Source organism: Cynocephalus volans, chromosome 3 (genome assembly GCF_027409185.1).
Source record: "Cynocephalus volans isolate mCynVol1 chromosome 3, mCynVol1.pri, whole genome shotgun sequence".
NCBI lineage: Eukaryota > Metazoa > Chordata > Mammalia > Dermoptera > Cynocephalidae > Cynocephalus > Cynocephalus volans.
Genome location: NC_084462.1, coordinates 7,139,248 through 7,423,762, shown reverse-complemented (window position 1 = coordinate 7,423,762; position 284,515 = coordinate 7,139,248). Strand labels below are relative to the sequence as shown.

At 44.7% G+C, this 284,515-nt stretch overlaps 13 protein-coding genes and 2 pseudogenes across 28 annotated transcripts; 9 read left to right on the top strand and 6 right to left on the bottom strand.

Annotated features, from left to right (window-relative positions):
• Positions 1-55,271: 55,271 nt before the first annotated feature.
• LOC134371930 (leukocyte immunoglobulin-like receptor subfamily B member 5) lies at positions 55,272-61,438 on the top strand. The gene is made up of 13 exons (XM_063088843.1): positions 55,272-55,305; positions 55,471-55,506; positions 55,693-55,977; positions 56,154-56,423; positions 56,658-56,954; positions 57,209-57,511; positions 57,836-57,886; positions 58,168-58,218; positions 58,863-58,979; positions 59,629-59,680; positions 59,763-59,800; positions 60,074-60,126; positions 61,052-61,438. Exons 1-13 carry the CDS (start codon positions 55,272-55,274, stop codon positions 61,436-61,438), a joined length of 1,974 nt encoding a protein of 657 aa, XP_062944913.1.
• A 14,725-nt stretch (positions 61,439-76,163) lies between these two features.
• LOC134371929 (leukocyte immunoglobulin-like receptor subfamily A member 6) lies at positions 76,164-81,740 on the top strand (annotated as a pseudogene).
• A 3,021-nt stretch (positions 81,741-84,761) lies between these two features.
• On the bottom strand, positions 84,762-90,765 carry RPS9 (ribosomal protein S9). 2 transcript variants are annotated; one of them, XM_063090299.1, is made up of 5 exons: positions 90,721-90,765; positions 90,339-90,460; positions 89,984-90,106; positions 86,078-86,264; positions 84,762-85,014 (listed from the first exon to the last, which is right to left on the bottom strand). In XM_063090299.1, exons 2-5 carry the CDS (start codon positions 90,433-90,435, stop codon positions 84,837-84,839), a joined length of 585 nt encoding a protein of 194 aa, XP_062946369.1. In that variant the 5' UTR covers positions 90,436-90,460; positions 90,721-90,765; the 3' UTR covers positions 84,762-84,836. The 2 variants fall into 2 exon arrangements, with proteins under 2 accessions (XP_062946369.1, XP_062946371.1); XM_063090301.1 differs by having other exon boundaries at positions 90,716-90,754.
• A 9,639-nt stretch (positions 90,766-100,404) lies between these two features.
• Positions 100,405-106,604, bottom strand: TSEN34 (tRNA splicing endonuclease subunit 34). Of its 5 annotated transcripts, none has more exons than XM_063089834.1 (5): positions 106,523-106,604; positions 104,747-104,993; positions 104,270-104,507; positions 103,862-104,119; positions 100,405-100,893 (listed from the first exon to the last, which is right to left on the bottom strand). In XM_063089834.1, the coding sequence occupies exons 2-5, from the start codon at positions 104,987-104,989 to the stop codon at positions 100,706-100,708; spliced, it is 927 nt and encodes a 308-aa protein (XP_062945904.1). In that variant the 5' UTR covers positions 104,990-104,993; positions 106,523-106,604; the 3' UTR covers positions 100,405-100,705. The 5 variants fall into 5 exon arrangements, with proteins under 5 accessions (XP_062945904.1, XP_062945899.1, XP_062945900.1 ...); XM_063089829.1 differs by lacking the exon at positions 106,523-106,604 and adding an exon at positions 106,245-106,295; XM_063089830.1 differs by lacking the exon at positions 106,523-106,604 and adding an exon at positions 105,801-105,983.
• On the top strand, positions 106,559-118,582 carry MBOAT7 (membrane bound O-acyltransferase domain containing 7). 2 transcript variants are annotated; one of them, XM_063089827.1, is made up of 8 exons: positions 106,559-106,880; positions 107,639-107,717; positions 107,839-107,968; positions 108,547-108,673; positions 110,706-110,865; positions 112,299-112,659; positions 114,443-114,619; positions 117,528-118,582. In XM_063089827.1, exons 2-8 carry the CDS (start codon positions 107,642-107,644, stop codon positions 117,913-117,915), a joined length of 1,419 nt encoding a protein of 472 aa, XP_062945897.1. In that variant the 5' UTR covers positions 106,559-106,880; positions 107,639-107,641; the 3' UTR covers positions 117,916-118,582. The 2 variants fall into 2 exon arrangements, with proteins under 2 accessions (XP_062945897.1, XP_062945898.1); XM_063089828.1 differs by lacking the exons at positions 106,559-106,880; positions 107,639-107,717; positions 108,547-108,673 and having other exon boundaries at positions 107,855-107,968.
• Positions 118,583-118,884: 302 nt separating this feature from the next.
• TMC4 (transmembrane channel like 4) lies at positions 118,885-130,119 on the top strand. Its single transcript, XM_063091521.1, has 15 exons — positions 118,885-118,963; positions 119,789-119,999; positions 121,425-121,570; positions 121,731-121,963; positions 122,229-122,350; positions 126,191-126,338; positions 126,829-126,996; positions 127,246-127,409; positions 127,655-127,781; positions 128,090-128,187; positions 128,546-128,729; positions 129,039-129,169; positions 129,278-129,433; positions 129,716-129,794; positions 129,892-130,119. The coding sequence occupies exons 1-15, from the start codon at positions 118,885-118,887 to the stop codon at positions 129,958-129,960; spliced, it is 2,115 nt and encodes a 704-aa protein (XP_062947591.1). The 3' UTR covers positions 129,961-130,119.
• A 368-nt stretch (positions 130,120-130,487) lies between these two features.
• Positions 130,488-134,006, top strand: LENG1 (leukocyte receptor cluster member 1). Its single transcript, XM_063091217.1, has 4 exons — positions 130,488-130,719; positions 131,853-132,032; positions 132,667-132,929; positions 133,705-134,006. Exons 1-4 carry the CDS (start codon positions 130,588-130,590, stop codon positions 133,922-133,924), a joined length of 795 nt encoding a protein of 264 aa, XP_062947287.1. The 5' UTR covers positions 130,488-130,587; the 3' UTR covers positions 133,925-134,006.
• CNOT3 (CCR4-NOT transcription complex subunit 3) lies at positions 133,941-151,910 on the bottom strand. 7 transcript variants are annotated; one of them, XM_063091210.1, is made up of 18 exons: positions 151,661-151,910; positions 146,554-146,631; positions 146,373-146,440; positions 146,045-146,119; positions 145,810-145,899; positions 145,429-145,557; positions 145,243-145,338; positions 143,760-143,982; positions 143,529-143,662; positions 142,900-142,956; positions 140,746-141,133; positions 140,528-140,651; positions 139,453-139,651; positions 137,296-137,395; positions 137,006-137,222; positions 136,634-136,766; positions 135,798-135,923; positions 133,941-134,351 (listed from the first exon to the last, which is right to left on the bottom strand). In XM_063091210.1, the coding sequence occupies exons 2-18, from the start codon at positions 146,576-146,578 to the stop codon at positions 134,253-134,255; spliced, it is 2,283 nt and encodes a 760-aa protein (XP_062947280.1). In that variant the 5' UTR covers positions 146,579-146,631; positions 151,661-151,910; the 3' UTR covers positions 133,941-134,252. The 7 variants fall into 7 exon arrangements, with proteins under 7 accessions (XP_062947280.1, XP_062947279.1, XP_062947284.1 ...); XM_063091209.1 differs by having other exon boundaries at positions 146,554-146,628; XM_063091214.1 differs by having other exon boundaries at positions 137,006-137,204; positions 146,554-146,628.
• A 3,385-nt stretch (positions 151,911-155,295) lies between these two features.
• Positions 155,296-171,042, bottom strand: PRPF31 (pre-mRNA processing factor 31). The gene is made up of 14 exons (XM_063089890.1): positions 170,989-171,042; positions 170,134-170,318; positions 169,978-170,038; positions 167,698-167,781; positions 167,002-167,099; positions 165,910-166,016; positions 165,416-165,585; positions 163,202-163,359; positions 160,213-160,302; positions 158,381-158,508; positions 158,203-158,275; positions 157,281-157,409; positions 157,096-157,194; positions 155,296-155,796 (listed from the first exon to the last, which is right to left on the bottom strand). Exons 2-14 carry the CDS (start codon positions 170,308-170,310, stop codon positions 155,671-155,673), a joined length of 1,500 nt encoding a protein of 499 aa, XP_062945960.1. The 5' UTR covers positions 170,311-170,318; positions 170,989-171,042; the 3' UTR covers positions 155,296-155,670.
• Positions 171,043-171,168: 126 nt separating this feature from the next.
• Positions 171,169-178,670, top strand: TFPT (TCF3 fusion partner). 3 transcript variants are annotated; one of them, XM_063088758.1, is made up of 6 exons: positions 171,169-171,527; positions 171,990-172,248; positions 174,439-174,509; positions 177,695-177,764; positions 177,848-178,066; positions 178,515-178,670. In XM_063088758.1, the coding sequence occupies exons 1-6, from the start codon at positions 171,505-171,507 to the stop codon at positions 178,632-178,634; spliced, it is 762 nt and encodes a 253-aa protein (XP_062944828.1). In that variant the 5' UTR covers positions 171,169-171,504; the 3' UTR covers positions 178,635-178,670. The 3 variants fall into 3 exon arrangements, with proteins under 3 accessions (XP_062944828.1, XP_062944830.1, XP_062944829.1); XM_063088759.1 differs by lacking the exon at positions 171,169-171,527 and adding an exon at positions 171,658-171,736; XM_063088760.1 differs by lacking the exon at positions 177,848-178,066.
• Positions 178,671-178,719: 49 nt separating this feature from the next.
• NDUFA3 (NADH:ubiquinone oxidoreductase subunit A3) lies at positions 178,720-181,225 on the bottom strand. Of its 2 annotated transcripts, XM_063088762.1 has the most exons (5): positions 181,177-181,225; positions 180,878-180,952; positions 179,381-179,458; positions 179,108-179,165; positions 178,823-178,879 (listed from the first exon to the last, which is right to left on the bottom strand). In XM_063088762.1, the coding sequence occupies exons 1-5, from the start codon at positions 181,184-181,186 to the stop codon at positions 178,864-178,866; spliced, it is 237 nt and encodes a 78-aa protein (XP_062944832.1). In that variant the 5' UTR covers positions 181,187-181,225; the 3' UTR covers positions 178,823-178,863. The 2 variants fall into 2 exon arrangements, with proteins under 2 accessions (XP_062944831.1, XP_062944832.1); XM_063088761.1 differs by lacking the exon at positions 179,108-179,165 and having other exon boundaries at positions 178,720-178,879.
• Positions 181,226-181,992: 767 nt separating this feature from the next.
• Positions 181,993-188,275, top strand: OSCAR (osteoclast associated Ig-like receptor). Its single transcript, XM_063088842.1, has 5 exons — positions 181,993-182,029; positions 182,735-182,767; positions 185,216-185,515; positions 186,508-186,789; positions 188,130-188,275. The coding sequence occupies exons 1-5, from the start codon at positions 181,993-181,995 to the stop codon at positions 188,273-188,275; spliced, it is 798 nt and encodes a 265-aa protein (XP_062944912.1).
• A 21,809-nt stretch (positions 188,276-210,084) lies between these two features.
• LOC134371927 (serine/threonine/tyrosine-interacting protein-like) lies at positions 210,085-212,700 on the bottom strand (annotated as a pseudogene).
• A 21,338-nt stretch (positions 212,701-234,038) lies between these two features.
• On the top strand, positions 234,039-262,511 carry TARM1 (T cell-interacting, activating receptor on myeloid cells 1). Its single transcript, XM_063088841.1, has 6 exons — positions 234,039-234,072; positions 237,314-237,346; positions 237,481-237,771; positions 238,111-238,407; positions 239,959-240,097; positions 262,307-262,511. The coding sequence occupies exons 1-6, from the start codon at positions 234,039-234,041 to the stop codon at positions 262,509-262,511; spliced, it is 999 nt and encodes a 332-aa protein (XP_062944911.1).
• Positions 262,512-265,723: 3,212 nt separating this feature from the next.
• On the top strand, positions 265,724-282,096 carry VSTM1 (V-set and transmembrane domain containing 1). Its single transcript, XM_063088840.1, has 8 exons — positions 265,724-265,757; positions 271,052-271,087; positions 271,225-271,509; positions 272,242-272,529; positions 280,560-280,652; positions 280,748-280,775; positions 281,012-281,021; positions 281,977-282,096. Exons 1-8 carry the CDS (start codon positions 265,724-265,726, stop codon positions 282,094-282,096), a joined length of 894 nt encoding a protein of 297 aa, XP_062944910.1.
• Positions 282,097-284,515: the final 2,419 nt, after the last annotated feature.

Sequence of the window (284,515 nt, the reverse complement as noted above, 5' to 3'; positions counted from 1 at the left end):
CTCCAGCTCATTTTTCTTTTCTGTTTGCATGGTAAATCTTTTTCCATCCTTTCACTCTTAATCTGTGTGAATCTTTATGGGTGAGGTGGGTCTCTTGTAGGCAGCATATAGTTGGGTCCTGCTTTTTGATCCAGTCAGCCAGTCTGTCTTTTGATTGGGGAATTTAAGCCTTTAACATTAAGAGTTGTTATTGAAAGGTGTTGATTTATTCCTAGCATTGTATTGGTTGTTTGGTTGTCTTAGGTGTCTTTTGTTCTTTGCATCTGATTTACTGTTTGATTTCTTTGTTTGTTGGTTCCTAGGGTTGTAGATAGTGTTTTTGTTAGCTTGTTTTCTCTTCATGAATGCCATTTTTATTGTACTAGCGGGTTTAGATTTTTCTTGGGCTTTTATGGCTGTGGTAATTATTTTTCAGGAACCAAACCCAGTACTCCCTTGAGGATTTCTTGTAAGGGTGGTCTTGTGGTAGTGAACTCCCGCAGCTTTTGTTTGTCTGAGAAATATACTATTTGCCCCTCATTTCGGAAGGATAGCCTTGCAGGGTAGAGTATTCTTGGCTGGCAATCTTTGTCTTTTAGTATTTTGAAAATATCATCCCATTCCTTTCTAGCTTTTAGGGTTTGCGATGAAAAGTCTGATGTTAACCTGATTGGGGCTCCCTTATAGGTGATTTGATGCTTCTCTCTTGCAGCTTTTAAGATTCTCTCTTTATCTCTGAGTTTTGCCAATTTGACTATGACATGTCTTGGAGAAGGCCTTTTTGGGTTGAATACGTTTGGAGATCGTTGAGCTTCCTGGATCTGAAGATCTGTGATTTTTCCTATACCTGGGAAGTTTTCTGCCACTATTTTGTTGAATATGTTTTCAATGGAATCTCCATTTTCCTCCCCTTCTGGAATACCCATGACTCGGATATTTGAGCGCTTGAGGTTGTCTGATATCTCTCTCAGATTTTCTTCCATGTCCTTGATTCTTTTTTGTTTCTTTTTGTCTGCTTGTGTTATTTCAAACAGCCCATCTTCAAGTTCAAAGGTTGTCTCTTCAACTTCGACAAGCCTGCTGGTTAAACTCTCCGTTGTGTTTTTTATTTTGCTGAATAACTTCTTCAGTTCAGCAAGTTCTGCTACATTTTTTTTCAGGACATTGATTTCCTTGTATATTTCCTCTTTCAGATCCTGTATACTTTTCCTCATTTCATCATGATATCTAGCTGAGTTTTCTTGTATCTCATTCAGTTTCCTTAGAATTATCACTCGAAATTCCTTGTCAGTTATTTCAAGGGCTTCTTGTTCTATAGGATCTAGAGTATGAGATTTATTAACTTTTGGTGGTGTACTTTCTTGATTTTTTGTATTTCTGGTGTCTTTTTTTTTGGTGTTTATTCATTGTGGCAGGGGGTTTCACAGTCCACCGGTTTGAGACTAATGACTAACTAGGATGTTGCTGTGGTTGCCAATTTGGTATGTCTCCCGCCGTGACTGCTCAGTTGGCCTCTCGTGTCTTGTGTGTGTGGTTGCCTCGGGTCTTGGGCTTCTCCGGGGATCCACCTTTCTGGTCAGCTTGGACTCTGCTGGGCTGGTAGATCACGTACCACAGAGTGTGTGATCTCTGTTGAGCTTCCACTTCCTGTACAGGACTTCTCCCCGTTCCGTGTGCTCTGGCCCAGGCTGTTAGATCGTGCAGTGGCGACCCCACTGGGTGTGTGGTTTCTGTCGAGTCTCCGCCTCCCTGGCCGCACGTCTCCCCCCTCTGTGCACACTGTGCTGGGCTGGGGTGTGTCCTCTGCACCCCTCGTCTGTCAGCTGGGCCTTCAAGACCATGCTCAGCACCGCCTCGCCCAGGAATTCTACCAGGTTTCTGCTAGGCACAGACGACCGGTCTCACTGGGTGCCTTTGTAGCACTGTGTAGATCTTTCTCGCGTCTTGTTCACCTTTGTATCCCCCCGGTATAAACCGAGTCTAGTGCCCGCCTGCAACCTGCTCTCCGGCAGGTTCAAGCGGACCTGGGAACTCTCCTACCACACTATTCCCAACCAGAAATTCGTTAGGCTTTTTTCCAAACTGGTGGTCGCAGAGATGGTATCTGCCTCCCAGTAACAGGAAGTTTACCGGGACGGAGTCCAGGGTGTGGTGGAGTGACAGTCAGCCCGCCCGTACTTCCTTGCCCTCCCAACACTGGTCGGGACGCCCCACACCCCCAGCCCCGCCAGAGAACCGCGGAGGGAGTGGGAGAGGAGGCCGGCCCGCAGGGTCCGGAAAGCCCCGCGCCAGGCCAAGCAAATGGGCTCAGTGATGGCCGAGCAGGGCGGAGCTGCCCGCACCTGGGAAAATGGAGGCAGCACCGGGCGGTGAGTGCCCTGGTGGTGCAGGCGGGAGCCGCGTGGGCATCCACCCCCCGAACAGAGCTGTGCCAGGGATCACTCACAGTGCTGTGCCAGGTCGGGCGCTCGCTCTGTCTCTGGTTTGTCGCCTTCCGTGTTCTCGGCGCTGCCGCCTCGGGCTGTTCAGTCGCGGCGCGGCTCGGGCGCTCCCAGGAATCTTCTTTAATGCCAGCCTGAAACCTCGAATCCTGAATAGCGCAGCTGGCCGCCTTCAGCGCGGCCCTGGCCTCCGGGATCCTGGCTGCATCCACAGCAGCCCTGGCGCCGTGTTCCCTGTTTCAAGACTCATTTTGCAGCTAAGAATCAGTTCTTTTCCTGCTCCACACTTCAAAGCTGTTGCCTTTAAATGAGGCAGCCTCTCCTGCCGGGGGCAAAGTGGCGTTGAGCCCCCACGACCGGCCAGCAGCAGCAGTCTTCCCTTAAGAGATGGCGAGAGGAATGTCCACAAGTTTCCCGGCTGCCTGAGGCCCAGTGGCCACCTTTTCCACCACAGCTACTCCGCGCCAGCCGCCGCAGCCGCTGCCATCTTGAAACTCCAACCACAATTATTTGAAGTTGATACGACAAGCAAACAGAAAGGACATTGTTGGGGGGAGGGGGGAGGGAGAAGGGAGGGAGGTTTTGGTGATGGGGAGCAATAATCAGCCACAATATATATCGACAAAATAAAAATTTTTTTAAAAAAAAATGAAAGGCATAACACTATGTGATTTTAAACTATACTACAAATCTATAATAAGCAAAACAGTGTGGCACTGGCATAAAAACAGACACACTGATCAATGGAATAGAATAGTGATGGAGTTTGGATGTGTTGTCCCCTCCAAAACTCATGTGGAGATTTGATCTCCATTATGGCAGTGTTGGAAACTGATTGAGACATGGGGGTGGATCCCTCATGAATGGATTAATGCTCTCCCTGGGGGAGGGGGGATTAATGAGTGAGTTCTCGCTCTATTAGTTCCTGTGAGAGTTCGTTGCTTAAAAAGATCCTGGCAACTTCTCTCTCTCTCTTGCTTCCTCTCTCTTGCTTCCTCTCTCTTGCTTCCTGTTGTCATGTGATCTGCTTGTACCTACCAACTGCCTGCCACTTTCTCCCACGAGTAGAAGCAGCCTGAGGCCCATGCCAGACACAGCTGTCCCAGAATCGTAAGCCAAATAAACCTCTTTCTTTTTTTTTTTTTAATTTTATTTTGTCGATATACATTGTAGCTGATTATTGCTCCCCATCACCAAAACCTTCCTCCCTTCTCCGTCCCCCCCTCCCCCCCAACAATGTCCTTTCTGTTTGCTTGTCGTATCAACTTCAAATAATTGTGGTTGTTGTATCTTCTTCCCCCCCCCCGGTTTGTGTGTGTGTGTGTGTGTGTGTGTGTGTGTGTGTGTGTGTGTGTGAATTTCTATATTAATTTTTAGCTCCCACCAATAAGTGAGAACATGTGGTATTTCTCTTTCTGTGCCTGACTTGTTTCACTTAATATAATTCTCTCAAGGTCCATCCATGTTGTTGCAAATGGCAGTATTTCATCCATTTTTATAGCTGAATAGTATTCCATTGTGTAGATGTACCACATTTTCTGTATCCACTCATCTGATGATGGACATTTGGGCTGGTTCCAACTCTTGGCTATTGTAAAGAGTGCTGCGATGAACATTAGGGAACAGGTATACCTTCGACTTGATATTTCCATTCCTCTGGGTATATTCCCAACAGTGGGATAGCTGGGTCGTATGGTAGATCTATCTGCAATTGTTTGAGGAACCTCCATACCATTTTCCATAGAGGCTGCACCATTTTGCAGTCCCACCAACAATGTATGAGAGTTCCTTTTTCTCTGCAACCTCGCCAGCATTTATCGTTCAGAGTCTTTTGGATTTTAGCCATCCTAACTGGGGTTAGATGGTATCTCAATGTGGTTTTGATTTGCATTTCCCAGATGCTGAGTGATGTTGAGCATTTTCTCATATGTCTGTTGGCCATTTGTATATCTTCCTTAGAGAAATGCCTACTTAGCTCTTTTGCCCATTTTTTAATTGGGTTGCTTGTTTTCTTCTTGTAAAGTTGTTTGAGTTCCTTATATATTCTGGATATTAATCCTTTGTCAGATGTATATTTTGCAAATATTTTCTCCCACTCTGTTGGTTGTCTTTTAACTCTTTTAATTGTTTCTTTTGCTGTGCAGAAGCTTTTTAGTTTGATATAATCCCATTTGTTTATTTTTCCTTTGGTTGCCCGTGCTTTTGGGGTCGTATTCATGAAGTCTGTGCCCAGTCCTATTTCCTGAAGTGTTTCTCCTATGTTTTCTTTAAGAAGTTTTATTGTTTCAGGGTGTATATTTAAATCCTTAATCCATTTTGAGCTGATTTTAGTATACGGTGAGAGGTATGGATCTAGTTTCATTCTCCTGAATATGGATATCCAGTTATCCCAGCACCATTTGCTGACGAGGCAGTCCCTTCCCCAGTGAATAGGCTTGGTGCCTTTGTCAAAGATCAGATGGCAGTAAGTGTGTGGGTTGATTTCTGGATTCTCTATTCTATTCCATTGGTCAGTGTGTCTGTTTTTATGCCAGTACCATACTGTTTTCGTTATTATAGCTTTGTACTATAGCTTAAAGTCAGGTAGTGTTATGCCTCCAGCTTTATTTTTTTTGCTGAGCATTGCTTTGGCTACGCGTGGTCTTTTATTGTTCCATATAAATGTCTGAATAGTTTTTTCCATTTCTGAGAAAAACGTCTTTGGAAGTTTGATGGGGATTGCATTGAATTTGTATATTACTTTGGGTAGTATAAACCTCTTTCTTTTATAAATTACCCAGTCTCAGGTATTTCTGTTATAGCAACACAAAACGGACTAAAACAGAAAATTGGTACTGAGGAGTGGGGTGTTGCTATACAGATACCTGAAAATGTGGATGCCTTTTTGGAGCTGGGTAATGGGCCAAGGTTGGAGGAGTTTGGAGGACTTAGAAGAAGACAGAAAGACGACGGAAAGTTTGGAATTTCTTAGAGACTTATGTAGTGGTGAACAGAATGCTGATAGAAACGTGGACAGTAAAGGCCACGAGGATGATGAGGTCTCAGATAGGAATGAGGATCTTATTGGGAATTGGATAAAAGTTCCCCCTTGCTACATCATAGCAAGGAATTTGGCTACATTGTGTCCATGCCCTTGGACTTTGTGGAATGTGAGACTTAAGAGTTGTGAACCAGAGCATTTGGCTGAAGAAATTTCCAAACAGCAAAGCATTCAGGATGCTGCATGGCTACTTCAAACAGCCTACTCTGAATTATGGCAGCAAAGGCATAATGTAAAGCCACAACTTGAAATGGAAGCAGAGCGTAAAGATTTGGAAACATTGCAACCTGGCCATGCAGTAAAGAAGCAGAGAGCGGGAGAACAATGTAAGGGTGAAGCAGATAAACTGGTTGCTAAAGACATTATCTTGGCAGTGAGGCAGCCAGATTCTAATAGTGGAGAAAATGAGAAAAGCCCTGAAGGCATTTGAGAAGTCTGGAAGGGTGCCCCACCCATCACAGGCCCTGAGGCTTAGAAGGACTGAGTTGTCCCAGAGGACAGGCCTGGGGCACAGCTGCCCTCAGGAACCTGCTCCCTGCATCCCAGCTGCTCCAGCTAGATCGGCCCCAAGTGTGGTTCGTGCAGCAGCCCTGGAAAGTAGAGGCACGAAACCTCAGTGGCGTCCACGTTGTGTTAAGTCTGCAGGCCGGCAGGACATGAGAGCAATGGAGTCACGGCAGCCTCCACCCAGATTCCAAAGGATGTATGGAAAAGCCTGGAAGCCCAGGCAGAGACCTGCCACAGGGGCAGAGCCACCACAGAGGTCATCTACTAGAGCAATGCTGAGCAGAAAAGTGGGGTTGGAGCCCCCACAGAGAGCCCCCACCAGGGAAATGTCTAGTAGAACCAAGGCAATGGGGCTGCCGCCAGGACCCCAGAACTCCACAGCCGCTGGTAATGTGCAATGCCAGCCTGGGAAAGCCACAGGCACCAGCATGACCCACTGGGCTGCACCTGGCAGAGATGTGGGAATGAGGCTGCCTGATGCTTTGGGGGCCCAGATGCCCAAATGTGCCCAGGATGCAGGACTTGGAGTCAAAGAACATTATTTAGGAGGTTTAAGACATAATGTCCGCCCTGCTGGGTTTCAGACTTGTTTGGGGCCTGTTTCTTCTTTCTTTTGGCCTATTCCTCCCATTTGGAATGGGAATGTATACCCAATGTCTGTTCCACCATTGTATCTTGGCAGTAGATAAGTTTGGTTTTCACTTTTACAGGTTCACAGTTGGAAGGACTTTTGCTTTTGGTCTCAGAGGAGACCTTGGACTTTGGACTATTAAGTCAGTGCTGGAACAAGCTAAGACTTTTGGGACTGTTGGGATAGAATGATCGTATTTTGTATGTGAGACTGACATGAGTTTTGGGGTCCAGGGGCAGAATGATGGAGTTTGGATGTGTTGTCTCCTCCAAAACTCATGTGGAAATTTGATCTCCAATGTGGCAGTGTTGGCAACTGATTGAGTCATGGGGGTGGATCCCTCATGAATGGATTAATGCTCTCCCTGGGGGAGGGAGGATTAATGAGTGAGTTCTCGCTCTATTAGTTCCCGTGAGAGCTCATTGCTTAAAAAGATAATGGCACCTTCTCTCTCTCTCTTGCTTCCTGTTGCCATGTGATCTGCTTGTACCCACCAGCTGCCTGCCACTTTCTCCCATGAGTAGAAGAAGCCTGAGGCCCATGCCAGATGCAGCTGTCCCAGAAACGTAAGCCAAATAAACCTCTTTCCTTTATAAATTACCCAGTCTCAGGTATTTCTGTTATAGCAACACAAAACGGACTAAAACAAATAGAGAATCCAGAAATCAACCCACACACCTCCAGCCATCTGATCTTTGACAAGCCTATACACTGGGGAAGAGACTGCCTCTTCAGCAAATGGTGCTGGGATAACTGGATGTCAATATGCAGGAGAATGAAACTAGACCCATACCTCTACCCATACCATTTACCAAAATCATCTCAAAATGGATTAAAGAATTAAATATACACCCTGAAACAATAAAACTTCTCAAAGAAAGCATAGGAGAAACACTTCAGCAAGTAGGATTGGGATTATGACCCCAAAAGCACGGGCAACCAAGGGAAAAATAAACAAATTCTATCATATCAAACTAAAAAGCTTCTGCACAGCAAAAGAAACAATTAACAGAGTTAAAAGACAACCAACAGAGTGGGAGAAAGTATTTGCAAAATATACATCTGACAAAAGATAAATATCCAGAATATACAAGGAACTGAAACAACTTTACAAGAAAAAAAACAAGTAACCCAATTTAAAAATGGGCAAAAGAGCTAAACAGGCATTTCTCAAAGGAAGATATACAAATGGCCAACAGACACATGAAAAAATGCTCAACATCACTCAGCATTCGGGAAATGCAAATCAAAACCACACTGTGATACCATCTCACCCCAGTTAGGATGGCTAATATCCAAAAGACTGCGAATGATAAGTGCTGGTGAGTTTGTGGAGAAAAAGGAACTCTCATACATTGCTGGTGGGACTGCAAAATGGTGCAGCCTCTATGGAAAATGGTATGGAGGTTCCTCAAACAATTGCAGATAGATCTACCATATGACCCAGCTATCCCACTGCTGGGAATATACCCAGAGGAATGGACATCTTCATGTTAAAGGGATACTTGTTCTCCAGTGTTCATTGCAGCACTCTTTACAATAGCTAAGAGGTGGAACCAGCCCAAATGTCCATCATCAGATGAGTGGATATAGAAAATGTGGTATATCTACACAACGGAATACTACTCTGCTATAAAAAGGAATGAAATACAGCCATTTGCAACAACATGGATGGACCTAGAGAGAATTACATTAAGTGAACCAAGTCAGGCACAGAAAGAGAAATATCACATGTTCTTACTTATTTCTGGGAGCTAAAAATAGATAAATAAATCACAAACAACCTGGGGGGGGAGGGAAGAAGACACAACAATTACAATTCCTTGCAGTTGATATGACAAACAAACAGATATGAGGTTGTTGCAAGGGAGTGTGTAGAGGGAGGAGGGAGGGAGGTTTTGGTAATGGACCACAATAATCAACCACATTGTACGTTGACAAAATATTATAAAATTTTTTAAAAACAGGGAAGCAAGAAATATGGAAAATCAAAGGAACATGACACCACCAAAGAGAATCAGAAATTGTTGACTTGACAGAAAAGGAATTCAAATAAATAATCTTAAGGAAACTCACTGAGATATACCAGAATAAAAACAAATAATTCAATGAAATCAGACAAAACAATTTATCATCTGAATGAGAAATTTAGCAAAGAGATAGATATCATTAAAAAGTCAAAAATAAATCTTGGAATTGAAGAATTCATTAATAAAATAAAAAACACATCTGAGAGTTTCAACACCAGACTAGATCATGAGGAAGAAAGGATGTCTGATCCTGAAGACACATGTTTAGAAATAACTTGAGAAAACAAAAATAAAAAAAAGAATTTTAAAAAAGAATGAAAACTACAAGATTTATCAGCTAATAGCAAGCTGACAAATGTTCTAATTATGGGCATTCCAGAGGGAGAAGAAAACAAAAAAGGTACTGAGAACATATTTAATGAAGTAACAGCTGAAAATTTCCTTACTCTCAAGAAAGATACAAATATCCAAATCCACGAAGCTCAACTGTCCCCAAATAAATTAAACCCAGAAAGGCCCTCACTGAGACACATTGTAGTCAAACTGTTAAAAGTTGAAAGCAGAGAGAGAATTCTAAACACACATCAAGAGAAAAGTGTCCTCACTTTTAAAAGAATCTCCTTTAGAGTAACAGCAGACTTCTCATCAGAAACCCTACAGGCCAGGAGAGAATGGGATGATATATTCAAGATATTGAAAGAAAAAAATATGTTGGCCAAGAATATTATACCAAGCAAAGCTATCTTTCAGAAGTGAAGGAGAAATAGTCTCTTCCAGACAATCAAAAATTAAAGAAATTCATCACCACCAGACCAGACCAGACTTACAAGAAATTCTTAGGGGACTCCCATCTAGAAGAAAGGAATGATAACAACCATCATGAAAACACCCAAAAATATAAAACTTACCAGTAGAAGAGAAATACGATTAGAAACAGAAAGGAACAGAACCTCATCGGCCTGGAGAAAATTATTCTAAGTGAAACAACTCAGGAGCAGAAAGAGAAATACTGCATTTCTCACACATAACTGGAAACTGAATCCATGAATAAAGAGAGACAGAGAGAAAGAAACAAACAACAATCACGGTAATACTTTGAACTTTTAGAAAACTAGAGGTGGAAAAGGGGAGGGGAGGGAGAGAAGGAGGGGGGCTAATGAGGAATTGGTCAATGAACACAAAGAATAATTGTGTATTGTAATGATGAATAAGTTAACTCCACTGATCTAATCACCACATGTTGTACACAATTATTAAAAATCAGTGTTGTACCGCACATGTATGTATAATAAAAAAAAAGATAAACAATAAGAGAGAAAGGAACAAAGGATACCCAAATTAGAAAGGAAAAGGAATCAAATCTTATCAATACAAAATCCACCAAACTCCAAGGAAAAACAATAAGAGAGGAAAGGATACACAAAACAATCAGAAACAACCAAGGAAATGACAGGACTAAAACTTCACATACCAATAATAACCTTGAATGTAAACAAATTAAATGACTCAATAAAAAGAAATAGACTGGCTGAACAGATAATAAAACATGGCACATCCATATGCTACCTGCAAGAAACACAATTTCCCTACAAAGACACACACAGACTGAAAACGAAGGGATGGCAAAAGATATTCCATGCAAATTAAAAACAAAAGCAAGCAGGAGTAGCTGAAAGGATGAGTCAACACCAGTTGACGACCACCGGAGAGAGCTTATTTATTAGGCAGCACACACACACACATATATAGGGCTTTAAGGGAAGGCTGATTGGCTTAAAATACAATCCCTACTTAGCATACTGCATGGGGCTTGGGGTGGGTGTGGCTGAGAAGGATCAGGGTGTGATCCCTTGGAGGCATTTGGGTTCTTACATTCCTCGGTGTGATCCCTTGGGGCATTTGGGTTCTTACATTCCTCCCTTTTTCTTGTTTTAGGAAAGGGGACGTTGAAGTCATCGAGCTACTTCCTGCTGAACTGGGGCGTTGTGGGGGGGGCAAAGGGAGGAAGGTACATAAATACCCATTATGAAACCCCAAAGAAGGGTGGAGAAACAAGTAATTTCAAAAGGGGAAAAGTCCATAAGCGTTCCTTGAAGCCACAAGTTGAATATGCACCGGTTCCATTGTTCGTAGTTGGAGACTGGAGGGAGCAGCCAGGCGTCAGTGGCGAGGGTGTGTAGGATGCGTTTCCTCTGTAAGGTGGTGTCTCTTCAGCATCAGCTGAGGCACTCACGAGATGAGGCAGGGGGTTCATCGGTACCTAGAAGCTGGTAGTTTCTAAGCAAAAGCTGGTTAAAGGCCTGATTAGAGATTATTCCCACTTGAGTTTGAAGAAACCTAATGATACAGGGCAAGAAAAGGCAGGTTATGAGGATAATGATTAGAGGTCCCAAAATGGGCCAAATCCAAGTTAGGATAGGGTTTAAGATAAAAGAAGAAAAGGGATTAGAACTGGATGTGGGTTCCTAGGCTGGAAGCTAAGCCGGTGAGTTTGATGATGTTTGTGTAATAACAGCATTCTTCCCTAAGGAAGATGCAAGTACCTCCTTTTTCTGTAGTGAGGAGGTCTAGTGCTCTGTGGTTTTGGAGGGTGACCTGAGCTAAAGAGGTGATCTGTCTCTGTAGAGAGGAAAGAGATTCGGCAGTGGAAGTCAGAGCCCCTTCAAGTTTAGCATTGATGTCTTTGACTGCCCATAAACTGTGTCCTAAGGCTCCTCCCGACAGGCCGGATCTGACCGCTGATGTTGTTAGGGAAATACCAACCATGATCAGGAGGAAGGCAGCCCTTTTTTGCCTTGAGGGGGGATGAAGAAGATGGAACAGTTCTGAACTGGTGTACAGAGTGAGTTGAGGGACGATGGTGACAAGAAGGCATGGGACAGTAAGATTAGGCAGGATGGAGGCAGAGAGGGTTCCATTGCACCAGAAGAAAGAGCCTGGTGGGGTGAAGGTGTGGTTATAAATGGTTGAGGAAGGGAAGCATTTAAGGGGACAGCCACCAGAAGCGGTCACATGAGAGAAAACAATTTCTGGGAGAGAGAGTGCAAAGGATGACAGGACATGGACCTTCCCACTTAGGGGTTAGGGGGGTTTTGAACATGATTACCTAGCAGGGCAAGTTTGGTTCCAGGGAAGTGTAGAGTGTTTTTCAGAAATGATCTGTTGCCAGGTGTAAATGGGTGACCCTGGGGAGTTAGCAGAGGGGCCTGAAAGCTCCCTGGGTGAAATGAAAAGAACAGGAGAAGGCCAAGGAGAAGGTTCATGTCTCCGGAATTGGGGGTAAGGCTGAGGTCCGGGATAGGCGGAGTTTGAAAGGGTCGGTGGGATGAGGGATACACTTAAAAGAATGGTGTGTTAAGTTCTTTTGCAGCTTCTTATTGGAGTTCTCGGTGGCTGAGGGCGGATCCTGAGTGTAAGGCTTCAGCCTGGAAATATGAATACTAATTGGCCTGGGCTGAGTGAAAGGTTATTTTTGGAAAGTGACGGATCTGGAAGTAGCCAGTCCTGGTAATTCCATAATTCGGTGAGAAGGTGGGAGAGCAAGGGTAAGGCCATGGTGGGTGGTATGGGTCCTTCAGTTGCTGTGATCCCCGGGGGTAGGAGGGGCCTACCATACATGACTTGAAAAGGGGAAAGATTGGAGGGCTTTCTTGGGAGAGCTCTGGTCTTGAGTAGAGCGAGAGGTAGAAGACGGACCCAATCAAGGTGTAATTCCAGAGACAATTTAGTTAGTATGGTTCTCTCTACCTTTCCAGATGCCTGAGGTTGGTAAGGGCAATGTGGGTGCCAGGGGAGAGAGAGTGACTGGGAGAGTTTCTGTATTACCTGGGCGGTAAATTCAGGTCCATTGTCAGATTGAATGAAAGTGGGCATCCCAAATTGTGGGATGATTTGGGAAAGGAGAGTCTGGGCTATGGTGGAAGCCTTTTTATTGGATGTTGGGAATGCCTCTACCCATCCTGAAAAGGTATCAACAAACACCAAGAGGTATTTGAGGCACCGGATGAAAGGCATGTGCGTAAAATCAACTTGCCAGTCGGCTGCGGGTGTGAGACCTCTGGCCTGGTGGGAGGGGCACGGCCCAGGTTTGAGAGGGGTGTTAGGATTGGTATGCTGGCAGATTGTGTATGAGGAGGAAATTTTTTGCAAGAGGGCTTTGTCAGATGGGGTGATTGAGAAGAAGGCTTGTAAAAACTGGGATAAAGCTTGGGGGCTAGAGTGAAACAGGTCATGGAGCAAGCGAAAGAGAGAGGACTTATCATCATTAGGCAATTGAGGCTGAGAGGGTGTCTGTGAACCTTGGGAGCCGTATGGAAGAATGGGAAGTTGGTTTTGTGTCTGTGGGTGCCATGCCACAGTGCGTGCGGCGAGGTCAGCCTTACAATTCCCGTGAGTGATTGGGGAATCGTCCCTCTGGTGGGATCTGCAATAAATGACTCCTAATTTACAAGGTAAATGGGATGCCTCAATTAATGTGGCGATTAAAGCTGAGTTGGTGATTGTGTTACCCTTGGTGTTAAGCAGACTGCGTTCTTTCCATATGGCGGCATGAGAGAGAAGTATATGAAAGACATATTTGGAGTCAGTGTATAAGTTAAGAGTTTTTCCTTCAGCTAGAATTCAGGCTTGTGTGGCAGCGATAAGTTCGGCCTGCTGGTTGGTAGTACCCTTGGGTAAAGGTTGGGCTTCTATAACCGAATCAAGGGAGACTATGGCATACCATGCATAATGAGTGTTTCCTTCCTTGAATGAGGATCCATCCGTGAACCATGTGAGATCAGCGTGAGACAGGGGCCCCTCAGTGATGGAAGAGCGGTAAGGTACGAAATTCTGAAGGCTTTCTATGCAGCTGTGCAAAGGAGTGTTGGGGGAATCTGGTATAGGCAGTAGGGTGGCCAGATTTAGGGGTGGGCAGGTAGTGAAGGATAGGGCAGGATTTTCCAGAAACGAGGATAGGAGGGTTAAGATTCTGGAAGGTGGGAGGGATTGGAAACCCTTATAGGTAAGGAGGTCTTTGAGGTGATGTGGTGAGAGAATGGTGAGAGGTGCCCCAAATGTTAATTTGGATGCCTCCTTATGCAGTAACTGCCCCACTGCTAGGGCTCTTAGACAGGGTGCCCAGCCTCATACAGTGGGGTCCAATTGTTTTGATAGGTATGCTGCTACGGGGGCAAAGGGGGGCCATAATTCTGTCCTAGAACGCCCAGAGCTTGTACCGTATTTTATACAAGGGGGTGAATGGGAATGACAGCGGCGTTAACAAGGTGGAGATCTTCGACGAGACGAAAGGCGCCATTAGGTTTTTTTACAGCGAGTATTGAAAGGGGAGTGAGTGGGATGGAGATACCCCTTTTTTAATAGGTCCTGAATGATGGGGCTTAACCCGAGGAGGGCTGTTGTGGTTAATGGATACTGAGCCTGACAAATATAATTTGGAGGGGTCTTTTAGTTTTATGTGTACAGGGGAACACTGGGCCTGAGCGGGGCTGGCAGTGTCCCAAACTGTGGGGTTAACAGGGTGTATTAGCATGGGTAAGGACTTCTTTGGAGGGATGGGATTAGTAGGATCTTGGGCTTGAACTAGCGCTTGGAGGAAGGAAACAGGGGACGAGGAAGAGGACAGGGGCAAAGTAATGGAGACTTGAAGCCGTGATAGAATGTCCCGTCCCAACAAGGGGACGGGGCATTGTGGCATGACTAGAAAGGAATGGGAGAAAACGGATTGTGTGCCTTGAAGGCAGCAGGTTAAAAGAGGGGTTTTTGGGGAAAGATTTGTTTACCTCCTACCCCGACTATAGGAGAGCTGCTGGAGGTGGTGGGGCCTTTATATTCCCTTAAGACCGAAAAGGTGGCTCCAGTGTCCAGGAGGAAAGATATTGGGTGGCCATCCACAATCATGGATACCCTGGGCTCCTGCTTTGTTATAGAGATGGTCGGGAAGGGCCCAAGGCTCCGTCAGTCCTCCTCAGCGAGGCCCACCATAGGTGGTGTCCACGGTTTGGGGGACTGTGGGGCAGTTGGTCCCTCACCCCTTCAGGCAAGGGGGCAATCAGATCCCCAATGTCCCTTCTTTTTGCATTTTGGACAAGGAGTGGTGGGTGGCCTGGGGGTGGGGCAAGCCTTTGCCCAATGCCCTTCCTTTCCACATTTAAAGCAGGCTCCAGGTGGAGGCTTAGAGGTGGAGGCTGTGGGAGGGCGCCCAGGGGTTTCATAAGCCGGGCCAACATCTGGAAGTTGGCGTGGTCGGCCTTTTGTTTTCGACGTTCCTTTTCCTCCTCCCGATTATGAAAAACCTTGAAGGCCACTGACAGGATTTCGGTCTGAGGGGTTGCAGGACCCTGCTCTAATTTTTTAAGTTTAGTTTTAATGTCGGGGTAGGATTGGGCCAGGAAATAGGTCATAAGGACATGCCGACCGTCTTCTGAGTTGGGGTCTAAGTTAGAGTATTGTGGAAAGGCCTGAGTTAATCTATTGAGGAACTCAGAGGGAGTTTCCTCCTTTTTTTGGACAATTTTTTGGAAATTGACGACCTTGCGTGCCAATATTTTGAGGCCAATTATTAAGCAAGAGGCAAAACAGTCTCGAGCCTGGATTCCCTGGGCTGTGTTATGATCCCAATTAGGTTCCTGTTCTGGGACTGCTTGGGGGCCTGGCGGGTGATTCGCATCGGTATGATGGGTGTCAGTGGCATGGGTTTGGGCTGTATCCCAGACCCTGCGGCATTCCTCGGGGAGGAGGGTATTGGCTAGGAGCATGAAGATGTTGTGATGTGTGAGGCTGTAGGCCTGCAGGATCCATTGGAATTCTTTAATGTAGGTGGTAGGGTCGGTAGAGAAAGAGCCTAGTCTTTTTTCTAATTCTGTAAGGTAAGCTAGGGAAAAGGGGACATGGACCCTAACTACTCCTTCAGCCCCAGCTACCTCACGTAGTGGGGCGATTGTTAAAGGGGCGGGGGGAGGTCCTCGGGAACGGGTGAAAGGGGGGCTTAGTGGGTCAGGAGTAGGTGAGGATAAAGATGGGGGAGTGGATGGCGCAGGAGGTGCAGAAGATGACACGGATGATGGGGTAGGAGGAGCAGGTGCCCGAGGCACTGGGGGAGGTGGAGGTCGGTAGGGTGGGGGTTCATCAGCAGGGTGGAAGGTGGAAGAATCGAGGGGTGACTGTGAAGAGGGTTTACAGGCTTAAAGGTCTTGACAGGGAGCACAGGAGGAGCAGAGGGCGGGGTTCTGAGCCAAGAGGCAAAAAGCCTCAATGTAGGGGATCTCCTTCCATTTTTTTAGGTGCTGGTAGTAGTTAAAGAGGTCTGGTAGAATGTAAGGATCTAGTGTGCACTCAGGGGGCCATGTGTTTTGATTATCTAAAGGATAATAAGGCCAATCTTGTGTACAGAATTTGGTGAGTAGTTTGGGCTCAATATCCGGCCTGAGGTTAATGTTGGGGAGGTTTTTCAGAAGGCATTGAAGTGGAGAGTCCCCTAGAGAGGAGGAGGAAGCGTCCATTCTGGTCTCTTAATGGGAATTTAGACAGAAATCGGACAGAGATTTAGAGATAGGACAGATCCTTTGGCCGGTTGGGAAAGGCGGGATCCTAGTGGGCGTCCCCAGTAGGTCACGTCAGTCCCGGCAGGTACAAACCAGGAGGAGAGAAGGGAGGTGTGGGTCGTCACTCAGACCTCCACTTCTCTAGGGCAAAAGCCCGGTGCCTGAAGGAACCTAGCACCAGTATTTTCTGGTCAGTTCCTGGACCTGGGAAGTGGAGAGAAGAGAGAGGGTGAAAGAGAGAAGGAGAGAACAGAATGGGGTTTTTAACCTCCAAAAATGAAAGTAAAAGTTTACCAGGGCTTTGGAACCTGTTATAGTTTGGGAATTTATGGTGGTCGTGAAGACCGTGGTGGGGTGGGGTATGGGTGTTAGGGGCTACCGGACGATCTAGACTCCCTGTGGTAGCCTGAAAAAGGGCTGGTGCCCTTTAGGAAAGGGGGCTTACCTAATGATGAGCCAGTGGTGAGTGGAAGGAGCCAGCGCCGAAAAGAATGGACGAGGGTGGACCGTCAATGGTGAGCGATGGAAGGGAGGCCGGTCCTGGTGGGATGGAGTTCCCGAGGGGCGACTTGGAAAGTGCTGCCACTGCGATTCGAAAAGTGTTACAGCTTGAGGGAGCCCTGAGGGGCGACTTGGAAGATGTTGCCGCTGCGATCTGAAAAGTGTCGCCACTCGAGAGAAGCTCCGTCCCGGGTTTCAGCACCAAATGAAAGGACGAGTCAACACCAGTTGACGATCCACTGGAGAGAGCTCATTTATTAGGCAGCACACACACACATATATATAGGGCTTTAAGGGAAGGCTGATTGGCTTAAAATACAATCCCTACTTAGCATACCGCATGGGGCTTGGGGTGGGTGTGGCTGAGAAGGATCAGGGTGTGATCCCTTGGGGCATTTGGGTTCTTACATTCCTCAGTGTGATCCCTTGGGTCATTTGGGTTCTTACAGTAGCTATACTTGTATCACATAAAGCAGACTTTAAATCAAAACCTGTACTTAGGGCCGGCCCATGGCTCACTCGGGAGAGTGCAGTGCTGGTAACACCAAGGCCATGGGCTCGGATCCCATATAGGGATAGCCAGTTGGCTCACTGGCTGAGCGTAGTGCTGACAACACCAAGCCAAGGGTTGAGATCTCCTTACTGGTCATCTTTTAAAAAAACAAACAAACCTGTACTAAGAGATAAGGTAGGGCATTATGTAAGGACAAAGGGATCAATCCAGCAAAAGGATATAGCAATTATAAATATATATGCACCCAACACCAGGGCACCCAGATATATAAAGCAAATATTATCAGATCTACGGGGAGAGATAGACGCCAACAAAACAATATTTGGGGACTTCTACATCACACTGTCAACATTGGACAGATCATTGAGACAGAAAATCAACAAAGAACTACCAGATTTAAATGGCTCCACAGACCAGATAGACCTAACAGACAATTACAGAACATATCATTCAACAGCTACAGAATACGCATTCTTGTCATCAGCACATGGAACATTGTCCAGCAATGACTACAGTTGGGCCACAAAACTATTCTGAATAAGTTCAAAAATGTCAAAATTATATCAAGTATTTTTTATAACCATAATGAAATAAAACTAGACATCAATAACAAGAAAGAACTTTCAAAACGACACAAATACATGGAAATTAAACAATAGGCTCCTGAATGACCAATGGGTCAAAGAAGAGATAAAGAAGAAAATCAAAAAAAAATTCTGGATACAAACGAGGACAGAAACAAAACATAAAACCTATGAGATGCACCCAAGGCAGTACTGAGGAAAGTTTGCAGCAATAAATGCCTACATCAGCAACATGGATGAGCTTGAGAAAATTACATTAAGTGAAAAAAGCCAGGCACAGAAAGGGAAATACCACATGTCCTCACTCACAGTGAGAACTAATAAACAAAGAAAGAAAGAAAGACCGTAATAAAACACTGAACTTTCAGAGGGACAGAACAGACTTGTAGTTATTAGAGGTGGGAAAGGGGATGGAGAAGTGGAATAGGGAGTAATGGGTAAGGGACACAAAAAGTAATTATGATTTGTAGTGATGAACATGCTAGTACTATTGATTTTATCATGACATACTGTACACAAATAATGGTAGTCAACTCTGTACCCCATAAATATGTATAAATAAGAAAATTTTTTTAAAGCCTTTATCAAAAATATACAAAGATTTCACATAAGCAAGCTAACAATGTACTTCATGGAACTAGATAAGCAAAAACAAACTAAACACAAAATAAGTAGGAAAAAGAAATAATAAAATTCAGAGCAGAAGTAAATGAAGTTGAGACTAAAACCACCATACAAAAGATCAAATAGGAAGCTGTTTTTTGGAAAACATAAATAAAATTGACAAATCATTAGCCCAACTAATCAAGAAAAAAGGAGAAAAGACCCAAATAAATAAAATCAGAAATGCAAAAGAAGACATTACAACTGATACCACCAAAAAGACCAGCCCAGCCCAGTGCGCACAGAGTGGGGAGACGTCCGGCTAGGGAGGCAGAGACTCGACAGAAACCACACACCCTGTGGGGTCACCACTGTGTGATTCAACAGCCCGGGCCAGAGCTCATGGAACAGGGAGATGTCCTGCACAGGAAGTGGAAGCTCAGCAGAGACCACACACCCTGCGGTACTGCCCCGTGATCCAGCAGCCCAGCAGAGTCCAAGCTGACCAGAGACGTGGCTCCCCGGAGAGGCCCAAGACCTGAGGCAACCACACACACAAGGCACTAGAGGCCAACTGAGCAGCGACGGAGGTAGCCATACCAAATTGGCAACGACAGCAACATCTTAGTTAGTCAATAGTTTCAAACCACTGGACTGTGAAACCCCCTGCCACAATGAATAAACATCAAATAGAAGATACCAGAAATACAAAAAATCAAGAAAGTACACCACCAAAAGTTAATAAATCTCAAACTCTAGATCCTATAGAACAAGCAGCCCTTGAAATGACTGACAAGGAATTTCGAGTGATAATTCTAAGGAAACTGAATGAGATACAAGAAAACTCAGCTAGACATCATGATGAAATGAGGAAAAGTATACAGGATCTGAAAGACGAAATGTACAAGGTAATCAATGTCCTGAAAAAAAATGTAGCAGAACTTGCTGAACTGAAGAAGTTATTCAGTGAAATAAAAAACACAGCGGAGAGTTTAACCAGCAGGTTTGTCGAAGTTGAAGAGAGACCCTCTGAACTTGAAGATGGGCTGTTTGAAATAACACAAGCAGACAAAAAGAAACAAAAAAGAATCAAGGACATTGAAGAAAATCTGAGAGAGATATCAGACAACCTTAAGCGCTCAAATATCTGAGTCATGGCTATTCCAGAAGGGGAGGAAAACGGAGATTGCATTGGAAACATATTCAACAAAATAGTGGCAGAAAACTTCCCAGGTATAGGAAAAATCACAGATCTTCAGATCCAGAAAGCTCAACGATCTCCAAATGTATTCAACCCAAAAAGGCCCTCTCCAAGACATGTTATAGTTAAATTGGCAAAACACAGAGACAAAGAGAGAATCTTAAAAGCTGCAAGAGAGAAGAGTCAAATCACCTATAAGGGAGCGCCAATCAGGCTAACATCAGATTTTCATCACAAACCCTAAAAGCTAGAAAGGAATGGGATGATATATTAAAAATACTAAAAGACAAAGATCGTCAGCCAAGAATACTTTACCCTGCAAGGCTATCCGTCCGAAATGAAGGGCAAATAGTATATTTCTCAGACAAACAAAATCTGTGAGAGTTCACTACCACATGACCACCCTTACAAGAAATCCTCAAGGGAGTACTGGTTTTGGTTCCTGAAAAATAACTACCACTGCCATAAAAAGCCAAGAAAAATCAAAACCCACTAGTATAATAAAAATGGCGTTCATGAAGAGAAAACAAACAAACAAAAACGCTATCTACAACCTAAGGAACCAACAAACACAGAAACCAAACAGTAAATCAGAAAGCAAGGAACAAAAGACACCTAAGACAACCAAACAACCAATAAAATGCTAGGAATAAATCAACACCTTTCAATAACAACTCTTAATGTAAAAGGCTTAAATTCCCCCAATCAAAAGACACAGACTGGCTGACTGGATTAAAAAGCAGGACCCAACTATATGCTGCCTACAAGAGACCCACCTCACCCATAAAGATTCACATAGACTAAGAGTGAAAGGATGGAAAAAGATTTACCATGCAAACAGAAAAGGAAAACAAGCTGGAGTAGCTATTCTTATATCTGACAAAATAGACTTTAAACTAAAAACCATAAAAAGAGACAATGAGGGACACCACTTAATGATAAAAGGACTGATCCATCAAGAAGACATAACAATCATAAATATGTATGCACCCAATTTTGGAGCAGCCAGATTTATAAAACAAACTCTATTAGACCTAAAGAAGGAAATAGACACTAATACCATAATAGCAGGGGACCTGAACACCCCACTGTCAATATTAGACAGATCATCTAGGCAAAGAATCAGTAGAGAAACACAAGATCTAAACAAGACTCTAGACCAATTGGAATTGGCAGATATCTACAGAACATTCCATCCAACAACCTCAGAATATTCATTCTTCTCATCAGCACATGGATCATTCTCCAGGATAGATCACATATTAGGTCACAAATCAAGTCTCAATAAATTCAAATAAAATGGAATTATCCCATGTATTTTCTCAGACCACAATGGATTAAAACTAGAAATTAATAACAAATGAAACTCTGAAAGCTAGACAAACACATGGAAATTAAACAGCATTCTACTTAATGACATATGGGTCCAAGAAGAAATCAAGTAGGAAATCAAAAAATTTATTGAAACTAATGAAAATAATGATACATCATACCAAAACCTGTGGGATACTGCAAAAGCCGTATTAAGGGGGAAATTTATTTCATTGAATGCTCACCTCAGAAGAATGGAAAGATGGCACGTGAACAACCTAACACTTCACCTTAAAGAACTAGAAAAACAAGAACAATCCACACCTAAAGTTAGCAGACAGAAAGAAATCATTAAATCAGAACAGAACTTAATGAAATTGAAACCCAAAAAACAATACAAAAGATCAATGAATCAAAAAGTTGGACATTGTTGGGTGGGAGGGGGGAGATGGAGGAGGGAGGGAGGTTTCCATAATGGGCCACAGTAATTAACCACATTGTATATCGACAAAATAAAATTAAGGTAAAAAATAAAAATAAAAAAAGTAAAAGAAGGGGGAAAATGTCAAATAAAAAAGAAACACTCCACTCATCAGTCATTATAAAAGACATCTACAAGAAGAACTCCCACTCCTCAAAGCCCACTCCAGAGTACTAGAAAAAGCATCTGTTCTAACAAATGATTAGACACCAAAGTAGAGATACTAGAAATACAAAACAAACCCCCCACCACCCCCCAAAAAAGAACAGGAATAAATAATTCTCAAGTACCAAACGTATAAAGCAGGAAGTTCTTGAAATGACAAATAATGAATTCTGAACAATGATTTTAAGGAAACTCAATGAGATACAAGAAGACTCAGATGACACAATGAAATGAAAAAAGTATCAAGGATCTGAAGAAGGAAACGTACAAAGAGATTAATACCTTAAAAACGAGTGTAGCATTGCTCCTGGAGCTGAAGGATTCATTCAATGAAATAAAAAACACAATCAAGAGCTTAAACAGCAGGTTAGAGCAAGCAGAAGAAAGAATTTCTGCTCTTGAAGATGGTCTTTTCAAAATAACCTGGTGAGCAAAAAAAAAAAAAGAAAGAAAAGAATTTTTAAAAATAAAGAAAATCTAAGGGAGCAGACTAGATCCATACCTCTCGCCGTATACTAAAATCAACTCAAAATGGATTAAGGATTTAAATATACACCCTGAAACAATAAAACTTCTTAAAGAAAACATAGGAGAAACACTTCAGGAAATAGGACTGGGCACAGACTTCATGAATACGACCCCAAAAGCACGGGCAACCAAAGGAAAAATAAACAAATGGGATTATATCAAACTAAAAAGCTTCTGCACAGCAAAAGAAACAATTAAAAGAGTTAAAAGACAACCAACAGAGTGGGAGAAAATATTTGCAAAATATACATCTGACAAAAGATTAATATCCAGAATATATAAGGAACTCAAACAACTGTACAAGAAGAAAACAAGCAACCCAATTAAAAAATGGGCAAAAGAGCTAAATAGGCATTTCTCTAAGGAAGATATCCAAATGGCCAACAGACATATGAAAAAATGTTCAACATCACTCAGCATCCGGGAAATGCAAATCAAAACCACATTGAGATACCATCGAACCCCAGTTAGGATGGCTAAAATCCAAAAGACTCTGAACGATAAATGCTGGCGAGGCTGCAGAGAAAAAGGAACTCTCATACATTGTTGGTGGGACTGCAAAATGGTGCAGCCTCTATGGAAAATGGTATGGAGGTTCCTCAAACAATTGCAGATAGATCTACCATACGACCCAGCTATCCCACTGTTGGGAATATACCCAGAGGAATGGAAATCATCAAGTCGAAGGTATACCTGTTCCCCAATGTTCATCGCAGCACTCTTTACAATAGCCAAGAGTTGGAACCAGCCCAAATGTCCATCATCAGATGAGTGGATACCGAAAATGTGGTACATCTACACAATGGAATACTACTCAGCTATAAAAACGAATGAAATACTGCCATTTGCAACAACATGGATGGACCTTGAGAGAATTATATTAAGTGAAACAAGTCAGGCACAGAAAGAGAAATACCACATGTTCTCACTTATTGGTGGGAGCTAAAAATTAATATATAAATTCACACACACACACACACACACACACACAAACCGGGGGGGGGGGGAAGAAGATATAACAACCACAATTATTTGAAGTTGATACGACAAGCAAACAGAAAGGACATTGTTTGGGGGGAGGGGGGAGTGAGAAGGGAGGGAGGTTTTGGTGATGGGGAGCAATAATCAGCCACAATGTATATTGACAAAATAAAATTTAAAAAATAAAAATAAAAATAAAAAAGAAAATTTAGAATCAAAAATAAATAAATAAATAAAATAAAAAAATAAAAAAATAATAATAAAAATAAAGAAAATCTAAGGGAGCAGACAACCTGAAGCACAAAAACATCCAAATCATGGGTATTCCAGAAGGGGAGAAAAAAGGAAAGACATTGAAAATCTATTCAAGGAAATAATAACAGAAAGCTTCCCAGGTATAGGGAGAGATACAGACCTTCTAACCCAGAAGGCTCAAAGATCCCCAAACAGATTCGATCCAAAAATGTCCTATCGAAGACACACTATAGTCAAACTGGCACAGCTCAAAGAAAAAAAGAAAATGTTAAAGGCAGCAAAAGAAAAGCATCAAGTCATCTGTAAGTTCTATTTAGAATATCTATAAGGTCTATTTGTCATCAGACTAAAAACAGAATTCTCAACAAAATACCTAAAGACCAGAAGAGAATGGCATGATATATTCAAAATGTTAAAATTTTTAAAATGCCAAGAATATTATGCCCAGCAAGGCTATCGATTAGAAATGAGGGAGAAATAGTATATTTCCCAGACAAACAAAAACTGAGGGAGTTCAGCACCACATGACCAGCCCTACAAGAAATCCAAAAGAAAGTACTGCAACTGGGATTTGAAAAAAAATAATCACCACCTTGAATACACAAGCAAGAACAAAACCCACTAGTAGAACAAAATTTCAAACACAAAGGAGAAAGAAACTATCTAGCCACCTCAATAATCCAACAAACACATAAGACAAACAATAAAAGGGGTAGAAAGGAAAAAATGATATTTAAGCCATCCAAACAAATAAATTGATAAAATGCCAGGAGTAAGCTGATACCTTTCAATAATAACCCTAAATGTAAATGGATTAAATTCCCCACACAAAAGACACAGATTGAATGATTGGATTAAAAGGCTAGACCCAAGTATATGCTGTATTTACGAGAGTCATCTCACCTTTAAAGAACACACAGACTAAGAGTGAAAGGATTGAAAAAGATATACCAAACAAATGGAAACCAAAAATGAGCAGAAGTAGTTATTCCTGTAGCAGATAAAATAGACTTTAAACCTAAAACCATTAAAAAAAGACAAAGAAGGCCACTATATAATGTTGAAAAAATATCTATCCAGCAAGAAGATATAACCATCATAAACATATATGCACCCAACATCAGAGCACCCAGATATATAAAACAAACACTATTAGACCTTAAAAAAGAGATGGATGATAACAGTCAGGAACCTGAACACCTGTCTCTCAACATTGTACATCTAGGCAAAAAATCAACAGAGAAGCACAGGATTTAAACTGCACTTTAGACCATTTGGACTTGGCAGATATCTACAGAATCTTTCATCCAGCAACCACAGAATACACATTTTTCTCTTCAGCACATGGAACACTCTCTCCAGGATAAACCACATTAGGTCACAAATCACGATTCACTATATTTTAGAATATTGAAATTACTTCAAGTGTCTTTTCAGCACACAACATATTAAAAATAGAAATCGATAACAAGTGTAACTCTAGAAATTATACAAAAACATGGAAATTAAACATTCTACTGAATGACCCATGGGCCCAAGAAGAAATTAAACAAGAAATCAAAAAATTTCTTGAAACTAATGAAAATAAAGACACATAATACCAAAAGCTGTGGGATACTGAAAAATCAGTACAAAGAGGGACGTTTATTGCAATAAACACATCAAAGAACACAAAAATTTCAAATAACCAACCTGATATTTTGTATTCAGACAATCTTTGAATACAAAGATCTCAAATAAACACCTCAAAGAGCTGGAAAAATGAAAATAATCCAAGCCCAAAATTAGTAGACAGAAAGAAATAATTAAGATTAGATAGAGCAGAACTAAATGAAATAGAAAACAAAGAAATGATGCGAAAGATCAGAGGAAAACTAAAGAAAACAGAAATCAAAAAAATGATTAAAAAATGACACTACAACAAAGAGTTGGTTTTCAGAAAGATAAACAAAATAGACAAACCATTAGCTAGGCTAACTAACAAAAGAAGAGAGAAGACTCAAGTAACAAAGTAGAAATGAAAAAGGAGACATTACAACTGATACCACAGAAATACAGAGAATCATTAGAGACTATTGTAAACAACACTATGCCAACAAACATGAAAACCAGGAGGAAATGGACAAATCTCTATATACATATAAACTACCAAGACTGAACCAAGAAGACATAGGAAACCTGAACAGAGAAATAATTAACAATGAAATTGACACAGTAATCAGCAGTCTCCCAACAAAGAAAAGCCAAGGACTGGATGGCTTTACAGCTGAATACTAGCAAACCTTCAAAGAGGAATTAATACCAATTCTCTTCAAATACTCCAAAAAATTGAAATGGGGGTAATTCTTGCAAACTTATGCTATGAGGCCAGCATTACCCTGATACAAAAACCAAGCAAAGATACAACCAAAAAGAAAACTATATGCCAACATCTTTGATGAACATAGACCCAAAAATCCTCAATAAAATATTAACAAATAGAATACAGCAGCACATCAAAAAATTATACACTCGATCATGTGGGATCATCCCAGGGATACAAGAATAAATAAATGTCAATAAATGTGATATGCCATGTCAACAAATCAAGGACAAAAACCATATGACTATCTCAATAAATGCAGGAAAAGCATTTGACAAAATTCAACATCCCTTAATGATAAACACTCAACAAATTAGGTATACAAAGAAAGTAATTAAATACAATAAAAGTCATATACAACAAGCCCACTGCTAATATTATTCTGAAAAAGGAAAAGTTGAAAGCTTTTTCCTTAAGAATGGGAATAAGACAAGGATGCCCACTCTCACCACTCCTATTTATCATAGTATTGGAAGTACTAGCCAGAGCAATCAGGCCAGAGAAAGAAATAAAGGGCATCCAGATTGGAAAAGAGATCAAATTGTCCTTGTTTGCAGATGACATGATTACATATATAGAAAAGCTAAAAGACTCAACAGAAAACCTCTTCAATTTGATAAACAATTTCAGTAGATTTACAGCATAGAAGATCAAAGGGTGACAGCCCAGCAGCTGCTGAGGTGAGCTGAGGCACTTGCAGTACCAGGGCCCAGTCTAAAGCCCCAGGGAGGAAGGGAGGCACACCACAGCCCAGCAGCTGCCAAAGTGGGAAGAGATCCATGTGGCACCAGGACTCAGTCTTAGACCTGGAGGGAAGCACCCGTAGCCCAGCTCCTGCCAAGGTGAGCCGAGACCTGCATGGCACCAGGGCTCAGTCTAAGACCCCAGGGGGAAGTGAAGCACACACAGCCCAGAAGCTGCCAAGGTGAGCCAAGACTCACGTGGTACTGGGGCTCAGTCTAAGGCATGGGAGGGAAGTTCCCTCAGCTCAGCAGCCATTGAGGTGAGCCGAGACCTGCACAGCACCAAGGGTTCAGTCTATGGCTACAGAAAGCTGGAACAGGAGCCAAGGTGGTGCAATATAGACACCACCGCACCTTCTATCACCACAAGGACAGTTTACCACCAGAGTAGCAGCCAGGTCCACTCTACCGGCAACCTGCCACTCACTCGACTACATTCATATACGAAGCATCACCACTAGAGCCTGCAAATAGAGGAGGAAATCTTTATCCTCATAGCCAACCCCAGAGTAACAGAAGCAGCAAGTGCTCTACCATATGATCAAACATCAAAAGAAAAATACTAGAACTACAAACAAACAAGAAGATATGACACCACTGGAGGAGTACAGTAATGCTCAAATTTCAGACCCAAATAAAACAAGGAATCATTGAAATGTCTGAAAAGGAATTCTGAGCAATGATCTTAATAAAGCTTGAAGAAATAAAAGAAGACTTAATTAGAGAACACAAGGAAACAAGAAAAAATATCCAGAATATGAAGGAGGAAATTCACAAAGAGATTAAACCTTAAAAAAAGAGTGTAGCAGAACTCCTAGAAATGAAAGATTCACTCAAGGAAATAAACAACACAACAGAGAGTTTGAGCAGCAGACTAGAGCAAGCAGAAGGAAGAATTTCAGATCTCAAAGATGGTCTTTGCAAAATAACCCAGGCATAAAAAGGAAAAAAGAATTTAAAATAATGAAGGAAATCAGAGAGATAGCAGAGAACCTCAAGCACTCTACCATCCAAATTGTGGGTATTCCCGAAGGGGAAGAAAAAGGGAAAAGTATTGAAAACCTATTCAAGGAGATAATAACAGAAAACTTCCTATGTGTAGGGAGAAATACAGACCTTCAGATCCAGGAAGCTCAAAGGTCCCCAAACAGATTCAATCCATAAAGATCCTCTCCAAGACACATTACACTCAAATTTCCAAAGCTCAAAGACAAGGAGAGAATTCTAAAAGCAGCAAGAGAAAAGCATCAGGTTACCTATAAGGGAATCCCCAGGAGACTAACAGCAGATTTCTCAACTGAAACCCTACAGGCCAGAAGAAAGTGGAACGATATGTTCAAAATACTAAAAGAAAACAAATGCCAGCCAAGAATTCTTTATCCTGCAAGGCTCCCCTTCAGAAATGAGGGAGAAACAGTGTATTTCCCAGACAAACAAAAATTGTAGGAGCTCACCACCACAAGACCAGCCCTGCAAGAAATTCTCAAGGGAGTCCTGCATCTGGAATCTGAATAATGAAGATCACTATCACAGATATGCAAGAAAGAGCAAAACCCACCATTAAAACAAAAATGCCAGTGAGAAAAAGTAAGAAGCTAAATCATGCCACCTCAAATTTTCAACTAACATTGAAGAAGAGAAAAAGAAGGGGAAGTAATTATCAAAAGATATTTAAAACATCTAAACAAAAAGTAATTAAATGACAGGAATTAAACAATACTTGTCAATAACTACCTAAATGTAAATGGATTAAACTCCCCATTCAAAAGACACAGACTAATAGGATTAAAAAGCTAGACCCAAATATATACTGTCTTCAAGAGACTCAACTCACCATAAAGACACACACAGACTAAAAGTGCAGCGATGGAAAAAGATATACCATGCAAATGGAATCCAAAAACAAGTAGGAGTAGCTATTCTTATATTGGATAAAATAGACTTCAAACCAAAATACATAAAAAGAGACAAAGAAAGCCATTATGTAAGAATAAAGGGTTCTATACAGTTAGAAGACATATCATAAATATGTATGAACTCAACATTGGAGCACCTAGATATATAAAGCAAACACTCTTAGATCTAATAAAAAGAGATAGACCCTAACACAATAATAGTGGGTGACCTGAACATCCCTCTTTCAGCATTTGACGGGTCTTTCAGACAACATATCAATAAAGAAACACAAGATTCACTCTACACCTTAGATCAATTGGACCTGGCAGACATCTACAGAACATTTCATACAACAACTAGAGATTACACATTCTTCTCATCAGTACCCTGGACATTCTCCAGAATAGACCACATATTGGTTCACAAAACAAGTCTCAGCAAATTTTTAAAAATTGAAATCATTCCTAGTATCTTTTCTTACAATAGCGGACTAAAACTGGAAATCAATAACAAGCAAAATTGTGGAAACTACTCAAGTGCAAGAAAACTAAAGAACAGACTCCTGAATGGCTTATGGGTCAGGAAGAAATTAAACAAGAAATCAAAAAATTTCTTGAAACTAATAAAAATAAAGATACATCATACCAAACCCTGTTCCAAAGCAGTACTCAGAGGGAAGTTTATTGCAATGAATGTCTACATCAAAAGAATGGAAAGACCTAAAATAAATGACCAAATACTATGCCTCAAAGAACCAGAAAAACAACAACAGTCCAATCCTAAAAGCAGTAGATGGAAAGAAATAAGAAAGATAAGAGCAGAATTAAATTAAATGGATACCCAAAAACAACACAAAAGATCAATAAAAGAAAAAGTTGATTTCTTGTGAAGATAAATAAAATAGACAAACCATTAGCTAGGTTAACAAAAAAAGAGAGGAGAGAGAGAGAGAGAGAAGACCCAAATAGCAAAAATCAGAAATGAAAAGGGAGACATTACAACTGACACCACAAAAATATAAAGAATCATTAGAAATTATTATAAAGAATTGTACACCAACAAATATGAAAACCTGGAGAAAATGGGTAAATTTATGGACACATGCAAACTACCAAGACTGAACCAAGAAAAAATAGAGAATCTGAACAGACCAATAACAAGCAATGTGATTGAAGCATAATCATAAGTCTTCAAACAAAGAAAAGCCCAGGACCAGATGGCTTTACAGCTGAATTCTATCAAATCTTAAAGAAGAATTAATACCACTTCTCTTCAAACTATTCCAAAGAATTTAAACAGAAGCCACTCTCCAAAACCCATCCTGTGAGGCCAGCATCACCTCATACCAAAACCAGATAAGACACAATAAAAAAAGAAAACTACAGGCCAATATTCTTGATGAACATAGATGCGAAAATCCTTGGCAAAATACTAGCAATCAGATTACAGCAACACATCAAAAAAATTATACACCACGATCAAGTGGGATTCATCCCAGGGATGCAAGGTTGGCTCAACATATGAAAGTTAATAAATCTGATAAATCACATTAACAAAACCAAGGACAAAAAACATATGATTATCTCAACTGATGCAGAAAAGTCATTCAACAAAATTCAACATTGCTTCATGATTAAGACTCTCAGCAAATTAAGTACAGAAGGAAATTATCTCAATACAATAAAAGCCATTTATGCCAAACCAAACACCAATATCATCCTGAATGGGGAAAAGCTGAAATCTTTTCCCTTAAGAACAGGAACAAGACAAGGATGGCCACTCTCACCACTCCTATTTAACACAGTATTGGAAGTACTAGACAGAGCAATCAGGCAAGAAAAAGAAATAAAGGGCATCCAGATTGGCGAAGACAAAGTCAAACTGTCCTTGTTTGCTGATGACGTGATCTTATCTATAGAAAAACCTATAGACTCTACCAAAGAACTCTTGCAGCTGATCAACAATTTCAGTAATATTGCAGGATACAAGATCAACACCCAAAAATCAATAGCATTTTTACACTCCAATAACAAACTAGCAGCAAATGAAATCAAGAAAGCAAGCCCATATGCAATAGTTGCCAAAAAAATAAAATACCTAGGTATCAATTTAACCAAGGAAGTGAAAGATATCTACATTGAGAACTACAAAACACTACTGAGAGAAATTAAAGAGGACACAAAAAGGTGGAAAGACATACCATACTCTTGGATGGGAAGAATTAACCTCATGAAAATATCCATTGTACCCAAGGCAATCTACAGAGTCAATGCAATCCCCATCAAAATACCAAAGACATTCTTCACAGAAATAGAAAAATCAATCCAAACATTCATACAGAAAAACAAAAGACCCTGACTAGACAAAGCAATCATGAGCAAAAGAAAAAAAATGTCAGGCATAACACTACCAGACTGCAAATTATTATTATTATTTATTATTATTTTTTTAAAGATGACCAGTAAGGGGATCTCAACCCTTGACTTGGTGTTGTCAGCACCACGCTCTCCCAAATGAGCTAACCGGCCATCCCTATATAGGGATCTGAACCCGTGACCTTGGTGTTATCAGCACCACACTCTCCTGAGTGTGCCACAGGCCAGCCCTCCAGACTGCAAATTATATTACAAAGCTATTGTAACCAAAACAGCATGGTACTGGCATAAAAACAGACATTGGGATCAATGGAACAGAATAAAAATCCTGAGAATCAACCCACATACATACAGCCAACTGATCTTTGATAAAGGCAACAAGAACATACATTGGGGAAAAGATTGCCTCTTCAGTAAATGGTGCTGGGAAAATTGGACATCCATATGCAGAAAAATGAAACTGGACCTGTATCTCTCACCATATACCAAAACCAACTCAAAATGGCTTAAAGACTTAAACAGAAGACCTGAAACCATAAAACCAGTAAAGGAAAATATAGGGGAAACACTCTAGGTTATAGGACTGGGCAAAGACTTTATGAATAAGACCCTAAAAGCACAAGCAACAGAAGAAAAAAATAAATAAATGGTATTATATCAAACTAAAAAGCTTCTGCACAGCAAAGGAAACAATCAGCAGAGCAGAAAGACAACCTGCAGAATGGGAGAAAATATTTGCAAACCATACATCTGACAAAGGATTAATATCCAGAATATGCAAAGAACTCAAACAACTATACAGTAAAAAAAGAAATAATCCAATTAAGAAATGGGCAGTGGAGATGGATAGACATTTTTCAAAGCAAGACATACGAATGGCCAACAGGTACATGAAAAAAATGCTCAGCATCACTAGTCATCAGTGAAATGCAAGTTAAAACCACGTTGAGATCTTCTCACCCCAGTTAGACTCACCATTATTAAAAAGACTGAGAAAAACAAATGCTGGCAAGGACACAGTGAAAGGGGAACTCTTCTACACTTTTAGTGAGACTGTAAATTAGAGCAGCCATTATGGAAAACAGTACGGAGGTTTCTCAAACAATTACAGATAGAACTACCATACAGTCCAGCAATCCCACTACTGGGTATTTATCCAAAGGAATGGAAATCGTAATGTTGAAGAGGCACCTGCACTGCCATGTTCATTGCAGCTCTATTTACAATAACCAAAATATGGAACCAACGTATGTGTCCATCGATGGAAGACAGGATAAAGAAAATATGGTATACATACACAATAGAGTGCTACTCAGCCAAAAAAAGGAATGAAATTCTGCCATTTGCAGCAACATGGATGAGTATGGGAAAAATTATGTTAAGTGAAATAAGCCAAAGTAGGGAAGAGAAATACTATATGTTCTCAGTTATAGCTGAGTGCTAAGAAAGAAGGAAAGAGAGAGAGGAAAGAAGGAAGGAAGGAAGGAAGGAAGGAAGGACCACAACAATTCGTTGAACAAACCTAAGGTTAATAGAGATGTGGGGGAGGAACGGAGGGGGTTTATGGGGGGACAGGTCGGGTAAAGGGCATAAAGAAAAATCATGATTTGTAATAATGAATATGTTAATAATAATAATAAAAGAAAAACAGATCAATTGAATTTAATCAGACTTTAAAATGGTGTGCATGAAGGGACACTGTCAAGAGAGTGAAAAGACAACCTACAGAATTAGAAAACAATATGTTTAACTAATATACTTTATGAGGGTCTCATATTTACAACTTATAAAGAATATCTTTAACTCAAAAACAAAAAGACAAACAGCTCAATTAAAAGTGATCGAAGGGGAACCAAACACACCCCACAACCAGGCATACCTCCAGTGCCAATGAGCATGCCAAAAACAGCACCTCCACGTGGGGTGGCACACCACAGTCACCACAATAACCACAGCTACTGCAAAAGCGGCTAGACCACAGCCACCACGCAGATGGTCCGCCAACCTCTGGAGTGCATTCACATAACAAGAGTCATCAGCAGAGACAAGGAAAAGAAGAGGATGTCTCTTTCCACAAAACCCATTTCAGAGTGACAGAAGAAGCATCTGCTCTATGATAATACTGGGGGACCTGATCACATCTCTCAGCATTGGACAGATCATCTAGGTAACAAGTTAACAGAGTAACCATTATTCTTTCAGAGGGAGAGAAGAAATCTAGGCAATTAGAGGGTGGAGGGGGAGGGGATGGGGGAAGGGGAGAGGTTGGACAAGGGGCATAAAGAATAATTATAATTTGTAACAATATATATGCTAGTAATACTGATTTAATCAACGTATCTCAATGTTCAACCCCAAAAATATGTATAATCGATTTTGATTCAATAAATAAAATAAATTATTAAAAAATAAATAAATAAAATAAAATAAATTTTAAAAAGTGACCGAAGGATTTGAAAAGACCTTCTACAAAGAAGATATGCAAATAGATTGCAAGTACATGAAAAGATCCTCAAATGATTAGTTACTATAGAAATGCAAATAAAATCACAATGAGATACTACTTCAAACACTAGATTGACCATATGTTTTTCCTTTTTCATTTTTTTAAATTTATTTTTTATTGTAACATAGTTGATTGTACATTTCTGTGGGGTACATAGTTGAATAGCAATACCTGTGTGCAATATGTGATGCTCAAATCAGGATCATTAGTATAGCCAACATTATACAATGTAATTGTTTTTCATGTCCCTTTACCGATTCTTCCCTTACTCCCCTACCCCTCCCTTTCCCACCTATAGTAACCACAGTTCTATTCTCTTCTTTTGAAAGTTCAACGTATTATTGTGATTATATCTTCCTTTTTAAAATGTATCTGCTTATTTTTTAAAAAAGAAATTTGGGTGAAAGTGTACAGAAATTGAAACCTTCATACATTGCTGGTAGGATTGTGCAATTATTCAGCCTCTATGTAAAGTAGCTGGCAGTTCTTTGAAAGATAAATCGAGAGTTAACCATATGGTCTAAAAATTTCACTTCTAAGAATGTAACAAAAAGATTCAGTTATGCAAAATAAATACATTTTAGACATGTGCTTAACATTTTGCCTATAATTAAAATACTGCATCATGAAGTTTAAATTTTGTTAGGAGGGTAAATCTCATGTTAAGTCTTCTTACTATAGAGATCAGGCATTTAAACAAAAATTTGTACACAAGTGTTCACAGAAGTATTATTCACAATATAAAGGCAAAAACATCGCAAATGTTCACCAACTAATGTGGTATGGCTATATGTTAGAATTTTATTCACTCATAAAAAGGAATGAGGTACTGAAACATGCCATAATGTGGGTGTAAAAAAATATAAAGCTAAGTAAAAGAAGCCAGACACAAAGGTCACATACTGTATGATTCCATTTATATGAAATATCCAGAAGATGGAATTTCACATAGATGGAAAGCATATGGATGGTTGTCAGGGGCTGCGTGAGGAGAAAATAGTGACTGTTCAATGGAATGGGGTTTCTGTTCAGGGTGACAAAACTATTTTGGAACTAGTTAGTAGTGGTGCTTTCAACATTGAAAAATTACTAAATGCCACAGAATACTTTTAAATGGTCAGTTTCACATTATGGTGATTTTACCTCAATAAAAAAAAAGGCAAAAAAAAAAAAAAGAATATGATTCTCTACAGATTCCTTATACTTAAGTAGTTGCAACATGATAACAGTATTTTTTAATATAAGGGAGGATTTATTTTTCCTCACTTTTATTAAATGTATTTGTTTCTTAATTGACACATAATATATTTTAATGGGGCACATTGTGATATCTGGGTACAAGTATACAATGTGCAATGATAAAATCAAGGTAATTAGCCATCACTTCATACATTTGTCACTTCTTTATGTCAGTAACATTAAAGTCTTCTGAGAGATGCCCTAATTCCTATAGTGTCCAAGCATTAAGCTGACCAAAAGCTCTTTCACTCTGATAGACTAATTTGGCTGAGTGTAGAATTCAGTGAGCACCAGGGTTTCTGCATCTCGTAACTTTTCCTGGTACTCTACCATTCCACCCAGGATGAAGTATTGTTTCCAATTTACCTTTCATATTATAACGGCTTTTATACCACATGTCTTAACCTTGTAAAACCAGTTTTACACCAGATTGAGACCCGTCCATGTCTCAGGCAATACTGATTCTCAAAACAACCCTGAGAGGTGGGTCCTTATTATCTTCCTACATTGAGGGAAATGGAAGGGGGGATGTTATCTGATCGAAAACACCAAGTGTGAATATTACCCCCATATCTTACACTAACACCTGTGAATTTCGTCCAGTTAGTGATCTTGCCCAAAGCATGGAGAGAGAATCCATAGTATCAGATCAGACATTATGGGCAGGAGGAGAAGAAGTGAGGAAGCAGAAATGACTCAGAGGTTTAGATGGAGAGTGACAAAGAGAAGTTGCTGCTACTTACAGAAATAAGGAAGTCAGAGGGAGGAAGTTTGGAGGCAACAAAACCACAAACCCAGGCTTTCCTCTGAGAGTCAGTTAACAGTCTTGTAAACACCTCCCCAAGCTTCCTTCTCCACACAGGTTCGCCTGTCCTGTGATGGCACCATCGTCTCATCCAGTCAAGCAAGGCTGAGAGTAGAGCAGCCCTCAGTTCCTCACTCTCTTCTGCTCCATGTACAATGAACAAATCCAAGTCTGCCCCCTGAACCCTTCTTATCCATCGGTCACAGCCATTCAAGTTTGGCTGGCTTCCCCCAGCTCAGGCCCTGATTGACTTTTTGGAGTCGGTTTCCACTTTAACACACCAGCCCCTCCTCTGCCGTGAGACACAGTGACACACCAGGCATGCCTCCACCCGGGTTCCTGGAGGATCTGAAAGGAGACCGGGACCCTGAGGAGTTACTGAGCAACGTGGTTTAACACGTCCTTCTTTAGGTAACTTCCAACCTCTCTCACCTACTGGTCACATTCAGCACCTTCAGCTTAGGGGCACGCTGGTTGGTCCCTGCAGTGTCACATCCTATGGAGAGCCTATGTAGATCTTGCAGATTCTATGGGTATTCAGCACTTTTCAATAAACTGATTGAGAAATAGTGAGACCCAAAACCTTGTGGTTCCAAGTCAGGGAAACTAAGGTGAGCACCATGTTTTCTGACGGTCCCCAAACTGGGTAATTAGTTCCATGTTCCAGGGGGACTCCATATCTTCTATGGCTTCTAGGGTCAGTAAGCCACAGAGACACAGGCAGAGAACAAGAAAATCAAAGAAATGCAGAGACTAACACAGACAGACAGACAGACAGAAACACACACACACACACACACACACACACACAATGCACCAGGATTATAGAGATAAAAATGAGATTGAGAGAGGCACTAGCAGACATACAGAGTTTGCCCCCCAAAACAGCTAGAAATAGTGTGAGTGTCTTTTTCTCCAAGTCTATACAAGGAACCGTCTCTCAGCCCAACCAAGCCCCATGGTAAAGTCTGGAGAGACTGTGACACTGTCCTGCTGCTCTGGGAGCTTATTTGATATGCACCACCAATCCGGTGGGGGCGGGGGGCAGGGGCTTGAACGCTGACTCCCCGCAATGCTGGGCCACAATGGTACAGTCCTGTGTACTCCAGCCCACAATGGGACCTATAGATGTTATGGCTTTTTCAATGGTTCTCCCTGTGTGTGGTCAGCCCTGAGTGACCCGCTGCACCTTTCTGTCACAGGTGAGGCGCTCATACCTGCTGCATACCTTGTGAAACACTAAACCATAGAGCTATATCTGAGGGGCTTCCTGCTGGAGGTACAAAGATCATAGGGATTCTGAAAAACAAGAAGCCACAAGAAATACAAAGAAAAATAGAGTCTAAATATGAGAGGGGCTTCAAGGTGTAGGATGGTAGACAGGGCACCTTTAAACCTTCCTCTACCTTCCATATGAAGTCCCCCTTTGGGGTCCTCAGTGTCCAGTTTAGTAAAGAAAGGGAGCAGGACAAACCCAGGAGGAGGAGAGGTCAGATGCAGTTTGGGGAGATGAGAGGTTGCATCAGCCCCTCACCCTTATCCATTTCTCAGAAGCCCCTCCTGACCTCTCACCCACAGAGAGAATTCCCTGTTGGGGAACATAGACCTTTATCATCCCAAAGGGTGACAATTTCTCATGATTATGGGTGTCTTTTATCAACTGGCATCTCCTAGTCCTCTAGATACCTTCACACCTCATGGAGGGAGTCCGTCTCCAAATGATTCTGGAGAAGAACCCCAGGATACCCAGTATCCCTGAGGTGGATCACAGAGTGAGGGCTGGTCCCCTGCCCACCCTCCAATGGTCCTATTGCTGTGGGACAACGAAGGACTTATGCTCAGCCCTTCTCTGTCCTTTTTCTTAGGAACCCCTAAGAGTACTTTCCCATAACCCACATAATCAGCCAGTAAATCTGGTGAGCAAAATGGGCTCTTAGATTAGTTTGTGAATCCCTGGGGAGACAGAAGGCTCAGATGTGAGTGATAGTTTTGCCACCCCTCTGCTCTGTGATCCTGGGATAGTCACTTGCCCTCTCTCATCCCCAGATTCTTCATTAGCAGTTGAGACTGTGGTCAGCATGGAAATCTGTAAGATCTTTTAGCCTCCAATGCTCTGGGACTGGGGCTTTATCCAAAGGGGAGGAAGAGGTCAGAGTGAACCTGAATCCCTACTCAGGAGCAATTCTAGTCCTCACTCCGTCAGGGTCTGTGAGAACAGGAATGATGTAGAAAAGGGGCATACACCTGGATGTTGGGGTGAAGTAGGTATGCCGGAAAGGATGAGGGATCCTGACACGACTGTGTTGCTGAGATTTTGTTGTTCTTGTTGCTGCTGGCTGGTGTGGGGATCTGAATGTTGCAGAGATATTGAAGGACACTCCTTAGGAAGGTTCCAGGAGTGTTCAAAGAAACTTTTCCAGAATGAGGGAGAAGAAAATGGATCCACCATGGTGCTCATGATGATATGAAGAGAACGAGGGGGGTCTGAACAGAGAGAATTTTGTCAAGGTAGGATGGAAAATGTGTTTCATTTCACAGCTCCTGGGGAGGGTGGGGCTGGCCAGTGTGTGAACTCTCTGATCCTCTCCCAGCCCCCATTCTCTGGGAGGACACTGGTGAATTCTACCAGATGGGTGTGGTGGCATCTGTCATCTTGGCTTTGTTGGCAATGCTGGCCGGGACCTGTGAGAGCCACAGTTGGACACAAAGGAAACTTGACTGAACCCAGCTGGAGCGAATGAAGAGTCTGAAAAAATGGACCTCACTTTCTGCAGAACAAGAAAGATGCTTGGAGGACACAGAGAAAGAGCAGTGACAAGTTTGTTTCCATTTATGGACAGCCCTCAGGAGATTATTTTCAGTTCTCTGTTGGATTCTGGACTACTTATGCCCTGCCCTCTCCTTATTACACATAATGTTCCACTTTCTGTGGGTTTAGTCTCGTTTTCTTCCTCCTTCCTCTTCTCCTTCTTCCTTTGACCTTTTCTCTCAGGGTTTTCCTTATATGTAACTTTTTGGTCTACTTTCTATACGCATGGATACAAGGGCCAAATATCTCCCACATTTAAAACTTTGCCTTTGTAGCAACTGCATATATCACCACAGAGAAAAACAGAAAGTTAGATGTTTAAATGGACTGTAAAATTATATATTCCCTAGTTTTATTAAATTGTTTTGAATGTCATATATCTTTTAATGTATAAGTTTTATATTTGGAATAAATAATTTTTAAAAACACTGATATTAAAAGATCATTACTTCTATTGATGATTAGGGTGGTAGGTGGTTTAATTCTATTTTTTTAATTTTAATTTGTTTTATTTTTGTTACTTTTTCTTTTTTCTTTTTATTTTATTGTGGTAAAATATATATAACATAAGATTTGCCATTTTAACCATTTTTAGACATATCTTTTTATCATCACAGTTTTGCCGTATGACCATGATTAAAATAGTCACTTTTCTCTTCTTTGTATTTTCAAGTCTCCTTCCCATTATTTATTTATTTGTTTGTTTGTTTGTTTGTTTGGCCTCTAAGTTATTCTTAGTATTCCAAATTGAAGTATGCTTTTGGACTACAAGCCAGTTCAACAGTGTTAAGTCTAGAAAGAAAGCCTTGATTTGAGTCATGAGAGAAATTCAGATTAAATTTCCATAGCCTGACTTTTCATATGTTAGTCTTTGCTAATCCTGTGGAGTTCTAACACTGTAAGTAAATCTTTACTGAGTCTACAGAAAAATGCTTTGAAACTGCTACTGGTCAAGAGAGCACAGTGTGCAAAATTTTTTCAATTTGTTATGCTGCAAAAAAGATTGAATATCAAAATACTTTGAAGTAATTTTACAGAGTAATTTTGCATATCGTAAAAAGAATATTTACCACTCAGAAAAGGCTGCACAACACATTAAATTGATAGTTTGTTTCAACACCAGTAGCAAATCTCAGGATAGTTCCTCAAATCAATCATCATCAGGAATGCAACATCGGGTTCAACATAAAATATTTTAAACCTGTTCTTAGTATCCTTTAGGTTTCCAATAAATATGAGTCTATCTAACTAGCAGTTTTATTTAAAAGATTAATTTTATTTCATTTCAATGCATTGATTTTTTTTTTTTTTTTTGTCCTTTTTTGTGACTGCGCTCAGCCAGTGAGCGAACCGGCCATCCCTATATAGGATCCGAACCCGCAGCGGGAGCGCTGCTGCGCTCCCAGCGCCTCACTCTCCCAAGTGAGCCACTGGTTATGTCACTGAAAAATTAACTGGCCTTTCTTGTTATTCCTAATCCTGTGGTTCTCTGAAGCATCTAAGGGTGTTGGCCCTTCAACCTTCCTTAACCTAGCTCCTTTCTTATTATCTTGGCCATAAGGTTTTTCAATTTTTATACCTCTTTGTCTTCCTTCTACTCCTTTCTCAGGACTTGTTCCAAAGTTTTGCTTTTAGAATTCTCACTTTCTGTTTACAAATTCTTTTCCTTTAAAATATTACTGTCTCTTGAGCTTCACTACAACTATAAAAAAATAATCAGCCAGTACTCTGCTACAAATACTTCTAGTGGGAATTTAGCACTTTGCCTGACTGATGAATATTACCAATTAAATACTGTCCCCCTCCAAAAAATTAAAATTTTCACTCTAGAATCCAGAAATCAGGATGGCTCACCTAGTCACAGGAACAACTGTGAAGGACCCATCCCTAGACCAGCCTGAACCAGAGATATGCATATGGATCTAAAAGTCTTTCACTTTATATGGAAATCCTGAAAGGGTGAAGGTGAGTTCAGCACTAGATCTTGGACAGCTCCACTCTGTCAATGTTCAGGTCTAAATCTTTCCAGTGGTCCTTAAATTTTATATAAAATGAAATATAAAAATATGAAAATATGATTTAATATGTTTTCATATAGAATATTTTATACATGTATATATATATGTATGTATATATGCACACACACAGGGGTACTTCAAAATGTTTATTGAAACATGAAATTAGACAGACTTCAGCCCCGGAGGGATCCACTCACAGCCCCAACAGGCAGTAAGGTGAGCTGAGCCCCTATTCCACTGGGGACCCAGACTCCAGGCCCAGAAAGCTCTGCTCACTGCTAGAACAGGAACCAAGGTGGTGTACCATAGCCACTGCCAAACCTACTATCACTGCAAAGATGGTTCACCATCAAAGTAGCATACAAGGCCACTCTACAGGCAGCCTGCCACACTCTCGGCTACACTGGCAAAAGAAGAGTCACCAGCAGAGCCTACAAATAGAGGAGGAAATCTCTATCCTCATAGCCTACCCCAGGGTAATAGAAGAAGCAAGTGTTTTACCAGATGACCATACATCAGGGAAGAATACTAGAGCTATAAACAAACAAGAAGATATGTCACCACAGAAGGAGTACAGTAATGCTAAAATACCAGACCTCATAGAACAGGGAACCCTTGAAATGTCTGAAAAGGAATTCCAAGCAATGATCTTTTAAAAAATTCAAAGGGGGCCGACCCCATGGTGGGTTCGGATCCTATATGAGAATCGCTGGTGCACTCACTGGCTGAGTACTGGTCCTGAAAAAGACAAAAAAAAAAAATTCAAAGAGATGAGAAGACTCAATAAGAGAACACAAGGAAACAAGAAAAGATATCCAGAATATGAAGGAGGAAATTTTCTGTATTAGTCCATTTTGTGTTGCTATAACAGAATACCTGAGACTGGGTAATTTATAAAGGAAAGAGGTTTATTTGGCTTACGATTCTGGGACAGCTGCATCTGGCATGGGCCTCAGGCTGCCTCTACTCATGGCAGAAAAACAGCAGGCTGCCAGTGGGTATGGCGAGAGGAAGCAAGAGAGAGAGAGAAGGTGCCAGGGTCTTTTTAAGCAACAAGCTCTCACAGGAACTAATAGAGCAAGAACTCACTCATTAATCCCCCCTCCCCCAGGGAGAGCGTTAATCCATTCATGAGGGATCTGCCACCATGACTCAGTTTCCAACACTGCCACATTGGAGATCAAATTTCCACATGAGTTTTGGAGGGGGCAACACATCCAAACTCCATCAGAGATTAATACCTTAAAAAAGAATGTAGAAGTCCTAGAAAGGAAAGATTCACTCAGTGAAGTAAAAAACACAACAGAGAGTTTGAGAAGGAGACCAGAGCAAGCAGGAGAAAGAATTTCAGATCTCAAAGAGGGTCTTTTCAAAATAACCGAGGCAGACCAAAAAAAAAAAAAAAAAAGGAAAAAAGAATTTAAAATAATGAAGAAAATCCAAGAGAGCTAGCAGACAACCTCAATCACTCAAACATCCTAATCGTGGGTATTCCAGAAGGGGAAGAGAAAGGAAAATGCATTGAAAGCCTATACAAGTAAATAGTAACAGAAAACTTCCCAGGCAGGACAGATGCAGACCTTCAGATCCAGGAAGCCCAAAGATCCCCAAATACATTCAATCCAATAAGATCCTCTCCAAGACACATTATAGTCAAATTTGCAAAGCTCAAAGACAAAGAGAAAATTCTAAAAGCAGCAAGAGAAGGGCTGGCCCATGGCTCACTTGGAAGAGCATGGTGCTGACAACACCAAGTCAAGGGTTAAGATCCCCTTACCGGTCATCTTTTTAATAAATAAATAAATAAATAAAAGCAAGAGAAAAGCATCAGGTTACCTATAAGGGAGCCCCCATCAGACTAACAGTAGACTTCTCAACTGAAACCCTACAGGCCAGAATAAAATGAGATGATATACTCGGTATATTCAAAATACTAAAAGAAAAAAATTGTCAAAGAAGAATTCTATACCCAGCAAGAATTCTATACCCACCAAGCCTCAGAAATAGGGGGAAATAGTGTATTCCCCAAGCAAACAAAAACTGTGGGAGTTCACCACCATATGGCGAGTCCTGCAAGAAATTCTCAAGAAAGTCCTTCACTTGGAATCTGAATAATGATGATCACTATCGTAGATACACAAGAAAGAGCAAAACCTGCCATTAAAATAAAAATGCAAATGAGAAAGAGAAAGAAGCTAAATCATGACATCTCAAATTTCCAACTAACTTTGAAGAATTAAAAGAGGAAGTAATGAACAAAAGATATTTAAAACATCTAAACAGAAGCAATAAAATAACAGTACTAAAACAATACCTGTCAATAACAACCCTAAATGTGAATGAATTAAACTCTCCACTCAAAAGACGTAGACTGACTGGATTAAAAGTCTAGACTCAACTATATTCTGTCTTCAAGAGACTCACCTCACCTGTAAAACCACATACAGATTAAAAGTGAAGGGATGTAGAAAGACGTACCATGTAAATGGAAACCAAAAACAAGCAGGAGTAGCTATTCTTATATCAGATAAAATAGACTTCAAACCAAAACCATGAAAAAAGTCAAAGAAGTCCGTTATAATGATAAAGGGATCTACCCAGGTAGAAGACATAACAATCACAAAGATGAATGCACCCAACACAGGAGCATCCAGATATATAATAAAGCAAACACTCTTAGACCTAAAGAAAGAAATAGATCCTAATACAATAATAGTGGGTGACATGAACACCCCTCTCTCAGTATGGGACAGGTCTTCCAGGCAACAAATCAACAAAAAGGTACAGGATTTAAACTACACCTTAGACCAACTGAACCTGGCAGATATGTACAGAACATTTCATCCAACAACTACAGAATATACATTTTTCTAATCAGCACATGGAACATTCTCCAGAATAGACCACATGTTAGGTCACAAATCAAGTCTCAGCAAATTTTTAAAAACTGAAATCATTCCAAATATCTTTTCAGAACACAATGGACTAAAACTGGAAATCAATAACAAGCAAAGCCCTGGAAACTGTACAAATGCATGAAAACTAAAAACTAGGCTCCTGAATGACCTACGGGTCTAAGAAGAAATTAAATAGGAAGTAAATAATTCCTGAAACTAATGAAAATAAAGATACATCATACCAAAACCCATAGAATACTGCAAAAGCAGCACTAAGAGGGAATTGCAATAAGCACTTACATTAGAAGAATGAAAAGACTTCAAACAAATGACCTAACATTATGCTTCAAAGAACTAGAAAAACAACAATCCAATCCTAAAAGTTGAAGATGGAAAAAAATAATTAAGAGCAGAGCAGACCGAAGTAAAATAGAGACCCAAAAAGCAATACAAAAGATCAATAAAACAAGAAGTTGCTTTTTGAAAAGATAAATAAAATAGACAAATCATTAGCTAAGTCACCAAAAAAATAAAAGAAGAAGAAAGAAGACCCAAAACTCTAGTCGATTGTCCCAGGCCAAAAATGAGGGCTAGGTTTTAGTGTGATTCAAGCAGAAAACTCTGGCATCTGGCATTGGTTACCTTCCAGACACACCTGGCCACCAGCCATTCCCAAAGACAGGCTCTTGGGTTCCACACCTGTCTCATGACTCTTAGGTGTAGATACTGTGAAGACACTTTCACTCTCCTACACTGATGATGACCAACACTGTTAAATCTGCATATAAATGAATAGAAAATGTATGCATTAGTCACACATTACTTAAAATAGAACTGAAGTCCTCCATCACGGGCTCTTGTTTGGTAACACTAATATGAGGCATAACTTGCCAAATATCCCACAGATACAAATCCCAGAAAAGATTCCTTAACACGGTCTCAGTGCCCTGGATACGTTGCTCCACTCATGGTTCCTGGTCTTCTCTGGATCTCCATCAGGGATGCTCCCTCATTCCTCCATCCTCAGTTCTCCATGTCATAATTCCTGCCTCTGCTCATGTCCAGATTCCTCGGCAGCACTTCCCTGTCCAACCCACTGCAATCTCCCCAGGATTTCTTTCTTATGAAATGGAAACAGAATGTCTCTGTATTCCTTGTTAGAATAAGATAATAACTGGGTGATGCACCATATTCACTTTGATTGATATGTGAGGCAGTGAATGCTTATATTCCAAAAGAGTAGCAACACCATGGCATATTTTTTAAAACTGAAATCTATTACTTTGAAAGCAGCTAAAATTTTTAAAAGAATAGAAAATACATGCCGTATATTTTGTCTTCAGTTCCATAAGAAAACTGCCAAAATAACAGTTAACAAATCATGATATTTGGAACTAAATGGTAGAAAATGTTGCTTTTTCTTTCTGAACTCTGGGGTTCTATTTGTTTCACTAGAGGAATCTATATGCATGAGGGGAATACAGTTATAATAACTGTTTTCTTCTTGAACTCTCTCACAGGATATGAACACTTTGAAATCACTTTTCACAGATGGAAAGTCCTATTCAGTGGACTTGGCCGAGATGACACATTCTCCAGCAAACAAGGAAGACCCTCATTGGACTCAGGTGCACACCATATATCAAGAAGTGGGAGGAGATGAAGGAAACAGCAGGCAGAACTGCTTGTTTTATTTCACACATTTAGAGTCTGGTTGTAGAAAAATTAGGGAGGTCAGGGAAAAGAAAGGGGTGTGTGTCCGGAAATCTAAAGTGAGTCTCTCGTACACAGCATATATTTAGACCTTGTTTTTATCTATTTAGTCACTCTTCATATTTTGAAGGGAGTTTTGTCCATTCACATTTACAAGAGTTACTGATAGATAAGGAGTTACTATTGCCACTTTGTTAATTATTTTTCGTCTGTTCTGTGGGTTTCTCATTCCTCTGTGCTCTTGTATTTCTTTTTGTTTTAAAAATCTTCTTGGTGTGCTTTGTTTTTTTCTCTCTCTCTCTCTTTATCTTTGATCTATTGACTGTACTGTGTGTGTGTGTGTGTGTGTGTGTGTGTGTGCACGCACGCATGCGTGTGCGCGTGCAGGTGTGTGTTTACCATGGGGTTAACATCGAACATATTATAAACATAAGTTGAAGAAAAAGTACTGGTCAAAAAGGCAGAATAGACGGTCCCTGGCATCACTCTCTCCCACAAATCAACCAATTTACAACTATAAAAAGGCAACAACAGCCAAGCTGGGGCTATTAGAAGTCAGGGAAGAGGAGGAGACCTATAGAGTGCATGAAGGTAGGAGAAGCCATGATAAGAGAAAGAAAAAACTGCTCTGACTGATTTGAGCCCCAGCAGCTTCCAGGCTGGAGCTGCTGAGCACATGGAGCAGGAACCAGCAAAAGCCTCAGCTGTATGCATTGGATGGAGTTGCTTGGAGGTGAGAGGGGAGAAGAGGGACTTGGTGGCCCCTAGCAGCAATACCACTAACAACATTCCCGTTGACTCACATAGGAGCAAGGAGCCACAACAACTGATAAAAAGGAGCCAGTCAGAGGCCAGTGAGTCATCACAACAGACTGGCACACGGCCCTTCCCATGGGAAGTGTTTGCAGCACAGAGAGTGGAGAAGACAGGCCCACCAGGGGAATGCTAGGGCACAGCAAGGACAGCTGATCAGCCCCCTAGTCATCATAGGACCACTCAGAGAAGACTGGTCAGGAATATAAAACTGCAGGGGGTACAGTTTGATGAAAAGACTCAGGCCCAGGCCAGAGTTTCTGCACAATCCAGGTGCACTGGATTTCACTAAACCCAGAAGCACCTATAAGGTTAACCATTAAACCCTGAACTGCACAAAAAGCTTTCCCTAGGGAAACAACAGCAAAGCAGCAATTTAGCTCTACCACAGAGCTCAAGTACTGGTCCCCACAGGAAGTTCTCCCATTTTAGAAGTAAGCAAAGGACAAAAAGTTAGTTCCAGCCCAGGCACACCACCAGCACCTCAGGGCCCACCAGGGGACCTGAGGTATGGAGCCAGGGACCGGACCCCCCCCACACACACATCCAGGCACACTGCCAGCACCTTGGGGCCTTGCCTGGGGGGCTGGGGCATCAAGACAGGGACCAGGGACCCCACCCATAACCAGGCACACCACCAGCACCAAGGAGCATGTCAAAAACATCACCTCCATGTGGGTGGCCCATCACAGTAACCACAGCTGCCACAAAAGTGGTTAGATATCACAACCACCATGCAGATGGTCCACCAGCCACTGGAGTGCATTGACACAAGGAGTCACCAGCAGAGACCAAAGAAAAGAAGAAGATGTCTCTCTCCACAAAGCCCTATCAGAGTGACAGAAGAAACAGCTGCTGAATGATAACATTGGGGGACTTGAATACACCTCTCAGCATTGGAAAGATCATCCGGGCAACAAATCAACAGAGTAACCATTACTCCTTCAGAGGAAGAGAAGAAATCGAGGGTTATCAGTGGCAGAAGTGGGGAGGGAGAGGGGGATAGGGAGAGATTGGAAAAGGGGTGTAAAGAATAAGTACAATTTGTAACAATATATATACTAGTAATAATGATTTGATCAACATCATTCAACATTGAATCCCCAAAATATGTATAATCAATTATGATTCAATAAGAAAGAAAGAAGGAAGGAAGGAAGGAAGGAAGGAAGGAAGGAAGGAAGGAAGGAAGGAAGGAAGGAAGGAAGGAAGGAAGGAAGGAAAGAAAGAAAGAAAGAAAGAAAGAAAGAAAGAAAGAAAGAAAGAAAGAAAGAAAGAAAGAAAGAAAGAAAGAAAGAAAGAAAGAAAGAAAGAAAGAAAGAAAGAAAGAAAAGGGTGTAAAAAACATATGACAGCACAAAGGGAATACTGTGATTTTTGAGAACCAGATGCCAAAAACAAAATAACTTTGAAATGTCTTAAATGGAATTTTCAGTAACAATATAAAGGAAACTGAGTGAGATACAAGAAGACTCAGATAGACAGCAAAATGAAAAGAAAAAAACAATCCAGGACATGAAGAAGGAAATTTACAAAGAGATAAATATCACAGAAAAAGAATGTAGCATTACTCCTGGAACTGAAAAACTCATTCATCAAAATAAAAACTACAATTGGGGGTATAAGCAGCAGGCTACAGCAAGAAAAAGAGAGAATTTCTGATCTCAAACAGTCTTTTTGAAATAAACAAAGCAGACAAAGAAATTTAAATAACAAAGAAAATCTATGAGAGCTATCAGGCAACATTAAGCACACAAGCACCTAAATCGTAGGTGTTCCTGAAGTGGAGGTGGAAGGAAAAGGCATTGAAAACATTGTCAACAAAATAATTCTGGAAAACTTCCAAGGTATTGGGAGAGATACAGAATCCACATGCAAGAGGCTCATAGATCCCCAAAGAGATTCAATCCAGAAATGTCCTCTCTGAGACATTTGACAAAATGTCTGAGACATTTGAGTCAAACTGTCAAAAGTCATAGACTGAGAGAAAATCCTAAAAACCGTGAGAGAAAAGCATCAAGTCACATATAAGGGATCCCCATTAGACTAACAGCAGACTTCACAGGAGAAACTCTACAGGCCAGAATAGATGGGACAGAATATTCAAAATACTAAAAGAAAAAAACTACCAACAAAGAATACTATACCCAGCAAGCCTATTCTTCAGAAATGATAGGAAATAGTATATTTCCCGGACAAGAAAAAATTGCAAGAATTCACCACCATATGTCCAGCTCTACAAGAAATCCTCAAGGGACTCCTTCACCTGGAAACAAAAAAATGATCATCGACACCATGAATACACAAGAAAGAGCAAACTCCACTGGTAGAGCAGATAAGCAGATGAGAAAGAGAACGAATCGGTATCATACCACCTCAAAAAACCAATGAACACCACAGGCAAACAACAAAAAGAAAAGAAAGAAACAAAAGATATTTTTCTTTCTTTTTTTTCTTAATTTTATTTTGTCGATATACAATGTGGTTGATTATTGTGGCCCATCACCGAAACCTCCCTCCCTCCTCCCTCTCCCCCCTCCCACCCAACAGTATCCTTTCTGTTTGCTTCTCGTGTCAACTTCAAGGAATTGTAATTGTTGTGTCTTCTTCCCCCCCCCCGGTTTGTGTGTGTGTGTGTGTGTGTGTGTGTGTGTGTGTGTGTGTGTGTGAATTTATTTATTTATTTTTAGCTCCCACCAATAAGTGAGAACATGTGGTATTTCTCTTTCTGTGCCTGACTTGTTTCACTTAATATAATTCTCTCAAGGTCCATCCATGTTGTTGCAAATGGCAGTATTTCATTCATTTTTATAGCTGAGTAGTATTCCATTGTGTAGATGTACCACATTTTCTGTATCCACTCATCTGATGATGGACATTTGGGCTGGTTCCAGCTCTTGGCTATTGTAAAGAGTGCTGCGATGAACACTGGGGAACAGGTATACCTTCACCTTGATGATTTCCATTCCTCTGGGTATATTCCCAACAGTGGGATAGCTGGGTCGTATGGTAGATCTATCTGCAATTGTTTGAGGAACCTCCATACCATTTTCCATAGAGGCAAACAACCATACAAAAAGCGATTAAATGCCAGGAGTAAGACAATGCTTTTCAGTAACAGCCCTAAATGTAATTGGGTTGAATTTCCCACTCAAAAGTCATACACTGGTTAAATGGATTTTAAAAACTACCCAACTACATGCTGAAAACAAGAAACACACCTCACCTGTAAAGGCTGATAAAGACTAACAAAGTAGAGATGGAAAAAGATATACCACGCCATTGGAAACCAAAAATGATCAGGTGTATCTATCTATTTTTAGTCTAAGTGGCCATTTATTTATGATAAAATTCTTCACAGAAGAACCAGAAAAATAGAAAACATACATTATTTCAAGAACATTAATTTTGTTTTGTTTTTTCTTTTTTGTGACTGGTAAGGGGATCGCAACCCTTGGCTTGGTGCTGCCTGCACCACTCAGCCAGCGAGCGCACCGGCCATCCCTATATGGGATCCGAACCCGCGGCGGGAGCGCCGCTGCGCTCCCAGAGCTGCACTCTCCCGAGTGAGCCACGGGGTCGGCCCTCAAGAACATTAATTTTATAAGTCTTTTATTCCCTGCAATTTCTAAAATATTTATTTATTTATTTATTTATTTATGACCACAAAACAAGTCTTAACACATTTAAAAAGACTAAGATTACAGAAAATATGCTCTCTAACCATAATAACAGAAAGAAATTCAGAAAATTCACAAATGTGTGCAAATGAAACAACACTCTTCTAAATCAACAATGGGTAAGAAGAAAAATCACAGGGAAATTAGAGAGTACTGCGAAATAAAAATCAAAGTGCAATATATCAAAATTTATAGATGCAGAGCTCATGCAGCATTTAGAGAAAAAATTATGCTTCTAAACACCTATATTAAAAAAAGAAAAATCTCAAATCATTAATGTAAACTTCTACCTTAAGAAGATAAAAAAAGAAGAGCAAACCAAACCAAAAGCAAATGTAAGTAGGAAATAACAAAGATTACAACCAAAATATATAAAATAGGGAATTCAAAAGCAATACAGAAAGTCAACAAAACCAAAAGTTGATTCTTCAAAGAGATCAACAAAATTTGCAAACCTCTATCTAGATTGGCCAAGAAAAAGAGACAAGATTGAAAGTACTAGATCAGAAATGAAACAGGGGCACTGTTACATTGCCATCATGGTTTTGTGTGACGGTAATATTTAGCTTCTTTACCTTTCTCATTTGCATTTTTGTTCTACTGATGGGTTTTGTTCTTGTGTATTTGTGGTAGTGATTATCATTTTTCAGATTCCAAGTGCAGGACTTCCTTCAGGATTTCTTGCAATACTGGTCTTTTCGTGCTGAATTCCCACAGTTTTTGTTTGTCTGGAAAAGACACTATTTTTTCCTCATTTCTGAAGGATAGCTTTGCTGGGTACAGTATTCTTGGCTGGAAGTTTTTTTCTTTTAGTATTTTGAATACATCATCCCATTTTCTTCTGGCCTGTAGAGTTTCTGTTGAGAAGTCTGCTGTTAGTCTGAGAGGGGCTTCCTTATAGGTGACTTGATGCTTTTCTCTTGCTTCTTTGAAGATTCTCTCTTTGTCTCTGAGCTTCTCCAGTTTGACTATAACATGTCTTGAAGAGGATCTTTTGGGGTTCAATCTGTTTGGGGATCTTTGAGCCTCCTGGATCTGAAGGTCCATGTCTCTCCCTATACCTGGGAAGTTACCCATCACTATTTAGTTGAACAAGTTTTCCATGTCTTTTCCTTTCTCCTCCCCTTCTGGAGAACACACAATTTGAATGTTTGTGTGATTAAGGTTGTCTGCAGGCTCTCTTAAATTTTCTTCATTTTTTTAAAATTCTTTTTTCCCTTTTTTCTGTGCTCAGAAAGACTACCTTCAAGATCAGAAACTCTTTCTTCTTGTTGTTTTAGCCTGCTGCTTAAGCTCTCAGCTGTATTTTTTATTTCATTGAATGCATCCTTCAGTTCCAACAGTTTTGAAACATTCTCTTTTGAGGTATTAATCTCTTTTTAAATTTCCTCCTTCATATTTTTGATATTCTTTCTCATTTCGTTGTGTTGTCTAACTGAGTCCTCTCTTAGTTCATTGAATTTCCTTAGGATTGTTACTCAGAATTCCTCATCAGTCATTTCAAGGATTTCCTGTTCTGTACTGTCTGGTACTTGAGAATTACTATAGTCCTTTGGTGGTGTCATATTTCCTTGTTTTCTTGTTTTTTCACATTTCTAGTATTTCTACATTCATTTCTGGTCATCTTGTAGGTCAGTTTGAGAAGTGGACTTTGAAGAGAAAGACTTCCTCCTCTTTCTCCATGCTCTTCTGGTGATTCTCTTTGTGTCAACGCAGTTGAATATGCAGCAGGCCACCTGCACAGTGGTCATGCCTGCTAAGGTGGTGACTAGCTGTCCTTGCCATGGTAGAAGCTGTGGTGGTGACCGTTGTGGACCACCTCCTTGGAAGCTGTGCAGGGCCTCCTGGTCATGGTGAGCAGGCAGTGCCTGGTCCTCAGTTCTTGGAAGGCAGTGGGCAGGCTTTCCGGGGGCTTTTCCCCTGCCTATGCATCTGTGGTGGTGGCAGGCATGGCCACAAAAATTCTAATATCAAAACTAGCCAAAGGCAGGAGCAGAAAACAAAAAGCAAGGCCAAAAACTACAGGCCGGTATCCCTCATGAACATAAAGTTTAAAAACTTCAACAAAATATTAGCAAATTAAATTCAGAAATATATTATAAAATATTGCACCACGTCCAAGTGAGGCTTTATCACAGGAATGCAAGACTGATTTGATGTTCAAAAATCAAAGAACCCAAGAAAGAAAACCCAAGAGACTCTACCAAAAAACGGTTAGAGCTGATAAATGAATTCAGTAAGATTGCAGGATACAAAATCGAGATCCAAAAATCAGTACTGTTTTAATACTCCAACAACAAAAAGAAAAAAAAAGAGATCAAGAAAGCAAGACCATTTATAACACTCACCAAAAAAATAAAATACCTAGGAATAAATCTAACCAATGAGGTGAGAGATCTCTACAATGAGAACTACAAATGACTACTAAAAAAAACTTTAAAAGACACTAAAAGATGGAAAGATATTCCTTGTTCCTGGAATGGAAGAATCAGTGTAGTAAAAATGTCCATACGACCCAAAGCCATCTAAAAATTCAATGCGATCCCCATCAAAATACTGATGACATTCGTCACAGAAATAGAAAAGGCAATCCTAATATTCATATGGAACAACAAAAGACCCCAAATAGCCAAAGCAATCCTGGGTAAAACAAAGTAAAGCCGGAGGCATCACACTTTCTGACTTCAAACTACATTACATATATATAGTAACAAAAACAGCACGGTACTGGCATAAAAACAGACACATGGAACAAAGGAACAGAAGAGAAAACCCACTAATCAATCCACATATGTACAGCCAACTGATTTTTGACAAGGGCACGAAGAACATACACTGGGGAAAAGATTACCTCTTCAATAAATGGTGTTGGGAAAACTGGACATCCATTTGTAGAAGAATGAAACTTAATCCAGTTAAATGGACACCTAAAATTAACAATCACAGTGAATGATATTCTGTTACCCTCCACAGATTTAAATCTTTTGCAGAAGGCTACCCAGAAAGTCCTAGAGCATTTGCAATGCTGATGATTAGCCAGCAAACCACAGAAACTCCAGGCACCGTAATATTTATGGGTGTGGTCTGCTCAGGTAAGACTTGGGTTTTGCCGACAGCCATAATTAACAAGATACAGACATACTTACCAGCCCAAAATGGTTAAAACAGAATCAACCTTTGTAGGTCTGTAATGCTTGCAACTAATGTCCAGTACTCCAAGAACCATTACCAGTGATCAAGGAACACATTTCACGGACTTCCTAATTCAAGATTGAGCAAAATAGGAGAGCATTACATGACAGTTATATCTGCTCTACAACCCACAGGGAGCAGGACTTATAGAGAGAAAAAAATGGCGTCTTAAAGGAACAAATTAAGGTCTTGACAGGACTCCCCTCATTAAGAAATTGGGCTGTGGTTTTAATAAAAACTTGAATGAGGCCCCTGTTATGGGAAGATAGTCAGCTTATGAACATCCAGTAGACGTCAAGAGCCTGACACAAGCCATGCAAATATGCAACAAATCAGAGACTCCCTGAAACCCAGAATGCAGTTCCACGCAGGATGCCCTGATTTTGTGATTTCCTTATCCCAGAGTGCCCTGGCAGGACTTGAGATGGGACGTGGGGTGGAAAGTGCCTCTGGGCTAGATTGGTATATTAGTCCATTTTCTGTTGCTTATAATGGAATACCTGAAACTGGGTAATTTATTTTCAAATGAAATGTATTTCTTATGGTTCGGAGGCAAGGAAGTGGAAAGTGCAGGGGGCACATCTGTTGAGGGCCTCTTCTTGGTGGGAACTCTCTGCAGAGTCCCAAGGCAGCAGAGGGTATCATTAAGTAAGAATATGCTAATGTGCTTCTTCCTGTCCTGATAAAGCACCCAGTCTACTCCTTAATAACCCATGAAACCATTGCCCATTATCCATGAATGGATTAATTCATTCATGAAGACACCTCCCAAAGGCCCCACCTTTCAAATACAATAGTCTCATTTCCCACTCTGTTAACACTGTTATAAGAGGATCAAGCTCCAATGAGTTTTGGGGGAACATTCAGGCCATAGAAGTTGGTATTCTTTCTCCCTTTAGGCAGGAGACCACCACTGCCCTGGACTTCACACCCATTTTTTCGTTGTTGTTCTTAAAGAGCCCGAGGGGACACACTGTCAGTGGGCAGGCAGCATCCCCATGCCGACTGGCACCACAGTGGTGCTAATGCAGTGGATTCAACAGCCCCATCACTGTGGAGTCTACAATTCCAACCACGCTGGGATGGAAGGTCTGGTACAGCCCTTCAGGGAAGATTCCCATGGCTATCAAGATCATTGCAGAAAGGGGGTTTAATACCAGTCTAATAAGGTAATAAGATAATGATAATACAAGAGGGGCAAGAGGCCCTTTTGCTAAACATGTAGAAACTAGCCCCATCCTGAAACAGATTCCTTAAACTCTCATGTAAAACTCCACAGCCAGAACCCCTCGTTGGGGACATACCTATGTAGAACATCCCTTGTCTTGTTATAGATCTTGTTGTGAGGACAGGCAGCAACCTTCTCTGTACACAAATTCCCTTAATAAATGATTTGCAATGAACACCCTGGTGTTGAGTGCTTCTTTCTTTGAAATCCCAACCAGTTTGGCACAAATCCTTGTGGGAACACCCCTCAGCTGCTTTTAGGGTGACTGGCCTCAGGTTTGGCTAGACAAAACAGCCTCCAGCCTTCATCTGGGGCCCTGTAACCTGCCTGTCTGTGTGAACTCTGGGCTTCCTCTTCTGTGCCCACTCAGAGATGGAAACTTCCATCCTCATGACCTCTCAGTGGTCCCAGGCACCTGTGGCCACTCAGCTTTGGCCTCTGTTCCTTGACGTGGATCCCTCTCCACTTACGGAACTTTCATTTCTCTTTTTTTTTTCTCATGACTGTGATGATCCACATATTTCAGAAATATTCTAAATAGCATTCCTCCATGTTAGGAGCACATGGGGGCTCCTAAATGGACACATCCATGGTTCACCTTGACTATGGAGTCTGACATCAGGATCCTCTCATGTCCCAACCCCTTCATGTCTTAAACTGGTCTGGAAATTAACCATAAATTGAGCCCCTCCCATGTCCCAGCCACCACTGATCCCTACAATGCCTCTAAGGAGTGGGATTCAAGACAACATGCTCCAAACGAGGAAACTGAGGCACAGGGATGAGAACTTATTGCCCAAGGTCACACAGACTGTGGATGATAATCAGAAATTAAACCCAAAAAAAAAAAAAAAAAAAAAAACAACTCCCCACCCAACCCCCAATTTAGAGCTCAAACCTAAGTAATTGCTAAACACAGATTAAGGTGCAGAGGGATGTCCAAGGAAACAAGGGGCACTGAGGAGGCAGAAATGACTCAGAGGTTTGTTCCGAGGGAGGCGGGGATGGACGCTGTTGCAATAAAAAGGGGAAGGTGGGCATATGTCCAAGAAGAAGACTGTTTGGTAGAAAATCCACACTCCAGCACCAGGAGAAGAGTCTTTTTTTTTTTTTTTTTCTTTATTTCCTTGCATCTCTCCTTTGTGTGCTTTGCCGCAATGCAGCTCAAAGTGAACTGCACAGTCAGATGTTGAGTGTGTCTCTGCTGACCTGAGTCTGCTGTGCAGCAGGAACCTGCATCTTCCCTGAAGCATCTCCAGGGCTGGAGAGACGACTGGCCATGATAAGGACAACACAACCATGTGACGATGGATGGGCTGAAGGAGAGAAGGTAGACCCATGGGGAGGCTCTGAGAGGGAAGGACCAGCCCCGATCACACTCACCTGGAATGGGGAAAGCACCAGCTCTGTTTGGAGCTACTGGCCTTCAATGAGTTGAGAACAGATCAGGCAAACAATGACCAGGGGAGACCCAATTTCCGTCTAAAATATCTGCAGAGAGTCTGATACCTGCCCCAGCCCCAGCCTTGGGGAAACGAGAACCAAGCTTCTGGAGAGAAGCACTTCCCCTTCCTGTGGGGCTACTGATTAGACAATCTTGCGATGGGCAAAACCCAGCCTCAGAGTGACAACATCCTGTGTGTCTTTCCTGCCAGACATTAAGATCTCATCAGCACAGCAAGGGCCCGTGGGAGGAGGCACCATGACCCCCATCCTCAAGGTCCTGCTCTGCCTTGGTGAGATTTGAAGAAGGGGAGAGGAGACCTTAGTCTGGGAGGGACCCCACCCCACAGCCAAGCCTTGGTCCCTTAGGAGATCCCAGGGGCCCAGGAGTCTCCCAGGGAGGTGAGGATCTGCTCAGGCTTCAGGGAGCAAATTTCTCACAGAAAACTCTCTTCTAGGCTTGGGTCTGGGCCTCAGGACTCCAGTGCAGGCAGGTGAGTCTGTCTCCAGGTTTTTCAGGTCCCACCTCCTCACTGGGTACAAGGGCCACCTGGGTCAGCTGGGGATGGAGAGCAGCAGTTCTGGACTAACTGATGGGAATGACTGGGAGGGTCCTGGGGCTGAGAGCTGGGATCTGAGGGGTGGGGGTGTCTAAGACCCAGCCTCTGATTTTCTCCTAGGGACCCTCCCCAAACCCATCATCTGGGCTGAGCCAGACTCTGTGATGACTTGGGGGAGGCCGGTGAACATCTGCTGTCAGGGGACCCTGGGGGCCCAGGAGTACCATCTGGATAAAGAGGGAAGACCAGCAATCTGGATCAGACAGAGCCCACTGGAGCCTGGGAACAAGGCCAAGTTCCCCATCCCGTCCGTGACAAAGCACTATGCAGGGCGATATCAATGTTACTATCGCAGCCCTGCTGGGTGGTCAGAGCACAGTAACCCCCTGGAGCTGGTGGTGACAGGTGAAAGGACACTCAGGGGTCCCAGCCTCAGGCTTTGCCCTCAATAAAGTGGTCCATTCTCAGGGGTGTCTCCATCTCACAGCCCAGCCCCAGGGGATAATGCGGCAGGTGTGATCCCCATTGAACACAGCTGCCTCCTTCTCTCCCAGGAGCCTACAGCAAACCCACCCTCTCAGCCTTGCCCAGCCCTGTTGCGACCTCAGGAGAGAACGTGACACTCCAGTGTTGCTCACGAGTAGGATTTGGTGGATTCGTTCTGGCTGAGGAAGAACACAAGCTCCATCAAACCCGGGTCTCACAGCGGCACAATGAGCAGGTCCAGGCCCTGTTCCCTGTGGGCCCTGTGACCCGCAGCCACAGATGGACATTCAGATGCTTCGGCTATTACATGCACATACCCCAGGTGTGGTCAGGCCCCAGCGATACCCTGGAGCTCCTGGTCTCAGGTGAGAAAGCCACAGCCTTCCCATAAGTAACTTTGGGGCTCCACGGGTTGTTGGGAGCCTCACTCTCAGGAGAGCGCCAGGTGAGAAGAAACCATAGGGGGAACACAGGAGTCCTAGGGACACAATCACAGAGCGAGGAAAACAGTGACACTGAAAATCCCAGCCAGGAAAAGAAAGAAGGGAGGAGTTTTGTAGGAACCAGTTCCTGCATCCACGGCTCGACTTTCCTTCCAGGAGTATCCAGAAAGCCCTCCCTCCTCACCCAGCAGGGCCCTGTCGTGGCCTATGGAGACAGCCTGACCCTCCAGTGTCGCTCTGAGGTTGGCTACAACAGATTCGCTTTGTCCAAGGAGGGGGGCTGTGACCTCCCCCAGGGCTCTGGCTGGCAGACCCAGGCTGGGCTCTCTCAGGCCGACTTCCCCCTGGGTCCTGTGAGCCACTCCCATGGGGGCAGGTACAGGTGCTACGGTGCACACAACCTGTCTTCTGAGTGGTCAGCTCCCAGTGACCCCCTGGACATCCTGATCGCAGGTGAGGAGCCCAGCGGGTTCAGTCAGGGACCCAGACTCTGTATAGGCCCTGCTGGGGGAGCCCCAGGTGGTGATGGCCAGGATGAGGGGAGGAGTCACAAGACAGGGAGAGAGACAGAGAGAGACAGGGGCTGGGGGGAGAGAGACTCAGAAAACATAGACAGACGGATGGAGGGTCCTCAGAGCAAGATCCTGGTGAGGTCTCAGCTCAGAACAGGTGTGGGGCAGCCCCTCACCCATCCTTCTTCTCTCTAGGATGGATCCCTGACAGACCCTCCCTCTCAGTGCTGCCGGGCCCCACGGTGACCTCAGGAGTGAACGTGACCCTGCTGTGTCAGTCAAAGAGCCAGATGGACACTTTCCTTCTCTTCAAGGAGGGGGCAGCTTATCCCCCCTTGCATCTTAGATCAAAGTACCATGCTCGGCAGTACAGGGCTGAATTCTCCATGAGTCCTGTGACCTCAGCCCACAGGGGGACCTACAGGTGCTATGGTTCAAAAAGCACCTCCCCCTACCTGTTGTCATACCCCAGTGACCCTCTGGAGTTTCCTGTTTCAGGTGAGAGGCTGGTGACCCTGTCCTTTCTGAGCTCAAAGGATCAGCTTAAGACCCTGTACCCAGGAGAGCTCTAGGCTGGGACGGGAGTGAGGGGACCTCCGAGGGAGGGTCAGCCAGAGGGGGACCTATTCCTCAGGGAGGAGAGGCCAACACGGGCTGTCCCAGGCCTGCCCACCCCTGTCCCCATCAACTTTGGTCCAGAAGGTGTCTGATGGGCAGAGGGAGGGTCGTGTGGAGACCACAGGGCAGAGGTAGGAGAGTTTGAGTGGAGGTGGGGACTTCCGCGGAAGCGCTAACTCAACCCCATTCTGTGCACATGCTCAGGGTCCACTGGTGGCCCGAGTCCCCCACCTACAGGGCCCTTCTCATCACCTGGTCACTGAAGTACGTTGGCACAGAGAGTACAGACCCCCCAGGGGCACTTCTAAGTCTCGAAGGATCTCATGCCCCCTCACATAATCCAGGACAAGCTTGTCTCCAGGGGGAAGAGACACAAGCAAGAACCACAGGCTCCCAGGGGTTCTGAGGCTGGGCTGGCTATGAGGTGGGAGGTCAAGACAGAGGGAGATGTTAGGGTCCCGGCCAGGGGAGGAGCAGCCAGGATGAAGTGGGGAGCACAGCAGCCCCAGACCCTCACCTCCCTATCACAATCTCAGGAGGCCCTGAGGAGCAGCCCACCACCCCCACCGAAGCTGGACCACTGAGTGGTAAGTGAGGGGCTGTGTTAGGAGCTGGTAGTGGGGTCCATGGGAGGCAAGGCTGAGTTATGTCATCAGTTCAGGCATCTTTGGATATGGTGACTTGGACAAGACCTTCTCCTATCTAGGCCTCAGTTTCTCCAAGTGTGAAAGGAAATGGAAAGAAAAAAGCCTCCCCAGATCCTAAAGTTCCTTATAGTTCTGACTTCTCACTGTGACCTCCTGGGAGAGGAGGCCTCCCAGGGAAGCCCCCCAGGACACAATCCTGCAGAGGACCTGTCCCATCTGAGCAGTGATGGTGTCATTGTGTGGGGGAGGGGAAGCAGGACCATGCTAGGGGCCATTCAGGTTTTTTTCCTTCAGCTAGGGGTGCTCAGCTCTAATGGAAAGAACAAAGGTTGGAAAGTCAGACTACCTGGGTTCAGTTCCTGGCTCTGCCACTTGCTGGCTGGGTGTCCTGTGGTAGGTGATATATTCTGAGCCTCAGTTTCCTCATTTGTAAAATGCATGGGGTAGGGGTGGCGATGCCATGTTGCATGATGATTACAAGGTTTGGAGATGATGAATGCAAAGACCCAGTATGTGCCAGGCACACAGTAGGTGCTCAATTAAATAGCATCATTGGTTCATTCATGATGTCACTTGTACCCAAGTTCTCAAAAAGTACCAGAACATTCTGATCGGGGTCTCAGTGGCCTTCATCCTGCTGCTCTGCATTCTCCTCTTCCTCCTCATCCAACACCAGCATCAGAGCAAACAGAAGAAGTTGGGTGAGTAAGAAATGGGATAGCCCAGGCCTCATGAGGTGGTGGGTTTCCCTGTGGGCGAGCCAAGTGTGAGCTCAAGGCACCAGCCAAATGAAACCAAACAGACAGGGAAAGTCAGCTTAGAAAAACTTCTCCAAAGAAGGAAGGAAAGAAAGATCATGGTGGTGCATTGGACTTGCAGAGGGAGAGAACATACCTAGTGACACGAAGTGGAGTGGGGAAAAGGGGGAAGGGAAAGTAGGTTGGGGATAATTGGGTGGGGGAGACAGGGTACAATCGCGATTTGTGGTAATGGGCATGCTGCCAATATGGATCTGGTCTTCACATCTAAGGCACGAGGGGGGACAATCAGCCTTGTATCTCATGAATATTCATAACCAATAAAATTAATTAATTTTTAAAAAAAGAAAAACATCTCCAGCATTTCAAATCAGAAAATCTAGAAAGAAGCACTTAATGTCAGCACACATGCACAAACTGAAGGTATTCTTTGAGTTTGTTCAATCTCATAAAACATTTGAAACATATGCACCTGTGTTTTAGAGTGTCCTTCTTTATTCTTGAGTTGCATGTGGAGGGTGGGTGGTTCTAACAGTTCCAGGCCTGAGACTCTCTGTCCGTCACCCAACCCAGAGACAGGTTGATTTCTAACCTCCTGCAGGGGCTTCAGCACCAGAGTCAAAGGACAGAGGCCTACAGAAGAGGTAACTTTTCCTGAAGATCCCAGATTGTCACCCTCAGCTGTGGCCCCCTCGCTGCCACCTCACACGCTGTGTCCTCCCCCAGCTCCAGCGCAGCTGCTGACATCCAGGAAGAAAATCCCTGTGAGAGGAAGAAGAGGAGCCGCTCGGGGTGGGAGATGAGGAGGAGGGGTGGGCGCCAAGGTTTCCGTAGGTAATGGGGGAGGGGGGCGGGCTGGGAAGGGTCTGGGGCTCAGGTGTAGGAAGGACTGAACCCCAACACTGTGTGAACTTGGGGATATCATCACCACTCCCTATATCTCAGTGGCCCCATTTGGGAACAGGGCAGGGCCCTGTAGGATGGAAAGATCCCACAGAATCCTGCCCAGAGATGAACCGCTTGTTCTGCCCCAGCAGATGCTTCCATAAAGGACACACAGCCTGAGGACGGCATGGAGCTGGACAGTCAGGTGAGACCCGTGCCCCTGTCCAGGGCAACAAAGGCCTTCCTGTTGCCAAATTTAATCCAACAGACACTTCTGTGACCTCCCACCACTCAGCTGTCAGCGTCCTCCCACAGCTGACCCTCCCTTCTCGAAGCACGCTGCCGCCTGCCTGCTGTGACCTCGCTCTCTCTTGGTTTTCCTGTGATCTCAGGGGCTCCTCCCACCTGGTCCCCTTTCTGGATCCTCACCCTCTGTTTGTCTGGTTGGTAGAGTGCTCCCCCAGGTCTCAGCAGGATGCAAGAATAAATGAACCATGCAAGCCCTCTGGGCCCCCTTCATCCATTCATCCAATGAATATTCACAGGGAGCTCACTCTTGAAAGGCTCCATGTAGGTGCTGCAGACACAGCAGTGACCAAAGCTGTCTCCACCCTGCCTGAGCTCACCTTGTGGGAGAGACAATATGCAAACAAATGCAGAGTGTCCAGGAGTGCAGTGCTGTTAAGTAAAATAAACCAAGGAAAGTGGGAGGATAGCGTGTGTGGGGGCAGAGTGGATCAGTCTGAATTATAAGGGGAGGACTCTCTGATAAGCTGTCATCTGAGAAGTGGCCTGAATGGGGAAGGCCATACAAACATATAATTGACGAGCACTTGCAGGCAGAGGAGACAGCAAGTATGAAGGTCCTGAGGCAGGAACATGTTTGTTCAGGAAGATGGGCTGTGTGTCTGCAGCCAGATGAGCAAAGGTCAGAGTGTTAGGATTAAAGGTCAGAACTAAAGGAAGGAAGTGCCAGACCTTCCAAGGCCTTAGGGAGTCCCTGAAAATTTCATCAGGAAAACAACATAATTTTATTTAAATTTTTAACGGATCACTCTGGCAACAGGGTGGAAATTTAACTAAGGGAGGTCAAGTGAAATCAAATAGATGCCCCCATTGTCTCTATTCAGCAGAGCCCACTTGATGAACACCCCCAGGAAGACATATACAGCAAGAAAAGCCACTCAAGACTCAGGCAGGAAGTGGCCACCCATCCTTTCCCCATAGCAGGGGAATTCTTGGACTCAAAGAACAGACAAGCGGAAGAGGATAGGCAGAGGGAGAGTCAGGGGGGTCCTTTCCTCTCCAGGCCCCCAGAATTCCCCCCAACCCCAGTCATGTACCTTCCATCTCACTCTCCCCCACTCCAGGCTGCTTCATCTCAAGATCCCCAGGATGTGACCTATGCCCAGCTGAACAGCTTGATCCTCAGACAGGAGAGAACTGAACTTCCTTCGCCCCAGGGCGGTGACCCTGCAGCTGAGTCCAGTGTGTACGCTGCTCTGGCCACTCACTAGCCCAGGAAGGACCCAGACTCCAACTCCAAGAGGGAGATCCAGGGACCCCGGAAGGCACAGGAGCTGCCCCAGTGACACTAACTAACGAACCCCAGCCAGCCTGCACACCTCACCTGGACCACCAGGAGATGCTGAGACCTTCTGCAAGTCACTTGATTCTGCAGTCAAAGACTGTCTCTACATTTTGGAAATAAAGCAACAGACTTCTCAATAATCAATGAGTAAAATGAGAAAACACAACAGAAGCAAGAGAATGTTTTAAATTGAATGATAATGTAAATATTATACATCAAACCTCTAAAATGGAAAATTAAGAACCATGAATGAATGTATTAGGAAAGAAAAAGCCTTAAAAAATCAATTATCATATCAAGAATTTAGAAAAATAGTAAGTTATTGCAAATGAAGATAGAAAGAAAGAAGTAATAATAAGAGTACTTGCTAATGAGGACAAAAAATAGATAAAAATTATTAAAGCCAAAACGTTCATTCTTGAAAACGTTAATGACATTTATAAATCCTAGCCACAATGAGCAAGAAAAAGAGAGAGCAGGCCCACATTTCCATATAGGAGTGAAATCGTGGGCAGCACGACAGATCCTACACAATTTAAAAGGGTATTGATGACGCCAAGATCAAGGGCTCAGATCCACATACCAGCCAGCTGCCTGCCCCCCGCCTCCAAAAAAAGATAATAACTGAACATTATGACCAATTTTATGCTAATATGTTAGAAAATGTGAATAAAATGGACAAAATCATCAAATATGCGATTTACTTAACAGACATAAAGAATAAATAGGAAATCTAAATCATCTTATATGTATTAAGTACATTCGCTCTGTAATAAAATTTTCACAAAATAAACGCCAGCTCATAAGTCTTTGTTGGTGACTTCTTCTGGACACTTATGCACTTATGAAACACACACACCAAACTTACACAAACTTTCTTTCAGAACAGAAAGACAAGAAATACACACTGACACATTTTATCAAGACAGGAAAAAAATTAGTACCAAACCTATCAAGGAAACTACAAAATAGGAAAGTCACAGGGAGATGCTCACATGAACCTAGATGTACATCTCCAAAAAATATTTACAAATAAGACTTAGTAATACATAAGAAGGGCAATACATCATGATTATGATGGGATTTATTTGGAGGGGGGATGACAGGGATAACTTAAAGTTCAAAAATCAATCAAGAGTTCTGGTCAAGATGGCGAAATAGACAGTCCTCAGTGTCACTCTCTCCCACAAATCAACCAGTTTACAACTATAAAAATATAACAACGGCCAAGCCAGGGCCACTGGAGCTTGGGGGAAGAGGAGGAGAGACCTACAGAGTGCATGAAATGGGAGAACCACGATGAGAGAAAGAAAAAAACCACTCGGAACGTTTTGTGCTGCGGCCACTTTAAGGCTGGAGCTGCTGAGGGCACAGAGCGGGAGCTGCAGAAGCCACAGCTGTGCCCTTCGGCTGAAGCTGCTTGGAGGCGGCAGGGGAGAACAGGGCCTTGGTGGCCTCCAGGACAGCAAGACCAGTAATAGGGTTCCCATGGACCCACGCAGGAGCAAGGAGCCAGAACAGCTGAAAAAGGGGAGCCATTCAGAGGCTGGTGAATAATTGCAAGGGACCAGCGTGGGGCTCATTCCATGGGAAGTGTTTGGAGCAGGGTCGGTGAGGGAGACGGGCCCACCAGGAGAACACAGGGACACAGCAAGGACAGCTGATCCACCTCCCAATCAGCGCAGGAGCACTCAGAGGAGACTGGTCGGGAATGCAGAATTGCATGGGGTGCAGTTTGATGAAAAAACTCAGGCCCAGATCAGAGTTTCTACACAACCTAGGTGCACCAGGTCTCTGGAGAGCCAGAAGTATCTATAAGATCAACCATTAAACCCTGAGGGCACAAAAAGTCTTCCCTAGGGAAACAGCAACAAAGCAGCAACTTAAACAACCACACACCTCAAGTACTGGTTCCCACAGGAAGTTCCCCCATTTTAGAAGGAAGCAAAGGACAAAAAATTAGTTTAGGCCCAGGCATAGCACCAGCACCTTGGGACCCACTCAGGGGCCCAGGGCATTGAGCCAGGGACTGGACCCCCTGCCTGCAACCAGGCACACCACCAGCACCAAGGAGCATGCCAAAAACATCACCTCCATCTGGGTGGCCTACCACAGCCACCACAGTAACCACGGCTGCTGCAAAAGTGGCTAGACATCACAACCACCACACAGATGGTCCGCCAGCCACTGGAGTGCATTGACACAAGGAGGGTTCCCAGCAGAGACCAAAGGAAAGAAGAGAATGTCTCTCTCCACAAAGCCCATTCCAGAGTGACAGAAGAAGCATCTGCTCTATAATATTGGGGGACCTGAACACACCTTTCAGCATTGGACAGATCATCTAGGCAACAAATCGAGAGAATAAGAGAAGAAATCTAGGGTTATCAGTGGTGGGAGGGAGGGGGCATACGGGTAGGAAGAGTTTGGACAAGGGGCATAAAGAATAAGTACGATTTGTAACAATACACATACTAGTAATATTGATTTGATCAACATGTCAACATTGAATCTCAAAAATATGTATAATCAATTATGATTCAATAAAAAAATTAAAAAATTTAAAAAATAAAAATAAACTGCACGTGTGCATTAAAAAATCAATCAATATAATTCAATATTATGTATTCACAATACATATATTAAAAATTATCATCTCACTAGACGCAAACCTTTTGGTGAAATATACCAATAATTCGTAATGAAAGCCAAAACTTATCACAAATAAAAGAGAATTTCCTATAATTTATAAAGGCATATTTAAAAATCTACACGGGACATCATTTTTGAAGGTGAGAACTTGGAGTCTTTCCCCCTATTATTGGGAATGACCCAAGCATGTTTTCTATGATGACTTCTATTCAGCATGGTACTGGAGGTACCAATCAATTAAATGAAACAAGTGTTAAGCACTGAAATGGATAAGAATATATTACTCACAGATTACACAATTATGTGCATACAAAATCTAAAATAATATAAAGATGTATCACTGAAATTAAAAAGGAAAATTCCAATATCACTGGGAAACATTATCAATACATAAAAATCAATTACATTTCAGACTTCAGGTTCTGGACAAAGGTGAATAGATGAATGTGTCCCCATACTTGATTTAAGCCCAGTAAGAATAATTTTGGGCTTCTGACCTCCAGAACTGTAAGATAATAAATTTTTGTTATTTTAAGTCACTAAGTTTGTGTTAATTTGTTACAGCATCAATAGGAAACTAATGAAGCCACTTAAATTATCTTTTTTTATTATTGGTTATGAATATTCATGGGGTACAAAGCTGACGTCACCGTCTTTGCCCAAGATCATGGCCAGATCAATACTAGCAGCATGCCCATTGCCACAAATTGCAATTATTCCCCGTGTCCCCCACCCAATTAATCCCCGATCTCCCTCCCCCCTCACCCCTCTCCACTCTGCAACCCTAGGTATATACTCTCTCTCTCTGCAAGTCCAATGCTCCACTGTGGTTTAGTGTTTGTATAATGCATTTTTTATCCTGCTACCTTTTTAATGTGGTAAAATATACATGACATTAAATTTACCATTTTAACCATGATTAAGTGTACAGTTCAGTAAATTAAGTACATTCACCGTGTTGTGCGACCATCACCACTGTCCATTTTTCCAGAACATTTTCAATGTCTAAAGCAGAAACTCTGTGCCCATTAAAAAACTTCCTATATCCCCTTACCCCCAGCCTCTGGTAATCTCTTTGCTATATCCAGTCCCTAGAAATTTGCCTACTCTAGGTACCTTATATAAGGGGAGTCATACACTATTTGTCCTTTCGTGTCTAGCTATTTCACTTAGCATAATGTTTTCAACATTCATCCATGTTATTCACTCATATTTTTAACCCATGTACATCATTATATCTAAAGTGAATTTCTTGTAGGCTGCATGTAGAAGGGGTTTTGGTATATTTATACAATGGAATACTACACTGCCATTAAAAAAAAAAGAGTGAAATACTTCCATTCACAGCAACATGAATGAACTTAGAGAAAATTGTTAAGTGAAATAAGCCAGGCATAGAAAGCGAGCATGTCCTCATCTATATGTAGGAGCTAAATAAATAAATAAATAAGGATACAACAATCACAATAATACGTTGAACTTTAAAGAGAAGAAAATAGAACTGAGGTTACCAGAGGTCAGGAGCAGGGGGAGGAATTGATAAAGGACCATAAAAACTGATTACATTGTATAATGAAGAATATACTAATTATCCTGATTTGAACATCACATATTGCAAATAAGTATTGATATTCAATGCTGTACCCCACGGATCTGTACAATCAACTATGTTCCAATAAAAAATAAATCAATTTTAAAAATTACATTTTCGAAAAAAAGAAAGAAAACATATTTTGTAGAATACACTTTGGGAAATATTGCTCTGGTTTTGTAATTTTAAAATACATGGCTTTGCTTAATCTTCTCTGCAATATTTGGTTTGACTTCCCAGAAAAGTCTGGATTTATTAAATAGACAATTATTTAAGTTATTATTCAAATTAAAGAAGAACTTTTATTCCTTCAAATTAACAAGTTAACAATTACATTTTAAAGTAACTTAATTTATAAAATTATTTGTTTTCAGAAAAATATTTTCAGATATAAAAAGTAAATAAATGAAAACAAAAATATTTTTATTATTTGACTTTAATTTGCCTACCAGCTTTTTAACGATAACTTTTTGTAAGCATTTAAGTGGCCATTCTGGTATTATAATATACACACCTAAATTTACACAGTCAAGTTAAATATTTTACCTCTTCCATTGAAATATTGAAATCTTACAAACATGTAAGTCCCTTTATCCTCCTTCACCTCTTTATGTTGTAATTGTTAGTATTACATCTACATACATTCAAACCCCACCAGACAAAATTAGAATTTTTATTTCAAAAGCCATGCATTTATTAAAGAATTAAGAAGAGAAAAACATCCTATTTTATTTACCAAAATATTTTCCATTTTGGTTGATCTTCATTTATTTTTGAATTTTCACATTTCGCTCTGGAATTATTGCCATAGTATTCTTCCTGAAGAACTTCTTTAACATTTCTTTTACATCTGATCTGCTGGAAACAAATTTTCTTAGTGTTCCTTTCCTTAGGAATTCCCTTATTTTGATTTCATTTCTTAAGAATGTTTTGCTGAATATAGAATTCTAGGTTGACTCTGTCTCTCTCTCTTTTGGGGGGGAGGGGGCGCTGGCCAGTATGGGGATCTGAACCTCTTGACCTTGGTGTCCTTGTCTCCTAGAGTTTTGAAATTACTTTTCCACTGTCTCGTGATCCTCATGATATCTACTAAAAAGTCTTCAGTATTTTGAATTGTTGATCCTCTGTACGTAATGTGGCATTTTGTCTAGCTGCTTGAAATATATTTTTTATGGAGGTAAAACACAAACCAGTGGCATTTAGTACATTCACAACGTGGTGGAAGCATCACTTCTATCTTGTTCCAAAACATTTTCATCATACAAAGAAGGAAACCCAGTACACGTTAAGTAATCATTCTCCTCCTCCTTCCCACAACCCCTTGCAACAACTAACCTGCTTTCTGTCTCTACAGATTTGCCTTCTTTGGATACTTCTTATAAATAAAATAATGCATTGCATGACCTTTAGCTCCTGACTTCTTCCAAGTGGCTTGTTATCAAGATTCATTTATGTTGTACCATGTGTGAGTACCTCATTACTTTTTACGGCTGAATAATATTCTATTTCTCCATTCATCAGCAGATAGACATACTAGATTTTTCCATTTTTGGCTACTATGAACTGCTATGAACATTAATGTATGTACCTTTTGAATACCTGTTGTCAGTTGTTTGGGGGGTATACCTGGGAGATAAATTGCTGGAAAGGATGGTAATTTTATGTTTAACGTATTGAGAAACCAACAAACTGTTTTCTGCCATGGCTGAACCATTTTATATTCCCATTAGACACATATGAGGGTTCCAGTTTTTCCACATCCTCACTAACATTGTTTTCTTAGGGCTTTTTTTTTTTTTTTCAATAGCCACCCTAAAGGGTGTAAAGTGGTATATCATTGCAATTTTGATTTGCATTTCCCCAATGAATAGTAATGGTGTGTATCTTTCCATGTGCTTGTTGGCCATTTTTATATCTTCTCTGGAAAAATGTCTATTCAGGTCCTTTGCCATTTTTTAATTGATTTGTATTTTTGTTGTTGAACTGTGAGAATTTCGTACATAATCCATATACTAGGCCATTATCAGAAACAGATGTGCAAATATTTTCTTCTATTCTGTAGGCTGTCTTTTCACTATTTTCATAGCGTTAAATGTTTAACGGATGCATAAAATGTTTGATTTTGATGAAGTCCAATTAATATATTTTTTCTTATGCTGTTCATGTCTTTATTGTCATATTTAAGAAGCCACTGCCAAACTTAAGGTCATGAAGATTTACCCTTAAGTTTTCTTTTTCAAGTTGTAGAGTTGTAGCCCTTACATTTAACCCTTTGATCCATTTTGATTTAACTTTTCTATGTAATGGGAGGTAAGGGTCCGACTACTTTCTTTTGCATGAGGACATCTAGTTGTCCCAGCACCATTTATTTATTTTTCCCTGATTGAATGGTCTGGGTACCCTTGTAGAAAATCAATTGACTATAGATGTATGAGTTTACTTCTGAACTCTCAAATCTATTTCATACGTTTATATGTCTGTCTTCATGCCAGCACCACAGTGCTTTGATTACTGTCGATTCACAATAAGTTTTGAACTCTGGAAGTGTAAGTGTTTGACCTTTGTTCTTTTTCAAGATTGTTTTGGCTAGTCGGGGTTCCTTGCAATTCCATGTGAATTTTAGAATCACCTGTTCCGTACTGCGAAAAGGGCTATTAGGATTTTGGTAGGGATTACATAGGATACGTAGATGCTTTGAGTAGTATTGCCATCTTCACAATATTGTCATCCAATTCATGAGCACAGGCGGCATTTCCATTTACTAAGGTCTTTTTAAATTCTTTCAGCAATGCTTTGTAGCTTTTCACTGTCCAGGTTTGTAACTCTCTTAGTTAAAATAATGAATAAGTATTTTATTCTTTTTCTGATCTCATAAATGCAACTGTTTTTTAATTTCGTTTTCGAATTGTTCTTTGCCAGCATATACAAATACAACTGATTTTTGTGGGTTGAACTGTATCCTGCAACTTTGCTAAATTAATTTATTAATTATTTGTGTTTTTGCGAATTCTTTAGGATTTCTACATATATGATCATGTCATGAGAGAATAGAGATAGTTTTAGTTTTTCCTTTCCATCTTGAATGCCTTTTATTTCTTTTTCTAGCCTAATTGCTCTGGCTAAAATTTCCAGTCCAAGACTGAGTAGAAGTGGTCCAAGTAGCACCCTTGTCTTGTTCTTGATCTCAGGGAAGTTTTCAGTCTTTCGCCATTGAGAATGTTAGCTATGAGTTTTTCACGAGCGCCCTTTATCATGCTGAGAAAGTTTCCATCTGTTTCTAGTTTGTTGAGCATTTTTATCATCAAAGGGTGTTGGATTTTGTCCCATATTTTGTCTGCATCAATTGAGATGATTATGTGCTTTCTTTCTTCATTCTCTTAATGTGATCTATTATATTGATTTATGTATGTTGAAACAACCTTGCTGCATTCCCGGGATAAATCCGCTTTGCTGTGGTGTATACCTATAAATTTGCTGCTGGATTTGCTTAGCTAGAATTTCTTGAGAAATTTTGCATCTATGTGCATAAGGGCTGTTGGTCTAATGTTTTCTTTTTTGTAATGTTTTTACCCTGCTTTAGTATCAGGATAATGTTTACATCATGAAATGAGATTGGAAGCGGTCCCTGCTCTTCTGTCTTTCAGAACAGTTTGAGAATTAGCATTAAGTTTTTAAATGTTTGGTGGAATTCTCTTTGTTGCAAGGTTTTTAATTAACTCAGTCTTTTTACTTACTATAAATCTGTTCAAATATTTTACTTATTCTTATGTCAGTTGTGTAGTTTGTTTCTAGGAATTTATTTATTTTATTTAGATTATATGATTTGTTGATGTACAATTATTCATAGCATTCTCTTATAATCCTTTTTATTTCTGTAAGGTCTATAGTAATGTCTTCACTTTCATTTGTAATTTTAGTAATTTTAGTCTCAGCCCTTTTCTTAGTCTAGCTAAAGGTTTGTTAACTTGATGTTTTCAAAGAACCAACTTGTGCGTTAGTTGATTCTCTCTACTATTTTTCTATTTTCCATTTCATTCATCTCCACTCTAATCATTGTTTCCTTCTTTCCCCTACCTTTGGGTCTAGCTTTGCTCTTCTTTTCCTAGTTCCTCACAGTGTAAAGTCAGGTTATTGATTCGGGATCTTTCTTCTTTTTTAACGTTAGCATTTACAGCTACAAATTCCCCTCTGAGCACTGCTGGCACTGCATTCAATCAGTTTTATTTTGTTGTGCTGTCATTTTCATTTCTCTCAGACTATTTTCTAATTCACTTGTAATATGTTCTTTGACCCACTTGTTGTTTAGAAGTGTCTTGTTTTATTTCTACATATATGTGAGTTTTCCAGCTCTCCTGTTATTGATTTCTAGTTTCATTCCATCGTGGTAGGAAAACACAGTTTGTATGATTTAAATCTTTTTTACTATATAGAGATTTGTTTTGTGAACTAACAAATGGTCTATCCTGGAGGATATTCCATGTGCAATTGAGAACATGTATTCTTATGTTGTTAGATGAAGTGTTCTCCCACCCAACATACAGATAGATAGATGATAGACTGAATCTATCTACGTCTCTCTATATGGATGTCTATGTCTGTGTGTTGGATCTAGTTGGATTATTCTGTTGTTCAAGTCCTCTGTTTCCTCATTGATCTACTGCCTAGATGCTCTATCAATGTTTGAGAGTGGGGTATTGATACCTTCAACTAGTATTGTAGAATTTTCCATTTCTCCCTTCATTTCTGTCAGTTTTTGCCTCATATACTTTGGATCTCTATTTTTAGGTGTATATGCCTATAATTTTTTTATTTTTTAAAGGACTGACCCTTTGTATCAATGTATCCTTGTCTCTTCTAACAATTTTGGTCAAAAGTCTATTCTGTCTGATATTAGTACAGCACCCCAGTTCTTGTGGTTACTATTTGCATGGAATATATTTTCCTTACTTTCATTTTCATTCTAAATGTGCCTTAGAATCTAAAGTGAGTCTCTTTTAGACAATTTTAGTTGGATCATGTTTCTTTATCCACTCTGCCAATACCTGCCTTTTACTTGGAGTGTTAAATCCATTTACACATTTATTTAAAATAGTTACTGATAAGGAAAGACTTCCTTCTGCTGTTTTGTTTTCCATATGCCTCATACATTGTCCCTCAGTTCTCTTATTACAGCCTACTTTTTTCATTAAATGATTTTTTTTCTAGTGTACCATTTTAAATACATTCTTCTTTTTCTACATATTTTTAAAGATTTTTCCCTAGTGGTTAATCTGCTGTTTACAGTTAACATCTTAACTTTATAAATAGTAAAGTCTGAATTAATACTACCTAATTTGAAGATACACAAAAACTACTCCTTCACAGCTATTCCCCCCTTTATGTTGTTATTGTCACAAATTACGTCTTTATACACTATGCGCCCATTAACAATCCTGTATAAATACTTTGCTTTCTAATTGTTTATGCATTTGTCTTCTAAATCATATGTAAAAAAATAGGAAAAAAAGAAGTTGCAAAGCAAATATGCAATACCTTTTGCATTTTTCTATACCTATATAATATATATTATCTTATACGTATTATATATTTTTAATATATGCACTGACTTTTATATATACCTATGTAGTTACTTTTACCAAAGTTCTTTATTTCTTCATATGACTTTGAATACCATCTAGTGTCTTTTCCTTTCAGTTTGAAGAACTTCCTTTAGCATTTCTTGCATAACAGAACAGGTCTACTAGTGGCAAACTCCCTCAACATGTGTTTTTTTCTAGCAGCTTGCCAGTATGGGGATCTGCGACCGAGACCTTGGTGTTATAAGGCTGTGCTCTAACTGACCGAGCTAACTGGCCAGGCTTTGTTTATCTGGAAATGTCTTAACTTCATTTTTAAAGGACAGCTGTGTTGGATCCTCAATTAACAGATTTTTCCCTTTAGTACTTTAAATATGTCATCCTACTACCTTCAGATGAAACCATGTTAATCTTATTAAGGATCTGTTATACATGACAAGCCACTTCTCTTGCTGTTTTCAAAATTTTTTGTCTTTGGCTTTTAATAATTTGACAGTAGTGTCTCGGTGTGGGTCTCTTCGCATTTATCCTGCTTAGAGTTCATTGGGATGCTTAGATGTGTAGCTTTAAGTCTTTCATTAAATTTGGGGTGCATGTCTTTACTGATTGGCTCTGGATAGGGGCATTTCTTCAAGGCTCAGCCTGGCTGTTTAGAGCTCCACTTTAGCCTTCACTTCCTATATCCACAGGACCAGAAGGCTAGCTAAAAGTGAAAAGTTAGGGTGTTCTTTTTCGAAGCATGTGTCCTACCCTTGACATACACATGGTTTTCTCAATTCTCTGAAATATGCAGGAGTTTTTAAAAACCCTTCTTTCCCATCTCCTTTTCCATCTCTTCCTTCCCAAGATTCTTGGTCTGTCTACTGCTTGTCCCAAATGGTGTCTCTTGCCCCAGGCTACTGCATCTAGTAGTTATATCTTTACTTTTGGTTACAGACTCCCAAGAAGTCACTATAGCCCTGGGAATACTCTGACTCAGGCAAAACAAAATCAACTCTTTGCACCAGTTATTGAGGGAGCTGCCAGACAGGTCAAGGCTCACAACCACAACTCTTTGAGAATAAGGTCCATATTTCTCCTTCTGGCACTAGCAATCTGCTCTAGAAGTTTCAGCTGCTGTGCTCACAGCTGCTGGAGACCTGTGGTTTGGGGGACAGCAGGCAAGCCGTTTAAAGTGCCATGGTGCTCTCTTACCAAAAGCAGCAGCTTCTTTCTTCAACAGGTCTTACTCTCCTTTCCCAGTCTTCAAAAGTTGATTCTGACCATTTTTGCCAGCTCATTTGTTCCTTTTAGAAGGAACAGAGCGCTGTAGTTTCCCAATCTGCCATTTTCAGTGATATACCAACCCCTCCTCTGTTGGATCTCCTCTCTGGTTAGGTTAGACTAAAAGTTTCTACCTGCTTTACAAGGGATAAGTTCAGTTTTCAAAGACTATGGGATCCAATATCAGTTCAGTTTTCAAAGACTATGCAGTTATTTGTGTTGTTCTGTTTCTAGAAAACCTTCTATTATGGAATGGGTTTTTGCGTCTTTTCATTCAATTACTAAAATTCTCTCTATAAAATTTCCATGGCACCTACCATTTTTCTAAGCAACTCTCCTTGAATAATGGATGTCACTTCCTCTAACTGTCTGAGGATCTAAAGCATGCTTATTTTAAGTCTCTTTCCAATTTACTTTTACTTTACTTTTACTTACTACTGTGGAACAGATGCCAAAATCTGTCCAGACTGGAGTGGATATTTCTTACCCACACCTGGGGAAGGCAGCCGAGTTCTAGCCATGATCCCAAATAAATGAGTGGAGATATTCCAGTCTCTTATGCATCAACAGGCAACAGGTACATAACTTCCAGCTTCACACCAGGGGTCCAATATCACCCCCGTCTCTACACAGATGTAGCAAACCAGACCCTTTGAAAACACCAAGGCCCACTCGACATTGGCCTCTGCTTACTTCTATAGGCTACCTCTGCTTTTCTAGGACTTTTCCTTTCTCTCATTTGGTTTGACGGTGGCCACATATTTTACATTTATCCAGCATTTCTATGTGTTTAGAGTAGAGATAGGCTATAGAGTGTGACTTCAATCAGCTCCTTGATGTGATTCTGATACCACAATCATCTCATGCCTCCAGCACTGACATGTCTTCATCTGATCCATGAAACCACCCAAGAATGAGCCCCTGCATGTCTTAGCCACCACACAACCCTGACAGGAGAGGTCACAAGGGGGAAGTAAGACTCATCAAGGTGAAGTACCTGCTCAAGATTGACAGTCTCTGGGCCGGCCTGTGGCTCACTCGGTAGAGTGCGGTGCTGATAACACCAAGGCCACGGGTTCGGATCCTATATAGGGATGGCCGGTTTGCTCACTGGCTGAGCGTGGTGCTGACAACACCAAGCCAAGGGTTGAGAACCCCTTACCGGTCATCTTTAAAAAATAAAAATAAAAAAATAAAAAAAAAAGATTGACAGTCTCTGAATTGCCTCCAACCAGTGTTCTTATCTAGTGCCTGGAGAAAAAAATCGCAGTATGATATCAAGAGTTCTACCCTGGAAAGTAACTGGCACTGACAAGGCAGAGAAGACTCAGAGGTGTGGAAGGGGGTGATGACAAGAAAGAGGGTGCTGCTTGTAGAAACAAGGAAGCCAGTGAAGGCGACTGTTTGGGAGAAAGAAGACTCACATACCCAGACCAGGAGGAAGGTTTTGCTTCACTCTGTGAGGTGGTTCACGGCCTTTTAAAAGTCTCCCCATGCCTCCTTCTCCCTCCCTCATCCTCTCTGGGGTGACGCCATTAGCTCCTCCAGTTAATCAAGGCAGAGAGTCGAACAGCCCTCAGTTCCTCAGCCATTTCCTTCACATCCAGTGATTAAATCCAAACAGCACTTCTCATCCATGTCCCCTGTCCATCACCCTAGCCCAAGCTTGTGGAAGACTCAAGATGTCCCATCTGTGCCACCACATCAGCCTCCCTCCTTGTCCCGCATCCCAGGCTCCCATCCCTCCTCTCACTACCTCCAGAGGCCTCTTCTAACCACCCGATCTGGTTCTGACCCTCCACTGTCCCAAAGCTTTCCACAGGGCTCCATTTTCTAAAAATAAGATCTAAGTTCCTCTTTCTGACATCCGAGGCTATTGACGAAGCCTGAGATACACTCTCCGGCTACAGAAACTATGGCTCCCCCTCCTAACCCAACTCATCGGTTAATCCCCCACCACCCCCACCGCCAGACTCACACACAACCTGGGTTACTAAACACCTCTGTGCCTTCTCAGGGCTGCTCCCCGAGCCAGTCTGAACATAGCAGAGTCCCTTGCAAACCTCCTGGACTGTGACAAAGACAAAGAAGGCTTCTTGCCTCATTCCACTCAACTGTAAGTGTATTTATGTTGTAGGGTCATGAGAAATCCACATAAACCACCTAGAATACTGATGGGTAACATCATCTATGGACTAGACTAATATTGTTATGTTTTATTATAAGTACAGCCCTCCTATATTGCATTCTGTGTATAGTGCTGGTCTTCTAAAAACAGAAATCTGTTTCTACTTCTTTTTTCTTAGAATCTCCCCATTTCCTTAAAAATAAAGCCAATACACTTTCCCAGTGCACAAAACCCTGCCTGACGTGGACCCAGAATTCCCAGGGGTGTTCTCAGTTCTTAGAACAGCTAAATTTCTTTCTGGTCAAGGATTCCCTCCTCTCACCATACTTGCTATTCATATCTTGGTCTCTTCATTCCCCAGATGACCCCTCACTCCCATGACCCAGATACATGATGTTCACGTGTTATTGACTCTCACCGTCTCGTTTTGCTCCTTTCCTATAACTAGCAATACTGTAGCTGAATTATCTGCTACCTCAATACTTGTAATGTCTGTCTTCATTAATCTAAGCTCCATGAGCCTAGGAAGAATTCTATCAGCCTCAGCAATGACTCTCCACTTCCTAGCACCATGCCCAGACATGGCAACTGCTCAATGAACATTGATTGATTGTCTGGCTGATGGAAGAAAAATTGCACTTACAGAGGCTCAGCAAAGGAGAGTGACCTGCCTCTGGTCACACAGCCTCTGGAATTAAAACAGTAAATGGGCTGTCTTCCAAGGCTCTGCCCGCTTCATTCTCATGTTCTGGAACAAGGGTTACTCCCTGGATATGGGTTGGTATGAGGTGGAGACAGCCCAGGCAGGCAGAGCCCACCGAGGGTCAGTTGAGACTCAGATCTGGTCTGAAAAATTCCCAGAGGCTGCTATATCCTCAGCCCCCTTCAGGGAGAGCCCAGCAAGACCCCGGGGGAGGGACTGTTCCTCTTCCTGTGAGACTGCTGATGAGGAACCCATGACATGCAACACAGAGCCTAGGACTTGTCACACTCTGTTCATGGTCATCTACCCTGCGGGGCTCTGTGGGCTCCATGATCTTTATAATTCACCTGCACTGCTGGGAACCATGGCAGGCAGCACTAAGACCCCAGCCTTCACTGCCCTTCTCTGCCTTGGTGAGCTTTTGGGAAAACAGGTAGAATGGGATCCCCATCCTAGGTACTGATCCCTGGTGAGACCCCAGAAACACAGGAGTCTCGGGGGAGGCTGAGCCACTGGAGAGGAGTGTGCTCAGCCCCAGTTCTGATCCCAGTGCTCAGAAGACCAGACTAGGCCGGAAGCTTCTATATGTGGGTGCGGGGACGGGCTCTCACAAACTCTTTCAAGGCTGTGTCAAGGACCATGGGACCAGGAACAGGTGGGTGAGTCCTTCCCAGACCTCTTGGTTCAGCCTAATGACCCTCCCCTGGGCAGCTCACGGGGGAACACAGCTGGTCTCGGCTGATGGTGAACAGCCTGGGATGGGCCTTGGAGTTAGAGCTGGGGAAACTGAGGGGAGAAGGGAACTCTTGGAACCCCAGGTCCGACCCTACACTGCTCAAAAGCCTCCCCAAACCCTCCATCTGGACTGACCCAGGCCCCATGGTCACCATGGGGAGCACTGTGACCATCTGGTGTCAAAGGTCTCCACAGGCTAATGTCTACCGTATCTCTCAACCCTTGGATACCTGGGCCCGCAGAACTCCAGCAACAAGGCTGCTTTCTCCATTGAATCTATGAGCCCCTATACTTCAGGGCTGTTCCAGTGCACATATCACAGCTTTAAAGTCTAGTTCAAGCGGAATGACCCCCTGCCCCTGGTGGTGACAGGTAAAAGGGAGGAGTGGGATCCCCGCCCCACTGTGGGCTCCTCCTCACAGGCAGAAGGGAACTGGGTGTGTCCTCAGGAAGATGTCATACCTCACAATCCATGCCTGGGTGGTATAGAGTAACAGTCCCCCCTTAACATGGCTCTTCTTCCTCCCTCAGGACTGTACAGCCCACCCTCCCTCTCTGCTCACCCAAGCCCTGTGGTGGCATCAGGAGGGAACGTGTCTGTCTTGTGTAGCTCACAGTTCACATTGGGCACTTTCCATCTGCTGAAGGAGGAAGGAGCTGACCTGCCCCAACACATGGAATCTCAGTTTCCTCATGGATGGATCCAGGCCCTCTTCCCTGTTGGACCCATGAGTACCACCCATGAGGAGACCTATAGATATTGTGGTTCTCAGAGGCTCTTCCACTATGTGTGGTTGCACCCTAGTGACCCCCTGCATCTCAAGGTCACAGGCGATGGAGCCCCATATCTTTCCTGGGCCCCAAAATGATCTAAGCCACATGCTCAGGGGAGTCCTGGGGGAGATGGGGGGTGGTCAGGAACACTGATCACTTTGGGGGCAGAAGCACAGAGCAGGAGACACAGGGAGGAGATCATGAGAAATCTCCCTGCATCCCCAGTGGGCACTGTGGGGTGTGAGGTCCCTTCAGTGCCACTGTCCCCTTATCTACAGGGGTGTACAGGGAGCACTCCCCCTCAGCCCAGCCAGGTTCTCTGGTGCTCTCTGGAGAGAGCCTGGCCCTCTGGTATCACTTGGAGTCCAGCTTTGACAGATATGCACTGACCAAAGTCAAGGGGCTCACACCCCACCCCCAGTGCCTTGACAGGCAGCACAACACAGACTTCCCCTGGGCCCTGTGAGCTGAACCATGGGGGCCAGCACAGATGCTATGGTGCACACAACCTCTCCTATCTGTGGTCAGCTCCCAGTGACTCCCTGGACATCCTGGTTGCAGGTGAAGAGCCCCTGCCCAGCCCCATGTCCTGATCATCTGGGTCTAGGGTGGCCCCTGGTGGTAATGAGGGTCCAGGGAGAGGGTCTTGGAGTAGAGGCTGAGATGAGGAACAGGCCCAAGGACAGCATCTGAGAGGGGGAGAGCAAGAGGCATGGAGCTTAAATAAACGCTCACCAAGAGTCTGAGAAGACCTAAGAAAGGGGGTCACAGACAGAGTCCCTGGGAGAAGGAGGGTGGTCCCTCAGCTCAAGATCTAGGGCGTTTGGAAAGAGGGCTGCTCCCTACACAGCATGACCTTCCTCTTTTCCAGGGATGCATGAGAAACCCTCCCTTTTGGCTCAGCCAGGGCCCTCGATGTTCTTGTGAGAGAATTTGACTCTGCACTGTCACTCAGAGATCTCGACGTTTGATACCTTCCATCTGTCCAAGAGGGTCAGTTGCTCCTCCCCAGCATCTTTATTTGCAGGACTCAGCTTCACCCTCTCAGGCCAACTTTACACTGAGTCCTGTGACCTCAGTCCAAGGAGGGACCAACAGGTGCTCCAGCTCATGCAGCATCTCCACCTGTTGTCACCTCGCAGCAACCCCCCTGGAGCTCATGGTCTCAGGTAAGAAGCCCCAGCCATTTTCTCTCTGTGTCCTCACAGCCAGTTCTGGGCTCAGTTCCAGGAGAGTGCAGCTGGGATGAGAGGGGGCAGTCACAGAGAGAGGGTCGGCCGGAAGGGGATCAATCTCTCAGAGGCAGCTCCCTCCCCTGCCTCGTCCTAACGCTGCATCCCCGAGGCCCACTTAGGTTCTTGGTGGGTGGAAAAAGGCTGGTGAGGACTCAGGGCTGATCAAAAGGAGAAAAGGCCAGAGGGACCCCTCCCCTGATCCTCATCTAGTCTCCAATCGTAGTGGCCCCTCACCACAGAGGCCTCAATACCTAGGAGGACCAAGATCACCCTCTGAGGCACCAAGAGTCGGGCAGACTCTGGCGGGGAAGATAGGGATCCCAGGGTCTCTGAGGCTGGACCAGAAGATGAGTGGAGTGGTCAAAGCAGAAGGAGATGGGGGCCCAGTGTGAGGGAGAAGCACCTGGGCTGAAGTGGGGAGCACAGCAGCCCCAACCCCTCGCCTCCCTGTTCTGATCCCTGGAGGCCCTGAGGATCAGCTCCTGACACCCATGAAGTCAGGCCCCCAGAGTGGTGAGGGGCTCTTTGCTTTGGGGGGAGAAGAGTTCAATTTTGGCATTGGCTCAGCCACTTCCTGTGATGGTGACCTGAAAAAAGGTCCCTCTTCTCTTTGGGGCCAATTTCTCTGTTAGTAAAGGAGAAGAAGACTGCTTTGACACTGGATGTGGTGAGGGCTGTGTGGGGGAACACAGGCAGTGTTTGAACTCCCTTTGATAAACTCAGGGGCACTTAGCCTACAAAAAGTAGCTGTGGAGTTAGGGAAAGAACTGTGCTTGGAAGTCACACTCCTGGGCTCAAATTCCTAATTCCAGGGCCAGCCCATGGCTCGCTTGGGGAAGTGTGGTGCTGATAACACCAAGGCCACAGGTTCGGATCCCTATATAGGGATGGCCGGTTAGCTCACTTGGGAGAGCGTGGTGCTGACAACACCAAGTCAAGGGTTAAGATCCCCTTACCGGTCATCTTAAAAAAAAAAAAAAAAAAAACAAATCCTTAATTCCCAGCTGTGGGACCTTGGACAAGCAACAGTCCATCTGAATCCTAGGTTCATCACCTCTAAAACAGGTCTTCATGTCCCTCAGGGCTGCTGTGAGATTTCTGTGAATGACAAAAATAAAAGCCCTCAGTATGGAACCTGGCTCAATAGGGCTCAGGGTAGAGTCCAGACAAGCCTGCAAAGGGGTGCCAGGGCTCTGCAGAGTGGGAGATGGACGGATCCTCCCTGGGCTGGAGATAGAGTGGGGATTGGGTTTGGTGGACAGGTCTCCGCACTGGTGTTCTGCCTGGGGGAAAGGGGATAAGCATAAAAATGCACATCCATACACACACACAAGGGAACACTGTCTTGGGTTTCAATACCAGCCCTGCCACTTACAGGCTGAGTGACCTGGAGCAGGTGATTTACCTCTCCAAGCCTATTTCCTCACCTGTAAAATGGGTGGAGTGGAGAGGGTGGCAATTCCATGTTGCATACTGTCGTGAGGATTGGGGGTGATGAATGCAAAGACCCAGCATTTGCCTGGCCCACAGTAGGTGCTCAATTAAATGGCATTGTTGGTTCATTCATGACATTACTCATGCTCAAGGTCTTGAAAGGTACCTGGACGTTCTGATTGCGATCTCAGTGGCCTCTGTCCTGCTGCACTTCCTTTTCCTCTTCCTCCTCATCCAACACCTGTGTCAGCAGAAACACAGGAAGTCAGGTGAGTAAGCAATAGAATGACCCTGGCCTCATAAGATGGTAGGTTTCCCCGTGGGCCGAGGGTGTGCTCAGGGCACCAGACAAATGGAAACCAAATAGAGAAAAGTCAACTTAGAAAAACTTCTCTGGCATTTCCCAGTGAGAAAAATCCAGAAAGAGATTATAAGTGTATGTGGAAGTATTTCACAGTATTCTTTTGGCTTTTTCAAACTTAAGTATTTGAAAACATTCCACATATATTGTTTTTTTATTGTTTAGACCTGCTTTCTCTTGAATGCTATATGGAGATGAGAGAATTATAATCTTTTCAGTTCTTAGATCTTCCGTAGATCTTACTGCAGCCCTGGGAGAGGGTTCTAGGGTGGGTTGAAGACTGATTTCCAATTTCCTGCAGCAGCTGTAGTCAGAGCACAAGGACCAAAGCCTGAAGAAGAGGTGAGACCTCTCTCAAAGACCCCCAGACTCCTGCCCCCACCCATAGCTCCCTCACTGCCACCCAACACTCCTCTCTCCTTCCTCCAGCTCCAATCAGTTGCTGAGGACCAGCAGGAGAACTTGCACAAAGAGGAGGGGCCATGCTGGGGGTCGTTTTGCCAAAAGTTTTTACTTTCTTTAGGTTCAAAGGATTCGTTGGTAAAAGAAACCACTCGTCACACTAATAAGCCAGTTTATGGTATTTATTAAGATACAGCAATAAGCAAGTAAGCAAAGAAAGCGAGATTATAAAGGCATATTCAAAAAAGAAGAGGAAAATGAATTAAACAGTGTTTACATCACCAAATTGGGGAAACATCTACATCTAGGTCTGAGCAATGCTGGAAAGTCCCGTGAACAACGATCTGGAGTCCCAACTGGGATTGTCGTGGGCAGTGCATCCACTCCACGGGTGAGACTTCAGAGAATGGTTTGGTGAAATCCTGCATATATTACCCAGCCACAGACTAATAACATTAGTCTGCGTGCAAACATGCAGCTGAGGTCATTTTATATTTTTTTATTTATTTACTCATTTTTTTAAATATGCAAGCATGCAAGTTTAATCGGACTCAGATGGCCTTTTGGAAAGGTAAAGTAAAATTGCTTAAGAATAGTTGTGACATCGGCCGCACGTGAAAGGGTCATTAGAGCTCTGACTTGGCTATGTGCAAATTCTAGGCACACAAGATGGACAGGGCAGTCATTTTCGACAGTCCTTGGTTTCCAATAGCAACAACACTAATAATGACAGTGGCTTAAGAAAAATAAACGTTTGATTTCAACTCATATTGAAGCCAGGAACGGCATGGCTCATGCACCCACTGAAAGCTTCCCTTAGTTATCTCTATCTTCACTTGTTCGGTTCCTGGACATCCTCTTGATCGCAGTGGTTGAAGGGCACTCAAACTCCAGCAGCGAGAGACACGGCCCTGTGCTACGTGCTAAATGAGGGGCTGATGTGATGAGGGGCTGCAGGGGTGGAAAATGGCATTCATCTCCAACCACTCTGTCTCCTTTACTTCAATATGCACTGCCGCCTCCCACGATGCCCAAAGAAAACAAAAACTTTTCCCCAGAGTAGACACGTGGGGCTCCTGACGCCAAACCCGCTGAATCCGGAATCCCCAATGCAGAGGGCATCCTGTGTCAGAGCCAAACGAAGGCAAATCCCTTCTTCTTTCGAGGGTTTATTTTTAGGTCTCTCTTCTATGTTCAGTTACCTCGCCGCCACCAGCACAACTTGTGGCCGCGCTCCGTGCCTCTCTCGGGCCGGCCGTCGCCGAGCCCGCCCCGCCGCCACCAAGTCCCCGAGAGGGAGCAGGCGCGGGAAAGTTTCGCTGCCGAATGGCGGCCAGCTGTGATTATTTTATTAGCGCCTGGATTTTTTTCTCCTAAGTCTTCGGGATGTTCTTCGGCCCTGGGAACTGGCCAGGTTCCCAAGGTCCAAGCAACTCCAGGACTTACTTTCCTTATCTGACGGTTACCAAGCACCTGTCCCACATAGCCTGTGCAGGGTCATTCTTCGGTCAGAGGCCTAGCAATGTCTCTGAAGCCTACACAAGACTATACACCTTAATTTTCCCAGTAGGGGTGGAAGAAGGGGACCCAGAGAATGTAGGCTGGCAGTGGGGACAAGATTAGTTGGAAATGGTTCTGGGCTTTAAGGTGAGACGGCATGAATCTGATTACTATGTGGCTTTGGCCAAATCACTGACCCTGCCTGGGTCTCTGCCTTGTGAGATCTGAGAGAATCTTGGCAAGAGATTGTTCTGTGCCCCACCCAGATGCTGCCATGAAAGACACACAGCCTAAGGAAAACAGACAGCTGGATGGTCAAGTGAGTCCCCTCTGGTCCTGACTAGGGCACCCACATCCTCATTCATCCATTAAATCCAGTGGACCCTTTTCCACCCCACATCACTCAACTCAGCATCTGACAGTTGGCCCCTGCCTTCCTGAGGCACACTGCTCTCTTGGCTACTGCGATTCCACTCTCTTTCTTGGTCTCCTCTGCTGATGTCTCTTTTGACCTCCAAGCTGCTGAATATCCAGGTCAAACTGACAGGGTTAAAGGTTATGGCTGAACAGTTTCTGCCCTGCACAAAGGAGCCGGGCACAGGGAACTGTAGGGACCAAAACCAAGCCCTGAGCCTATAGAGAAGCCCAGAGGGTGAAACTTCTAAAACCCACACAAAGGTGTCCTGTAGTCTAGAGCTCAGCCCTCATCTTCTTGCTTATTCTCCTCCCAGTCCCATGGTTGTGAAACCAACAGTGTGCACTGAACAAAACACAGGTGATGATCAGCTCCCTTACACCATGGCAGGCTCCCTCCTTTCACCCTAGTGACGGAATCTAACTCCCTTGTTGAGGTTCAACTGTTCCTCTGTATGTTGACAGCTTCGCCGCCAATTCCTGTTTCCAGTCCTGATCTCTGTCCAGCACTAGACTCGCTCATTTACTACCCACATGCCACCTGCCCATTCAACTGCGGGCTGCAACTTCATATACCTACTATCCAACCCTGCAAAACACACTGACTGAAGAAGGGCAAGAGTGGAATCAGGAGACATCCACCTCACTGTCTTCCTACAGCAGAGCCCTGACAAGATGAAGACACCCAGGTAGTGTGTCCTTTCTTCCCCAAGCCCTCAGGCTTATCCCTACCCCAACCATGTACCTTCCCTCTCACTCCAGGCTGGTACATCTGAAGACCTTCTAGGACATGATCTACACCTAGCTGAGCCACTTGACCCTCAGACAGGGGACAACTGCACCCTCTTCCTCCCAGTTAGGGGAGCCGCCAGCTGAGCCCAGCACGTACACTCCTCTGGCCAGCCACTAGCCCAGACCAAGTTCCAGATACCCACATTCCAGAGATTGGGATCTCAGGGACCCCAGAAGCTACAGGAGCTGCCCCCATGGACACTCAGCTAATGACCCAAGTCTGTCTGGAGACCTAACATGGATGACCAGGAGATTGTGGGACCTTCTGGAAGTTGACTGCTTCCAGGGACTCCACCAAAATTAAAGCTGATCTTACAGTGCCTACCAAAGTAACCCAGCAGACTGCAAGGATCATTATCCAACTGGCAACCTTGGAGGGAGGCAGGATGCCTACCACCCAGCCCAAGTAAAGTGCAGTGGATGTAGATTTCTCTGCAGACTTCACAGCAATTTAGCAGTGTCAAAGGACTCAGTTTGCGCTTGCTGTTGTGGCTGGCACTTAACTGACCTCAAAGCAGGAAAGCCCTCAGGCAGAAATGTGATCCAAGCTGAGTGGATTGCTCAATTTCCTCACTTCCTGAGACCAAGCCTTTCCTCCCCCGCCTGCGGCAGCTTCTCAACAAGGCAAAAAAAGGGAAACTCGGTCCCTCCTGACCATGAGTCTACAGAAACTCTTAAGTGCACGGGGAGGAGAGCGAGATTCCCTAACTTCCCCTTTCTGTTGGTCACGAATACATTTCCAACCTTAAGACACAAAATTGGGACCCTACCCAATACCAACCATCATAACGAGCTTTAAAACCAGCCTGTAGTTTGTCGAGTGCTCCCCAGTAACAAAACACTTTTTTACCAGCTCATCTCACGAAATCAGCTTTCAGCTGCCACCCTGACTTGTCTCTTGCCAGGTGTCAGGGTCAAAGGGCTAGATGTGCACTGTGGGCCCTGGCCTCCACTTGCCATTTTCTCTGCCTGGAAATGACTATTTCCCACCCCCATATGTAAATGCTGGCTTACCCAGAATTACTCACTGGTTTTGAATCAACACTGTTGGCCCCCATTCATGAAACTGGAAGTGGCTGGTAAATGTTTGTTTTGTTCACTACTGTCACCCACCATAAGACAAGGACCATCTGGTAGGGATTCACAAGTATCTAAACCAACAGGGTTAACCAGGCCCCTTCTGTACACAAGGCAACACTCAATGAGTGAACTAGCCCTGAAGTAGCCTGTTCTAGGACCCAGCCCTAGCTTCCTTCCACTACAGAAGCTGTATGTTCAGAGCAGAGTGGGGACAGTCAGGGAGAAGAGACACACCAATAAACACCAGTTCTAAAGTGCTGATCCTCAGCGCTCCAGGCTCCCAAGCCAGGGCGGTGGGGACCCCTCCTCCTCCCACCAAAGCCTCAGCCATGCCCCCCCCACCTGCAACCAGACTAGCAATGACCACTGAGCTGCCATCATTAACATCCTGAGCTCCTGAGATGGGGTGGTGGGGGGCCAACGACTTCAGTGACACCACCCTAACATCTGCATACAGCCCAGCAATGACCAAGCCGCTGCTTGAAGCCCCCTGGTCTCCCCTGCCAGAATGAGGGGGTACCATGGGCCTCATCCACACAACTTCCCTCTTTCCCTCCCCCACCAACTGCTCCACATCTTAGAACATAAAAAAATATTAGTAAACAAAATAAATAAAAGGGTTGATCCTGTTTTATTATCTGACTGGAAAACTAGGCAATCCACCAGCCCGGGAGGGGACTGGAGGGCTTAATCCTCCTCCTCGTCATCACCAGCTCCAGCCCCACCCTGGCCCTTCTTGGCGTTCTTCCTCTTCACACGGCCTGGGCGGCCACCCCCATATGGAGAGCGGAGGGAGAAGTCGATGTGCTTCTGGGAGTCCAGGCGGACAATGAAGGATGGGATGTTCACCACTTGCTTGCGGACCCTGGAGGGGGGAACGGCAGGTCAAGGCAACTGGGGAGGAAATAGGATCCCAACCCAAGGTAAGTCACCACTCTCTCCTCTCTGCTTGTCCTCTGCAGCTGACCTGGTTGGTGCTACAGGTGCACTGACACTGAAGCAATGCCAGAAGGGCATTCCTGATCCTAGGATGAACTCCTGTGTGTCCAGGAGTGTCAGGGCATCATCTCATCCACACAAAAGCATTAGATGAGTTTCTCATTCACATTTTACAGAAGGGGAGAAAAGTTCAGTAGTAATCCACACAAGACCACAAGTGAATGAGGTAGAACGTATGAAACTAAGATCAGATTTTCAAATACTCTGAATTCTGCCAGGCACTGAGCTTTATCGTGTGCAGTTTCACTGTTCTCGAGGCAGCAACCTGATGCTAGGTCTATGAGACCATTTCAGACAAAGAAATGAGTGAGGCTCTTGACCCTGGGTCAGAGGGCTGAGGCAGAAATTCAGACTGCAAACACCTTGTCTGCTTACTTTACAGCTTCTTTCAAATGGTGCCCATTCTACTAAAGGGGTAAATAAAGACCCCCTTTTTATTCACCAACTACCACCTGAGCCAGCTAGACTCCTGTGGTCCTTGGCCTTTGAGCAACAGACCACAGACTGGTGAAGTCATAAAGTTAATGCCAACAGAGCAGAATGCCAACAACCGGCGTCTGAAATGGACGTCACAAGCAAGCCAGCCCAGTAAACTGCTGAACCCAGCAGAGCCAATTTTGGCCCAGTTCTCTCCCTACATTGGGGATACCAAGAGCTGTTACCTGTCCAGCAGCCCGCATGCCTGGCAGAAGCCTTCGCAAGGTGTACGGCTCAGGCCGCAGTGACCCTTGCGCTGGGCTATGGGGGGATGAGGATGTCCCCAGCTCCCCCACAAGCTGTTTGCAGAGGGTGAATCTGTACCCTCAAGGTAAGTTCACATCTTTGTCACCTCCAAGGGCTGCGTAGGAGATAGGGACAGCAGGCTTAGAGAGGGCAGCCATCAGAAGGGATGGGGTGGAGGAAGATTCAGGGGGTCCAACAGGTACTACCTGATATGGCGCTGGCGGATGAGCACACGGGCGTGGTGGATGGACTTGGCCAAGCCCAGTTTGAACACCTGGGTCTGCAGGCGCCTCTCTAAGAAATCTTCAATCTTCAGGCCCAGGATGTAATCCAGCTTCATCTTGCCCTCGTCCAACACCCCTATGCGGACAAGTCGCCGCAGCAGAGCATTGCCTGGGAAGAGTGGGAGGAAGTACTTGATTCAGAGTTCTGACCCCACACTTCTTAGGTTCACAGCCTGGCCCCGCCATGTTGTGGTGGTGGGACACAGGCAGGAAGTAAGGGCTAATTCTGATATAGGATTCAATATACCAACCACTGTGTGACTCACATAATCCTCAAAGCCCTAATGCAGGTTATTATGGCTATTCTCCCTCTTACTAAGGAGGGCAGATGTCTACATACACCTGTGTTACCTGAAAAAAGGAGTAGAACCTCCCTCACTCAGCATTGTTGGCAAGGTAAATGAGGTAGATAATCCCCTCAAAAGGACTCAGTGCTGCTATGGAACTATTACTACCATTACAAAGCACAGGGGTTAAAAGCTAATATTCTGGAGCCCTCTTACTTAACCAGATGTGAGATTAAATCATCTTCCTTACCTGTAATAAGGGAATACTATCAGTACCTTCCTTTTAGGGCTAAGCAAAGAAACACCTAAGACTGGGCATGTCTGAGCTGAGTACATGTCACTCATTATATCATTCTATTTATGAGATTTTCCACTAAAAGAAACACACACACACACACACACACACACACACACACACCCGTGTATATGACTAATAACACATGGCATAAAGTATCCAACATAACACATGGCATAAAGTATCCAACGGCTGTCAGCTACTATCTTTCTTGCAAAAACCCCAGGCACAGGAGACATTGCTATACTGCTCATGTTCCATCCAAAGCCCAAAGCTCCTTAGCCCTTCTCTGGACTGTCCCTGGGATCCTGGGAGCCAATCTTTTACCTAAGCACACCCTCACTGTATCACTGGGCACATTACCACACAGACTTACAACTAATTAATTACCCCCTGACACTAGGTTAAAAGTCCAAAACTTTAAAAACAATTACTTTCACTTTTTATAAAGCGGCTTTTATTATTTTAATTATAGCAAAACCCAATTCAAGCAAGCTTCATAAACAATGAACCCATATTTACTGGGCACTTCCAATTTTCCTGCCACCATTATCCTCCAGGGAAAGTTTGAAGGAAAGCTAGCCAACTTTGTGAAGATCTAAAGTCTTCCTAGCAGAGAATTATAGGTAGATAGGGACACAGGCTATGTACCTTTCCCAGCATCCTAAATCATAATATGGATTCATCTTCTGTACTTTTTAGTATGCTGAGTATCAGACATGATATTCAAATATTAATACAAAAATATATCCAAAAGAAAATAAAGGTGAGTTTAGGATCATCTACCATTTGACACTTCATGCCTTCTTTATCCTTATATTAGAAAACAGAAACTTGATGCTGGCCAGCTAGCTCAGTTGGTTAGAACACAGCCTTGTAACACCAAGGTCAAGGGTATGAATCCCAATACTGGCCAGTCCCACCAAAAAAAGAGAACAGAAACTTGACAACAGTTCTAAGTTTAATATTTTTTAAGAGAAGTTTGGGCAAAATAAAATCATTATTTATTTTGGGCAAAATAAAACAGATTTCACATTTACTATTAAACCACCTACATCTTTAAAAAGAACAGGGGAGGGTCAGCCACCCCATCAATACAGGCAAAAACCATTATCAGATATGAAGACAGTTAATTTTCCACTGCACATTGGTAAACTTTACATCTTCAGCAAAAGTGTGCCCTACCACTGACAACTGTTATATGCGTTTCATTTGACCAATGTATTAACAGAATTAAAACGTAAGATGCTGCTTGCCAGTGCCTGCCACTGAATGAACCACCAGCCAAATGGTGACTCACGTTCAGAGTTTAAGTCTTTTCAACAAATGAGACCCAGAGAAACTTCTTGCCAAGATCACACACCCTAATGGGAAGGCTGGATCTGAAACGAGGCAGGGCTGTACCAAAGAGCAAACACCTAAGCAAAGGTGTGGACAACATGAACACCTGCAAAGGCAGAGCTCTTGGGCTCCTCCTTCCTATTGGTGGCTACCTTGGCAACTTTCGCTTCTGCCCTGGAAAACCACAAATAACCCCCCCCTTTTTTTTTAAAAAAAAAAAGATGACTGGTAAGGGGATCTCAACCCTTGGCTTGGTGTTGTCAGCACCACGCTCAGCCAGTGAGCTAACCGGCCATCCCTACACAGGATCCGAACCCACGGCCTTGGTGTTATCAGCATCACACTCTCCCGAGTGAGCCACGGGCCGGCCCCACAAATAACCCTGGAACACCTGTAGCTCAATCATTTTCCCACACTGACTGTATCATCTAACTATGAACCTGAGTAAGTTTCATTGTGATTAGCTCTATGTTCAGAAAGTACTCCCCTAAAACCAGAACCAGCTGTGGTCCACTCCACAGGATTTGGGGATAAACTCCCTCATCATATTGGTGTTCATAGGGAAAAGGATTCCAGAGCTTTCATGATATCGTCAAACGGGTCTATGACCTAACAACAACAACAAAATAATAACTGCTAACATTTGCGAGCCTGGGACAGATTAAGTGTGATAAATTTGTGGTTAAACAAGCTCCAGCACTTTCCCAACCTCTATACACAGATAACCATTCTCCCTCATTACAGTCAGGGCTCAGGTGTAGAGGCAGGTGTAGTGAAGATGACAGCTGGGACGTGGTCATTTTCATATATAAATTTAAGTTACAGAAACTTCAAGATAATGCCTATAAAGAGCCTAGACTAAGGCACTCAACGAGGCCTTATTTTAATTCTAACACCATTTTACAATCTGAGAGGTACTATTAAAATTTCGGTGTGATCATGTCAATCTTCCGATATGAAAGCCCTCCAATAACACTGCGTCAACGGAGAAATTTAGGACCTTAAAAAACAGAGTCTATAAAGATGGTTAAGACAGTGTTACAGTTTGAATGTTTGCCCTCTCCAACTCATGCTGAAACTTAACCCCCAACACTGCAGTACTGAGGTGTGGCCTTTAAGAGGTGATAATGAAGGCTCTGCCTTCAATGGATTCATTAATTCATTCATGGATTAATGGGTTACCATAGGAGTGGGACTGGTGGTTTATAAGAGGAAGAGACCTGAGGTAGCAAGCTCAGCTTCCTCATGTAATGCCCTGTGCCACATCAGAACCTTATGACTCTGCAGAATCCCCACGAGCAAGACAGCCCTAAGCAGATGGACTCCCTCAACCTTGAAGTTCCCAGCCTCCAGACTGGAAGAAACAATTTTTTCTTTGTAAATTAGCCAGTTTCAGGTGTTCTGTTACAAACAGAAAATGGACTAATGCAGATGGAAAATTGTTACGTGGATTTTTACCACAATTAAAAAAATAAGTCTAAGTCCCTATATGATCTGCATCCCCTCCCAGTGTCACCTAAAATGCTCTTCCCTGGGACATCCACATATCCTTTCCTGTTCAGAACTTTGCTAAAAGTGACCTGAATGTCCTTGACCAGCTTATTAAAGCAGGCAAATGTACACGCCCTAGCCCCCTCCCTGTTATCAACATCAGACCTTCCATAAATTTCTTATTATTTCCACCCCTAGTGAACAGGACACATAAGGAGCAAAATTGTTCTGTGACACCATATACATCATAGTCATCAGTAAACTAAAGGCCCAATGTTTGGATACGCAAGGTTAAAAGGCTGCCTCCACTTGTTCAGTATCATACCTCTGATCACCGTAATAAAAGTCCTAGAAAGGAGAACGAACCTCACAAGCCCTACACCTAATCCCTTTCCGGTGGTCTCACATACACACCTTCAAACAGACGCCGTGGGTCCTTCTCGTCCAGCGTCAGCAGCTCCCGGGCGGCCTTGCGAATCTTGGCCAGAGTAAATTTCACCCTCCAGACCTCACGTTTGTTCCGGAGCCCATACTCGCCTGCATATGGTGGAGAGGAGGAGATTGACAAGCTTAGTACCACGAACTAGTACATAAGCTAGACCGGCAGCTTGGGGAAAAAACATCTTTCTAAATCACGAACCGTGTTGAATTTGGGGAGGCTGCGGCGGAACCACCAAAGGACTGGACTAGAACCAGCACGTGGTCACTCTCAACCACGTGCTAGCCTTCCCTCGACCCCGGAAGCCGAAACCTTGTTTTGGCCACTCACCGATCAACTTCAGTTCTTGATCAAGGCGGGATTTCTCGAAAGGTCTCCGCGGGGTCACGTAGGTCTTGCGACAAACCCAGCTCCGAGCCACCGGCATACTGGCTCAGCTTGCCCGTCCGTACCTGCGCGGGAGAGAAAGCCGAGTTATGAGCACACTGGGCGGCGCCTGCGCAGTTCCACAACGCCGCTAGAATCTCGTGGAGCCCAGAGTAGATCCCGCGAGAGCAGCCCGTAAAACTTTTATAACCAGTATCACCCTCACAACCGTGTTGCACTCCCGTCCAACCATCCTCCTCTCGTCCCTAGCGTATTATTAGAGCTCGGCCGACCCGCATGACCTTACACACCAAACCCGGGCTAGAAAGCGCGTCAGCTACCTTACCCAACCACAACCCCCGGTAACTGAGAAAGAGGAGTGTACGTGCCCCTACCACGTTCTTATACCCCCGCCGCCTCTCGTGACGCCATCACGTACCGCGCACGTCTGCGCTATCGGAAGAGGCGTTGGCGAGCGGAAAGCAGTTGAGAAGATGGGCCAGCGCGGCGTTCTGAGCTGAGAGGACTGGGTCGCTTCCTGATAGGGATCCGGATCGCGGAGAACCTAAGAAGTGAGGGAGTTGTTCAGGACCCTCTTCTGGGCGGTGGCTTTTGTTTTGGTTTGGTTTGGTTTGGTTTGGTTTTAAGGAAGCAAATATCTCTGATATTCCTTGAGTTCAAAGTTTTACAGACGAAGTTTCTCTGTTTTGGGGTATTTCAGCAGCACATAAGAGCTGTTTCAGGGCCGGCCCGTGGCTCACTCAGGAGAGTGTGGTGCTGATAACACCAAGGCCACGGGTTCGGATCCCTATATAGGGATGACCGGTTCGCTCACTTGGGAGAGCGTGGTGCTGACAACACCAAGTCAAGGGTTAAGATCCCCTTACCGGTCATCTTTAAAAAAAGCTGTTTCACATGATTCCTCTGAGCAGACTCAAATCCAGTTCCCCACGCTGGAAAGACAAGAGTGTTTGTGAACTCACCTGGTGAGCTCAGTGATAGATCTCACCAGGGACACAGGGTGGCTGGTTGCTTAATGGCGGCTCCGCTCGCTATGTTAATATATTTACTGGAAAGTTTTGAATCCGTACTGCAATCATCAGTGCAGAAGTCCTTATGGGTTTTGTTTGTTTGTATTTGGGGTTTGGTTTTGGTTTTTTGTCGTCGTCGTTGCTGCTGTTGTTTGGCGGCTGACTGGTAAAGGGATCCGAACCCTTGACTTTGGTGTTGTGCAGAGGTCCTTAGATCATGCATTTTCCAGCCACATCACATCAGGATTTCAGTCCTCTCTGCCTCTTTGGGCGGTGGTTTTTTAACAAGTCACGCAAGCTATTCTAGGATTCAAGAGTTCTGGTGCTACTCCTACCTCTGAGTCGCAGTATGATGTTGGACTAGTTAATGTCCATCCTCCGTATACCTACGCTTTTTCCCCCTGAAAAGGCTCTCAGTTGGAGCTTAATGAACTTGGATGTTTTTTCCAAGCCAGCTGTCCGTTAATACCATGAATAATAAAATCGTCATGTTCAGAATAATGTCAATTTGAAGCATAACCAAAAGCCTGCCTGCTCTTTTAACCTGGTTACAAATCCGTCTCAGGAGTGGATGCAGAAAGTGAGGATTAATCAAGATCGCAATTCTGTGACTTGACTTGCCTAAGGACGCACAGCTGCCTTTTCCATCCTGATATTGTTCCATTTTTGCCTCGCTTTTTGTAGACAAGTTAAAAGAGATCTTGATAGAGATTCGGCCATACTTGGAATTATTTATCACCTAGTGTCTTTGTCTGTCTCTGGGGTAAGTTGCCCTCCCTCAACATGAGCCTCATTAATTCATTTATGCAACAGGTAATTTTTGAGCAACACAAGAAATTGTTTTTCTATACAATGGTACGTAGCAGTGAATAAAGTAGCCCCCTCTACTCATGGTGTTTAGAGAGGGGAACGGGAAAACAAAGTTGAAGTAGATCATTTCAGAACGTGGGGCTGTGAAAAAAATAAATTGGTGATAATGACTGAGGGAAGATGGTACTTCAGACAGATGGTCAGGCAAGGCCTCTTTAAGAAGATGATCTTTTTTTTTTTTTTTTTTAACTTGAGAACCAATGATAAAAAGGCTTTATGCCTCTTTTACCAAAAATAGCAGTTTATTACCATATGATCCAGCAATCCCACTGCTGGGGATATGCCCAATGGAATGGAAATCATCATGTTGAAGGGATACCTGCATTCCCATGTTCATCACAGCTCTATTTACAGTAGCCAAGAGTTGGAACCCACCTAAATGTCCATCGACATATGACTGAATAAGAAAAATGTACTATATACTCAATGGAATACTATTCAGCCATAAAAAGGAAATGATATTCTGCTATTTACAGCAACATGGATGAACTTAGAGAAAATGATGCTAAGTGAAATAAGCCAGGCACAGAAGAAGAAATATCGCATGTCCTCACTCATAAGTGGGAACTAAAAAATAAATAAAAGAAAAAAAGAAACAGCAATCACAGTAATACATGGAACTTTCAAAAAAAAGAAGAGAACTGTGGTTGTTAAAAGGTGGGAAAGGGGAAGGAGGTGGGGAGTGAGCGAGAAATCCGTTAAGGGTCACAAAGACTGATTACATTTTGTAAACATGAGTATACTAATCATCCTTATTTGATCACTGCATTGTACATAGGTATTGATATTCAAATCTGTACCCCACAAATATGTATGATCAATTATGTTTCAATTTTTTTAAAAATGTCAAACAATAGCAGTGTAGGGCTGGCCCATGGCTCACTTGGGAGGCTGTGGTGTTGATAACACCAAGGCCACGGGTTCGGATCCCTATATAGGGATGGCCGGTTCACTCACTTGGGTGAGCGTGGTGCTGACAACAGCAAGTCAAGGGTTAAGATCCCCTTACTGGTCATCTTTAAAAAAAGAAAAAAAAGAAAGAAAAGCAGTTTATATTCTGAGGTTTCCTTTGGATTTCCAGAACACAGAAAATGTTCAGAAACCTCTTGCTACCTATTCTCCACTTGTCATTATTTATCACCTGGGAGAATTACACACTGTTTCTTGATCTCCTTTGTCAACTCCTTTCCCTCAGACAGCCCCTAGGATTGTTAGTCCTTCCTATCTGGAATAATCCTATTCACACCCATGGCTTTAATTATCATTGTTAAATGTTTATGAGCATTTTAAATGTGCTAGGCTTTGGGCTAAACACGTTATGTGTATTTTTTAAATTAATTCTTGTGGGGCTGGCCTGTGGCTCACTCGGGAGAGTGTGGTGCTGATAACACCAAGACCATGGGTTTGGATCCCATATAAGGATGGCCAGTTAACTCATTGAATAAGCGTGGTGTTGACAACACCAAGTCAAGGGTTAAGATCCCCTTACCAGTCATAAATAAAAAGTAAAATAAAATAAAATTAATTACTTCTTGTCATCCATGGGATGATTTCTATCACTAAAATGATAAGTGGTATTCTGGAGTGCTTACTGTGTGCCAAGTACTATTCTAAGAATTTTAAATATGTTAACTCACTTAATCCTTAATACATACTTAAGGAGTGCTCTCAGAGAAGTTGACACTCCTCTCATAATGGTACTTTTTCTTTTTTCACAAAGAGGGCTTTTTAATTGTCACTATTTTTTTTTTTTAAAAGATGACCAGTAAGGGGATGTTAACCCTTGACTTGGTGTTGTCAGCAGCACGCTCTCCCAAGTGAACCAACTGGCCATCCCTATACAGGGATCCGAACCCGTGGCCTTGGTGCCATCAGCACTACACTCTCCCAAGTGAGCCACGGGCCAGCCCTTATTTGTCACTATTAAAACTCTGAATTTTAAATAGATTCTTGAACTGGCAATTCATATCCATCAGCTCATTCAGCTTTAGTACCTGTCTCATCCAGTAGCTTTTCCAGAACTACTACCTCCACCATGAAGCTCCGTGAGTTTTCCCAATTGAAACTTGGGCTTCTTTAGCATTTTTACTTTTCTAACGAAGACATCATGGAGAAAAGATTGGCAAGACTTTTCTAAGTCTTTTCCAATGCTCTCTGGAATCCTTTTTTTTTTTTTTTTTTTTTTTTTGGCAGCTGGCTGGTATGGGGATCCAAACCTGTAACTTGGTGTTGTAAGGCTGTGCTCTGACCAACTGAGCTAACTGGCCAGCCCCTTTCTGGAATCCTGATCACTAAACCTGCATAAATCCTCATGTAAAGATAGTCTATTATTGTCCCTTTACAGGTAAAGGATTGATGATCTGAATTATACAACTAGCTAATGGCAAAGTTAGTATTTAAGCCTTCTCAGTCCAAGCCTTACACTTTTTCCATTATACCCTCTTAGCCAACTGTATACTGATCCCTTAATGTGCTATTATCAACACTCACTTAAGGAGTACCAATACTATTATCAATCCCATTTCACTGAGGCATCAAAAGGTGGTTAGGAAATTTGCCCAAGACTACATGATGTGGAAATAAAGATCAATCCAGGGAGAACAAGCAAAGATGACTAATTCAGAGCAAGGGAATCCGCCATTGTCATGTCACTTGTGTTTTGGCATATACTCAAAGGTAGGCGGAGGAGTGGAGAATGTTTGTAGCAGAAAAATAAGTTTTAAGTATTGCCCTGATTGGAGGCTACTGGCAAGAGGAAGTTGTAGGTGTGAGGAAGCTGTAGGTGAGCTGACTAGAATTGCGGCATCCTTTGTGATTGGTTACAGGTGCACATTTGGCTTTCTCTGTTGGTCTTAAGTTAGAAGTGGGGACAAAAATTAGGGAAGCTTTAAGTTATTAATCAAGTCTTAGCTGTTTTGGACCAGTTGTTACAGGGGTTGTTATTTGGCTTCCTGGATTGCTACTAGAGGTAGCAGTCTCACTTCCTACAAGCCTGACGTATAGCAGGCCGGATTCCTGGGCTGTTTATTGTAGATAAGGGGGTTGGTTTCCCAGACACGTTGCTTCAGGTTGTGGGTCAGAGTCCTCTTTCTATATATAGTCTGGCTAATGTCTGTTTGTAAATTCAGTCTCTCCATAACTAGAGGTTGAGTCAAGGCTGCAGCTGAGATGGGATAGTCTGGCTCCATAGCCTGTGCTCTTCACCACTGCTCTATACAGCTGCTGCCTCAGCCATCAATATCACCTCTTCAGAGAAGGAGTCCCACTCACACCTTTCTCTGTCACATCATCATTCTCTGTCCTCATACCTGGGTTCCATCTTTGCCATCACCACTTCCTAGCTGCAATGGGGAATGACAAGTAGTGCCTACCTACCTCATAGGCTTACTGTAAGTGTTAAATGATGTAATCTATGCAAAGGGCTAAGGATAGTGTGTGATACCAAAAAAAGCACTTAGTGTGAGCCACTATCATCATTATTATTTCTTCATTGCACTTCTATATCTTACAAACTATCTTGTTCAGTTTTGTTTTCTGTTTACTAACTGGCTTCCAGGAAAAAAAAAAAAAAGCTATATGAGGGCAGGGACCTCATCTTTCCTATTTATCAGTGTCTCAGTATAGTCAATAGTCAAATGTATGAATAACCATATTTAGCATCTTTATGCTTATCGTTCACAAAGTTGTTTCCAATCCAGTATTCTCAACCAAAATCTCAGAGTCTTCTAAATTTTCTACATCCCAGAATAAACTCCTAACTTTGCTCTTCTCTGGGTTCTCTATCTAGAGTAAGGCCTCGTCATCTGCCCCGTAATCCAGGGGTGAAACTTTGAAATTGTCCTCACTTTCTGCCCCATCTCTGACCTCTGGTCATGGTCCATCAACACTGGTCCCTCCTGCCTCTGGACTCTCTTTGCCCTGTTCCTCCCCATCTATCCTTTTGAGCCAGGCCCCAGTTCAGGCCTCATCCTCTCCCTCCCAGACTATAGCAGCAGGTTCCTCCTCCCTGTGTCCAATTCACCTTCCTATGGATATATTAATTTAACCACTCCACCTATCATGGGCATTCAAGCCACTTACAATTTTTCTCTCTTTTAAATAATACTGCATATGTCGGGCCGGCCCCGTCGCACTCGGGAGAGTACGGCGCTTGGGAGCGCAGCGGCGTTCCCGCCGCGGGTTCCGATCCTATATCGGGATGGATGGCGAGTGCGCTCACTGGCTGAGCGCGGTGCGGGCGACACCAAGCCAAGGGTTGAGCTCCCCTTACCGGTCACAAAAAAGACAAAAATAATAATAATAATACTATATGTACGTTCTTATACATGTAACAGTATTGGAAGTGTCTTTATAGAACAAAGGTCTAGAAATGTGAATTCGAAGTCAAACAACATGAGTATTTTTGGTTTTCCTCAACCCCTTACACGCACACACTGCTCCAAGTTTATGTATCTTTTTTCCACATCCCTATCTCCCAACATTGGATATTTTCATTCTTTTTTATCAATCTGGTGAAAATTGATAGTGTTTACATTTGCTTTTACATACTCATGGAAGATAAGGATCTTTCTCATTTATTGGCAAGTTTTGCATTTGTTTTTCTATGAATTGTCTACTTATACCTTTTATCCATTTGAGGGGTGGGATGATGGGAACAGAAAAGATCTTTTAGTTTTTGCGTATGTCTTCAATGTTTTATTTCTGTATCTTGAACACACTATTGTTCATCAGATGGGGGAAAAAAGAGAAGGAAAAAAACCCTTCCATAAGTTCTCACTGCCTTCAGGATGAAGTTCGAGATCCACAATTGCAGGTGCTTCGTGATTATAGAAATGGTTTTATAACTGTGGTTGAGCCTATGGGTTCTCAAATCAAAAAAGACTCGCATTTGAAACAGCTGTTACTTACCAGCTCTTGCTCCTGGGCAAATTAGGCACTTCAAGTGCACTAAATGGAGGAAAAGAGAAAGGACTTTCCTCATAGGGTTTGATGATTTAGAGTGAAAAACAGCCCAGAGACTGGCATACAGATGCTTAGCATATGCGATGATGATGATGTTCTAGCTGCACCCTGATCCTCTTCAGAAGCAGCACAGTCCAGTGACATGAGACTGCTTCTTTTCCACAAACCCCTCATGCTCTCTCCCTTTCACCTCTGCCTGCAGCCCTCCAGCAATCCCTCTCTCAACAGAACACAAGATTATGTAGTGGTAAGAAATACTAGCTTTTGAGTTAAAAAGACCCGGGATCCCATCCAAGGGCTGCTACAGACCAGCCAGATATGCCTGGCGAAATGGATTCCTTTCCTTCTGTAGAACTGTAATAAAAATTGTGGCCCATCTATACAATGCAGAACTACGTAACCAAAAGCAAAAGTGACAAGTCTGTATATACTGGAAAAACAATCTACAGAAGTATGTATTGTGTGCTACAATTTATGTTAAAGAAGGATCATAAATGTACGTATATATAAAATATGCTTAGAAAGCAGTATGGAAAGAAAATAAGTTCCGAATACTCTCACTCAGTCTTGATCAAAAAATTGTAGTTAACATGCTCATTCATTCAGCAATAATGGACTGAGTACTTACTACATGCCAAGAACTGTTCTTGGAAGTGGGGATATTGCATGAACAAGGGAATAACAAAAACACCTGTTCCTTAACTGGAAGCAACCCAAATGCCAATCAACTGACAAATGAATAAACAAAATGTGGTATATCTATGGAATATTCAGCAATAAAAAGTAACAAAGAATTCATGCATGCTAAAACATGGATAAACCTCAAAAACATTATGCATTAGGTGAAGGAAGCCAGATGCAAAAGACCACATATGTGTGGCTCCATTCACATGAAATGTCCAGCAAAAGCAAAGGTATTGGTACAGAAAGTAAATTAATGCTTGCCTGGAAATGGGAACAGGGAATGATTGGAAATAGGTATGAGAAATCTTTTTGGCATGCTGGAAATGTTCTAAAATTGGACTATGGTGATTCTTGTACAACCCTACAATCTACTGAAAATTGATGAATTGTGCTTACTTAAACCCAGTGAATTATACCTCAATAAAGCTGTTTAAAAAAAAAAAAAAAAAAACCAGCTTACTTGTCCTCATGGATCTTACATTCTAGATAAGCAATAAAGATCTATAGCATGTTAGTGACAAATGGTAAGGCGAATAAACCAAGGGGTATGTAGGAGGGATGTTAAACTTTAAGGTAGGGTGACTATGGAAGACCTCCCTGAGAAGGTGACATTGAAGGAAAAATCAGCAGTGAGGGACAAGACTATGTGGCCATCCAGAGAATGAGCACTGTAGGTAGCAGGTCCAAAGACAATGAAATAGAAGTGGTTTGGAAGCAGAGTTAGCAAGGAAGAGAATGGACGAAGTCAGAGTTAATGAGGAACCTGTAGGGGGAAATCTCAGGCTTTTTACTCTAACACTGGAAATCATCAGAGTTTTAAACAGAGAAGTGAGTCTGACTACCCTTTTCTGATTATGACAGCTGCTGTGTTGAAAACAGACAATAGAGTGGCAATGGTGGAAAGAAGGTGAGTTAGGAAGCTATTAAGGTTATCCCAATGAGCCATGTCAGTGAAGAGCAGTGGCCAAATTCTGCATCTCCAAGTTGTTGAGGGTAGTGCCTGTAGGATTTGGTGACTGACAGGACGTGAGGACACCAGTCACAGTAGTTTTCTATGAGGAACTTTTGAGAGGAACAACTTGTGACATAGGCAGTGAGACTTCTAACTACATTGTTGTAGAGAGAACAGAGAGGGAGAAGAATATAATTACAAGCCAATTATCAAACAAGCACAAAGAATAGAGTGTTAGCTGGGCAGGGGTTAGTGTCCTATTTTAAATTAATCTAAACTTGGGCCAGCCCGTGGCTCACTCGGGAGAGTGCGGTGCTAATAACACCAAGGCCCCGGGTTCGGATCCCATATACGGATAGCCGGTTCGCTCACTGGGTGAGCGTGGTGCTGACCACACCAAGTCAAGGGTTAAGATCCCCTTACCGGTCATTTAAAAAAAAAATTAATTAATTAATTAATTAATTAATTAATTAATCTAAACTTACAGGAAATTGAGATTCTATCAAGTTCATTTATTGAAAAGGGCAAGAGAAAAAGAAGAAAAAGAAGAGCAAGAAAGAAAGAAAAAGTTGAGGGGAAGAAATTGAAGAACAAGAGGTAGAGACTTTCGGCCCCAGAATTTTTACCATGTGAATGTATTATGTTAACAAAATTTATGTGACAAAATAAAGCTACATATTGTTTAGACAGATGTATAAATATTGGAATACTGGTAATGTTCTAGTAATTTCTTAAACAGGTGAGTAAATGGTTTGTTTTATAAATGCATATTATATATATATATATGTTTTAGCTTGTGTAAAAACTGAAATATTACATACAAGAGTCTAAAATATAAATGTACAGTATCAACAAGAATTCTCAAGGCCGGCTAGTTAGCTCAGTTGGTTACAGTACAGCCTTCTAACACCAAGGTCATGGGTTCGGATCCCCCTACTAGCCAGCCAACAAAAAAAAATTCTCAACCACCCAGACCACAAAAAACAAAATGCATTCCAGAAGCGCCCAGTGTCCTTCCTGACATTCTCCTCCATACTCTCAGGACAGAACTTCGGTCCTGACACTACAGCACTCACTTTCTTTTTTCCTTCATGCTGTATTTTTATTTATAACCTCTGCATGCATCTGAAACTTTTTTCTTTTTTAAAGATTACTGGTAAGGGGATCTTAACCCTTGACTTGGTGTTGTCAGCACCACGCTCTCCCAAGTGAGCTAACCGGCCATCCCTATATATGGATCCGAACCCATGGCCTTGGTGTTATCAGCACCACACTCTCCCACATGAGCCACTGGCTGGCCCTGCATCTGAAACATTTGGTACAAATCTTTTCAAAAGACGTTTAGTGCAGTGGGAAGAGCTCAGACTTGGGAGTCAGAAAGGCCAAGTTTTAAAGCCCAACCCTGTTACTTACTAGCTCTGTAGGAGCTTAGGCAAGTCATTTCCCCTCTTCCAGGCCTTTTTCTCATCTGTATGTGCAGATGAAAACACCCACATTTCCCCAGATTGTCATTAAGGATTCAAATCACAAATTCCACATTTATTCAACAAGTTTATTGACACCACCTGGGACCTAAGCCCTGTAGAAAACAGATGAATCAAATCCAATCCCCATTCTCAAGAAGTTCACAGTTAGAAATAGGTCACTACAAAAACAACACAGCCAATAAGTGCTTTGACACAAGGAGGAGCATAGACAGGATGTAGTGTTCAAAAACCTGGAATCAAAAACTAAACAGAGAGAGGTAGGAGGGTGTTTTAGCCTCCCACATGGAGATGAGCTAGGAAGGTTCTTGCTGCAGACACAGCTACATCTCCCTAGGTCTCTGGAGTTCACTGCAAGCTGGCCCACTGCAGGGAGGTATAGACCACCTTACCATCAGGCTGTGGAGAACAGAGAAGCAAGGTCTTCCTAACGCTCGTTCCCAGGCGGCCGGCAGAGACCAGGTCCTGGAGTGGGATGGGGTCCCCAGGGGCCCAGCACTGAGCGATATAGTGGGCATGGAAACGAAGCGGGTCACCTGAGGGAGGGAGAGAGGCACTGTAGCAGTTCCCAATGGCAGAGAGCTGGAAGACACTGGAAAGCCCATCAGTAGGAGACTTGAGATCATTTCAGCAATCTCTGTGAATATTTTAAAATAGACATCCTTGGACCCAGCTATTCCATTTCCAGGAATTTTTTTCTTACAAGTATAGTGGCACTAAAATATACCTAAAAAGATGCTCACTTTGTCATCATTCACTAATTGCTAATAAATGGAAACAAACAAACCACAGCCAGTTTAAATTCATAATACATCCATAAGACTGAATATTATACAACTATTAAGATTAAATGATACATTGAAGCGGTAAAAGAGGAGGGAAACAATATCACACATATACAGCATTATTTTTATAACAAACAAATAACTGAATAAGTCATTGTTGTGGCCTAAGAACCAGGACCACAAAGTCAGTCAAAGCCACGAGGAACTGAAAAGATTTCACGTAAATATCCACTGAGAAGTGACTCTAATGGACTTAAAGAAGAAAAGATTCTACAGTAGGATGGGGCAATAAATAGATGGGATGAGGGGTCAACAAAATCTTTCTGAAAAGGGTCAGATAAAAAATATTTTCAGTTTTGTGGGCCATGTTGTAAATACTAAGCTCTGCCATGTAGCACAAGAACAGCCATATCTATATGTCAATGAATGGGCAGGACTGTGCTCCAATAAAACTTTATTTACAACACTAGTTGGTAGGCTGGATTTGACCAGGGGCTGTAGTTTGCCCCTGGATTAGATAAATCCAAACAAATAAAATAGGAATGTGAGTAGGGTACTAAACAGAAGATTAACTAACAGCTAATGTAAATCTAAAAGGGAAAGCTGTGAGACATCCTATCAGAGGGGACTGCCATATTAACTATGCAAGGCCCAGTCCGGGGGATGGATTTCCAGCAAGAACCTACCTGGCCAGGAGGCAGGCACCTCTTCTGTTGTTATTACACCTCAGCCAGGTGAGAAGGGAGCATCGGAATGCTTAAGTTAACCCCAGAACCATTTTCTTGGAGGCATAGTATCTTTTAACTTCAGGAAGATTTAGCAAACAGGCTTAAAAACATTTAAGAGATTCAGACCTTGAACACTAACACCTAGTATATTGGCTATTTATTGTTTTAGAAATACTGACCTACTAAAACAGGTCAGCCTGTGGTTCAGTTTGAAATGTATGACTGAGTAATTGACGGACTTAAAATTGCTATTTTAACCTGAAGTTTTAGTAAGTCTATAAGCAGTGTTAGAACACCTAAGAGAACTTAAAATTCACCCCATTTACAAGTTATTAGGTTTAAGTTACTAGGCAAGTTCCATAATCACAAAACCACAGAATTTGATAAGGAAAATAAATGTATTAAATTTTAAAATGCAGTTTATAATATTTAAAACTACTTAACTACTTTTGCAAGTGGGATAAAATATGAACTAACAGTCTCCTTAAAATCTGGTAGATTGGCCAGCTGGCTGGTAAGCTAACTTGGTTAGAAGGCGGTGTTACATCACCAAAGTCAAAGGTTCAGATCCCCTTACTGGCCAGCTGCCAAAAAAGAAAATCTTCTAGACTGGAAAAAAGATCTTTACTTCCAACTGAAGCTTGTAGAAGAACTAAATAACTAGATACTTGATTTTGTATGTTTAATAATTCAATACTCATTTTCAAAGACTAAAGTCACCAAAAAAATAAAAATAAACAGAAGCTACGTAATCAAACTGTGGTTATCCTTGGAGAATGGGATTATGGGCTTGGGGGCAAGTACACTGCTCTCTACTCCTAAATCAGTTACTTAGTTAAGCTTTTAGTCTGAGAATAAACTATGGCTCTCAGCTCATCCTCAGATTTAATGAACACTATCCAATGCCTACCTATAATCTGATTACTTAGCAGGTGGTTCTACCTTTCCACATTCTTAGGGGGAACAGGGAGGGTTAATTTTCTGCAGATTTAAAAAAAACTTTTAATTACACAATAAAGGCACCCTTGCTACAAATTCAAAAATTACCTGACTCAACAAAAATCCTCTTTACCTATTCCTGATACAAATTCCCTCTCAAAATAATAACCACTGTGTTGGACTGGCGTACATCTTTTTTCTACTTGCTTCACAGAATTCTCAATCTGTTTAAAAGTCCACCTTAAGTTCTTTTCATATTCTTTCATTAGAGCCACAACTTTTTTTTAATAGAGAGCAAACTCATCTTTATCATTTATTTATCTATTTACTTTTTTGGTGTGTGTCCATAGGGATGGAACCCCAGACCTTGGTGTTACTAGCACCATGCTCCAACCAACTGAGCTAACTAGCCAGCCTGTCACAATTTTTAAGGTGACTTTAAATATGTACCAGCCAGCAAATGAAATAAAAAACAAAAAACCCAAATCACTATATGGTATAAAGAGCAAAGTAAACAAAGTCCTTATAACTAAAGAAATAAAAGAAAAAATTTTAAAAAATAAATGATATGTATGAATCTGCACATCCATAGAAACTAACAATTTACTTTTTACCATATACAATTTCTACCACCTGTTCTTTTTTTCCCCCTTTGGCCATGTTTTTCATAAATATACATGGACCCATATTGATCTCTGATAACTAATAATATGTTTCTCTGACAACTGCTAGGTTTACCTACTAACCTATTAATAATCATTTTGGCTGCTTCCAAACTTTTCAACTTCAATATTGTAAAAAATCCTGCAATGAATAGTCTTGTATGTTTTGCTCACATTTCTAGCTATTTCTAAGTGAATCTTCTGGATCAAAGGAAGTATTCAATCAAAGTTACTAAACTGCCCTCCAAATGAGCTCGGGAGCTCTCAAATGTTTCCTGTCCTTCTGTGGATTTCAGAGGCTAAGAGAAAATGAGACAAAATAGAAAAATGCAGAACATGTTGGGATTGTGAGTAAAGGTGCAGCAACCAGAGGTGCCAACCCAAACTCACCGGGATAGACCAGGAAGTCACCCCCGAACTTGCCAGCGGCACTGAGGAAGAAGCCTCGCTCCCACAGGTCTTTGTAGATGCTGTAGCGCAGCTCATGGGCAGGACGGCCAGCATGGGGCCAGTCTTTGGACTGGACACGCCAGTCCAGGGGCTTAGCCTTGACGGGTCGAGGCCTGGCAGTGGCCAGCTGGACAAGCAGGGCAGATCTGGGCAAGGGAGCCACCCCATTTGAAGGCCCTGGTTGGGAAGAGGAGGGGGCTGGGGGAAGTGCAGAGAAGAGTTTGGTGAATCTAAGGAGCAAGGTCTTCCCACCCCCAAGGAGATCCAGGCGCTAGATTCCCAGCCAAAATTGCCCAAAGCTCTCTTCCCTCCTTCTCCTGGTCCCTGGATTCCAAACCCCACCCTCACCTGTTTCTTCCTGCTCTCCAGAAGCCTGGCAATCACGGGCTTCATTCTCTCCAGCAGCTCGGCTCCCACAAGTCTCCTGGCTGGTCCCTGAATCCTGTTCTAGCTTCTGCTTCTTGGCAGCCTGGCCTTCTGCAATCTTTTCTAGAAGCTCCTGACGACGGGTCTCGCGGGCCTCAGTTGCCAAGGTGCTTTGCTCCTGGAAGCTCTGATCTTGCTGGCGCTTGAAGGAAGCCAGGGCCTGAGAAGTAAACTTAACTGAAGCCCAGGACCCGGGCTCTGTAGTCCCTTAGGAAGCCAGAAACCCTGACTCCCGGGGCCCCCCCAACTTCAGGGCCTGAATCCAGGGATTCCATCTGCTAACACCCACATGATACCAAAATCGAGGACCTCCCACCCCCCACCCCAGAGACCTGGGGTCCGGGGCTCTCAGGCCCTGCTCTCGCAAGACCCAGGAGTTCTCGTCACCAGCCTCCTTACCAGGTCGTGGTGACAGGGATCCGGGCGCGGGGCGCTGACTAGGGTCACGGCGCCGATCTCAGCCAGGAGCCGCGCCTCTTCGGGCATCAGCAGCAGCGGGAGGCCCAGGCGCGAGTTCTGGCGGGGCCCGCGGGGCAAGGCTCCCACGGTGCGGCCCCCCACGCCCAAGCGCTCCCGCAGCGCCTGCACCGCCTCTGCCCCCCACACCAGGGAGCGGCCATTCGCCACCTCTACCACCAGCATTCTCCTACGGGAGACGGGGGGCAAGGCGGTCACGGAAACAGATGCACGTCCCCGACACCCCCGGCTCACCCACCGCCCCCAGAGTCTCGGTGAAGCCCCGCCCCTAGGCGCTCAGGCTGCGGTAGCCACCTGCACCGCACCAGGGCCAGGCCCCGCCCCCTGAGCGCCAGGCTCGGACCCCGGGCGATCCCGCCAGGCCCCGGGGCCGCTCGCCGAGACCCCGCCTCTCGCCAAGCCGCGGGAGCTCCGCTCTGTGCCAACACTGCCGTAGTCGCCATCGCGTCTTCCAGCCTTAGAGAGAAACCGCTGCAAGTGCGGCGCCACGTCCCCTTTGAAATGGCCATTTTGTCACCGCCCCATCGCAAAGCGAGGGTCTCCCTTCGGGTATTCCCCATCGGGTGTTCCCGTCAGGGACGCGGACCTCCTGAGGCCAAGGCGCTGTCGAGGCCACACGCTCTTCGAGAAGCTCGGACCTTGCCCCTCCCATTTCCGAACCACCGAGGTTCGGCTTTCGGGTCTTCTCGCTCTGAGTCAGACTTCAATAGTACGAACCCCGCCCCCTCCCGAGCACAGGCAATTCGGCGTTTGGGCATCCCTTGCTCTGCCGAACCTGCAGCCCCGCCCCCTCCCGAACGAAGGAGGCTCGGCCTTCGGTCGTCACCGGCTCCCGTCCATCCCGAAGCCTGTGACTCCGCCCCCTCCTAGCTCCCCCGTTCCCGTTAGGGAGCTCCCGCCCCACGATCGAATACCCCCAGCCGGAGGCCCCGCCTCCTAAGCTTGAGCCATCCGTTCTCCGCTCGAGCAGGCTCACCCCACTTGTGAGCGCTCAGTACGTGTCCTTGCTCGCCTTCAGAATGTCCCACCGTCCTCTGATGGAACCAGCTAGTCACCTTGTAAACAGCAATTCGCGGCCCAGGCGGAGCCACCCCCTACGTAGCGCGCCACGCGCAGCTTCCTCCTCCGCCCTGCCACATGCCGACCCCCTGCGTCAATTTCGTCATCCCACCGCCTCAGCCAAGCGGGAAGTCTGGGATCCGCCCCCAGCAGGGCCGTAGCCCCGCCTTCCTGCCTTCCTCTGCCCCTTTGGCTCTGCGACTTGGGAATAGGAGGCTCATTACCCTGGTCCAGCCCCCTTGGCCCCCTCACTGTCCCCCTCCAGGTCCCGCCCCCGCTTAGGTCGGGGTGCCTTCGCCCCGCCCCTTTGTAACTGCTCCCGAGACCGCCTCTTTCGTGCTGCCCAAGTCTGTGGTCCCACCTCCGTCCCTCGCCGGGTGGATGCTCTGCGAAGCTGTTGGCAGCGCCTATCATAAACGAGGGTCACTTCTGCCGTACTATATCACAAAGTAAGCCCACGCGTGTGGCCCCGCCCACATCCGAGCGGAGAGCTCAAGTTCTTGAGCATCTCCGAAGATAGTCGAAGCTTGTAGCCCCGCCTCCAAGCTGCGAGCTCAAGCTCCCGACTGTGCCCGATGGAACCCGAAGCGGAGGCCCCGCCTCGTTCCAAACGCCAAGCTCCAGAGCCCGCCTCCTTACCGGGTCCTGCTTCGCGTCCCTTCCGGCCCGAAGCTTCTGGCCCCTCCTTTTTCCGAGCCTGAGGCCCAGGCCCCGCCCCCTCACGTACTCGCGGCTCCTTCCCCCTTCTCGGTGGATCGCGACCCGGTTCCAACCGCGGACTCATGCTCCCCAACTCACGCTGCCGGGCTCCTTCCCTACCCAGCCCAGAGCCTTGACTGTAGCTGCCGCCCCGGCCCGGAACCGCGCGGCGCGGCCGTCCCCCCCCCCGAAGGAGCAGGCGGCGCGGGGGCGTGCTGGGCGGGGGAGGCGTGGCGGGAGCCGTGGAGGACGGAGGACTGGGCGTGCTTCTCCGCCTTCTTCCCAGCGGGCGGCTCAGGTGGGCCGGGGTGGGGGCGCCCCGGTGAGGAGGCGGGGTCGGACAGTGGCGGGGATCACTGCGGGGTGCGGAGGCGGCACCGAGCGCGCGGCCGAGCTCGGGGTGGCGTAATCGCCTGTGGCTTTGCCTGGGGTGGGATCGAGCCCGCGCTAAGGTGCGCGTAACTGGGCTGGGGCTGGGTAGGGTCTGAGAACACCAGGGTGGAAGTCCACTGCCTGGGTTCTAGGGAGGTGAGAGTCCGGAGCTCCTTAAGAGGTGGAGGTTGGACGCCCGACCTCCTTTGAGTGCTCTCGAAGAAGGGCTGGAAGGTCTGGATATCTGGATTCCCATGGAGGGAGGGGCTGGGGGATCAAAAGAGGGGAGCTAGGTACCTGGATCCTCAAGAGGAGGAGGGGGCCGGGAGGTCTTGATTCCTGGGCTTTAAGAGGAAAGAGTCGGGAGGGGGTTTGTTTTGGGGCTCCCCAGGGAGGAGAGGACTGGAATGTCTGGTTTCTTGGGCTCCCAAAAAAGAAGAGGACGGAAGACCTGGATTTTCAAAGGAGGGGTATGGGGGCAGGATGCCTTTACCCTCGAAGGAGGGAGGGGCTGGAGGTACGGATTCCTATGTTCTCAAAGGACTAGAGCCGAGGCTCAGACTCCAGAATCCTCGAATACTGAGGACTAAGGGGCTGCATTCCTGAATCCTCGAAGCTGGAGGGAGTGCACCCCCCACACACACCCTCCTGGGTTCTCACTACCAACCCCTGTCCCTCCCCCAGACCATGTCGCCAGAAGAATGGACGTATCTAGTTGTTCTTCTTATCTCCATCCCCATCGGCTTCCTTTTTAAGAAAGCTGGTGAGTCAGGCTCCCTCCCCAGTGTAAGATTACCTGGGGCGGGGGGGGGGGGGGGGGGGGGGGGCCAGGGCAGGGGAACCCCTGGAATGTTCCAGGATTATGCTATCCCTTCTCCCTGCAGGACCTGGGCTGAAGCGATGGGGAGCAGCAGCTGTGGGCCTGGGGCTCACCTTGTTCACCTGTGGCCCGCACACTTTGCATTCTCTGGTCACCATCCTCGGGACCTGGGCCCTCATTCAGGCCCAGCCTTGGTGAGAATTTGGTGGAGGGAGGAGAGGGGGAAGAAATAACTGTTTCCTCTTTGGGTATTTCTCAGTTTCTGCATCAGTCTCTGGATGTCTCTTGTTTATCACTTCTTTCTCTGTGTCATTGGTTTCACCTGTTTTTTCTTTTTTTTCCTACATTTTCTCACCGTGTATTTGTCCCAGTCTTCTATATCTGTGTCATAGAGAAGGATGTTACTTGTCTGTTGGCCCTGGCACCATTCATATTTCATATTCTGTACCTCCTCCCCCAAGCCCATCTTGACCTCTGGATCTTGTAAATAAAAAAATGGAGGATTGAAAGGTCTTCCCCTTGAAGCTTCTCTTAACCCCCCCTTGTTCTCTTCCCTGTTGCTATGCATTTCTTTGTGGCTGTACCTCTTCTTCTACTGTTTCAATCATATTCATTCATCCTTAACTCCCACCCTCAAGTCCTGTTTGCCCTCCCACTTTCTGTTGCTGAACGGGGAAGGGTGGGGAAGGGTATGTGGCTAGACTCTGGGGGAGAGGGAGGCAGAGGCCCAGATCCCTGCACCCATTACAGCGGGTTTCTGCCTTTGCCTCAGCTCCTGTCATGCCCTGGCTCTAGCCTGGACCTTCTCCTATCTCCTGTTCTTCCGAGCCCTCAGCCTGCTGGGCCTGCCCACTCCCACGCCCTTCACCAATGCCGTCCAGCTGCTGCTGACACTGAAGGTCAGACTGGGGGCTTGCTACTTTCCTCCAACTTCCCTGTAGATTAACCTCTCCTATTTCACCTCCTCCTCTCAGCCACTCCAATGGGGGTGGGAGGGGGCAGGATTTTATCTCCCCCAAACTCTGGCACCCTGGGGGTGGGTGTCAGAGTTTACCTCTCCCACATCCCAGGGGATAGGGTTCACCACTCACATTCCCTTGGGCAGGTCTTTGCTACTCAGCTCTTCCTGGGGTAAAGAAATAGCCCAAGTAATATAATAGTATGTGCCATTTGGCACTTGCAGTGTGCCAGAGGCTGAGCTGGATGCTTTATCAACATGTTCTCCTTGAATCTGTATAACAAGCCATTTTACAAAGGAGGAAAACCAGCTCTTGGGAGAAGGTACTTGGTTAAGGGCACAAAATTAGGACACCCAGGTCTGGCTCTTAACCACCTGGGAAGATGGGTGAAAACAGACTCCCAGGCCCTACCCCAGACTTACGAAGTCATGAGCTGCTACTATATGCTGTGTTCCAGTGACACATCAGTGAACAGAAGAGTGATGAGGTAGTGAACCAGGTTTTTCAGTGTTCTGTGTTCTCAGTGGGAGTTCAAGGATAGGCAGGAATAGGTTAGCTGAGAGAAGAGCTGGAGGAAGAGCATTTCAGGATGAAGGGATCAGCAAGTGTGGAAGGGAGCAGGCTAAGTTCCACGGACTGTGCCAGCCACACTGACTTTCTGCAGAAAATGCAGGGGAACTGGCAGCAGGGTCCAAACCACAAAGGGCCTTGTCGGTCAGGAGAAGTTTGGACTTCTTCCTGTGGGTGACCAAGATCTACTGGAAGAGGTTTTTTGGTTTGTTGACAGAAGTCCTAAGCATGTAAAACATGACCAGTTTTACATGTTTAAAAATATTCACTCTGGATGTGAGAAGAGAATTGAACAGGTTAGGATGTGATGAGATAGCATTCCTCTATCAAAGTCCAGGTGACAACAGTGGTGGCTTCATGTAGGCTGTCAGATATCGGTAGGTCAATCAGAATCCCAACAGGAAACACCACATTTAGGATAATTTGAGAAGTATTTATTCACAACGGTATAGATAGAATGTAGAGGAGGGAGAAGGGATAGTGCGGGAACCCTGGACCAGCTGCTGGGGAGGTCTTACTAACCCTGGGCCCAGGGGGAAGAGAAGAGGGGCAGGTCCTGGAGCCTGGAAGGAAAAAGGGTTGCATGGAGCCACCCACCTTGAACAATCTATCAAGGGTCACCAGCAGCTTAAAGTAATCTCACAAGGGGATAAAAACCCTGCCCTCACTCTTGCCTTCTTCCATCTCTGGCTGGTACTCTCTACTGACTGGACCCAGCAGGAAGCTGGAAGACACAGAGACCTGTTGAAGAAGAGCCAGCCTTGAGTTTGAGTGAGAAAGGGTAGAGAGTAGATCTGGAGGGGCAGGTAGAACATATTCAGTCTAGTAGTGGAGGCAGAAAGAAGGGGACAGGCTAGAGAGACTTAAGGGATTGGATGTGAGGAGCAAAGAAGGTTTCTGGCCTGAGCAATGAACTGGATGGTGGTGCCATTTCTCTGATGGGAGAGGCTAGAAGATGGTCTGCTTTGGAGACTAGGTAATATTGTGTTCCATTTTGGATGTGTTAAATTTGAGGTGCCTGGAAGACACCCAAATATAAATGACAGTATGCAACTTGATGGATAGGTCTGGGATTCAAGGGAGAGGTCCACACTAGAGGTAGAGTTTGAGAGTCATCAGCATGTGGATGGTGTCGAAAGCTACAGGATCGCCTAAGAGCATGTAAGGATGGAACATAGAGAAGAAAGGCAGGAGGTCCCAGGACTGAGCCCTGGGGAACGCCTGCCAGCTAGAAGTATTACACATGACTCTAGATGCTCAGAACTGCCCATGGAGTGGGACTTCAGCTCCCAGATGCAGGCTCCCAGTACCCCTTGGCTGCTGAGAGTGGTAGCATAAGGGAGATGGGTACAAGGAGGGGCCCAAGGTCTGACTTGGTCCCCCACTCACCCCCTTCTCCCAGCTGGTGAGTCTGGCCAGTGAAGTCCAGGACCTGCACCTGGCCCAGCGGAAGGAAATGGCCTCAGGCTTCAGCAAGGGCCCCACCCTGGGGCTGCTGCCCGAGGTTCCCTCCCTGATGGAGACGCTCAGCTACAGCTACTGCTATGTGGGAATCATGACAGGTGAGTGAGCCTTCCCCATCAGGTCTACCTCTCTGCATCTCTGTCACTCTCAGTCCCCACTCTCCACCCTCAGTTTGGTGCCTGTTCTGTGTTCTCACCCTGCCCTGCTACCTCCATTGTAGTATTTGCTGCTCTGATGGTGAGCATCTACATCTGAGTCTACATCTGACTCTCCCACCGGACCAGAGCTCTTTCAGGTTAGAGGCTGTTTTCCACCTAAATGATTCCTTGCTTTTCTCCTTTTAGCTTACTGGGAGCAAATAGGAGAGGTAAAGGAGACAGGTCTATGTAAACCTGATGTTTCTGCTGCCTGGGGAACAAATATTCACAGCTTAGGATCCATTTTCAGTTAAAAAAATATTTTTCATTAACATTCATTTCATAGAAAGTTTTCTTTTGTACAACAGCTTTAGGGAGCTAAAATGTACATATTAATTCACTGGTTTTTAGTATATCCACAGAGTTGTGCAATCATCACCACCATGTAGTTTTTTTACAGAACAATTTCATCACCGTGAAAAGAAACCCTTTCTTTACCTTGTACCATCACCTGCCAAACCTCCATTCATTCCTGGAAATAACTAATTGGCTTTCTGTCTCTATAGATTTTCCTGTTCTGGACATTTCTTATAAATGGAATCATACAACATGTGGTCTTTTGCAATCATATAAAGGTTTTAACACCTGTCCTTTCTGTTAGTTCCCACTGCTCCCTTTCTAGGCAGGCCACCATCGTATCCAAAGTGCTGCAACTTGAGCTGGCCAGTTAGCTCAGTTGGTTAGAGTGTGGTCTAATGAAGTGTTGCAGCTGTCTCCTATTTTTCGTTATCATCCCTCTGTAATCCAAGCCCTGCTTGGCAGCCAGAAAAGGTAACTGGTATCCAGTACTTCCCTGTTGAAGAAGCCTACAGTGGTTTTGTATTGCACTTAGAACAAAATCAAGAGTCTTCCTTAAGGCCAACAAGGCCCTGAGGATCCCGCCCCTGCCGCCCTCTGATTTCCTCCCACACCACTCTTCTCTGCAGAAGCACTGCTCTGCTTTCTGTGCCTCGTTTATGTGGAGGTCACCCCCATCTCTCGGGGTCTGTCTGTCTGTCTGTTCCCACCTGTCTCCAATTCTCATTTCCCCTCTTCTCGGTATCTTTGCCCCTCTCTATTTAATTTTTTGTCCCTGTTTGTTTCTGAGTCCCTTGTTCTCCCCTGATTTTGGTTCCATCCCCATCTCTCTGGGTCTCTGCCCCCTCCCCTCCGGGTCTCCCACCCCCAGTCTGTCAGTCCGTCTCTCTTTCTCTCTCTAAGCCCCTAGTCCCCTCTCCTCCCTCTTCTGCTTCCACATGTCTGGCCCCTTTCCTCCTTCTCCAGACTTGAGCTCTGCTCTCCTCCCCATCCGTACCAGCGTCTGACCAGCCGCCCCTCCCTCCCCGCCTCCACAGGCCCGTTCTTCCGCTACCGCACGTACCTGGACTGGCTGGAGCAGCCCTTCCCGGGGGCCGTGCCCAGCCTGCGGCCCCTGTTGCGCCGGGCCTGGCCGGCCCCACTCTTTGGCCTGCTCTTCCTGCTGTCCTCCCACCTCTTCCCGCTGGAGGCCGTGCGCGAGGACGCCTTCTACGCCCGCCCGCTGCCCGCCCGCCTCTTCTACATGATCCCCGTCTTCTTCGCCTTCCGCATGCGCTTCTACGTGGCCTGGATTGCTGCCGAGTGCGGCTGCATTGCCGCTGGCTTTGGGGCCTACCCTGTGGCTGCCAAAGCCCGGGCCGGGGGTGGCCCCACCCTCCAATGCCCACCCCCCAGCAGGTCAGGTGGTGGGAGGGAGTCTTGCCAAGACCCAGCAGGCTCCATCACCAAGGGCTGGCCCTGCCCCTAGCAGGGAGGAGAACGGGAAGCAGGGGGTCAGGGCCACCACCTGTTAGCAAACTGTCGCCCCATGGCAACCACGGCCTGCCTTCCCTTGTCGGTAGGGAACAGTATTCCTGGTACCTATAGATTGCCCCTTGTTACCAGCGCTCCTCACCCTTTGATATGGTGAATTGCCCTCAGTAGCTAAGAAAAGGAAGGTTGTATCTTAGCAACAATGTGCCACCCCTCTGTTGCTGTGGAAATGTCACCCCAAGAATTAAATTGTTCATGGTTACTCAGGATACCATCCTTTTGTAGTAGGTCAGCCTCTGTTTCTAGGAAGATGGCCCCATAGCAACTGAAGGACCATATTTGCTAGAGAAGGGGGATTTCTAGCTACAGTAGTTGTCCCCTTCTTGCCAGAAGTCTTGCTCTTTGTTGCTATGGAAATGGCACCTTTGTTGCTAGGAGCCAGCATACCTCCCACCCCCATGGGAAGTCATCATATAGCAGCCCTTAGTTGACCTCTGTTTCTAAGGAAACAGCATCTCTGACTGTGCTGTCCTCCAGTGGAGTGGACACCATTCCTAGCAACTGCAAGTTACCTTCCTGCAGTTGCTAAGGAAGCTGGACCTCCCTCTAACTATGGATTGACCCTTGTTGCTAGTATTCCTACCGCAGCAGCTTCGTTTGCTAGTTAAGTTGCACTGCTAGTAGCTATGGATTGTCTTGTTGCTGAGGAAGAATCGTCCTTATGTTGCTAGGGAAATGGCACCCCTAGCAACTGAGAATGGACTGCACCTCTGTTCCTGGCAACTGTAGTCAGGTTTCCACCTGGGACTGGGACTGGTGCTGGGGAGCAGCCCTTTGATGTAAATTATGAACTACTCCTTGCTAGGGTTGTGCCATACCCTAGTAGTCACAAACTGCCACTTTGTTGTGGGGGTAGTGGTACTCCCACATGAATTTATTACCACTGTCTATAACCATGGCCTGACCTCCAGTTTTTAAAGTGGACATCCCCCCAAAAAGTCAGGAATGAAGACTTTTCTAAGTCTGCTAGGCCCCCACTCCTAAAGGATGGCTCACCTCCTGTCAGAAGGAGGGTTCAGGTAAGCCAAGGACATACCCCACTTCTGGGGCTGTTGGTGCCAGTGTCCTGGGCACCAATCTATTGCTGGAGGTGACACTTCTCAGACAATCACAGAGACTAGGAAAAAAGGCCCTTTCTAGACGCTTTTCTACACATCTTAGGCCTCGTTGCTAAGGAATGCCTTTTCCTAGCAACAGAAATCACTGGGACATCAGGTGGGCCTAGAACATATCCCTAGCAACTATGAATCACCTTGCTTTACAGATGATACTTCCCTAGCAACCACAGTGTCCAGCATAGGGACCATACCTGGAGGCTTCTCTGAATATACTGAGCTTGGTTGCTAAAGGACTCATAGCTTAGCAGCCATAGCCCCTTAAAGCTTTTCATGGCTGTGGTGCCCTGTTAGTTACCAAGAGAAGAGAACCCCATTGTTGGTGAACTGTGCTCTGCAGCCCACCCACTTCCCTCTCCCAAAGTCTCCCTCTGGGCTACCATCCCATTGTCCTAGCGAGTCTGAAAGCCAGAGAGCTGTTGCCTGGCCAGAATCCCCTCCTTAGCATCTGGGGCTGGGACAGTAGCAGACGTTGGGAGGGGGCCTGGCTGAGCTGCATGTCTGTCCCCCACCCTCATCCTCCACCCCACCAGTCCGGAGAAGGCGGCTTCCCTGGAGTACGACTATGAGACCATCCGTAACATCGACTGCTACAGCACAGACTTCTGTGTGCGGGTGCGGGATGGTATGAGGTACTGGAACATGACGGTGCAGTGGTGGCTGGCACAGTATATCTACAAGAGTGCACCTGCCCGCTCCTATGTCCTGAGGTAAGTGAGCCCTGCCCACACTCGGAGGATATTGCAGAATTACATCTCCCAGCAGTCCTTGGGGTAGCCCACATCTTCCCAGGCAGGGCCCCTGCTCCCTGAGAACCATGGGAGTTGTAGTTTCTTGAGCCTGTTTCCCTGCTTCTGATTAGCAGCATTACACTAGGGTAAATCACTCTGCCTCTCTGGGCCTCAGTTTCTACTTCTGTAAATTCAGCTTCATTTGACAAAAGTAGTGTACTGAGTCAGTAGCCAGACTTTCTGGAATCATGGCCCTGCGGGTTACTGAGAAACCTTCAAGCATTAGTTGACCTCTCAGTTTCCTCAGCTGTGAAATGGGGATAATGCTGTTACCTGTTTCATAGGCTGATAGGAGGATTAAGTGAGATAAAGTGTGAAATGTACTTAATGTGAGGTCTAAGGGGGAATGTTCACCATATATTAACTTTAATAATGATGGCAACTCTAGAGCTAGACTTACGTGGGTGTGTGATCTCATTTATGATTTAAAGATCCACTGTGAGGGTTCAATCCTGTACTGGCCAGCTGCCAAAAAAATAAATAAATGAACACTCTGGCCTTGTGTAGAGAATGGAATAGAGATGGGGGAAGGAGCAGGAGGTGAGGCAGAGAGACAAATTTGGAGGTCTTTGGTGCTCTCCAGATGGGAGGTGATGGAGTCCTGTAGCAGGGAACAGTGGCCCACAAGTGGAAGAATTTGAGAGGGAGAGTCAGGGCTTGAGGTGATCTGAAATTCAGGCATGAGAGAGAGAGGAAATGAAACAAGATTTCCAGCTTATGGGTGTCAGTGACTGACGGCATGGAAGGGCCATTTCCTGAGAAGGGGAAGACCTGGCAGGAGGAAGTTTTGGGAGTAGATAGGATGAGGAAGCAAGACTTGGGTTTAGTTGCATTAACTTTGAGGTGACTATTAGATTTTCATCTGGAGTTATCGGATAGGCAGTAAGTTACGTGATTCTGGCACTTAAAGGAAAGGCTGAGGCTGGCTGGTTAGCTCATTTGGTTAGAGCACAACCTTGTAACACCAAGGTCATGGTTTTGGATCCCCATACTGGCCAGCCGCCAAAAAAAGGCAGGGGAAAGATTGATGTTAGGAGTGGATACTTCGGGGGCTGGCCCGTGGCTCACTCGAGAGAGTGTGATGCTGATAACACCAAGGCCATGGGTTCGGATCCTATATAGGGATGGCCGGTTGGCTCACAGGCTGAGTGTGGTGCTGACAACAAGCTAAGGGTTAAGATCCCCTTACTGGTCATCTTTAAAAAAAAAGAAGTGGATACTTCAGTGTCATTAAGTATAGATGATAGTTAAAGCTCTGGGGCTAAGGCTCAGAGCACCCTAATGTTTAGACCAGTGGTTTTCAACTGGGGGTGATTGTGCCGCTCCCTCACTGGGCATTTAGCAATGTCTGGAGACATTTTTCTCATAACTGGGAGGTGCTACTGGCATCTAGTGGGTGGAGGCCAGGGATGCTTCTAAACATCCTAGGATATACAAGATTCAACTTCTTTGTTTACCTTATACCTGCCAAGGACAGGGTGGTCAGCATTATTCTGCCATTATTTCTGTACTTCAAGCACTGAGGTGTACCAAAGGGACACGTCAGTGCCATGGGCAGGAAAGAAACCCCCCAAGTCACAGTCCCTAGCAAAGCTGCTGATAAATACACAGTTGGAGAGTGAGGTAGAGAATGATTTCTGTGTCCCCCATGGAAGAGGTGGTCAGAGCCTGAGTTTGTGGGTCTGCAAGAGGTAAGGATTTAGATTTCTAGGTCCATAAGGAGAGGGGACCAGACCTAAAAAGGAGGAAAGGACATGGCTGGAGATTTCTGAGTCTTCGTGGGTCAGGAATCTGGACCCTGGATCCCTAAAGGAAAGAGGCTGGGAGCTCAGGTTCCTGGATCCTGAGGGAAAGGAGTGGGGTGGGAGGGGCAGAACTGGGTTCTTGAAAAGAGAGGAGTAGAGTCTCTTGGGTCCAGAGAGAAGAAGGGGAGCAGGCTTCTGAAATCCTGGGTTCTTGGAGGAAGGCAGGACCTAGGTTATACAGAGGGGTGGGCAGCAGAAGACTCCTGGTTTCCTGAGAGAGGCAGAGACCATGGCTTCGTGGTTTTCCTCAAGAGTGAGAAAAGGTGGCTTAGGCCTTAAGGGGAGAGGAAAAGAACTTCTGGGACCCAGAATAAGAAACAGACTGGGGACTTCTGGGTCTTCATGGACTAAGGCAGTTGTTCTCAAATGTTAGCATGCGTCAGAATCACCTAGAGGACTTGTTGCATCAAAAATTTCTTCTGGGCCCCACACCCAGGGTTTCTGATGTGGCTGGGATGGGGTGGGGTCCAAGAATTTGTATTTCTTTTTTTTTTTTTTTTTTTAAAAAAGATGACCGGTAAGGGGATCTCAACCCTTGGCTTGGTGTTGTCAGCACCACGCTCAGCCAGTGAGCAAACCGGCCATCCCTATGTAGGATCCGAACCCGTGGCCTTGGTGTTATCAGCACCTCACTCTACCGAGTGAGCCATGGGCCGGCCCAAGAATTTGTATTTCTAACAAGCTCTCAGGTGATGCTGATGCCTGACCAGAGTCCACAGTTTGAGAACCAGTGGGCTAAGGAATCAGACTTCTTGATTCTGAAGGAGTAAGGGCTGCGGAACTTTATATCTTTAAAAGAGGAGAAGGCCATGGTTAGGATTGCTGGGGTCTGGATGGTGGTCTGGGGGCTCCTAAATCCGTTAAGGAGGCAGAGCCCATAGCCTCCTCAGCCTTCAGGAGCTGTGGGAGAGGACTTCTGGATCTGAGGGAGGAGGGTGGGGGTCCTGGACTCCTGGGTCTGGGGACAGTGGGGACTGAGAACCTGGACTTTCAGGTCCTGATTCCCAGCCCCCCTCCCGCAGGAGCGCCTGGACTATGCTGCTGAGTGCCTACTGGCACGGCCTCCACCCTGGCTACTACCTAAGCTTCCTGACCATCCCGCTGTGCCTGGCCGCTGAGGGCCGGTTGGAGTCAGCCCTGCGGGGGCGGCTGAGCCCCGAGGGGCAGAAGGCCTGGGACTGGGTGCACTGGTTCCTGAAGATGCGAGCCTATGACTACATGTGCATGGGCTTTGTGCTCCTCTCAATGGGTGACACTCTCCGGTATTGGGCTTCCGTCTACTTCTGCATCCACTTTCTGGCCCTGGCAGCCCTGGGGCTGGGGCTGGCTTTGGGTGGGGGCAGCCCTAGCCGGCGGAAGACGACATTGCAGGCCACCAACCTTGCCCCAGAAAAGCTCCGGGAAGAGTAAGCTGCCCCAATGCTCTTTGCCAACTGGTCCAGCCACCAAGCTTTTGTCTGGGAATTCTTTGAACCAGGCTGCTGTCTCCTTTCCCAGAAAGAGTCCTTAATTTGGCTAGGGGCCTGGAGAGGATTCCCTTTTCCCCAGCTAAATACCCTGCCTCCAACTGAAGCTAAGCTGGGGTGCCACCTCCCCGAGTTCTCCCTGCTTCCTGGTCCACTGCCCTGGGGCTTCCAGGAAGCCGCTTTCCCCTCCTCTAAAATCAGGGTATTGTCCAGACAAGAATCTCCCTTTGTTTGGCTTCTGGATGTTTCAGAAGAGCTGCGCTTCCCCAAAATGACAGGCCGTTGGACAGAGTGGCTTCTTAGGCACATTCCCTTTGGGTCCACAGTGGGTGGGCAGGAGCTTCAGGGCTGGCTTGTGGGAGTGGAAAACCTTTTTCTTGTATCTTTCTCTCCACTTGTATCTCATGAAATCTGTATTCCAGACTTGGAAGGGAACATAACCTTCCCGTTTCATAAAGGGGAAACTGAGGTACATATGAGCAGGCTTGGGGACTGCCATTCTTGCACCCTCCATCTGAGCCACCTCAGGGCCCCAATGCTCCTGTCACCCTCTTGTCCCTTGGCCTAAGACAGAATGTGTAAATCTTTCCCAATAAAGTGTTGCACAAAGACATTGGTGTATGTGCGAGTATCTGTGGGTGATAAACAATGGGGGACACTTAGGTCGTCAAGTCCCAATATGATGTGCTGCTGCCCCAGCCCCCAGAAACCAAACTGGCATGCTCAGGACACCATGTGAACTTCAGTTCCCAGCAGACCTTTGGAGCAGTGGCCATGAGGGCTAATGGGAAGTGTATACTATTCCCTCCAGGCCACATGGTGGCCAGGGAGCACCTGCTTCAAGCCCCTCCCTTACCTGGGGCAGTCCCCGCCCAACTGGCCACCAGAGACGGAAACAGCCGCATCTGGGGCCATGGAAGAACGCTCGACTTGTGAATCTGGAGCCTGGGGCTCCTCTGAGGGCTGCCTGGCCCCCCGGGAGGCCAGGGGAGGTGGGGGAGCCAGAGGGAGTTCAGATTCATCCAACCATCAGGCTGGGTGGAAGTCCTGAGGGAGGAGGCGAGTGGAGGCCTGGACTCCTGGGTCCTGAGGACTGAAAGGGGAAGGGTTTCTTGAGTTTATGGGGGAGAAGGGAGCTAGAGGCTGGAAGTCCTGGGTCTGAGGAGAAGGAGTCTGGAGAACCAGACTCTAGTCTTGGAGGAGGAGAAGGCTAGGGACTGGGACATGAATGTCTCAGGAATGGGAGGGGCCGGGTCCCAAACTCCTGAATAAGAGTGAAAAGGAAGTTGAAGCCTGGACTCCTCAGTCCTGGGCTAAAGGGGCCTGCGGGTGTCCACACTTGATCTTTGCAGATGATGTCTGGGGGTCTGGACTCCTGGGTTCAAGAGTAGAGGCTGTGGACTCTGGTTGGACTGCTGGGTCTGAGGGAGGAGGGGGCTGGGGGGTCGGACTGCTGGGTCTGAGGGAGGAGGGCCTGGGGGTCGGACTCCTGGGTCTGAGGGGGGAGGGGCTGGGGGTCGGACTGCTGGGTCTGAGGGAGGAGGGGCTGGGGGGTCGGACGGCTGGGTCTGAGGGAGGAGGGGCTGGGGGTCGGACGGCTGGGTCTGAGGGAGGAGGGGCTGGGGGTCGGACGGCTGGGTCTGAGGGGGGAGGGGCTGGGGGGTCGGACTGCTGGGTCTGAGGGAGGAGGGGCTGGGGGGTCGGACGGCTGGGTCTGAGGGAGGAGGGGCTGGGGGGTCGGACTGCTGGGTCTGAGGGAGGAGGGGGCTATGGTTCTGGACTCTGGGGTATTTCCAGCCCTCTGCCTTCCCGCCCAGGCCCATCGTTGTCCTCTGTGCTAAACGAGCTCCCCAGTACTGCTACCCTTCGGTACCGAGGCCCTGGGGTCCTGCCTTGGGGGGCACTGGAGGAGGAGGAGGAGAATGGGCGGAGTATCCAGGCTTTCGCAGAAGCTGCCCTAAAAGAGCTGCAGGAACCTCACCCTTTCCGGGAACTGCCCTGGCCCATGCAGGCCAGACGGGCATACAGGTGAGGGCCCCGCCTCCCGGTCGGAACCTCCAGTGCCCTGCGGCCTGGGCCATCTCGCCCACGTGTGGGCTTTTGTCCACTTCTCACACCTCAGTCTCTCCTTGTTTCTCTCTCTGACCTGTCTCAGGGCTGCTTCTCTTTTTTTCTCCTGCCTTTGCCTCTACTCCACTGCGTGTCCTGTCTTTATGGCTTTAGTGGGACTCTCCTCTCTCCCAGGTTCACTCTCCCTTGTCTCTCTTCTCCCTCCAAGTCTGTCTCTGCCTCTCACTGTTTCTTTCTGTGAGTCTGAAATCTGTTAGGATCTACTTCCTCTCTGCCTTATGCCTTTCTTGATCCCTGCCTTCTCCTCTTCAAAGCCCGTCTTTCTTTTACTTCTTTCTCTCCTCTGTCCCTCTACATAATTTGCAGGGTGCACCGAAAAAAGAAAATGCTGGGTCTCTTGCTCAAAAATGATCACACATTCCAAGACAGCAACAGCAGAGCATTCACCCAAGCTTGAGGCCCTCCTGGGAGTGAGGCCTGTGTCTGCTCAGGCAGCACGTGAGGCTGGCCCTTGCTTCCTTCCTTTCTCTCTCCCTCCCTTCCTTTTTTTCCTCTGCTTTTTTCATTTTTTTTTTTAACTTTATCATGATATATTTGCCTACAGAAAATTGCATGAAACACAATGTACGCATTCAGAGAGTGCAGTCGGCCCTCCTCCATATCCCCAGTTTTCGCATTCGTGGATTCAAACAACCACGGATTGAAAATACTTGGTAGAAAAAAAAAATAATAATGATATAGCAATGAAAATAATGCAAATAAAAAATAATACAATAACTATTTACATAGTATTTACATTTTATTAGGTGTTATAAGTAACCTAGAGATGACAAAGTATACAGGAAGATGTGCATAGATTATAAGCAAATACTGCATCATTTTATATAAGAGACTTGAGCATCCGAGGATTTTGGTATCTGCGGGGGTGCTGGAAGCAATCCTCCAGGGATGCTGAGGGACCACTGCATTAATAAAGCGAGAGCCCAGGTAAACTCCAGCAAGGGCAAGAGCCACAACACACATTCCTTTCTCCCCACCAGGTAACTCCTTCCCTGACATTTACAATAATAGTGTCCTTGCTTTTCCTTATGGCCTTGCCACCTCTGTGTGCATCCCTCAAGAGTAGTGTTTCATTGTGCTTGCTCTGGAACTTTGTGTACATTAGCAGCATGTAGTCTTTATTCTTTTCTGTCTAGCTGCTTCTGCATAGCAGTGGATTTGTTTCTGTTTCTTGCTGCAGAGTATTCCATGTTCTGAACACTGTATACCACAGTTTACTTCCCCATTCTACTGCTGAGTTGTTTCTACATTTGGGTGGTTTCCAGTTTGGGGCTGCTAAGCCTTTCATTTTCTGTCTCTGACTGACTCTGTTTCCCCTCCCAGGCAGAGCCATGCCAGGGACCAAATGGCCCACGGCTCCAGATCTAGGGGGGCCCACTGGGCCCGGTGGCTTCGGCGGTCCAAGGAGAAGATGAGGGAAGACTTGGGCAACCTGCAGCCCTGGGCATGGACACTGAAGAGGATTGGGGGTGCAGTGTGGTTGGGGCTGGAGTCCTGGGGGTGGGGCCTAGACTCGGGTCAGAGGTAGGAAAGGGCTGGGGATGAAGATCCCTGGGTCTGAGGGGTAGGAGGGGCTGGGAGCTGCACTCAGGAAGGACCCTGAGGCCTCTCCCTTTCTGCCCGCTGCAGGCCAGTTTGGTGCTGGTACAGAGTCCTACTTCTCACTTCTGTGCTTCCTGCTGCTTCTCAATGTGCTGGCCTCTGTGGTTAATGTCTGCATGATGCTGCTGCCCACCTGGTTGGAAGGGGCTCCCCCAGGGCCTCCTGTCTCCAACTCTTCATCACCCTGTGGCTCTTATAATCTCCACTCCCAGGGCCTGGTCACCTACCCCACCCAGATCTTCAATTTGCTCACGGGAAAGGTGAGTGCTCGGAGATTCCCCCACCCACAATTTTTTATTTTTTATTTTTTTGGTGGCTGGCCAGTGGGGGGTTCTGAAATCTTGACCTTCGTTTTGTCAGCACCACACTCTACCAACTGAGCTAACTGGCCAGCCTACCTTTGAGATGTGTTGCCCTCAATGACCTGCATCTCAAACCCTGACCCCCACACCCTGATTGCCCAGCTCCCTGAACCGCACATGAACCCATCCCACAGGGACCCCTGTTCTGTCTTTTCCCCCTTAGGGTTACCTAGAGTGGTCCCCTCTCTTCTTCGGGTTCTACCCACCTCGCACTCTCCTGGCGGTCACCTACCTGTGCTCAGTCTTTGTCACTGGCCTCATCTGCCTCCTGCTCATCCTGCCTCGGTAAGAGACATCCCGCACACCCTGACCCCCTAGACCAAAGGGGAGGGAGTGGTGATGGTAGAAGCCCCTTCCTCAACCCCTCCCTAAGAAAACTGTCTTGATCTGTGGTCCTTTCCTTTGAGTTGAAATCAATTTTTTAAATGCTTCATACATGTAAAGGCCAGGGATACGAGATGGGAAGTTTTTCTTCCTCCTGTAGCTTAGCATCTAATGAGGAGGGTAGAACATTAAGCAAGTAAACAAGCATATTAATGACATATTTTCTGATAGGAAACAAATAGGGGTGATTCATTCATTCATGTGACAAATATTTATTGAGCACCTACTATGTGTTGGGCATTATTCAAAGTAGTTGGGATATAGCAGTGAGCTAAAAATAGGAAAACAGACAAAAAAAAAAATGAATTTGTTTGAACTTTCCTCATAAAAACAAAACACAAAAAACAAAAAGTCTTGTCCTGGTGGTGCTTACATTTTAACAGTGGGAAACAAGCGATAGGTGATAAGCAAGAAATGAGTCAATGACATAGTGTGTTAGAAGACGATCCGGGGTACAGATGCCAACAGGGTTGCCTGGGGAGGGCTGCTGTATTAATAAGTGGTCCAAGGAAGTCTCATTGAGAGCATGATATTTAAGCAAAGAAATTGAGAAAGGTGAGGGCTTCAGTCAAGTAAGTACCTGGGGAAAGAATATTCCAGGCAGAGGGCACAGCCATAGCAAGGCAGGAGCATGCAGGAGCAAGCCTGGCATGTTTGAGGGACGACAAGGAAACCTGTGGGGCTGGAGCAGAGGGAGAGAGGGAGGCAAAGAGTGGCAAGAAATGGGAAATGGGAGCCCCATCATGTAGGGCTTCTGGGCCACTGTAAAGAATTTGGCTTTTTTTTTTTTTTAATTAATTTTATTTTGTCAATATACAATGTGGTTGATTATTGTGGCCCATTACTGAAACCTCCCTCCCTCCTCCCTCTCCTCCCTCCCACTCAACAATGTCCTTTCTGTTTGCTTGTCGTATCAACTTCAAGGAATTGTAATTGTTGTGTCTTCTTCCCTCCCCCCTCCCCCTGTTTTTTTTTTGTGTGTGTACTTATTTATCTATTTTTAGTTCCCACAAATAAGTGAGAACATGTGATATTTCTCTTTCTGTGCCTGACTCGTTTCACTTAATGTAATTCTCTCTAGGTCCATCCATGTCATTGCAAATGGCAGTATTTCATTCTTTTTTATAGCTGAGTAGTATTCCATTGTGTAGATGTACCACATTTTCCGTATCCACTCATCTGATGATGGGCATTTGGGCTGGTTCCAACTCTTGGCTATTGTAAAGAGTGCTGCGATGAACATTGGGGAACAGGTATACCTTCGACTTGATGATTTCCATTGCTCTGGGTATATTCCCAGCAGTGAGATGGAAGTCATTGCAGGTTCTTGAGAAAAAGATCATCTGAATCTGACTTAGGTTTTAAAAGGATGCCTATATGGGTTTGTAGAAGAGAGACAGAGAGGGAGGAAGAAATAGAGAAGAAAAAGAGGGAGGAAGGGAAGGAAATGGAGGGAGACAGAGAGTGGGTTTAAGAGTTAAGTAAGACAGTAGCAGGTAGAATAGTTATGAGGTTATTGCAGTAATCCAGGTGAGAGATGATGCTGTCTTAGACTTGGGTGATAGGAGGAGGGTGGTGAGAAGTGGTCAATTTTGGACTTAGTTTTTACTTTTTATTTTTATTTTATTTATTTATTTATTTATTTTGTGACCAGTAAGGGGATCGCAACCCTCCTGCGCTCAGCCAGTGAGTGCACCAGCCATCCCTATATAGGATCCAAACCCGCGGCCGGAGCGCTGCTGCGCTCCCAGCACCGCACTCTCCCGAGTGAGCCACGGGGTCGGCCCTAGTTTTTACTTTTTAAAGTGTAACACACATCCTTTCTGTTCACACCATAGATTTCTTTGGCCTATTTTTGTACTTTACATAAACGGATACTCTGGATATTTTGAGAGGAGAGTGCATGGTATTTCCTAATGAAGTATATGTGGGACATGGTAGAAAGATTGAGTTTACGAATGACTCCATGTGTTTGGCCTGAGCAACTGGAAGGGTGAGGTTACCATCCATTGAGATGGGCAGGACTGTAGAAAATGCAGGTTTGATGGGGAATGTGGGGAGTACAATTGTGGACCGGTTGATTTTTAGGTGTCTTTTAGAGGTAGGAGGGAGTGTAGTATAGGCAGTTGGATATGTGAGTTCAGGAAAGGGTCTGTACTGGAGATACAAATTTGGGACTCACTGGCATTCAGGAGTAACTGGGAAATTCCCAAGGTAAGGGAGTGTGGTCAAGAAGAAAACCAAGACGTAAAAAAAAAAAGTGGACCATCTCCTAAGTGCCAGGAACTGTACCAGGGCTCAGGGAACCACATAGGGGTTCCCCTACCTTTGTATAGCTTACGGTTTAGGAGAGGAGATAAACTGTGATAGGCTGTTAAATAAACAAGCAAATCAATAATTTGAGTTTGGAAGCAATGCTACATACAAAACAAATGGGATGCTATAGTACAGCAACGATCAGCATACTTTTTCTATCTCAACTGAACTCTGCTGTTGTAGCTGAAAAGCATCCACAGACAATACTTACATAAATGGGAGTGGCTGTGTTCCAATAAAGCTTTATTTACACAAACAGGTGTTGAGCCATATTTGGCCTGTTAGCCAACTCCTGTGGTAGAGAATAGGTGGGGAGCCTCATTAGATGGAGTAGTCAATAAAGGCCTCCCTGAAAGATGAAAAGGAGCCAGCCAGGTGAACAGCCTAGACACAAGCATTCCAGGCAGAGGGAACTGCAAGTGTAAAGGCCCTGTCGCAGGGAAGAGGTTTAGGGTTATTCTGGGAAACAAAAGGCCAGTATGAGGAGAAAGAAGAGGAAAAGGATTTGACCTTCAAGAAGTAGGCAGGGACCAGATCAGGTGGGCCCTAGTTGGCTATGCTAGGAAGGAGCCCAGACCTCAAGAGCAAGGAGATGTGGAATAGGTTTTAAACACGGAAATGCCATCTGATTTGCATTTTAAAAAGGTCCCTTTAGCTCAAGAGAGAATGGATTCTAAGGGAGCACAGGTGGAAGCAAGGAGACCAGGTGGGAGGACTTTGTAGTTGTCCATGTAAGATGATGGGGCTTGGACCAGTGTGGTGAAGGTGGATACAGAGTCTCTTTGCCCAGTCCTCTGTTTCTGTCCTTCTCTGGTTCTCTGTCACCTCTTTGGGTTTTTGCCCCCACCTCTTGAATCTCTTTACCCCTTTCTTTTTTTTTTTTTTTTTTTTTTTTTTGGTGGCTGGCTGATATGGGGATCTGAACACTTGATCTTGGTGTTATAAGGCGGTGCTCTAACCACCTGAGCTAACCAGCCAGGCCCTACACCTCTTCTTCCTTAGGTCTCTGTCCTCCTCTTTCTGGTCTGTCTCCCCCAAACCCCTCCTCTGGGTGTCTGTACTTCCCTCTGAGTCTTTGACCCCCTCTTTCTAGACTTCTTTTCTTTCTCACTGAGACTTTGTTTCCCTTTCTCAATCTCCCCTCTAAATCTCTGCCTTTCCCTAGGGCTTCTGTTCCTCTCACTCTGGATCCCTGTTCCTAGGTTTCTGTCTCTTTTTCGGGTTTCTGTTCCCAGGTCTATCTCCAAATCTCTCTTGGCCATTAGCTCCAATGACTGTATGTATCTCTGTCTCTTTGACTCTCCATCAAGTGGCAGCTTGCCAAATGCCAAAGGTCTGAGGGCTTATTTTCCCGATTTGTCCCTTAAGAGGGCTGTCCCCCCTGCTCGTGGCTGCCCTCCATCTACCGGGTCTCCCCTCTCTCAGCTCTGCGTCTGGGCTGAAGCAGACACTGTTGGCCGAATCGGGGGCTCTGACCAGCTACAGCCACCGGGTGTTCTCAGCATGGAACTTCGGCCTCTGTGGTGACGTCCATGTGCGGCTGCGCCAGCGCATCATTTTATATGAGTTGCAGGTGCGCCTGAGGGACAGGATTTACTAGATAGGGACTGCTGAGATAATGTGCAGGGCCTAGTCCAGTTATGAAGCTTCTTGGGGAATGAGAGAGCTGCAGGAGGCCTGAGGTCGAAGAGCGCAGTTAAAAGTAAGCGGTAGTCGGGGGGCGGGGCCTAAGACACCTTGGTTCAAAGTTAAGCGATGGGCGTGGCTAAGAAGGGGGCGGGACTTGTTACGGCTGATCTGGAACTCCCAGCCAGTCTTGTAGGACAGGGCTGGGTAGCCAGGAGGGGAGGGGCCTGGGGTACTGGGCGGGGCCACAGGAGGGCGTTGGCAGGAGAACTAAGTGGTCTCCTGGAGGATCCGATCCTCCGTGGAATAAGAACTGTAGAGGTCATTAGAGGGTGGGGCGAGGGCCACATCAGTTTAAGTCGAGGAGAGGCTGTCTCTGGATCACTGGCCCGGGTCTGAAGGAACGGAGTCCAGGTGGACGTCTCTTCTGGCCTCAGGTGGAGCTAGAGGAAGCAGTGGTGCGGGGCCGGGCTGCGGTGCGGACGGTGCGCCAGCATGCCGCGGTGTGGTCGGTGCGGATGCTGCTCAACTTGCTGGTGCTCGCACTCCTGGGGGCAGCCTTCTTTGGGGTCTACTGGGCTACAGGGCTCACCGTGGAGCTGCAGGTGCGGAGGGTCTTGGGGGAGGAGGGTCCCGGGGTTCTGAAACCTACAGTTCTAAGGGGGAAGGGAGGGGACGGAGGTCTAGGATTCCTGGGATCTTAGAGAGTGGGGGGTGGGGCGGGGAGGAAAGGGGGATGTTTGGTTCCAGGACTTCGAGGACCTGAAGGAAGAAGAGGCTGGGGGAGGAGCTTAAGTAAGCATGGCTCCTTCAGGACCCCAGAACCCCTTCTCTTGGTTCACCCTCTCTTCCAGGAGATGCCTGTTGTCCAGCAGACGCCACTGCTAAAGCTGGGGGTAGATTACCTTCCGTCCATCTTCATCTTCGGGGTCAACTTCGTGCTGCCGCCCGTGTTCACACTCATTGCCAGACTGGAGGGCTACACTCGGAGTCGACAGATCGTTTTTATCCTGCTGAGGTTTCAGCCTCCTGGGGGAGTGGGGTGATGGGGGAGTGGTCCGAGGGACATTGGCAGAGGATACAGAGGTCCCGCGGATATAGGATCTAGAAAGATCTGGATTCAAATTCTGACTCTGTTACTAGCCTTAGTTTCTTCATCTGTGAAATGGGGAACATCGTGAGCGCGTTTCACGGAGGAGGGAACTGATACGTGGTGGGCGCTTGGTCAGTGCCGATTCCCTTCCTCCGCCTTCCCCCTGACAGGACCGTGTTTCTCCGCCTCGCCTCCCTGATGGTCCTGCTCTTTTCTCTCTGGAATCAAATCACTTGCGGGGGCAATGCCGGGGCCCAGGATTGCAAAACCTGTGGTTACAATTACAAAGAACTTCCGGTGAGAACGACGTTGGGGGTGGAGGGGTGTGACTACCTGGGTCCTGAAGCAGGGAGGTATGGGGCCCGAAATCCTCGGTTCCTGAAAGAAAGAAGGAGGTAAGTGGGTCCAGACTCCTATTTTGGAAGGAAGGAAGAGCTTGGGGTGCTGGAACATCCTCCCCATGAGGACAGGGGTACGGATGCTTGAAAAAGCTGAGGACCCCTAGACAAAGTATGGGTAGGGTCTCATAGGCTTGCGATTTGGGTGCTTCGGCCTCCAGATGCCTGTGTTCCGAGGTCTCTCTGACTCGTTTCTTTCTCCTTCAGTGCTGGGAGACTCGGGTGGGCCAGGAGATGTACAAACTCATGCTCTTCGATCTGCTGACTGGCCTGGCAGTCACGCTGCTCATCAAATTTCCTCGGAAGTGAGAGCCCTGCCTCTCCGTGTGGCCACGCCCCCATCGCGCGGTTCTCTTACCTTTTCACCTCGCCCCTTTTTTTCCATCTCCACCTCTGACTGCTCCTTTCCCTTGCCCTAGGTCCTCAGAACCCAGCCCCCCGGTATTAGGTGGTTATTTTTCTCTGACCCCGCCCCTACCTCCCAGATACCTCTGGCAGGTCGTTTCCAGGATCCTCCCTCTGGACGACCCCCTTCCTCCCCAAGGCGGAACCTTGAAAGCCCTGCCCCCTCAGATATGCTCCTTTCCGATTGGTGGGCGGGGCATGGAGGCGGAGATACCCCGATCCGGCACGCCCCTGACTCAGCCCTGCCCCGCCCTTCAGGCTGCTCTTTGGCCTCTGTCCTGGGGCGCTGGGTCGTCTGGCAGGGACACAGGAGTTCCAGGTGCCCGACGAGGTGCTGGGACTTATCTACGCGCAGACGGTGGTCTGGGTGGGGAGTTTTTTCTGCCCTTTACTGCCCCTGCTAAACACGGCCAAGTTCTTGCTGCTTTTCTACCTGAAGAAGGTGAGAGATAGGGAGGACCCTTGGGTATGATGGGAGGTACTAAAGCCTGGACTCCTGGGTCCTGGGAAAAAGGATGCTGGAGGCCATAGCTACTAGGTCCTGAGAGAGGAGAGGGCTGGAAGACGGACTCCTAAATCTAGGAGAAGTAGGGGTCTAGGGTATCCTGACTTTGGGGTCTGAATAATGGGGGACTCAGGCTTCTGGGTCCCGAATGAAGAGGAAACCGGGGCTCCTGGATCGGGAAAAAGGAGAGGCAGTGGACTCAAACTTTTTTTCTCAGATCCCGTTTTTCTCACCTTCCCCTACCAGTTTACCCTGTTCTCCACTTGTTCCCCCGCCTCCCGCACCTTCCGAGCCTCCACAGTGAATTTCTTTTTCCTCTTGGTCCTTCTCCTGGGTCTGGCCATCTCTGCTGTTCCTGTGCTTTATAGCATCTTCCTGTAAGTATGGGAGGCTCCTGCCTCCCTGCCCGCTTCCTCTTTCCTTCCACCCTCATCCAAGGTTCTGACTCCTGGCCCTACTTGAGCCCAGCCCGTTTCTGACTTCAGGATCCCGCCTTCTAAATTGTGCGGTCCATTCCGGGGGCAGTCATCCATCTGGGCCCTGATTCCTGAGTCTATTTCCAGCCTCCCTGAGACCACCCAGAACTTTCTCTCCTTTCTGGGGACCCAGGCTTTTGCTGTGCCCCTTCTACTGTTCTCCAGGTGAGAGGGCCAGATTTCTGGATCTGACTTTGAATATGTGTGATCTGGGGTCCTCCTGCCATCTTAGAGAGGAGGGCTGGGGGCCTGGACACCTACGTCCAAAGGAGGAAGAGGGTGGGGATTAGGACTCCTGGATCTGAGGGAGGTGAAGGATGGGTGACTGGACTCTTCGAGTCTGAAGGAGGGGTTTTGGGGGTCCACGTCCCTGGCTTCTAAGGAGCCATAAATTGAAGATAGTCTAAAGAGTGTTTCGGGAGTGACTTCCATTTCTGTCTTCTCTAGTATCTTGATGGTGTATACCATGGCCCTGGCTCACTCCTATGGACGCCTCATCTCTGAGCTCAAACACCAGATAGAGACGGTGAGTCAGGCTGGGACCCTGGGAAGGGTTCCTGGCGCACATGGAAAGGGACATGGGGGAGAGAAGATGTGTCTCATCTCCATCCCTCTTTACCCAGGAGGTGCAGAATAAAGTCTTTTTGGCACAGCGTGCTGTGGCGCTGAGCTCGGCCAACGGGGCTGTTTGACCTCTCCAGCCTGATTCAAGATCACGTCCCGCTTTCAGACCTAAGACCTGCCCCCGAACCTTTGGAAGCCTTGTCATCTATAAAATGGGAGAATGGGAGAAGACTCCACGCCCTCCCAGACTTGGAATTCGGAGATTTCCAGCCCCCCCCCCCCCAAGTGCCTGACTTTGTAGTGAGCATCTTTCTTGTATCAATAAACACAGCTTAGGCTCTGAGTGCTCTTTGAAACTGCATCCTGAAGCCGGAGCAGACTTTCTGCAGATCAAGAGCCAATCACATGTATTGGCATGTGTGTCGGTGTGAAGAGCTAGTCCGCCGAGAATACTTGATGGGCGGGCCAGCAAATCGACGGCCGCATCCGGCTGCGTCAGGGGCGGGGCCACTTGTGATTGACTCAGAACCCTCATAAGAGGAGGTCGCTAAGCAATATCACGCGCCCAACGTCTGAGGATCGCTGTGATGAAGAGAGCTTCAGCCAATCAGCTCTTGCTACAGACCCGGAGGGGGCGTACTAATTAGTCCAGGGCCAATCCGTGGCCAAGACAGGTACAACAAGGAGGGGGCATCCTCTCGCAAATCGGAAGTGCTAGAAGGTGGGCCAGCCAGTCCGCGGAAGGCTACTGCGCCATGAATATCTTGCCCAAGAAGAGCTGGCACGTCCGGAACAAAGACAATGTCGCCCGCGTGCGGCGTGACGAGGCCCAGGCCCGGGAGGAAGAGAAGGAGCGTGAGCGGAGGGTGCTGCTCGCTCAGCAAGAGGTAAGTTCCGAGTTCGACGGGACAAAAGCGCAGACGCCGCGGGCAGGATCCGGAAGCGGAGGCATTGCGCACGCGCGGTGTGCTCCTTGTGTAATTAACTGCCCAGCGCCGATCCTATTTCTGGGGATGTTTCTCCGCCAACCGTGTGCCCACCTCCTCGAAATCTCTAATCTCTCCCGGGTGTTGATTTCTCCCACTGATGTATTTCAAGCGGTTAGAAAATAGGATATTAATAAATTTCGTTGAATTAATAAATGAACCCTTGGATGGTTCTTTCAAGGAAATTCGGATCAGTTTTAGCTTGCCTGCACAACCTGTTTGTTGAGCACCTACTGTATGCTAACGTGCAGAGCGATTAACTTACGAAATCTCTTATAAGCACCGTTAGTTCTTAGAGGGGCTTTGTCATCTCCATTTCAGAAGTGAGATGGCTTCAGAGAAAGGCACAGCGAGGAAGTGACAATAGGAAAAGACAGGACCCACTCCCTCCGGCGTGCTCTTTCCCTGCAGTTCTCCGAAACACACACAAACACCAGAAGCTTGCTTTATAGCTTGTTAGCCTGTTTGGTTTATACAGAACTTTCAGTCCCTTAGCTGATCTCAACAGTGGCTTGGAGGTAGTCTGGCCTTTTTAAATTCGCATTAATGAGTAGAAGTTGCAGAGCGACTGGGTTATTCGCTTGGAGCTGTGCTTGGAAATCAGATCGTCTGTCCTAATGCATGTTTAGGTACATTGGCTGCCTTTATAGTTTTTTTGTTGTTGTTGTTGTTTTAATTGCATCACTCGAGATTGGGAACTCTGGTTTAGTTTAGGCCAGGGATCTCCTCCCAACTATCCTTAATGACCTATGGTTTATTATTTAAAAAGCAGTTTACAAAACAGAAGCATTGACTCACGTGCCTACTCTCACCCCAAGCTGGGGCAGGTGTTTCTTCTGGGTTTCCAGTGCCCGTGCTTTATTTTTTGGCGGCTGGCTGGTATGGGGATCTGAATCCGTAACCCAGTGTTATAAGACTGCACTGTAACCAACTGAGCTAACCAGCCAGCCAGTTGTGATTGCAGTTTTCTGTGATGAGCACCACTCAATCCCTTCTAGGTTCTGATTGTCCTGCCTATAACTCTTTTTCCTCAGGCCCGCACAGAATTCCTACGGAAGAAAGCCAGGCATCAGAATTCGCTGCCTGAGCTTGAAGCAGCAGATGTGGGAGCTCCAAGTTCTGGCCCCGTGGACCTGTTTCAGGAGCTGCTGGAGGAAGGGAAAGGGGTGACCAGAGGCAATAAAGAGTACGAAGAAGAAAAGCGACAGGAGAAAGTAAGCTAGCTTCACCCACTTCATCAGAGGAATCATGGATAGAGCTTGGGGGAAGAGGGGAACTTTGGATTGGTGCTTGAAAGTGGATGCTACAGCTATGGGGCTGCCAGGTGCAGACCCCTCAGGTCTCCATCCTGACGTCAGGATCCTATGGGGATTTGAGAAGTGTTACTGACCTTTTAAAAACGTAAATCAGATCGTGTCACTCACCTGCTTTCTGGGATATGCCATCAAACTTTGGAGGTGCTATCCCTCCTCTGCTTTGCTTAGTTCCTTCAGGTTTTTCTTCATATACCTCCCTAGAGATGCCTGCTTTTGAGATCTGAAGTAGCTCCACCCCATCCTCCCCTTCCTGTACTTTTTGTTACTGTACCTGCCATTGTCCCCCAGGGCAGGAACTCAGCCTGTGTTGGTCTGTTTGTCCCCAGCACATCCCTGGCACTTGGCATAGCTGACTCACGACAGGTCTTTGATAATTTGTTGAATGACTGCTTCTGCCTGCACAGGACCAGGGGCTCTTGGGACAGAGCACTTGGGTTTTCCCTGTTGTCACATCCACAGCTCCCTTAGGGAAGACATACTTGACCACCTGAAATGACTGTATCCCTTCTTTTATATTTTCTGGCCCCCTCAGGAGAGGCAAGAAAAAGCTCTGGGCATCCTGACATACTTGGGCCAGAGTGCAGCAGAGGCCCAGACCCAACCCCCTTGGTACCAGCTACCCCCAGGGCAAGGGAGTACCCCTCCTGGCCCAGGCCCAGATGAGAAGATCAAGAACCGCCTGGACCCTCTGCGGGAGATACAAAAGCATCTCGGGAAAAGAAAGCACAGCAGCGACAAAGGTGGTCACAGCAGAAAGGAAAAGGCGGCGAGTTCCAAGAAACAGCAGCCCAAGGAGTAAGAAGGAAGACCAAGCCCCAGAACAGACGAAGGTCCAGCCCCCCAGGGCTTGGCTACAGAATCTTTGGTCAGGACAGGCAGGGTCCACGTCAGGCTAGCTGGGTAAAGAAGTGGTTCTCAACATGTGTCCAGGGACCTTAGGGGTCCTGAGAAGTCAAGCCTGTTTTCATAACACCGCTTGCCTTTTTTCACTCTCATTCTCAAGGGTGCAGTGAGGGTTTTCAGAGGCTATATGACAAGAGAAGACGCCATTACTATGATGGCTAATGGCACAGGTACTTGTATCCAAGATTTCTCAGTTTTCATTTCTAATTCTCTATATACGAAGATATAACCCACTTAAACAAAAGCTTTTTAGGGTTTCTCAGTTTTTAAGAGTATAAAGGCATTCTGAGACCAAGAGTTTGAGAACCATTGGGTTAGAAAATAAAAGCAGGTTTGTCTGTAGGATGCCAGACCCCTGAGTGTAGAGGGGGTACACTGACTTTTTTCTACAGAAGGGGAAATTGAGGCCCACAGAGGGCCAAGGGTGCTTTCATGATCTGGAGGTGCACCTGGTTTTAAAGACTGGGGAAGACAGAAGCCTACAGAAGGGAAGGCCCAGAGACTTGCCCATGGTGTCCCAGTACCAGGCAGCTTCCTTCCAGCAGGCTTGGAGAGCTGAGGCCGAGAGCACATTAGATGCATGCAGGGGGATTCCCTCAAAAGAGGAAGTTGGGGAAGGGGCCTCCCAGGGGCTACCAGCTTTCTGACCTAACGCCTCTTCCCCTAGACCCCCATCCCTGGACCAGCTTCGAGCTGAACGTCTTCGGAGGGAAGCAGCTGAGAGGGCTCGGGCAGAGGCCCTGCTGGCCCAGGTCCAAGGCCGGGCACCACAGGAAGGTCAGCCAGAAGAGGAAGAAACAGATGATCGGCGACGGCGGTACAACTCCCAGTTCAATCCCCAGCTGGCCCGGCGCCCCCGTGGACAGGACCCCCACCTTGCTCACTGACTTCTGAGGGGATATAGGAGAGGCTGTTGCTGCCAGCCGTCATATAAAACTATTTATTCATAAATATTTTCCAAAATGAAAATAGGTTTACCAAAAAATGTCCCTCACTGGGGAGGGGAAGGGGAGGAGGAGGGGGCAGCCCTCGCCCCTGGGCCCCCAGGATGGGGCTGAGAGGAAGAGAAAACCTCCCAGCCCCCTCCCTGCTTTCTGGGGGAGAGGGATGCCCCATGGCTTGGGGCTTCCCCCAGTCTTCCAGGGCAGGGCCCTCACCTGGGCAGGGGGATCAGCATGCGGGTGGGAGGGGGTCAGGCGGAGGGAGGGGCCGGTGTCACTGGAGGTCCCGGTCCTCCAGGTAGCGATACTCAAAGGTGAAGCCTTCCTTCTTCCGCTGGCCCCACTTCTCGTAGTCAAAGTAGATGTAGGTGCCCTGGCCGGGGGAGAAGGTGGTCAGTGAGTGGACGAGAAGGTGGTCTGGGATCTGGGCCGGACTGACAGACAAAGGGGACAGTTCTTAGGGCCATGGATGTGCCAGGCACTGGGCCAATTGCCCTACATGCACGCACTGTCTCGTTCCACTCTCACAACGCTCTTCTTGGGTAGGAAATGTTATCATGCCCACTTTAGAAAGGATGGAACAGGGAGACGCAGAGAGGTTTTGCCCAAGGTCAGGCACCAGGGCTGGGCTTCTGCCCCAAGTGTGTCTGGAAAACATCCACTGCTTTCACCATGGCCGCAGCTTCTGAGTACCTCTCATGTGCCGAGTGCAGGATGTACGGCCTAGCATTTAGTCTTCACAAAAACCTTGAGGCAATGGGTACCATCACCCCATCCTAGAGAATGGAACAGGCTGAGTCTAAATCCAAGTGCTCTGCAGGGACAGACATTTTATTGGTGACAGTGGTGGTATGGGACTTTCTGAATGAATGGATGCCCTGAAAGGCACTAACTTGGAGGAGATTTGAGACCAAACCAGGATGGGACAAGAAGTCTGTAAATGTCAGAGAGGACACAAGGAGAGGAGCTGGGTTCTGAATGAACAAGTATCTGAAATGCTTCAAAGAACGGCAACCTGGAAGAACTGAGGGAAGGGGACTGAGTTCTCTGAGGACAAGAACCTTACAATACTTAATCATTATGAGGGGACTTGACATCAGGGAAGTATTTGGTGGAAAAGAAATCACTGTGGAACACATCAACTGAAAGTAACTTGAAAAAAATACATCCATGACACTTATTGTGTAGGAGGCACCATTAAGTACTTACTTGTTATTAACTCATTTAATCCCCAAAACAACTGTATAAGGTGGGTCCTGTTACCCCATTTTTACAGGTAAGGAAATTGAGACCAAGGTTCATGTGACTTCCCCAAGGTCACCCAAAGGAGCTGGGCTCCAACACTGTACTGGTAGGCTGGCTCCAGAGTGTATGTGAAAAGTGGGAGGTTCCAGTCAATTAGTTATTAGGACATGAGAAGGCCACTTAAAAAAACAGCACCCCCACTGGATATCTGCTGAGCCCTCACTCTGCTGGGCACTGAGACATGGAGATGAAGGGACTGTGGATGGGCGCAAAAAGACATGCCAACTGGAATATCTTAGGCTCAACCATGCTGAGTGCTGCATGGCAGGGGACCCAAGTTGGGTGGCTCGGGGAAGGCTTTTCTGAGAAAGGGACACTTGGGATAAGACCTAAAGGGGGACTAGGAGCTGGACAAGTGGAGGATGAAGAGGACAGTGTCCCAGGCAGAGCCTGAGGGAAGACATAGCTGGCTAAAGAGTGGTTGTGAGGGGAGAATAGGCCAGCAAGAACTGCCTGGAGCTCGGGGACTCTACCCTTACTCTACCAGAGGGACTAGAGTGGGCGGGGCCCTCACCTGCTCGAACTCATCTGTGATGGTCTTGGGCTCCTCGTGCCTCTGGAACCACATCATATACTTGGTGTGGAATCGCCATGACTGCTTCTTTAGGGCCTTGGCTGCCAGGTACTGTGCCTTAGTGCCCTGGGGAAGGAAGAGTTGGGAGGGGGATCAGGGGGCCCCCAAACTAGGTGGGGGACAGGGCAGGGCATCAGGACTCAACCCAGGCCCCTGCCACAGACCATGGTCGGGCAGGACAATCCACTTGGACATGGGGCTCAGGGCACAGAACATACCAATGGCTGGTCAGGAGAAGAAAAATGCGACAGGTGGGAATAGCTTTCAGAGAAGCTTTGAGAAGGAAGAGAAACTAATGTATGATGAGAACTGATAGAGGAGGCAACTTAGAACATTTCTCAAGTGGGGATAAGGGTGGAGGTTATTCATGACTCACTGGGGTCAGGAGGAGGTTGGACAGTTCCCAGTGTTCTCCAGGGAAGCCTGAAAACATGCCAAGGAGCAGAAGAGAGAGAAGGCCTAGACTATAGGAGCCTGCCTGAGTAAAGTGGGGAAGGGGACTGTGGGCCGTGCGGGTGCACATGGAGGTGGACTGCGGGCTAACTGCAGTGGACCAGCCTTGCCCTCAAGCTGAGCACTTCTGACACCTCGTCAGGCAGGCAGTGGGTTAATGGACAGGTTTGGCTGCGGGTGGGGCCCAGGACTGAGGATAGGGAGGGGGTGCGGTCCCGGTGGCCGCAGAGGGACACCCACCTCACCCCTCCAGCCCGAGGGGGGACGGCGGCGGTGGCGGCGAAGCCGGGGGGCCCGAGGCTGCCCCGGGGGCCCTGCTGTACCTCCAGATAGTAGAAGATGAAGAAGAGCGTCTCGGTGGACAAGCGCTGGTAGAACTCCACGGTGTCTGAATGTGGGGGTGGCATCTGGTGGTGGTAGGGAGGCGTTGGACAGGGGTTCCGGGGGAGATACTGCCTGTGGGAGCAACAGGAGGGTCAGTGCCAGCTGCTTACCAGCTCTTGCCCTGATCTCAAGATGGTGCTCAGAAACCCATCCCCCACCTCCTCTGGGGAGTCCCAAGTCAGATACCCAGCTTTTTATGGGGCCATCACTCAGGACCCTAGTCTCTCAGGACCCTGGAACCAGATCCCCAGCCACCTCCTCCCTCAGACTCAGGAATCACGGCCCCCAGGCCCCTCCCTATGATCCCTCACCGGATACGCTCCGAGTCAGAGGGGTGGGGCATGTGGTGCCAGGCAGCCTCTTCCATGGCCTGCTGGTAGAGCTGCTCCTTGGTGAGGGGCACAGGCCCCAGTGGACACACGCCTAGTGACAGCGGTATGTTCACCTCTGACAGCTGCAGGGGTGGCTGGGCCGAGGCCGGAGGTGCCGATGTGCTGCTCAGAATGATGTCTGTGGGGAGGGGTGGGGCTGGGTGAAGTTGGGACCAGGGCCAGCCCCTCCTCTTTGGCCTGTCCCCTCCCCAACTTCCCAGGACCCTCACCTCGCTCAGTCAGGTGCAGCGTTGGCACAGGGTCCTCAATGCCAGAGCTGATGGCTGCCCGCTCTGCCATGGACTTCAAGGAGCTCAGAGGCTCGGGAGCCTGGGGAGGAAAAGAGAGGCTTGGCCTAAGAGCCTGGGGCAGAGAACTGGGATGGGGTAAGCAAGCCCAGCCTGACAGAGGTCCCTCAGGCCTGCTCTGCTGGGAGGACCATGGAGGGTCAATTGCCCACTCAACATCTACCCATGACATGTAAATGCATCATAATAAGGGGGGAAACTTCCATCAAGAGAGGAATGTTTAGTAATTGTGGACTCTCCACTGTGGAACACTGCAGTGATTTCAAAAACAAGTTCATCAAATAGAGGAAAAAAGAAAAATCAACCTGCAGAACACATACGGTGTGCTACAATTTTTATCACAGAACATGCAATAGTACACACTTCCCTAAGGACACCCACTCGAGTGTCAACAGTACTAGGAGGAAGGAGGTCTAATCTATATTCTAATCTCTCTGCCTTAGTTGAGCGGGTTAGAGCAGGTTTCTATTCCTTGTAGCTAGGGCTGACTCCTCTACCTAACCTGGCCATGGGACAGTTGTCCCTAACCCCAGTCCTCTGTCCCACTCCCCAAAACCCTTTAGTCATCCTTGGACAGATCCCTTCTCTTCACTTGACCATGACCCATGTAGCCCAGGCCTATTCTCTCCTGCCCAGACCTTTACACTATCCCCTTCTATTTCTCTCCTCACCAGCCCCAAGGGACCTTTCCAATAAAGTCTTACTTTCTCCCTTCTCCACTCAAAATCTTGCCAATGCTCATCACCCACCCTGGCAAATTCTTTTTTTTTTTTTTTTTTTTTCTTTTTTAAAGTCATAGAACCCTTTTGAGAATCTCAAAGCTACTGTTCCCTTTTCCCAGAAAAATGCACACTCTATGAATTTCCTGTACATAGTACCTCTAAAATTTGAATGCTTCTTCTGGGCTAGAAATTGTTCCAAGAACTTTATGAAGAATAGTCTTCCAAAGAATCCTACATGGAAAGTGTAATCAAGATCATTTCCATTTTCCAGATCAAGGAAGGCAAGCATAGAAAGTACAATGACGAGACTTGGACCTGGATAGTCTGGGCCCTCTCACACTGCCTCCCCATGGAACCGACCTTACAACACATAGGCCCAAGCAACTCAACCTCACGCTCTTGCTGCCACTGTTTCAGACCTTTGGTAGTCAGGACCCCACTGCCCTGTCCTATTACACCCACCTTCACAACCCAGCCAGCTAGCACTCCCTCCTGCAAAGCGGATGCCTGTCCCTTCCTCTCTGCTAAACTCTGCCCAGACTCCTACCAATGAAGATCAATGCCCTTCCCAGAACTCCTCTTGCAGCTTCTCCTGCCACCATTAGCCCTGACCTGCCCTAGTCCAGGTATTGGTTTAAACATCACCCTCTCTAGGATTTTTCCTAGGTCTGTCTGTCAGGTCAGGTGCCCCTCTGTGGGCCCATAGCAACTTCCACTGCTGTCCCATCCAGACACAATCCCTGTACAGCCTGCTGCCTGCCCAACACCCCCCATTACCACCAGCATGGAAGCTCCCTAAAGGCAAGGATGAGGCTACATTCACCCAGCACAAAGCTTAGCTCAGAGCAGACTTAAACAAGTATTTACTTCACTGAAATGGACTTTTACAAGGGAAAAGGAAGGTGGTGAACTAGATAATAGGTCATGTGAAAACAGAAAGCAACAGTATGTCTTGTGAACAGAAATAGGGATAGAGACCAAGGGCCTGGGGGAGAGAGGGAGATGAAGGCAGAAACCCAGAGAAAGCAAGTGAGCCAGTACAACCAAGAGAAAGGGAAAGAAACCCAGAGAAACAGAGACAAGGTACCAGAGACAGCAAAGAAGGGAGTATGAGCCCCTCCTATGATCAAGGTTGAAAGTGCAGGTGGTACAGAAAGACCCAGAGAAAGAGCAAGTGCAAGAAGGGGACAGAAAGCCAGAGAAACAGAGATCTGGGGGTGGTGTGGGGGTGGGGGGGATGGTAGGTAGAGACCTGGAGGAAAACGGACAGGAAACACCTGGAGTAAAGATGGCAGAGCCAGGACAAGGACATAGAGAGGCTCAGGGCCCACCCAGGCGGGATGTCTACAGAACCCACCTTGATCTCTGGAGCAGTGCTGAACTGTGGGGGCCCATTGAGCAGGGCACCAGCTGCCTTGGCCTCACTGAAGCTGGGCGTTGGGGAACTGGGGGGATTCACAGGAAGTGGCACCAGGAGGCTGGATCCCCCTGAGTTGTTTCCTGAGCCTGGGGCCACACCCCCAGTCCCTGTTGAGGCTGCTGCACTGGGTTCCTTCCTGAAGAGAGACGATGGAGAAGAAGACAGAACTTAGAAGAAGGTCCCTTAGGCTGCAATAGGCAGGGAGGTTTGGGTGAATATGGCAGAATCCACAGAAGATAGGTTCTGAGAGAGGTAGGCTAAGGGCAGACAGATGGGAGAGAAGCAGCTCTTTTGGGCAAAGGCAGAACCCAATCTTTAGAATCACTTCTCATCAGTAGAGCTGCGGAAGTGGGAATAAGGATTCTCAGGGTACTCTAATAGTCCACATGGCTGATAAAGGGTAAAAGGGGGGATGGCTTTCAGGAACCATCCACAGAAGAGGAGGGTGTGGGAGTAACCGTTCTAATCACAAAATAAGCCATACTGGGCAGGTGGTCACAGGGCAGCTAGAGCTAGGGGGAAGGGGATTCGGGAATAGGTCTTTCATGTAGAAGATTAAGCATCTTCTTCGGGCATTCTTCCAGGAAACAGGTGGATCCAGTGGAATGGTCTGACCTACGATTTGGTGTGGCTGGAGAAAGGAAGAACTTCGGGACATTTCACTTTGAAAAATGGAACGGTGATCCCTTCAGCGGGAGTCAGAGGGCCTCAGAGCAGGTAACAGAAGTGGGGAGGGGACTGTGGTGAAGCTCTTGAAAAAAAATCCCAAAAGATAAGGACATATTTTAGAACATTCCAAAAGGCAAAGCTGGGAGGCTGGTATAAATATGTCCCAGTCAGAAAGAAGTGGGGACACAACACCTAAACAAGTTGAAATAAAGAGCTTGCCGGACATTCCAACCAACAGGTGCAGGACCCAGGATCTGTGCAATGTGGTGACGGGGGAGGCACCAGTTCCTCTTTGTGCCAAAAGACTGCTGCCCCCAACCCTACCAAAAGCCAAGACACTCACGAGGTGCTGGGAGGTGGGTTGTGGGTGCCAGAGGGGAGGCCCAAAGCCTGGCTGCTGGCGTTGCTGCCTCCGCTGCTGCTCAAAGCCACCTCTGCCGGGCTGTCTGCCACAACTGAGCTGTAACCTGGGGGAATGAAGAGCAAATGGAAAGGGGCCACCAGCTGCTAGCCAGCCATGCCCCAAACCCCTTATCCCACCCTGCCAGGCTCCCCACTTACTGGTGGCACCATTCTGCTTGGCAGCACCTCCACCTGTACTGCTATTACTATTGCTGCCGCTCCCTCCGCCTCCGCCACCTCCGCTGCCTCCCCCGCTAGGCTGGACGCTGGGGGGCCGGGGCTGGGTGGTGCTGGGCCCACTGGGGACGGGCGGGGCCACAGCCTGGGCGTAGGGGGTGGGGGTGCCCGAGTTGTGGCTGGGAGCTGGACTGGCCTTGGGGCCCAGGGCACTTGGGGGTGCTGCTGGAGAGGGGGCCCCATTGTTGCCAGGGGTGGTGCTCAAGGAAGAGGCAGCAGTCGGGGGGCCGGAGGGGTAGGAGGGTGGCACAGCTGGGGACTGAGGGTGCTGGTTGCTGTGGACAGGCTTGGAGCCGTTTTTGGCTGGAGACTGTGGGTTGGAGAGAGCACAGGATCAGGACCCAGCAGGCCAGCCTGTCTCCCACACCTACCCCCTCCACCCAGCTCAGGCTCCATCACTGTCCCAGTAGCCTACTCTCTTGGCCTTGCTGTCCCCAGCTGCTTCTGCCCTCCTGGGGACCTCACTCACCCTCATGGTGTCAAATCACCACCTTCATGCTTAAAGCACTTACATTTATCTCCAGCTTAGCAATGCTGCCTGGACACCTCCCCAAAGATTCCCTATAGGAATCTGACACACAATTTAGGCTGTCAGTCAGAGAAGATCCATCTGAGGGCCGGCCCATGGCTCACTTGGGAGAGTGTGGTGCTGATAACACCAAGGCCAAGGGTTCAGATCCCTATATAGGGATGGCCAGTTAGTTCACCTGGGAGAGCGTGGTGCTGACACCACCAAGTCAAGGGTTAAGATCCCCTTACTGGTCATGTTTGTTTTAAAAAAATAATCTTAAAAAAAAAAAAAAAAAAGAGAAGATCCGTCTGTCCTATGACAGAGGACTAGTGGGAAGACACATAAATGTCTTTCGTAAGAGATTACCTGGAGCAGCCTAAGGTCCAAGAGTAGAAAGGAAAATCGCTGGAAATTGAACAGTAATTCTGATAGGCACTTAAAGGGTCACAGAAGCCACACACAGGGCCATAAATTCCCAACACTCCAGAAAGTAGTGGCCAGGGGTAACCATGTTTCATGGCATACCCACTGCAGCCAAGCTGCTGACAGACAACTCAGGTTCCAGTACCTAACCGCCTCCTGGACTTTTCCTGACTACCCTGTGGGCACCTCACACTCACAAAGTGTGAAATAAGACTTAGCTACCCATTTCCTTCCTGGGATCACTGATAGGCAGTGCCAGACCTGGCACGTGGGAGTCTGCCTCAGCCTCTTTCCTCCCCACTGTCTGTCCCTGCTCCCCCTTGCTGTTCTCACAGACACTGGACCCCACAACAGCTTCATCAATGTCCACTCAGTGTCTCCCCCTCGGGACCATCCCTCCCATTAGCCCACAGAGGGGCTTTGGCTCATTCCACGCCTGCCTAACATATCATCCTTGTGTAACAGTGTTTCCTAAAGTGTGCTCCTATCCTAGGAAATGTTAATAGGGTTAACCGGGTTCACTAGGGGGAAAATGAATTCTGAAAAGTGCTACCTACTGTCTTACCCTCTTGGAAACTTGTGATATACACTATTATTAGCACAGTAAAGACCCTGTTTGATTTTCTGTGTATGTTACTTTTTTTGGTAGCTGCCTAGTACAAGGATGGAACCCCAGACCTTGGTGTCATCAGTGCCATGCTCTAACCAATTGAACTAACCAGTCAGCTACCCTATTTGATTTTTTGACCCATCACTCCTCAGGCTTGTTTGACCCCTTCAGAGCTGGTCCACAAAGTCTAAGCCTCTCAGCCCAACCACCCCAGGCTGTGTGTTCACAGTCAGGACCCTGACCTCGCAGACCCTGCTGGACTCATCTTTTGACACTTTCAAGCTTTCTGTCAAAACTCACTTGTTTATAGGCTGCCTCTCCCCACCGGGTTAACTCTATCTAGTCTCCCTCTGAAGTCCAGCATACACACCACTCCACAGCATTTCCCAACTGCCTTCAGGGTGGCACTGATTTCTGACCCATCTCTGTATCCTGGAGACCAGCACTGTGACCAGCACTCAGGCCTTAATATGCCTTTGGGAACCCATGAATAAACGAGTAACATGCATGTCAATTCCATGCTTGGACCCACCTGGCTGACTTCACTATCCGTCGAGCGTCCCCTCTTCTTATCATCTTCGGAGTTCTCCTTAGGTGGAGAAGGCAAAGTCAGCAACTGTGTGACTTCCAGGAACTCAACACAGAAACACCAGTCTCTAAACCTCCCAGGGACCTGGGCCCAGCTGACTGGCCCTGTGGCCCAAGAGCTGTACAAATACCTGACCTTAACCTCCCTGGAGACACCATCTAAATCCGGGATCCCCAGTGTTCTCTTCTGGGAGCCAGCATTCACCAGCCAGCCTCTTAAGGATCTGGGAACCTGCTTTTCTTTGGGAATCCAAGCCTTGTATCCCTGCTCAAGGTAGCTAGCTGCCCAGCCTCACAGGCACCCCATGCACTGGCCCCTCCTACCTCCCACACAGAGGACCTACATGTGGTCCCAAACCTGCCAAGGATGCAAGATCCACCCTCTCTGCTCTTTACATCCCTTAGGGACCCAGACATAGGGCCTCAGTCACTCTAAGAGACCAGTCCTTGGTTACCTAGATCCCTGCTTTCTGAACTACCCTCCCCTCAGGCCACTTCTGGGAGACCAGTCTTCCATCTCCTTAACTCCCACCTCTTGAAAATACAAGTTACTAGTGCCCTGTGGGGCCTCACCGTGGTACAGTTGGCCGGGCTGGGCGGGATGGGAGAGCTGGAGGTGGTTGAGGTGGGTGTGCTGCTAGACTGGTTGAAGATTTCATCCTCCATGTGGCTGTGGCTTGGGGGGGAGGTGGCGACCAGCGCCTGTGCTGTGGTGGCAGGGAAGGGGCGTGCTTAGCTGGCTCGGATGCCCCCCTTCCTGGACCCCACCCCATTGTGCCCGGCAGGTCAGCCCTGGGGCCTCACGAATGTCCTCGAGGTCCAGGTCGTCATATAGGAACTCATTCTCCTCGAAGTCAGGGTCCTGGGATGAGTCAACATAGTACTCTACATCGTCCTTGATCTTGCGGATGGCATCCACGAGGATGGAGTCATTGTCCAGCATGCGCAGGATGGTCTCCAACATGCGCACGTGGTAGCGGTGCTTCTCGATATGCCGCTTCAAGCCCTCGATCCGGTCCTGCTTCTGCTGGCGAGCCCAGGGCCAGGCTCAGGGGCTGCAGAGCACCTGCTTGGCCCCTCCTGCCCCCACAGAACCCATCCTCAGTCCCTGACCCCTGTGGAGACCCAGAGGCTCCACTCCAGCCCCTCCTGGTATGGGGCAGTGTGGAGTCTGCCCACCCTCTGATCCCTGTAAGAGACCAATCTTAGGCTTTTGACATCTCAAAGATCCCACCACTTCTCTCCCCAGACCCTTTTTGGCCCCAAGAATCCCTGGAAACTTTGAAAAGACTCTGAGGCCCCTGTGCCACCCCCACAATTTGGCCTCTATACATACCTCATCTGACAGCCCAAATCTCTCAACTGAGCCCACCCACCAGCACTGACCACCTTCTGGGACACAGATACTGCCCCGTCTTGCTCCAACAGTAATAACAATAATCCCCACCTGTGGGGAGCTTGCTCTTTACAATCACGATAATCTTGGTCATCACTAGCCTGCCCCCCACTCTATCCACATACCCCTAAGGGAACCCAGATTCAGAGGCCAGCTCCTGCCCCCTCCCAAGGCCCTTTAGGATTTGACATCTTAGCCCCAGTTCCAAATCATCCTCTCAAGGACCCATTTTCTCCCCTCCAAGCCCATGATTCCCAAACCCCTCAGAGTCTGACACCCAGCTCTGGCACATCTCCCACTTTCCAACCCTCCCCAACCCGTTTCCCTCATGACCTACTCTCTGTTTCCCTTATTTCCTGTGCCAACAAGTAGATACAGTTTGCATCTCTCTAAACTCAATCCTACAATCCTGGATTTTTGGAATCTGGGTCCTCAGCATCCGCCTTGGTCCCAGACCACTCTTCTCCTTCAGCTCAAATTCACTGGCTCTTCAGTGCCCTGCCTCCTCCATACCTACTATCCTCTCCTTAGAACCTGGGGCCCTCTCAGTGCTATGAGGCTTCCTGCCCTGGGTGTCCTCAGGTCTATCATAGCCCAAGTTGAACCTCAGTTCATCTTCCCCTATACCTTCCTTCTTTGCAATGGCCCCACTGTTTACCCAGACACCCAGGGGGGCCTGAGATTCTGTCTCAGCTCCTCCCTGCACTATCCAGTCAGCAGCTAAGCCCTCCCCATCCTGCCTCTTGAATCCCTAATCCCAGCTGCTGACCATATCCGCCTTAGGAATCCAGACATTGACTTCCATGGGCCCAAATAACTAGCGTCTCCCACTTGCCAGCCCACCCCCATCCCCATCCTCCACTCTGTGGGCATCAGGTCTCCCTCACTCACATCCTTGTCACCCTTCTTCTTGCGCGTCTGCACAGACAGTGACTCCACTTCACTCTCAAACTGGTCCACCTGCATGTTTAGAGTGTCGATGGTATTCTGGGGGAAGAAAAAGGGAAGAATTAGCCAGGGTTCTCATGTATGCTCAGGGCCCCCAGAGTTTACTTTCTTGTCTTTACCCCAACTCACTGTGAGCCACTGGCCAACCTCTTCCTTTTCCTTCTGGGCAGGGTCCACCTTCTGGGCCAGGCCAAGGCCCTCCTTGCTGTAAGCTTTGGTTTTGGTCTCTCGTTCCACAACCTTGAACCGTTCCATTTGCTGTGGAGAGTGCAGTTGGCAGAGGGACTTTCAAAGGTGGGAGAGGAGCCGACTAAGGGACTGCAGACACTCAAACCTGAGCCTTGAGACCCCACCTTTTGGGTTCTGAGCTAACTGCCTCTCCTTTTCTTTTAGGCACAGGGTCCTTACTCCTCTTGGGGACCTCTGGAATCTGGCTACTTCATGCCCTCTGGAGTCCTAGGAATCTACCCATCTCCCCACCTCTTGGAGACCAAGGCTCTGGGCTCCTACCGTCTCAATGAGCTTGCGGTTGTCTATAAGCTGCCTCTTGTCTTTGATCTCATTGGACGCTACCCATGTCTTGATCTGGTCCCTCAGCCTCTGCAGATGGCAAAAGCAAGAAAGTCAGACCTCAGGACTGGGGAACTGAAGCCCCAGCTCCCTCTTCTCCCTGGGACCCAGTAGTCCACTCTCCCAGTTCCCTCCACCCTCAGGACACAGGAGTCTGGCCCTCCAGCCCCCTCACTTGTAGCTTCTTAATCTCCTTCTTTAGGTCAGCCTCATACTTTTCTTTCTGGTTCGCGTTGGCTGCATTGTGGAGCTGAAGGATGGAGAGAATTCAGGAGTCAGTGTGGGAGTGGCTGTCCCAGTACCCGCTCCAATGGTAAAGGTCCAGTCTCTCTTCCTCAGGAACTCTGGGAACATCCCCCACCTCAATCCATCTTAGAGCTGCTTCTCTTAGGTCCTCAGCATCTGGATATGTAGCCTTCTCCCTGGTCAACACCCAGAGATCCTAACTTCCTCCTGTGCTCTCCTCCTCAGAGACCCAGAGTTTAGGGCCCCAGCCCCTGTACCTTCTGCCAAATATCTTCAAACTGCTCCACGCCCTCGGACACCTTCTTGAGGCAGCGATCAATCTCACCTGGCCGGGGGGGAAGGGAGGCTATTAGAATCCTACCAAGACAGCAGGCATCCAAAGAGTTCCCAGAAGAGAGAGCACGTGGCTTCATGTGCTGCGGGCAATCAGTCTAGTACCTTGGAGTTTGCGCTTGTCCGCCATCTTCCCTGCCCTACAGACGCACTCTCTTCATACTCTCGTGGAGAAGGACGCTACTAGGAGAGATTGGGAAGGAATTAACATCTATTCCCCAGCTGATCCAAATCCAGAGACATGGATGTGGTTGGGAACAGTGGGGTAGGTGGGATGGTAAAGGGAAGAAGCATTTACTATCTGGTGACAGAGACCAGGCCCAATTCTCCTTATGCTCCCTCAATTGCCCAGCATCGGGTCTGGCTGACAGAAAGACTCTAGCAGTTTACTGAAAGAAGGAAAAATATGTACTTTTTGTGTGCCTCTGACCCAGGAAGTGGAAAATTCCAAGACCATGAAGAACCTTCTCCCCAGAAGACACTCAAAAGTATTGTCCAGAGCAGGCAAAGTCATGCAGCACACAACTAAGTGCTGGGATGAAGGCATTAGCCCTGAAGATCACACTTCCTACACAGAGGGGTTGGGCACAGAGGTGACTAAGAGATGTCACCCCCTCAGACAAGTCAAAAGACAAATGGAACTGGTACCTCACCAAAAAGAGCCTGATACTGTGTACATATGTATAAACTGAAGGGGAGGGATAAGAGATTAGGGGATTGGTGGGAGAGGAGGGGAATGAGATGCCTAAAACTACAAAAAACCAAACCCACTCATACAGACAGGGCTGGATGCCAACAGAAGAAGGCCTTAAATCTCCAAGAAATTTATTCCGAAGTAGAATCCATAAACCAACAGAAGAAAACATTCCTAACCCAAAAAGGCTGATACCAAGAAGGGTTAGAAATTTGGGAGCAGGAGGCAGTACCCAAGAGAGGGCTGGGAGAAGACAGAAATCTTACAAAGATAAGAGGGTGAAAAGGTACCTCATCTGTGAGGAAGCTGATCTGCATGCAAGAAGGAATTCTATATCAAATGGATAGGTAATTTAAAGACTCAGGGAAACATAACCATCAGGGCAGGCACCCAAGACTTAGAGAGAGGGGCATCTTTACCCTAAAGGAAGTTACATGCAACCCACAGTGGACTGAGGTCAAAGGGGAATTACCAGCAGCTCTAGTCTAGGGAGAACCCTCACCTTAGGGCCTGACACCAAGACCAAGGTAGCCTTGGGAGAGGAAGAGTTATGCTAAGAGGACACCAGAGCTGCCAGCAGAGGTTGGCCCCATTCCCTCGGAGAGGGGGCCTATTCTGAAAAGCACAGCTCCCTGAGATCCAGGGAGTCCTTCCACTCTACTGGCACAGAACAGGGGTCCCCCAGAGTGGCCATTAACTGTAAAGGCAGAAATGGCCCCACACCGAGGACTAAAACCCTCAACCCACAGGGGAGTCATACCAAAAGGGTCCTCATCCACAAGGAAAGGAACATCTGGAGAACAGTCCTGTCCAACAGAACTTTGCAATGTTGGAAATATTCTATATCTGCACTGCTGGCCACTGAATACTTGAAATGTGGCTAGTGCAACCAAGGAACTGAAGTTTTTCATTTTTAATCAGTTACTAATCACCATATTTGGCTAGCAGTTACCATATGGGACCGCTTATCAGACAACAAGTATTAGAACAAGAGGCCCATAAGGATAGGGCTAGTACCTTAACCCCAGGGAGTTTCTTCTGACCCCCAAACCTATAGGGACCCATTCTGAATGGTGGTAGGTAGAAGTGGTACCTTAGATTTGAGGAAGCTTAAATCCTTTTAGTAAAGGACCCAACCAAAGGAAACAGCAGTTCCTTTTGAGGGACTCTCAGCCCAGGGTCAGCTGACATGCCATAGGTGGGGAATCTCTAGGAAGGCAAAGAAACCAGACAAAAGGACCCAGGACACAGTTCCACAGAGGGGACTCAAACTGAGGGGGGCAAGAAGCTTTGATCTGGGGAGCTTATACAAGGGCCTGGACACCTCTGAGGTCCTGAACAAAAATAAGTCTTAGCTCCAAAACCCTAACAATGCCTCTTACTGCACTGAGGGAACAGGAACATTAAACAAGAGCTTATATCCCACTCACCATCCCAAGAGTCCAAAGGAAGGTGGTCATGGGCAGGTGCTCTAACCCAGAAGGATTAGATGTCTCAGTTTACATCCCTAAACAAGGTACTCCACACCTTGGTGAGGTGATGCCTTCCTCAAGTCCTGACACTGGAGGGGCTGGGACTCTAGCACAGGACAGAAGGTGATACCCCCACAGAGAGAGGACAACACTGCGGCAGCAAGAGAAGTAAGTCCTGAAAGAGTAAGCAGCAAGGTCCCAGGGGAACAAGAGCCCTAGCCCAGAGAGGTGATGTTTCAGTCTGACAAAAGTGGGCAACAGCTGAGACCCATGGACAACAATACCTGATTTAGGGAAAGACAGCTCCTCCACAGAGAAGGGGCAAGTACCATAGGCTCAGAGTACCTGACCCCTAGAGAGGCTGGAGCCTTAGCCACAGAGGAGGCAATACCCATCCCCCAAAGAAAAAGGACATACCTCAGATCCCCTCAAAGGACCAGGGAGAAAGGAAACTAAACCTTGAGTCTTGATGCAAACATGCCACCACAGAAGATATCCATTTGCTCTAGGGGGAACCCACTAGGATCACCCATGGGAAGGTAACTCCTGCAGGGCCCATCCTGAGGTAGGTGGGCAGCTTAGGCACGGACGAACTTGTGCTCTGAAAGCAAAGAGCCACAAACAGCACTGAGGAATCTGGGAACCTTGGCCCAGGAGGAGACTTAACCAAGGGGATCCTCTGTCCAAGAGGAAGGCACATTACCACAAGTAAGGAGCCTGTACTAAGGAGGGTAGGTGGGGTGAGCAGTATACCAGACCCACAGGAGACAACAACCCTACAATAAGGGGTCAAAATTAATAAAGATGAGCCCCCAAAACTTCACCTCAGGGGAGGTGACACCACCACACAAAAAGACCTGATGACAAATAGGGCAGGAGGGACAGAAGACTTAGTCCTGGGGGACTAACAAGCGGTTCTTAATCCTGGAGCTGTCATGTGCCCATACAGAGAGGTCTTGTGCCATGGCATGAAACGCCTTGATTTTGGATAGCTTACACCTCTACAGTAAGGAGCTCTGGGAAGTGATATTGGAGGGTGACCTGACGGAAGGCTGCTGACGCTGCCACATAGAAGCTCTGGGGCTCTAGAAAGTTTATGCATTAGGTCCTGGGGTGGAGGCAGTAATCTCCCCATTGAGAGGCCTAATACCAAGGGTGTGGGACTGGGAAACCCCACCTCAGAAAGGTCACACTAGAGGAATCTTTAGTCCCAGGGAAGGTGACTACAGTGGGGTCTCTCAAGTCTCAGGTACCTTACATCACACAGCAAGGAGCCTTTACCTTTGTCCCATATAGTGAGAAATCATAAGGAAGGAGGTGAGAAGTATTAGCCAGGAGCATCTATACCAGAGAGGACTCCTTAACCTCATAGCGAGGATACACACAGTGGGACACCACAAATCCAGAAGAGAGGCTAATACCAATACCAGGGAAGGCAGGAAGCTTATCCCTGGGGGAGACAACACCAAGAAAAGTTCCTTACCCTAGTGAGAAAGCACAACCCAAGAGAGAAAAGCCCATACCTCAAAGTATGGGGAACCTTAGGTCTACGAAGCTTCATATTCCTATATAGGGGTGGGTAGATGTGAGCCCTCGTTCTATACTGCTTACACCAAGTGGGTTCTTTTAGTGATGAGATTACATATCTACAGTAAAGGATCTGACACAAATACCAAGGGGAATGAGATTCTTGGCTTGCGGAGAGATGACACCCCAAACAAGGAGACTGATGTGAAAAGTGGTAGACTCAAATTCAGGGAGGCGTGCCCATGTGGTGAGGAGAGTGGGGTAAAGTATCAAAAAAAAAAACCTTACCAAAAGGGCAAGAGCATTAATCCTGGGGGAGGCAACAGCCCCTACAGTGGAGAGGCAAGTCCTACTCAGAAGGGGCACCTGCACTGCCTACAACGGAGCTCACTAACATGGTGAGAGGGGGAAGCTTAGGAGGTTTCACCAAGACAGGACCAGGCACCTCAGACCCAGGGAACTAAACAGCCCCATATCAATACCACCACGGGGTGTGACATCACCAGGAAGCCCACACCCAGAGGGGAAGATAGTTTGGATCCAGGTGAGCTCACAAACACAAAGTCAAAGGCAGGTACCAACACCAAAGGGGGATAAGAGCTGAGGACTAGAAGCCTAAACACTGAAGACAGTCCTGAATCTCGGGGGGGGGGGGGGCAGGGGTGTCGTCATACGCCCCCAGAAGGAAGGCTCCCTGTGCTGTGGGATGTCAACACTTTGGACGTCTAAGGGACTTTTCACTATTTGAAGAGCTGCATACTAAAGAGGTGGAACTCTGGCTGAGGCTTCAACTAACGGAGCTGATATCTTCATTCTTGGGCTGTTTATCCTCCACTCAGTCTCCAAAGAGTGTCACTCATTAGATACCCTGGGGAAGCTGGAAACTTACATCCAGAGAGGTTATGCTCCAAAGAGAAGAGATAGGGAAGGATGCGGAGGAGCCTTGCCCCGGGATGAATAACTCCCCCACCCCCTAAGGGGGTCCTAGTCCTTGAAGGTTTGCACCCCCCACACCACAGTGAAGTAAGAAGCCTCAGCGCGGAGACGGCTCCCTAACACAGGGACTAAGGACGAGGGAGGAAGGAACCTGAGTCCCGAGAGGGCGGGCACCTGGGACCAGGGGCGCCTCCATCCTTGCAGCCAGGAACCAATACTGACACGCAGAGGAGTGGGCACCTCGCACACGGCAGGGTCCGCACCCTCACACCCCTACAGGGGGGCCCGACGCGGATGCCACGCGGGGAGGCGGCGGGAGGGACCTGGCGGTCCGGGTCGCGGGAGGGCCCCCCGAGGGGGTGCTGAAAAGCGTGAAGGAGGAAGAGAAGGAAGGGGAGAGGGAAGGGGCCGCCCCCGCCAGCAGCCCCGCGCTGCAGAGAAAGCGGCAGGGGGGCGGACGAAGGGGGGGCCGTGTCGCGACAGACGGAGGTGTCGCCAGGGCGGGAGGCAGCGGGGAAGGCGGCCGATGGCGCCGGGGGAGAGAAAGGGAAGGGTCCGGCCCAGTCGAGCCTGACGCTCTCACCACAGGAGCTGGCGCCGCCGCTGAGGAGTGTATCGCGACAGGCGGGGGAGGCGAGCGCCCGCCGCCTTTTTCTCGCGCCCCGGGCCCGGGCGCTATCGCGATAGCGGCGCGAAGCGGAAGTGGGGTGGGGGGAGTGGGCCCGGGGTTGTTCTGACGACCGGGGTCGGGGCTCAAGGGAGGCCGCGGCGTCTGCCGATGGCTCCGCGGAAGCTGACCGGGCCCGGTCCAAGATGGCGGCGGCAGAGGAGGGCTCCCCTCCTCTCTTCTCGTCTCTGGCGCCGACCCTCCCCCGAGCCCCAAATATAGGCCTATTATTGCTTCTGCTGCACGTCGCTCTTGACCATTGGAAACGTCCGATTGGTTCTTGTCTGCGATGTGGCCAGCCCCTTCTCGCGGACTGGGCGGTCCCTCCAAGGCGCGGCGTTCGATTGGCCTCCCGCGCAGCCTGCTAGGATTGGCTCCGGTTTTCTTCCCCCCTCCTCCTCCTCCTCCCGCCTCAGGGCACAACACGCCAGCGCGAGGACCCGTGCGTCAATCAGGAGGCCTGTGTCGTGCTGATTGGGTGTACCCGACCCCTTTTCCTAAATCGATTGGCCGGGGGGAGGAGCTAGGCTGATCAGGGGCGGGAAGCCCTTCGCCAAGTTTAGAGACGTTTTTAATTGGTTTCGGGGAATATTCTGCCCTAAAACCATTGGATGGTCCTGGAAGTAGGTGGGGAAAGCGGAAGAAGGCATGGAGAGTGGGCGTTAAAGGCAGCGTACCTAATGAGAGACAGACAGGTGCCTTCAAAGCTGGGGCCGAACCGGAGCCATCTGCCAATCAAAACAGTAGCGGGGCCAAGGGGGAGGAGCTGGGCAAGAAAGTCCACTCCTTTCCCTTCGTTGGTCCTGACTGTTGTCATTCAGTACAGTTTGGCCAATAGCGTAGCGATTGGGCGGCACCTGCTAAATAATGCGTGTGAAAGAGGGCGTAGCCGGCAGGTGTGGGACTCTAGCACATCTTTCTGCGTCCCGGCTAGGTGGGCAGGTCTGTCAGCTGCATCGTCTTTCTCCCAAGAGTCTGTCTGGCACATCCCTGAAACTCAATATTTGCTGAATGAAAGAAGGAAGGAACCAGAGACTTGCTTCTAAGTCATTGGCACCATCCATAGCAGAATTGGTTGGGAAGCGTGAGGCGTGGAGTTTTTGTCCTGCCTCTGACTAGTTACGTGACCGGACCGTGGGACTGTCATTCTCCTCCGCACCTCCGTTTCCTCAGTTTTATGAGGACGCTGCAGAAGGTATTGATGAGGCTGCGCTCTCCTCTCCCTCGGTTGCCTCCGTATTGCCTGCTTGTTAAAGATTTCAGCTCTGAAAACTCTGACCTCCTGTGCTGAATGCTCATGTGAGCCCTATTCGCGTCATTTTCATAATTTTGGGGGCCCCTGGCTGGATTTTGCCCAGCGCTTAGCACACAGAAAGCACTCAGTAACCACTGCTGAATGAACAGACGAATGAATGCGAGAAATGACTTGTGGTAAAAACTTACTGGATACTGTGCCTTTCATGAACTGGGAGGCATTTGCCTAGGGTCACACAGTCAAGATGGGAAGCCAGATCTACCCCCTTCCTCTCTAGATGGAAGAAAGTAAGATAAATTCAAGGGAGAAAGGAACATGACCATGTATCTAGCCATCGAACGTCACCTCCATCAGCAGAGCCAGAGGAATGCTTATAAAAATGCATATTCTTAGGCCCACAGAGACCTTATGGAGTGAAGCCTAGGAATCTGTATTTTTCCAAACTTCCCAGGTGATGCTCATTGGAGTTGATTTATTGATCTAGAGCTTCGCTATTCAAAGTGTGGTCCCCGAATGGAGCAGTGCCTTTCACACTTCTCAGAAATCACCTAGGGATTTGTTAAAATGCAGATTCTGCTTTTCTAACAAGCTCCAAGGTGATGCTGATGGTTCACAGTTCACACTTTGAGCAGCAAGGATCTAGTGATGTTTCTTAAACTTGGCTGCACATTAGAAAAACCTGGGGAGCTAAAAATAAAATAAAATAATAATAATAATAATTCAGGTACCCAGGCTTGTATTAGACCAATTGAATCAATTTCCAATTTCCAAGGGTGGGCCAAACATCGGTAATTTCTAAAATTGCTGAGATGATTCCCATCACCTGGGAACTTGTTTAAAATGCACATTTTTGAGCCCCACCCCAGACTAAGAAATTGTGGGCCCAGCAACTATGTTTTAACAAGCCCTCCAGGTAATTCTGAAACATATTAAATTTTCAGAATCTGTTGTAAGAGTACACAGGACTGTAAGGCCAAGTGACTCAGATTCCTTTCCTGAGATTCACATCTTCATGCACCCTACTCTGGCCAGGGGTGATGGGAGATTCTGAACAGAGTTGTGGATGAATGGTCCTTCCCTAGCAGATCCATAGGCAGAGATCAGCAAACGCTATCATTTCCAAAGAGGCCTGACCTAAAGGCTCAGATAAAACTGGGGAAAGAGTTATGTAACCTAGGGTAGTTAGGTCATTAAGAGGAACCTCCCAGGTGTATATACTCTTTGACCTGAGAGGGGAGAGATTCAGAGATTGCTGATGAGGTCCAGAGACAGAGCTCTGGGTTTTGGGAGGGACTGGGATTCAGAGACACATAGAGTGATGACAGAGGGAGACCCAGAGAGAGGAACACAAGAGCAAGATCTCAGAAACAGGACCCAGGAAGCCAGAGTGACACAGGGAAAGAGTAAGCTAGAGAGGAGAGGGAGGGGAAGATGGTGGAGACCGGGAGTCATCACGTTTCCACCAGGGCTGATTCTTGTCTTTGTACCCACCACTTGAGTAACCATGCAGGTCATGTTACTAGGGTTCTCTCCTTAGGACCACTGTGAAACCCAGTTCCAGAGCAGAGTAAAAGTAGCCCCCTGAAGTCACTCTTCTTATCCTCTACAGGGAAGCCAAGGTCTCTGCCATGTGCTGGGACTGCCCATGCTGTTCCCTTGCCTGGAATGCCTTTCCCCCAACCATCATGCCACGATCCCCCTCAGCCCAAATGAAGGCACCCTTGGCTGAGCCCCAGTTCCCAAGACAGTTGAGGAGTGGGATAGGGAGGGGAGGTGTGCTCCTTTCACTCACCTGGCAGGAACTTTTATAGTAATTAGTTCCTACTAGGGAAGGGAGCTTGCCTACTTTACCTTTGTCAGGAATTGGCACACCCCCTCAAGAAACATTGGTTAAAAATAACAAAAAGACCCAGTCATTGGGCCCCGATGGTGAGTCCAGTACTAAGTGCTTTCTGTGCATTCTTTCCAGTCCTCCTAGGTGTCAAGATTTGGAAAGGTGGGGCTGCTTGCCCAAGACACCAGAGCAATCCAAGTCAGCCTGTGTTGAAAGCTGGGGATTTCAGCAGCCACACTGCTTAGGTATCAAAATGACTGACATTCTCCAAGGTGTCTGAAGATGGAGAGGACTTTTCTTTTTGTGGGATCCTATGATGAAGAAGTGATGGGCCAGAGTTGGGTCCAGATATCACCTGGATGCCTCCTTGATTGGAAGCCCGAGCTCTTTTCCCAAACCCCTGTAGCTCTGACCCTTCAGTTGCCCCAGGTGTTTAACAAATGATCACTCCTCGAGGACAAATCTTGATAATGTGCCTTTAATTGTACTCTTTCCCACCAAGGACATGGGTTTAGATCTCCATACCAGCCAGCCAGCTGCCAAAAGAAAAAAAAAATTGTACACTTTCCAAAAAAAGTATCTCCTTTCCCAGTTAAAAAGACAAGACGTGATGAACACCTGCTCTGCCCCCTAAATAGGGCTGCAATCTCTGTCCTGGGGGAGGTTGAGCTGGGCTGCGCTGGGCCTCTTCCAAGGCCTTCCTGGAATGATGGGGCCAATGGCCAGGCAGGGCAGGCTCTCACCATCAGTATCTCCCAGCCCTGATCCCAATGCCTTCAGAGGGGCCAAGTCACTGTGTCCCTTCAGTGGGCGGCCACCTAGGGTGCATGCAGCCCATCAGGTGGACATGATGCCGCTCTTCTCACCCTTGACCTTGAGAAACTCAGCCATGCTGGAGAAATACTTCTGATTGGCCTCAGCTACCTTCTTCTCAGCTGCTTGTGGGTTCACAATCTCCAGACCCTGGGTGGGTGAGAGAGACGGGACGGTAGATAGGGTACGGAGACTGCTGGGCCTCCCCAACCCAGTAAGAGAATCACAACAGTCAGAGCCCTGTAGGCCCTTCCTGATGGTCCTCAGGCTTCAGAGGGACATGAGAACAGTTTGCCAGTCCCCAGCATCTCCCGCCCCTTGGGAGATTCTGATTCAGTGGGTCTGGGGGGAAGGGGAGGGAGACCTGGGCGTCTGGATTTCTAACAAGTTCCCCAGGTGATGCTAAAAACACCAATGTTTGAGAACAGCCAATCCCGCCCAGTTTCTGGATAAGGAAACTGAGTCCCAGAGGAAAGAAGCTGGCCCAAGGTCCCAGCACAAATCACACCAACCCCACTGATGATCATAATGACTGGTGCTGGGACCTGACATGACCAGCACAGTTCTAAATAGATTCAACATGGTAATTCCTTTTTTTAATTCCTTTTTGTTCAGGCTTGGGTTTGAATCAATATGATAATTATTATTTTCTCGCTGAGGCCTTCCTTAGCTGCTCTCAAACTAAAACCTCCCCTGCCCCACCTCCCTGTCTCCCTTCCTTCCTTCTTTTTCTCCTTGGCACATGCCACCTTCTAGGTCACTGTGAATTTACTCATTTGTCTGCCCCCCCCCACCAACCTATGAGCTCCACGAGGGCAAGACTCATTGTCTCTTTTGTTCATCACTTTATCTCCAGAGCCTAGAACAGTGTTTGGAACTCAGCAAATGACCTCAGTGCTCCCTCACAACACTATGGGGCAGACTTGCCCTATTCTGTGTATGAGTAAACTGAGGCACTGATGTTGTGGTGACTGTCCATGTTCCACACTGCTCACTGCTGGCTGTACTGGGACCTGGACCCAAGTGTGATGTCCAAGCCCATCTAATTAAGAACTTTCTTGAGTGTGGCCCCAAAGTTATACCTTAACTGCCCTGGCCATTTCCAAGGTGAGAACCCAGAGGCTCAGAGAGGAGGTGTAACCTGCTTTTGGTCACACAGAGAGTGACTGGGTCACTTGGACAGTACTAGTCCCAACTCTAAAGCCAATCTGTGCTCTCGACCATGACTATTTACCACCTCTTGTCACTGCTAACCTTTGGCACTTACTGTGTGCCAGGAGCTGCCTAAGCCCTTGATGTGCCTCCATGACAACCCTGCAAGGGGAATTCTATCACATACCTGATTTACAGGTAAAGAGTAGTAGGAGCTTTGCCAAGGTCACCGGAGGACTAGGGAGTGGAACCAGCCCAGAGTCACCCTACTGACTCCAGTGGGGGCCAGGGCAGTACCTGGAGTGGGGTGAAGGCCACACTGGAGGCAGTCCCTGAGGAGCGGTCACGGATGGTGGACTTCCCGCCGTACACCACACTCTGCTTCTGCAGGGTCCGCTGTAGGAAGAATGTGGAAGCTATGACTTGAGCTTGCCTATCTCTCACCTCTCCCTTACGCAGTCCCACCTGGGCCTGGCCCTTACCTGCAGTGTCTTGGAGATCCTGGCCTTGGTAGCCTCGTTCACCTGTGTCTGCCTCACACGCCCACTGCCCGACTTGCCCAGGTGGCCCAGGCTGAAGCCCAGGTCCTCCTGGTAGGCATCCTCCTCAATCTGGTGGGAAGGGGAAGGCATCCTGCAGTTAAGACCAGGTCCTGCCCTCAGCCAACCTCTCAGGTGCCCCCTCAACCAGCTGGAAGCCCAGGCATTCACCAGCTGGCTGGTCCCACAGGCACCTGTTCAGGTCCCCACTCAGTCCCAAGTGTGGTGAGCCTGGCTGAGGCCTTGGGACCCGCCTGCACACAGATGATGCTGGGGACCCTGCAAGGATATGGGTTCTGGTGCTGCTCCCTGTGCTGAGTTGAAACAGGCCATTCCTTCCTTACACGTGTGTCGGGGGTGTCAAGAACCAGGACTGGTTTCACAGATGAAGTGGCATCTGAGCTAGTTCTTGCAAGACCAGGAGGATGACACTCAGGTAACAAAAGGGACTGGTGGGAGTAAAGTCTGAGCAGGGGCATGTACAGTAGAGCACTGGGAGTGTCAGCTGAGCCTTAGGGCAGGGAAAGAGGAGACTGGGAGGCCTGCAGGGCCTAGCTGAGGAGCCTGGGTCATGGGAAGCTGCAGGGTCTCTGAGATGGGGAGACAGGTGAGGGCAGCCAGCTCTGAGGGTTACAAAGATTGCTTTGGGGTTGGGTGGATGGGGAGGGGAGAAGGCAGAAGCCAGGGGACCAGGGAGGAGGCTGGGGTAGTACCCCAGATCTGAGCCGGCGCCATAGGATGGAGTGGAGAGAATGCAGTAGGAAGCAGAAGAGGAAGGTCTCCGGGGCTCACTGCCTGTGGGCGGTGAGGAAGAGGGTGGGAGGACCCCTGAAGTTCCACAGCTGGTGGGGAGGGGGGGTCTGACCTCTCCGAAGCTCATGCGGTTGGCCTGCTTCCGGATCTCCGTCAGCCCCAGCCGCTCCTTCATCTTGCGGTACCTGCAGATGATGAACAGGGGGCACCAGGGGTTAGCTGGGAGGGCATCAGCCTCTTCCCTTCCTGACTCCCCATCCCACCCCCACCAGCCCCCAAGGGCCCCTCACCTGCGGCCTCCCCGCTTCTTCCGCTGTCCATCAAGGGGCGCAGGCAGTGGCTTCACCTGCTTCACGGGTGGCGGCTCCTGCCACTTGTCAAACTTGCGCTCGATCTCATCCTTCAGTTCATAGCCCACCTGGGGATGGGGCGAAGGGGAGACTGTGGTAGCCACTCTCATGGACTGCCCACTGGGGCCTCATCCATCTGTCTGCCTGAGCACAGTGCCCACCCTAGGGTCTCACTCCTGCCTCCTTGGGCCCTGGAAGATCTCATCAGCTCTCAGGGGTTTTAAGTTCCATCTACAACCTAATGCCCCTCAAACTTCTACCTGGAACTCAGACCTCTCTGAGATATTCACCCTGTAGACAACTTGTCTCCTTGACATCTGGATCATTAATGGGCCCTTCAAACATAACAAGGCCAAGCAGAATTCCTGCTCCTCCTCTCCAGCCTCGGCCCTCATTCTATCCTGGTTAGCAAATGGCAACACCCTGGAGTTGGGCAGCCTGAACTCTGCTGTTTCAATTCCACATTGCAGTTACCACCAGGTTCTTCCTTCAGAAGAGACCCCAAATTGGCCCCCTTTTCAGCAACTCCACTGCAGCTAAAGGTCTCCCAGGGCTCATAAGGCTGTACATAATCTGCCCCTGGATTTTACCAGGATCTTACCCACCCACCCCAGGGCTTGCTGCACTCCAGCTTTAGGGCCTTTGCACTGACCAATCCCTCTGCTTGGAATATGCTTCTCCCAAGTATCCATATGAATAGCTCCCTAACTTCATTCAGGTCTACGTTAAAACTTCACCTACTCAGAGGAGCCCTCCCTGACATCCTAGGTAAATCAGCATCTAACCTCCCTTGACATCCCAATTTCCTTTATTTTTCTTCTTGGCATTTACTTAGCACTTCTAGACACACTATAGATTTTACCTCACCCAGCCCCAACTAGAATATAAATGCCATGGAGGCAGGGTTTTCGTCTGTGCTGTTCTCTGCTGTATCCCCTGCATCCAGACCAGTGGTGAGAGAGAGAATGGGAAAGAGAGAGAATGGGAGAGAGAAACTGAACACTACTGTGCCAGGCTGTGTGTTTGGAAAACAATGCACAAGACAGAAAACATGTCTACTTTCCCGAATAAGTCTACCAGGGAAGACAGAAGATACCTGAATAATTACCTGAATAATATCCCCTGATGGTAGAGGGAATGAATCCTGGTGTGGTAGGTGAAATAATGCCCCTCCACACACCCAAAAATGTCCACATCCTAATTCCCAGAACCTGTGAATGTTACCTTACATGGCAAAAGAGACTTTGCAAGTGATTAGGTTAATCATGTGACATGGGGAAATTATTCTGGATTATCAGCATGGGCTCAATATAACCACAAGAGTTCTTAAATAAAGTCATAGAAGCTGTGGAGACAGAAGCAGAGTCAGAGAGAGATTTAGATTCTACACGGTTGGCTTTGAAGATGGAGGAAGGGGCCATGAGCTAAGGAATGTGGGCAGCCTCTAGAAACTGGAAAAGGCACAGGAATGGATCTCCCCTAGAGCCTCCAGAATAAACTGCTGACCCCTTGACTTTAGCCCAGTGAAACTCATTTTGGACTTCTGAACTACAGGACTGTAACAGTAAGACAATAAACCTTGTTGTTTTAAGCTGCTAACTTTGGCTACTTTGTTACAGTAGCCCTGGGAAACTAATACACTGACCTCAATAGGGGAGGTCACAGACAGATACACCCACCTCTGCCCTTAGGACAGCAAGCATTTGTGGTGGGTTCCCTGATGATAGCCCTCCCCCTAGACAGACCCAGACAGACGCCCGCCCACCTCTCACCTTCCCTTCTGTGCTCTCATGGAAACTGTCCACGCGGGCTGCCAGCGTGCACTTGGCAGCTACCAGCCGGGCTGCCTTCCTGCGAAGATCCTAGAGCAATGGAAAAGGTGGGCAGAGTGTGTGAGCCAAGCAGAAAGACAGTGGTAATGACGGCAACGGCGGCTACTTCTCATCACGGGGCCAGTTCTATCCCACGCGCCAGGAATAGGGCTTTACACATATTGCTCATCTCCTCCCAACAGGCTCTAGAGGTGCAAGCTCTTATCCCCATTTCATATAAAGGCCAAGGACAGGGAGAAGAGCCACCTGCCCAGACATCGTGGCTGGTAGTGGCAGGGTCCAGATAAGGATGATAGTTAAACACATTGATGATGAAAACAGGTAACAATTATGAAAACACCAGCAGGGAACTCTTGAGGAGCACATTCTACATGCCAGGACTTGTGCTAAACAAGCCCTGTGGATCACCTCACTGAATATTCAAACATCAGGCTGGTGTGATCATTGACCCCACATTTCAGATGTAGAAACGGGCTGGCTGGTTGGCTCAACTGATTAGAGTATGTTGTTAAAACACCAAGGTCAAAGGGTTTGGATCCCTATACCAGCCAGCCACCAAAAAAGAAAAATCAGATATGGAAACTGAGGTTCTAAATCACATGACCAGGGAGACAGAGCCACGCAGTGACAGAGCCAGGGCTCCAAACCAAGAGCTGACTGCAGAGCCCCCAGCTCTCAGCCACTGTGAAGTGATGGCCACCCCTGGCCTCCCTTATGAGCCTGTGACATGCACAGCCTGTGCCTGAACTGATCTGGGACATACAGATGAGTGAGGGAATGGCCCTTGGTGAACAGCATGGCCTGTTGTGTGACAGGCTCCCAAGGACTGGTGTAACCCACATGCCTCAGGCTGTGAGGAAGGGGATAAAGGGGCTGGAGCCCTGGGCCCCAGGCCCACCAGTGCTGAGTTCCAATGTCCACTCTCCTTCCTCCCAGGTCTGCGACTCTGGGCAACCTGCTGGCATCCCTGGGTCTGCTTCAGCAGCGGTGCCTAACCTAGAGGTTCACCATGAAGATGAACAGAGAAAGCTGACAGGCAGGGCTTGGAAACGCCCACGCAGCATTGGCCATCAACATTGCTATTCTCCCATCCCACCAGGAGGAAGAGGAGGCTGGGCAGGGTGGGGGAACACGTGTCTAAGGTCAATGGGCAACAGAACAACAGAGCCAGGATCTGGACCCAGGCCTGTCTGTGCCAGGGCCTGTTTTGTCTCCTGTTTGTGTTCTCAATCCCAACCTGTGACCCTTGCAGAAAGAAAAGCATGAAGACGCACCTGAGACTGGAGGTAGAAGGTGCTAGGAACATACCTGAGGGGTAGCAGCCCAGCTCTGTGGCCACACAGCCCAAACTCAGAGGAGCTCTACTACCTGTGTGATTTTGGATCAGTCACTGACTTTCTGTGCCTCAGTTTCCTCATCTGTGAAGTGGGTGGTGGGGTGGTAGTATGCAGGAGTGGAGGAAAATCAGTATCTACCTTAAAGAGTTGTGAGAATTCAATGAGATTACTGAGCATTTCCAAAACTCCAGCCACAACTCTCTCAATTTCTGCCTGTTGGCATTTCAACTGTTACTGTTATGTTGCTGTAAGACTTATTAACAAATTATTGGGAAGGCTGGCTAGCTCAGTTGGTTAGAGAGCAGTGTTATAACACAAAGGTCAAGGATTCAGATACCCATACCAGCCAGCCGCCAAAACAAACAAAAAAACCAAGTTATCATCAATGTTCTCTTTTAAAATACTTTCAGAAACTGCAAACCCATTTAAGTAGACAACTTAATTGCACTACCACAAATGGGAAATTCTTAAATAATAAAAAAAAAAAAATATGCAGTGCTTAGAATAAAAAACATCACTGAAACTCATCCTGTGCTTCTAGAGGTAGGTGGCCCATTTTAGGAAACACCAAGAGGATGCATATAAAATCCATGGCCACAAGACACAAATAATAATAAAGACAATGATAGTAAAAATAATAAAATTGGCAGCAGCTATGTGTAGTAAACAATTTAACCTTGCCCAAGAGGTGTGGCCTTTGCCTTTAGTTCCTGGGAGGTAATCTTTGTCGGTCTGAGGGCCTTGGGCCAACCAGATGGTTATAATGACATTTAGTTTGTGTAGAGCTGGCTACACAGAAAAGACCAACCACGTGATTTAGGGTGGGGGCTTTGGGTCATGGGGTATCAGTCAACCTGGAGACTGAGATGAGCCCATGGGCAACACAACTGTGTCTGCACAGCCAAGCCCCAATACAAACCCTGAACACCAAGGCTTGGTGAGCCTTCCTGTTGGTGATATTTTGTGTGTGTGGTCACATAATGATGCTGGGAGAGTAATGTGTCCTGACTCCTCAGGGAAAGGATAACTGAAGCTCTGAGAGTGGTAATTGCTCCTGGACTCTGCCCTATGTATCTCCTCCTTTAGCTGATGTTAATTTGTATCCTGTCCCTGTAATAAACCATAACTGTGAGCATAACAGCTTTCAGCAGGTTCTCTGATTCCTTCTAGTGAATTATTGAACCTGAGGTGGTTCTGGGAACCCCCCAAACTTGCAAGCTGGCCCTTGCATCATTTGTTATGTGCTAGACCTGATTTATAAATGCTTTGTATATGTTAGGTCCTCATCACAACCTCGTGAAACAGATACTGTTCTACCCACTTTATAGCAGGGGAGACTGAGGCACAGAGAACTCAGGCATCTTGCCTGAGGTCACCCAACTGGTAAGTGGTGCTGCCAAGATCCCAGCACCAGGGCTTGTTTGCTCCAGCATCCTCATTCTCATGCCCCATGCTACCCTGTTCACCAGGTTCTTGACTATTCCTGTTGGCTGTGACAGAAGAGGAGGAGAGAGGGTGACCCGTTCAGGTTGTTTTGGGTACAGCACAAGGCTCCACAGAGTGGGGAGGCCAAGGGGTGAGAAAGTGCGCACCGGGGGCAGTGACTGCACGATATCACTGTGGTATATGTAGCCAGTGTGAGGCAGCACTGAGGTAGATGAGAAGCCTGAGAGTGTCTTGCGCTGGGCCCCGAGCAGCATGATGTTGCAGGCAGGCATCTTGGAGAGGTTGGTCAAGCCACCAGCCACACCTGCAGCAGGAAGGAAAGAGGGAGAGAGGGGGCAGGTCAGAAGGAACACGGGTCATCTGTTTGGAGGCTCACCATGCTTTGTGCACATTTATGTGAGGTTCTTTTTGGATCCCTGTAGCCAGAGAGGGCTAACCTGTATCATTTCAGAGTGAGAGATTCAGAGGAGGCTCAGAAAGGCTCAGCAACCTGCCTGAGGGTGCACAGTGAGGAAGTGGCCCAAAAGGAAACTGACCCCAAAGTATGTGCTAAGCAACACTGCCCTCATTCTGGGGATCACGTCTGTGTTTTGGACCTGTTTTCAGCAAACTGGAAGCTCCTTGATGACAAGCCTGGGTGTGGTTCCTCTCTGGGTTTCCAGTGAGTTGTTTGTGGGTACCGGGGAGGGGAAGAGGTACTACAGGTAAATGTCTCTACCATGGATAGAAGTTTGCTGTGTGCCAGGCCCTGTGCTGGATGTTTTAAGGGTTAGGTAGACTGTCTCACTAAACAAATGAATCCTTAAAATAAGCCTCCAACACAGGCATCGTAACCTGTGTGGGAGGCAGAAAAATGACCTTCCATAGATGTTCACATCTTAATTCCTGCGACCTGTGAATATGGGACCTCACATGACAAAAGGAACTTGGCAGTTAGGACTAAGTTAAGGACATTGAGATGGGAGGGTAGCCTGGGTTATCCAGGTGGATTCAGTGCAATCACAAGAGTCTCTGAAAGTGGAGGAGGGAGGCAGAAGAGTAAGGATCAGAGTGATGTGAGAGAGGGGACTTTGAAGATGGAGGAAGGCCCATGAGCCAAAGAATGCAGGTGGCCTCTATATGTTGGAAGAGGCAAAGAAATGGATTCTTCCCAAGAGCCTCCATAAAGGAACACAGCCTGCTGACACCTTGATTTTAGCCCAGTGAGACTCATGTTGGACTTGTGACCTCCAGAACCATAGGATAATAAATTGTGTCATTTAAGCCACTAAACACATCAAAATTTGTTATGGCAGCAAGAGGAAACTAATACAACCCCCAATCACTTGGGAAACAGTGGCACCTGAAGTCACTTGCCCAAGAATGCGAGCTCAGTCGGGTGGAGCAAGGATTATCCTGCCCTTAAATCAATGCTTCTTACTACTCTGCGACTTGGCACATGCCTTCCACCCAAGGCTGCTGTCAGAGGCTGAACTGTGTCCCTTCGATATTCATATACTGAAGTCCTAACTCCCCGTACCTCAGAATGTAACTGTATTTAGACATAGGGTCTTTAAAGAAGTGATTAAGTTAAAATGAGGTCCTTAGGACAAGCCCTAATCCAATTTGACTGATGTCCTTATAAGAAGAGATTAGGACACAGACACGCATAGAAGAAAGACCATGTGAAGATACAGGGGGAAGATGGTCATCTACAAGCCAAGGATAGAGGCATCAGGAAAAACCAACCCTGCTGAGAACTTAATTTCTAACCCTTGGAATTGTGAGAAAATAAATCTGTGTTGTTCAAGCTACCCAGTCTGTTGTACTATGTTATGGCAGCCTGAACAAACTAACACAGCTGCTTTGCCAAACTACCCTTGAAAGTCTTTCCTAGTTGAATGGGAGGAGTCCAAGGGGCACCCTGAGACTGCAGAGGGCTCCTGGGGAGGAGAGGACCCATCATTTAATCCTAAAACATTGTGGATTAGCATCCCCATCTTAAAGAAAAAGCTAAAGCTCAAAGAACCAACTTTACTACTTGCAGACTGTCCCATGGGTCCAAGGCAGAGCTGGCAACTGTCTAGATCTGCTGGTCAAGGAATGCTGGCCTTTCTGCCAGCTGTGCTGCCTCCTTCCTTTACAGCCTATATGGCCCCAGCTCTGCTAAGGACTCAGGGGCTGATGCAGAATCAGGATTTCCATCCTTCCTCTGTGCATCTGTGTCAGGATGGTTGACCTCTGTGATCTCCAGGAGAACTGACAGGGGGAGGGACAGTGAGACAGGGCACTGCAGCCCCGAGTGCCCAAACCCCCATTTCCCCAAGGTCACACAACACGTCAGCAGACCTCATCTGTGGGAGCCAGCTCTAGGGCCTCACCCATGATCTTGGCTGCCGTGGAAGCTCCAATGATGATGGACAGGTTGGGCGCAATAAAGGACATCCGGGACTCCACGTACTCATAGATACGGTGCTTAGAGGCATTCAGCTCCAGTGCCATGTCACAGGCCTCCTCCAGCCGCTCCAGCTCCTCTTCTGACAGCTGCTGCCTACAGGGATGGGATGGACCCCAGCCTTCCTGTGTATGCTATCTGACTGGTGTCAAAGCCCTATCCTCTCAACTGTGTGTGTGTGTGTGTATGTGCATGCACTCGTATTTGTGTGTGCAATTATGTGTACACATGTGCAGATGCAGGACAATCCTAAGCCCCATCAGCCCCAGAGGCCTGGACACAGGGGTTGCTGGGAATGTAGTTCTTGGCCAGCACCTCCCTGGTTGCCCTGGGTTGGGGCCCCTATCCTGCCCATTCTGGTTTCTGCTGTTAGATGGGCCTGAGGTAGGCCTGGTGCCTGCCCCTCGGCAGTTTACGTACCCCTGGGTAGTGGAGGCAGTAACGCTAACAACCATGATGGTGGCGTTGGTCAAGATCTGCTGCAGGTTCTCATTGTTCTTGCACTTGTCCAGACTGTTGCCCAGCTCCTGAGGGCGTGAAGGGAAGGGCAGGGGTTGGGGGGAAGGTATGGGAATCCAAGAAGGTTCTAGAAGCTCTCCTGCCTCAGCACCCACTTGGATCTCTTCTTGAGGACACTGGGAAAGTTGGGGTCTGCACATTGGGGGCCTCTTCTGCCTCCAAGAACTTCACTGCTCAAAGCATTAGAACCATCTGCTCTGCTTTGGCCAATCAGGAAATGGAACTCAAGCTGAGTGGCCATCCAGAGAAGACCTGATGCCATGAACAAACCTGCTGGCCCACCAGAGCACAGGTCTGATGACACAAACCTCCCCTGTCACTGTCCTCTTTTCCTGGCCACATGCAGCGGCTGCTCCTATTCCTGCCTTTACTTGCACCTGCCTCTCTTTCCTAAATCCTCCCCAGCTCTCACGTAAGATTTAAAACCTTACAGGTCTGACGTAGTCTGACTTCTCCGACCTCTTCAACTTCACCTCCATCCCCCTCCTCACTTCCTCCTGGCTTGTTCCTGTCTCAGGGTCTTTGCACTTATACGAATCATTGCATGGCTGCCCCTGTGTCAGTCTTCAGATCTCAATTTGAACGCCACTTACTCTGACCACAGCCACAGAAACACATGTCAGGCCAACGGGGAATCCCCTCACAGGAGACTCAGGGACAGGAGAGGAGCATGGAGTATTGAGTGGAGGAGCCATGAGAACATCCTTTGCAGGCCCCCTGCTGTGCTGAGAAGATGGGAGCAGCTGAGCTGCTGTTCACGCCTGTCCAGTATCTCAACTTCAAGGCCTCTGACATTACTCATTCCAGTTCATTCACCTGCTTCCTGTTCCCACCCCATCTTTAACAGGAACATTCCAGCTGAAAGCTCAATGAAGGTAATCTTTTTTCCCTTGGATGGGGGCCCAAGCACAGGCCCTGCCTCCCTCTTCATACTAACGGTGGTCAAGAAGCCTTGGTTCTTCCTGAGCCCCCCCAATCTTCCTCTCTACTTACCTTGACCGTACGGATGTAATCCAGTGCATTGGGTACCAGGGACTCCAGTTCAGGAAATCTCTTTGAGTACTTGTCCCGGATGAACTTATGGATGATGTCTAAGGTGAACAGAGAGGGCAGGTGTCCAGTGAGCGGGGGAGGCAAACTCTGCTGGTTGTCCCCAATACCCATTTCCCATTCTTCCTTTAGTAACCAAACCCCTGAATTGTAACTGGGTGCACAGACACCCAGCACGAACATATAACATTTCCTGGCTGCCCCTAATGCTTGGTGTGGCAACATGACTTAGTTCTGGTCTATAAAATGTGAGCTGAAGTAACATGTTCTTAAAGAAAACAACTATATCCTCTTCTTCCCTCTCCTCCCTCCTGGTGGGGTTGTGGAGGTGATGAGTAAAGATGGGGCAGTCACTTTGTACCATGAAACAGGTGATCAACAAGATAGAAAGAACCAGGGCCCTACGGGCAATCAGGATGCTACACCAGGCCTCAACTGCTCACTTGGACTTTCACACGTGAGAAAAATGCACTTCCTTCTTATTTACGCCTCTCTGTTAACAGCAGCTGAACCTGGATTTGAGCTAATACAAGGAGTTTGGGGGCAGGACCCTGGGAAAGGCCGGCAGGGGAAGATGGTGGAGGAGGTTGGGAGGGCCACCAGACAGGGCTGTCTCTGCTTGTCCTTGCCGACACTCACTCAGCTCATTCTCGATCTCCACAGTCAGGTTGTTGGCATCCACAATGACCCGGTACTCAGGGGCTGCCTCCACTGGTCCCATCACTGTGAGGATGAGAAACAGTCTGGGTGTGAGTGTATGACTAAACACTCACCCCCTTCCAGGTCCCACAGCTGGGGAAGACTGGGCATGAGGCTGGAGGGGAGCAGGAAGGAGGGGCCGAAGAGTAAACTAAGGGACAGGTTTATGTGTCTGCAAACCTTGATCTCCCTCCCTACAGCCTGACTTCCAGGCCAGTTTAGACTTGACTCCACCTTACCCTGGAACTAACCCCTCCCGTGGCTCTCCACACCTGAGGCTAAAAACCAAGCTCCTCAGATTGACATTTGAGGCCTCCCAAAACACTGGAAGCCCCACAAGGACAAGTACTATGTCTGTTTCCCATGGCTGCACCTTTGGTACCCAGAATGGCTCTTGGCATATTGGAGTCCCTCAGTCAGTATCTGTTGACTCATCAAACTCTGCAGTCTGGTCTCTCCACCTTCCCAACCCCATCCCTTCACCATGCCTCTTCTGTTCTATTACACCCCAGTCATAAAGGACTAATTAGAGTGTCCTGAACACCTGAGGCTGTTTTACGCCTCCTGGCCTTTGCTCATGCTGTTCCCTCTCCCTGGAATGTTCCTTCTTCACGTCTGTTTCTGGAAAGTCTTTCTTCGTGCTTTAGTAATAATAATAATGGTGTTAATGATGATGATGATAGTATTATCATAAGTAGTTGTCATAGCAGCTGACACATACAGGATCGATCCTGAGTCAGACATTGTTCTAAGTGTCACATGGGTATTAACTTAGTTCATCCAAAGGCACCTGGGGAAGTAGGCATTAAATTAGACCAATTTTGCAGACAAAGAAAGGAAGGGTTCTGCCTTATGTCACAAACCCAGTAGATGGCAGAGGTAAGATCTGACCCCAAACAGGTGGCTTTAGAGTCTATCTTAACACTGATACACAAATGCCTCTTTAAGTCCTTAAGATTCAGGTGACTAAGAATCCCTCCCTCCCCTTTTGGAAGGGTCACATGTCTCTTCTGCACTCCCACAACACTTGTGCCACCTCCATTAGACACAAATCGCCACCTGGATTTGGGATGTTTCAGGTTCACCTCTCCTACCAGACACCAGGTGTGACTGTGTCTGACTGAATTCCTGAGACTGGTGTGACATGAGGAAATTTCACTTTTTGTGGCTGCCTATGGCTCTCTGGATCAAGTTCCTCAGCTTGGCCTTCAAAACTCTGTAGGATCTGGCACTTTCCTGCATCTCCCCTTGCACTCCTGATGTCCAAGCCTCTGGGCATGCTGTTCTCTTTCCCTGGGCCCCCTTCCTGTTCTTCTTTGCTTGGCATATGTATTCATGCTCCAAAGTCCAGCTCATATCAATTCTTCCCTGACCTCTGAGGCAGGGTCAGCCAGTCTCCCCAATGGATCCAGAGTGTCTTGAGCTTGACACCAACCACCAGTAAGTGTCTGGGACCTGGCCTATCTCCTCCTCTAGACCCTGAGCATTTTGAGAACAAAGACCTGGGCTGATTCAGTTGAGTGCCCAGGAGAATGTTAAAGAAAGGAAGGAGTGAGTCTTCCTGAAACTCTGCTCTGTGATCACACTAATTCTTTGCCCAGCAACCTCCCTGCCTTTCTGTTGTCAACAAATTCCACTTAAGAGCCTCACCTCAAGAAGAAAGATGGGGGAGTTAATAGGACTGCCCTCTTAAGAGTCTGTCTGGGTACTCAAGAGATTACCCAGCATTCCCCAGAGTTGGAAGTAAGAAAAGGTTTTAGGTGATACTTTAACAACTGTGTATTTATTTTTTGGTTATTTTATATTTACCTAATGATACCGGTTTTCCATTCATAGTAGTCATACATTTCCTTCTCAGGTAAATTTAAGGAAAAAGTCCACTGATTTAAAGAGAATGTTAAGTAACTAATAGAAAGAGTGGTTTGTAAACGTGGCAAAAATTCTGTAACTGGTCTTGTGAATCACTGAAGTTTGAGAAACCGAGATAAGTCCTATCATACTTAGTAAGTGCTCAGCACAGAATAAGGACTTAAAAAGCATCACCTGTATAACACAATATATTTTTAGAGTAAAAGGGAACTAGGGTGGGATGGAAGAAAAGAAGAGAGCTCTGGAAAAGACTGAGAGAAAGATACACCCAATTTTCAAAGCCACAAACAGCAAAAGAGTCAAGGGGCCCCACAAGAGAATGAATAAGGGAAGGAGAGGAGAAGAAAGTACCTTCTGAAGCTTTGGCTTGCTTGCTGATATACTCCTCAATCTTCATCATGATCTCAGCAAACTGTTAGGGAAGCAGAGTAGAGTCAGAATCCAGGACTCTTCAAAAAGAAGAGCTACTGCCCCATCACCCCCTTCTGGAAGCTCATGTTTTCTCACCATCTTGCTGTCCCATAGCTTGGCAATACTCTTGACCGAATCTCCCGAAAGATCCAGCTGTGTCTCCTCTTGCACATCCTCGATTGCTGGCTCTTCTTCTTCCTCCCCATAGCTTCCTCCTTCCTCCTCTTCCGCAGCCTCCTCGAGGTCAGCCAAGAGCTCATCTGCCAGCGACATCCCGAGGCCTATGGAGAGAGAGAGCAGGGTTCCCTAAAACTGTCCCCCAACAAGTCCCTCCTTATTACCTGGCGGGGATTCTCCCCCAGAAGGTCCTGGTTCTTGTTTATCAACCCCGCTAGCATGCAACCTCCACAACGACAGGGACTTTCGTTTGCTTCGTGCACTGCGGTATCTCCAGCTCCTGGGCGTGCAAGACACGACACATCCCTAGAACCACCACCTTGCTAAGACTTCTTCCCACCTCTGGGTCTTCGCACAACTGGTTCCCGCTGCCTAAATGACTCTTTCCCTCACTCTTAACTAGCCCAACACCTCCTAGTCGTCAGCTCTCATATTTCACCTTCCCAACCCACATACCCCACTCCAGACTAGAGTAGAATGATTTGTGATACATGCCCCACATGCCCTGTATGTCTACCCTAACGCGCTTCATATATTTATGATTATTTAATTACTGGATTAAGACCGCCTCCCTAGCATCAGTCAAATCTCTACAAGGGCAGGGAACAATTTTTGCTCCTGACATATCCCCAGGGCCATACCATGGTAAGAGCATATGAAAATCCTTGGGTAACCCATCTATGAAGTCCCGCCTTTCTTCTTACACACTTCCTCCCCCAGACCCAGGAGCCTGGCCTACCGCCCCACTCCCACCCCACCCTCCACCACACTCACTTCTGTCCTCCTCGCACGACGGTTTCTATGAAATTAGCTTCTCAAGAGAGGTCGACGCTCACTGATGACGTCGTACACTTGCGCCGCGATCGAGGCAAAACTGCGCTCTGATTGGTCGTCACCCCGCGATGTTCCTGGCCACATGAAACAACAACTTTATTAGCACCTGCTAAGCGGAGAAGAAGTAAGCAGGAAAGAGGAGAGGGGACTATCGGGCTCACGAGCCGCCGCGGACTGAGTCTGCTAAGTGGAAAATCGCCGTGGTCGGACAACGTGGTGTCTAGACACTAATGACGGTGACAACTCAAGACGACTGGTGGCGGCGTTAGACGAGAAAGCAAGGCCTTTAAGCCGGGACTCCAGGTGGAAGTGGGAGGGATGGGGCAGGAAACGAAGACAGAAATAGGAAACTACAACTCCCAGAAGGCCTAGGGGCCAAGTCCCGGCTTCTTCGGCCGTGAGTCTGATGGGGCAGGTAGTTTTGCGTTCTGCTTAACCTCTAGGTTTGAGAGAGAGATGGAACTGGAGCAGAGAGAGGGGTAAGTGGCTGAGCCTTTGTGGAAAACTGCGAATCCCAAAAGACCCTGCGGCTGTATATGCGCAACCATCTGTGCTTTTACCCTGAGGGCTGGTGGGGTTTGTAGTTCATGCAGCTGCTTTGCCTTCGAACCCTTTCAGGGACTGGGGTCTGTACTGGGGGAGGAGAAGTCTAGCGGTCGATCCGGACTCCTGGATCTGAGACTAGGAGGTTGGAGACCTGGATCCCTGGGTCTGAGTGAGGGGTTGGGGGCTTGAACTTCCCTGGGTCCTCGGGGAGGAAGGGTCCGGAAGTCTGGACTCCTGGATCCTGGGAGGAGGGGGTTGGGGCTCGCACTGTTGTGGGTCCTGGGAAGGAAGGGCTGGGCCCTGACTCCTGGGTCTGATGGAGTTGGGATCTGGATCGGGAATCCAGGGTCGCTGACCTCCGCTCCCCCCCCCCCACCCTACCCCAATCCGTACAGGACCATGGCAGCCGTGGGCTTTGAGGAGTTCTCAGCTCCACCAGGCTCCGAGTTGGCCCTGCCTCCTCTGTTTGGTGGCCACATCCTGGAGAGCGAGCTGGAGACAGAAGTAGAATTTGTGTCCGGTGGTTTGGGCGGCACGGAGCTCCGGGAGCGCGACGAAGAGGAAGAGGCAGCCCGGGGTCGGCGACGGCGCCAGCGGGAACTAAATCGCAGAAAGTACCAGGCACTAAGTCGGCGCTGCCGGGAGATAGAGCAGGTAGGTGAGTGCGGATGCCCCCTGTTTTGGGGTCCCCTGGCCTAAATTACCACCCCTCTCCCAGTCTGCAGCCTTCCTTGGTTATCTGAATGAATCTTTCACTTATTTATTAACTATTTATTTATTCAGCACCTATTATGTCTGGCACTGTGTCAGGCAGCTGGAGAGCTATCTTCTCTAGGAGATTTCTGACGACCCAGGTGAGCTCTCTAATGTCTCACACGTGCTTCTCACGTGTGTCACCGATCTCTGGTAAAAGCCCAAGCCCTTTAAATCTCCCATACCCCTGACATGGATCATTCCTCAGGTCCAGTTCATTCTGCCTCCTGACTCTTCCTTGGATCCTTTTCCTCCTCCATCCCCACAGCCCCAGACTCAGGTTCTCTGGGCTGAATCATTGCATTAGTTTCTTTGGTGAGAATGAGGATGGAGCAGTAGGCAGAGCCCAAGTCTTGACAGGCCAGGAACACCAGGGCAAGAAGTTTGGATTTTTTTTTTTTTCCTTGAGAGTGAGGGGGAGGCATTGAAGTGTTTCAAACAGGAGAGGGATGGGGCCACGTTTGAAAGACTGTGATGATGGTTCTATTGGTTTGCTAGGGCTCCTGTAACAAAGTCCCACAAACTGTGCAAGGCAACAACAGAAATTTACTATCCCACAGTTCTGGAGATAGAAATCTGAGATCAAGTTGTCAGCAGGGCTGGTTCCTTCTGAGGGCTAAGGGAGAATCTGTTTCATGCCTCTCTCTTAGTTTCTGTTGGTTTGCTGGCGATCTCTGGTATTCCTTCATGTGTAGAAGCATCACCCTGATCTCTGCCCTCATCTTCACCTGGCATTCTCCCTGTGTGTGAGTCTGTGTTCCAATTTTCCCCTTTTATAATGATACCAGTCACATAGATTAGGGTCCACCCTAATGATCTCATTTTAACTTGATTACCTTTGTGAAGATCCTGTCTCCAACTAAGATCACATTCTGAGGTACTGGGGGTTAGAATTCCCAACATACCTTTTTGGGGGGACACAATTCAACCCATCACAATGGTTTTGGAGAATTTTGGAAGAGAAGAGGCTGGAAGCCAGGAAACGGGAGATATTCTGAACGCTGTTTAACAGATTGATACCAAAGCCCAAAGGGACACAATTTGGGCCTCTGCTCTTAATCCACCCTCCTAGGAATTGGTTCTGTTATTATTCCCATTTAATAAATGCAGAAGCTCAAGGCTCAGAGAAGTTAAGTAATTTGCCCAAGCTCACAGAGCTAAGTGGCAGAGCTAGAATTTAAACTGAGTCCTTTCTGACCCAGGAGCAGCATTCTCTTCAGCCACTGTATTAGGTTCACTGTTTGGCTTAGTCATTTCTCTCTCTCCTTCCATGTCTAGGCTGGAGTCCTCAGAAACTGTGTGTGCAGGGGATGTTCCCTAAGCCTGGAATGCTTTCCTCCTGGCTTGTCACTCAGTTGTCTCCTCACCATTCAGGTCTGGGTCCACAGGTCTTCTCTGATGGTCCTAACTAAAGTGTCCACCTCCTGCCTGATCTCTAGCATATCTGCCTGTTTGGTATCCTTCAAGCATGTGAAGATTTTTGTTCAGCAGATATTGAGTATCTACTATGTGCCAGGCTCTGGCCAAGGCACGAGGGATACAGGCACAATCATTGTCCTTTTGGAGCTTATGTTATGGTTGGGTGGACAGACAACAAGCAAAATAAGTAAACAAGATACAAAGTGATAATGAGTGTTATAAGGAAAAATAAAGCTGGGAAGAGTAGATGGGTGGTGGCATGGGAATTGTGGTGAGTATCACAACTTAATAGGAGGTCTGGGTGGACTACTTGAGCAGGTAGCATTTGTGCTAAGACTTGACGGAGTAGGGGAGTGAGTTGTGTAGATATCTGGGGAAGAGTGGTCCAAGGAGAAGGAACAGCATGTGGAAAGTCGCCCAAATAGGAGAGTGCTCAGAGGACTCAAGTATCAGCTTCGATACCAGCATGGTTGGTATGGATGAGGGAGAATGGCAGGAGGTGATGGGAAGATAGGAAGGAATAGATTAAGTAGGGCCTTAGACTATGGGATGGTCTTTGCAGTCTCCCCAGAGCTTAGTACATAGAAGGTGCTGCATTAACCATCTGTTGAATAAATGAGTGGGAGAATGAATGGAATCCAGATGATTTGTGTTTTTTTCCACCTTCTGCAGGTGAATGAGCGGGTCTTGAACAGGCTCCATCAGGTGCAAAGGATAACTCGAAGACTTCAGCAGGAACGGAGGTAGCCTCTTTTGCACCCACTTTAGGCCCGTAAGACCCTGCTCCCAAACATTTCCACCACCCCTTGCCACCTCTCCCCATCTTCCCTGTCTGCCTGGCTGTCACAGGCCACAGGGAGGAGAGGCTGGAGATGAGGACTGGGGGCTGAGGTGAACAGGGACGAAGAGTGGAATTGGGTCTTGGAGGAGAGCTTAACTGGGGGAGGGGCCAGGTGGAGCAGGACAAGATAGCAGAACAGAAGGGGCACTGGCCTGATAGTCAAACCTGGTTGCAAGCACTTGTATGCTATGCGACTCTGAGCAAGCGCCATGCCCCTCTGAGCTGCAGTTCTGTCAGCTAAGGATAACACCAGTATCACAAGGCTGCTGCTGTGAGGGCTAAACCAGCACTCACAGGTGATGAGCCTAGCTCAGAGATTCCCACCATGCAAGTATCACTGTGACCAGGGGGGCATCACGCCTGGAGTCTTCCTGCCCCAGATTTGATGCTGACCCTGCCATTCACTGTGTCCCAGCAAAATGGGAACAAGCCTAGTGATGAAGGGCTACAAGATGCTGAGTCCATCCATCAGTTTTCATCCTGGTCCTCGACTCATTTGATGTGGCACATTTGATCCATTGGATACGTCCTTTTCTTTGAAGCACTTTCTTGGCAACCTGGTCTCTCACCAGCCTGGATTTCCCCTGCCTCCTGGGCTGTTCCTTCTTGATTGCCATTGCTGTTTTATCCTCTCATTTCCCCAAATCCTAACTCTGCAGTTCCCCAGGGCTCAGCCCTGGATCCTCTTCTGTCTCAACCTATGCTGTGCAGTACAGCAGCCACCAGCCACAGGTGGTGACTTTCATTTAAATTTAGTTATCTAAAATTAGAATTTTAAATTCATTAAATTTTAATTCATTACAGTGAAATTGAAAATTTAGTTCCTAAGGATGTCTCGCCACACGAGACATGACTTATTTAGACACAGATGGCAGTTTACACTGAAATTAATTAAAATGAAGTGAAATAAAAAATTCAGTTCCTCAAGTCACATTGGCTACATTTCATGTGCTCAGTGGCCATGGTCACGATTTCCATTTAAATTAATTAAAATTAAATGAGGATTTGTTTCCCCATACTGGCCAGCCACCAAGAAATAAAAAATAAATGAAATTAAAAATTCAAGTTTGTCAGTCACTCTCACAACATGCCAAGTCATAATAGTCACAGGTGGCCAGTGGTTACCATCTTGCACAGCATAGACACAGAACACTTCCATCCTCCCAGAAAGTTCTGGACAGTGCTGGTCTATATGTACCTCCTGTTGATCTGTGGTTTAAAGGCCACCTAAGTGCTGCCAACTTCCTAATTCTACCTACAGCTCTGCTCTGAACTGTATATATTCCTGCTGGACAGTGACTCTGGTTGTCTACTGTGCAACTGAAACCAACCCTGATCTTCTCCCCAAAGCTATTCCATGTCAGTGAATGAACTCCTCCCCGAATTGCTTGGGACACTTTGCTTGTTTCTTTCAACCCCACATCTGATCCATCAGAACTTCTGTCACCTCTACCCTCAGAATATACTGCCACCAACCTGGGCTGAGGGACATGGCCTCTCACCTGGATTACTACTCTCTAACTGGTCTCCTGCCTCTCCCTTATCCCCCAAGTCTCTTCTCACAACAGCGTGGGTGAACCCTCTCCTCCCTTTTCTCCCCTGTTTGTACCGTTAGCCAAGATTTTATTTCATAGTGGGATCAGGAGAGTTTATGAAAGGGGCTGGTGGTCTTTATGGTTAACCACATTAAAAAGTTGAGAAAGTATGTGGACATACTAAACTTCTCTTAATAATTTAATACATGTTGGACAGGGTAATTATGCTTTCTGAACTCTTTATCTGGAGCCTAGCCCCATGATTTTCAACAGGTGGCCCCCGGACCAGCAGCATCAGCTCTCCACCACCTGGGAACTTGTAATAAATGCAAGTTCGCAGGCAGTGTCCCAGACCTACCGTATCAGAAATTTGGGGGGTTGTTCGTATGGTCCTTTTAAAATGTAAGAATAACCAAATTACTCTGCTCAGAACCCTGCGGTGACTCCCGATTGACTCAGAATAAAAGTGAACATCTTTACAACAGCTGACAGGGCCCTACACATGCCTCCTTGCTCTTCCTAGAACACACCAGGCACACTCCCACCATGAGGCATTTGCACTTGCTGTTCCTTTGACCAGAAGTGTCCTTCCGCCATTCCTTCACCTTCTCAGTGAGGCCCCCGCCCCCATCCTTTTGAAGTACTGTATTAGTCTATTTCTATTGCTTATAACAAAATACCAGCAGCTGGGCAATTTGTAAGAAAATGAAATTTATTGCTTACAGTATTGGAGGCTGGGAAGTCCAAAGTCCAGGGAAACACATCTGGTGAGGGTCTTCTTTGGTGGTGGTTTTATAGCAATGCAAAGGTCTCACATGGCAGAAAATGGTGAAGCAGAGATTCTCATGTGCTCTCAGAACCACACCTCTGACCACCATTATTAATCCATTCACTGTGGCATGGTCCTACAATCTAATCACCTCTTCAAGGCCCCACCTTTCAATTACCATAACAGGATTTCCCATCCTGTTTACACTGTCCACAGTGGGGACTAAGTTTTGGGGGGACATCAATCTATAGCATATACCAATCCAGGTATCATCCATCTTCCCACTTTCTGATGTTCTGTTGATTTGCTTATTGTCTGTCTCCCCTGCAAGACCTTGAATTCCATAAGCATAGGGATTTTGTTTTGTCCCCTAACATATCCCCAGCACCTGGAACAGTGCTAGGTACAGAGCAGGCACTCAATATGTATTTATGGAATGAAAGAGATCACACACATAAAATGTATTTGAATGTTTAATAAGTGCTGATATCACATTAAGTACATTAGAGAAACCGTCTAGTTGAAGTGTCACTATCACAGCACCCAGCCAGTTAAGGTTGTCATCTCTGTTTACACAGCAGGAAATTAAGGTAGCCTTATCTTGCCCAAGGTCCACTGGCTGGTCAAGTGTTTGGCTCTCAATTCTCAGACTCCAGAGCTCTGCACCTTCTGGGTTGAGGACAACTTTGTCTTCAGATGGAGTGAGGGCTGGGCTCTATCCATCTCTTTTCCCCAACTGCTAGAAGATAAGTTATTCTGCTGATGGCTTCTCTGTCCATGCAGGTTCCTTATGAGGGTGCTAGACTCTTACGGGGATGACTACCGGGCCAGCCAGTTCACCATCATGTTGGAGGTGAGCACTGAGTCTCCAGGTGGGTTGGGGGAACTGGGAGCCCAGGACACAACCTTTATCTGCCTCCCCCTTCTCCCCACCAGGATGAGGGCAGTCAGGGCACAGACACCCCTACCCCAGGCAATGCTGAAAATGAGCCTCCAGAGAAAGAGGGGATGTCCCCACCCAGAAGGACTCCTGCACCCCCAGAACCCAGCAGCCCAGCCCCTGGGGAGGGCCCCAGCGGGCGTAAGAGGCGGCGAGCGCCCCGGGATGGACGCCGCACAGGAGCTGTGCTGACTCCAGAACTGGCCCCAGTGCAGGTGGGAGAGGGAGGTAGCCCTGGGGCTCCTGGGTTCCGCTGCTTGTGCATGAGGGGCCCAGGGCTGTGGAAAACTGAAGAAAGGAGGTGAAGCAGGAAGGGTTGGAGGAGACCTGGGGTTGGGCAGGGAAGGACAACGAGTTGGAAAAAGTCCGTCAAAGGCTTGATTAGAAAAGGAGGCAAATTTAGAAAGGGAAGGAGGAAGACCTAAAGAAGGAAAAATAACTGGAGAAGGTTGGGAGCAGAGGAGGAACAATCAGAGAAAATGGGGTGGAAAAGAAGACAGGCATGGGGAGGAAAAGTTAAAGAACATTTGGACCTGGGATCATTGGGATTGCCTCAGAGGTGCATGGAGGGGTTGTCTGGCTTGGGAAAGCAAGAATGCTGAGGCTGATGGTCACTTTCTAGGGTTCCAAGCCTACTCAGGCCTTGTTCCTTACCTCTCCTAGATTAAAGTCGAGGAAGACTTTGACTTTGAAGCAGACGAGACCCTGGATTCAAGTTGGGTTTCTCGAGGGCCAGACAAACTGTTGCCATACCCCACCCTAGCCAGCCCACCCTTTGACTGACCTTACCCACCCCCAATAAACTGACCCTCACACTCACCTTGGCCACTGTCTACTGTTCCCACCTCTAATCACATACACATTCAGATTCTGGGCTTTTCACATTTTTATTGGGGGCTGCAGAGGAGGGGTCCTCCTTCCTGTCAATGGAGATGCTCACAGTTTCTTCAGCCATTCCAAGCTGGGTCCCTGGGGATCCTGGGGATGGCTAGGCACATCGGGCATATTCCCATCATCTCGGAGGGGCACTGCAGGACAGGAGGGTGGGCCACTGAGACCAGAAGATCTCCAGGGCCCTGTAGAGAAGAGCTGGTCTATCAGTTTATATTCAGAGAGGGAAACAGGACTCCAGAGGAGAGATGAGAAAGGAGAGTAAGGGTCAGAGAACCAGGGAGATACAGAGCTAGAGACATAGAAAATGACAGAGAGAGACAGAGACTGAGACAGAGATATCCAACAGAGATGGAAAAACAGACCTGGAAAGATGGAGACCCAGAAAGCAAGAGAGATGGGAACCCAGAGAGGGAAAGAAATCTGGAAAGATAAGAGAAACTCAAAGCACAAAAACAGAACAGTATGTGAATTATATCTAAATTTTAAAAAAAAAAAAAAAACTCGACCGGGAAAGAGTCTAGATGGCACTGCTGAATCTCTGATCCCTGCTTAGGAAAGACCTGCCCACAACGATCCCTCCCCCAGCACAGGGAGACTGGCCCTATCCCAGCAGCTCTGTTCAGGCTCCCACTTACCTGGGTAGTTGTAGGGAGTGGCTTCGTTGATCATGACAGCATACTTGGTGTAGGGGCTGAGTGGGGGCAGAATGATAGCTGTGGAGAGACACTGGGGTAAGGCCCAGGAGAAGGTGGCTCTAGGAGGGAGGGGAAAAGAGCAGAAGCTAGGGGGGTGGGGGGGAGAGGCGTGTCAACTGTATGGGGGTAGGGGAGCAGGGAGGGCCAACACCTCCAGGAAGACCCTTCGCCCCTTGGTACCCTCGAATCCCCATTTATGGGTAGAAGCGTTTAAAACTTTTGTGGGGATAAGTTGAAGCCCAGCACTCACGGGTACATCTAGAGGGTAGAGAGGAGGGAGCAAGAGGGGTTGGTCATGGAGCATCCTGGGGGAGTGTTTAGGAATGTTCCAGAGTTATCATGAACTGTTACAAACTGGAGGACAGAAAGTCGTACAAAGAACAGTCACTGGTAAGCTCCCTCCCATCGAGGGTGGGAGCCAGGAGTCCTGGGGGGTGGGGTAGGGTGTACAAACGGAATGTCCCAGGCCAGTGCTGTCTCATAGAAAGATAAGAGCCACCGATGTAATTTTACATTTTCTATTAGCCATATTAAAAATAAAGTTAATTTGGATTCCTGTACAGGCCACCAATAAATAAATAAATAGTTAAAAGATACAGATAAAGTTAATTTTTAAAAACGTATTTAACCCGGTATATCCAAAACATTACCATTTCAACATATAATCAACAAAAATTGTTGAGATATCTTACACACCTTCTATCACACTAAGTCTTTGAAATATGGAGTGTCTTGTACCAACCATCTCAATTTGTACCAGCCACACTTGACGTGCTCACAGGCCACACGTGGTTAGTGGCTGCCATATTGGACAAGTGTTCTAGAACCTTACCTAGTCTGTGACCTGGGAACTTGTTAGAAATGCAGAACCCCAGGTCCCATCTCAGACCTATTAAATCAGAACTGGCATTCTAACAAGACCCCTCCCTCCCCCCCAAGGGACTCCAATGCACACTAAAGATTGAGTAACACTGTTCCAGAGCAGAGGTTCTCAATCAGGAAGGCACATTAGAATCATGGTGGATTTTCACATGATACAGATTCCCCAGCCTCACCTCCCACCCAGCCAACTCAATTCACAACTGAAGGGGGAAGAGACAATGAAAGGAGGAAGAATCCGGACATTATTATTATTTTTTAGCATTCAGGTGCTTTTAATGCACAACCAGGGTTGAGAACCTCTCCTTAGAGGAATTATGGAGGTCTTGGGTAGACGTGCATGAGGTGGGCAAGGATGGGGGTGCTGATAGTGGGTTATTTATAATGTTGGGAATACGGGTAGGAAAGGGGACGCTCTGAGGATGTTGGCACACTGGTGGAGGCCCAGAACGTGGAGGGCGACGATGGGACCCTGGGGGTACAAGATGGAACGATGGTAGGGGTGATGGAATGTTGGTGTGGGGATGATGCCCGTTCGCGCCCGGGGCACTCACGCACCGAGGGTCCCTATGGTGAAAGACGCGACCAACACCGGCTCCTTGGCCCAAGCATTCTTGAGGAAGGCGGCGAGTCCTGGAGGGGTGGGAGAGGAGGGTCACCCTTGCAGACGCTGCCCCCGGTGACCTCTAACCCTCTTGTGCCACTCCCCCCCCGGACAGCCCCTTCATGATTTCTGAGTCTCCCTCCGGGACGGACCCCATCTCCTACCCAGGAGCTCCGTCCTGCCTTAGTCCTAGGACTGCCCGGGGGTTCCCGGAACTACCCGAGCCCAAAGGATCCGAGGCGCCTACACTTACTCGCGGCCATCTTGGTCTCGGCGGCGGCGGGGACGCGGAGCACTCTGGGAGTTGTGGTCCCTGCGTGCGAGGCTCCGTTCTAAGTCCGCGCGTGCGCACTGGTACGGAAGTAAAGACCGAGGCCGCGGCGGGAAAGGAGGCAGTGCTTCAGCTAGCCTCTCTTTGTAAACCTGCGCGAGCTCTCCTTTCTCCCTCAACCCAGAAGTCGCTTTGGAGGAGTAAGTCCTCTTGCTGCGACCCACCTAGAACGAGATAAAATGGTGTTTATTTTATACTTTATTTATAAAAGCCCATTTTACGGATGGAGAAACTGAGACGGGAGAAGAGAAATGACTGACCTACCATTTCGCAGCTCAAAATAAGCTCGTCCTGTAAACGCTAGCTCTCATTCCAGATGGGTTAGGAGTCTTATGTGGGCTCTCACAGTGCTGTATGTTACCACCATTGTATCTCAGATCTTTTTTTTTTTTTTTAATTGACCTGATTCAGGTCTGTCTTTCAGTCAGACTGGGAACAGATTGAGGACAGTAAGGGGGTCAGTCTTCTCTGTGCCCCCAGCATCACGCAGCAATGGTCTGACACATAAAAGGTACTTTTGCTTCAATTGAATTAATGAACACAAGAAGTTATGACTGTCCCCTCTCCCAACTTTTTCCACAGCACCATGAGGCTGTGACACAGTCACCCAGGGGCCCCACCTCACTCCTCCCTTCCCTGAACAGGGCTCTGGCTCTGGCTTTCTGATATTGCCTCATTTCTTGGGAGAGGAGGACACAGCTGAACCCTGACTCCAGTTCCGGCAGAGAACCGCAAACCATGGCCCTGGTGCTGATCCTTCGTCTGCTGACCCTCTGTGAGCTGCACCCGCCACCCCCTTCTCCCTGGGTCTCTGGCTGGGCTGGGGGGTGGGGGTGCAGAGAAAGAGGCTCTGGGGACCCAGACACCCTGTAGGGGGACCAGACTGCACTAGCTGGGGGGTTCTGAAATCTTGGTCAGAATAAGGGGCCCAGACTGGGGCCTAGACTCTCAGGTCCTAAAGCAAGAGAAGGTAGATTCTTGGAAGAAGATGGAGTTGGGGGCAGAATTCTTTTGATCTTGAGGCAGGAGGAGGGTAGAGGCCTGAACTCCTGGGGACAGGAAGTGTAGACTCTTAGACTGTGATGTGGGAGGGAGATGGAAGTTTGGACTCTGAGTCCCTGGAAAAGGAAGGGCTGGGAGCAGAGCTTCTGGGTCCTGAGGGAGGAAGGGACTGGGGACCCAGACTCCTGAATCCCAGGGAGGAGAAACTGTGAGCTCAGGTTATTGTCCTCTGGAAATGTGGAGCTCAAGGGCTTGAACTCTTGGTTGTAGAGGCAAGATGGAGTTGGGTTCAGACTTCTGGCTTCTTGAGCAGGTGGAGAGTCTGGATTTCTGTCCACTGAGAGAGGAGGAAGGAGGAGTAGGATTCTTATTTCACAGAAGAAAGGGGTTGGGGATTTAGATTCCCAGGCTCCCAATGAGATAGGACTGGTAGCCACAAAGGGCTTTGAAAAGAATTTGCCCCCTCAACCTTCCACAGGGCCACTGTGTCGTGCCAAAATTCCTCCATCTGGTGAGTAGCATCCCCCAACCATTCTTTTTCCAGCTTCTCATATTTTATTTTGGTGCCCAACCTCACTCCAGATTTCCTTATTTCCCTTCCTCTTTCCTTTCTTTCTTTCATTCCTTCCTTCCTTCCCTCCCTTTCTTCTTTCCTTTTTTGCTTCCTTCCTCCCTTAGTGACCACTGTAGGCAAGTAGTGAAGACCATGAACTTTGGAGCTAAAGAGCTCTAAGCTAGAACCCCAGTCTCACCATCTTATTCATTATACAAGGGCACTTCAAAAAGTTTATGGAAAAATGGAATTGAAAGGTAATATGAATTTTCCCATGAACTTTTTGAACACACCTCATATGACCTTGAATATACCACACCTTGCTAAGACTCCATTTCCTCCTCTGCAAAATGTTGTGAGGATTTAATAAAAAACATGTAAAAACCTTTGCTCAGAGTTTGACATAGGGCTCAAAAAACAGGATCTCCTGCAATTGCAATTATTCCTTCAAGTTCCTCCATTTGGAAACCCCTTTCCACAAAAGTAGACTCCTCCACCTTGAGATAGCTCTGGGTTTCTTTCTCAGTTTTCTGATGGGTGAGAATTCTTTCTCTCAAACCTCCTACCACAACACCGCAATTTCAAATAAGAACCATCCAGGGAACCATAATACCTTAGCTAGTAATTCATTTAAATTAGTTTTAAATGAATTAGTTTTTGTGTTTTGGGGGGAGGAGGGTGGTGACTGGCTGGTATGGGGATCCGAACCCTTGACCTTGGTGTTATAACACTGCATTCTTACCAACTCAGCTAACCGGCCAGCCCTTAAATTAGTTTTTTTAAACGATAAAGCTAATATATATTCATGGTTTTAAAAATTCAGTCATTACCAAAGGTCATATAACAGCCTCCCTCTTCCTCTTCCCCATTTTCCTTAAATAATCTTCTGAATCCTTACAAAAAATTTCCATGCATTCACACACACATATATGTATTTATATACTTCCTTTTTTCTTTCCAAAGCAAAGAATATCTTGTGATTCAACTGTTCTGCATCTTACATTTCTCACTTCTCACAATCTTTCTTGAAGATAGTTCCATGTCACTATAACTAGCTCTACCTGTTTTTTTTAAACCATGACTAGCATTTGCCATTGCATGGCTGGATTCTAGTTTGTTTGACCATTCTTTTGATGTATATTTAGGTTGTTTCCAATTTTTCACTCTCAACAATCAATGCTGCAAAGAGCCACTCCTGTATGAGTTCCTTGTGCATTAGTCTAGGGTGGAGCAGTGGAATTATTGGATCATTGGTTATGTCCTTCGCATTACCTTGATAGAAACTGACAAATTGCCTTCTCAAAAGGGGCACTTAATCACTCCTGAGTGCCTGTTTCATTACATAGTCACCCAAACTGAATATTAACCATTGTTTTAATTTTGGTTAACCTGATAGGCAAAATGTCTTAGCGTCGTTTTATTTTTGTTTTTTAATGATTAGTACTAAGGTTGAACAACTTTTCCCCCTCCAAATGTGTTTTGGTCAATTGGACTTCCTCTTTTGTGAATTGTCTACTGATGTTTTGCCCAACTTTCATTGGATTGGTCCTAGGATTTCTTTCTATACTCTTAATCTATGTGATTTATAAATAAGTGATTTCTGCCAGTACTGTTACTTGCCTTTTAGCTTCATTTGTGTGTCTTTTAGCATACATAATTTTAAAAATAGATATTTTTGGGAGGGGGAGCTGGCTGGTATTAAAACTTTTGAAGAGGTCAGATTTATTATCTTGTCTCTTATGAATTTTTTGTTTTCCTTTTTTTTTTTTTTTTTTGGCAGCTGGCCAGCATGGGGAACCAAACCCTTGACCTTGTTGTTACAAGGCCCATTTTATATTTAAAGAAGCCTCCTTACTCCAAGACAAATATATTTTCCTATTTTTTTCCTAGTACTTTTATAGTTAAACACACACACACACACAGGTCCTTAATTAATCTAGAATTTTTGTTATAACACCAAGGTCACAGATTTGGATCCCTATACAGGCTGGCTACCAAAAAAGAAACAACAAAATCTGGAATTTGTTTTGGGGAATGTTGTGAGGTAGGGAACCAACATTTTTTTTTTTTTTTCTCAAATTGACAGCATGTTTTGACAACTATTGAGATATGTTAAATATGTTGCAAATATTCTGGACAGCTATTTAAAATTAGAATTCTAGGACCTGACCCTTTGAAACTATGTTGAGAAACTGTGGAGTAAAGCTCAGAAGTTTATGCCCTGCTCTTCTAATTTTCAGTTAGTTCTGACAACCCTTGACTGGAGTCCAGACCCTCCCCTGTTTTATGAACAGGGAACTGAGTCTGAGAAAGGGGCAGTAATCATCCAGGGTGGTTTTCCCCCTTCCCCAACTTCCCCTTGGGCACCCAGGAGGCCCAAGGACCCAGGCAGCCCCATTTATTCAGTTCCCCCAGCTTTATACCCCAAGCCATGGCTGGGGGCTCAGCCAGCTGCAGTCGTGACCCCTGGGGTCAATGTGACCTTGAGGTGCCGGGCACCTCAGCCCGCCTGGAGATTTGCACTCTTCAAGCTTGGAGAGATTGCCCCCATGCTCTTTCGGGATGTGTCCTCGGAACTGGCAGAGTTCTTCCTGGAGGAGGTGACTCCAGCCCAGAGTGGCAGTTACTGTTGCTGCTACCGGAGACCAGACTGGGGGCCAGGTGTCTGGTCTCAGCCCAGCGATGCCCTAGAACTGCTGGTGACAGGTGAGGTGCTGGGGGCAGGGGAGGAGAAGGGGCACAGGGATGGTATAAGTGAGGGGAGAAGAGGGACAGAGAGAGAGGGAGAGAGGCAATGAGATAGAGAGGCATCTGCAGAGCTGAAGATATTTCATGCAGATAGATTCACAGAGACAGACACACAGAGAGCAGGAAGAGAGATGCAGGGATACCTAGACAGAGCTTCGTAGGTAGACTGACAGACTCACAGACACATGGAGAGAAGAGAGGGAGATACAGGGAGAGAGAAAGACAGAGGCAGGCTTATACGATGACGTACAGAAAACAACAACAAACTATATAGAGAGAGACAGACAGAGGGATCGATCCAGAGAAACAGAGGTGGTTCTTAACCAGGGGCAATTGTGCATTCCAGGTGATCTTTGTCAATGTGTAGAGACATTTTTGGTTGTGACAACTAGGAGAGGGAGTACTATTAGCATCTAGTGGGTAGATGCCAGGGATACTGTTCAACATCGTGTAACACACAGGAGAGAACCGCCATATGACAAGTATTTCTCCAGAATTATCCAAAATGTCACTAGTGCGGAGGTTGAGAAACCCTGGGAAAGACACGAAAAGAGAAGAAAAATCAGAGGCACCGCATCTGAGACGGGAGGGCGGGGGAAGGAGTGAAACACGCACGAGAGACAGAGACAGACACAGAGAACTTAGTGAGTCACAGACACAGAGGGAAAAAGCGACATATAAGGGGAGGGAGGCGGTGGTGCAGAGGAAGGCAGCGTGGAGACAGAGACACAGGAAGAGATGGGGACACAGACGCACAAAGGCACAGAGACGGACACGGAGACAGAAACCGAGGGAGATAACAGCGACACTGGTTGGAACAAAGGAGACAGAGAAAAAGAAAGGTGAGAGGCAGGGACGAAGAGAGAAAGGAGGGAGGGGAGAGCAAGCGAGCGCCGGGGAGCGCACGCGGCGCGTGGCGCTCAGGTCCCCGCACCTATCCTGCCGCACAGACCAGTTGCCGCGGCCGTCGCTGGTGGCGTTGCCTGGGCCGGTGGTGGCGACCGGCGCCAACGTGAGCCTGCGCTGCGCCGGCCGCGTGCGGGGCATGAGCTTCGCGCTGTACCGGGTGGACTTGGCGGCTCCGCTGCAGCACCGCGACTCCGCGCTGCGCTGGGTCGACTTCCCGCTGCTCGGCGCCCGCGCTCCCGGCACCTACAGCTGCTACTACCACACGCCCTCCGCCCCCTACGTGCTGTCGCAGCGCAGCGAGCCGCTGGTCATAAGCTCCGAAGGTGAGGGGTCCCTACGGTCGGTCGGACCCCAGCCCCTCCTCCCTCGGACACAGGGGTCCGGGTCCCAAGCCCTCCTCCCTCGGACACAGGGGTCCGGGTCCCCAGCCCCTCCTCCCTCGGACACAGGGGTCCGGGTCCCCAGCCCCCTCCTCCCTCAGACACAGGGGTCTGGGTCCCCAGCCCCCTCCTCCCTCGGACCCAGGAGTCCGGGTCCCCAGCCCCCTCCTCCCTCGGACCCAGGAGTCCGGGTCCCCAGCCCCCTCCTCCCTCGGACACAGGGGTCCGGGTCCCCAGCCCCTCCTCCCTCGGACACAGGGGTCCGGGTCCCCAGCCCCCTCCTCCCTCAGACACAGGGGTCTGGGTCCCCAGCCCCCTCCTCCCTCGGACCCAGGAGTCCGGGTCCCCAGCCCCGCCTCCCTCGGACACAGGGGTCCGGGTCCCCAGCCCCTCCTCCCTCGGACACAGGGGTCCGGGTCCCCAGCCCCTCCTCCCTCGGACACAAGAGTCTGGGTCCCCAGCCCCCTCCTCCCTCGGACCCAGGAGTCCGGGTCCCCAGCCCCGCCTCCCTCGGACACAGGGGTCCAGGTCCCCAGCCCCTCCTCCCTCGGACACAGGGGTCCAGGTCCCCAGCCCCTCCTCCCTCGGACACAGGGGTCCAGGTCCCCAGCCCCTCCTCCCTCAGACCCAGGGGTCCAGGTCCCCAGCCCCTCCTCCCTCAGACCCAGGGGTCCAGGTCCCCAGCCCCCTCCTCCTTAGGACCCAGGAGCCCAGGTCCCCAGCCCCTCCTCCTTAGGACCCAGGGGTCCAGGTCCCCAGCCCCTCCTCCCTCAGACCCAGGGGTCCAGGTCCCCAGCCCCTCCTCCCTCAGACCCAGGGGTCCAGGTCCCCATTCCTCCCCTCCTCCCTCGGACCCAGGGGTCCAGGTCCCCAGCCCCTCCTCCCTCGGACCCAGGGGTCCAGGTCCCCAGCCCCTCCTCCCTTAGACACAGGGGTCCAGGTCCCCAGCCCCTCCTCCCTCAGACACAGGAGTCCAGGTCCCCAGCCCCTCCTCCCTCAGACACAGGGGTCCAGGTCCCCAGCCCCTCCTCCCTCGGACCCAGGAGTCCAGGTCCCCATTCCTCCCCTCCGTCAGATTCGGGAGTTCTGGCTCAGCCTCCTCTCTCAGACACAGAAATCGAGGCCTCCTTCTCCCATCGACTCTCTCCCCCTCGACTGGGAGACTCAGGAATTGGGTCCCCAACTCCACGCGGCGGGATTCGAGGCTGGGGGGCGGGGCCGAGGCTTGGGATCCGGCTCTGACGGCCTCTCTCTGCTGTTCTTCTCCCGGCTCCGCCCCGCAGACTCCGCCTCCTTGGACTATACGCGGGGGAATCTCGTCCGCCTGGGGCTGGCCGGCCTGGTCCTCATCTCCCTGGGCGCGCTGATCACTTTGGACTGGCGCAGCTGGAGCCGTGCCCCTGGTGGCGTCTGGCCCCAGGACACCTAGACGTGGACACCTGCAACGCGAGAAGACCTTCCGGAGAGGGGCGGGGGAGAAGCTGGGGTCCCTGAGGTTGGACTGGCCCTTCCCAGAGCCCCCCAGCCCTCCAGGCTTTGCCATGCGCTGTAGCTTCCCTCGGGATCTTCTCAGGACTCCGGATGAGTGACAGGCGCTCTCCGTGGTTAAGGTTTCCAAGCCAGAAGACCTGGATTGGAATCCCAGTGCTGGCTGACACTGACTCACTGGGACATTCACAAAGTGACCTTCCTCAAACCTCGGTTTCCTTCATTGTAAAATGGGCTCACTGATAATACTCACTCCATAGGATTGTTGTAGGATTAAATGGATAATACCCAAAAAGTGTTTTATGTTTTTAAATTTTTTTTAAATTTTATTTTGTCGATATACATTGTGGCTGATTATTGCTCCCCATCACCAAAACCTCCCTCCCTTCTCCCTCCCCCCCTTCCCCCCAACAATGTCCTTTCTGTTTGCTTGTCGTATCAACTTCAAGTAATTGTGGTTGTTATATCTTCTCCCCCCCCCCCCCCGGTTTTGTGTGTGTGTGTGTGTGTGTGTGTGTGTGTGAATTTATATGTTAATTTTTACCTCCCACCAATAAGTGAGAACATGTGGTATTTCTCTTTCTGTGCCTGACTTGTTTCACTTAATATAATTCTCTCCAGGGCCATCCATGTTGTTGCAAATGGCAGTATTTCATTCGTTTTTATAGCTGAGTAGTATTCCATTGTGTAGATGTACCACATTTTCCATATCCACTCATCTGATGATGGACATTTGGGTTGGTTCCAACTCTTGGCTATTGTAAAGAGTGCTGCGATGAACATTGGGGAACAGGTATACCTTCGACTTGATGATTTCCATTCCTCTGGGTATATTTCCAACAGGGGGATAGCTGGGTCGTATGGTAGATCTATCTGCAATTGTTTGAGGAACCTCCATACCATTTCCATAGAGGCTGCACCATTTTGCAGTCCCACCAACAATGTATGAGAGTTCCTTTTTCTCCGCAACCTCGCCAGCATTTATCGTTCACAGTCTTTTGGATTTTAGCCATCCTAACTGGGGTTAGATGGTATCTCAGTGTGGTTTTGATTTGCATTTCCCAGATGCTGAGTGATGTTGAGCATTTTTTCATATGTCTGTTGGCCATTTGTATATCTTCCTTAGAGAAATGCCTGCTTAGCTCTTTTGCCCATTTTTTAATTGGGTTGCTTGTTTTCTTCTTGTAAAGTTGTATGAGTTCCTTGTATATTCTGGATATTAATCCTTTGTCAGATGTATATTTTGCAAATATTTTCTCCCACTCTGTTGGTTGTCTTTTAACTCTGTTAATTGTTTCTTTTGCTGTGCAGAAGCTTTTTAGTTTGATATAATCCTATTTGTTTATTTTTCCTTTGGTTGCCCGTGCTTTTGGGGTCGTGTTCATGAAGTCTGTGTCCAGTCCTATTTCCTGAAGTGTTTCTCCTATGTTTTCTTTAAGAAGTTTTATTGTTTCAGAGTGTATATTTAAATCCTTAATCCATTTTGAGTTGATTTTAGTATACGGTGAGAGGTATGGATCTAGTTTCATTCTCCTGCATATCGATATCCAGTTATCCCAGCACCATTTGCTGAAGAGGCAGTCCCTTCCCCAGTGAATAGGCTTGGTGCCTTTGTCAAAGATCAGATGGCAGTAAGTGTGTGGGTTGATTTCTGGATTCTCTATTCTATTCCATTGGTCAGTGTGTCTGTTTTTATGCCAGTACCATACTGTTTTGGTTATTATAGCTTTGTAGTATAGCTTAAAGTCAGGTAGTGTTATGCCTCCAGCTTTATTTTTTTTGCTCAGCATTGCTTTGGCTATGCGTGGTCTTTTATTGTTCCATATAAATGACTGGATAGTTTTTTTCCATTTCTGAGAAAAATGTCTTTGGAATTTTGATTGGGATTGCATTGAATTTGTATATCACTTTGGGTAGTATGGACATTTTCACTATGTTGATTCTTCCAGTCCAAGAGCATGGGATATCTTTCCATCTTCTTGTATCCTCTCTAATTTCTCTCAGCAGAGGTTTGTAGTTCTCATTATAGAGATTTTTCACCTCCTTGGTTAACTCAATTCCTAAGTATTTTATTTTTTTGGTGGCTATTGTAAATGGGCAGGCTTTCTTGATTTCTCATTCTGCATGTTCACTATTGGAGAAAAGAAATGCTACTGATTTTTGTGTGTGGATTTTGTATCCTGCTACTGTGCTGAAATCATTTATCAATTCCAGTAGTTTTTTTGTAGAGGTTTTAGCCTGTTCGATATATAGGATCATGTCATCTGCAAACAGGGACAGTTTGACTTCATCTTTTCCAATCTGGATGCCCTTTATTTCCTTCTCTTCTCTGATTGCTCTGGCTAGTACTTCCAACACTATGTTGAATAGGAGTGGTGAGAGTGGGCATCCTTGTCTAGTTCCTGTTCTTAAAGGAAAAGCTTTCAGCTTTTCCCCATTCAGGATGATATTGGCAGTGGGTCTGGCATATATGGCTTTAATTATGTTGAGATACTTTCCCTCTATACCTAACTTATAGAGGGTCTTTGTCAAGAATGAGTGCTGAGTTTTATCAAATGCTTTTTCAGCATCTATAGAGATGATCATATGGTCCTTGTGTTTGACTTTATTAATATGGTGTATCACATTTATTGATTTGCGTATGTTGAACCAACCTTGCATCCCTGGGATGAATCCCACTTGATCGTGATGAATAATTTTTCGTATGTGTTGCTGTATTCTGTTTGCTAGTATTTTAGTGAGGATTTTTGCATCTATATTCATCAAGGATATCGGCCTGTAGTTTTCTTTTTTGGTTATATCTTTACCTGGTTTTGGTATCAGGATGATGTTTGCTTCATAGAATGAGTTTGGGAGATTTGCATCTGTTTCAATCTTTTGGAATAGTTTGTAAAGAATTGGTGTCAATTCCTGTTTGAATGTTTGGTAAAATTCTGCTGTGAATCCATCTGGTCCTGGGCTTTTCTTTGTTGGGAGCCTTCTGATAACAGCTTCAATCTCCTTTATTGTTATTGGTCTGTTCAAATTTTCTACGTCTTCATGGTTCAGTTTTGGGAGCTTGTGTGTGTCCAGAAATTTATCCATTTCCTCCAGATTTTCAAATTTGTTGGCGTATAGTTGTTTATAGTAGTCTCGAATGATTCCTTGTATTTCAGATGAATCAGTCGTAATATCACCATTTTCATTTCTAATTTTTGTTATTTGAGTCTTCTCTCTTCTTTTTTTTGTTAGCCATGCTAATGGTTTGTCAATTTTATTTATCTTTTCAAAAAACCAACTTTTTGATTCGTTGATCTTTTGAATTGTTTTTTGGTTTTCAATTTCATTTAGTTCTGCTCTGATCTTAATGATTTCTTTCCGTCTGCTAACTTTAGGTTTGGATTGTTCTTGTTTTTCTAGTTCTTTAAGGTGAAGTGTTAGGTTGTTCACTTGCCATCTTTCCATTCTTCTGAAGTGAGCGATTAATGCAATAAATTTCCCCCTCAATACTGCTTTTGCAGTATCCCACAGGTTTTGGTATGATGTATCATTGTTTTCATTAGTTTCAATAAATTTTTTGATTTCCTGCTTGATTTCTTCTTGGACCCATATGTCATTAAGTAGAATGCTGTTTAATTTCCATGTGTTTGTATAGTTTCCAGAGTTTCATTTGTTATTAATTTCTAGTTTTAATCCATTGTGGTCTGAGAAGATACATGGGATAATTCCAATTTTTTTGAATTTATTGAGACTTGATTTGTGACCTAATACGTGATCTATCCTGGAGAATGATCCATGTGCTGATGAGAAGAATGAATATTCTGAGGTTGTTGGGTGGAATGTTCTGTAGATATCTGCCAATTCCAATTGGTCTAGAGTCTTGTTTAGATCTTGTGTTTCTCTACTGATTCTTTGCCTAGATGATCTGTCTAATATTGACAGTGGGGTGTTCAGGTACCCTGCTATTATGGTATTAGTGTCTATTTCCTTCTTTAGGTCTAATAGAGTTTGTTTTATAAATCTGGCTGCTCCAAAAACTGTTTTAAAACAGTGACTGTCCCGTAGTAAATGCTCACTAAATGTTAGCTACTGTGTAACGGCGATTTCTACCAGACTCGCGGGATTCAAAACAAGTTCACACTTTTTCCCCATTGCTCATGCTCCAGCTCACCGTTTAAGCAATATTTCATCTTTCACTTCATGACATCACTCCTGGTCGCCAAGCAAACCCCTTGCAAACTTTCCCTCAGGACTTCCCCAAAGGTAGACCAAGAGCAAACCGTCCATTGTGACAGCTTCATTTGCTTGCGGCTGTTGTCCTTGAACCTCCATTATCCTAGAGCTGGGTCCGCTGCCAGGACCACAGCAAGTGGAGTGTGCATAGAAGCTTTGACCTGAACTCACTAAACTCTACTCAGTCGGCTTCCTGCTGTGCTCTTAAGCTGCCCTCACAGCTGTGCTAGAAATAATGCAAACCATTGCACCTTGCAGCCTGTTTGCTCGCCGCGTTTTGCCTCTCTTCCTTCCCAAGGCTTGGCTGACCTGCACAGTTTCTCCTGAGCTTATTAATCAACTTCTATTTTCATCTAGGTAACCCGGATGCCATTCTCATCTTCATACACACAGATTCTGTCTCTAAGCACTTCTCACCACTCAACATTTGTATGTTCCTTTCTTGATTTATGCCATACTTTTGGTGGAGCACACGCTCTCCTCTATTTTTGTCACCTCTCCCTCAGGGTGATGGAGATGGAGACGCAAAGGATTATTCAAAGCACATTTTTCCTGAGCAGTGAGAGGCTCAAAAGGGTTAAATCCCAGGAGAGGACCTCTTCAAGAGAGAAGGAATTCCTGGGAAATGACCCTGAATCAGGGCTTTTCTCGGTTTTTTTTTATTGTCCAGGCAAAAAGTTACAGAAAAGAACACAGGTGGTTAATCAGTCATAGTGAAAACATAAACTGGCTGCATAACAATTTTCATTAAAGCAGGTGCAACTTAAAAATAGTTCAAGCAATTTACCATCAAAAGAGTCATAAACTAAGCTATGTGACATACAAAAGAACCAATGAGATAATTGTTATGGCAACCCTTAGTTTCCTAGGAAACTTAGAGAAGCAGTTGAAGGTGAAATGTGGAACCAGCTGCTAATTGGCAGAGTAGCCTTGACGCTTTCAGTACACATATTTTCCCATAATTAGGTTTAGCTGCACCACGGGCATCTGCCCTTAGAGCAAGCACTTATACTGTGTTACAGTTTTCATATCCACAACAGAGACTTTTTAGTCTTGTGGAAGTTTTCTGTTTTTTCTCAAACTTAGCATTTCTATGTGCAATACTAAAAGGTTAGGTTCTTCCTCAAACTACAAGGCTCTGGCCTTGCTAAAACTATGGGGCTGTGGCCGCACCGTGCTACAGCCTAAACTAAAGGGCTTTGGCCCTTCTAACAGCTAAGGACTGTGGTCCAACTAAGATAAAGATCCCACTGAGCTACAGCCTGATCTAAGGACTGTGGTCCTTCTAACAGCTAAGGGCTGTAGTCCTACTAACCTAAAGGTTAAGTCCCTGTGAAATACATGCACTTTATTAATGTTAGTACCCACTACATATTTTTATTAAGACTTCCAGCTTCTCCCCTCCACCTCCCCTTTCCACTTTAAGGAGAAGAGGATAACTTTCAGTTTTTGGACTGCCCCACCTCTGCCTCACTGGGTAAGCCTGAGTGATATACGGATCTTTCTGAGTTTTCATCTGAGAAAGGGGAAACTAAAAATACCTACCATGTCAGTCCTAGAGAGAATTAAACAAGATAACTTGTCCCCACCACATGGAGAGAGATCAGAAAACCCTAGATCGGCAGCTTTTACTTTTTTTTTTTGTTCCCCCTGTTTTGGACAGGGACATAGATTAAGAAGCAGAGTTTACATTGTGATTCTGCACACACCTCTAAATATATCAACTAACATTCAAATTTCATTAAGTAGTATTTACTTCTACTGCATGGATGCACAATGATACTAAATGATATTAAAAATGTTCGTCACATTAGCTCAGTTGGTTAGAGCATGGTGTTATAACACTGGGGTCAAGGGTTCAGATTCCCTACTGCTTACAGGCCAGCCACCAAAAAAAAAAAAAAAAAGAGGTAGGATGGTCAAAATTGGAGAAGGTATGTGACTATGAAAGCAGAGGTTACAGTGACGCAGTGTCACAAGCTGAGGAATGCAGGTGGCTTCTAGAAGCTGGAAAAGGCAAGATTCTCTGCTAGAGTCTCTCGGAGGAACATAGCCCTGCCTACCCATTTTGGACTTGTGACCCCCAGAACTGAAAGATAGCAGACTTACATTGTTTTAAGCCACTTAGTTTGTGATAATTTGTTACAACAGTGATAGAAAAATGAATACTATTAGCTTCAATTAAATCTCCTCTCCTATCCTGCAAACCCAAGCATCCTCACCCTTAGGACTTCCACTTTGTCCCTGTACCTGCTTCCCCCCAGTGCTCATTCATCCACTTACCACACATTTACTTAATGTCTTCCATGTATAAGGTATTGTGCTAGATGCTGGGGGCACAATAGGGAGTAATAGCAGACATAAACCCTACCCTCAAGAAACTCACGAAGAAAAATATTAACCAAACCACTGCATATTGCATTGATTAGGGAGCATTTTCAGCTGCTGTGACAAAGAGCCCCTCACCTTAAGAAAAAAGTAGATGTAAATGTATGTCTCTGTCACTTAGCAGTAAACAGTTGAGCTATCTATGGTTGGTGGGATAGCTCTGCTTTTATCAACATGTAGCTTCTAATTCTGGTTTTGAGCCCCCGGGAAGTGGGAAGGACAGAGAGAGAGAGAAGGGTTCATAAAATTATTTTTTAAGAACAGAACCTAGAACTCAAACACACCTTTTCTCTTTACATCTCATTGGCTATAATTTAGTCTAATAGCCAGGTCTAGCTCCAAAAATGGCTGGGGGGAATCTAGTCTGTAGTGTGTGCCCTTCTAAAAATGAGGTGGGGGGAGGGCTGGCCGGTTAGCTCGATTGGTTAGAGCCTTGCCTTACAACACCAAGGTCAAGGGTTTGGATCCCTGTACAGGCCAACCACAAAAACTCAGGCATTCAGTAAATACATACAAGTGTGCTTCAAAAAGTTCATGGAAAGATTCATATTATTTTTTAAATCTATTTTTCCATGAAGTTTTGAAGTATCTTTGTATATCTATTTCTATTGAATATACCACATGTGATGGATTAAAGATGACTTTCAATTCCTTGTCACTTTCCCCATGGAGAGGTAGGACTTTTTCTGCCTCCCCTTGAATCTGGCCTTACCTTATGACTGTAAAAGAAGAAACACTGGACCAGTTCCAGGCGTGGCCTTTAAGAGGACTAATAGCCTGTGCTTTTCCCATTTTGGAAAGCTCTCTTGGGACATCTCCTCTTGGAATCTAGATATCATGCTCTGAGATGTCCAAACCAAATGAAGAGGCCACAGGTAGACACATCAATCAACAGTGCTAACTGAGCTCTCAGTCAACATCCGGCATCGACTGCTAGCCACTTAAGTGTGCCATCTTGGAAATTCCAGGCCCATTGAGCCCATGGTAACTGAAGCCCCAGAAGACATCAGGTTGAGCAAAAGAACTGCCCAGTCGAGCCCAGTCAACCCACAGAATCAGAAATGATTAAAAAAAAAAAAAAAAAGGAATGTTACTTTGAACCACTCAGTAAGTTTTAGGGTGGTTTGTTACACAGCATTAGATAACCTAAAGAAAAGACAGACTCATTTGGATCCCCATACTGGTCAGCCACCAAAAAAGAAAAAAGAAAACACCAAGATCAAAGGTTTGGATCCCTGTACTGGCCAGCCAACACACACACACGTAAAAAGAGAGAGACTCAAATAATGATGACTTAAAGAATACGAATTGATTTCACCCCTGTGTAAGATCTGGAGGTGGTCAGCGCAGGGCTGGCACATGTGCTCCAAAAGTCATCATGCTCCTAAGTGACTTCCAGCTCACCTTCTATCATCCCTGGGATGTAGCCCTTGTCTTCGTGGACCAAGATGGCTGCTTCAGTGCCAGTCATCACACCCATGTTCTAGAAAGACGGGTAAAGGAAGAAAAGTATACTACCTTTAAAGACACTTTTGGAAGCTATTTATAATATTTATGCTTGCATCTCATTGTCCTAGATGAAGGCTTATAGCTACATCTACATGCAAGTGAGGTTGGGAAATGTAGTATTTTACCTGGGTGGCAATGGGCCCAGCTAAAAATAAGGATTCTCAACAGCAAAAGATGGTTTTCAAATAATCAGGTAGATTATCAATAGATAACTACAGATAACTCTTCCACCCCCAGTCTATTTTTAATTTTTTGTTGGAGTATTTTAAAGTAAAGCTCAGACATTATTTCATCTATGGGGACTTTTTATTTGGGTAACATATCTGTAATGTTAGGTGTAATAAATACCTGACAAAATAAACAATATTTATCAAAATCATCTAAAATCTAGTCCCCAATTATCTAAAAACATGTTACTAAGTTATTCTTAAGCAAAAGCTATTTAAACAAAACCACAGTATATCTTGATGTTAAAATGAATAATTAAAGATGCATCTTCTGACTGCAGTAGCAATATAAGTGATTTTGATGTTTCTGAATCTAAATTGCAGCCAAGTGCTCATTAGCTTTATTCATATTTTCTATGGCACCTGCACAAATACCACATTAACATGAGCAGATAGTCAGTGCCACCTGGAGGAAAGAACAGAGACAAACACTGTTTAAAAAGCTCAATGGAGAGAGGGTCAGGGCACAGCAGACGCCCAGTAGTGTTACCCAAGACAGGCACATGCCTTCTTGCAACACCTCACCAGTGAAGCACAGTTGTGGGGAACAGTGTCTGAGGGAATGGGTGTCCCATCAGATATTTTGGAAGCATAATGGATTCCATTTTTACATCCACTCTTACATATATAAGTTCGGAGCATTTGTACACATATCTTGGCCTGGATGTGCCAGTGGCCAGTGCACCTGAGCCAGACGTTCCTCATCAATTGTAGAATACAACATGTAGTTATAAATCATAATTAGGCAGTAGGTCTCAGTTTCTCATCTATAAAATGGGTGAGCTTAATAGCACCTACTTCTGTTTTTGAAGACAAAATGGGTCAATGCATGTGATAACATAAAATGAGGACTTGGCATATGGATGGCTATCTGTCCCTTATTTCACTGTTACTAAATTAAATACTATTTTGTCCTTCTTCCATTTCCACCAGTGAAAAGGAATTATAACAGGCTTGTACCATTGACTAATGAAATTCGAGAGCCTAGTGTTTAAAATGCACATCTTCATAGTTAGCAAAAGAGATGTTAAGAAGAAATACAGATGTCCTCTTTTTCCTGATACTTCATAAGGAGAAAGACATTTTTTCTGAGTCATAAAACTAATTTAAGGAATTTGATTTGGCAAAGTGTTGAGCTGAGAAGATTCCCAAGAATATCAATCTTGTGTTCTGGTGCTATGTGGAGAATTACATAAATATTCATGACTGTAACTAAGCTGTTCTCTTCTCTGTTGAAATAAATCTGTACACAGATAAACAATTTGAACAAAAGGGTGTTGTAAGAGTCTCAATCCTTTAAAAATTGTTGCTACATCTTGTGAAAATAACCTTCAAAGAAACACCGTAATTATTATTGGTTTTACCCCTTGATACTTTGTTGCCTTGCTGGTTTTTTTATATTCCTAAACAGTAAGACAAGTAAGCCCTACCAATACAAAAAAGTCTGAGGGGCATTTTGCTCTTTTCCCAAATGCATGATGGAAAAAAAATAATTAAAACCTATGATTTGCTTGATCTCTTACTTTAACAAGAAGATTGAGAATTTTGTCTTATTTAAAAATGCATTTTTATCAAATGCAGTTTGTAGACTTTACTTGGATCATAATTTTTGGATAAAAATAACATTTTTTGAGACAATTAGGAAAATTTGAATACTGACTGGATATTAGCTGGCATCAAGGAAGTACTGTTAATTTTCTTGGTCTGATACTGCTATGGTGTTATATTATTTCATTGTTCCATTTTTTTTCTTTTTATTGTGGTTATATTATTTTTTTAAATGGTTTTCATCTGATATAGATATGTACTGAAATATTTTGAGATTAAATATTTTGAGATTAAAATGAGTCCTCAAGAGAAATCACTCAAGAAAAGTTAACCACTTCTTTTATAACTACTACTATAATTTATCAGTCATAAGCACAGTCCTAATCCATGTCCCTTCACCCCCTGAAAGCCTGGTCCAAGTCTACTTCTGAACACGATGCTGTAGGACTGATCTGGAGTGAGTTTCCCAGATACCTTTGGGATCTTACTTTGAGTTCCCCTAGAATCAGACCCCAATACAAAGAGTCAAACTCACATTGTTTATTTGGGAAGTGAAGGAAACTCTAATAGGGGACATAGAAGTTCTCAAGCCAGCTTCCACTGTGGGCAACTGGAACGCAATGCTGCTAGTACTCCACATCACTTAAGCTCTGAGGCTGGTGTGGAACACATTCGTCAGAGTTATCCCTTCAAGGGCCAAGGCAGCTGAGGTATTTATACTCCAACTCTGTCAGATGTTGCCTGAGAACTGCTTTCAGGGTCATCAATTCCCCAGCACTTCCACAGATGGACAAAGCAGGTTTCACCAGCCAGGGAAAGACCCCAGGCAAAGAAATGCAGGTGCCAACGCTTGCACTGGAGGATATAGGCAGCACTGCTACCACATTCACTGTGTTTGGGGATCATACTAAGGAAGCTATAGCTACAGATTTATCTTACAGGATCCTCATCCCTTCCTCTGTCTTCCTGTAGCATTCTTTTGCCTGCCACCCGCACTGGTCTTCATTGAACTGTAAACTCTTCCTGGATAGGGATTATAGTAGATGCTGTTGACACTCTTCCCACTCCAACTTACCATGGTCTGACTTACAATTTTTGCCCTTCACAATGGTGTGAAAGCGATACACGATCAATAAAAATCGTACTTCAAGTACCCATACAGCCATCCTATTTTTCACTTTCAATACAATATTCAATAAATTGCATGAGCTATTCAACACTTTATTATAAAACAGGCTTTGTGTTTGATAACTTTTTGCCCAACTGTAAGCTAATGTAAATGTTCTGAGCACATTTAAGGTAGGCTAGGCTGAGCTATAATGTTCAGTAGGTTAATGTATTAAATGCATTTTTGACTTATGATATTTTCAATTTATGATGTGTGTGTCGGGGTGTAACTCCATCATAAGTCAAGGAGCACTTGTATATTCCTTGCAAGAATATACCCATGCCTCAGCTGCTGAAAGTGTTGTCTGCTAATGGCTCATGGTTGCATCCTTTGCTGATAATTGCTTCAGACTCATGCGGTCACCTCACTGCAAATGCTGAGAGTCACCCACACACCCCCCTTAGCCAATGACAGACAGACACGAAGGTACAGAAGCCTGGCCCTCTTGTGTCAAGTTGGGACAAGTTTGTGCTGTCACTCATGTTCCAGAGCTTCTTTGGGGATCAACATGAGAATATCTGATTAAGCAAAGATTTGGATTCAGCTGAATGAATTCATGTCACTGCTTATCATGCCACTCTGACCACGGAGGCACTCTCTTCACTTTGATTGGACTCTGAAATGCAGCTTCTGTTCCCCATCATGAATATCCCTTCATCCCATCTGGGCCCTGACATCTTACGCTGAATGTTCCTGTGATAGCCTCACCCCTCTTGGAAGATCTCAGCCTTAGTGGGTTTGGGCTCTCCTCATCCTTAGTTCCTTTATTTCCAACTCTCACTCAGCCTCAGGGGGTAGCTGTCTTTTCTTTGCACTAGCTAATTCTGGATCCCTTAGAACCCTCTTAAATCTTTTTAAAAATTTTTTTGTAGTTAACTACTTCGACACTTTTTTGTAAATGGAATCTTCAAGGTTTTTTACATACAAGACCATGTCATCTGCAAACAGAGATAATTGTACTTCTTTATTTCCAGTTCGGATGCCTTTTATTTCTTTTTCTTTCCTAAGTGCTCTGGACAGAACTTCCAATATTATGTTGAATAGAAGTGGTGAAAGCAGGCATCCTTGTTCTCTTAGTCTGTTGGGTTGCTATAACAAAATACCATAACCTTGGTAGCTTATAAACAACAGAAATTTATTTCTCATGGTGCTGGAGGCTGGGAAGTCCAAGATCAAGGCACTAACAGATTGGGTGTCTGGTGGGTGCTTGTTTCCTTGTTCGTAGAAAGCACCTTCTTGCTGCATCCTCACATGGTAGAAGTGGCAAGGCAGCTCCCCGGGTCCCTTTTATAAGGGCACTAATCCCATCATCATCTCCCAAAGGTCCCACGTCTTAATACCATCACCTTGGGGGAAAGGGCCTCAACATAAATTTGGGGGAGTACACAAACATTCAGACCATAGCACTTGTCTTGTTCCTGGTCTTAGGAGAAAATATTTCAGATTTTCACTATTGAATATGATGTTATCTGCAGATTTTTTATAATGACCTTTATTATGTTGCAACCTAAACTTTCTAATGAGTGCAGCAATCCTCTCTCTTTGAGGATATTAATAATGATTTGTTTTGAGTTTCTTTCTGCTCCCTGCCTTATGTCTGTTTTAGTTTTTGATACCTTCCTCAATTGGGTGTTTTTCTTTCTCTCTTTTCTTTTCTTTCTTTTTTTTTTTTTTGCATCCTTTTTTTAAATATTAGAAGCTCTTCTCCCTTATCACAATGTCTGTGGTTGTCAATTTGTGGTAACGTCAGAAGCGATAAAACATTGGTCAGACATCTCACTGTGTGTGGATGAGCTGTTTTGTAGTGTGACAAGTTGGTGAGCTGAGTTTTTCACTGGGGGGTTGACCACATGTTGGTGTCTATAGGTGTTTTCTCTTGGACCTCTTAGTTTCCTTTGGAGGACTCCTGCAATCTCCTGCAGGGAGGTAGGGGGCTGGTAAAGCATTCCCGGAGCTGAGTGGATGGGGAAGGGAGCTTGACCTTCACTGTCTGCAATGTAAATGGCCACTTCATCACACTCTTTTCATTGTGTTCCATTTCTCACCTTTTGCTGGAGCCTCGAAGTCAGAATTCTCTCTGGATCAACCTCTCTTAAAAGTAAATCTTGGGCCAGCCCATGGCTCACTTGGGAGAGTGTGGTGCTGACAACACCAAGTCAAGGGTTAAGATCCCCTTACCAGTCATCTTTAAAAAAAAAAAAGGAAATCTCCAATTTTCTGCTATGTTGAGGGAGGGTGTATCCGTTAGAGAAAAAGTCTAGGCTGCAGTAGCAAAGATATCCAAAAGTAATTCACTGGATTCAATATAAAGGTTCATTTATCTTTCAGATAACATTCTGAGGTGAGCACGCAAGATCGGCAGATGGTTCTACCCATGTCGTCCTCCGGGTGCCCACTTCCCTTCTGTCCTATTGTTCTACCATCCCTTAGAGCAGTGTTGTCCAATAGTTTTCTGTCGTGATGAAAATATGGTCATGTATTGCTCAGCACCGGGGATACATTCTGAGAAACGTGTCATTAGGCAATTTCATCATTGTGCAAAAGTGTATTATGAAAGGAAACATCTGTGTATTTTCCTGTTGTTTACACTAGCCACTAGTTGCATGAGCATGGCCATCTAGTTACGTTACTAACCGGTCTGAGAAATTTTTTTAAAATGTTCAGAATCCTGCTTCTTGCATTAAATAGAACAGCGTGTGGCACAAGATAATCACTGTAGACAGAACAATTGTTCTTTTAGTACAAATATAGAATATCTATTCCAGGTAGGGGAAATGATATCTAAGGCTGAAGTCTCACACCAGACAGGATGCTGTTTCAGGGATCATGAACTGAAGTTAGCTCCGAGGAATTGGGCAAACTAAGAAGTCCTTTATTGCACACCTGGCACTGTGAGATAGACAGGTAAGGATCCCACTCTGTTACATTAGATCATTTTAACCAAGTCGGAATTCATACAAACTGTATGTAAAACAGAGATGACGACACTACATGGAGTAATTAATTTATCAATCATATCACCTTGACTTCTCTGCTACTGCCTATATACATATTTTTATTCTGGTAAAATGCACATTGCTTAAAATTTACTATTTTAACTGCACAGCTCACTGTCATTAAGTACATATTAGTGTGCAACCGTCACGACCATCCATCTCCAGTAATTTTTCATTATCCTAAACTGAAACTTTGTACCCATTAAACAACTCCCCATTTCTCCCTCCTCTCAGCTCCTGGTATCACTATTCTACTTTTTGTTTCTATGAATCTGCCTACTCTAGGTTCTTCACATAAGTGGAATCATACAGTACTTGTCCTTTTGTGACTGGCTTATTTTACTTGGCATTGTTTCTTCCAGGTTCATCCGTGTTGTAACATGTGTCAGAACTTCCTTCCTTTTAAAGGTGGAATAATATTCCATTCTGTAGATGCACCACATTTTGTTTATCTATCCTTCCATCAGTGAACCCTGGGCTGCTTCCACCTTTTGTCTATTGTGAATAATGTTCCTGTGACCATGGGTGTACAAATATCTCTTGGAGACCTTGCTTTCAATTATTTTGATTATGTACCCAGAACTGGAATTGCTGGATCATAATTAATTTAATCTAATTTTTGAGCCACTATGCAGTTCTTGGGAAAGGGGAATGTGAATCAATTTGCTTATGGTCTCCCTTGCTGTAGGCACACATCCCTTTGTTTTCTAATTTTCATAATTTCATTGACATTTCTTGTCTTATACTAATTAGCTCCTCTGTCATTCGCCCTCTCCCCCTTTTTTGTAAGTTTATTTCCTCTTTGTAAATCCCCTTACTGTCTTTTAATGAGGTTTCAGGAAGAAACGTGTTTGCATGTTTATGTAAAAGGTCTTTTATTTGCCCTTAAATTCATGGATTCTAAACTTTAAGCTTTAGAAGAGTTCACTTTTTTTGTTGGTTTTTTTGTTTGTTTGTTTGTTTGTTTGTTTGTTTGTTTGTTTGTTTTAACTTAGTTTTTCTCATCCCGGGTATTCCACTTAAAATTTCTAAAAGCTTAAATTTTAAAAACATTTGAAGCAATAAAATTAACATATCAATTTCAGCAAATTTAGAGAACACAGTTAAGCAACAGGAAAAAAAAAATTGACCACAAACCCACTACTCAGAGAACAATACTACAAAAATACTTGATTATAGCTTTCTAGATTTTTCCATGTGCTTGTTGCCCTCACCCATTGCTGGAATCCACCATATATGTTGTCTCTACATTCAGTCTACACCTTACCAGCTATGGAATGCAACTCCCTGAGTTCTCCTGAAGAACTCTCTTTCACCAAAGTCTTAATTAAAGGACACTGATTTTATTGAAGATTTTTCAGAAAAGATTGAGGAGACAGTTTACATCATGTCCTCACGACAAATCACTTACAAATCCATCATAGACATTTCTCTTCTCCAAATTCCTTTTCTGCCATGCTGACAATGAAAGTTCTTTTTTCTTACCTTTTCCTTTCGAAACCTGTTGTCTTATTTTCCGAGGTTCTCACCCCTCCCTGATGCTTCTAAAATTTCTCATCTCTTTGCTATCAGCTCTGTCTTAGCATGACCCAGAAATTTTAAACATCACTTCTGCTTACATCCTGTTGACCAGAAAAGCTAGCTGTGAGAGAGAAACGTAGTCTTTATTCTTGATTGCCATGGCTCCAGCTATATTCTGTCACTGTGCAGATGCGGACAATGGTTATTGGGATTCAACTAGCAATTTCTCACATCCTTTGTCCTGTTTTGTAAAGATGCCTTAAAAGTGGGTGGACTGAATTCTTTCTGTTCTACAGGAGGACTCCATGAGTCAAACCCCTGGAAAGTGGCATGAGACAGTGTTGCAAAAAATAGTTATCATTTCCTGATTATGACTATGAAACACAAACTGGGTAAGATTAGAGAGTTAAAAACTTTGAGCAAAGCTGTTACTGCCCATCCCAGAGTCAAGAGGACGTTCTGACTCAACACAAATGGCAAAACTGAAGAAATATCCTTGGAAGAGGCCTTTGGGAGCCATCTCCCTCTGCTTTGGTAAGTCTTGGGGGAGGGTAAGCCCATTTCCAGCGGTGGGCTGGGCTGTGGAGGCAGCTGGAGTTGATGAGGTCTGTGGGGCAAGTAACAGGGTCAGATGCATAAGCAAATAATAAAAACTTCCATTTCCTGAACATGTATATGTGTGAGGAATGTGTTGGGTACTTCAAAAAGTTTGTGGAAAGGCTGGCTGGTTAGCTCAGTTGGTTAGAACGCAGTGGTATAACATCAAGGTCAAGGGTTTGTGAAGGAAACGGTTAATAGCATCTGTGGTCAGCACCCAAGGACGTGTTCACTTGGTGAACTCGCATACGAGTAAACAACCAAGAAATGTCAAGGATTGCAAACAATCCTTGAGAACGTTTGAAGTCGTGAGAACACTTTCTTGGGATGTTCCCAGGAGGCGCATTATAGATAACCAAGTGCTTGAGAAGGGAGCTAAAGGCCTTCTGCTCTTGAGAAAAGTATAACAGAATTTATGCATTAATGCTTATCTCGCATGCACAAGCTTGCTAAATGTAATAAAAGTTGTAACAGCGGCTGGTTCAGGGCTACTCGCCTGAGAGAGCAGTAGGCCCCTGCTCTTCACCTGCATCTCGTCTGCTGCGTCTTCCTTCGTGTCTCCGATCATTTTAATCAACAAGTTTGGATGCCCAGGCCAGGCAGCTGACCAAAAAAAAAACTTTGTGGAAAAATGGAATGGAAAGATAGTATGAATCTTTCCATGAACTTTTTGAAGTACCCTCATATTTTAAAAATAGATCCGAAAAACACTCTGTAAATGGAAAGCCAGTATCTTTTGTCAAACATAAAAGACGATTATCTGCACATAGCCAGTGGGGAAATAAAGCAATACTATCAAGTACGAACTTGGTGCTGATGTCTGCCAGTAGACACCGAGCACTCTTCCCCTGTCTTGTTTCTCTGAGATACGCGCTAATGTAAGAAGTGGATTGGAGACTAGCCCCTAGCTGTGGTACTCTTCTATGTGATGAAGACAGAGAGAGAGTCAAGAAGAGAATGACTTTCTCACACAGATTCAATGTTATTCAATCTTGTGTCATCATATGACCCAAAGTCATTTTATATCCCTGGATTGCCTAGGTTGACATAATCGAGTACCACAGACTGGGGGGCTTAAACAACAGAAATGTATTTTCTCACTGTTTGGGAGGCCAAAGTCCAATATCAAGATGCTGACAGCGTTGGTTTCTCCTGACGCCTCTCTCCTTGGCTTGCAGCTGGCTGCCTTCTCCCTGTGTCCTCACATGGTCTTCCCTGTGTGCATGTCTGTGTCCTGATCTCTCTTCTTGAAAAGACACAGGTCATGTTCGATTAGGGCCCATTCTAATGACTTCATTTTAACTTAATTACCTCTTTTTAAATCTTTTTAAAAATTGTGAATTGACAAATTATAGTTGCGTATATTTATGGGGTACAAAGTGATGTTATGATTTATAAATATGATGTGGAATAATTAAATCAAGATAATTATCATATTCATCACCTAAAATACTTCTCACTTTTTGTGGTGAGAACATTTGGAATTTATTCTCTTAGCAATTTTGAAATGTACATTATTCTTTATTATATTCTCCATGCTGTGCAATAGATCTCAAAGGAAAAAAACAAACAAAAAAAACCAACCCTTATTCCTCCTTTCACTGAGGCTTTGTGCCCTTTGACCCCTTTCCCCAAACCCCAGCCTCTGGTAACCACCATTCTACTCTCTGCTTCTTTCAGTTCAATTGTTTTAGATTCCACATATAAGTGAGAACATGCAGTGTTTGTTTTTCTGTGTCTGTCTTATTTTACTTAGTATAATTTTCTTTTTTCTTTTTTGGCCGCTGGCTGGTATGGGGCTCTGAACACTTGACCTTGGTGTTATAACACGGCATTATACCCAACTCAGCTATCTGGCCAGTCCTGCTTAGTATAATTTTCTCCAATTCCACCTGTGTTGTGGCAAATGACAGCATTTCCTTCTTTTTTATGGCTGAATAGTACCCCATTGTGTATGTATACATATATATATATACACCACATTTTCTTTATCCTGTCATCTGTTTATGGACACAAGTTGATTCCATAACTTGGCTATTGTGAATAGTGCTACAATAAACATGTGGGTGCAGGCATCTCTTTGACATATGATTTCAAATCTTTGGGGCAAATACCTAGAAGTAGGATTGCTAGATCTAACTTAATACCTCTTTAAAGACCCTATCTCCAAATACAGTCACATTCTGAGGTACTGGGGGTTGAGGCTTCAGCATTTGAATTTTGGGGGCACACAATTAAGCCCACAACAATCTCTTAGAAAAATTCTGCAAATTGTTTTTCGTACATGAGGAATCTGTGATAGACAGCTGAAGTGACTTTCCATGGTCTCTCAGGCAGTAAGTGAAGAAGGTGAATCCAAATTCTGGTCTGTGCAGACTCAGATGCCATACTTTTCCATTGAACCATACTAGAAAATTAAAAAGCTCATAATCTGAGGGCTTTTGCATAGAAATGATTGGAGGGTAAATAAAGGGAACCTTGGTTGGGAAAAACTTGAGGAGTTAGGTGAACTGTGAATCCAAAGATCTGAGTAGATGTTTACAAACTTTTTTTTTTTCTGTGCCCATATTACATATTTAATGTTAAAATTGGGTGGTTATTCATACATTACTCAAATACTCTAGAAAATAAATCATGATTGATTAATCATAGCTAACGATCATAAAATATCAGTCTAAATAAAGAAATCACAGAAACGGGACCAAATAGAGATAATAAATAGGAAGAGCTACCAGAAGAACTAATCGAACATTTGATGCACAAATATATTCCAAATAAAACAAACTTGCAGTGTTTTTAAAATATACATACATAGTTAGATATTTTATTTTATTTTATTATTATTTTTGCTTCCTGTTAGTTGTTTATCATAAAGCATACAACTCAGGAACAGCCAAATGCAAGAGATGTATAAAGCAAGGAATAGGGGAGGGGCAGTCCATGAAGTTTAATTCTATGTAATTCTACTTTAATTCTATTTTAAGTTCTATTTAAAAATTCCATGAACTTTTTTTTGTAGTTTTTCTTTTTCTTTTTCATTAGTTTTAATGTCAATTGATAAGGAACAAATTTAACACAAAGGTTAACATCCTTAATGAAAAAAATAACTCTTAAAAATGATTTAGAAAAACCTAAGCAGGAATTTGGCGGACACAAGCGGATAAGTTACACACCCCAAACAAACACTGGTGTCTAATAAATACACTCTAAGCTGTTGTTGCGGGGGGCAGGGGGAGGGGGAGGTCGAAGGTCCTCGCCCCCCACCTCAGGGCCCGGGGGGGCGGGGCTTTTGTTTTCAGCTCAGTGGTTGGCCAGTTGCAGGCGGCGGTGGGCGGGGCCAACGCCTTGGGCTCATTTTCTGGGTCTGGAGGCGAATGCACAGTGTTCTTATATGAAAGAAAGAATGAACCTCATGTTTTGTTTGCGTTAAAATTGTACTGAAGATGAAGGCAATCCCATTTCTAGTGTTTGTGGGAGACTGTCCTTAACATGCAGTGCTGGGCAAGCACTTTAGTGACAACATAAAAATTACAGTGGTTAGAAAAAGTGGAAAATTACAAGGTATGAATTTCTATCAGTAACCAAATCTGTATCTTTGACCGGAGCACTACAGAGGCTATGTTTGTTTACAAAACTAATTTAGAAAAATATTAAGAGCCTCATTTTTAAAACCAAAATTTACTATTATGAAGGTTCTTTTAGGCAGAATTTTTTGAGTGAAAAATCATAGCTCACTATTTGATTGTAACATACAGGAAGCTGTGTACTTTACCAACTGGAATATTTGAACACCCAAGACAAATCGTGACTCCACTAGACCATGACACCAAATGACCTAATTACACAACAGAAGACTGGAGCACAATGGGATTAGCAATATGCCGTTTTCAGGGTGATGAGATAGGAAAAGGAAAGGGAAATCAGAAGAGAAACACCACCTGGGTCAACAGGAATCAACTGTTAATTAATAAAAATTTTAATTTCCTCTCTCCCACTATGCTGGATAAAAAAGCCTCTACTGCATTATTACATCACAGGGAGGAAAGCAAAGCAAGTTGCTTGGTGTAATAGGCTATCTTGCACAGTACATCCTGATGCCAAGGGAATGTATGGAAATCGTTCCCATTAGAAAACAGCTCAAGAGAGGACTGAGAACAGTGAAATACAAGAGTTTTGTTTGTGCTACCATAAAGTTATTAACTAGGAAAAGTTTAAAACACTCTTCTGTTCCTTCACATCACACTTAAGACAGCAAACATGTTTTTCATAGAACAATTTATAAATAAGCACATGGAGAACTAAAGATCCATAAAGTGACTCTGCTAAAGGAAATTATGGGGGAAATTTGGATTAACTCACTGTAAAGAACTGATCTAAACGTTCACTAAAGTCTCCCACAACTCACTTTCCTCAGTAAATGCATCTTCAAAGAAAAGTTTCTGTCTGAGCTGGAACAATCTCTCAGAATCATTAAGACGACATAAAATGAAGGAGTAAATGTTCCATATTCCAAATAATTTACTAAGGTTTCTTCAAGCCTCATACATTCAGCTTAAACTAAATTACATTTAAAAAGAAAAGAAATTACAGAAAAATGCTAAGAAATTTTAACTGTTCTACATGTTAATTTAGAGGTCATGAGGACTTAATTTTTTTTTTAAATGATGAAGGGCACTTTTCTGTTTGGGGCTTCATTTAGGAAGAAAATAGTGCTGCATTGGTTTACTATATTCTGTGTAGGACAATTTTGGAAAGGGAAAAAGGGCTAGGCAACTCTGAAAAGAACAAATACAGCATTTAGCTTTTGCCGCAAAAAATGCAAACAGGAAAGTCACTTCAAAATCTAACACTATCCTTCTTCTTAAGCATCTGGTACTATAAAGCAAAATATCTTCCTGTGATCGTTAAACTCTGTTTTGTTTTTTCTATAGAGTAAACAAATTAGGAAGGTAATAAGAAAGGAAGCAATAATTGGATCATGTTAAAGTAAGGATAGGTGGCTAATGTCATGATTTTAAGATTATTAATAAGGGATCAAGAAGTTAAGAAATAGTAATTAAGCTATTGCATTATACTGAAAAAGAAATGTGGTAGATTTCTGCATTTTGTTAATGTTTCTGTAAGAGGCTTCATCGCAAAACTGAACTGTAAAATTATTTTTAAATGTAATATATAACACAATGAATTTTTTAAAAACTTTAGGAAATTCTTTTGTTATAAATTACCCAAACTTTATAAACAAATCCCCCCAACTTGCATTTTGCTTAAAGTAATACCAATAAATTTCAAGTATGAAAAGTGCATTATTGCAATAATACCTCTTTGCAAGTCCAAAATTCTTGGCTTATACTAAAACTGGAAAGTGTTTAAAAAAAAAAAAAAAGAATAAAACCATCAGTGCATCTATTGCAAAAGTCCAACATCTTCTTAAGATGTTGCGCAACAAGTTTCAGAGAAACACATCTGGAAGCAACATATAATTGCAAAGAAATTACTTGTGTTTTTACCATTTCACATTCTTGTTATCTCTAGAACTTTCTCCTTCTGAAGTAGAAATTCACACCCTCATGATGTTGCTCTGCAGTCAGCCATTCTGTGCAGCTGCCACTTGCATGTCTCCAACGTCATTTTCTTCATGTGTTCTCTTCAAACTGCTTGTGTACCACCATGGACAGATAATGACCTTTCTATCTGGAGTGGTGACATCATCTGTATTATTAATTTTGCTAGGTAGATAGCTTTATGTTCCCAAAGCTGATGGGCAAATACAGCATTCAGATTAATATGAAATCTTATTTTCTTGAATATAAGCAAATGCATCTCTGAACGTCATTCCAAATGTTTCCATAATGTGTGCAATAACAAAGGCAGCACCTTGGAGGTGCCTGCATTTCCATGGATGATAACTTCTCCTCCAGTCGGTAAGCTCCCATCAATTAATTCTTTAGTCATAGGGAAAAAACGTCTTATATTTTCAACTGTAGTATCTACAATATCCAAGACTAAATATCTACATAATTGGTTTTTTTTTCTTTTTTAACTAAGTTAAAAAAAAATTTTATTAGCAAATTCATTGTTACAAATCATATTTATTTTTATGCCCCTTATCCAATCTCTCTCCTTCCCCTTTCTCCTCCTCTTCTCCTTCCTCCTCCTCCTTCTCCCTCTAATAATCATAGATTTGTTCTCTCCATCCGATAGATTAACTGTTCCTCTGTTGCTTTCTTGCCTAGATGATCTATCCAGTGCTGAGACAGGTGTGATCAAGTCCTCCCCCATTATCGTAAATCAGATGCTTCTTCTATTACTCTGGAGTGTGCTTTGTGGAGAGAGGGGACCTCTTCTTTTTTTAAATTTTTAAAAATTTTTCCGTTCTCCACTGGTGCTTCTCCTTGTGTCAATGCGCTTGAGAGTCTGGCGGGCCATCTGCAAGGTGGCTGTGACTGCTGCTATAGAGACTAGCTGCTTTTGCAGCAGCCATGGCAATTGCCATGGCTATGGTGAGCTACCTGCATGAAAATGGTGTTTCTGGTGTGCTCTTTACTGTGCTGTGGCTAGGTTTGGCTTTCCGAGCCCTATGTTTCATTCTAAGATGTTGTTGTGGAGCAGTTGTGCAGGAGAAGGAGAAGGAAGTGGGACGAGAATAGGGTGAGAAGAGGGTGAAGGAGGGGGAGCATGATCGAGGCCTGTGGCCTCCCCCCTCATTCTGGTAGGGGAGACCAGGAGGCTTCCAGCAGTGTCTGGGTCATTGCTGGGCTGGATGCAGATGTCCAGGGGATGTGGCTGAAGCCCTCTGCCCTCTCTGTCTTGGGATCCCAGGGGTCTTCCATTCCTTTTAGGTTTTATAGGTGTTCTTTGGTGCTTTCAGACCTTTACTAGTTAATTTTAAACTTTGTCTCTGATCTGTGGGTATTTTGTTTTTTCTTCCAGTTCTGTCTTTGATTATTCACTGTTCCCACCACTTCAGCTCTGCACTGGAACTAATTTGTTGTCTTTTGCTTCTAAAATGGAGGAACTTCATGTGGGAACCAGTACTTGAGCCCTGTGGTTGAGCTAAAATTGCTCCATTGCTGCTGATTCCCTGGGGAAGGCTTTTTGTGCAGCTCAGGTTTTAATTGTTGACCTTGTATGTACTTCCAGGTCTTGTGAGGTTTGCTACACCTGGGTTGTGTGGAAACTCTGGTCTCAGCCTGAGACTTTTCAGCAGACTGCACCCCGTGACATTCTATATTCCTGACCAGTCTTCACTGAGTGGCCCTGTGCTTATTGGAGGGCAGATTAGCTGTCCATGCTGTGCCCCAATGTTCTCCCAGTGGGCCCATCTCCCCCACTGCCCATTCTCCAAACACTTCCCATAGGAGAGACCATGTGCCAGTCTCTTACTATGACTCACTGGCCTCTGAGTGGCTCCTTTTTTCAGTCGTCTGTGGCCCCTCGCTCCTGTATGGGTGCATGGGAACCCTATTAGTGGTCTAGCTGGTCTGGGGGTTACCAAGGCCTTCTTCTCCCCTGCAGTCTCAAAGCAACTTCATAGGAAGGACACCGCTGTGGCTTTTGCCAGCTCTTGCTCTGTGTGCTCACCAGGGCCAGCCTTAAAGCAGCTGGACCTCAACATGGTGGGAGCAATGCTTTCCTTCTCTCATCATAGCTTCTCCTGCCTTCATGAACTCCGTAGGTCTCTCCTGCTCTTCCCCTGAGCTCCAGTGGCTCCAGCTTGGCTGTCATTGCTTTTTAATAGCTGCAAACTGGTTGATTTGTGGGAGAGCGTGATTCTGAGACTGTCTATTCTGCCATCTTGACTGGAAGCCCCTAAGTAATTGTTGAAAGCTTGGTTTAATGAAGTTTGCTTTATTGTTTTGTAGTACGCATATTATATGAGTTATTGCATGTTTCTGTAGTATAGGTAGTCTTTGCACTGTGGTAGGGAAGAGAACTCCAGCTTCGTGTCCTTGGTGGTCCCTGCTGGCAGGCTGGTGGGTGTGGTGGGAGGTGATATATCCAGCCAGCTGGACCCTAGGGCTTGCAGTAACAGTGAAAGAAAGGAGGGTCAGTGGAGTGGAGGACTGATGGGCAGGTGTTGGGCTTGCAACAAACACATGCAAACCAAAGGGTCCCAGCTACCCCAGTGAAGGCAGAGGTGGTGGCAGAGATAGAAACAGCAGGGAAGAAGAGGACTGGGGAGCTGGTACCCAGCTGCCATGCTGCTGGCATCTCCCTCACCCCCAGAGACTCTGCATCCCTCAGGCCACCCAGGATCCAGCACGGTTGTCAAACTTTTATGTGTGGTCTAAGTAGTCAGATAGGCTCTTTGGGCCACATGGTCTCTGTTGCAACTATTCAGCTCTTCCATAGTAACACAAGAGCAGCTGTAGACAGTATGTAACTGAATGGGTGTGACTGTGTTCCAATAAAACTTTATTTGGCAAAACAGGGGAAGGGCTGGATTTGGTCCACAGGCTACAGTTTGGGGACCTCTGATCTTAGGTATAAGGTTGTGGTATGATTGGAGATTTCTGTTCCATGTACAAATAAAGCCTAAGGATTCCAGAAATTGCAGGCATAGAGGGTCTCACCTGGTTGTTCTAGAATCCCAGAAGTCCTCAGGTGTGTTTCTCTACTCCCCAGTGGGATAGTGAATAGTGTAGGTAATTTGTAGCCTTGATGAATGACTGGAATCTTGATTCTTTCATGCTGTAACTGTGTGGCCTTGGGAGAGTCAACTTCAATTTTTTAGAGTTCAATTTTTAGGGTTGTCACTAGAATTAGAGATTATGAATATAATGTTGCCTTTTAAAAAAATTGTTTTAAGTCTTCAGGAAGGGGTAAGTCCATCTTTTCTAAACCGTAAGGCAATGTAGTGTCATGGTTGAGTTCTGATACCTGGAGCCAGCCTGCCTGATCTGAATCCTCACTCTACCACTTACAGCCCATTTCTTCATCTCTAAAACAGTGGATAATAATGGTGTCTACATCACGGAGTTGACATAAAGATTGAATTAGTTAATTATATAATGCACTTAGGATCCTGGCTGTATTAGTCAGATGTTCTCTGTGTCTCTGGTTTTTATTTTTAGTACAGAGATAATAACAGTACCTGCTTTACAAAGTTGTGGTGAAGATTAAGTAGTCTAATATTTATCAAGTGTTGAGTACAGTAACTTGGCACATTCTAAATGTTAGATAAGTGTTGAAAAAGTCAATAGTCAGGTCTTGGCACATAGTAAGTGCTGCACAATTGTCAGACATTATTATTGTTGTTATTATCCCATCTTGATAAAGTTCTTAAAATTCCTCCTGAAGATCACCCATTATCCTAGCAATACTACATCAGTCTTTCCATATCATTCAGCCTCAGAAAGTCTGTGACACAACAGTTTTCTGCAAACTTGTTTCCTGTAACTCGTGCATCATTCAGAGATGAGTCGGATCTGAGAACTGGGGGGCCTGACAAAGCCAAAGAATGTGTCTGCCACTCACTGATTGGCCACATCTAGTTCATTTTCTTCCTTTCTGGCTGGTCAGACTTCCGTGAACCAGTGGTTCTCAGCCATGGGTGATTGTGTTCTCCAGGGTACACTGGGCAATGTATGGAGACATTTTGGTTGTCACAGCTGGGGGAGGTGTGCTGTTGGCATCTAGTGGGTAGAGGCCAGGGATGCTGCTTGATATCCTACAATGCACAGGACAGCCCAAATGTCAGTAGTGCAGAGGCTGAGACACTGTAGTAGAGATATTTAAAGGCATCTAATTGAATTCTGCATCTCTCTCATGTCTTTCTCTGCCTCTGTATTAGTTTCCTATGGCTGCTGCAACAAACCACCTCAAATTGAAAGGCCTAAACAACAGCAATGTATTCTCTCGGAGTTCTGGAGGCTAGAAGTCCCAGATCAAGGTGTGAGCATAGCCATGTTCCCTCTGAAGGCACTAAGAAAGGATCTGTTCCAGGCTTTTCTTCTAGCTTCTGGTAGTTTCTTGGCTTGTAGCAGCAGAATTCCAAACTTCACATGGCCTGTGTGTGTGTCTGTGTGTCCAAATTTCCTTCTTTGATGATGACACCAGTCAAATTAAATTGGGGTCCACCCTAATAACCTCATTTTAACTTGATTACCTCTGTAAGAAGCTTATCTCCAAATAAGGCCATATTCTGAGTTACTGGGAGTTAGGACTCCAACGTATCTTTTCTTGGAGACATAATTCAACCCATAACAGGCTCCTAGACTACAGCACTGATGTCCTGTTTATCTAGTCAGCAGGATCCATGAAAAGTTGGTGGCTCAGGTGGAGCCTTCAGTCCCACTGTGCCACTTGCCTGGGGAAGACCTGGTGAGCTCTATTCCTTGAACCTGGTTCCTATAGCCACTGTCTGAAGTTCTACCTCCTTTGAGGTACTGCCTCTGAGCAAGCTTAGGTTTTCTTTCACATCCCACTGAAGTTGCAAAACTTGTCCCTTTTCCAGACCCTGGGGATTCACTTTGGGTTCAACTGGTTTCTGTTTTTGATACTCTGAGATACACCTATTTGTCTCATCTTCTCAGGCAATAAAGTGAGGTGACGCTGGTATGACTGTTGCACAGAGTATGAATGTACCCAGATATCATATTGTACTCCATAAATATATACAATTATCATGAGTCACTTAAGCAAAATAAATTTAAAAGAGAGGAGAAAAAGAGAGAAATAGAGAGTGGAATAGTGGTTACCGGGGAGGGAGGGTGGGTAGAGGAAAGCCTGGTAGACCAGTACCAAATTACAAAGTCACATTTAGATAGGAAGTATAAATTCTGGTGCTCTAGAGTGATGATTGCTAATAATATTGTATTGTATATTTCAAGATAGCCATAAAAGAGGCTCTTGAATGTTATAACCACAAAGAAATCATAAATATTTAGGTGATAGATATACTAACTATTCAGATTAGATCAATATATATATGTATTGAAACAACAAACTGTACCCCATAAACATGAATGAAAAAAAATTTAAATAAATAATTAAATAAAGTGAGGTGGGCTTAATGGACTAAAAATTGGAATCTCAAAGACAGGGTGGTTCCTTATTACCCATGGAAACACAAAAGCTGAATATTAACCTCTGTATAGAGTAAATAATATTCATAAATGCACATCTAGCTACTCTTTGAGAAGGGGGAAATTGTTTTCCTTGCTGGTGAATCACTCAGCTACCATCATAATCACATAGAGGCCTTATCATGATTTCAAGGAAGACTAAGAAAGACACTGGCAAAGACTGTCAGTCACTTACCTGAAGGGCTGGTCACTTATCTGCATAATTCTTCATGTGTTCTTATAAGTCAGAAATGCCTTGGTACTATCCACAATTTTGACTGGATAATTCTTTGCTGTAGAGAGTTGTCCTGTGCATTGTAGGATGTTTAGCATCCTACCCACTAGATGCTGGTAATAACCCCTTAGTTATACCAATAAAAAAAGTCTCCAGATATTGCTCAGTGTCCCCTGGGGAAGCAAATCATCCCCAGTAGAGAACCACTGTTATAAGCAAATTACGCTGGAATGTCTATATTGATGTCTAGGGATATACTTGCTTAAGGTCAATTTGATCAGATTTGTAAGTAAGGCTCCCTAATGGGAAAGGTAGAGATGTATGCTTTGCTCTCTCAAGTAATATCAACTTTAGATATTTAATTTTATTTAATTTTTTAAAAACTTACGAGTAAATATTGTATAAATTTATGGTGTACAACATGATGTTTTGATATGTGCATACATTGTGGAGTGGCTAAATCAAGCTGTTTAACTTGATTTTAGATTTTAGAGGTTCACTCTGGGGCGTCAAGGAGATTGCTCAAGGCAAATTGTAACATCACAGATTCCTTTAGGCCATTCTGTAAGAGAGGACAGAAATGTCTAAAGGCAAAGGACTAAGTTTTCAGCAGCTAGATGCACCTTATCAGAAGAAAGGGGTCTTCTTGCCTCTTCCTTTCACACAGTAGATGTGCGTGGTTATGGTGTTGTGTTGGGAGGAAGCTGCGATGCATGGGAAAGAATTTGGGAAATTATTGTTATTTCTGGAGTTTCAAAAATCTTTACCACCGGTAGAGACCAAAAAAAAAAAAAGAAGAGGTCCTCTCTCTCCACAAAGCACACTCCAGAGTAATAGAACAAGCATCTGATTTATGATAGATAATAGGGGAGGACTTGATCATACCTGTCTCAGTACTGGACAGATCATCTAGGCAACAAACCAACAGAGGAACAGTTAATCTATCAGATGGAGAGAATAAACCTATGGTTATTAGAGGGGGCAGGGAAGGGAGAAGGGGGCAGGGGGAAGGAGAGAAGGACGGGGGGGAACGGGGGGTGAGATTAGATAAGGGGCATAAAGAATAAGTATGATTTGTGACAATGAATATACTAATAAAAATAAATTAAAAACAACTTTGCCAATAACTCTCTTTACCTTCAGGGTTAAACTAAGTCAATAAGCAAGTATTTATTGAACATTTGCCAAAATCTAGGCACTGTTCTCAGCACTAAGGATATATTGGTAAAGACAGAGTCTGTACACTCAAGAGGCTTTAATGCTAATGACTCTACAAATGTTCCAACTACACAATGGACAAAAGATTTAAGCAGATACTTCACAAAGGAGATATACAATTAGCTAATAATTATAGTCAAATATAATCAACATCCCTTGTTATCTAGTAAATGCAAATTAAAGTCACAATGAGTTAGCACAACACAGTGGCATGGCTAAAATTAAAAAGCATAGACAGTACCAATTTCCGGTGAAGATATGAATCAACAGAAATTTTCATCAATCACTGGTAGAATGGGGAATGGTTGGATCACTTTGAGAGACAGTTTGGCAGTTTTTCTTATATTAAAAGGACACCTACATTACTACCTGGTAATTTTTTTTTTTTTTTTTTTTGTCTTTTTTGTGACCGGCCGCACTGCGAGCGCACCGGCCATCCCTATATAGGATCCGAACCTGCGGCTGGAGCGCTGCTGCACTCCCAGCTCCGCACTCTCCCGAGTGCACCATGGGGTCGGCCCACTACCTGGTAATTTTATTCTTAAATATTTTCCGAAGAGAATTTTCCATGCAAGCCTATGTCCAAGAAAGACTTGCATGTGAATGATTATACACAAACAGCTTTATGCATAATAGCTCAAAATTGAAAAAAAAAAAGCCCAGAGTTTCATTAAGAGATGAATGGATAAATTGTGGTGTATGTACACAGTGGAATATTTCTAAATAATAAGGAATAAATTACTGATAAACACAGCACCATGGATGACTCAAAATCATTGTGCTGTGTGAGAGAAGCTAGACACAAAAGAGTATGGTGTGATTCATTTATACAGAGTTCTAGAAAAAGAAAAGTTAATTGATAGTGACAGAAAAACAGTAGTTGCTTATGCAATGAAAGTGGGTGTTGATAAAAAAATGACATAAGGACATTTTTTGATGTGATGGAAATATTCTATTTCTTGGTTGTGTGGGCAATAACATGGGTATATATTTTTGTCAAAACTCATGAAACAGAACATGTAAAATGGGTGTATTTTATCATATGTAACTGATACCTCAGTAAAGTTTTTTTTTATTTTCAAATTTATTGATTTTTTAAAAATTGACATAAGCCTGGCTGAGTGTGCGCCAACCAGAGAGGCGTACCACCAGAGAGGTCTGAGTCCTGTGGAGACCACGTGCCCTGAGGTGCCAGTGTGCGACTGAGCAGGTAGGCCTCCCCACCACTGGACTCCATCCCCAGCCTGGCCAAGTGTGCGCCAACCAGAGAGGTCCCTCCCAGGAGAGGCCCAGGATCTGTGGAGACCAAGTGCTTCACAGCGCCAGCTCGTAACTGAGCAGGTAGGCCTCACTGCCCCCAGACCCCATCCCCAGCCTGGCTGAGTGCACGTCAACCAGAGAGGCATCCCCCAAGAGAGGCTCCAGTCCCGTATAGACCACGTGCCCCGTGGCACCAGCGTGTGACCTAGCAGGAAGTTCTCACCACTGGCAGACCTCATCCTCAGCCTGGCCAAGTGCATGCCAACCAGAGAGGCGCCTCCCCTGAGAGGCCCGAGACCCATGGCAACCACGTGCCTAAGGTGCCAGTGGGTGACTGAGCAGACACTGAGGCAGCCATGCCAAATTGGAAGCCCTGGCAGGATCCTAGCCAGACAATAATATCGAACCAGTGGACCGTAAAATCCATTGCCACAATGACTAAACACCAAAGGAAAGATACCAGAAATATGAAAAATCAGCAAAATACACCGCAAAAGGGTAATAACTCTCAAGCTCTAGATCCTATAGAACAAGAAGCCCTTGAAATGTCTGACAAGGAATTTCGAGTGATAATTCTAAGGAAACTGAATGAGATGCAAGAAAACTCAACTAGAAAACACGATGAAATGAGAAAAAGTATACAGGACCTGAAAGAAGAAATGTACAAGGAAATCAATGCCCTGGAAAAAGAATGTAGCAGAGCTTGCCGAGCTGAAGAATTCATTCAACGAAATAAAAAACACAACAGAGAGTTTAACCAGCAGGCTTGCAGAAGCAGAAGAGAGAACTTCTGACCTTGAAGACGGGCTGTTTGAAATAACACAGGCAGACAGAAAAAAAAAAAGAAAGAAAAGAAAAGAAAAAATAATCAAAAACATTGAAGAAAATCTAAGAGAGATATCAGACAACCTTAAGTGCTCAAATATCCGAGTCATGGGTATTCCAGAAGGGGAGGAAAAAGGAGATTGCATTGAAAACAAATTCAACAAATTAGTGGCAGAAAACTTCCAAGGTATAGGAAAAGACACAGATCTTCAGATTCAGGAAGTTCAAAGATTCCCAAACGTATTCAACCCAAAAAGGTCTTCTCCAAGACATGTTGTAGTCAAGTTGGCAAAATTCAAAGACAAAGAGAGAATATTAAAAGCTGCAAGAGAGAAGCATCAAATCACCTATAAGGGAGCCCCAATCAGTCTAACATCAGACTTTTCATCACAAACCCTAAAAGCCAGAAAGGAATGGGATGATGTTTTCAAAATACTAAAAGACAGAGATTGCCAGCCAAGAATACTCTTCCCTGCAAGGCTATCCTACTGAAATTAAGGGCAAATAGTATATTTCTCAGACAAACAAAAACTGTGGGAATTCAGTACCACATGACCACCCTTACAAGAAATTCTCAAGTGAGTACTGGGTGTGGTATCTGAAAAATAACTGCCACTGCCACAAGAATGCAAGAAAAATCAAAACCCACTAGTACAATAAAAACGGCAACAATGAAGAGAAAAAAAAAAGTTTATCTACAACCCAAGAAACCAACAAATACAGAAGACAAACAGTAAATCAGAAAGGAAAGAACAAAAGACACTTAAGACATCCAAACAAAAATCAATAAAATGCTAGGAATAATTCAACACTTTTCACTAACAACTCTTAATGTAAAAGGATTAAGTTCCCCAATCAAAAGACACAGACTGGATGACTGGATTAAAAAGGAGGACCCAACTATATGCTGCCTTCAAGAGACCCACCTCACCTATAAAGACTCACATAGACTACGAGTGAAAGGATGGAAAAAGATTTAGCATGCAAACAGAAATGAAAAATGAGCTGCAGTAGTTCTTCTAATATCTGATAAAATAGACTTTAAACCAAAAACCATAAAAAGAGATAATGAGGGACACTACATAATGGTAAAAAGATTCATCCATCTAGAAGACATAACAATCATAAATATATATGCACCCAATGTCAGAGCAACCAGATTTATAATGCAAATTCTATTAGACCTAAAGAAGGAAATAGATGCTAATACCATAATAGCAGGGGACCTGAACACCCCACTCTCAATATTGGACAGATCATCTAGGCAAAGAATCAGTAGAGAAATGCAAGATCTAAACAACACTCTAGGCCAATTGGACTTGGCAGAAATCTACAGAACATTCCATCCAACAACGTCAGAATATTCATTCTTCTCATCAGCACATGGATCATTCTCCAGGATAGATCACATGTTAGGTCACAAATCAAGTCTCAACAAATTAAAAAAATTGGAATTATCCCATGTATTTTTTCAGATCACAATGGATTAAAATTAAAGATCAATAACAAATGAAATTCTGGAAACTATGCAAACATATGGAAATTAAACAGCATTCTACTTAATGACATTTGGGTCCAAGAAGAAATCAAACAGGAAAGCAAAAATTTTATTGAAACTAATGAAAAAAATAATACATCATACCAAAACCCTGGGATACTGAAAAAGCAGTACTAAGGGGGAAGTTTATCACATTAAATGCTTACTTCAGAAGAATAGAAAGATAGCAAGTGAACAACCTAATACTTCACTTTAAAGAACCAGAAAAACAAGGACATTCCAAGCCCAAAGTTAGCAGACGGAAAGAAATCATTAAGATCAGGGCAGAACTTAATGAAATTGAAACCCCCAAAATGATACAAAAGATCAATGAATCAAAAAGTTGGTTTTTTGAAAAGATAAATAAAATCGACAAATCCTTAGCATGACTAACTAAAAAAAAGAGAGAGAAGACCCAAATAAGAAAAAATTAGAAATGAAAAAGGTGATATTACAACTGATACCTCCGAAATATAAGGAATCATTTGAGACTACTATAAACAACTATACGCCAACAAATTTGAAAATCTGGAGGAAATGGATAAATTTCTGGACACACACAAATTACTGAAGCTGAGCCAAGAAGATGTAGAAAATCTGAAAAGACCAATAACAATAAAGGAGATTGAAGCTGTTATCAGAAGGCTCCCAGCAAAGAAAAGCCCAGGACCAGATGGTTTCACAGAAGTCTACCAAACATTCAAAGAGGAATTGACACCAATTCTTTACAAACTATTCCAAAAGACTGAAACAGAGGCCATTCTCCCAAACTCATTCTATCAAGCAAACATCACCCTGATACCAAAACCAGGTAAAGATACAACAAAAAAAGAAAACTACAGGCCAATATCCTAAAATCAACTCGAAATGGATTAAAGAGTTAAATATACACCCTGAAACAATAAAACTTCTTAAAGAAAACATAGGAGAAACACTTCAGGAAGTAGGACTGGACACAGACTTCATGAATACTACCCCAAAACACGGACAACCAAAGGAAAAATAAACAAATGGGATTATATCAAATTAAAAAACTCCTGCACAGCAAAAGAAACAATTAACAGGGTTAAAAGACAACCAACAGAGTGGGAGAAAATATTTGCAAAATATACATCTGACAAAGGATTAATATCCAGAATATAGAAGGAATTCAAACAACTTTACAACAAAAAAACAAGTAACCCAATTAAAAAATGGGCAAAAGAGCTAAATAGGCATTTCTCAAAGGAAAATATACAAATGGCCAAAAGACACATGAAAAAATGCTCAACATCACTCAGCATTTGGGAAATGCAAATCAAAACTACACTGAGATACCATCTCACCCCAGTTAGGATGGCTAATATCCGAAAGACTGTGAATGATAAATGCTGGCGAGGTTGCGGAGAAAAAGGAACTCTCATACATTGTTGGTGGGACTGCAAAATGGTGCAGCCTCTATGGAAAATGGTATGGAGGTTCCTCAAACAATTGCAGATAGATCTGCCATATGACCCAGCTATCCCAATGCTGGGAATATACCCAGAGGAATGGAAATCATCAAGTCGAAGGTATACCTGTTCCCCAATGTTCATCGCAGCACTCTTTACAATAGCCAAGAGTTGGAACCAGCCCAAATATCCATCATCAGATGAGTGGATACGGAAAATGTGGTACATCTACACAATGGAATACTACTCTGCTATAAAATAGAATGAAATACTGCCATTTGCAATGACATGGATGGACCTAGAGAGAATTATATTAAATGAAACAAATCAGGCACAGAAAGAGAAATATCACATGTTCTCACTTATTTGTGGGAGCTAAAGATAAATGAATAAATACACAAACAACCGGGTGGAGGGGGGCGAGGGAAGAAGGCACAATTACAATTCCTCGAAGTTGATACAACAAGTGAACAGAAAGGACATTGTTGGGAGGGAGGGGGAGAGGGAGGAGGGAGGGAGGTTTCGATAATGGGCCACAATAATCAACCACATTGTACATTGACAAAATAAAATAAAATTTAAAAATAAATAAATAAATATAATGTCAAAGTGGATAAATAATTAAATAAATAGATAATAAAGCTATGGAGAGTTGCTCACCTGCCTTGATGAGTTTCCATTCTGGCAATTTTGCATCAGCCTCTTTTTCATTCCATCACTGCCCCTCTAGTTTTGCTAATGGTTTGGGCCTCTGCTTTCATCTACCTTCAGTCCTTCCTATACATTTCAGAACTACCTGATCTAAACTCTTCTATGATTTTTTTGGGGTGAGGGGACCTTCAGCCATGACTTCTTTTTTTTTTTTTTTTTTTTTTTTTGGTCTTTTTTCGTGACCGGCAAGGGGATTGCAACCCTTGGCATGGCATTGCCCGCACCGCGGTCAGCCAGTGAGTGCACCGGCCAGCCCTATATAGGATCCGAACCTGCGGGGTGGGTGCGCCACGCGGTCGGCCCACCATGACTTCTTTTTAAGGACATTTCCCCAGCTGTAAAATTGGAAGAACACCTCCTTCCCATTAATGGGAAGGATTAATGGGATGGCTTAATGAGCTAACAGCCACAAAATGATCAGTAGGATTCCAGGCATGGCATAAGCATTCAGTGCCTTGTGGCTATTCTTATTATAACTATCTGTGTGACCTCGGGCAAGTGATTTTCCCACCCTGAGCTCTACTTCTTCATCTGTACAATGGGGATAATGTACCCTACTTCTTGGCACTATTGTAAAAATATGGTAAGATCCCTCTGTAAAGCACTTACCACAATATATACCAAATGGTTTGTCCCACATAAATTATCTGTAGCAGTTATTAATATTAACACTTTTTTTCTTCACAACTTTTAAAAAAATTGGTGGTAAAATTTACATAACATAAAATTCATCATTTTAACATGTACAATTCAGTGACATTTAGTACATTCACAATGTTGTGCAACAATCACCATTATCTAATTCCAGAACGTTTTCGTTATCCCAAAAGAAAACCCCACGCTTTTAAAGCAGTCAGTCCCCATTTCTCCCTCCCCCTCAACCCATGGCAATCACAAATCTGCTTTCTGTCTCTCTGGATTTGTCTATTTTCAGTATTTCATATTAACACTTATCTTGATAGCTGTTTGTGTAAATTATCTATCACTGCATAACAAATGATCCCAAAACTTAGTGGCATAAAGCCACAACATTTATTATCTCAAAGTGTCTGTGGGTCAGGAATCAATGTTGGCCAGGACTGCAGTCATTTTAAGCCTCTACTACAGGAGGATTTGCTTTCACACTCACTCAGGTGGTTCTTGGCAGCATTCAGTTCCTTGAGGGCTGTTGGCTGGAGACCACCCTCAGTACCTTGCCATGTGGGTCCCTCCACAGGACAGCTCATAGCGTGGCAGTTGGTTTCATCAGAGTGAGCGAGCAAGATGAACATAGAGAAGTAGGAGCAAGACAGAAGTCAGTCTTTTATCACCTAGTCTTGGACATGACATCCCTTCTCTTTTGCTGTTTTTCTGTTCATTAGAAAAAAGTCATTAGGTCCAGCTGACAATCAATGAAGGGGACTTGAATAGCAGGAGGCTTGTGGGAGCGATCTAAGAAAGGTGTCTACCACATTGTTATGACCGTTAAATCTTCTCAATCAAATATTCTTTACTGGACCTGATACTTTTCCTTGTTTACCTCCACGATGAAGAATCTCAGGCCTCGGGAGCTGAGAAACCCATGGAGTGACTGAGCTGGACACCAGAGCCTTAAATGAGGGCTCTTCCAGCCAGATGAAACAGCCTCAGGCCGGCCCGTGGCTCACTCGGTAGAGTGCGGTGCTGATAACACCAAGGCCATGGGTTCGGATCCTATATAGGGATGGCGGTTTGCTCACTGGCTGAGCGTGGTGCTGACAACACCAAGCCAAGGGTTGAGATCCCCTTACCGGTCATCTTTTGAAAAAAAAAAAAAAGAAAAGAAAAGAAATAGCCTCTGGAAGCCTGTATGTACTCAGCCCTGAAGGTGTAGCCAGAAGATCTGGAGCCCAGGAAGAAAGAACTTCTGACAAGGCAACAGGGGATGGAACAAAGGTAACTTGGGGATTAGGCAAATGAAGACTCCTTTCCTAAAATCTCCTCAAAATGATAACTTGTATTCTTTCCCTAAAAATTTATTTTTAAAAAGAGAGGTATTATTTACATACAGGAAAATTCACAAGTCTTAAGTACACAACTCAGTGACATTATACATCTCTACATCTGTCTACCTACCTAATCTTCCTCGGTGTAACCACCGTCCATATAAAAATATAAAATATTTCCAGCACTCCAAAAAGTTCCTTTGTGACCCTCTTTAGTCAATTTCCGCTTTTCTTGAGATAACACACTTTAAAAAATTTTATCACTATGGATGAGTTTTGCCTGTTCTTGAACTGTATAATTACAGTCAGTTTTCCACGGCCGTGGCTTTCGCGTTCATGAATTCAACCGTGAGTCAAAAATATTCGGAAAAAAAATTGCTCCTGTACTGAACACATACAGACTTACTTTTCTTGTCACTATTCCCTAAACAAGACAGTATAACAAGTACTTACGTTGCATTTACATTGTATTAGGTATTATAAATAATCTAGAAATGATTAAAAGTTACAGAAGGATGTCCATTGGTTTCATGCAAATACTATGCCGTTTTATGTCAGACACTTGAGCAGCCATGAATTTCAGTATTCACAGGAGGTCCTGGAACCATTCCCCATGGATACTGAGGGACAATTATTTACCATGTGTACTCGTTTGTGTCTGGTTTCTTTCACTCTACATGTTGCTTCTGAGACTTATATCCATGGTGTTGCATGTATTTTGTTCTCTTTTATGGTTAAGTATTATTCCATCATATGATTATACCATCATTTGTTTATCCATTCTCCCATTGATGGACATTTGGGTTGTTTCCAGTGGTTTTTGGTTTTTCCAGGGCTTTTATGGCTAAAGCTTCCATGAACATTCTTAGGTATGTCTTTCTATGTGCATCCACATAGACCATTTTTGTCTTGGATTTATACCTAAGAGTGGAATAGCTGGGTCAAAGGACTGGTGAATGCTTGATTTCATTAGAAAGTCTCAAATATTTTTCCAAACAGGTTCCAAATAAGGAAATACCGTTCCCTATTTCCTTCTTGATATGTGTTCAAGGCCTTCCTTGACTGCCCATCTTCTGTTTCTACTCCCTTCTCTCCATAAAACTGCCCCATAACCTCATATAAGCTTGTGTGTTGGGAATGAGAGGATTGAACGAGAATTTGCTGTGGTAAACAGACTCTAAAAGGACTTCCAATGATCCTCACTCCTGGTATTCACGTCCCTTGAGAATCCTCTGTGCTTGATTTTGGTGATTTGCTTCTAACCTACAGAATATGGCAAAGAAGACGGGATGCCACTTTAGTGATTACGTTATATAAGATTGTAACTTCCATCCTGATAGCTGACTCTTTTTATTGCTTTCTTGGATTGCATGCTTTGATGAAGTGAGCTACTATGTTGGAGAAGCCCACATGGCAAGAAACTGACGGTGGACTCCAGCCATCATGGAACCAAGACACTCAGTCCAACAGCCTGCAAGGAACTGAGTCCTACCAACAATCATGTGAGCTTGTGCTGTATAATAAATAATTTGGATAATCTTTGTTCCCGGGAGGTAACTTCTAAATCCTTACAATTTCCCAAGTAATAGGAGTATCTGTTATTCATTGTGAGTCCTTTGAACCAATCCTGAGTTTATGCTAATGAGATGACTCAGGACGGGAGCTGGCCATGCCAGAAAGACCAGTCATGTGGTTAGCAGGTTGAGAATTTGAAACTCATGATATGAGCCCAGCCTCTGCAGAAGAGAGGGAGGCTGGAGATTTATTCAATTATGTGGCCAACATTTCAATGAATCATGTCTATGTAGTGAAACCCCAATAAAAATACACATTGATGTGTCCTTAGGGTGATGCATCCTACAAACATGGAAACTCTGCATATGGGACGCTCTAGACCTTGACCTAAGTGTCTCTTCATTAAGCTGGTCCTGATTTGTATCCTTTATAATTAAACTGTAGTCAAAAATACATTCCTGAGTTCTTTGAGTCATTCTAGCAAATTATTGAACCTAAGAAGATAGTGAGAACTGCTGAATTTTTAAGCAGTTGGTCAGAAATGCAGGTGGCCTGGAAACTCACCTGAGCTTCTAGTTGGTACCTAAAGTGAGGTCAGTCTTGCGGATCTTCACTTTCAATTTCTGTACCTGCCCCTCCTACTTCTGTATGCTTCAGCAAGGGAACCTGCTTTTTGTGCCTCTGTTTACATATCTTCAGTTAACTTGGCCCAAAGAATTTTTTACCAAATACAATTTGGCAGAAATTACACTGGTTCACCTGAATGATGAAGTTGGCAAATTGGTCAACATTTAGATAAATTGGAATTCACACTTTTAAGTTGCAGAGACATAAAAATTTTCCTTCCTAGAGACAAAAATCAGTGAGGGTGGCTCACAAAGCTCATATAGAGGAAAAAATAATAGTTTGCAGATTTGGGCTTTCTGATAATCTCATTTTTGAGAACCCCTGGCTAAAAGTCTGTGAATCACATACAAGATTTCTATGAGTCTAAAATGGTTTTAGGTGCACACCATGGTCTCACAAATCAGTGCAAATCCCAATGAATTTGGTGCTGTAACCATGCATGAAAGTTATTCAAGAACTGTGCTGTGAGGGGTTTTTCCAGCAGGAATAAGTCTGAGCTATTTTGCTGACTTAAAAAGGTACCCACAGGATACCAACTCCTGTTCGTAGACTGAAACATATTGATTAATAGTATTGCTTTGTAACCATGGCTCCAAGGAGTGCTGAGGAAGTTTGTACCAGCTTGACAGCATTGTTTATTTGATAGTAGTGAGAGCGAAAATTTATACTCGGTCTTGTGAGACCCCCAGAGGGTTCTGCTATTGGAGCTGGCAATGTTGCAAGGATATGTCAAAGTGACGCTCATGGCATAAGAAACCCCCGCCAAGAATCTCTTTTGGACTTCCTGATTCTCAGGTGTTCTGTGTTTATGTTGGTGTTGCCTGATCTAAAAGAGAGAGCACATTCATGCAGCCCTTAGAAAGGGAAGGGAACTGTAGATTGTTCCTGGTGTCTCGGGATCCTTTTTGGCTGGGATGCATATCCTTGGTTTAATACTATATGGTTGGCTATATTGTATCTTTTTCCTGCAATACACTGTGTAGACTCATCAGCATTGTCATTTTTTTTTTATTGAATCTCTGAATTCTTTGAATTTTGAATTCTTTCAAGTGGTAGTATATCCAACCTTTATTTTTCGTCCTTTAATAAGTAGGCAAAATTCATTTTTATTCCACATGCTATTTGTTATATGTAAAAAGCTACTGAAAAGGTGGCTTTTGAAGTGAGAAAAGTTTGCTTGCTTTTATGCTAATATTAGTTAAATATTCAGTTCCCAGTTTGTTCATCATTTTGTTTATTAGAAATGTACTTAGAATCGTTCTCTTTCATGAAAGTTTCACAAGTTTAGCTCAGCCTAAGAATATGCAGTTACTAACCTAGAAAGATTCTGATCTTTTCCCTAAGGCTCACCAAAAAATTATTTAACGTTATAATTTAGGTCTCTGTAGTGGATTGAATTATTTCCCCCCAAAACTCACTGAAGGTTGTATTGTGTCCCCTGAGTTTTATGTGTTAGAAACTTAGCCCCCACTGTGCCTGTTAAGGTGGTGGGAAATCCTATTATGGTAATTGAAAGGTGGAGCCTTGAAGAGGTGATTGGACTGTAGGACCCTGCAGTAGTGAATGGATTCAAAGTGGTGGTCAGGGGCATTGTACTGAGGGCTTTAAAAGAAAAGGAGAGTCTGTCTTTCTCTCTCTCTGCTTCCACCATCTTGCAATGTGAGACTCCTGAGTCACTGTCACCACCACCAGATGGACTTTGGACTTCCCAGCCTCAGAAACTGTAAGCAAATAAACTTCATTTTCTTTGTAAAACACCCAGTTCAGTGTACTTTGTTATAAGCACAAAAATGGACTAATGCAGTCTCTATTCTCACTTCCCTGTAAACTCTTCTCTACTTAAATATGAAGGTACTTTGACCTTGGCACAGCAAAACCATTGTGTCTAATCTGATATATTCCATTTCTAAATTACAAAATACTCAGGAATGTATTCGTAAAGCGATGTTTTTCTTAAACCTATACTTGTATTATACACATTTCTTTCTTTTGTTTCATACAAACGAAGTGATTCGACATTAAAATATATACAAAATATTATTCTCTATATATTTTTGGAGATTTTTGTCACAATTACTATAAATTGAACAGTGTATAAATTTGATCTATTTCATTGTCTGTCTCCCTTATCAAGAAAATAAACTAAATTTGACAGAAACTAGGGGAAGGAATAATGAGAAGTTATTGCTTAATGGGTACAGAGTTTGTGTTTAAGATGATGACAAAGTTTTTTTTTAATGTTTGAAAAAAGGAGACAAAATTTATTTGATAAGAATGATGACATTGTCTTAAGTATCTTTAGCAGAAGTTTCTGTTTTTTTCCATGGTAGGTAATTCTGTACACACTTGATTGTTAACATTTAAAGGTTGCCAAAGACTAAATGTTGACAATCTGGTAAAAATACAAAATAAAACAAAAAAAACATAACACATTGGAAACATGTTATTTAAAACAGCTCATATTTTATCATTAGCCACATGTAACACTGATGTACTTCTAAGGAAACACTTTCTGTTTATTCCAGTCCTGTTTAAAATTAGTTTTAATTTTTTTTCTAAGGGAAATTAAAGAAGAACTAGGGATTTTAGTGAATAAAAATACATTTCACAAACAAACAAACAAAAGGTAGTACCTACGAGTGGTATTTGGGCAAAAGATAACAATAGAATTTTCACAAAAGATGAAATACAATTAATATATAAATACCGAGAATTATGTTCAAGTTCATTAGGCTCAAAAAAGTGCACAATAAAACATCTATGAATGATGCTTTTGCCCTTCTGATTAGCAAAAAGCTTTTAAATCTGCAATATTTAATTCTGTGGAGGATGTGGCAATATAAGCACTTTCATTTTTTATTGCTATTAGAGTAAATTGTAACAATTTAGAACACTATTTGGCAATATGTGCCAAGAGTTCTAAAAATGTTCATATTGCCTACTGAAGAATCTCTTCTAAGAATTTAATCTGAAGTTCAGAAAAATATGCATGAATATTTTCATCACCATACTACATAGGAGTGAAAAATTTGAAATAACCTACACTGGTTTGGATGTTATAGGAAGAGGATGTGAAGATGGGCTAATATACGTAAGAAATTTACTGGACAAAACTCATGTGAAAGATAAAGAAGGGAAGCAGGAGTTTGGCAAAAGCCTTCAGACGGAGTTGCAGGTCCGACGCCAGGAAACGGAGAGAAGGAAAGAAGGATTGGATAAGAAGCACGTCACGTGTCAGTGCACTTCTGAGAAAGTTCCAGTTATTCTGTTGCGGAGTCCTTGAACGAAGGTTGTAGGTATCCCACTTCACTCTGAGTAGAAATTTCCAGGCTCTAGCACCTATCGTGTGCTCAGTCACTGGCTGGGAGCAGTGCAGGGGATGCGTGGCTTGCTGTGAACAGCACGGGAGAGCTGAGGGGTTGGGAGCTGGGGCTGTCAGTTAACTACGCTTCCTGCTGCAGGAGCTCTTCACGGAGATCTGAGCAGGGCACTCCATAAGAGCCACATAACTAATACGTTTAAAAGATAACATGTTCAAGTAAGCAATGCATTGGTCAGAATAAGCTTGATAATGTAACAAATAACCTTCATGACTTAATACGATAAAGTTCTACTGGCTCACATCACATGCCCATGAGGTATTTGGTGAGTGGCACTTCATGTGGCAATTTCAACCATGCAGCTCTTTTCATCTTCCGGCATTCCTGAGTCTCCATGTTGATTATCTTGTACCTGGCAAGAAAAAAGGAGAGAAGACAGAAATTACTAAAATCAGAATTAAAGCAGGAGCATGGGAGAGCAGTTGCCTCTTCTATTAAGTTGGAGTGGGCTTGGAGGAGAGACACGTCCTCTTCTTTTTCCGTTCTCTGCTGGTGACCCTCCTTGTGTCACTGCAGTTGAGTGTCTGGCAGGCCGCCTGCACAGCAGCTGTGCCTACCGCTGTGGTGTCCAGCCGCTTTTGCAGCAGCTTTGGCGGTGGCTGTGGCTGGCCACCCACATGGAAGTGGTGTTTTCGGAGTGCTTCTTGCCTGCTTATGGGTGGGGGGTGCTGCGCTCAGCTCCTGCCTAGGACCCTGGCCGTGCTCTCTGATGAAAACTTTTGGAAATGGATAGAGGGGGTGTTCACACAGCACGTGGATGTGATTAATTCTACATAATTGTATGTTTTAAAATGCTTAAAATGGCAAAGCTAATGTTATATATATGTTTTACTACAATAAAATAAACAAATAAATAAAAGAAAACAGACTAAATAGGATGTTGAGTTTTTTCTACTTAAGCAAGAAGGTAGTCACTTTCAAGAAAAAGTGGAAAAGATATTCTCTATTATGGATTGAATTGTGTGCTCCCAAAGTTTAATGTGTTGGAGGCTTCATCCCCACTGTGAAACTGTTAAGAGGGCGGAAAATATCCTATTATAGTAATTGAAAGGTGGGGCTTTGAAGAGGTGATTAGATTGTAGGACCATGTTGTAGTGAATGGATTAATAATGGTGGTCATGGGCATGAATCTGAGGGCTTTAAAAGGAGAGCGTGTGAGAATCTCTGCCTCTCTCTGCTCTGACATTTTCTGCCACGTGAGACCCCTGCATTGCTGTAAAGCCACACCAAGAAGACCCTTACCAGATGTGTTCCCTGGACTTTGGGCTTCCCAGCCTCTGAAACTGTAAGCAACAAATTTTATTTTTCTTATAAAATACCCAATTCTGTGTATTTTGTTATACACAACAGAAATGGAGTAATACAGAAAAATTGGTACCGGAGAGTTGGGATATTGCTTATAAAAGACACTTGAGAATGTGGTAGCTTTGGAATTGGGTGTTGAGGAGAGGCTGGAAGAATTTGGAGGAGCAGGCTAGAAAAATCCTAGATACTGGTGCAAGTTTAGAAGACAAGAAAACCACGAAAGTTTGGAATGTTTTAGAGACTGGTTAAATGGTGGTAACCAGAATGTTTATGGAAAAACGGACTGTAAAGACCATTCTAAGGATGTCTCATACAGAAATAAGAAGGAGTTTATTGGAAACGAGGTCAAAGATCCCCCTGGCTATGAACTTGCAAGGAACTTGGCTGCATTTTGTTTATGCCCCAAAGCTTTATGGAATGTGAAACTTCAAGGTACTGACCCAGAGTGTTTTGTGGAAGAAATTTCTAAGCAGCAAAGCATTAAGGAAGCTGCATGGCTACTTGCAACAGCCTATGCTGAGTTATGGCAGAAAAGACACGAGGTAAAGCCAGAATTTATAATTCAAAAGAAAGCATAGTGCAAAAAATTGGAAAACTTTCAGACTGGTCCCAAAAGAAAGGGTGTAGTCCAAGGGCCCTTTGCTAAGGAGATGAATACAGAAGAAAGGGATTATCAAGAGAATGAAAAAAAGACCTTGAAGGTATTTCAGGAGCTACCTCTTCTATTACAGGCCTGGAGGCCTAGGGAGACAGAATGGTCTCAGGGAACAGGCCTGAGGCACTCTCCATGAGCTGGCTGCACAGGGCCACCCTGGGAAGCTGCTTCCAGCACCAGAAACCTGGGTGCTTTGGTTGCTCCAGTCATGGCTAACTTGGCCCCAGGTGTGGCTGCACCTGCAGCTTTGAAAGATACAAGCTGGAAGCCTTGGCAGCACCCACGTGGTGGTAAGTTTGCAGGCTCACAGAATGCCAGAGCTGTGAAGGCTCTGTCCCCTATTTCAAAGGATGTACAGAAAAGCTTGGGAGCCCAGGAAGAGATCTGTCACAGGGGTGGAATTACTGCTTAGAGCCTTCGCTAGAGCAATGCCCAGCAGAAACATGGGGTCAGAGTTGCAGAAGAGAAACCCCCTCAGCGACATGCTTAGGAGAGCCGTGAGAGTGGGATCACCATGGAGACCCCAGATCTTCAGAGATACCAGCGTGCAATGCCAGCCTGGGAGAGCTGAAGGATGGCCTCGGACCAGAAAAACCATAGAGCCTCTGAAACCGTAAGCGACAAATTTCGTTTTCTTTATAAAATACCCAGTTCTGTGTATTTTGTTATAAGCAACAGAAATGATCTAATACACTGATCTTGTCAAGGGAACAATTTAGAAAAGCAAAAAGAAAGGTTGAGTGGTATTCTTGGTGAATCACCAGGAACATCTTTTTCCTGACTTCAGAAATAATCTTTTTATAATTTCAATTTAGCTTTCAAGTAAATTTTCAAATGAATATATTTAAATTAAAAACTAAAAAAAAAAAAAAACCCAAATCAAAACCAAAAACAGGTTCAATCTTTAACTCCTATACTTATTAATTCTGGTTTTGTACTTATAGGTTCTGGGGTTTTTTTTGTTGTTGTTTGTTTTGTTTTTTGGCAGCTGACCAGTATGGGGAATCTGAACCCATGACTTTGGTATTATAAGGCTGTTAAACTGAGCTAACTTGATGTAGATTCTGGTTGAAAAGCCATTCTGGGTTTTGAGAGTCTTCCTTAGCAATGGAACCCTGACTGCCACTATTAGTACAAGAACTGTTTGGCCAGTGTCTAGTAACCGTAATGTTTGCCCAGGAATTTCCAGTATTCTCAAGAGTAAAGTGCTTTCATCTCCTCAGTATGAACCGTTTACATTCAAGTGTTAAGCATTTTGAGGGTTATCTGTTTATTTTTAATTGAAGTATTAATTGTTTATATATGGGCTACAGAGTTACATTTCAGTACATGTATACAATGTGTGATGATCAAATCAGGGTAACTAGCACATTCATCATTGCAAAACATTATCATTTCTTTGTGATGAGAACATTTGAGCTCCCCCCTAGCCATTTGAAAGCACACAATAAATTATTGTTTATAGATGTCTAGCACTACTGTACACCACTAGAACTTACTTTTTCCTATGTAGCTGTGATTTTGTGTCCATTAACCAGCCTCTGAGGGTTACCTGTTTGATGCCTAAAATTTGACTGAGACAGGATTTCCTGTGAGTCAAGTTCTTAAAGACTGGTGTTTGAGGAACATATTGCAATCAGCAGCATCAACACATTTCCTGAAGTGGATGTGGGAGGAGAGAACTGAAAAGCAAGAGCAAAGCTGTTATTGCCCACACTCTGGAGTCAGGGAGAGGTGGTGACTACTCCAGTTTTTCTCTCTTCTGTGGACTGCAGAACTGAAGGACTCTTGGACCAGCCCATGTGCCGTTATGATCCATAAACTACTTTCCCTCCTCTGCTTCAGTAAGTCTCAGGGGGCTATCCATTAGGACCACAGAAAATTATGTGATTGGTGAGGGATTTGCATTAGGGATAGAAACAGAAATTATAACATCAATTTTGGCTGACTGAGTGCACTGGATGAATCAGAAAATCTTGCCGACAGCACTACGTACATTACCTCTAAATCAGTGCTTTACAAACTTAATTTTCCTTGTTCCAACTTCATGATTTTTTCTGAATGTCTCTTCCACCTGAACTTTACTGGATTAATGTTTTTTCTTTAAATCAACTCAGACTTTTTGCTTAAATAAAAGCATTGAAGATAGAAACTTTATATCAGTACCATAAATAAAAATCCAGTGTCAAACACGAGGTAACTACAAAGTAGATATAACGAAAAGGAAATGATGTTAGAAGCTTCTAATTATGTACTGTTGCTGTACAGGTTTGTAGCATAGGAGCCATAGGCCATGCCATTTAGCCTAGGTGTGTAGTAGGTTATTCCATAGCTTTGTGTGAGTACACTCTATGATGTTTGCACAACGATGGAATCACCTGACGATGCATTTCTCAGAACATGTGCCCATCGTTAAGTGACACATGACTGTATAGAGGACCAGGAGATATAAATGGATGTATAAGCGTCAGATTTAGGAGATCCATATGAGAGGAAGGGATACACTCCTTCATAGCCAGTGCTGAATCCCTTCTCTCTTGCAGTTTCCACAGACATCCCCAGAAATAATGTTTAACCAGATATCAGGACATCCTATGGCCCAGTCGACACATAAAATTAACAATCACAATCCCTAGCATAAACTCTGTATTCATCAACCAATAACACCCCCTTCCCCTTTTTCTCCCAGCCCCTAGTAATCTCTATTTTATTTCTATGAATTTGACTATTCTAGGAACCTCATAGGAGTGGAATCATACCAAACATTTATTATTTTGTGTGTGGCTTATTTCATTTAGCATAGTATCCTCAAGGTCTATCTCTGTTGTAGCGTATGTCAGACTTCCTTCTCTTTTTAATGGCTGAATTAAATTTTCTATTGTATGTACAGGCCACATTTAGTTTATCTATTCTTCTGCTTATGGACACTTAGGTTGTTTCTACCTTTTGGCTATTCGTAACTTCCTCTTTCAAAAAAATGAAATGTCATTTTTGGATTGGCTCATAAAATAATTTTAGCACAAAGACTTTGTAACTTCCCCTTGTCACTACTAAGACACAAAACTGTCTACTCCATACAGAGGGCGAAAGGGAAATCTTGTAGCAAGACAGGTCTAACCAGCCTTCTTTAAGTTATATCCATCTGTTGGTTATGACAATGTTTATTAACTGGCTTGACATTAATATTGAAGAGATCTTAGCAGCCAGGCAGAGCTGTATGCACCACATTTGGGCATTTATGGCAGGATGATTTTGAATGATCAGGTATGTCTAAAATCACTTTCACCTGGAAATTTCTTTCTAAGCCACTTGATTTTTTTCGTTTTTGTTTTTTTACTTTTTTTCTTGTCTAAGCCAATTGATTTTGGTTTTTTTAAAAGAAAATGTAATTTTTTAAATTTTTTATATTTATATATTTATGTATTTTTTGTTATTTTATAGTATCTGTGTTTCAGCCTTGAGAAATGTTTGCCCAGATTCATTTGAGCAGTGGTTCTCTACTTTGGCTGCGTACTCATATCACCTGGGAAACTTTGAAAAGTATTGACACCTGAGCCCCATCCCAAGTGATTCTGTGGTTGGTTCTGTGCACCAGAATTTCTACCGGCTCCCTAGCATAGCCCAATGCGTAGCCAAAATTAAGAACAATTGACGGGGTCCTGAGACAGGAGCTGAGGGCCAGCCTCGTTCCCCCTCATCCGCAGCAACATCTTAGAATGTTGTGTGTCTCTTTGGGGTGCATGACTTAGCTCATGTCCTTCACCAAATTTCTGCTTAGTTTTTTCTAATTCATTTTTAAGAGTTCTTTTTGCATTAGGATGTTAATCTTTGAGTGTTAAATCTGTTTCTTATCAATTGACTTTAAATTTAATTTGTGATGTTTCTCTTCATTTCTATGCTGAGCAAAGAATTTTCTATCTAAACATTAAATTTTAAAAAATTTAAAGTTTACAAAAAGAACAATTAAGTTGGAGCATGTTACAAAAGCAGCTGTATGTGGAACAAGAGAGAAATGTATGTTTCTCCCTTTCTGGAATATCTATTTGGATTTTTTGAGCTTGTAATAGGGCACTAGGCAACCGTCTTTGTCCTTTTTGGAGTATCAAGGGATGAAAAAGAGATATGACAAATATTGGATCAGAAGCCTCTCAGATTAAAGGTTAAGGTTGGCTCAACCAGCCCTTTTCAATGACAGGGGCTTGTTCCATCTTTGAGCCAAATCCATACCCCACCAAATGCATGTCTGTGATGATGGCAAGGTTTTGGAAGTTGAGTTAATCCTGTGGGAGGAAGATGCAGAGTTATGGTAAGGTTGCATCTTTTCACATCCTTGAAAAATTACTCAAGAGTCATGCTTAAACTTGGGCATCTCATCAGTCAAACAACATGCGTTGTTGGTGACCTATTGTCTGCCAGGACCTGGGTAGACACAGGAGGCAGGACAGAGTCCCTGCTTTCCAGGTGCTCACAAGTAGTGACATCTTATCTCCCATGGCATGAGGTGCATACAGTTCTATAAACCCTCTTAAGAAATGATGACCAAATGGTTTCTGTCTTAATTTGTGTCACCTAAGGCACCAAATAGCCTTTACTACGGGGGTCACTCTATTACCTGTGACCTTCAGGAGACTCCCAGGCCTACGTAGCGTTTCAATATCATCAGGAGTGGGCTGGGGTCGCACTCAATTCTCAGGCCTCCCCGATATCTCTCACAGTGGGTGGAGGTGGAGGAGCCTGGACAATACTATAGGTTGTAATAGAAATGGTAAGAATAAGTGCAACTTGGGGATAGAAGGTAAGAATAAAAGGATTTGTGGAATTTTGTGGAACCAGAAAAGATCCTGCAACATTGGGGGTGACAGCAGCCCGAGGTGACAGAGAAGAATCTCTGTGAGAAATGATGGAGGAGCTAATAATGGAGCTGAAGCTACAGTCTGGTGTGGGGAAAATGAAGAGCTCCTGAATGTGTGACATGCAGGGTCTGTTCTCAGCAAGAGCCTCTGGGATGGTCCCTCAAGGATCAGGGCATGGTGACGATGTGGACCCCAGGCAGGTACTTATATCTCATGGAGGATTCTCTTACAGGGCTGTGTGTTGGCCAAAAGGACATAAAAGATGGTGAGTATTTCTTCAGTTAAACCCTCTTTGATCCTCCACCCTAAATCCCCCACATTCTCTTCCTCTTCTCTAAGTGGGATTCCTGAGAGCTGGTACATGAGTCAAGCCCAGTCCTGAGTTCTGCTTCCTTCCAGGGTCACTGCCCAAACCCTCCCTCAGTGCCTGGCCCAGCTCGGTGGTGCCTGCCAAGAGCCATGTGATTCTGAGATGCTCGACTCCTACCAGCGATGTAAACTGTGTTCTCAGAAAGGGAGGAATTGTTTTGGAGTCCCTGAAGGAACTGGATTCTGCAGAAGGTCTGGCTGAATTTCATCTCACTGACCTACAACAGAGTGATGCTGGAGAGTACACATGTGAATGCTACAGAAAAGGGCTCCCCAACACAGTGTCACAGCGCAGTGATGTCCTTCTACTGTTGGTTACCGGTGAGGAGGGGGTGCCTTAGAATGACATTTGGGGATTAGGGGATGAAGGAGAAATCAGAGAAAGAGAGGAAGAAAAGGGGTCTCATCTCCAGAATAGTTGGGGGAGAGGGAAAGATGGAGAGAGACAGGAACAGAATTGAATAGGTTGGTTTTATCCAAGTCTTGCAGAAGGAACTATCTCTGTCCTGGAGTCAGAGTCAAAAGAGGACTAGGTATCTAAAGGATTAGGTATCTGTTGATATTTCCCACATTCCATGAGAACCCCCTGCCAGGGGCACAAGGGTGAGTGGGAGATCCAAAGCTTCTCTGCATCACCTCGGTGCCTTCCTTCTCTTACAGGACATTTACCTAAACCATCTCTCCAAGCCTACCAAAGGGGTAAGATCACCGCAGGAGAAGAGGTGACTCTGCAGTGTCAGAAGCCAGACAACTTGATTGTGCCTACAATGGTTGCTCTACTGAAGGCAGGAACTTCATCACCCATACAGCTTCAGAGGCCAACAGGGAAGGAGACTGATTTCTCTCTTCAAGGTGTGACAGTCAATGACACTGGGGAATACAGCTGTGTGTACTACCTGGCAAGGGCTCCTTTCTGGGCCTCACACCCCAGTAATCACCTTGAGATCTTGGTGACAGGTAAACCCTTGTTTGCATGATTTTGAAAAAGTGTTTTCTTTTTAAATCTGAGATTGTTTGTTTTGTTCTTCTACTATTCTCCTTTCTTCACCACTTGCACTACTATCTCTTTCAAAAATTTTCCTGTTTGTAATTTTCCCTCCTTTGCCTTTTTTTGTTCTGCATCCTTGGATAATTTCTATGTTGTTTTCAAAATTATGAATCCCACCGTCATCAGAATTCCTTCTATCATTTTCTGTATCTCTTAATGTTTTAGTTTTTCTTAGTATTAGTGATGTTACTCTCTTCAATTCTTTCTTGTTCTCAGATCATAGCATTTTAGCCTCCTGCTTCTGTGTCGTCAATATGATCTACTCATGTCTCATGACACTTAACTGTTAAAATTCTTTTAAAATGATCTTGTTTCCTGTCAGAATTCTGCTTTACTGGATGTTACACATTCTCCTTCCTCAGCTTTGTAAATTCTCTTTTGTGTTTTTGAGCCTTTTCATATAATGTGCGTGCTTTTTAGCTAGAAATAAAGTTCTGTGAGGTCAGTAATGAGAGGTGGAGAAGGCTTCCTGAGCATGCTGGCCTCAGTACCTATTTCTCCCCATGGGTTTTGCCTGCAGGGAACATTATTGTTGATGAGTTTAGAGGTAAACTTTGCACTAATTGTGACATGTGAGATGGGATGAAACAAATCCAGGTTTCTCTTCAGTAACAGGGACCAAGGCCAGGCTCGAGCTCTTCTTGAGAGAAGCTGAGATACACACCAGTCCAGATGCTTAGCTGCTAAACTCAAACGTTCATTAGCTCACTGTCTGCATAACATTTTGTGCTGTGAGGAGGCATGCTGATCCAGCCACTGAATTTCAGTGCTCTGTGGAGCTTCTTTGGTCTTATGTGTTGCTCCTAAGACTGATTCCTACTATATGAAGGGATAAGGAAAAAAGGAAATGTGGGAAGGTGTAAATGAGGTAAAAAACAAATAAATGAAAGAAGAGAGCTAAGGCAGAGTGAATATCAAGGAAAGAAGATAAAAGAACACCACTACAATTCCTACTAAAATCCCACACTTTGTTTTCAAGGATTAAAACTTCAAAAAATGTACAGTCATGTGCTACATAATGACATTTTGATTGGCGATGGACCACGTATGTGACAGGGGTCCCATAAGATTATAATACTGTGTTTTTTCTGTACCTTTTCTATGATAGGATATGTTTAGATACACAAATACTTATCATCGTGTTACAACTGCCTACAATATTCAGTACACTAACATGCTGTACAGGTTTGTAGCATAGGAGCCATAGGCCATGCCATTTAGCCTAGGTGTGTAGTAGGTTATTCCAAAGGTTTGTGTGAGTACACTCTATGATGTTCGTACAACAAGGAAATCACCTGACGATGCATTTCTCAGAACACATGTCCATCGTTAAGTGACACATGACTGTATAGCGGACCAGGAGATATAAATGGATGTATGAGCGTCAGATTTAGGAGATCCATATGAGAGGAAGGGACACACTCCTTCATGGCCAGTGCTGAATCCCTTCTCTCTTGCAGTTTCCCCAGGCAGCACGTTGAGTGATTATACCAAGGGTAACCTCATCCGACTGGGTCTGGCTGCCATAATTATGATTATGATAGGAGTCTTTCTGATTGAAGCCTGGCACAGCCAGAAGGAGTCTCCGAGCGAATCCAGGTAAAACAACTGAGCGCTTCTCGTTTTCATGGGCTGTTGGAGAGATACAAGGTTCTTTTTTCTCCACTAGTTTTATTGAAGTATAATTGAAAAATAAAAATGTTATATATTTTCACGTACAATATGATGTTTTGATATATCCAATGAAAAATTTTTATGTATTTATTTTTATTTAACACAATAATTGTACATATTGATGGGGTACAATGTGACTTATCAATACATGTATACAATTGTAATAATCAAATTAGTAATTGGGACTGTCAATTACTGTCACCTCAGACATACATTATTTCTTAGTGGTGAGAACATTCAAAATCCTCTCTGCTATTTTGAAATATACAATATATTACTGTTAATTATAGTCACCGTTCTGTGTAATGGAACACTAGGACTTATTCTTCCTATTTAACTATACTTTCGTACCCATGACCAACCTCTCCTTATCTTCCCCTACCCCCTACCCTTCCCAGCCTCTAGTAATCACTATTTTACTCTCTACTTCTCTTCTCATAGAAGTAGAAACATCTTCATTTTTTGTCAATTCTACCTCAATAAACCTGGAGAAAAAAGAACCTCATACTAATGAAGTAATTCATTATATACTAAGTAAGTAGTTTCACTAATTGTGAAATGATTACCATAAGCCAGCCAATAAACCTATTCATTTAAGATCTACCTTCTTAGCAAATTTCAATTACACAATATGGCTTTGTTAACTATAGTCACCATGCGATTTTTTAGACACCACACTACAGTCTGCCATGAGGACATCTCATGTTTCTCGACATGGGCACAGATGATGTTTTAGGTGGGAGAGTTCTTCACCATGTGAAACTGTTCTGTTTGTTCTAAGAACATTTAACAGCTCTACATTGCTAACACATCTTTTCCCATTAAACCTCAGTTGAAGCCCTAACTATTGTGGAACAAGAAAAAAAAAAGCAGCTACTCTCATACTTTTCAAACATCCCTACGTGGGAAGGATGTGAATTTGATGGTCCTTCCCCAGGAGAAATAATATTCCTTCTCGTCTTCTTTCCCCTAAACTCAGGTCTGCCCTTAGCCATAGGCCCCAAAGCTCCCCAGGGGAATAATAAATCCTTAGTCAAGTAACACTGGCTGATCTTTAACAGTTTTCTGTGACACCTGCATTCTCAGCTGTATTGAGGTCCACTGAAGGACAGGAAGATGGCTCTCTTCTTCCAGTACTCCTCATCTGGAGAACAGGAATGGGCATAAAGACTCACCTAATACATTCTTGATCCCTTGAATAAATAGTAAAAACATCAGAGTCTGGCTGGGTAGCAGGTCCAGTCTTGTCTGTCCAGTCTCATCAGTCTTATCCAGTCTCTTCTCATCTTCCTCCATTTGAAAGTGGAAAACCATTGCTCCCCAGTACAATATTTGTTATTCCTTCCCCTCTATTCTCTCTATTTTATACTTATGAACCAGCAATTAGTTAAATATTGGGGTTTGTGTATTTATCATACATAGCTTTTACATTTTATTTCATATTTTTCCAGTGTTTTACCTAATTTTGGGAGAATTCCACTTTATTGCATGGCATCAATTTGCACTTGTGTTGTAGGCACTGTTTCTGATGCATGTGTAAAGCATCATCAATTATATTTTAATTTTCAAAATCTGTTGTTGCTTCTTGTTAACAGTTTTGTTCATTTTCACAAATACTCATTCTTATTTCAGATCATCCACCATGGTCAAATGGGATTCATCCCAAGAAGGCAAGGATGGTTCAGCATCTGCCAATCAATAAATGTGATGCATCACATCAACAGAATGAAGGATGAGAACCATGCAATTGTTTCATTAGATGCAGAAAAAGCATTTGGTAAAATTCAACATTACTTCATGATTAAAAACTGTCAATAAATTAAGTATAGGAAGAATATACCTCAACACAATAAAGGCCATATGATAAACCCACAGCTAACATCATACTAAAAGGGGAAAAGTTGAAAGCTTGTCCTCTAAGATCTGGAAGAAGGAAAAAATGCCCAATTTCACCACTCTTATTCAACATACTACTGGAAGTCCTAGCCAGAGCAATTAGGCCAGAGAAAGAAATAAAAGACATCCAAACTGGAAAGGAGGCAGTCAAATGATCCTATTTGAAGATGACATAATCTTATATACAGAAAACCCTAAGGGCTCCACCAAAAAACTACTAGAACTCATCAACGTATTCAGTAAAGTTGCAGGATATGAAATCAACATACAATGCTAACAGCAAACTATGTGAGAAAGAAATTTTTAAAAATCTCATTTACCGGGCCGACCGTGTGGCGCACTCGGGAGAGTGCAGCGCTGGGAGCGCAGCGGCACTCCCGCCGCACAGGTTCGGATCCTACATAGGGATGGCCGGTGCGCTCACTGGCTGAACATGGTGCGGGCGACACCAAGCCAAGGGTTGTGATCCCCTTACCGGTCACAAAAAGGACAAAAAAAAATAAAATGAAATAAAAATCTCATTTACCATAGCTACCAAAAAAACCAAAAAAAGAAACAAAAAACCCCACCTAGGAATAAATTTAATCAAGGAGTTGAAAGATCTCTACAATAGATGTTCTGCACTCCCATGTTCATTGCAGCATTATAACCAAGATGTGAAAGCATCCAAAGTGCCCATCATCAACTGATGAATGGATTGAAAAAAGTGGTATTGGTGCACAATGCAATACTATTGACTTTAAAAAGCAGGAAATTCTGTCATCTGTGACTACAGGGATGCACCTAGAGGACTTTATGCTAAGTGAAATAATCCAGGGACAGAGAGACAAATACTACATGAACACACTTATATGCAGAATCTAAAAAAGTGAAACTCAAACAAGTAGAGAGTGAAATGAATAGTGGTTACTAGAGTCTGGAGCAGGGGTGGATGGGGAAAGGGAAGATGTTGGTCAAAAGGTAAAAAGTTTTAGTTAGACAGGAAATATAGGTACTGGTGATCTATTACACAGTATGGTGACCATAGTTAACAATAATGTACACTTCAAAATAGCTGAAAGAATGGATTTTAAAGGCTCTCACTACAAAGAAACGATTAAATATTTGAGGTACTGGATATTTTAATTAGCCTGATTTGCTCATTCCATAATGTGTACATATATTGAAACATCACCTTGTACCCCATAAAAAAATATAGTTATTTGTTAATTTAAAATAAACAAAAACAAAAACAAAATAAAAATAAAAAAACACAACAATGCCAAAATAATTCAATGAAAAGAGCACAGGCCTTTCAAAAAATGGTGCCAGAACAACTGGATATCCGTATGTTAAAAAATGAACTTTGTCCCTTGCCTAATAGCATATACAAAAAATAACTTGAAAGAGATGATAAAACTAAATGTAAGGGGTTAAACTATAAAACTTATAGAAGAAAACAGGACATAAAATTTTTGTGACCTTAGGTTAGGCAAAAAAATTTCTTATACAAAAGCTCTAACTGTGAAAGAAAAATCTCCATTTTTTGGCTTTGCCAAAATCCAAAACATTGGCTTTCAAATGATGTTTTAAAACTAAAAGGTAGGTTACGAACTGAGTTAAATATTTCCAAAACATATTTGTTAAGGGATTTGCATCGAGATTAAATATATTCTTACAACTCACTACTAGGAGATGAACAACCCAGTTTAAAAACTGGCCAAGTTTTTTTTTTGTTGTTTGTTTGTTTGTTTTGGCAGCTGGCCAGTATAGGGATCCAAACCCTTGACCTCGGTGTTATATATAACACCATGCTCTAACCAACTGAGCTAACCGGCCAGCCTGAGCCAAGTATTTAATCACATACTTCATCAAAAATATACACGTGTATATACACACACACAGCATATAAGTCCAGTAGTACATGAAAAGATGTTCAACAATATTGTGTATCAGATAATGTAAAATAAAGCCTCACTGATCAAATAAGTAGAATAACAATCACAGAAATATGTCCATACATGTATAGAACTTTGATTTATGACCCAAGTTGCAAGTCATATCAGTAGGGGAAAGACAGATTGTTATTTTTATTATACTTGTTATAAGTCATCATCTTGTCCTTTCCCAACAGAGTTAGGGATGCACACTCCATGGGATTCTGTTAAGGATCAGCAGGTCTCATTCAATCAAGCACTCATCATGCCCCTGGGCATTTCTGAGACCTGTGGGTCGGACAGACCTGAGGTTAGGAGGGAGAAAAGTGGGAATATCCTTTCCCTGGCCTCTATACACAGGTCTTCAGCCAGATGAAAGACGACCCCCACTTCCCTTCCTCCCCATCTAGGGATGTTCAAATGATTGGGGCTTTAACTGGTGTTCAATGGGAAGGGAAAAGATGCTAAATGTTCATATAATCAACAGGACAGTCCCATGTAATAAAGAAATATCCCACCAAAAATGCCATAGGTTCTCCTGCTCAGAAACATAAGCACGTTTCCATGGTAGAGTTTGGTGTTTAAGAACACCACGTTACTAAAACAGCTCATGAAAAAAAGAAGCACTCAGTTTTTTCACTTCAATTCACATGGAGACTCCTGGGCTACACCAGACTTCAACCAGAAACGTCCCCATAATAACCATAAATATGGTAGCCAGACCAAGTCAGATGGTACTACACTGGTTGTAATCTGATGTGGTACTAGGGAAAACAAAGGGAGAATGGGCCCAGCACTGGCCGTAAAGGAGCGTTTCTTCTTTTCAGATGGATCTACCAAATCTGGTGCTCCTATGCCCAACTGCATTTTCTGGCCAGTGGTCAGCTGTACCTTTATTAAACATTTAATAGCTGAAAACAAAATGTGGGATTTTATGAGTTTTAATAATTCTTCCTTCATCTTTTCTTTACATTCACTCTGCCTTCCCTCTCGTCCTTCATTTTTTTGATATTTATCTTGTTTCCCCCTTTTCCCATTTCCTTTTTCTCTTTTCCCTCCATATATTGGAAATGAGTCTTAGAAGCAACATAAAAGACTTAGGATGCTCGTGTTAGTTTCCTGCGGCTGTCGTAGCAAAACAAGCTGGGTGACTTACAATAACAGAGATTTATTCTTTCGCAGTTTGGAAGCTAGAAGCCTGAAACCAAGCTATTGATGGGGGCCATGCTTACTCTGAACCCTCCAGGGAAATGTCCTTCCTTGACTCTTCCAGTTTCTAGAAGCCCCAGGTGTTTGTTGGCCTGTGGCAGCATAACTCCATTCTCAGCCTTTGTCTTCACAGAGCTGTCTTCCCTCTGTCTCTGTCTGTATCTTTTCTTTATCTCAAAAAAAAAACCCAAAGTCATATTTGATAAAAAGTCTTCACTACTCCAGTTTAACCTCATTTTAACTTAACCAATTATATCTGCAAAGACCAAAAAAGTGCTATTTCCAAATAAGGTCACATTCACAGGTATTGAGAGTCAGAAGAACTTGAACATACCTTTTTGGGGAACAAAAAGCAACCCAAAACATTGCTCCAGTAGAGTACTGGAATTCAGTTGCTGGCACAGTAGCCCTCCTCATAGCAGAAAATATAGCTTCATGCAGGCAGCTAGCTCGAGAAAGTTGGAGTTTAGCAGCTAAACATCTGGGCTATTGTGTATTTCAGTTTCACCCAAGAAGGATTAGAACTTGGCATCGGCCCTGGTTCCTGATGAGAAACCTGAATTTCAATCATCTCTCTCAACAGAGGAGGAAATCTCTACCCTCACACATCCCAATTAGTGCAAGTTTCATCTCTAAACTTAGCAGTAACAATGTTTTCTGAGGCAAGGCCAATAGGCAGAAATTTATAATGATGCCACCATATTTGGAAAGCCCTCTCCACCTCTCAATACTGACCACTCTGGCCTTTATTTCCATTTATAAAACATTCACTGACTCTATGGAAAGAATCAATAACACAAGAGGAAAGTCACAAACTGAGAAATTAGAGTGTGTAGCTCCCAGTGAAACAGAATTGTAGCAGAAAACAGAAGATAATCTTAGTAGAAGACTTAATGGTACGTGCTGTGAGACATGAGCAGATACTGCGTCCATGACATAAAATCAGGCTCCTATGGAAAGACCACATTATGAGAACAAGAAAGAGTCAATGAGAATAAAATCACTAACGCCAAGAGAAGACAGAATTTTAACAGATTCAGAGAATGGTAGAAGGAATTCTGCTGATGATAGGATAAGTAATTTTAAAGAATTATGTAAGAAATCATCCAAGAATGCAGAACAAAAAGATGCAAAGAAGTGGAAATTATGAAAGGAAAGATTTAAAAAGATAATAATGGAAGTAATAGAGAAATGAAAATCAGAGAACAATGGAACACTCTCTGATTAAAAAAAAAAATCTTTCTTTAAATCCAGCAAAACCTTACCTGTCAGCAAGATCTCAGGGCAATTGCTGGGGTGTGAGGCCAAGAAAGGAGTCCTTGTCTGATGGTAAATACAGCTGTAGTTTCCAGTGCACTGACTTTCACATTTCAAAGTGAGAAGTCTGCCCGCCCTGCCTCTGGCCTCTGTGTGTGCTCTCTAGCTCTTATCTGCAGTGCAACGATCATCACATCCTGAAGCATATTGCCTGGCCTGTGGCATTGCTGGGTCACATTTCCTCCTGGGGTCGCTTTATGTCTTGGGAGAGTCTTGACTGTAAGAGAAGGTCACTTTTTGTAACAAAATGTCACTTCCAGTAAGAAACAGTCAAAGGTAACCAGGAAAGAATCTGGCTTCCCTCATTTCTTTGGCCTCTTGGAAGGGAAAAAAGACAGAAGATATCTAATCTTTGGCCTCTCTCAATTACAACACAGGATTTTTTTTCCCACCATGACCTGGGTTAAATTGACTCTTACATTATTCCTTTCTCAATCACTGACATGGAAGGTGAGACCTCCTTTTCTCCCTGCCTTCCACTGGTTCCTGCTTCATCCTCTATTCCAAGGAAGATTATATATTTCAGACCAAAGGTCATCCTAAAGCTTCCCCTTCTCATCTGTAACCACGAGTAGAAAGGTATTACTGGCTGAAGAATTTCTGAGTGGAGCATTTGTTATACAGTACCGGAGTCCTCCACTGTGACTCACATGAAGAAAAAGTAGATTTTATCCAGGTTTCCTATAAAACTAAGTAGCTGCATGGGTCCCCAGGACAGGGGCTTTCCTTTCTGAAAAGAAAGTTAAGAGCCCGGTATGTCAGAATTTCATCACTCCTGGGAAGTACCACCAGCTGGGCGAGGCACTGAGTGAAGGCTTTGGAAGTGACCCCGGAAGGGAAACAAAACCCAGGGTTAGATTAGACACTTGACTTGCTTTCAATTTAAAGGAGGAGAAAGAAAAGATAAAAGAATTCATGATGAAACAAGTAGTGTTTAATTTATTAAACAAAAACAAAAACAAACATCACATACTCAACATATATTATGTCTTTTTGCCAACACACACCCCTGCAAGAGAATCCTTCATGAGATATAAGTGCCTGCCTGGAGTTCACATCATCACCTGCCATGTTTTAGCAATATGTTCCTGTTCTCCATGTCATTCTAAGGCACCCCCTCCTCACCGGTAACCAACAGTAGAAGGACATCACTGCGCTGTGACAGTGTGTTGGGGAGCCCTTTTCTGTAGCATTCACATGTGTACTCTCCAGCATCACTCTGTTGTAGGTCAGTGAGATGAAATTCAGCCAGACCTTCTGCAGAATCCAGTTCCTTCAAGGACTCCAAAACAATTCCTCCCTTTCTGAGAACACAGTTTACATCGCTGGTAGGAGTCGAGCATCTCAGAATCACATGGCTCTTGGCAGGCACCACCGAGCTGGGCCAGGCACTGAGGGAGGGTTTGGGCAGTGACCCTGGAAGGAAGCAGAACTCAGGACGGGGCTTGACTCATGTACCAGCTCTCAGGAAGCCCATTTAGAGAAGAGGAAGAGAATGTGGGGAATTTAGGGTGAAGGATCAAAGAGGGTTTAACTGAAGAAATACTCACCATCTTTTATGTCCTTTTGGCCAACACACAGCCCTGTAAGAGAATCCTCCATGAGATATAAGTACCTGCCTGGGGCCCGATCATCGCCCTGCCCTGATCCCTGAGGGGCCTGAGGGACGCATCCCTTGCTGAGAACAGACCCCTGGAGGTCATACATTCAGGAGTTTCATCTTTCCCATGCTGGACGGTGGCCTCAGCTTCATTCTCAGCTACTCTGTGGTTTCTCACATGTGCCATCCGCTGCAGCTCTCACCTCCCCAGGCTTTGGGTTCTTCCTCGGTTATATGGATTCCACAAATCCTTTTATTCTCATCTTCTATCCTGAACCACTCTTCATCTTACCATTTCTGTGACAGCCTGTGACATCTTTTCGAGATTTCCAAATCCAGAGCAGAAGGCAGTAGCCATGGGGGAGGGTGGAAGCCTGGAAGCCCGGACACTGGGTGTGACCTAGATTAACTCTCTTATTTATTCATTTATTTATTTGTTTGTTTGTTTATTTATTTATTTATTTTTAAATTTATTTTATTTATTGAATCAAAATCGATTATACATATTTTTGGTGTTGAACATTGAGATATGTTGATTAAATCAATATTACTAGCATATATATTGTTACAAATCGTAATTATTCTTTTTTTTTTTTTTTTTAAAGATGACCGGTAAGGGGATCTTAACCCTTGACTCAGTGTTGTCAGCACCACGCTCAGCCAGTGGGCTAACCAGCCATCCCTATATGGGATCCGAACCCGTGGCCTTGGTATTCTCAACACCGCACTCTCCCGAGTGAGCCACGGGCCAGCCCGTAATTATTCTTTATGCCCCTTGTCCAACCTCTCTCTTTCCCCCATTTCCTCCCCCTCCCCCTCTAATTACCCTAGATTTCTTCTCTCCCTCTGAAAGAATAATGGTTACTCTGTTTACTTGTTGCCTAGATGCTCTGTCCAATGCTGAGAGATGTGATCAGGTCCCTGAATATTATCATAGAGCAAATGCTCCTTCTGTCACTCTGAAACGGGTTTTGTGGAAAGAGACATCCTCTTCTTTTCTTTGTCTCTGCTGGTGACTCTTCTTGTGTGAATGCACTCCAGTGGTTGGTGGACCATCTGCGTGGTGGCTGTGGTATCGAGCTGTTTTTGCAGCAGCCATGGTAACTGTGGTGGCTGGGGTGGGCCACCCACGTGGAGGTGCTGTTTTTGGCATGCTCCTTGGCACTGGCAGTATGCCTGGTTCTGGGGGAGAGGTCCAGTCCCCTTCTCCATGTCCCGGGTCCCTGGGTGGGACCCAAGGTGCTGGTTTGGTGTGCCTGGTTGTGGGAGAGAGGTTCAGTCCCCTTCTCCATGCCTCAGGTCCCCGGGTGGGCCCTGAAGCGCTGGCTCAGTGTGCCTGGTTGTGGGAGAGAGGTACAGTCCCCTTCTCCTTGCCTTGGGTCCCCGGGCAGGCCCCAAGGTGCTGGCATGGTGTGCCTGGTTGTGGAGGGTGGTCCGGTCCCCTTCTCCATGCCCCGGGACCATGGGTGGGCCCTGAGGCACTGGCTTGGTGTGTCTGGTTGTGGGAGAGAGGACCAGTTCCCTTCTCCATGCCTTAGGTCCCCAGGCAGGCCCTGAGGCACTGGCTTGGTGTGTCTGGTTGTGGGAGAGAGGTCCAGTTCCCTTCTCCATGCCTTAGGTCCCCAGGCAGGCCCTGAGGCACTGGTGCAGTGTGCCTGGTTGTGGGAGAGAGGTCCAGTCCACTTCTCCATGCCCCAGGTCCCTGGGTCGGCTCCAAGGTGCTGGCATATTGTGCCTGGTTGTGGGAGGGTGGTCCAGTCCCCGACTCCATATCCTGGGTCCCTGGGTGAGCCCCAAGGCACTGGCTCAGTGTGTCTGGTTGTGGGAGAGAGGTCCAATCCCCTTCTCCTTGGCTCGGGTCCCTAGGTAGGCCCCAAGGTGCTGGCTTGGTGTGCCTGGTTGTGGGAGAGAGGCCCAGTCCCTTTCTCCTTGCCTTGGGTCCCTGGGCAGGGCCCAAGGTGCTGGCATGGTGTGCCTGGTTGTGGGAGAGAGGCCCAGTCCCTTTCTCCTTGCCTTGGGTCCCTGGGCAGGGCCCAAGGTGCTGGCATGGTGTGCCTGGTTGTGGGAGGGGGGGTCCAGTCCCCTTCTCCATACTTCAGGTCCCTAGGCTGTACCCGAGGCACTGGTGCAGTTTGCCTGGAAGTGGGAGTGGGGTCCGGTCCCCAGATCCAAGCCTCCATTTCCCAGGCAGGCACCAAGGTGCTGGTGGTATGCCTGGGCCGGAACTAATCTTTTGTCCTTTGCTTCTAACATGGGGGAACTTCCTGTGGGAACCAGTACTTGAGCTGTGTGGTTGTTTAAATTGCTACTTTGTTTCTGTTTCCCTAGGGAAGTCGTTTTGTGCAGCTCAGGGTTTAATAGCTGATCTTATAGGTACTTCTGGCTCTCCAGAGACCCGGTGGGTCTGTGTTGTGTAGAAACTCTGATCTGGGCCTGAGTTTTTTCATCAAACAGCACCCCATGCAATTCTGCATTCCTGACCAGTCTCCTCTGAGTGGTCCTGTGCTGATTGGGGGACAGATCAGCTGTCCTTGCTGTGCCCCAGTGTTCTCCCGGTGGGCCCGTCTCCCCCACCACCCGTGCCGCAAACACTTCCCATGGGATGGGCCCTGCACCGGTCCCTTGCGATGACTCACCAGCCTCTGAGTGGCTCCCTTTTTTCAGTTGTTCTGGCTCCTCGCTCCTGCGTGGGTCCATGGGAACCATATTAGCGGTTTTGCTGTCCTGGGGGCCACCGAGGTCTTCTTCTCTCCTGCCGCCTCCAAGCACCTCCATCTGAAGGGCACAGCTGCGGCTCCTGCCGGCTCCTGCTCCATGTGCTCAGCAGCTCGAGCCTTAAAGCAGCCACAGCCCGAAATGCTCAGAGCAGCTTTTTCTTTCTCTCATCATAGTTTCTCCCACCTTCATGAACTCCATAGGTCTCTTCTCCTCTTCCCCTGAGCTCCAGCGGCCCCGGCTTGGCTGATGTTACATTTTTATAGTTGTAAATTTGGTTGATTTGTGGGACACTGGGGACCGTTTATTCCGCCATCTTGATTGGATCCCCTAGATTAGCTCTTGACTTCACCTAAGACCCTAAGTGGCCATTGGGAGTCTCCTGAGAGTATCATCTGGGACTGGGTGACCAGGAAATGTCCCCCATAATAAAGGCTACTTGGAGCCTTCAGTGACATAAGTTAAAATAGAAACCATTTGATAGCAAAATCTTTAAATAATTTCTATAAGTTTAGGTACCTTATGCTATGGGAGACACAAGATATCATTGACTTTCGAACGTCTGGAATGTAACTGTGTTATCCATCTCAGCATCATCTAGAGGTACTCTGTGCCAGTCACCTCAGCATCATTTGGAGGTACTCTGCTTTACTCACTTCAGCATCCCCAATATCTTCACAGGTCCTGGCACATAGTAGGACTTCAACAAATGCACATTGACCACCTGATGAGATACCTCAGTTTAAGCAAGACTCAGAGATTTTACCATATGGTAGAAGATGCAAACCCATGATAATGTCCTTTTTTCCTCCCACTGGTAGACCAGCCCTAAAGGAACGAGAGCTCTATGGATTACTCTGGAGTGTAGGGATCAGAAAATATGGTGAAAACTTAATTACATCACTGTGACCAAATCAAGGTAAGACCTATACACTGTCCCTTCGTGGAAAACAGACTTTCTTGGTACCTGCACACAAACATCCTGAGATGCACCACAGCTCCGCACCCAGCAACACTTGGAACACTTTCTCCTTTATCTCCTTAGAATTTTCCCCAGACTAGCGTCTCCTCTCTCACCCCAAGGACCTTTCCGTTCTGAACACCTCATACAGGTAACCCTCTTAATTTCCCATTATGACTGAATGGAAACAGCAATGACTCTGCAGCCAGAAAGGTCTGGGATTGAATTTTGACTTTTCTATTTATTCTCTGAGTGATTCTGAGCAGGAATCCTCAGACCACAGTCTCAGAGTCCTCATTTATCAATGTGGGCCAAATTCCTATCATGCAGTATTGTTTTCTTTTTCATTTTCTTTTCTTCTTTTTCTTTTAAGGATCGTGTAGAATATGAACCCCATGCACTCTGTGGGATGATTTTAGGTGATACATGACATGGACACAGTATTCTATAGCATTGATCTTGGCACCAGAAAAATATTACTTTTTCTAATCATTTTAATCCCTTTGATTACAACAGAGGAACTTTCCAAACTAGAGATTGACCTTAATACACACCTCTGTCTCTGGCTATTTGCCCTTCATAATAAGGTAGTAGCCGGCCATGAGCTCAAAAACTTGATGAACAATAGTACTTGACTACAATGTCCTAACGTTTTCTTCCTTTTCATCGTACAGTCATGTGCCATTTAATTATGGGGATATGTCTGAGGAATGCATGGTTAAACAATTTCTTCATTATGTGAACATCATAGATTGTACATAAACAGACCTGGATGGTATAGCGTTCTACACACCTAGGTTATATGGTATAGCCTATTGGTTCTAGGCTACAAACTGTACCACCTGTTATTGTATTGAATACTGTAGGCAATTGTAACATAATAGTACTTGTGTATTAAACATAAAAAAAAGGTATAGTAAAAATACAGAATTATAGTCTTATGGGACCACCATCTTATGTGCTGTTTGCTAATGACCAAATCATCGTTATGTGGCACATGACTGTATATATGTTTGCATGACCTTTCTATTTTTGTTGAGTGGCATTAGATTTACTTTTAAAATTTGTTTTTTATTTAAGCTGTTGATATAAAGTTTCAATATTCAAATAAATATACTTATTTAAATAAAAATGTTGAGCAGATTAAAAACAAAATATTAAGTAAAGTAAAAATGATGTCAGCATATAAAATGGATCCTGGACACAGAACGCAAATATTTGCATATTGAAAAACACTTGGTGGGTAAAATGTATCTACAGCTTCCATCAAGATTCTTAACACACATGAAGTAATCAATAAAGACAAACAAATGTTATTATTTCTCTTTCCGATTATTAGTCACACATCTCTCACTCAATCCACCCTCATTTCTAATCCCAATATCTAGTCCCAAGAAACTTACCAAAGCAGAGGAAGAAAAACAATTCAGGAATCATGCTGACCCTGCAGCCTGTACAAGGACTCTTAGATTTTTAACCACAGAGGGATGACAGCTCAACATGGGCAGTAACATCCTTTCTTAAACCCTTCCCTTTCTTCCCCTCACCTGACCCACAGGTTTTTTGTCACAACTGCATTCAGGAAATGAGACACCATAAAACCCTCCACAAGGTCTTAATTCATGCAAAATCTTTATCTGAACACAGCCAAATTCAGGCCTCAAATTTTAACATACCTAGATGTGCAAGAAATTCCTAAAATCAGGATCTGAAGGATTCTGCTGTCAAGATGGAAGGAAGTTGAAACAGATATATAGAGAACATTGAGAATTTCCTGAATAATAGAAGAGATGCTTGGAATTGGTGTTGAATGAAGGAATCAATGTTAGTGAATATTTTTGAATGGCTGTTATGCATGAGGTTCTTCTCTAAGGTAAATGTGCAGAGAATACACAAGAACATGGTTTATGCATTTAAAAACAAATTCAGTCTGGTGTTACACACTTGCAAAGTTTTTGTTTTAAGTGGGAAAATATGACAGCTATTAGTAAGCCAAGCATAAATATTGTTATCAATAGGGTAATCACTAAAAGAACTGTCCAAAAAGCAAAGCAAAGGTAAAAATAGAGAAGTTGAAAAAAATGAAAAACAAAGAAATTGGAAAACATGAAGGAGATGAACAAATAGGAAGAATAGCAAGAAGCTAAACAATACAATCCTACAGTATCAGTAATTACATTAAATGTAAATGTACCATAAATCCAATTAAAAAGCTATTAGACTAGATATTCTTAAAAAAAAAAACCTAAATAAATATTTTTTCCCAAGATAAACACTTTAAGTATAAGCACATCTGAGCTGAAAGCAAAAATATATACTATACAAACACAAATCAAAGCTGGCATAGCTACAGCAAAAGAAACAATTAATGGAGTGAAAAAACTAACAACAGAGTGGGAGAAAATATCCGCAAAATATACATCTGAAAAAGGATTGATACCCAGAATATACAAAGAACTCAAACAATTTAACAGCAAAAAACACAAGTGACCCAATTAAAAAATGGGCAAAGGAGTTGAATAGGCACTTTTCAAAGGAAGATATATGAATGGCCAACAGACACATGAAAAAATGTTCAACATCACTCAGCATTCAGAAAATGTAAATCAAAACCACTTTGAGATACCATCTCATTCCAGTTAGGATGACTAACATCCAAAAGACTGAGAATGATAAATGCTGACAAGGATGAAGAGTAAAAGGAACCCTCCTACACTGTTGATGGGACTGCAAAATGGAGTAGCCTTTATGGAAAGCGATATGGAGGTTCCTTAAACAATTACAGGTAGATCTACCATATGACCCAGCTACTCCACTGCTGGGTATATACCCAGAGGAATGGAAATCATTAAGTTTAAGGGACACCTGTACTCCCACGTTTATTGCAGCACTATTTACAATAGCCAAGAATTGGTAAAGGGACACGAAAATCAACTATGTTGTATGTTGATAAATTAAAAATAAAAAAATAAAGCTGGCATAGCTATGCTAATATCACATTAAATAGGCTTTAAGACAAGAAATATTAGACATGAAGAGGAATACTTCTTAATGATAAAATAGTCCATTCAAGATAAATAATAATTATAATTTCACATGCACCTAAGAATATAGGTACAATATCTGTAAAATTTTTTGATAATTATAAGAGAATTAAACAAACCTATAATTGTCTTGTATTAACACACCTCTCTCAGTAACTGAATTACACATTGTTGGGCTAGGGCTGGGTCTGGAGCTCACAGACCCCTCAAGCCCATTCACAGACTGGGTCACAAACCCTTCACATGCCAGGCTGGGCCACCAGACCCCTCACACACCAGGCTGGGCCACCAGACCCCTCACATGCAGGTCTATGAGCTATGTAACCAGCAAACAGGTCCTTGGAAGCCATAGGTTGGAGAGCAAGGCCGTGCAGAGCAGATACCTGAGGCAGTCAATGCCAGCCAAGTGGCAGCACCACCCATGCACACTAACTCCACCCACACACAACTTATTTACAAAGAATCTGCTGCACCACCCCCAACTGGACCTAAGGCAAGGGGGCCTGATAAATTATTGTATTTTCCCAACATACATGAAAAAACAAGTCCAGAAAAAGAAAGAATAAAGGAAAATTGTACAATTGTAAAAAATAAAACTCAGAAAAAGTAAATAAAATACAATTTTACTCTGCCAATTTGATAAACTGTTTTTAATGCTAAGATATAATATTGGACCGAATTTGGGGAAATGGAACATGCATAATCAGTTTTTAGAATGATAAATCAATACTAGTTATGAAATGACAACTGGATTATAATGCTCATAGCCCCCGCAAATGTTTACAGACTTTCAGTAGTTTACCCTAAGAAATAATTAAAGGTATCCAAAAGATTTACAAGTTGTTCATTTTAATTATTTTTATAGTAGTAAATAAATTGGAGGCAATGTTAATGTGCAGAAGTAGGAGGTTGGCTCTATCAGTTTAACTTTTTTAGATTCCACATATAAATGAAATCATACAGTATGTGTCTTCCTGTGTCCAACTTGATTAACTTAGCATAATGTCTTCCAGGTTCATACATGTTGCAAATGACAGGATTTCCTTCTTTTTTAAGGCTGAATAATATTCCATTGTATGTATATATCACATTTTCTTTATCCATTCACCTGTCAATGGACACAGATTGTTTCTATATCTTGGCATAAGGAAAGTAAAACCAGTGTTTTAAAAATAAAAAACAGCTTAGGCCCTCTTGCCTCACATCTGTTACAAACGGGCAAGATTCAGCACATTCATTAGAAACAAGTTATATAAGAGTAGTGTTTGGGTGTGTGTGCCCATTTACTGATTATCACGTCTGTTGTAACTTGTTTGTTGTAGTTACGTTATGCATTTGGCTTGCAGCCACTGTTGTGTACAGAGAATATAAAAGTAACTGCTCTGAACCCTGGTCAGAAGAGCATGGAGGGTCAGCAGAGTGGAGGCAGAGCCTGAGCTTGTCTTGGAGGAATACCGCATGTCTGTGAAGCTCACATCTGAAGAATAATGTATGTCTAGCTTGCATAAAGTTTCCAGAATCTTCTTTCAATTACCCGACTCACTACTTGCACAGGAAGGGGCAGAAGGAATTTTGATCCAGCCCAACACTTGGCTATTGCAAATAATGCTGCAATGAACATAGGCATGCAGATATTTCTTTGAGCTTCTCGTTTTAATTCAGAAGGTGGTCCTTTTAAAATGAAGACCTCTATATTGCTGAGCACCGTAGTGAGTTTGTGTGTTGTCTGAGTGTAAGCAAACAGTATAATGCCCACCAAACTGAGAAGGTATCCTGAGACCAAAGAACAAAGCAGGCAACTCCATATGGTCTATGAGGAGTTTATTATTATTATTAGTGATAGGTAGTTACTCACAGGGATCAGGTGGAGTATTAAGCCACTGAGTACTGTGCAGCTGCTTTCTCCACAAACCTGGGGTAGGGAGAGGTGCAGGGGAGGAGTTGAACCTTATAATGGATTTATGGACAAAAGTGGAGCTATGCCAAAGATGGAAATGCTGAGAAAGTGGAAGATTCCCAGGCCCCTGGAAGCCTCCTATGGCTTATCTTTGGGGTTGCTGGTGTCATTCCCCTTATCTTATACAAGCATAGCATTTTGCTGCTTTCCCTTCCTCGGTTGCTAAACAACCCATGCAGGGCAAAGATTGTTAACTATTAAAGCCAGAGCCCGGAAGGCCAATGCTTCAAGAATGGAGTGAGCTCTGACCAGCATTCCTACAAGTGTGAAGATTAAGGGGTCAATTACTAGACGATCTGAATATCTCTTCATAAAAATGAGTTAAGAAATTTGGGGTCGAAATAAAGGAGAAATACATACGAGTGACACTGATTGAGCCAGGGACATGTGCATTGCACTGCAAAAGAGAATGAGAAAAGCAGCAGTGGGGTGTATAATGTAAAACCCCTTTTCTGTCTTCCTGTAAAATACTGAACAAAAACTACAATGACCACTCATGATTTTTGTGTAAATAAATTCCTTAGGGAAGGGAAGAATTGGTGGCTGTAACATTCTTTGTTAGAGACTTTGGGAAAATTAAGGTGGTGTCAAATACATCTTCTCAGCTGGACAGAAAATTTCTTCTAGGAAGCATAACAATATGCATATACAGTAACCTTGTTTGCCAAAAATACTATAGTTAAATCTACAGACAGAATTATGTCCCAAAAAGAACTGTGAATTCTACTGTATGGAATGGCCTGGAATCAAATATATGGAAAACACACAGTTTTCCAAAGAGGTGCATTGGCAAAAGTGCTGCCAGCATGAACTTAAAAATGCACTTATAGAAACATCTAGGGCCCAGCTTTCTACAGGCAGAAAGCAAGCTGAGAAATCTGATCAACCATCAAGAGGGTCATATTCTCCAGAGTCTCCTTCAGAAGTGAACAAGAAAGGCTGATAGAAGAAAGACATCTCAGAGGGAAGAGCCAAGAGCTGCAGAGAACAGCGGGCTGGGAAGGCACTCACAAAGAACAGAAAGACACTTTATCGAAGAACATTTCCACTACCAGAGTTGTGTGATTTAGCAGCATTTTCCCAGTGCGATTTCAAAATTGCTAAGAACTAGTGACTGCTGTGTGCCTCCCATTGGGGATTCTTCCCCCTTACATATGGGAGGATTGTGGTTATTCGTTCCTGTTTTGCCGTTTTATAGTGATGTATGGGGGCAGCTAATTTGTCTTTTTAGTTCATGAGTATTGAATCAAAAGGAGCCACACCCAGGCTTGATAACGATCATTAGATCCTGGATTTGAAGCTTGATACCATTACTGGATGGAAACTTTTGGGGGTTCTGGGATGAAAATATTTGGCACATGAGATGGATATGAATAATTGTAGCCAAGAACACATACTGCAATAAACTGCATTAACAGTCCTTTGGTTTGGGATTCAGCCATGTTATTTGCTTTGGTCAACAGGATAAGGTGCAAGTGACAGTATTTTAGTTCCAACCCATGTCTTTGAGGCTCTGCATCTGTTGACCCACCCTCGTGCATCTTCCAACTCCATGAGAAGAACATGTGAGGCTAGCACATTGTTCCCAGGATGAGGGTGAGGGACATGTAAACAAGAGCCAAGTCACCCCATTTGAATGTGGGTAGAGCCAGGCATAAATAAGCTGAGCTGAGGAGTTGCATGGAGGTGGCAGGGGAGAAAAGGGCCTTGGTGGCCCCCAGGCCAACAAGACCACTAATAGGGTTTCTGTGGACCCACATAGGACCAAGGAGCCGCAACAACTGAAAGAAAAGGAGCCACTCAGAGGCCAGTGAGTCATTGCAAGGGACAAGCTTCCAGCCCATACCATGGGAAGTGTTTGCAGCACGAGCAGTGGGAGAGACAGGCCTGCCAGGGGATCACTGGGACACAGCAAGGGCAGCTGATCTGCCCCCCAATCAGTGTAGGGCCACTCAGAGGAGACTGGTCAGGAATACAGAATTGCACGGGGTGCAGTTTGATGAAAAGACTCAGGCCCAGACCAGTGTTTCTACACAACCCAGATGCACTGGATTTCACTAAACCCAGAAGTCCTATAAAGTCAACCATTAAAACCTGAGCTGCACAAAAAGCCTTCCCCAGGGAATCAACAGCAAAGCAGCAATTTAGCTCAAACACAGAGCTCAAGTACTGGTCCCCACAGGAAGTTCCCCCACTTTAGAAGTAAGCAAAGGACAACAAATTAGTTCCAGCACAGAGTTTAAGTGGTGAGAACAACAAATAATCCAACACAGAGCTGAAAGAAAAAACAGAGTACCCACAACTAGAGACAAAGTTTGATATTAACTAGTAAAGGTGTCACTTCACCAAAGGACACCTATAACACCTAGAAGGACCAGAAGTCTCCTAAGCCAAGCCAGAAAGGGGGTACAACCAGGCACACTGCCAGTGCCATGGGTCCTGAGGCATGGAGCCAGGGACCAGAACCCTGCCCACAACCAGGCACACTGCCAGTGCCACATGGCCTGCCTGGGGTCCTGAGGTATGGAGCCACGGTCCAGACCCCCTCCCACAACCAGATACACTGTCATTGCCACCACCAACTAGGTAAGGAGCATGCCAAAAACATCAACTGCACGTAGGTGGCCCACCACAGCCACCACAATATCCATGGCTGCTGCAAAAGTGGCTAGACATCACAACCACCATGCAGGTGGTCCGCCAGCCACTGGAGTGCATTGACACAAGGAGTCACCAGCAGAGACCAAAGAAAAGAAGAGGATGTCTCCACAAAGGTCATTCCAGAGTGACTGAAGAAGCTTCTGTTCTATGATAATATTGGGGGACCTGAACACACCTCTCAGCATTGGACAGATCATCTAGGCAACAAATCAACAGAGTAACCATTACTCTTTCAGAAAGAGAGAAGAAATCTAGGGTTATCAGTGGTGGGAGGGGGGAGGGAGAGGGGGATGGGGGAAGATTGGACAAGGGGCATAAAGAATAAGTACCATTTGTAACAATATATATGCTAGTAATATTGATTTGCTCAACATGTCAATGTTGAACCCCAAATATATATATAATCAAGTATGATTCAATAAAAATTAAAAAACAAATAAAGAAAGAAAGAAGCTGAGCTGAGAGATATGGATAACATGTGTGAGGGTGTGTATTCACACACATGCCTACTGGTGTCGGAGGTAGGGTCCGGGGAGCCCAACAGTCGGCCTCAACCCACCCCAGCCTCTTACCAGGTTCTTGACTCTGCCACCGGAAAGAATTCAAGGGCAGAGTCACAGTAGAAAGTGAGAACAAGTTCAATAAAATAGATAAGAAATACAGGTTCCACAGAGAGGGTGTGGCATAGCTCTAGCGACTGAGCAGAGCCCACATCAAGCTTAACACAAAAGCAAGTTCATCAAGTCTAACACAAAAGCAAGAAAAACATACTTAAAGTTCAGCACAAAGTGCAGGCTGGCTCAAGAGAATGAGCAACTGCTTGCTAAAAGTAAGCTTGGTATAGAGTGAAATACACACACCTCAGCCATGAAAGTACAGTTGCCTCCAGGAAAATCAGCAACAACTCTGCCTTCAGCTGGGACTCGGCTTTTATAGTTTTTCTATCTAGTGAATATTCAGTTAAGGGGGTGGTTCCCAGCTGTATGTATCAGAATGTTCTGTGTTCTCTACTGAGCATGCCCAGTCACTAGATTGTATAAGCCAGACCCCTGTCCTCTCATTTTCCCCCTGCTGGTGCTAAAAAATAGGTCTAACCGGCAGCAGTAGCTTTCCTCCCCAGGAGAGATGAGAGCAGGGGGCCTGAGGCCTCAGGGAGTGGCTGGAACCCGAGCCCAGGGAAACTGAGCACATCCTGTATCACGATCACTAGTTAGGATGGAACCTTTGTGACTTCAAATCTCATTAATAATCAGAACCCTCTTTCCATTGGTGATTTGTTGAAATGTTAACTCCTGAGAAATTTTACTAAAAACAAAGTCAGTTACAGGACAAGGTTGAGGCTGCATCAGAGTGCTGGGCCTAAATGAGCTTCAGACAAGGTGATTTTCATAGAAATGGAGTGGCCCAGAGTAGGGGTTTTTCACCACTTACGCTGTGTTCTCTTCTAGCCAGACTTTATCTTCTCTTCTCTTCCTTTGTTTCTCTTTCTTCCTCTAGTAACTTCAGTCCAGTCTGGGGGACTTGACCTATTTTGCCCTCTCAGAAAAATGCATGAGAATCTACTCACCTGTTGTAAGATTGTGGACCAGGAAGTTTCAGTGGACTTCTGTTATATGAGGGTACTTCAAACGGGAGTGGAAAAATAGGATTAAAAGATAATACGAGTCTTTCCATGAACTTTTTCTAGACCCCTCATGTAATTGTTGACCAGCAGAAAATCTAGGGGACACAAGGGGAGTCACCAAGGGACACTGAATCCCGAGAGAACTTCTTCATTTCTCTGGTTTCTGTTACACTGGCAAGCACAGAATGAGGTAGAACCAGGAATGCCTGACAGGGTGAACAAAGGAGGTGACTATACAGAACCTCTAATCTATTTTAATTCTGAATCGGTATCCCAGCCGCTCATGACCCGTTGCATAATCCCTGACAAATTCAAATCAGCCTGCGTTTGGGAGGAAATGTAAAAGTATTTGATATAAAAACCTGCAACTAGAAGAATCCATTCAAGTAATATTAATGCTACTGCTGATCACCTCACTGGACTCTTAATATTCAGCATTTCTTGAGTCATTTTCAAATGTCCTTTATCCCCAATATTAATTGACTCCAACTCGAACCATGGCCTTAGGAGTTTGCTGATTTACGCAAGAGATTAATATGTCTTGGCAGACCCGAAAGTAGTTTATTTCTTTAAAAGTTGGTTTTTTTCTCTATAGATTGATTTTTAAGTTACACAGTTAACACGCACACACTGTTAAGGTTACAATGTATTTACCACTTTTATACATGTTAGCATTCTCCAGACTGTTCTTTTTTGCGATCCACTGTATTTCTAAAGATCTCTCTGTGTTGCTGGTGTGCACTTGATTCCTTACTTAGATTATGGCTGGATATTGACTCTTACATATTTGTCACCATTTTCTAAACCACTCTTCCTAGCATTGCCTCCAACCACCTGCTTCCACAAATCTCCTGGCTGCAAAGTGGAATCTCGCAATCGTTTTAAGATGTGTTTTTCAGATGCGTCTCTTCATTAACTATTAGCCATTTCAGGTCTCCTCCAATTTCCAACTGGGTTTCCATTTCCTTGTGAATTTTCATGATTCCTTTGATTATAATAAATATTAAGCTTTTGTTGTTTTTGCAGTCTCAAGTATCTTTTCTCAGCCTGTCCTTTTTTAAAAAAAAAAATCCTAATTAAAAAAAAAATTATTAATATTTTTTTACATTCTAAGATCTTGTTGCAGAGAAGTTGTGGGGGAGGGAGAGGGGAAAGGAGAGAGAGATAAGGTGAAAGAAGGAGGAAGGAGGGGGATGTGGTCAAGACCTGTGGCACCCCCTCCTCACGTTGGCAGGGTTGCCCAGGGGGCTTCCAGCAGCAGCCTGGTTGTGGCTGGGCTAGATGCGGACTTTGGGGGGACATGGCTGAGGCCCTCAGCTGCTGCCCCCACTTCTGGAGACTGGGGCACTTCCAGCAGTGTCCTGGTGGTTGTTACTGGGCTGGGCCCTCAGTCCCCCACTGCCCCGCTCTGGAGCCTGGGCTGCTTCCAGTCCTTCTAGGTTTTATAGGTGTTCTTTGGTGGCGTTAGACCTTTACTAGTTAACCTCAGAACTTTGTCTCTGATCTGTGGGGTTTTTGTTTTTCCTTTCAGTTCTGTGTTGGATTATTTACTATTTCCACCACTTAAACTCTGCACTGGAACAAATTTGTTGTCCTTTGCTTACTTCTAAAATGGGGGGAACTTCCTGTGGGAACCAGCACTTGAGCCCTGTGGTTGAGCTAAATTGCTGCTTTGCTGCTGATTCTCTGAGGAAGGCTTTTTGCGCAGCTCAGGGTTTAATTGTTGACCTTGTAAGCACTTCTGGGTCTTGTGAGGTCTGGTACATCTGGGTCGTGTGGAAACTCTGGTCTGGGCCTGAGTTTTTTCAGGAAACTGCACCCCCTGCCATTCTATATTCCTGCCCAGTTTCCACTGGGTGGTCCTGTACTGATTGGGGGGCAGATCAACTGTCCATGCTGTGTCCCAATGTTCCCTGGTGGGCCCGTCTCCCCCATTCGCCACACTCCAAACACTTCCCACAGGATGGGCCATGTGCTGGTCCCTTGCATTGACCCACTGGCCTCTGAGTGGCTCCTTTTTTCAGAGTCTGTGGACCCTCACTCCTATGTGGGTCCACAGGAACACTGTTAGTGGTCTTCCTGGCCTGGGGACACCAAGGCCCTCTTCTCCCCTGTAGCCTGCAAGCAACTTCATACGAAGGGCACAGTAACAGCTTTTGCCAGCTCTTGCACTGTGTGCTAACCAGGGTGTTCAGAAAATATAAGGAAATGGTCAGGGCCCCTCAGATATTCAGAATCTTGCCAAGCATCTGATGTAAATAGGCACGTGTGCCCAGGTGTTCCTTGTTATTGCCAATGTAATTGCGAGTATGCACCCAGGTGTTTTGAGTTATGGACTTGAGTATAAAGGACTAACTTCTCTGATAGAGAAGCTTCTAGAGCCGCTCCAGGAAGCCACTACGGTGGCTGCTCCTAGCTCTGAATAAAGCCTGTTATTTCTTCATCTGTGGCTCCCAGGACCTTTTCCTATTACCTAGCTCGCAGACCTGTGTGTGAAGGGTTTGTGACCCACTCTGGACAATGGGCTTGAGGGGTCTGTGAGCCCTAGCCCTGGCTCTACACAGGGCCAGCCTTGAAGTGGTTGGGGCTCAAAATGGTTGCAGCGGTTCTTTCTTTCTCTCACTGTGGCTTCTCCAGCCTTCATGCACTCCGTAGGTCTCTCCTCCTCTTCCCCTGAGCTCTAGCAGCCCCAGCTTGGCTGTCATTGCTTTTTAATAGTTGTAAATTGGTTGATTTGTGAGAGAGTGATGCTGGGGACTGTCTATTCTGCCACCTTGATCAGAAGTCCTATTTCTTTAAAAGTTAAACACACACTTACCAAACACCCAGCATCCATACTCATAGGCATTTATCTCAGAGAAATAAAAGTATATGTTCATACACGTCTGTACATGAATGTTCATAGAAGGTCTGTTTGTAATAGCCCCAAACTGAAAACACACCAAATGTCCCTCAGTGAGTGAATAGACAGGGAAACTTTGGCACATCTATTCAGTAAAAACACTCTTTGGCAGCAAAAAAGGAATGAACTATTGATAAACAAAATGACCTTTATATTATTTGTATTTTCTTTTAAATGATTTATTACATATTGCTAAAGAATGCTAAGGAAAGCTGCCGAAGAGCACGGTCAGGGGAATTGAAGGCATTTTTTAAAAAGTTTTATTCATGTATTTTTTAATTGTACACGTTTATGGGGTACAGTTTGTTGTTTCAATACATGCATATATTGTATAATGATGCAATCAGAGTAGTTTGCATATTTATCACCTAAACATTATTTATTTGTGGTTATAACATTCAAGATCCTCTTTCCTGGCTATCTTGAAATAGACAATACAATATTATTAGCTATAGTCACCCTAGAGTACCAGAATTAATTCCTCGTATCTAACTGTAATCTTGTAACTTCATACCCGTGCTTTAGAAGCTTTTTTTTTTATTGAAACATAATTGATTGTACATATCTGTGGAGTTGAATATCAATACCTGTGTGCAATATGTGATGCTCAAATCAGGATAATTAGTGTATTCAACATTGCACCACGTAATCATTTTTTGTGGCTCTTTACCAATTTCTCACTAACCCTCTCTCCCCCTCTTACTGAGGGAAATTATAGGAAATTATAGGGAATTGAGGGCAAAAGCAAGGGCAATGGGCAGAAAAGGAAAATTTCAGGGATTTTTTTTAAGCTTTATTGAGGTATAATTGATATAAAAATTGTATTTATTTAATGTATACGTTTTGTTGTGTTTGGATGTATGCGTACTCTCATGGTACCATCACCACAATCAAGGTACTAAACATATCCAGTGTCTTTGTTTTTCATATCTCTCATCTCAACACACTGTAATTTGGATGAATTTCACAGGGTTTATGCTGAGTGAAGAAGACCAGTCTCAAAAGGTGAGGTCATGTAGGATTCCATTTATATAAAATTCTTGAAATGACGAAGGTATAAAGGTGTGGAATAGATTAGTGGTTGCTACAGTGTAGAGACCAGGAGTTGGGAGAAAGATTATAAAGAAGTAGCCCAAGGGATTTCCTAGGTAGTGGTGGGACAGTTCTGTGTCTTGGTGGTGGTTCTAGAAAGCTGCACAGATGATAAAATGTCATAATACCATAGACATACCCCCCAAAAAGATGCAGACACAAGTTATGCAGAGACTGGTGAGATCTGAATAATACCTGTAATCTAGTTAACTGTATTATGCCAATGCCAGTTCTCTGGTTCTGATAATGTCCTAGAGTTGAAGACATCACCATTGGGGGAAGCTGGCTGATGGGTAGGCGGAAACTCTACTATATTTTGTGAAGCTGTAACTGTTTCAAATAAAAATTAATTTTAAAAAATGCCTTGGGCAAGACTTCAGATGATGCAGGACAGATCTCGAGGGAGGAGGGGGCGGAGCCACACACAGGATTTTGGGGGAAGGTGTTGTCATTGAGCTGCTTGTTGTTTCCTGAGTCAGTTGCAAGAAGGAGACTTGGCACCAGGTGGTGCAGAGAACCAAAGTGTCAGAGCAAAACCTCTACCGGCACTTTCTGGGGACAAAGTGGGCAGGAAAAGAGCTATGGTCACCCCAGTCCTGCCTCTCCTTTGAATTGTGAAATAGAAGACAGAATCTTGGTTCAGGCAGAAGGGACGCTATGATCACAGAATTTCTCTTCTTGCTTTGCCTCGGTGAGTCTCCAGGACTGGAACAAACGGGTTTGGATTGGTGAGAAAAAATCAAGGATGAGTGGGAGTTAAGATGGGAAACATGGCAAGTGCAGAAATACTGACTTTCAGGTATTTGATGCATGCCACGCGTCAGAGTCTGTGGGCTGTGAGCTTCACATGCATTAATTCTGCTCCCACAAGTAGGAGATAAGAAACCCGATCTGCAGAGACCTGTGTTTACTCAGGTCTGACCCTCTACAGAGGGTCGTTCAGCTGAGAAATGCAGAGCTTTAATGGGATCTCTGATCCTGTATTCTCTAAATATCACAGTCTTGCCATGAATATTCCATTAGAGTATAAGAGGCTGGGGTTTAAGGATTTACCGGGTGCAAAGCTGTGGGTAACAAGAAAAATTTCTGACCAGCCCTATCCTTAGGCTGATTTTAACCATCTTCTGTTTGAACCTAATGTCGTCAAACAGGTCTCAGATTGCAAAGAGGAAGATCTGTATTACAGTCTTGGCTTGGTGCACATAGGAGCTGCAAGCTTTGAACCCGCAGCTCTATCTCACTGAGCCCCCAGTTCCTCCTTGGTGCAGTGCGGGTGTGGTGGACACCAATATGCTTTATTTGTCCCAGTTCCTTCCTCCTTTTCTGGTTACAACCCTTCTCTTCGGGGTAATGCTCCTCCTCTACACACATTTGTGCCTTAGCGATGGCTGTCAGTCACCGTACCCCAAACCTCCAGCTGCAGGACAGAGTAAACCGGGCAACCAAGAGACTGACTTTGCCTGCTCTTTATTCATTTCCTGAGGCTGCCATACCAAAGTATCACAAACCTAGAGCTTAAAACAGTAGAAATGCATTCTCTCACAGTTGTGGAGACCAGAAGTCTGAAATCAAGGTGTCAGCGATGTTGATTGTTTCTGAGGGCTCTGTGGGGGAATCTATTCTGTGCTTCTCTTCTAGCCTCTAGTGACAGTTGGCAATCATTGGTGGGTTTTTTGTTGTTGATGTTTTTGTGGGGTTTTTTGTCAGTGGGCTGGTATGGGGATTCAAACCCTTGACCTTGGTGTTATCAACACTGTGCTCTAACCAAGTGAGCTAACCGGCCAGACTCCTTGGTGTATTTTGGCTTGTAGATGCATCAGTCTGATCTCTGCCTCTATCTTTACGTGGTCGTCTTCCCTCTATGCATCTCTGTCCCTGTGTCTCTCCTCTTCTTATAAGGACACCAGTTATATTGGATTAGAGGCTCAGCCAACTCCAGTATGACCTCATCTTAGCTTAACTAATTACATTTACAAAGACCAAATAATGTTATTTCCAAGAGGTCATACTCACAGATACTGGGAGTTAGGACTGGAACATATCTTTTGGGAGGACACCAGTCAACTCATAACACCTCCTCTGGAAGTAATTATTGTCCCAGGGATGGGTTTATGACACAAGATGAGCCAGTCCAATTTATTGGGAAATTTCCTAGGTTGGCACCAAGGCACCAACTTCTTTCCTCTGTGAGTGTGACTTTCCAAAAATGTAAGACTACGGTGTCTAACAGCCCTGCTTCCAGGCTCTCGGTCCTGTCCAGCCAATATTCGGAGAGAGAGTGAGACATGACAGCTAAGAAAAAAGAACCTGACAACATTAAATCCCTGGATTAGGCTCTTCTGGAGGCCAGATCCACCATTGTATTTATTGAGATTTCTTACATGGGCTAATACCATTAATCATTCTTTTTGTTCATCTTATTTCGGGTGAACTTTTGATATTGATTAGAGAGGACAAAAGTACCTAGTGTACACACATTTTTAAATAGTTATTGAGATAAGATTTACAAAACATAAAATTAACCATTTTTAATTGTACAATTCAATGACATTTAGACATTTTCATCACCCCTAAAGTAAATGCTGTGTCCATTAAGCGGTCACTTCTCATTTCTCCTTCCCCTAAGCTCCCAGAAACCACTAATCTTTCTGTCTGGTTTTACCTATTCTAGATGGATCATATAAGCGGAATTATAGATATGTGGCCTTTCGTGCCTGTCATCTTTCACTTAGCATAATGTTTTTTTGAGGTTCATCTATGTTGTAGCATATCCCAGTACTTCATTGCTTTCTACGGCTGAATAACATTCTACATAAAAGTTTTCAGCTCTCCATATGATGTGTTTAAAGGATCTGTTAAACTGTGGATATCTAGCAATTGGCAATTTTTATTGTCATCTTTGTCCAGGGAACTATGGTTTCTAATGTCAACCACTCCTCTCTATTTCAGTTGAAGGTAATAGCACCTAACTAGCAAGGAAATAGTACACCTCTCCATATATGTAAAGACTGTACTAAAAGTTAAACTTATGGTGAATGGAGCAGGTGCCTGAAAGATGGTAGCTGTACAATATATGATAGTTACATGTAAAGGACTTACTAAGTAATATAGTATATAAATGGTTGATGTATGTAAAGAGTCTGCTAAATGGTAAATGTATGGTAAGTAGTAGATGTATATAGATGGTGGATGTATTTAAAGATAATAAGTTATGGCAAATGGTTGACGTGTGTGAAAATCCTGCTAAATGATACATACTCACTTACTGGTACTTTCTTGCTGTAATTATTTGCTAGGAAATATGGATCCTGATATTGCCACTCCTCCCTACCAGAATTCTACTAATACCCCAAAGAACTAACTATATGCTGATCTTTATTTTTCGCTATTTCTAACTATCTTACATGCCAGTGGGTCTCTTCCCCTACATGACAGACTTTTCCATTATAGCCAGTTCTCTTTTACTAAGCCAGTTGTATTCCTTATTAAGAATATAGGAATCATGGTTAGAACAGAAGACTGGCTGAAAGCAGAGCTGAAATGGCATGAGTCTAACAGCAGGATTTGGGGAGGGTCTGAAAAGAGAACATGAGATGTGGGACCCCTTGACCAGCCAAAAGCTGATTTCCTACCTGTCAATCCCAGCCAAGCTTGCTGCTTATGCAACCTCAGTCCATTGTCAATCCCCCACCTCATTTCTTCTCAATGAAGCTTGGAGGGCCCATGGTCTGAGTCGGTAGCTGGGTCAAGACATGGAACAGACATCCTGATTTGAGACATTCTCTTGGCTCTAGAGAAATTTTAGCTTCACTCAGAAACAAACCCCAAAACTGATATCCCACATCTCCCATAGATATATGATGTTCCCTTCCTGGGGGATGTGAGTGTGTGTGTGGAATATAAAGAACAGAACACAGAAGAGGAAGAGCCCTAAGTATGTAAGAATAAAAGCCATGAATGAAGAGAGCATTTGGGACCAGAAAACAGTTTTTTTTTTTTTTTTTTTTATTTAATTTATTTATTTATTTATTTTAATTTTATTTTGTCGATATACATTGTAGCTGATTATTGCTCCCCATCACCAAAACCTCCCTCCCTTCTCCCTCCCCCCCTCCCCCCCAACAATGTCCTTTCTGTTTGTTTGTTGTATCAACTTCAAATAATTGTGGTTGTGATATCTTCTTCCCCACCCCCCCCGGTTTGTGTGTATGTGTGTGTGTGTATGTGTGTGTGAATTTATATATTAATTTTTAGCTCCCTCCAATAAGTGAGAACATGTGGTATTTCTCTTTCTGTGCCTGATTTGTTTCACTTAATATAATTCTCTCAAGGTCCATCCATGTTGTTGCAAATGGCAGTATTTCATTCGTTTTTATAGCTGAGTAGTATTCCATTGTGTAGATGTACCACATTTTCCGTATCCACTCATCCGATGATGGACATTTGGGCTGGTTCCAACTCTTGGCTATTGTAAAGAGTGCTGCGATGAACATTGGGGAACAGGTATACCTTCGACTTGATGATTTCCATTCCTCTGGGTATATTCCCAACAGTGGGCTGGCTGGGTCGTATGGTAGATCTATTTGCAATTGTTTAAGGAACCTCCATACCATTTTCCATAGAGGCTGCACCATTTTGCAGTCCCACCAACAATGTATGAGAGTTCCTTTTTCTCCGCAGCCTCGCCAGCATTTATCGTTCATAGTCTTTTGGATTTTAGCCATCCTAACTGGGGTTAGATGGTATCTCAATGTGGTTTTGATTTGCATTTCCCGGATGCTGAGTGATGTTGAGCATTTTTTCATATGTCTGTTGGCCATTTGTATATCTTCCTTAGAGAAATGCCTACTTAGCTCTTTTGCCCATTTTTTAATTGGGTTGCTTGTTTTCTTCTTGTAAAGTTGTTTGAGTTCAGAAAACAGTTTGAAGGGAGAGGAACTTCTCTCTGTTTTAATGAGGGAGAAAACTCTACACTTCACAGTAAAATAATCTTCGCATTATTTAAGTGATAAGGGAGGGAAAAAATACAACCCCAGAAAATATGAGAAGAAAATAACAAGATTTTATTTTTTATGGCCAAATAGTGTTCCATTGTGTAAATACACCACATTTTCTTTATCCAATCATCTGCTTATGGACATTTAGATTGATTGCATATATGGCTGTTGTCAGTAGTGCTGCAATAAACATGGGAGTGCAGATATCTCTTTGACATACTGATTTCACTTACTTTGGATATATACCCAGTAGTGGGATTGCTAGATAACATGGCAGTTCTATTTTTAATTTTTTCAAGAACCTCCAAACTGTTTTCCATAGTGGCTGTACTAATTTATATTCCCACCAACTAATTTATGTATGTACTAATTTATATTCTCAGAGGCTGGGAAGGGTAAGGGGCTGGGGGAATGAGGATAGATCGGTCAATGGGTACAGTTAGCAGCAATAAGTTCCAGGGTTCCTTCACACAGAAGGGGGACTATAATTAACAATAATATATTGCATATTTCAAAATAGCTAGAGGAGAGGATTTTGAATGTTCTCACACAAAGAAATTATAACTGTAAATTATAACTGTCAGAGGTGATAGGTATGCCAATTACCCTAATTTAATTATTACACATTGTATACATGCATTGAAACATCACACTGTACCCCATAAATATGGACAATTATTACGTGTCATTTAAAAACACATAAATAAACTTAAAATATATGTATATAGGTAAATGTTGAACAATCTCTATATGGTAAAAGAAGGACTGATCATGAAAGCAATGCAATAAATCAGAAAAGGTTTCTGGAATTTTCTACATAAGTGTAACATCTGAAAGTCAAACAATGGAACAAAAAATAAAAGATAAACCTGGGGAAATATCTGTAAGGAATATGAAAGACCTTTAGCAAACTAGTCATGCCTTATCTGCCTGATGTGTACTCAAAAACAAGCACATAATTTATCTCTCATTGAAGTTTCTCTTACAGGTCTATGTCTGGGCTACGAAGATGAAAAAAAGAACGGTGAGTTTTTTCCCACTAACCTCTATTTATTCCTTCATCCTATGTTTTATGGCCTTTTCTCTTTAATCCTCTAAATTCTAGAAGGAGCTTTGTGGTCATCAAGATGAAGAGTCAAATTAACTATGAGTTCTTTCCAGAGAAACTTCCCAAGCCCTCCCTCCGTGCCTGGCCCAGCTCAGTGGTTGAACGCAAGAGCAATGTGACTCTGAAGTGCCAGTCTCATTTCCAGAATGTGACATTCATGCTGGGGATGTTGCATGACTCTAGGTACAAGCAAGAGCAGAACTCAGCAGAAAACAAAGCTGAATTCCCCCTCACTGACCTGGAGCCTAAGGATGCTGGGAGGTACTTTTGTGCCTACAAGACAACAGCCTCTCAGGAGTGGTCAGAAAAGAGTGAACACTTACAGCTGGTGGTCACAGGTGAGAAGAGCAGCCTCGGATTTCCTCTTTGATACACATACTCCTTTTCCTGGGATGGGACCTGGCTGAGAAAGAAGAAGGAAACCAGTAGATGGAGAGATAGATGCAGCCCCTTGAATGTAGGGAACTGGGGAAATGAGAACTGAGCGGAGGGACAAGATTCTCACCAGGGATTTTACGTGGATCTCGGTGATATAGATATGAAAGAATGTTTTAGATTATAGCCAACTAATAGAAAACTTGAAGTACCATAAGGCTAGAGATGATTGCCATTGAAAAGATAGTTTGTTACTGAGTTTTCAAGAGGAAGGGCACACCACAGTATTGGGGGGCACATGGAAGGGGCACCAGCATGGGTCAGAAGGCAGAGAGAGGGGAAAGAACTGTGGAAAAGAGCCTTTATTGTATTTCTGTGGGAAGGAACAGGCTTAGGATTGATTCTGGGGTATAGAGGCTGTCCCTGGTGCTTGGTCCTGGTGTGGGCGTTGGTTGGTTGGTTTGCATTTGAAAGACATGATCCAGGGTGAGATTTTTTACTATCTCTAAGAATTAACTAACCCTGGGAGGAGTGGTCCCTCCAAGGTCATCAAGGATCCAAGATGTCAAAGGTTCCAATACAGAAAATAATAGACACGGTTAATCCAGAGAGACGGATGAGATAGTCCCCAGATGCACTGGAAAATGGGACGCTCTGGCCCTTCTCTTTACCTCTATTGCTTTTGTCCTCTTCAGGATCACTAGTAGAACCTTCCTTCTCAGTCAACATAGACCCTGAGGGGACTCCAGGTCACAGGACACTCCGATGTCTGATTTCACACGATGGAATTGAATGTATCGTCATTGCACTGCTGAAAACAGGGATCCCAGAACCATTACAAGTCAAGAAAGCAAGAAAAAAACAAACGGATTTCATACTCTGGAATGTGACAAGCAGTGGAAATTACAGCTGTTTGTACTACCAGTGTGACTTTCCATACTTGGGCTCCTTCCCTAGCAACAACCTGGAGGTCTGGCTGACAGGTGAGGATATAGACGGATAACACTGACATTTGACGTGTATCCGGCATTTTCTGTGTTCTAATCTCTGTGACAAGTAACTTACCCCCATTAACTCATTCCATCTTCATTTCCTATGAGGATGGTTGTATTACTAACTCCTTTTTGCTTACAGAGATTAGGTGACCTCCCTGCATCACAAGAACAGTTAGTTGCTGATCAAACATAAATGCAAAATTACTTCTTTTTTATGCCAGAGAAAAAGAGGCAGGAGGAGTGACCAGCACACTAGGAGGGATGCAGGGAAGGCAGATAAGATAACTCATGGTGTGGGAGCTTGTTGCAGGCATGGTGCAGGTAGGTGAAAAAAGGAAAATAAATAAAGACAAGAGAGGTAAGATGCATATGAGAGGTTGTTACATAAGTTACTTGAGATCACAAGGAAGGGGGATATAGAATAGTTTTGCATCACTTTCATCCATCTGTCCATCCACTCATCCATCCTTCCACCCACCCTTTCATTCGTTCATCGCTCCACAGTATCTTTCAAGTGACTGTGGTTACTTCCGGTAGCCCAGGCTGGCTGTGTCATGGAAAATCCCTGGAGAAACCTCACGATCACTCGTGTAGTGTAGAATAGCCATATGTTCACATTAATGGCTTAGACTGGGCTTGGGGAATAATGAGAAACTGGGCACTTAATAATATTTTATTTCTATCTGCTCTCTTTCTAAGGCTCAGAATCACTGAAGCTCCAACAATGTGCTCATCACCCTAATATTGATTTTACATTGTAGCCCCCCTAATTTTGTCTTGTAGTCTTGAGCATTGTCATACTCATAAAGAAAATGTGGTATCTATACTCGATGGAATAATATTCAGCCTTAAAAAAAAGAATGAAATCCTGTCATTTGCAGCAACCTGGATAAGCCTGAAAGACATTATGTTAAGTAAAATAAGTCAGGCACAGAAAGACAAATACCACATGTTCTCACTCTTATGTGGGAGCTAAAAATAATAATAATAATAATAAGTTGAACTTATAGAAGAAGAGAGTAGAACTGTTGTGACTAGAGGCTAGGAAGGGGAAGAGAGAGGAGGGTAGGGAGAGGTTGGTTAACAGACACAAAATTACAGCTAGGTAGCAAAATAAGTTCTATAGTAATGCCAGGCATCTATAATCAACAATAATTTATTGTATGTTCTCAAACGGCTAAAAGAGAGGAGCTTAAACATTCTCACACAGAGGAACAATAAATTTTTGTGATGATGAATTTGCTAACTACCCTGATTTGATTCACTACACATAGTATACGTGTACTGAAATATGTAACTCTGTACCCCATAAATATGTACAATCAATGCATTTCAATAAAAAAATTTTTTTTAATTGTAATACCCACACATTAGCCCTAAAAACCTGATGATAAGTTTCAACTTCCCAATGATGTTCTGTGATAGATCATCTCCTCTCCCCTGATTTCTTTACCTCTACGTCAGCCGTCCATTCATCCTGCCAAAAGACAGGCTGTGATACCAATTTTTAGTGGTTCATTTTCTACGTCAGCCTCTCACATACAGACTGTTTGCTGCTTTGCAAGTCACCTTATTATGCTACTCCCTACTTATTGCAACATGGGAATATGAATGCTTCTGGTGCAGAAGAACATTAATTTAACGTATGTGGCACAAAATCAAAGTCAATTCACCCTACAATCCAGATACTTTAGTATGTCCTGGGTGTACAGTAGTGACTGACATGGGCCAGGTGTCTGGTCAACAAAAGCTTATATTCTCATTTGGAAGAAAGAAAGAAACAAGAGCAGGATAATGAGATTAATTTTTAAAATCATTACAGAAGGAGGGCCGGCTCCATGGCTCACTTGGGAGAATGCGGCGCTGGTAGCGCCGAGGCCGCGGGTTCGGATCCTACATAGGGATGGCAGGTGCACTCACTGGCTGAGCGTGGTGCAGACCACACAGTGCCGAGGGTTACGACCCCCTTACCAGTCAGAAAAAAAAAAAATCATTATAGAAGGAGAATAACTGTGACAGCTATCGTATTAGCTATCTATGGCTGTATAACAAATGACCACAAATTTATCAGCTTAGAACACCCATTTATTAGCTCACAGTTTATGTGGGTCAGGTGTCCACACACAGCTTGGTGAGACCTCTGCTTTGGGTCTCACAAGGATGCACGCAGTCAAAGCGTCAACCAGGGCTGGGTTCTCATTTGGAGGCTTGACTGAGGAAGGGTTCACTTCTCCGCTCCTGTCATTGCTGACAGCATTTGGTTCTTAGATGCTGTAGGATTCGTGGTAGACCACTTCTTAAGAGCTTGCAGGAAGAGAGAGAATGAGCGAAAGAGACTCTGAAGCGAGTCTCCTAGCAGAACAGAGTCTCCCATAATTTAACATAATCAAGGGAGTGACATCCCATCGCCTTTACCATATCTATTGGTTAGAAGCAAGTCACAGGTTTCCACACTCAAGGAGAGGGGATTATACATAAAGGCGTGAATGCCAGGAAGCAGGGCTCATACAGGCCCCCTTAGAGTCTGTCTGCTACAGGCACGAGGGATGAGAGGGACCCAACCACACTGACATCTGGAGAAGAGCCCTCCAGGGAGAGAGAACAGCAAAATCCCAGAGGTGTGAGTGTTCCTGGAATGATGAAGACACAGGAAGGACAGAGTAAAATAAAAACAGGTTGGAATGGAAGACAGGACCTAGAGCATGTCAGGCCTCGTGACTGTATAAACTGAACATGGATTCTGCTTTCAAAGATCAGGAATCCATTGATGGAGTTGGAGCAGAAGAGTGGCGTGTTTTTATCTGTATTCTTTGAGAATCCCTCTGGCTGCTTTTGGAAAATAGGAGGTTGGAATGATGTAAGAATTGTGGCATTTCAGGCAACAGGACATTTCATTTTATTTTATTTTTTAAATTAAAATATTAAATTGACAAATAAAGATTGTATATCAAGGTGTACAATGTGATGATTCGCCATGCCTATACATTGTGTAATGATTATCACTGTCAAATTAATCACACATCCATCTCCACCTCAGGTCCCATCTTATAACTGAAAGTTAGTACCCTTGGATGAACACCTCCCCATACAAATAATTAATAAAAAACAAAATGAAACAAAATCAAAAACATCTCTCCGTACATTATGCCGAATGAAAAAAGCCAGACACAGAAAGACAAATACTGTATGAATGTAATCTTAAAAGTTAAATTTATAAAAACAGAGAGTAGAATGATGGTTTCCAGGGCTGGGGTGGGGGTAGGGGACACTTTAATTTGGACGATATATTGCCACTGGGGAGACAAAGATATGGATTGAGTCTTAGATATATTTGGAGATATATTTTTGAGCTAGAACTTACTAGTCTTGGTGATGGACTGGATTCACTGTTAAAGGGAAGGCAGAAGTCTATACTATATTGCCCTAGAGTTTTTAATTTAGAATTTGGGCAAATAATAGTGCTCGTTATTGGGATAGGTAAGATTGATGAGCAATAGGATTGGAGGGGGGTGGAATTAGTGGTGTCATTCATAAATATTTTTGTTATTAAAAATAATATCATGGGCTGACTGTTTAGCTCAGTTGGTTAGAGCATGATGTCATAACACCAGGGTCAAATGTTTGGATCCCTGTAATGGCCAGCCACAAAAATAAATAAATAAATAAATAAATAATTTTAAAATATATATATATATATATATATATAGAAAAAGGGTGGGGGAAGGTAAAGAGAGGTTGGTCAATAGATACAAAAATACAGCTAGAAAAGAAGAGGTAAGTTTTAGTGTTTTATAGCACTGTGAGGTGACTATAGTTAACAATTTATTGTATAATTTAAAATAGCTAGAAGAGAGAAAGCTGTATGTTCCTAACACAAACAAATGACAAATGTTTAAGGTAATGGATATGCTAATTACCTTGGTTCGATCATTACACATTGTACGCATGTATCCAAATACCACATTGTACCCCATACATATGTACAACTATTATTTGTCAATTAAAAATTTTTAAAAATTTAAATATCAAACCCCAGGAGTATTAAAAAGAGTAATCCAATGCTCTGTCTGCCCCTGGCCTGGATTCAGGGAACATCTACGGAATGGAAAAGACATTCTCTTTTCTGCTTCTCAAAGAGAGAATGAAACTCATAAACAGGGCATGGGGAGTTATGTCCCCAAGGTTCCCATATAATAGTAGTGATTCCTTTTTTTTGTATCCTGTTTTCTAGATATACATGACGGACCTGGAGCTCCCTCAACGCAACTAGGTAAGATAATTAGAAAGACGTTTTTCTCCATAAGATCTGACTCATGGGACCAGATTCCTTCTGCTTAAAGTGCACAAGAAGAATCTTTTTTTTTTCGGCCTCTGGCCAGTATGGGGATCCGAACTCTTGACCTTGGTATCATCAACACTGCGCTCTAACCAACTGAGCTAACGCACCAGCCCTAAGAAAAATCTTAATGCCCACCTAATGTTATTAGGAGAACTCCTGCCTTTTGAGGGGAGATACCTTCTAAAGCACTTCCAGGTTCTGAAAAAGCTAGTGCAGAAAATACCACAAGGGACACCATCTGCAGTGTTACATGATGCAAAATGATGGCAGAGTTTTGTGAAGAATGAGGGTGAGTTTGTGTTACCAGTTTTGGGAGTAGGGCTGAGACTTATGGAACGCAGGTACTTTTGGAATATGTATAATCGAGGGCTTGTTAAAACTCTAAAGTTCTCAAAAATAGGTGAATACTAAATTCTGTTTTTCTAATGTTGCTTTTTAATGAACAATGGACTAACCATTTGTCCACAGAGGTTCTTACAAAAATTAGAGCTTTCAGTAGGGTTAGGCTGAAATAGGAGCTCACCCAGACTTTAATGGCAAAATGTGTGATGTAAATTGGCATCTCGATGCTTAATCATCCTTTCTTTCAGCAGTGCGTCATCTTCCTGTAATTTGCTCCAAAGAGCCAAATTGTTAAAGGTTGTTGTTAGAGTCTATGCTGGTGTAATTGGTTTTTGAAAAAGTATATTCCAAAGTGTTCTTGCAAGATAAATATTAGTCTTTGATAATGTTTTTATTCAGTATTAGCAGACTTGGGAAATGACTGCTAACTCCAGCTCTATGGGCACAATTCACACCGGGAATGTTTTCGTGGAGAGACGTGAAATCTGTTAAAGTAGAGCAGCACAGAAATATCAGAAATGGGTGGGAGATCTAGTGAGGCGTGAGGGGGAAGAGGAAGAGAAGCTTTTCTATTTTGAGTATACTTTATTTTCTTTCTTTTTTAATTGATGTATAATTTACAACCATAAGTGCACTCTTGTAGAGTTTACAATTCAGTGGCATTTAGTATATTCACAAGGTTGTGTGACAGTCACCATGATATAATCCCAGAACATTCTCATCACCTGAAAATGAGATTCTGTACTCATCAGATGTCACTTCCTATTCCCAACGCCACCTACCCCCCCACCAGGCCCTGCCAACCATTAATCTGCTTCCTGTGTCTTTGGTTTTGCCTATTCTGGACATTTTGTATAAGTAGATTCATACAATATGTGGTCTTTTGTGACTGGCTTCTTTCACCAAGTATAATGTTTTCAAAGTTTATCTGTGTTGTAGCGTGTATCAGTAGTTCACTCTCTCTTCGTGGCTGAAAATGTTCCATTGTGTGCATATACCACATGTAGTTTATCCATTCATTTGTTGATTAACATTTGGGTTGTTTGCAACTTTTGGCAATCGTGAGTAATGCTGCTATGAACACTGGGGTATAAGTATCTGTTTGAGTCCCTGCTTTCAATCCTCTTAGGTATATACCTACAAGTGAAATTGCTGAGACACACGGCAACTCTTATGTTCAAGTTTTTGGGGAACTGCCAAATCATTTGTCATGGTAGCTGTATCATTTTACATTCCTACCAGTAATTTACGTGGGTTCCAATAACACCACATCCTTTTCAACACTTCTTTTCCTTTTATTAAATTATAGCCATCCTGCTGGGCATTAGATAATTCCTTAAAATGTACTTTCCAAGTTCAAATTGATATTATCACAATTCGAAGCAGAATAAAATATCTTTAAGCACAGATATGATGCCCTCAACCTGTATTTGTATACCTCAAAGCCACTAGAAAGGGGCCCTATACTCAGTTCCTAGGTAGCCATTGACAATAGATTTTATCACCTAACTTTGACACCAGACCAGGCTTCCTTCCTGGCACCCGTGACTTTATTTATGCCCCTTGTCAATCTGCACCCCATCGCTCAGTCTGATTCCAATATCATAATGCTTTATAATTTAATTTGGCAATTTGTAAATAGGGATGTGGAATTTGACCAGGATATGTGATCACCTCAGGGTGAACCCAGTTCAGCGGGTTGTTTTGCAATAACTTCTCCTTTCTAGCGAATTGCTGTTGAAAGAAACTGTAGGCCAGAAAAGGGGAGAACTGAAAAGGCAAGGCAGGGCTGTTGTTTCTCTGTTTCCATTGAGGGCCCTGATAGTCCAAAAACAACTGTCCCTGTCCCATTTTCATAAGTCCATGGAGCTGTGCTTATAGAATTGTTGCTTTTGAGGGTTTCTGGGATTCTCTTACTATTAGTGTGAAAATGATCTTTTAGGGGAGTGGGGAAGAACTTGGAGGAAAGAAACTCCACAAGGGTGGGATATGCATGTCCTGCAGATGGTATCTTTTGCTCAATTCTGCAGGAAAGGGCTGGAGACAGAGAAGTTCACAAATACAGGAAGCCAGGGAGCCAGGGTACTGGAATTCTCACAAACAGTAGTCATTGGTAAAGGGGTCCCCCTGAGCATGTAAATTCCAAGGCATTTGGGATTCTTTCAGGCAGTCTCCCAATGAAGACATGCCAGTGTTCACCCTGGAAAGCAAAAGGAACTATGACTAAAGTGCCTAAAAATGGTAAAGGGATCTTGGGAACATGCACTGAGGAAATTGACGGCATCTGTTACAGAGGAAGATGGGCGTGGGTGGAATATTGGGTGAGAAAAAAATCATTGTAACTACAAACTCATCCTACACAATGAGTTAGTTTCTAGACTGAGAGCTTTAAAGCCAGGATTTTTTTGTTGTTGTTACCTAACTCTTCAAGTTGTATATTATTATCTCCCTCCCCTCTCCCTTTATTCAACCAAAGAATAGACTATTCTAGAAAGGGAAGGGGCATTTACAAAGTCTATAAGTGGGAAAGTCAGTACGAGAACTCGAGTATGTCTCATTACAAGTCCTCCACTCTCTTTGCCACCCCCTGCTGCTCAATTAAAAAAGAGCTTCATTTCAGATAAACAGATAGATTACATAGATAAGATAATAGATGATAGGCAGATATAGGCGACAGACCAATATGATAAATAGATAGATAATAGATACATAGGTACCTAGATAGATGATAGACAGATTAGGAAATAGATTAAATAGACAAGACTGATAGGTAGACAGATAGATAGATAATTCCATATATAGAGATATTTCTGCCCCCAGTGCCCAGATACCCTGACGATATATTAGACTGGCCTGAAAAGGTGTCATACCTGGCTGTATAACTTTGTGCAATTCACTTTATTTCCTGGTACTCAGATTAGTTATGAATTTTCAAATGGGGATAGTAAATCTATCTTGTGTTCTTATTGTCAAGATGAGAAAGAACGTATATGAAGCACTAGCAAAGAGCCGGCTTGCAATAAATGATTAATGTTATTGCTGTGGATGAAACATTTATTGGGAATGTGTGAGTCACTTTTCTAGCCCTCTCTGTATGTACTGACCTCCCTACCATCCGATAAAGTAGCCACTACCGCTGTCCTTGCTTTACAGATGGAGAAATGGAAGCAGAGGGAAATTAAGGAAATTCCCCCAAAGCAATGGGAAATTCCAGCTCTGAAGCAGCATTTCCATGTTTTTCCAAATGGGCCATCTGGCTCCTCTTAGCCTTCTGCTAAACTCCATTGGTGTGTTTCAGAAGCCAAACTGATCCTCTGACCTGCTCTTCTCTCACCAGAGACCAGAATCATCTCTGTTACCATCTTGAGCTGCCTCTCCATCTTTCTCCTCTTCTTCTCAGTCTTCTTCATCTACAGATGCACTCAGCATGGTAAGTTCAGAGAAGAATGGGTTAAGGATGCTGGGGAAGGGAGAGGAGTGAAGGATTTTCTCAGTAGGTAATCGCCTCACCGTATTTTTTTATAGGTTCATCACATGAAGAATCGAGCAAGAGGTGAATGCACCTGGCGTACTGCACGCCTCACCTGATTCCCAGTCCACTCTTCAGAGATCCCATCTGTACAGTGATCGATATGCCCAGTCCCACCCTGAGCCCCCGGCCCCAGCCCATGCTATGACCTTCCTCCTTCCCTTTCCAAAGCCCTTAAGCTCTCCCTCGAATCCTTAGATCTCATACTTTCATGGGTTTTTCTCTTTCTCAGAGCCAGCCATTCTGAATTTTCCAAGCAGGAGGCTACAGGTAAGTGTTAGGGAAATATAAGAGAGTCACAAGATAGAGAGACTAAGTTCTGACTCTTGCAACCTGAGAACCGATTTTATTTCCTTCTCTCACTCAATACAGATTTATCCGAGTTGAAAAGGGTATCTCTCTTGGTGAGTTCTCCCCCTTAGAATTTTAAATGTTCAGTAGCTCATAATATTGTATGGTATATTGCAATAGCTAGAAAAGAGGATCTTGAATGGTATCACCACAAAGAAATAATTTTTAAAAATTTTTTAATTTATTTTTTTCATTGTATATATTTATGGGGTACAGTTTCTTGTTTCAATACATGTATACATTGTCTAATGTAGCATGTGTTAGCATGTCTATCACCTAAACATTTATCATTTCTTGTTTAGGTGATAGGTATGCTAACTATTCTGATTAGATCATTATACAATATATGTATGCACTAACACGTCACACTGTACCCCATAAACATGTACAATTTTAAAAAGTTACAAAAGTGTTCAATTTATGGCATTGACTAACAAATTGTTGGTAATGATACTATTATTATCATGTAATATTATACAGCAGTAGTTCTAGGGTGGTAGTTCTTATTCTTAAAGGCATATATTTGCACTAGTTTTATGAACACCAGTTATAATTGATTGTTAGTATCACTTTATTAATACTGTAGTCAAGAGCATTATCCTCCCCGAAGCACAGCCGTTCTACAATGGTGCAATCTGACAGAATGTTTTGTGATGATGAAAATGTTCTACATCTGCACTGCTTAAAGCAACAGCCACAGGCTACATATGGCTCCTGTCCATTTGAACTGCATCTGGTGTGACTGAAGACCTGAATTTAAAATTTAATTTAATTTTAATTCATTTATATTTAAATAGCTATCGGTGCCTAGTGGCTACCATATTATACCACTCAGCTCTAAATGCCCATTCTTATCCATCTCTCTTCCCCAAAGGCTGAAGACCCCAAGGGAGTGACGTGTACTGAGCTGAACACCAATGCACCGTTTGAGGAAGCTTCTGCTCCCACTGAAGAGCCCCCAGGATCCTGTGAATATGCAACACTGAAAGTGTAGAAAGTGGATAGTGAGAGCTACTGGAGAAAGATGGATTAAGACGGTTCAGGTGATTGGAAATATGGAAATACAGACGACTGTGTTCTTCACTCCTAATCCATATTGATTATGTTTCTCATCTTAAAAATATCTGACTTACTTATGAATTATCTGTGCCCAAGAATCCCACCACACTGGCTCTACCCTAGAATAATTCTAGGGCAAAAAAATCAACTATCCAACAAATAATTATCAAGCACTTCCAGGAAGTACAATAAACAAAAAGAAAATGATTAAATTGATCCAGTTCAGTTCAATGACTTATTTTATCAAATGAGTGGAAAATAGAAAAATTAAAATATAGATATTAGGGATAATTATGCAAAGGTAGAAATAAGTGGACATGTCTGAAAATGTAAATGCTTAGTCATAACTAAATGTTCTTTGAATGTAAACTGAGTATGTTCAATTGTGAAAGAAGAGAAAAGAATTTAAAGCATGTACCAAATATAAATTTCTGAGGAGTGTCTAAAAGGAGCAGTACATAGGGACGGCCCGTGGGTCACCTGGGAGAGTGTGGTGCTGACAACACCAAGGCCGCGGGTTCGGATCCCTATGTAGGGATGGCCGGTTCGCTCATTGGGTGAGCGTGGTGCTGACAACACTGAGTCAAGGGTTAAGATCCCCTTACTGGTCATCTTTTTAAAAATTAATTAATTAATTAATTAAATTGTAAAAAATAAAAGGAAGAGTACAGGCATGAGAAAATGTGATTTGCCCCATTTACTCAGGACATAAACAATGCAAATGTGGCCCATGAGAGCAGGATTTCTGGCTGTTTTGTTCACTCATATATCCCAAGCACTCATAATAGCGTCTTTAATGTAGCAGAAGTTCCATAAATAATTGTTGAATACATTTCTTCAAATTAATTTTCTCTCTTTTTGCTTCCACACCTCTGAAAAATTACCGAATGGTAATTTTTACAAAATTTGAGGTGTGACTTTAGTATGATTTGACTCAAAACATAGACTGGGAATAAATACATATGTAAGCTGAAGGTGTTCCTATTCACTTACGGAGTTCTGGGTGGCACCATATAAAGATGGAAAATTGTTCTCCAAAGAGGCCTATGTGGTTGCTGATCTGGTGAGGCATCCCATAAACCCAGCGATTTCAAAAAGCACAAGGGGGAGGGGGAGGGGAAGGAGGAGTGGGGAGGAGGAAGAAGGGAAAAGGGGAGACACACAAAAATCTCCATCCTTGGAGACCAGAGAGATCATGCTTGGTTGTCTAGAATGAACTGGGCCAAAGCTGTTAAAGCCAGCAGACAAGGAACCTTCTGAAGTCATTTCACAGCAGTTCTCCTCATACTGGTTGTTAAACAAAAATTATGAGAGGCTGTTGTTTTGAACTGAGTTCCTGCACTAGCAGTGTAGTCCCAGCAGACCAGACCAAACCAGAATGGAGTCACTCATGCTAAATGCCGCATAATCAAATTGAAGATTTAAGGCAGCAGACAGATCCCCCAACAGATCAGATTTCCTGAAAATAGGAGCTTCCATTCTACCTGAGTCAGCATAGTAAGGAAGTCCCCTCTGCTTTAATGCTTACAAAAAGTAACCCGAAGTTAACCGCTCTTATTTTTCTATCGTTCTGTTTCCTTGATCCCACCATAAAAAACCCACTGTCCTGCTACTGCCCGGTGGGAGCCCTCATTCTGTTTTGTAGAATGGAGGTTGCTCTGATTCATGAATAGCAAATAAAAGCTAATTATTTCTACAACTAAATGTATTGTAATTTTGTCTTTTGACATGATGAATGGGGGGGGCTGAGGATGAAGACAGAACGTGAAGGAGAGTGAGGGGGGGAGTCTTGTTGGAGGCAGAGGAAGAGAACACATGCCCTGGATTTACATGGAATGCAAAAACAAGAAATATACAAGGCCCTGCTCCACAAGCAGTCTCTGCCTCTGTGCCTCTCTATGTCTCTCTCTCAAAGTCTCTCTCTCTCTGTCTCTCTCTCTCTCTCTGTCACACACACACACACACACACACACACTGTATTGGTTCCAGCCAATGCAGTTTCTTTGTAACCCCCAAAATTACAAACATTCAAACCATAACACATAAACACCCACCAAAAAAGCTACATAGAGCCTCTACACAAGCACAATCACATACCAACACACATGGTTATAGATTCAATTTTGTTCCCCCCAAATTCATATGTTTAAGTCTTAACCCCCAGTGCCTCCAAATGTGACCTTATTTGAAAATAAAGTCACTGCAGATGTAATTAGTTAAGATGAGGTCACGCTGGAGTAGGGTGAACCCCTAATCCATTAGCACTTGTGTTCTTATAAAAAGGAGAAATTTGGACACGGAGATGCACATGTAGGGAGAAAGACATGTAATGTGAAGGCAGAGATTGGGGTGAT

Coding starts and splice junctions, on each gene's coding strand:
- NDUFA3 (XM_063088761.1), bottom strand. Junction 179,459..180,877: donor TTTCACCATAGGGACCCTCG/GTGCGTGAGTGC, acceptor GTCTCTCCACAG/CTATCATTCTGCCCCCACTC. Junction 178,880..179,380: donor CACTCCCTACAACTACCCAG/GTAAGTGGGAGC, acceptor CCTGTCCTGCAG/TGCCCCTCCGAGATGATGGG.
- TSEN34 (XM_063089834.1), bottom strand. CDS start 104,989: ATGCTGGTGGTAGAGGTGGCGAATGGCCGCTCCCTGGTGTGGGGGGCA. Junction 104,120..104,269: donor TGGAGAGCAGGAAGAAACAG/GTGAGGGTGGGG, acceptor CACTTCCCCCAG/CCCCCTCCTCTTCCCAACCA. Junction 100,894..103,861: donor TGACTTCCTGGTCTATCCCG/GTGAGTTTGGGT, acceptor TCCCTCCCTCAG/GTGACCCGCTTCGTTTCCAT.
- VSTM1 (XM_063088840.1), top strand. CDS start 265,724: ATGATCACAGAATTTCTCTTCTTGCTTTGCCTCG. Junction 271,088..271,224: donor CGAAGATGAAAAAAAGAACG/GTGAGTTTTTTC, acceptor AGTTCTTTCCAG/AGAAACTTCCCAAGCCCTCC. Junction 272,530..280,559: donor CCTGGAGGTCTGGCTGACAG/GTGAGGATATAG, acceptor TTCTCTCACCAG/AGACCAGAATCATCTCTGTT.
- LOC134371930 (XM_063088843.1), top strand. CDS start 55,272: ATGACCCCCATCCTCAAGGTCCTGCTCTGCCTTG. Junction 55,507..55,692: donor CAGGACTCCAGTGCAGGCAG/GTGAGTCTGTCT, acceptor ATTTTCTCCTAG/GGACCCTCCCCAAACCCATC. Junction 60,127..61,051: donor GCATGGAGCTGGACAGTCAG/GTGAGACCCGTG, acceptor GTCTCTATTCAG/CAGAGCCCACTTGATGAACA.
- OSCAR (XM_063088842.1), top strand. CDS start 181,993: ATGGCCCTGGTGCTGATCCTTCGTCTGCTGACCCTCT. Junction 182,768..185,215: donor TGCCAAAATTCCTCCATCTG/GTGAGTAGCATC, acceptor CCATTTATTCAG/TTCCCCCAGCTTTATACCCC. Junction 185,516..186,507: donor CCTAGAACTGCTGGTGACAG/GTGAGGTGCTGG, acceptor CCTGCCGCACAG/ACCAGTTGCCGCGGCCGTCG.
- MBOAT7 (XM_063089827.1), top strand. CDS start 107,642: ATGTCGCCAGAAGAATGGACGTATCTAGTTGTTCTTCTTATCTCCATC. Junction 107,969..108,546: donor CTCATTCAGGCCCAGCCTTG/GTGAGAATTTGG, acceptor CCTTTGCCTCAG/CTCCTGTCATGCCCTGGCTC. Junction 108,674..110,705: donor AGCTGCTGCTGACACTGAAG/GTCAGACTGGGG, acceptor CCCTTCTCCCAG/CTGGTGAGTCTGGCCAGTGA.
- PRPF31 (XM_063089890.1), bottom strand. CDS start 170,310: ATGTCGCTGGCAGATGAGCTCTTGGCTGACCTCGAGGAGGCTGCGGAA. Junction 170,039..170,133: donor AGCTATGGGACAGCAAGATG/GTGAGAAAACAT, acceptor CTTCCCTAACAG/TTTGCTGAGATCATGATGAA. Junction 166,017..167,001: donor ATTACATCCGTACGGTCAAG/GTAAGTAGAGAG, acceptor TCACGCCCTCAG/GAGCTGGGCAACAGTCTGGA.
- TARM1 (XM_063088841.1), top strand. CDS start 234,039: ATGATCCATAAACTACTTTCCCTCCTCTGCTTCA. Junction 237,347..237,480: donor CCAAAAGGACATAAAAGATG/GTGAGTATTTCT, acceptor GCTTCCTTCCAG/GGTCACTGCCCAAACCCTCC. Junction 238,408..239,958: donor CCTTGAGATCTTGGTGACAG/GTAAACCCTTGT, acceptor TCTCTCTTGCAG/TTTCCCCAGGCAGCACGTTG.
- CNOT3 (XM_063091210.1), bottom strand. CDS start 146,578: ATGGCGGACAAGCGCAAACTCCAAG. Junction 143,663..143,759: donor CCTGGACCTCGAGGACATTC/GTGAGGCCCCAG, acceptor CTGCCACCACAG/CACAGGCGCTGGTCGCCACC. Junction 139,652..140,527: donor AACCCACCTCCCAGCACCTC/GTGAGTGTCTTG, acceptor GTCTCTCTTCAG/GAAGGAACCCAGTGCAGCAG.
- TMC4 (XM_063091521.1), top strand. CDS start 118,885: ATGGAAGAACGCTCGACTTGTGAATCTGGAGCCTGGGGCTCCTCTGAG. Junction 121,964..122,228: donor TCAATTTGCTCACGGGAAAG/GTGAGTGCTCGG, acceptor TTTCCCCCTTAG/GGTTACCTAGAGTGGTCCCC. Junction 122,351..126,190: donor CTCCTGCTCATCCTGCCTCG/GTAAGAGACATC, acceptor CCCCTCTCTCAG/CTCTGCGTCTGGGCTGAAGC.
- RPS9 (XM_063090299.1), bottom strand. CDS start 90,435: ATGCCGGTGGCTCGGAGCTGGGTTTGTCGCAAGACCTACGTGACCCCG. Junction 90,107..90,338: donor TCAAGAACTGAAGTTGATCG/GTGAGTGGCCAA, acceptor CACCATATGCAG/GCGAGTATGGGCTCCGGAAC. Junction 86,265..89,983: donor CCCACGGCGTCTGTTTGAAG/GTGTGTATGTGA, acceptor CACTCTTCCCAG/GCAATGCTCTGCTGCGGCGA.
- TFPT (XM_063088758.1), top strand. CDS start 171,505: ATGGAACTGGAGCAGAGAGAGGG. Junction 171,528..171,989: donor GAACTGGAGCAGAGAGAGGG/GTAAGTGGCTGA, acceptor CAATCCGTACAG/GACCATGGCAGCCGTGGGCT. Junction 174,510..177,694: donor AGACTTCAGCAGGAACGGAG/GTAGCCTCTTTT, acceptor CTGTCCATGCAG/GTTCCTTATGAGGGTGCTAG.
- LENG1 (XM_063091217.1), top strand. CDS start 130,588: ATGAATATCTTGCCCAAGAAGAGCTGGCACGTCCGGAACAAAGACAAT. Junction 132,033..132,666: donor AAGAAAAGCGACAGGAGAAA/GTAAGCTAGCTT, acceptor TGGCCCCCTCAG/GAGAGGCAAGAAAAAGCTCT. Junction 132,930..133,704: donor AAGAAACAGCAGCCCAAGGA/GTAAGAAGGAAG, acceptor CTCTTCCCCTAG/ACCCCCATCCCTGGACCAGC.